The 288,358-nt window shown below is 42.4% G+C and overlaps 8 protein-coding genes and 1 pseudogene across 20 annotated transcripts; 5 read left to right on the forward strand and 4 right to left on the reverse strand.

Annotated features, from left to right (window-relative positions):
* The first annotated feature begins 4,249 nt into the window (after nt 1–4,249).
* Nucleotides 4,250–8,432, forward strand: LOC148106463 (uncharacterized; annotated as a pseudogene).
* Nucleotides 8,433–14,138: 5,706 nt separating this feature from the next.
* On the reverse strand, nt 14,139–19,001 carry LOC118454807 (cobalamin binding intrinsic factor-like). Its single transcript, XM_035911349.2, has 4 exons — nt 18,924–19,001; nt 18,693–18,834; nt 14,353–14,489; nt 14,139–14,249 (listed from the first exon to the last, which is right to left on the reverse strand). The coding sequence occupies exons 1-4, from the start codon at nt 18,991–18,993 to the stop codon at nt 14,188–14,190; spliced, it is 411 nt and encodes a 136-aa protein (XP_035767242.2). The 5' UTR covers nt 18,994–19,001; the 3' UTR covers nt 14,139–14,187.
* A 24,999-nt stretch (nt 19,002–44,000) lies between these two features.
* LOC102796378 (ATP-binding cassette sub-family G member 4-like) lies at nt 44,001–60,339 on the forward strand. Of its 3 annotated transcripts, XM_087844990.1 has the most exons (15): nt 44,001–44,256; nt 49,439–49,556; nt 49,687–49,819; nt 49,940–49,990; nt 50,237–50,382; nt 52,143–52,266; nt 52,509–52,623; nt 52,744–52,890; nt 55,003–55,006; nt 55,391–55,481; nt 55,589–55,757; nt 55,852–55,952; nt 57,739–57,897; nt 57,976–58,094; nt 60,114–60,339. In XM_087844990.1, exons 1-15 carry the CDS (start codon nt 44,001–44,003, stop codon nt 60,337–60,339), a joined length of 1,959 nt encoding a protein of 652 aa, XP_087701116.1. The 3 variants fall into 3 exon arrangements, with proteins under 3 accessions (XP_087701116.1, XP_087701100.1, XP_087701106.1); XM_087844974.1 differs by lacking the exon at nt 55,003–55,006 and having other exon boundaries at nt 52,744–52,900; XM_087844980.1 differs by lacking the exon at nt 55,003–55,006 and having other exon boundaries at nt 52,744–52,865; nt 55,383–55,481.
* Nucleotides 60,340–62,149: 1,810 nt separating this feature from the next.
* Nucleotides 62,150–66,814, forward strand: lyrm9 (LYR motif containing 9). 4 transcript variants are annotated; one of them, XM_087841375.1, is made up of 4 exons: nt 62,150–62,337; nt 63,896–64,039; nt 66,463–66,555; nt 66,633–66,814. In XM_087841375.1, the coding sequence occupies exons 1-4, from the start codon at nt 62,326–62,328 to the stop codon at nt 66,648–66,650; spliced, it is 267 nt and encodes an 88-aa protein (XP_087697501.1). In that variant the 5' UTR covers nt 62,150–62,325; the 3' UTR covers nt 66,651–66,814. The 4 variants fall into 4 exon arrangements, with proteins under 4 accessions (XP_087697501.1, XP_087697509.1, XP_087697494.1 ...); XM_087841383.1 differs by having other exon boundaries at nt 62,150–62,267; XM_087841368.1 differs by having other exon boundaries at nt 62,161–62,189.
* A 1,620-nt stretch (nt 66,815–68,434) lies between these two features.
* On the reverse strand, nt 68,435–71,732 carry ift20 (intraflagellar transport 20 homolog (Chlamydomonas)). 2 transcript variants are annotated; one of them, XM_006799313.3, is made up of 5 exons: nt 71,438–71,732; nt 70,046–70,183; nt 69,877–69,962; nt 69,619–69,722; nt 68,435–69,159 (listed from the first exon to the last, which is right to left on the reverse strand). In XM_006799313.3, the coding sequence occupies exons 2-5, from the start codon at nt 70,170–70,172 to the stop codon at nt 69,078–69,080; spliced, it is 399 nt and encodes a 132-aa protein (XP_006799376.2). In that variant the 5' UTR covers nt 70,173–70,183; nt 71,438–71,732; the 3' UTR covers nt 68,435–69,077. The 2 variants fall into 2 exon arrangements, with proteins under 2 accessions (XP_006799376.2, XP_035767267.2); XM_035911374.2 differs by lacking the exon at nt 71,438–71,732 and adding an exon at nt 71,226–71,413.
* Nucleotides 71,733–72,995: 1,263 nt separating this feature from the next.
* On the forward strand, nt 72,996–80,110 carry tnfaip1 (tumor necrosis factor, alpha-induced protein 1 (endothelial)). Of its 2 annotated transcripts, none has more exons than XM_087841348.1 (7): nt 72,996–73,133; nt 74,014–74,363; nt 75,165–75,334; nt 77,318–77,401; nt 77,672–77,724; nt 77,867–78,062; nt 79,608–80,110. In XM_087841348.1, the coding sequence occupies exons 2-7, from the start codon at nt 74,123–74,125 to the stop codon at nt 79,836–79,838; spliced, it is 975 nt and encodes a 324-aa protein (XP_087697474.1). In that variant the 5' UTR covers nt 72,996–73,133; nt 74,014–74,122; the 3' UTR covers nt 79,839–80,110. The 2 variants fall into 2 exon arrangements, with proteins under 2 accessions (XP_087697474.1, XP_087697477.1); XM_087841351.1 differs by lacking the exon at nt 72,996–73,133 and adding an exon at nt 73,159–73,220.
* A 6,046-nt stretch (nt 80,111–86,156) lies between these two features.
* sgsm2 (small G protein signaling modulator 2) lies at nt 86,157–196,141 on the forward strand. 5 transcript variants are annotated; one of them, XR_015719095.1, is made up of 25 exons: nt 86,159–86,476; nt 99,025–99,100; nt 156,117–156,285; nt 171,266–171,433; nt 173,441–173,508; nt 175,439–175,587; nt 175,722–175,856; nt 178,699–178,823; nt 179,590–179,657; nt 179,882–180,045; nt 180,954–181,086; nt 181,293–181,427; nt 184,222–184,390; nt 184,883–184,947; nt 185,695–185,840; nt 188,015–188,143; nt 188,218–188,400; nt 191,285–191,665; nt 191,756–191,880; nt 193,840–193,922; nt 194,015–194,124; nt 194,201–194,297; nt 194,400–194,567; nt 194,823–195,145; nt 195,284–196,141. XR_015719095.1 is itself a non-coding variant. In XM_087841401.1 (24 exons), exons 1-24 carry the CDS (start codon nt 86,417–86,419, stop codon nt 194,909–194,911), a joined length of 3,192 nt encoding a protein of 1,063 aa, XP_087697527.1. In that variant the 5' UTR covers nt 86,157–86,416; the 3' UTR covers nt 194,912–196,141. The 5 variants fall into 5 exon arrangements, 3 of the variants coding, with proteins under 3 accessions (XP_087697527.1, XP_087697526.1, XP_087697528.1); XR_015719097.1 differs by having other exon boundaries at nt 194,823–195,109; nt 195,326–196,141; XM_087841401.1 differs by having other exon boundaries at nt 86,157–86,476; nt 178,702–178,823; nt 194,823–196,141.
* Nucleotides 196,142–205,833: 9,692 nt separating this feature from the next.
* Nucleotides 205,834–251,689, reverse strand: tpst1 (tyrosylprotein sulfotransferase 1). 2 transcript variants are annotated; one of them, XM_006799332.2, is made up of 6 exons: nt 251,480–251,689; nt 236,167–237,198; nt 226,769–226,967; nt 207,149–207,199; nt 206,574–206,640; nt 205,834–206,297 (listed from the first exon to the last, which is right to left on the reverse strand). In XM_006799332.2, the coding sequence occupies exons 2-5, from the start codon at nt 237,021–237,023 to the stop codon at nt 206,605–206,607; spliced, it is 1,143 nt and encodes a 380-aa protein (XP_006799395.2). In that variant the 5' UTR covers nt 237,024–237,198; nt 251,480–251,689; the 3' UTR covers nt 205,834–206,297; nt 206,574–206,604. The 2 variants fall into 2 exon arrangements, with proteins under 2 accessions (XP_006799395.2, XP_087697522.1); XM_087841396.1 differs by lacking the exon at nt 207,149–207,199.
* Nucleotides 251,690–283,802: 32,113 nt separating this feature from the next.
* Nucleotides 283,803–286,687, reverse strand: LOC102789031 (zona pellucida sperm-binding protein 3-like). Its single transcript, XM_087844998.1, has 8 exons — nt 286,208–286,687; nt 285,997–286,115; nt 284,803–284,906; nt 284,555–284,729; nt 284,270–284,372; nt 284,110–284,192; nt 283,939–284,036; nt 283,803–283,852 (listed from the first exon to the last, which is right to left on the reverse strand). Exons 1-8 carry the CDS (start codon nt 286,685–286,687, stop codon nt 283,803–283,805), a joined length of 1,212 nt encoding a protein of 403 aa, XP_087701124.1.
* Between the last annotated feature and the right edge of the window lie 1,671 nt (nt 286,688–288,358).

A 288,358-nucleotide genomic window follows, 5' to 3' on the forward strand; every position in this document is an offset into this window, starting at 1 on the left:
ACTCAACCCAACACAAAGCTTTTTGTGGCCAAGACCAAAGTATGTGCAGCCAAATGAAGCCGAACTTATTGAACTACCTTGGATTTGAGTTTTACAGTAACATATAAACACTGTGTACCTCAGCATGGCTGCAGCTCACTGGGCTGAGGTTGAGTGAGGCCACAGAGGCAGATCATCTTTTTTGGCTGCAAACTGGAAATACGAGAATATTTCATTACATTCTGCATTCGACTGTACAGGCCTGCTTTAAGTTTATCCCGCGACGCTAGAATGGAAACACATTTGTTATCAACAGCTACGCTTGGGAGGAGAGCAACCTGAGAACACCTAGTGTCTGATGTACTTAAAGCCACTTTTCTGGCTGAACTGGCGCAAAAATCTATGGACTCATTCTGTAAATGAAGAGTTTGTTTTATGGCTCACTCTTGTGGAGAAATGGCAGACGTGCAGTTGTGAAACATTCCCAGAATGGTTCATCATCATCTGTGCCTCACTCCAACTCTACACAGCAGTTTAGCATCGCTCTGGTTTTGAGACCCACAGCCTGACAGATGAATTAAAACGCTCTTAAGCACTGTGTGACACGGGTAACCATGAATATCAAACTATTAATGAAAGATGGTGTATTAGCTGTTGGATGTTGTCAGAAAAGAGACGGGTCGGATGAAGTAGCAGAGAGTGGTGATGGAAGCAGACTTCAGTGGACATGGAAGTGAAGGGAACAGAGGTGATAAGGTGGTGTTGGACAGGTGGGATGGAACAGAGACAGCAGGAGAGGGGAGGAGGGTGGACACGGGTGGACTACAGCTTATGCAGAAGATGCAATTTGAAAGAGACAGGAGAATCCAAGGTGGTGTCAGGAGAATGCAACAAGGCAGCATCAGATGGTGGTCTGTAGGATGAAGGAAAGGTCGGTCAGGGAGAAAAAGACAGGAGTACTGAGAAGTGTACAGGTTAGAGAGTCGCAGAGGAAAAGGCTTATAGCGAGTTACCGGTGAGACTGGACACGAAGCAACAAGAAAAGGACCAGAGACATCGAGCAAATTAAGGTAATGAAGGACAAAAATGAAAACGTAGGGACAAATAAAGGGAGTGTGTTGAGAAAACAGCTGGAGCACATGAAGCTCATGAATGTAGAAAATGAGACAGAGACAAAGAAAGTCAGGAAGTGTAGAGGATTAGTGAGGAGGAAGTGGCGGCAGCTATGAATGAACTTTCAAGATCATCTTAGCTTATGAAAATGTTACGTCCCAGCAGTACTAGCTAGCTAGCGTTTTTAGCTAGCGGGAGAAACATTTCATCACTCATCTATGTGACTGCAGATGACTTAAGAAGTCACTTACATGAGTAACAAAAGTTTTTTCACATGGGAAAAGGGCCACAGGAACTTAACTTTTGGGAATATCCTTCCCTGAAAATAATTTATTCAAAATATTCAACATTCTTTAGATTTTTTCTTTCAGTTAGAGTTTCTCTTGCTTTACTTCCAGCCTAGGCGAGCTTTCTGTCAATCATCAGGCAAGATTACTGAGCCACGTGTTGTTTTTGGAAGTTTAAGACCAAAGCTGAGCTCAAACTGTGAATTCACTTTAGACTGGAATTTATAAGATGAAAAAAAGATACCATTGAGCTGGATGAGGATGAGGATGTCTGCTGAACGTGTAATTAAACAAGCTTAAACCTTAAAATGACTAGTGATTTGTTGATCTCTACATGTACAACACAATGCAAAATGAAAAGAAAAACATTCATTTAGGTGAATAACTTAACTCTTCTTAAATATAACTAATGAGACAAGTCAAAGTACAGATGTGTATATGACATGATTTGAATACTGGGTTAAAGGAGGAAGAGGTTAGGAGGAGGTAGAGTAGAGGAAACTCTGAGGCGGTCTCTCGTGTGGGAATTCCAGTATGCGGGTTTTCCCGTGTGGGAGCCTGATGCTAAAAAGCTGACTCAAAAAGTGCTGTCAAAGGTGCAACATCCTCCACTGCACTGATCACTTGCTCCTTTATATTGCACCTTACAGCAGATATAACTGTATATATACCTCTGTATACATGCTTGTGTGTCCTCACAGAAGTACAAGTTGTTCTCAACAAACAAACAAACCTACACACACAAAAATCAATTGAAAATGTAAACATCATCCAAAATATCAGCAGGGATTTAATTACCTAACTTTATGAAAATGATTTCCACATTATTTACTGTAAACATCACAGCATTCAGGGCCTTTATAGAAAACAATACAGAATAATAAACCTAATCAATTTCAGCTTTGGTTTTTGTTACATTTATTTTCTTAATAACTACATTTTCACATCTGTATCTTTACCACGCATTTGACTACATATAGGTACTGTAGGTGCAGTAAATGGTTAAATGCACACTCACTGCAATATATTGGACATTCAGTGCCCAGTAGTGATGGGATTTCCTGCTCTTTTTAGAGAACCGGCTCTTTCGGCTCCAAACCGGCTCTTCAGGTTTTTTGTTGCTTTAATTTATTTAATATTAACAATAATATAAAACAATAATAATAATAATAATGGATCGCATTTATATAGCGCTTTTCGAGAACCTCAAAGCGCTTTACAATTCCATTATTCATTCACACTCACACACTGGTGGAGGTTAGCTACAGCACTACAGCATTATGCACAAAAGGAATTACTAATGTAAAAAAAAGTGGTTTTATTTATATATGTTTATATATAAATATATACAGTGGCCCCGAGAGACAAAACACGTACAAACTCCAAAACACATTCCTAGCGTTAGCTGAACTTCCAAAACAGAGCTACCTAGATCACAAGCATTGTGCATTATGCATTATTGTGCCTTATGCACAAGCATAATATATTCATATATATTCAAATAATTTTTTTTTAAAAAATGTTCATTTACCTGTTACTACCACACACCAAATCCGGCCGTTGGTACTTGCTGGCTTGTGTAGCCTCTAGGTCAGCGGTCCCCAACCCCCGGGCCTTGGACCTGCATTTTCAAAAATACCCGGGTACGTGTGGACGTAGCCTAAGTCAGCGGTCCCCAACCCCCGGGCCGGTACCGGTCCGTGAGTCGTTTGGTACCGGGCCGCGAGAGTTGAGGCTCAGGTGTGAAATGTATGGTTTTCAGCGTTATTTTGTTATCGTTTTTATCGTTTACTCGGTTTTCCTGGGTCTTTTCACATGTGTTATGAATAAATCTCCTTTTTTTCGGTACCGGTACTAGTTTTATTTTGTTGTATTTATCCGCAACACCTTAAAGGCCGGTCCACGAGAATATTGTCGGGCATAAACCGGTCCATGGAGCAAAAAAGGTTGGGGACCGCTGCTCTAGGTAACAAAAGCTCAACACTGCCCTCTAGCATCCTGGAGCACTTCTGTTGTGTTTTGTACGTGTTTTGGAGTTTTTATGTGTTTTGTCTGTAGGGGCCACCGTAAATATACTTTTATTTATTCACTCCACATGAAATGTAATAAATAAATCCATAAATAAATACAAATACAAAAAAATACAAAAACCAACTATTCACATTTCAACTTTAAACTATTTAAATTTTGAAACAACACAAAAACAACACAAAACACTGCAAACCACAACACAATTGAATATAAATTAAAATATGAAAACAAAAAGAACATGCATATTTATGGCGATATTTTTGTGCCACTATTCTGAGCGCACGTAAAAAAAAAATTGCAGGTGCAACTGTTGCATTTTGAGGAGAAATTTATTTTGAGCAAACAAAAGCTGAATTTGAGTGAACAAAATTCATTGCTGCGTGCAAAAAACGTATTTCCGTGTTTGCGCTTATCTATACACACACAACAGCAGCCTCTCTCGCTCAGTTTTTTCATTTGCGCTTGCTCGCAAAGTGTTGCTTGCGCTCACAACATTCTCTGCTTCGTGCGCTCAACTCTCTGCACACCGTTATAAGTGTGCCACAAAACCAACCAATCACAGACTTGGTTTCAAAAATTCTGATTGGCTCTTACGGTCTCCAATCAGCTCGCTAGCTACTGCATTCCGGAAACACTGTCCGAAATGTAACTAAATCCAGCTAAACACCATTTTTCGGATAATATCTTTAATTATTTTATTTTAAATATATTATTTTTTAAGACTATTGTTGGTGTAATGTAGTTGCATCATACAACCATGCCAACTGACTCATTTTTCCAAATTATATTTGAGTAGCTCTTTTATGTCGTCGAATACTGAACAGCAGCACGAAAACAGCATGTCCCGGCCACATGTAAGTAATATAAAATCATTTTGTACATTATTATTCGCTTGATAACTGACGTTAGCTAATTTGCAAACTATGCAAACTTGATGTACCTCATGTAGTTCGTTTTATGGGTTGTTTATTTTGTCTGAGATACATCATTTCATGTATTTTTCTAACTACTTGTCCATTTGCTGCTTTTAACAGGACATACTGAGACAGCAAATGATGCATAGACTCCTCTCTAAACTGAAAGCTGCTTTAAACCAACAACCACTAAATCTGGATTATTTTGAGTTCTTGACTCATCATGAGCTTGTTCTGTTTGAATCTTTCTCTCAGCAAATAGGCGGTCTGTCAGAGATTACAGAGGCTCTACAAAACGTTCATCATCTGGTTCAGTGTGAAATTAACATCAGCTCTGTGGCCATTATTGAACTGGAAACAGAAGTTGGTCTGGGACCTGGCCACCCCGAAATCGTACTAGAGAGAGAAAAACTCAAGAACTTGTTGGACACTCAGCTGCATTGCTAAACGTCTTGGTGTTTCAAGAAGAACAATCTACAGGAAGATGCAAGAATTTGACTTGTCTGTGAGAGGAACATACAGCACAATGAATGACCGAGAGCTGGACAACATCATGTCGGCTATCAAAAATCCGATGCCAAATGCTGGCTATCGAATGGTTCAAGGACATTTGGTTTCTATGGGTCTCCGTGTTCAGTGGTGGAGAATGATGGCCTCCATGCACCGAGTTGATGCTGTAGGGATCTTCACACGGATCACAGCTACTCGGTGCGAGGCCCTCTCTCCCTGGTCCACATAGACACAAATCACAAGCTAATAAGGTAAAATACCCACTTATATAGCTCTAACACAACATGCACGTTATACTTTACATCTGCTTTAATCAAACTTATCTGATAGAATACAGTGTATTTATAATACACTGTATTTACAGTGTATACAGTGTATTTATAATATTTTAAAAAGCACTTGATAGAGTAATATTAAGTAAAAGGATTACAGATGTGTAACAAAACCAGTAATGAGCAATTATTTACACTTTGTATATCGATATTTTCCATGACAACAAGCCTATCAACACAAAATACGGTAAGTGCTCCAGAAAAAATCATGACAAGAGAACTAAAATATTTAGTCTCATTGAACTTATAAACATATAAAAATGTTGGTATTATTTTCAGCACACCTGACAAGTGTCCAGTTTAAATCAGTGGCAAGTGTGCGTATGAAAAATGTATTTTCAAAGTCTTACATGTTCTGCAAATCAAGCCTTAGATTGTTTTCCCTCTGAAACAGGTACAATGTTGTGATCTTTGGTGGAGTGGATGGCTACTCAAGGAAGGTAAAATTTCAACTGTTATGTAGAATATTTGGTAGTTTTGAAATGAGAGCTTTATTAGGTTATAGGTTACATAGTGGACGATTTGCATTTTTTTAAAATTTATAATCAGTTCTTTACAAAAAAAGGTTCAACTAAAAGGCCATTTTCATTTTTTGATAAGTACTACCAATATTGATGTACAGACTACTCAAGCTTTGAATTATGGTTACGAACATAGAACCGTACAATATTCCTTGAACACTTATTATGAAACTACATTATTAACTGAAAAACTAACATGATCTGAAACCAGAGCTTTAATTTTCCATTTGTTTTTACTGCAGGTCCTGTACTTGGATGCAGCAACTAACAACAGGGCAACAACTGCATTCTCATTTTTCCTGAGATCAGCCCAGCTTCACGGCTTTTCATCAAGATTTTATGCCCTGATTAAATTTATATGCTAGCAACAAGTTTCATTAAAGAAAACTTTAAAAATTCCTTTAAAATGTATTTTTATCATAGGGTTAGGGCAGATCAAAACCTGGACATTGCACATTTCATGTTTGCCACAAGAGGAACAGGGAGAGCGAGTTTCATATCTGGAAAGAGCGTCCACAATCAGAGGTTAGTCTTTTGATGTTTTTTATATTATCATTGACTGCATGGGTAGATTGTTGTAGCAGTTCTGATATTGATTTGAAGCATGAAATACCTGAAATCCAAATTCAAATGTATTTACAGAGTAGAACGACTTTGGCATGATGTCTGGATTAGTGATGCGTGAATCATGAACGAATCGTTCAATACTCGAGAATCACTTTACTGACTCATGAATCATGATTCACAAGCCCAACTGACTCACTGACTCATCCCTGTTGCTGTTAGCAGCAATATATCTAGCTTATAATTAAAATTGTGGAGAAAAACACAATATCCAGTATCGTAACAAAAAAATTTCTGCTATGAACTGGAAGAAAAAACCCTGAGTAGAAGCTCACATCAAGACAATAGCTCCTCGGTTCATAGTAGCATTGCTCTGCTAACATGCTAACAGCACATTTCAGCTACTCACTCCCTCCCTTCCTGTGCTGAATCACTCACTCACTCACCCCCTCCCTCCTGGCTCACAGCTTCTTCTTCTTCTTGGTTGGCAACCAACGTTAAGGTGCATTACCGCCCCCTGGCTCACAGCTCAGTGGACAGTCAGATGAGAAAATATATATTTGACACATTTAAGGAAAATACTAATAAAATAAAAAATAAAAATATATTAAAATAAAATGAAATAAAATAAAATAAATGTTTATTAAGCAATTTTGATAGGAAATTGCTTAATTTTAGAAATGTTTTTGCTCTTTTTTGCTCTATAAAATAGTTGTTGTTTTTTAGAATCACTCATCTTAGCAGTAGGATTTACATGAAAGGAGAAACAAATTAAGTTTGAGTGAAAATGTACATTTTTTGCACTCTCTGGTCAACTGACTCAGTGAATCAAATGACTCAAAAAACCAGATTCACTTTAGTGAGTGACTCATTAAAACTCGATTCAGTAAAAAGAATCAAATTTACCATCACTAGTCTGGATTGCAGTCATTAGCAAGTACCATGATGTTCTTCACTCACTCGAGGAGTATGGCCTGCTTGACATTTCAGATGTCATTCATCTCTTTGGTGTCCACTACATCTTTGTCCCTCGACTCCGAGCAGATCTTGTCACCTTTGTTGGAGGATGGAATAATCATCCCCTCAGGACAGAAGGTGGTCTCACTCCTGAACATCTCTGCTGTATCTACAAGAGCTGGAGGAGGGCGAGAGACTTGAGGTACCAGATCATAATCAGATTTTTTTTTTAAATTTATTTAAATGTTGAATTTCAAAATTTTAGTTAGCAGTTATCTCTGCTCTTCTGAAATTAACAAATTAAACACTTGTAGCACATCTGGGAGATGCTTCTGGTGATTTTATACATTCTTGCTTATCAGTTACCACTAATCTAAATTACAGTAAGAAGAACATGAAAACAAAGGCATTCTTTTTAAATTGTTGTATTTAATGGAAAAAACGCTTACACAAAATAACATTCCTCCCAAAAATATCTATTCTGGAATAATGACCATTATATATGTTTGTGGATGTGAAGGAGCTTCAGGATCCTGCATTGACTGGGAGTGCTGGACTGCAAGAAGAATCTAACAGCACAGTTGTGGTTCCTGAAGTTGCTGGATGAGGAAACCCTGGAGCGACTTCAGAGAACAATTGATCCCATTCTGAGTCACACGGCCGTGACCTGTACATACAATTCCTGCTACAGGTGTCAAACCAACAGTGACACTTAACATAGACGTGAAAGTCAACACTCTTTTAGGTTCTCAAATACTGGATTTCTTTGCTAAAGCATTCAGATTACAAGTAGACAAACAAAGCACTTGCTTATTATCTATCAACGTAGGACCCTACACAAAGTTTTGAAGTCTTGTCATTTTCATGAAACAGCTACAAACATCTTAACAGCTGATGTTTAGAAACATTTTTACTCATTTAGTTTCCAAACTACAAGACAACAATGTGTTAAACTCTGTGGAATCCACCACCACATCTAACTGCTGCACTCATTATGGTTTTAAACACTGTGTAAGTCACAGTACAAGTGCATGCACTCACAACTGGGTAACAAATGGAGTGATCTCCCAGCCGCTCCTTACATTTGTGGTCAAACTTGCATGTTATTTTGAAATGTCTCTTTTCATCAGGAAGGATGGGAACATGGGACTGGCCGCTCATCCACTGGAGCACATGGTGGACAGCAAGAGACTCAGATTTTTCACCACCTGTGTTTCCATGTGATGTTTGAAAATGTTTCTGAAGTCTTTTCTAAATAAAAAGCGATCTGGATTACAATGTTTTAAATTAACAACTAAGAATACTTCCTAGTGCCCTGCATGTTAAAGCAAAAATATTTAACAGATGCATACGGTATATATACAATACTGTAGGTATATACTAATACTATATAGTGCCCGATACTTCAATCTCCTGCAAGAAATTTCATCAAAATTGTCTCACCTCATCATCAGATCATCAGGAGAGAATTTTCCTTTGCACGTATTGATGTGTACTGCAAGCATCTGCAGAGGCATAACTTCATTACACTGGTAACATATCTTCTTTGGCATCTTTGAAAAGTGGTCGAGTCCCACAAAAATTCGGAAGCAGATTTGCGTCGCCAAAACGCCAAAACGTGTGAAACGCGCGTCAGTTTGACTCGCGAAAAAAAAACACGCGCATGAGTTTTTTTATTGCATTTTGTGCGTACGCGCGTTTCGTGTCTACCGCTCGAGTTGGAAAAATCTGAACTCCAGCGTCAAATCGCGCCGCGACAACCAATCAGGAGTCTGGTGACGTGGCTGTAACCTAGGTCAAAGGGGCAGATCCAGCCAAAGCGCTTCATTCTTCAATGGAGGGAAGGCTAATCAACGCCATACAAACAACCCGGACCTGTACGACATCAGCTGCTTTCTGTACCAAGACAGGAATATAAAGCAGCGGTCCCCAACCCCCGGGCCTCGGACCGGTAGCGGTCCGTGAGTTGTTTGTGTGAAATTTATAGTTTTCAGGATTTTTATCGGTTTTCAGCGTTATTTTGTTATCGTTTTTATCGTTTACTCAGTTTTCCTGGGTCTTTTCACGTGTGTTATGAATAAATCTTTTTTTCAGTACCGGTACTAGTTTTATTTTGTTGTATTTATCCGCGACACCTTAAAGGCCGGTCCATGAAAATATTGTCGGGCATAAACCGGTCCGTGGCGCAAAAAAGGTTGGAGACCACTGATATAAAGGACCGAGCTTAGAGGAAGATATGTGAAGAGATCGGGCAACCCGGTAAGTTCATTCATTTCTCTTTTGAACGTTTTCACTGACCCGGGGAAGCCGCACAAAAGCTAGCAAGCCACCGTTATTTTCCTACTGATGTACAAATACCGTTCTGCTTTTATGCATGTTGTCATAGGAATATATTTTGTTTATTAATAAACACAATGGTCCCGCTGTTCATCCGTCACTGCTTCGCTTTTTCGCTGATTTTTTGATTGCACAGTACAGCATTGCATTCTGTAGCCTGATTGACAAATCTCCTCCATGTCGTGTCTCCTGTGCTTGCCAAATGTATCATGTTTGGTTTTGATAACCATCACGTCCAATAGAAAAAACAGCACAAAAACGCCCATAACTATGACCCTCATTCGGAAATAGACACCTGCACCGCGAGGGAAAAAGGCGCACGAAAGTGGCAGGCAGATGAAGACAAAACGCGGCATAATAATACTTTTACGTTTTGCAATCTACAAAGGTTTGCACTTTGAGAATCAACTTGTGAGAACTGTGACTAATGTTCATGTGTGTGGGGAAAAAAGTGTATAAAGTGCATGGTGAGGGCTAGTTATTCTGAGAACCCCTGCTCCAATAAATGAGGGACCACTGTATATACTTCTCTATGACTATTGTTCTCAACCTGTTAACATTTAATATTGTCTTGATAGAGCCAACTGATTCTGCAGCAGAGCATCCCCTGTTGCTTCTCCTGGCTCCCCCGTCCCTGAGCTCCTGCTGCTGCACCCACAGGTATGTACAGTAGTGATGGGTCGGTCGCGAACGAAATGGCTCTTAGAGCCGGCTCTTTGACGTGAACGACGCGAGCCGGCTCTTTATTGCGAGCCGTGGGGTTTTTTTTTCTTTCTCTCACCCTCTCTCTCTCTTGCACTTTTTTCCCGCTTCACTCAGCACGTGAGCCTTGTGCTTTACGCTGGGCAGAGGGGGGAGGGGCGGTAGTTACACTCAGTAGCACAGGAACAGAGCGGGAGGGAGAGAGAGAGAAAGAGCCAGGGACAACAACGTCACATTAGAAAGGTATAGTAATCATCCACAACTATTTTCAGTTGCAGATGATAAAGGATTCAGAAAGTTTATTCATGCAGGTCCATATGACAGAGAATGTGCATCTTCTTTTTGTTTTCATATTTTAATTTATATTTAATTGTGTTGTGGTTTGCAGTGTTTTGTGTTGTTTCACTTTAAATTTGTTTAAAAGGAAAAAGCTGAAAATTTAAATAGTTAAAAGTTGAAATGTGAATAGTTGATTTTTGTATTATATGATTTATTTATTACATTTTATGTGGAGTGAATAAATAAAAGTATATTTACGGTGACCCCTACAGACAAAGCACGTACAAACTTCAAATCACGTACGAACCCTGAAGCACGTAAAAACTCAAAACACGTATAAAACACAACAGAAGTGCTCCAGGATGCTAGGGGGCAGTGTTGAGCTTTTGTTACCTCGTGGCTACACAAGCCAGGAAGTACCAACGACCAGATTTGGTGTGTGGTAGTAACAGGTAAATGAACTTTTTTTTTTTAATTATTTGAATATATATGAGTGCTTGTGCATAAATACACAAACAATACACACATGCTTTCATGCTTTCAATTGTGTAATTTAAGTGATCTAGTAGCTCTGCTTTGGAAGTTCAGTTAATGCTAGAAATGTGTTTTGGAGTTTGTACATGCTTTGTCTCTAGGGGCCACCACATATATTTATATATAAACATATATAAATAAAACCACTTTTTTTTACATTAGTAATTCCTTTTGTGCATAATTTTATATTATTGTTAATAATAAATTAATTAAACCAACAAAACAACCTGAAGAGCCAGTTCGGAGCCGAAAGAGCCGGTTCTGTAAAAAGAGCCGGAAATCCCATCACTAGTTGAGTACCTTCACTGGACGTGACCGCGAACACGCCCCCCTACACTTCTTACGTAGCCAGGCTGCTCCATATTATCTGCTGATGGTTTTACTGACAACTCACTAAATTAAGGTAAATACAACCACATCACTATTATTAAAAAGACACACAGTTTATCATCTTATAGTTCTACAATATCTGAAATCACTCTGTTGTTAATTAGTTTCCTAGATTAGCCATTAGCATACACACTGTGTGTTAGAGGCTTGTTTTGCTAGCTAGTTAGCAGTGCCATACACCTGTTACTCTAATAGTCTGTATTTTTGAGCGATACAGCACTCCTTAGTTGTTTTTTTATCCTTTTTAGACAGATATGACATCAGCTGCACACTCCACAGAGGCCCAGAGTTACTGTTAATATCAGAAATGTAATGTTGTCCTTTAGGATTTTAAAATAAGACTAAGGATGATATAAAACTGAAGCTTTAAACAGTTTTAGATCCATTACACTTACAGAGCACTCTACAGCCTGCTAACATGGAAACTTTAAATTAAAAACACAGCAGAAGGTTTCATAGAAGTGTAATTTGTTCTTTTCATTTAACAATAGAGTCCATATTATATCAACAGCTACGTCCACCCTGGGGGGAAACTAGTGAGGGAGACCATCAGGACCAAGCTGGGTTTCCTGGATCCAGAGATTTGGGGAAACCTCCTCCCTTTCTTTCATCACAGCTGTCCTGTGCCAGATGTTCTGTTGACCCAGGGCATCATTTCAGAAACATCCGGAAGACTGAAGGTCATTAAAAATCATTCAGACTGGGTTTTTTTTTACCTGAATGTTTGAAACAAACTTATTTTTAAAAAAGCCAGTGCTGAAAAAGTCATCAGTGGTTAAATTAAAAATCAATTTCAACTTAAGCTGCCAAACAGCCGTAGTTGGTGTCAGTACATAAATACTGAGCTTTGCTTATTTAGTTCACAGACACACTGTGTAACAAACAGCACTTTCCTATCACGTCTGTGTGTTTGCTTGTGCTTAAATTATGTCAGATGCTAATTTCAAGTCTGAACATGTTCATTTAGTCTATTATCATCTCATTAAAAAAACAAAACAAAGGTAATCTTTCAGGCTAGTGTTTGACAAGTGGCTGCTCTAAGAGCCTGCAGCGTCTCCAAATTTCTCAAGTACATTGACTCTTCACTTATTACATCCTGTTTCAAAACACTAATGGCAGCAGTAAAACTTCAGCTTGAGGCATCACAAGAATTTACAAAGCAACACATAATGCACAAGTGGGAACTTGGAGAAGTAAATACTAGTATGAAATATGCATCCAGTCTCTTCTGGTTATCCTTACCAGGGTTGCGGGAGGACTAGCATGAAATGGTTTTATAAGACATGAAAGAATAAAGAAGTCTTGTCTCAGTTTCAGTTTTCGTATGGGTTTAAGTTTAAGATGGGACTTGTCTGGATTATAGAGGACTGGACTGAGGTTCCAGTAATGATAAATGATCATTTAATTGATTTCATCACGTAAATATTATTTGTCACATCTGGAAACCACATTGAATTTAAGAAAACGTTGCTGTTTTTGTTGTGTGTATGAATGTGAAATAGTTATTGCTAAATGACACTGAAGTGTCACTTTTTGTTAAGTTCAAATGTAACAAAGTTAAAAAATTGTTATACGTGGACGTATGGGAGAAGACTGTAATTATATAGCGGTTCTTTAGTTTTAAAATAAAATGCAAAAGCCCTGGCATCGTCTCAGTGACGACACTGGGTCATAATTAGCAGACATCATGGACTCGATCATGGACACATCAGTTAAGAAAGCAATTCACCCAAAGGTTGCCGGTTCGATCCCCAGGCTCTCTGTCCTGGTCGCTGTGTCCTTGGGCAAGACACTTTACCCTACCGCCTACTGCTAATGGCCAGAGATGGTGCAATATGGCAGCCTCGCTTCTGTCAGTCTGCCCCAGAGCAGCTGTGGCTACAACTGTAGCTGCCTCCACCAGTGTGTGAATGTGAGAGTGAAGGAATAGTGGAATTGTAAAGCGCTTTGGGTGCCTTCAAAAGCGCTATATAAATCCAATCCATTATAAATCAGCATCTTTTGTTTATTTTCTCTGCCAGGATCTGTTCTTGAGAACATATAAATGGTAAATGGCCTGTATTTGTATAGCGCTTTTACTAGTCCCGCCTAGGGACCCAAAAGCGCTTTACACGTCCAGTCATCCACCCATTCACTCTCACATTCACACACTGGTGGAGGCAGCTACAGTTGTAGCCACAGCTGCCCTGGGGCAGACTGACAGAAGCGAGGCTGCCATATCGCGCCATCGGCCCTTCTGGCCAACACCAGTAGGCGGTAGATGAAGTGTCTTGCCCAAGGATACAACGACCGAGACTGTCCGAGCCGGGGCTCGAACCGGCAACCTTCCGATTACAAGGCGAACTCCCAACTCTTGAGCCACGATCGCCCCATATATTGCATTTTTTTCAGGTTGCTGCCTTCAGCACATCTGTGTAACTGTATAACACATCTGTGTAACTGTATAACACATCTGTATAACTGTATAACACATCTGTATAACTGTATAACACATCTGTATAACTGTGTTGCATACATATAATTGTTGTAAGTGATGATGATAAATTCAAAGATGTCAGTAATGCTGTATGCCTCTTGCAGACTAACAACACCAACACTTGTAATGATGCTTTATTCAAATTTATTGTCACTCAGCAACAAACAGCTGCATGTTACTGATCTATGAAATCAGTTCCTCTGCAGTCACTTCCAGGATTAGCCTTTGAAGTCATTCTGTTGCATTCAGACTGATGAATATTTACCACACTGTGAAGTTCAGGATGATTTGCTGATGTGGGCTGGGAATGATACAGCCGATACCTGCAAACAGTTCAGTATTAGAAATAGTCAATAGATGTATCAATAAAGTATGATAAGTTGAATACAACAAGAAATATTATGGAACATTTTACAGTGAGCTTACCAACTTCGGTTGGTTTGAATTCACTGTTTGTGACATTGGCCAGCAGCTGCCAGTAGGTACGAGCTTCATTATTCCCAGCAACACCATTCACACTCTCCAGATAAGGCCCATAGTTATCATTGTCACTGTAGGTGAATCTGTGAGAAAGAAAAGACCTTGTAAATGATCAACAACAGCAGTCAGGCTCAGTATTTGAGCTCACTTCCTCAGCAAATTTCCTGTTAAGTGGCAGCTGTGTTTGCATTTCTTCTTTCTTGTTCAGACTAACATGGTTCGGGTGAGGGAACGATCTTGGTTTGGTGTTATGTATGTGTAACTTATACATGACGATGAAAGTCGTCATGTATAAGAGTATAAACACTTAAAGTTAGAAACGGCCAAAGACAAAACACTGACCATCAGTTTGGAAAACAAACAGCAGCCTTCCTGTCCCAAACATCACCAAGACCTCCTCTCAGTGCTGAGTTATGGCTCTGCAACTACATCAGCTCAGATAATTAGTATGGCTGCTACGGGTCACTCTAACTTCAAAGAAAGTGTATATCAGATTGGTTAATTTGGGTAGACAATCCGGTCGTTAAGTCTGACGTCACTAGCCGTGCCTGGGCCTAAAATCCGCTGCAGGTCCATATATCAAACGATCACTATGGCATTACTGAGAGTTGAAAAACTGTCTAAAGTCTTTCATCTTTAATAAAATGATCAGCGTTCTGCTCTACCAGGTGTAACAATTGAGTTTAACATCCAGGAATCCATGAAAACGGAATTTATGACATTTAACGGAGTTAGAAGTTAGCAGGAAGTTAGCTCGCTAGCTTCTATCTAAATACAATATAGCATGTCCTGACTGCGGGGTTTTGTAAACAAATTAAAACGTACAGCTCTGTTATCACTTCCAACATAAATGAAGACAGAAAACTAAACAGCAGTGACGTTTGTAGGGTTACTGAAGTTTGGCTAGCTGGTATATAATGATGTGCTACGTGACCGCTAGCGACACAGCTATGTTAGCATAACATAAACAAGCTAACTTTTTTTCCACTCGATAAAAGTTAACGTGAGTGTTCTCGGTGGTCAGGAACAGAGATGGGCAGTAACGCGTTACAAGTAACGCGTTACTGTAATCCGATTACTTTTTTCAAGTAACGAGTAAAGTAAGGGATTACTATTGCAAAAACGGTAATTAGATTACCGTTACTTTCATGTAGGAACGCTGCGTTACTGCGTTACTAAAACCGTGATTTTCTTGCGAGAATGTCTCATGACAGTGACATAAGCGAGTGCGACATGTGTGACAACAGCTGTGTGCAGATCAACAATGGATCATATATCGAGTGCAGAGAGAGTATGAGCGTGCAGCGTTTAAAGCGTGGAAGTACTGACCTTACTTTGAGTTTGATTCCATAAAAAGTGACAAAAACATTAGTGTCCGTTGTGCGTGGGAAGAAAACTTCTTTTTACAGCGAAAAAAAACCCCCTAAACTTCCAAGCAAGCACCGAGTGCGCTACGACGTAATGGGAAACTCACAGAGAAACTGCCGTATCCTTCCACTGACCGCTGCGGCACACCTGCACCAGGATAACCCTCCGCCTACCCTACTCCTGCTTTACAGGTGAAAATAGAGCAAAAGGACCGCTAGTCTTTGACTTTATTTATTTTCTGCTGTGTTTTACTTGCATCTGAAAGAGTGAGTGTAAACACAATATATATATATATATTATGTGCTGGAATGTGCAGAAAATAGGTTTAAATGTTAAACTAATTTCTTCCAGTCAGAGAATGGTGCATATAATTAAAATTTTGCTTCATGCATAAAGTTAAAAGATTAAAACTAACAAAACAAGTTTTAAAAAGAGACTTTTCCATTTGATTACATTTTGTATGATGATTATGTAGAAAAAGTAGAATTGGGCTGAAAGATCTATCGCTTTATCACCTATTCAGGTTGTAAATCATGTTTTTAAAAAGTAACTAAGTAACTAAGTAACTAAGTAATTAATTACTTTTGAAAATAAGTAATCAGTAAAGTAACGGGATTACTTTTTTGGGGAAGTAATCAGTAATTAATTACTGATTACTTTTTTCAAGTAACTTGACCAACACTGGTCAGGAACAAATGTAATCGCATGGCAGGATGCTGTAAAAGGACCAAACTTCATCCAGGAGAACAACTGAGATAATCCATCCACAATACGAGGTTAGTCATTCATATACTGCTGCATGGGCTGGGCTGTAGCTACATGCTAAGGTTTTAAAAACTGAGCTTAAATAAATGATTATAATAAAAGCCGAGGGAGGTCAACAGTGATCACTGACTGTTTTAGGAGCTTTTTGAGATTAAATAGAAGAAAATAGAAAACATTAAACATGTTAACAACACAAAAGCCATATTAAACGCAGACTACTTTAGGAAGTAGGATTCGTCACGTCATCACTTAACGACCGGATTGATGTCCAGATAATGTCAAATACTTACAGCACAGACTATACAGAAGATCCTTATGTCACCAAAGTGGTGTTTTTTAAAGCTACATGTTTGGCAATTGGCTATCATAGATTTTAAAAATACAATTAATTTCAAGTCCAGATTAAAAACCTATTTTTATTCCCTGACTTTTACTGTGTGGGTAACTGACATTTTTATTTATTTTATTGCTATGTTTGCTTTTTGCTATTTTATTACTATATTTATATTTGTTTCGTCGAGCACTTTGGTCTATCAGGTGTGTTTTTAAAGTACTATATAAATAAACGATGATGATGATGAAATTATTCGGTGAGCAGATTGGAGTAGAGAAGAGTAAGGCATGGATCTGAAGCTGAAGGCCTTTTCGGGGCATGTAACAGACACACAGGTCCAATGTGTCCATTTCACACTTTTTCTCTCCAGAGTCTGAAATAGATGCAAAAGCTGAAATACCAGCAGGAGGAGATCATGTATCTAAAGCCATGAAGTGCTGGTGAAGAAGGTATGTGGTCCTTTCCAGGGTGATGTTAGAAACAATTATGCTACATGGATCATATGTATTTACATGTGTGTTTAAACACTCACCCCTGATTATTTTGGTGTTGGCTTGAAATAAACTTTCACCCTCTTCTGGTACTGAAGCTTACTGCAATGTACTGGAGCTACGTGCATGTCTGTGGAGAGGCAAAGCGTGAAATGGACACAGTGGACTGGCGTGTCTGTTACACTCTTTCCTGTGATACTGGGTTGGACTGTCAATTAAATGGCAGCAACATCTGTGTATTCCTTAGTTGCTGTCTCCCCTGTCTGCGATATCCCCGTGTCCAGTCAGTGTCTGTGTCTGTCCCACGTCTCTGTTCCCTCTGTTGTAGTGCCTGCGTGTGAGTCTGTGTCTGTAAGTTCAGTCTGTGTTATGTTTCCTGTTTTATTTTGAAGGTCCATGTCTTATGTTAATGTATCTGGTTTTGCTTCCCCTGCTTCGTTAGGCTTGATTTGCCCCAGCTGTGTTTCCCTCCTGTTACTCATTCCCTGATTGCTCCCTCTATGTATTTAAGCCCTGTGTTTTCTTCTGTCCTTGTCGCGATCTACCCTCATTCATGCTGCCCGCCCGCCCGCCCGCCCGCCCGCCCGCCCGCCCGCCCGCCCGCCCGCCTGCCCGCCTGCCCGCCTGCCCGCCTGCCCGCCTGCCCGCCTGCCCGCCTGCCCGCCTGCCCGCCTGCCTGCCTGCCTGCCTGCCTGCCTGCCTGCCTGCCTGCCTGCCTGCCTACCTTCCTTCCTACCTTCCTTCCTACCTTCCTTCTCGGGTTTTGTTACGTTTTGCCATCCAGCAATAAAGCTCAGTTTTGAAGTACACTTTTGCCTGTCGAGGAGTCTGCACTTTGGGTTCTCTTCCTGCCTGCACACAGCGTTACTTGACAATAACAGATACCATTTCATATATATATTTTTTTTAAAACAATGTACTGTATACTAGTATGTTACTGCCGTCTGTGACGATGTGTTCTGTGGAATCTGTAACTAAACTCAGTAATGATGTGACAGCTGATAACAACATACTGACACGAGGAGAGGAGTTGCAAAGCTGCCACAGACAGTCCTTCAATGCAAAACAAAAAGCTGCAAATTTCATTCAAAATATGGTGAGCGTCATGTTGGGATTAAGGCATGGTTCCATGATGTTCTGTGCATATCTTAGTATATTAGATGTATGCACCAGATTTCATAGATGTATGTAAGCCATAGTTGCTCAGTGGAGATTACACGTCCTTTAAAACATCCTAGCAGTTATAAGATTATTAAAATTCTTGTGTCAACATAAATTTCTGCATGTAAATTAAAAGACTGAGTTTCCAACTGATGCTGTTATCTCACTTGAAGTCTGCATCGGAGTCACTGAGTCTCTTCATCGCACCCAGCAGGATCCCCCCACTAATCACTTCAGTCTTGTAGGTTTGTAGAGGTTTGTTTTGTAAGGTGTTCTTCACCATTATAGCAATGGGAATCATTGGCAGTGCTAAATGAGCCACAGACAAAAGGTTAAAAATATTAAATGATAATGACAGTCATTCTAATAAAAATTACACTTATTGTTATGAAACTTACCTTCAGTCAAAGTCCAAGGAAGCAGTGAGAGCAACAGGGCTGCAGAGAGGAGAGAGGGCATCATTGTCATCGTGGCTGTTAGGACTTCACTGATGATGATGATGCTCACTCACATGTTTTATTTCAGTGATCAGTGTTTACATACGGACTTTATTGATCTTGGTTTGAAAAAGCAAACAAAGTTATCCATTGAACCAACTCTAATGTCACCTTGAGTCCTTGTTATGAAATCGTGTTTGAACTGATAACTTTGTAACTGTACAATGAACAATGACGTACCAACATGCTGCATCATGTGCCAACATCAACTCTCCCATGACCTTTCTGGATTGGGATTTTTGTTTTTTAACATTGCTTAAACTTTGTGCACATCAGCAAGAAATAAAAAAAAACAATAACAAAAGTGTAAAAATGACAGTTTTACAGTTTTTATTAAATTATTATTTCTGTACACTTAATATCTTGGATATTTTTGTTTTTGTTTCACAATGCCTATCTACATAAATGAATGCTGCTCGACACTTCAGTCAACATCAGGAATCTCATTTGTTCTAAGAAACATGAGAAACAGACAACCTGACAAAAGGAAACAAAGGACTTAAACACACAGAAGGATAATGATGGAAGTGTAAACACACAGTGAACACAGCTGACACTAATGAACATGACGCCCATACCCATGCCATTATACTGCTTCTGCTATGTTAGACAAATGATATGGTATATTTTGGATCATGAGCTTCCTGTCATTCTGGAAAAGGAAAGTTGATCCTGGTTTCATTGTCCAACTTTTGTTTTCAGATTCTCTCCAGATTCTTTTAGATCTTTATCTGCAAACTCAAATCTGGTTTTCCTGATCTTGTTGTATTTACATTCATGATCGTAGGCTCTGGCAATGATAGTCCTAAGGCCTCAAGTGTTTTTATTAAAAAAGGAAGAGATTTAGAATGATCCACTTCAGTATTATTTCATGGTCTTTCAGGTCTTTTGGTGTTGCTGAGCTGCCCAATGCATTCTTCCTTTTTAAGCATGAACCAGATTATTGATTTGTCTACTCCTAAAGTTCTCTCAGGTTTATTTTGGGTTTTGAAATTATTAATAAAGTTCTCTTAATATCTTTATGTCCACAAACACAAAAAAGGTTTAATTATTGCTTTCAGTATGATCTCTACATGTCCTAGTTGGTACCTATAACAATGATAACACTCCTATGAAAATACTGCATCCTTCTGGATGATTCTATATACATAACATTAAATATTAAATGACAAATTTAATATTTTATTCTACACAGTCCTTATCCATGTACATGAATGCTGCCTGACACTTCAGAACTGCAATCATTAACCATGTGCTTGCAAAGGAATTTCAATAAGGCTATTGTACCTTTGCCTATTATAATTATTTAAGCAGGCAAGTTATTAAGAGCACACGGTTATTTACCGTGGTGGCCTGCCAAACAGCCAAGCCTCTTGAGAAAATATAGCAAAGGCTAAAAAGAAAGATATAAAAGGTTCAAAGATCAGCAGCACACATCCGTAAACATCTCAACACACCCTGATTTACATAAAGTCCCACCAAACAAACCATGTGAAAACACACTTCACGAATAACATCCAATCTAACACAAATACTGTATCAGACAGGCAGATAACACATAATCGAGCAACTCAAGAAGGAACAAAACCAACAGACAATGCAAAAAGTGTGTGGTGCAATAGTGAACAGCAGGCAGACAAATATTAGGGATAGCAGCGGGCTTGCAAAGAACTGCATCGGTCATTAAGGATGTACATTAACAGGTTTTAGCTCAGTTGTCTGATTTATTAATTTGCCCAGTTTTAATCTTGTTTTTTTCAGGTTTCACCAATCTTTAGTTGCAGCAGCATGAAATGATGACAATAAAAGGGCATTTATAGCAAACTATATGGCATTATAGAACATCAAACTGTACATGAAGTAAACTAAATCATCAATATTAAAAAAAAAGACGTTATTGTTTTTCCATCCATGAATGTAATGATAGATCTATGATAGATCTAACTCTTCAAGATGTTTTGTCTTGTTTTGTTTTTATTTTTTTAACAAGGACGAAAGTTTCGAATTATCCACTTCAGTTGTCTTCTATTGTCTTTCAGGTCATTCTGCTTGAATGGAAAAATGAAGGGAAAATGTCTCCACTAACCATTAATTTGTTTGTTGATCGATTGACTGAATACATCCGAGCTTGTAAAATTGTGGGTTTATGTATAAAAATGTCTATAATTCCTGAATAAATGTAATGCTTCAGATGGTTTGTTAAACCATCTGAACTAAACCTAAAGGTCTTCACTTTGATCACATCTTGTTTGTTTGATTTAAAATCCACCGTGATGGTGTACAGAGGCAAATTCCAAACATTGTGTCATCGTCCGAATACATTTGTACCAGACTGTATGTATTAGTTCAGCTACCACAGTCCACATTACAACACGTGCTTATCACCTTCCTAAACCTCATTCAAAGAGGTTCAAAGAAGTTCCAAGAGTACTTTCATATTCACCATCTGTACCTAATGATACCTGTGCAATGAGATTTGTGGTGCACAGTCTAGTGTTTACAGTGTCATCTGTAATATGTGCGGCTGCAGCAGGTATGTCCTGCAGTGTTGGGGAGTAACAGAATACATGTACCAGCATTATGCATTTAAAATACAAAATATGAGTAACTGTATTCTGTTACAGTTACCATTTAAAAAGGTGGTATTCCGAATACAGTTACTTTGTTGAAATAAGTGGATTACATGGCGGTCTTTTCCTGTTTCATATGTTAGGCTGCCCCCTCTCTATTTTTGTTAATTCCACGCAGTTCTGATAAACCATCCTACTTTGGCAAAACGTCCTACTGTAAGTAGTTTATGCACATTTCTGCTGTCACAGAGTAATTCCAGCACTGCCACTTAACTTTGCCCATCAGAGTATGCTTGTAGCTCATATTCATAAAGCCTGGATGGTTTGCCACTTCATTTTACCCATTAAAGTATGCTTGTAGGTAACATTCACAAAGGTATGGTTTGGCACTTAATTTCGCAGAAACAACGGGTAGGATGGATTCCCAGAACACCCGGTGGAAACCCAAACAAAACACGCAATAAGAAGCTCTAATGCCTGTGTCTTAATCTCGCGGCCCATTTCACCACTACTTACGGCCCGCGAGTGAAGAAATATTTTTAAAAATTATTATGCAAAAAGTGATTTAATATGAAGGCAAAAGGCAGAGTGTTACAGGCATCGCCCTAAAGAATGTAGCCTCATGGGCAGTGTAGTCCGTGCTGCAGGGAGAATGGACTGCCATACACGTTATGTGTCTGTGAGCAAGGGAGGGAGAAAAAGGAAAAGTACGAGCTGTCATCGAGCAAAAACGGGAGCTGGAAGCATGTAAATATAATAATAACCACTGCAGCCAAGAAGAGAGCCTGACGAGCCCAGCTGTAAGTAAGCTATTAAGACTCGACTGTACACCGTGTTCGTGTTTTCCTCCAAAAACAATAAGTTCTGTTGGAGCAGCCTTTCAACACCTCTCTCTGTCTCTCGCTAGCAAAGTTGACCCAGACAACAAAGTAAAGCTAGTTTTCTATGGCGTTATTTTTGTGCCACTATTCTGAGCGCACGTAAAAAAAAAAATGCAGGTGCAAGTGTTGCATTTTGAGGAGAAATTTCTTTTGAGCGAAGAAAAGCTGAATTTGAGTGAACAAAATTCATTGCTGCATGCAAAAAATGTATTTCAGTGTTTGCTATTATCCACACACACACAACAGCAGCCCCTGTCGCTCAGTTTTTGCATTTGCGCTCGCTCCCAATGTGTTGCTTGCCCTCTCAACATTTCTGCCCGTGCGCGTTCAACTCTTTCTGTACACCGTTATATTTGTGCCACAAGACCAGCCAATCACAGACTTGGATGCAAAAAAATCTGATTGGCTGGTCTCCAATCAGCTCGAAATGACGAAATGCAATATCCCAGAATGAAAAATTGAGTGAGAGGGGCTGCTATTGTGTGTGTGTGGATAATAGCAAACACTGAAATACATTTTTTGCACGCAGCAATGAGTTTTGTTCACTCAAATTGAGCTTTTCTTCGCTCATAAGAAATTTCTCCTCAAAATGCAACACTTGCACCTGCAAAATTTTTTTACGTGCACTCGAATTTTTTTACACGCATCAGAATAGTGGCACAAAAATAACGCCATACTTTGCAGCTACGAGCCCGACACAAACCCGACGTATTAGCCAGAGGTCCCATTACTACGGTTCAGAGCCGCCGAATAGTTTCTATACGACATCGCTGCAAAAAGTGCAGCCTTACCTAATGTCCACCTACTGTTACTCATTTATCATTTATACATCATTTATATTAAGATTTAAAAATCTAGTTGGTGTTGGTATGGCGAGTAACCTTCAGTAATAGTAATAAATCACACAGCAATAGTACATTCATGTAGTTGTAAAGTATTCAGAATACGTTACTTCTGTAATGTGTAATGGAAGCCTGGTGACGCTTCCAGCCTCATGAAGGATTTCTTTTCTAGGTTGAAGCTCCCTAAGATTACACAGGCCCAAAAAATATTACTTAATGCTCCTATTACAAGAGAAGAAGCCCTGTTTGCCTTGAACGCCATGCCATCAGGTAAAGCTCCAGGTAGGGATGGATTTAGCTGCGAGTTTTACAGTTTCAGACAGTCCTTCTGGATCCACTCTTAGTGATGCTCAATCACTCTTTCCTAAATGGCATCCTGTCCCAGTCCCTCAGGGAGGCCAATATTTCTGTTATTCTTAAAAAAGGTAAACCCCCTGATAAATTGAATTTGGATTGGGTGAAATCGTTGTAAATTGGGTGAAAGTTCTCTATAACTCCCCAGTCGCTGCGGTTATAGCTAACGGGATGCGCTCCAGCAGTTTTCCTCTCTGCTGTGGAAATAGGCAGGGCGATCCTCTTAGTCCTCTACTCTTTGATATAGCCATAGAACCGCTGGCCCAGGCTGGAAGACAGGATGTTTTAATTTCTGGTATTCGTGTTAAAGAGAAGATACATCAACTCTTTTTATATGCAGATGATGTGTTGGTGCTCCTATCCCGACCTGAAACTTCCCTCCCCCGTCTTGTTGAAGTAATTTCATCTTTCGGTGCATTTTCAGGCTATAAGATGAGAGATGAGATGAGCCTTTATTTGTCAGTTGCAGGTCTTTTGCCCACAACCGAGATGACAGACCTTGCCGACCGTACATACAATACACAAACATCACATTGGGGAAACAGGTCAGGCTGTGGTGTAACACAAAAGGATAATACAGGAATGCACAGATATCAACACACCATAGCACAATAAACACAGACAGCAACATGGGAAAGGGTTCCAGTGTGTACATCTGATCTGGGACCGCTGCAATCTTCGACTGCGCCTCCAGCTGACCCGATGTTCACATCAGAGGGGAGGTAAGCGTTGGAGGTGGCGTTGGATCCGGGGTAGGGAGGGTGATGCGTCAGTGAGTGCTTATCAGTATATGTATGTGTGTGCGTGTCCATAGTTCAGCTGAGACAGTGTCCTTCGCCCTGCCAGGCTAAGTAAACAGTCTTCCAGCCAACCCAGGTGGCCTTGCATGGAATGGGAAGGAACAGTCTAAACACAGTCGTTATCAGGGTGTTGTTGTTCGGCTCCAGCCTTGAGCCCACAGCTGGCGCCAAAGGGGTAGCCAGATTATGATGGTAATTTTTCTTTTGCAACAACTCATGAGAATTTCAAGCTGTTCTTTTACACTCCGACACTGGTCTCTCAATCTCCCGTTGGAGAACCGCGAGCTTCCCCATGATGGTATCAAACTCGCGTTCCGTGGTCTTGTCATTCTTTTGCTCAGAGAGACAATTCTGAGAACTCACGACTGCAGTGAGCTGTTCCACGATGTAATCCAACTTCCGCTCAAAGACGTTATTCTGAACAGGCCTCTCCTAGATGTAACCCAATATACGCTCAGAGGTGTTATTCTGAGTATTCACGGCAGCTGCATCTCCAAGGTCTTAACCATGCTACTCAATGAGCCCGTTCTGAGAAGTCGCGCCTCGTCCCATCGTTTCAATCCCAGCGGGCAGTCTTGGGGGGTTTGAACAGCTAAACTTTGTCCCTCTTTTCGATTCTTTAAAGCTGATCTGGAGCACTGGGACCCCCCTCCCCATTTCATGCCTTGGCAGAGTGGCCCTGATCAAAATGAATATTGTGCCCAGACTGCTATATCCTCTGCAAATGATCCCCATCTTGTTATCTAACAAGGTTATTAAGGTTTTGGAGGGTTACTTTTATATGGAACAAAAGAAGGCCCAGACTTAAAATGGCCTTACTCCAGATGTCCAGATGGAGGTGTTGATTTACCCAATCTGCGACTTTACCAACTTGCTATTCATCTTGCAGTGATCACAGACTGGCTCAGATGTGACTCTACCTCGATCTGGATTGTTATTGAGTCCTGTCAGTCCAAATGTCCCCTGTTTAATTTGTTATTTGTTAAAGAGATTAGTGGATTGAAAAAATTCTCCAACAATCCTATTACTCTATGCTCTGTCAAGACCAGGGGGTCTATCCATGCTTTGGAGGGCCGGGCCCATTTGACATCCTCCCTGGCAGGAAAGAGACCTAGGCTGCTCCATAAATGATCCAGTGTCATGGGACCGAGTGGTCTGTACTGAACTGAACTCAGGCGCAGAAACCCAGAGCAGAGACAGCAGATGGTTTAACAATATTTTATTAGGCTTAAGCGCTAGAAACGTAGCAAGGACAAAAAAACAAACAAAAAAAAAAACCAATAAGACGTAGAGTCTGACGTGGCGTGGCCTGGGAAACGTGGCTAGGGCGAGGGAACCTGAGATCTGGGTTCTTCAGATGGAGTGTGATGGCAGGAGGGCAGGCAGATGAGGCACAGTAACTGCAGCACAAGAAAGTCATGTTAACAAGATAAATCACAGAGAGAACTTGAAGCATAAGGGCCTGTTACCAACATGGGTTGATGACGAACTGGCGGTGAATGCACATCGTGTGGCTTAAATCCCTCTGGCTTGGTTTCCTGCCATTGGCTCCATGTGTGCAGGAGCTGGAGGAGGCACCGTATAGGCCGGATGACCATCGATGAGCCGGGCGGGGGGGGGGGGGGGGGGGGGGGGGGTCGGAAGGCGGGCACAGCACACTGGACAGTACTGGTCTGACTTGGGAAACATGTAGGAAGGCACAGTCAAATCTTCCTCAGGGAATAGGGGAGGCTGATAGCCTAGGGACACCTCAAATGGAGAGGGACCAGTGGATGCAGAAACATGTTAATTGTGCACATACTCCACCCATGGGAGATGTGCTGACTAGGTAGCCAGGTTATGGGAAACCACACAGCGGAGCATGGATTCTAATTCCTGGTTGAGTCTCTCAGTCTGTCCATTGGTTTGAGGGTGGTAACCGGAACTCAGGTTAGCTTGTGCACCTAGGGCAGAGCAGAAAGATTTCCAAACCTGGGATGTAAATTGAGGTCCCCTATCAGAAGTGACTTCGGCAGGAATTCCATGGAGTTTGAAGACGTGGTCAATCATGAGTATTGCAGTTTCCATGGCAGTGGGTAGTTTTTCCAGGGCAATGAAGTGAGCTGCTTTAGAAAACCTGTCAATCACAGAGAGTATTACTGTTTTACTTGCTGACCTAGGCAGTCCAGGGACAAAGTCCAGGGAAACGTGGGATCAAGGACGAGAAGGTTCAGCTAGAGGTTGTAGAAGACCGGAGGGTCGCTGATTTCGGGTCTTGTTCCTGGTGCACACGTCACAGGCAGAGACGTATTCCCGCACATCTCGCTCCAGAGTTGCCCACCAGAAGTGTGGACGTAGTAGTGCAATGGTGCGGCCGATTCCAGGAAGGCAGGAAAACCTGGAGGTATGTGCCCATTTAATTACAGCCGAGCGGGCTGCTGCGGGAAGGAAGCGGTGGCCTGGAGGACCAGTACCAGGGTCTGGTTCGTTCTGTAATGCTCACTGGATGGTTTCCTCTATGTCCCAGGATAAGGACGCCACGCGGCAGGAGGTAGGAAGCACAGGAGCTGGTTCGGTGGGTTCAGTGTCTGGGTCGTAAAGACGAGACAGGGCATCGGCCTTTGTGTTCTTGGAACCTGGACGGAAAGAGATAACAAATTTGAAGCGATCAAAGAACAGAGACCAACGGGCCTGGCGGGCGTTTAGACACTTAGCAGTTTTGAGATAAGTAAGGTTTTTATGATCTGTGAAGATGGTGAATGGGTGTTCATCTCCTTCCAATAGGTGACGCCACTCTTCCAGGGCTAACTTAATAGCCAGCAACTCTGTCTCCTACATCATAGTTGCGTTCAGCTGATGAGAGTTGACACGAAAAAAAGGCGCATGGGTGTAACTTGGCCTTGGGTCCTGAATGCTGTGAGAGGACAGCTCCAACGCCAACGTCGGACGCATCTACCTCCAGAACGAATGGCTTGGAGTGGTCTGGGTGACACAACACTGGAGCTGAAGTAAATAGTTGTTTGAGTCTACTAAATGCTGCCGCAGCTTCAGGTGTCTAGCTGAACTGTCTTTTGGTGGATATGAGTGCAGTGAGAGGAGTGGCTACCTGACTGTAGTTGCGAATAAACCTCCGGTAAAATTGGCGAAGCCGACGAAACGTTGTAGGTGCTTGAGAAAATGAGTATGTCATCAAGATAAACAAAGACAAACCGGTTCAGGAAATCACGGACGACATCGTTGACCAGGTTCTGAAAGACAGCGGGGGCATTGGTAACCCAAACGGCATGACCAAATACTCAAAATGACCTAGGGGCGTATTGAAAGCCGTTTTCCATTCGTCCCCCTCCCTAATCCGGACCAGGTGGTAGGCGTTGCGGAGATCCAGTTTTGTGAATATGGTGGCTCCATGGAGGGGTTCAAAGGCTGAGCTGATAAGGGGTAATGGATATTTGTTTTTAATGGTGATTTCATTTAACCCTCTGTAGTCAATGCATGGACGGAGTGATTTATCCTTCTTTTCTGCAAAAAAAAGAAGCCGGCGCCCACTGGAGAAGAGGATGGGCGGATGATACCTGCAGCTAGTGACTCGTGGATATACTTTTCCATGGATTCTCTTTCGGGTCTGGAGATGTTGAATAGCCAGCTAGAGGGAAGTGGAGCACCAGGTAGAAGGTCGATAGCGCAGTCATAAGGTCTGTGAGGTGGCAATGACGATGCTTTGTGTTTACTGAAAACTTCCTGGAGGTCATGATATTCAGGTGGGACGAGGGTGAGGTCGACCGGATCTGTGTCTGAGGTGTTAGTGTCAGGGGAACCTGGCGGTAGGGCGGACGTGAGGCAGTGGGCTAGACAAAAAAGGCTCCAACTAGTGATTTTACTCCCAGACCAGTCTATGTGAGGGTTGGGTTTTTTTAGCCAGGAGTAGCCTAAAATGAGTGGTGAATCAGGAGAAGAGAAGGTGAACAAAGTAATGGCTTCACGGTGGTTTCCAGAGGTGACAAGGGTTACGGGGCCGGCCTGATGGGTTATCTGAGAGAATATTTGACTGTTTAATGCAGTAACAGGGATGGGAGGATCGAGTGTTTTGAGTGGCAACTGAAGGAGTCTAACGAAAGCTAAATCAATCATTGCTCTGCTCCGGAATCATCGAGAGCGTGAGGAACCTGATCTAGACATAGGGTGACTGGTAATATTAACCGGGGTTTGAAACTGAAAGAGGACCCGCCCACCTGTATCCCCGAAATTACCGGCGGGCGGAGCCTTTTGGCCGAATCAGGCCAGGCTAACCTATGCTCCACTGAGCCGTAGTAAAAACATGCACCCGACCGAAGCCGTCGCTCTCCTCTGGTGTGAGACGAGAGCGGCCAATTTGCATAGGCTCCGGAGCGGCGTCCGTTTCTATCGAAACTAGGGCGGATGTACTGGACGTGATGGCAGAGGAAGTGAAAACGTACGATTGATTCTGATATGATTCTTTTCTGCTTCCCTTTCCCTCAGGCGACCATCTATCCTAAGGGAAAGGGAGACCAGGTCTTCAAAAGACTTGTGCTCATCGCAGGAAGCGAGCTGGTCTTTGAGCTCATCATTTAAGGCGCAACGAAACACTCCCCGAAGGGGATGATCAGACCAATTGGCCTCAGCGGCTGCGGTACAGAAGTCAATAATGAACTCTGCGACGCTCCGGCTCCCCTGCTGTAACCCTAGCAACCTTTCATCAGAACTGGCCTCAGATTCTGGATGAGTAAAGGTCTTTTTAAACTCACCCAGAAGATCATCATACGAGCAGGTTGGGAGCAGATGAGGCAACAGGTAATCCTCAACCCATAACAGTGCCTTGCCCTGAAGCGTAGCCACCAGATATGCTACCCGAGCTGAATCACTAGCAAAAGAAAGGGGTGAATGCGTGAATGTGAGAGAACATTTTAAGGCCATTTAAGGCTCAGGTTCTGGGAATGCAGCATCACGGAAAATGGAGCCTGAAGGAGTGGCCTAAGCTGGGGAAGATTGGGGAGGTTCTTCCACAGGGCAGGGGACGTCGAGGATGGGTACGGAGTAGTGGAAAGAGCTGACTGAATCTCCTGCAGGGAAGCGAAGATCTTAGCCCGAGTCTCGCCTATGGCTTAGCACCAGGTGTCGAGGGCCTGCAACGCTTTCTCATGAGCCCCTAAAATGGCTCCCTGCTTGGAGACTGCTGCATGTACTGGGTCTGCTGAGTCCATTTTCTGGCCAGTTCGTACTCTCATGGGACCGAGTGGTCTGTACTGAACTGAACTCAGGCGCCGAAACCCAGAGCAGAGACAGCAGATGGTTTAACAATATTTTATTTGGCTTAAGCGGTAGAAACGTAGCAAGGACAAAAAAACAATAAGACGTTAGTCTGACGTGGCGTGGCCTGGGAAACGTGGCTAGGGTGAGGGAACGGGGCCTGAGATGCAGAGATTTTTAAAATCATTGCTTGGTATCCTGAGTCCGGAGGTAGAGCGTGAGCCAAGATGAATCCAGTAACTGCAGCACAAGAAAGTCATGTTAACAAGATAAATCACAGAGAGAACTTGAAGCATAAGGGCCTGTTACCAACATGGGTTGATGACGAACTGGCGGTGAATGCACATCAACGTGTGGCTTAAATCCCTCTGGCTTGATTTCCTGCCATTGTCTCCAGGTGTGCAGGAGCTGGAGGAGGTGGCCCTGCCCAGGGGCGGATCCCAGGTAGGTTCAGTAGCCTTACGGAAATTCCAGCCACCCACCGCAGACCATGACATCCAGACTGGCAGGAGATTTGGACCTGTGCCTCTAAGATATCTGTCTGTAATCGGGCTAAATGGATTCAGTTAAAAATTGTTCATCGGGTATACATCACACCCTCTTTAAAAAGTAAAATAGATGTAAACTCCTCCCCTTATGCTCGAAGTTTAATGCTGAAGACGGTGACTTTATGCATTGTTTTAGGTCATGTGTGAAAATTCAACAGTTCTGGTCTGATGTTGCAAAGGTGCTTTCAGTTATTTTCAACACTGTTGTTCCTGTGGTCCCTCTGTGTCTTACACTGGGAGTAATGGACAATCTGGTTATCAACGGCAAGCACAATAGACTGTTCCAGCTGTTATTCTTTGCGGCCAGGAAGAATGTCCTGCTCCTCTGAAGCAGGCCAGCAATCCCAACTAAGAAATCCTGCCATAACATTGTATGGACTGTATTCCCAATGAATATATAACTTGTATGCTCAACTCCACCTTGGACTCTCTCCACAGAACCTGGGACCCATATCTGAAATATGTTGGACCTGTACCGTCATCTTCTTTGGCTTTCCCAAACTGAATTAATTTACTTGGTGAGCTCTCCTTCATCTGCAGACTCTGTCATCATCTCTGCTCGCTCTGTAGACCCTGTGTTTCTTACACTACCCGATTAGATCCTCATTTGAATACATACATTTTCACTGCTATGCAGATGACACCCAGCTCTATCTGTCCATGAAGCCAGATAACACACACCAATTAGTTAAACTGCAGGAATGTCTTAAAGACATAAAGACCTGGATGGCCGCTAACTTTCTGCTTCTTAACTCAGATAAAACTGAGGTCATTGTACTCGGCGCTGAAAAGCTTAGAAATATGGTATCTAACCAGATTCTTACTCTGGATGGCATTACCTTGGCCTCCAGTAACACTGTGAGGAACCTTGGAGTCATTTTTGACCAGGACATGTCCTTCAACGCACATATTAAACAAATATGTAAGACTGCGTTCTTCCATTTGCGCAACATCTCTAAAATTAGAAATATCCTGTCTCAGAGTGACGCTGAAAAACTAGTTCATGCATTTATTACTTCCAGGCTGGACTACTGCAATTCATTATTATCAGGATGTCCAAAAAACTCACTGAAAAGCCTTCAGTTAATCCAAAATGCTGCAGCAAGAGTACTGACAGGGACTAGAAAGAGAGAGCATATTTCTCCTGTTTTGGCTTCCCTTCATTGGCTTCCTGTTAAATCCAGAATTGAATTCAAAATCCTGCTCCTCACATACAAGGTCTTAAATAATCAGGCCCCATCTTATCTTAATGACCTTGTAGTACCATATTACCCTATTAGAGCACTTCGCTCCCACTCTGCAAGCCTACTTGTTGTTCCTAGAGTATTTAAAAGTAGAATGGGAGGGAGAGCCTTCAGTTTTCAGGTCCCTCTTCTGTGGAACCAGCTTCCAGTTTGGATTCGGGAGACAGACACTATCTCTACTTTTAAGATTAGGCTTAAAACTTTCCTTTTTGCTAAAGCATATAGTTAGGGCTGGACCAGGTGACCCTGAATCCTCCCTTAGTTATGCTGCAATAGATGTAGGCTGCCGGGGATTCCCATGATGCATTGAGTTTTTCCTTTCCAGTCACCTTTCTCACTCTCTATGTATTAACAGACCTCTCTGCATTGAAACATATCTGTTATTAATCTGTCTCTCTTCCACAGCATGTCTTTTATCCTGTCTTCCTTCTCTCACCCCAACCGGTCGCAGCAGATGGCCCCGCCCCTCCCTGAGCCTGGTTCTGCTGGAGGTTTCTTCCTGTTAAAAGGGAGTTTTTCCTTCCCACTGTCGCCAAAGTGCTTGCTCATAGGGGGTCATATGATTGTTGGGTTTTTCTCTGTATCTATGAAGCACCTTGAGGCGACATTTGTTGTGATTTGGCGCTATATAAATAAAATTGAATTGAATTGAATTGAATTTGAGGTCAGCAGCACTCCATCCACACCGGACGCGGACAGAAATCCGCCTAGTGTGAGCTGATGGTTGGGAAGAGGAGAAATCGGGGTGGCACCATCAACTATGAAATAAGATCCTCCCACCACACCCACCATTGTCATCGCTATCACTGCCACTGGACTAGAATAGAGCATTGTGAAAGCATGAACAGGATCTATGATGGAATACTGTAGCTTATACTCCACAGCATTCATTTACTTATAATTTTACAGATTTAAAACTATAGGTGTGCTGCTATATGTTGATGTATTATTGCATCAGTAAGTGTATCAGTTAAAATAATATCTAGCTACAGCATTAAAGTGACTCATGAATCAATCAATAAAATCATGTTTGTGATTCTATATAATGATCTACTAATACTGGGTTCTCTATGTGCATTTAAAAACTGAATGATACATTACTTAAATAGGGTTGTAAGCTTTTACTAAATAAATATTTTTTATTACTTTTATGACAGTTAATACAAAACACATAAGCCTGGAAACTGTGACCAGTGTTTTCTACAAGGATTTAGAGAAAATATTTAATGTATATGTTGTTTTATGTGGAGAATTTGACAAATTACATACGTGTGGATTTTTACTCTTCCTTCTAAACTTCATTTAGTGTCCAAAGTAACACACAGCAACAATGACTGCTTGCGTAGCTTGCTCTTATCAAAAATGAGCTAATCTCTCAGTATTCGCTTCTTTTTAGGGGAAGCCTTAGTCATTTTCCTGCTGCGTCCTTTGTATGACAGTGTTGAAAACAAATCTTAACTGCAGAGTGTGGAAATGCAACTTCTCACCTGAAATTGACTCAGTAAATAAAGTTTTCATTCACTTTGTAAACACAGGTTTTCAAAATGTCTCTTTGCAAGTCGCCTTTTTTTCTGTTGTGTTTAAATCTCGTCACTGTTGGGAGTGAAGCAACACGTCTGAAGGGCCCCGTCGTCCCTGTTTGACACCAGGTGTGTTCAGGGCAGGTAGAGAGGGATGTGCTGTGAAAAGGTATTTGACACTTTCTTTCTTTCACACTCACATTTCAGATCATCAAGCAAATTTTAATAGGCAAAGATAACCTGAGTAAATACAAAATGCACTTTTTAGATAATGATGCACAGTTTCCATTGCATCCAGTAGTTGTCCTCTGTGGATGGAGTCTTAGTTAGGGAGAGCGTATCTGAGGTTTAAGATTTGGACTTTTGTTGCACCACTTCATGAAGCTTTTTATTAATTAATGGAATAATTTTACTTTCAGTTAGTAATTAACTGTAAGCATATAAAGATAATTAGCTAAGTTCAATGGTTTCGGGTCATTAGCAATAGTCAACAAACTAACGGTGGCTACTACTGTTTAGTGTTCAGCAGGACCTGCAAATACCATAAATCATCTTTAAATCATCTCTTCACCTTCCCAATGACTTCCCTTTGCACATTGTGAAGCAGGGCTTAGTGTAAAATAAGGACAGGCTGTGATTTTGGAAATGTGGGTTACAGAAACATAAGCCGGCACCTGTCTCTCATGATAAAGCTTAGAAATGCAGAAATCCACGTTTCTACGAAGTAAAGGAGAATTGTCCTCCCCTGTCAGATCCAGTGTCCCTCCTCCATCAGTTCACCAGGCCCCACCCCGCCCCTCCCAGTCTGCTCTGCCCTGCTCGGCGTGCAGAGATGCTGTAGATGCGGCAGACTGGAAGGTGTTTGGTAGTGGATGCTGCAGCCGGAGAGATAACAGCATACTGACAGACACCAAGAAGGACAGTCACCCGACAGCAGTCATTGTAAGCTTTTTGTTTGCCCTCTTCTCTCCGTGTCTTACTTTTTATCTCAAATATCTCATCTTTTCCCTCTGGTGGCTGTTCCTGCTTACAGGCTGTCTTAATCTGTGTTGCACTCTTTATATTAAAGCTCACTTAAAATACTTAAAATGTCTTTTTGAACCGGGTTTGTATTGTGTAACATTTAGCTAGAGCATTGTGTTTTGAATGGGCCTAGCCAAAAAAATGACAGTTTTATCCTGCTTTATAAAGCTAACCTGTGTCTAACATAATCAAGAGCTAACATTAGTGAGCAGATTTTGTTCTACAACAAAGCCTGTTACAAAACTTTTAGTATATTTAATGATTTGCATCTACAGACAACAAGCTGACGATACCTGTGTATCAGAGGCATGTCAGCTGATTTCTTTTCATTGAATAACATATTGTGGTTTATTGATTCCTTACCAGCTGCATCAGTTCGTACACTGACTCTGCATTTAGAGTCAAACCTGCTCAGAAACATTTAAAGAAAATCAAAACGTACGAAAACACAGTTTATGTATTTTTATTACTCCTGCTTACAATAATTGCAGTTATGCTAACATGTTGCTCAGCAAGGATGTATCAGGGAAGTAATGCAAACTTTCAAAATAAGATGTATATTTTGTTCATTGATGTGTTGCAGCTAAAATCATAGATGGAAGCTAAACACTGACTTGTCTGCTACTGAAAGTACAGAAAGAAAAACTGGTGGAAGAATATTTGAACTCAATCTTAGTGAAATTGCAGCGCTCCTGCAACCCTGAATTGGATGAGTGTAAGACGGATGGAAAAGCAGCTCAAACATGAACTGTTGGGTAAAAACTGTAGTGAAGACCTGAAAGAAAACAAGTTTCCTTTGAAGTAAATTGATTAGCTGAATTTACTCACATTACAGGAAGAAAGAAGACGATTCATATTCATGTTTTCACTCAAATAATTTCAAGTCCCTACATGTAAAAATTATTATAGCTTATCAGCCTCTCTGTGCTGTAACGCTGACTGCAGGAATGTGCACAAGCTTTCATGATTTTTTTCTCAGCCAAAGCCTTTTCAGTGATTTAGTTCTCATTCTTTCAAAGTCATGGGAGACCAGTAGTATTAACATACTTTCTTGGGTTGGAACTTGGAACCTGCTCTACTATAAGCTTTACAATCTGACCATGTTTAAGTTCAAAGAGAAATCCTGTTTTCCCAGCAGATGTAAGGATCTGTCATGTTTCACAGAGATGCAACACACAGAAAAGCTGTAGTAGTACTCTTTCCTTTCACTTCGACGACTTGTTCATGTGCAATAATGTGAGCTATCCTTACTGTATAGAAAGTGACGTTTTTATCCACTAAATTTTTGATATCTTTAATTGCAAATTTTTAAAAAAGAGATCTCAGATCCTTTAATCAGCCCTGGTGTCTGCTTGTAGGAGACAGGAGCAATAGTACAAGTACTTTGGCATTTCAACCACAGATGGGTGTTACAAAGCTCGTTGGCTCAAGTGTAATGCCATGTATTAAAAGCTTTATTTATTTTTAATGGGTTGATCTGCTTGTGTGAGATGTGGATGGATCAAACAGATCCAGTTTTACTGCGGTCATTTCTCCACAATTGTTTGATTCAATTTGTTGTTGTTTTGATTCTCTTTGTCGTCAATTTCAATTTCTTTATGTTTCGAGTCTGTTTATGTGTTTGCACCACTATTTGTTTGTACTCTCTCTCTGTATGTGTGGTTGTAGTGGTGTTCATGAGTGTTGGAAGTGTTGTGTGCTTAAAAACAACCACACACAATTTTTCATGAGGGGAGTTTTCACATGTAAATGTTAGTCATGGGATTCCACAAGGCTCTGTGCTGGGACCTGCACTTTTTACATTACTTCTTAAACAGAACACACCAAACTTTGTCATGGCTTTGCAGGTGACACCCAGTTGTGTTTATCCATGAAGCCCAATGATAAAAATCAGTTAAACCATCTGTCTGTCTGTTTCCTCTCAAGTAGGGATGGGTACCGGTATCCGGTGCCATGATGACATAAACGGTAGTAACCAGACCGAAAAGCAGCGCACATTTCGGTGCTTTTTTTTTCTGAGCTGTGATACACTTTAGATTCTAGCCAATCATTTTACGTTTCCGAGGATAGTAGGCGGGTCCAGGTACGTACGTTCTTTTAGAGCAGAGCTACAGATTAAAAATGCCCAAGGCGAAGCGGTCAAAGTCTGGCTGTACTTCACAGCAAAAGATGCAAACTCAGCAGCTGCAACAAGTGCTTTAAGCTGATACTGTGATACTGTCAAAGGAGGTAACACCTCAAATCCGATGAAACACCTGGCGATGCATAGCGCTTTTTTTTTTAAAGTGGAGAAATGCACCGTATTTGATAGCTTGCTGCGAGACCTCACACCGAGCACATCTACTGCGGGTGTGGTGCCTGTTATCGACCCGGAGTTAGCAACATCCCCCAAAAACCCGAAGAGGAGAGTCCTGGCCCCTAGCCCTGCCAGTGTAGCAGAAATGATGAGGATGATGATGCAGCAGCAGCCGTTCTTCTCTGCGTGAGTAGCTTAATGTTGTTCGTGTATAATTTACGTTGAGTAGGCTAACCACGTTATTACATTAATGCATGTAAGGTGAACTAGCAAACACCATCATAGCTACATGTGGCTGTCTTCTTGTTTGATGGCAGATACTCCCTTCACCCTGGACAAAAAGGCTAAAATGACCAAAGAAAAAGTGGAAAACAGTTAAACATGAGAGGTTTTTGGACAAAGTTTGTGTTTTTTCCATTGTTTAAGCTGCTTCCAGCCAAGAGTGATACCATATATGCCCCATAGCTGCAGAAAAGGCTAACATTGTTATCTTTTTACAAAAAAACAGCTGAACATGAGAGGTTTTTGGATCAATTTTGTGTTCTCCATTCTTTAAGCACCGGTTTGAGCACCGTTTAAGCACCGGCACCGTTTCAAAAGTACCGGTTTGGCACCGGTATCGGATAAAACCTAAACGATACCCATCCCTACTCTCAAGTATGAAAAGTCCGTCTCTGAACCTGCTGTGGCTGCACGTTTCTCACAGTTAAGAATTTTTACTTCTCGCTGTTGCCAAGTCCTTGGTCATCTGATTGTGTCTTTAATATTATAATACAAATTATTTTTAGGCAGTTTTTGGTGTGATTTGCTTCTCGATACATATTAAAACTTTTTCTCTCCAGTGAGTTTCTCATCGTGTAGGTGTACTGTAGCGGCGCATGAGGTAGTCCTCACCTGCTGAAAGTTCTCATTAGCAGAATAAGGTTCATCAACGCCAACTAGGCAATCCATCATCCCGGGGTCAGAAGGACCAGCACGTGGAGGAAAAACCACTTAGATTTAACCTGCAATCTCAAGGCAACGAAACAACTGATCAGTGATGTGCTTCACACCAGACTACAGTAGAAAAGCTCAAAACAAAGTCACTGACACTTATATGAGTTTTCCTACAAAGAAAAGATACTTTTCACTTATGTATATCATTGATTAGAGACTTTGATTATTATTTTTTCATGCTCCACACATGCTTTTGAATGGTGAGTCACAAAATTGTCACCTTGAAGCTATAACAAAGCCAAAGGCTAACAAAGCATGAATAAAGTGGAAAATCCTGAAAACTGAAGGCTCTGCCTCCCATTCTACTTTTAAATACTCTAGGAACAACAAGTAGGCCGGCAGAGCGGGAGTTATTTCATCTAACTGTAAGCCTTGGAGTCAGAAAAAAGTGTAACAGCAGTACAGTAGATAATCTAAAGCAGCCTGATCCCAGGTCATGGAGTTCTTTCCTTATCCTCTCTTCCCTCCGTGGACCTTCCCTCTCTCCAGAGCGGTACAGTACCATCCAAGCTGACTCGTGACACGTTGGCATACGTAACATGTTTCATTTCTCATTTGTTCCCTTTGACGCCAAGACCTCTGGCTTCTCCCATGTGCGTGGAAGGCACGTAGAGGAGCAGTCGATTCCCATACGTTACCTCGGTTTGGTGCTTGGTAGTGTGCCTGACTCTGCAGATTTTTTCCCAAGGCAGTAACTACAGCCCCTCCTGCAGATCAAGGAAATAAAAGAAAGTTAATTTTAATCCCCAAGCGGATTAAGAACCCCATGAGTGATTAAATGAGGCTTCTGTCTCAAAAAGGACAAATTACTGTACCACCTCAGACTTGGGAACCATTTTTACAGTGGTCTGTGCAGAACAAAGTAGATTAGACGTATCTCAGTTTCAGTGATCATTAGTCACGTCAGCAGCATATTTCTGCTGCTTAAAGCTCTGCATGATAGTAGAAGTGGGTTTTGTGTGACGCTGGTCGTGCCTAAGCTGTCTTTTCCCAGGAAATGTAAAGATGTTTACACTTAATCTAGACTAATGAACTAATAATCACAAGAAAATCTATTCAGGACATTTCCAACTTAGTTATACTGAATTATCAGTTGTCACTGATTAAATCAATAGCTTGCATTTGCGCTCCTCAAGTAATACTTCAGAGCACAACAGCAATACGTCTACGTCTTACTGAAGAAACATACAAGCCATGTCTTGTTTTATACTTGGCTTAATGAATGGGAGGCAGTCAGCGTTGTACTTCAGGTTTTTGAATGGTGAAATCCAAAACGTTCCGGCTAATGTGAGAACTGGTGTGTTTTAGAATAGCGATGCATTACGTACAAAACTGAACAAAGGCAATATCAGTTGGAAATATGAAGCAGTATTCAGTAAAGCAGCCAACCCGTCTTAGGAGTAACCCAGGACAGTTTTTTCTCACTGATTTCAGAACTTACACCAAGCTATTGTTCGGTGTCCTACTTCTTAGAATACAGTTGTAAGATTAGCATCAATCTTCTTCATCTAATTTCTGGTAATACAGCAGATCATTTAACAAGTGGTGCTACTGTTGGGTTATTTGTAACGTGGAATTAAGATCAGGACAGAAGAACAGTGTTAATTACACAGAGATCTCTATCTGTGTTCAAACAGTCAAACGGCAACGCTGCGAGATCGTTTGAAACAAGGCAACTTAAGCAACCCTTGATTCTGTCTTTGTTGTCAGTGCTTCAGACGAGCTGGGACTTATCACCCAAGTGATCTGAACTTTGACAACTGAGAAGAAGGTTATTGCACACAGGAGATCTTTACCTTCTGTCAGAACGCTTTTCTAGTGCGCTAACCCAGTGATCGCCAACCTTTTTTGTCCGACAGTGTTTTCACAGACCGGCCTTTAAGGTGTCTCAGATAAATACAAACCAGTACCGGTAAAAAAAAAGAAGATTTATTCATAACACACGAGAAAAGACCCAGGGAAACCAAGTTAAAGCTAAAAACCGATAAAAATCCTGAAAACCATAGATTTCACACCCAAGCCTCAACTCTCACGGCCCGGTACCAAACGACTGATACCGGTCCGTGGCCCCGGGGTTGGGGACCACTGTGCTAAACCATATGAAGGGGAATTGGATCAACAATCCAATAAAACAAATTTGGTAGTGGAAAAAATGAACGTTACAGTCTTACTGTAATACCTTTCTAGGACAGTGTGGGTATCCCTTGTTGTCCACAGATAACTAATCAAAACTGGGCTTCAAACTACATGACGTAGCTCCAAGTACATGTCAAGTACAAGTTCAGCATACATACATTTTCTTTTTCTGGATATGGCTTCATTAACATCAGGAATCATGTGGTCACTCAGCCCAGGGTTTCCCAATAAGTTACAATATTCCTAATGTGGTGTTCACATGAAAGGGCGGGTTTTTGACCTGAGTCACAGAAAGGTCTACCAGCAGCCGAGGAGCTGATTTTACAAACTATAATATCAGAAAAATATCGAGAGGTTAAAAACACGACACAGGCTGAAGTCAACACAACTGCACCAGATAAATAAAACTAAACTGAATGTAGCCAACAGGTAACAAATAGGAACACGGTTAATTCTAATAATTCTTGGAACTGATTGGTCGATAAATTCATTATGTAGAAAAATCAGTAAGTGCTGATTTTGTGATCTCTCGTCTTCAGCATCACCTCCTTTGGTTACCATGGGGATGAACGCCAGCAAGAAGTACATACCTCATAAGCCCCCATTGTTACCAGTTGTGGGTGGTGTTTTTTTCACCAGTCAGTTGCCATGGTGACACCTACTGTAGCAGGAAGAAACCCTCGTATTAGTTTTGGATACTTTGGGAGTCGCTGTTTATCTGCAGCATAGTTTTAGATACTACAGTGTTTCATGAAATTTCCTCTGTATAGATGACATGAAAATTAAAAAATGTTAACACTTGTGATCCAGAACTTGTTGCTGTTACAGATCCTGGGATTATCTTAACTTTAACACAAAGATTTAATTCATCATGGGCTGAAATGCATCAAAAGGAAATGAAATGATTAATATAAAGCTCACAAACCTGCTCATGAAACTTTGAGGAACAACCAGGATGTAATTTATGTTATAACTGATAGTGGAGAGGAAGTGGAATTACAGGCGTTTTACATGTGCTGCAGACTGGATCAACATCATCAAAATAATCACCTGACATTTCTAATTTGCATGAGTGTCAATGTTGAGAAGACAGATTTATACAAACCAAGTGGATGAGACGGTCTTTGTTACTAACCATCATTTTTTTATTATTTCTGTGTGACTCTCGCGTTTGGGGAAATGGACTTTAAAAAAACATAACTAGTAGATTAGTTAACTTCAACATTAAAATGGAACATTAATTGCATCACATCACATAGATCAAAAGACTGAAAGTACTAATAAAATATAAACCTGAGAGATTAATAGATCATACTAATTGTTAGCTGCTACAAATACAAAATTCATACTGATTGCAAACTATCAGTATCCTCTTGCTGAACCTGAAGCATTAATAATATTATTAATAGCATTTTATAACACCACTCAGGACTACGGCTTTAGTAAGTAAGTAAGTAAAGTTTATTTATTAAGCGCTTTTCATAGACAGGTAGTCACAAAGCGCTGCACACAGAGATTAAAATAAACAGTACGATAAATAGCAAAATGCACAATATACACAATATAGAGTTTAAATGTAAATTAAAATATAAAAATGTAAAAAGCATTGGTCAACAGAAAGCTTGTTTAAACAGTAAAGTTTTCAACTGTTTTTTAAAGGATTCCACAGAGTCAACCAAACGTAGTTGTAGAGGTAAACTGCTCCACAGACTGAAAGGCTCCGCCCCCTTTCGTCTTCAGACGTGTTCTGGGAGCAACCAACAAACTCTGAGTCTGTGAGCGGAGACGGCGAGCAGTAGAGTATTTTGTGAGAAGCTTGGATAAATAATCTGGGGCCATTTAGTGCTTTGTACGTTAAAACAATAATTTTAAAACAAATTCTAAAATCTGTTGTGAGCCAATGTAAAGAACATAAAATAGGAGTGATGTGAGCTCGCTTGCTAGAGCGAGTTACAGAGATGATTTATCCAAGCTGGTAAACAGGGAATTACAATAATCTAAACGCGATGACACAAATGTATGGACAATTTTTTCCAGTTCAGCTGAGGAGACCATATGTCGCAGTTTAGAAATGTTCCTTAAATGAAAGAAACAGGAACGAGACAGAGATTTTACGTGTGAGTCAAGGCCCAAAGAAGAGTCAAATATTACTCCAAGATTTCGAATATTTGGCTTAGCAGAAGAACAGAAAGGGGCAAGAACCGGACTGATTTTAGAATATAGATCAGGAGGAGCTATGATCATGGTCTATGTCTTGTTCATGTTTAAAACAAGGTAATTGTTAGAAAGCCAATCAGAGATTTGAGTTAAAGCCTGGACTAGGGTGGACAGCGTATCCAGCTGATGAGGCTTAAAGGACATATACAACTGAATGTCATCGGCATAGAAATGATAAGACAGGTCACTAAAAGACTGAATAATGCCAGCTAAAGGAAGCATATAAAAAGAAAATAATAATGGACCCAAAACTGAACCCTGTGGAACCCCGCGGGCTTTAATTTCCTTAGAATTTAATTGAATTTCCATGTACTTTACGTAAAATTATAGTATTTACAAAGAAACACTCAGCAGTATATAACCTAGCAAGTAACGTTTATTTATTAGTGCTTTTCAGAGCAAGAAATCAGACACTAATAAATACAGAGATCTCAACAAATAAAGAAATAAAGAAATTACTTAATCAAAGCTTGTGCAAGAATGAACACACACACACGAACCTGTGAAACAACCAAACTCAAAGCAGAGCCGGAACGCACACATTAACTTTTAGGGTGCAAAAGAGAGGGTGGCGAGCTGTTTCAGAGTTTTTGGACACACTCTTAGTTTTCAAACGCATGTTTGAACCGTATCTGCAGACCGAGGGCGGGAGTAGGTTGATAATATAGGTTAGGGCGTCACCTCGTAAGGCCGTGAAAGTAAGAACTAAATGCAAATCCAGAATTGAACACATCAGGATTAACAACAAACTGATGAATATTTTTATTTACACTTTGCTTTCTTTCTTCTTTATGTTCTGACTTCTGTTCTTTCCCCATGTTTTGATGATGAATACATGTGAGGAATGTGAATACATGTATGCTCTCTGATGCATATTCAATTTTTTTAATTCTCTTGTAGATGATATTCCAGCCTCAGTCATAATTATATCTCTATGCCTAAATAAATGTAGCCCATTCATTATAAATAACGAACATTATACAATCTCAGATGTTTGTGATGACACCATCAGAAGATGCTGTGTTGGCGCCGTGTTGTGACTTGTGTTGGTGCAGTGGCATTAGTGGCCGTCACTCCCAGCTGCTCCTTTAACATACAGGTTTACTATGGATTATGACATAAGTCATGATGTAAAGCTAACCAGGTACATTTCTGTGGTATAACATCACTGATTTCTTTTTTTACCTGAACCTATCCAGGTAGGCCTTGTTGCCTAAGCACCAATAACGTTTCATGAATTGGTCAGCCTATTTTCAGCTGGTTGCTGGCCTCATAAGAGCAATAAGGATAATAAATAAAGCTACTTCAAGAGAACCATCAAATCCACTTTTTATCAAATTAAATATTCTCAAATTTAAAGATTTGGTCGACCTCAGAACTGCACAAACAATGTACAAAGCAGCAAATAAATCTTTGCCCCACAACATTCAGAACTTGTTCCAAATAAGACCAAATACTCCTGACCTGAGAGGAATCCTTGTGTTCAGCAAGCCAGTAGTAAGGACAAATGTAAAATATCAGAGCATCACAGTCAGAGGAGTGTGTGGAACACCTGAACAGATGAAATCAAGACATCAATACAAAAATTCACACGATTGTTCAAAAAAAATAAATTGCATGAATATAGGAAATCTTCCTCTCAGTGACTGAGTCGTCTCATTGTGTTTATTAAGGTGTTTGTCACATAGATATAAAACAAGCTCAGAGATTGAGCGGCTGTTATAGACAGGGTGATTAGTTTATGTAAACATGTAGTTTGTTGTTGTTCTGGTTTACGTGCTGAAAATGGTTTTTATTTGTGTATGTTCATGTGTTAGACTTGTACATAGTTAACCATGTATGATCAAATAATGTTGAATCCTGGATATGGATTTGTAAGCAATGAGATGTGAAATAAGGGGGTAGGAACAAGAAAAGTGTAAACTTCATCCTACTCATTTTCGAGCACACGCATTCTGTAGACAAAGATATTTACATGAAAACTTGATGATTTTTAAGTTTTGGGTTGTTTTTTTTGTTTGTTTTTTTCTGTTGTTATTTCAATTATATTTGCATGTTCGAAATAAAATTATATCTATATCGATAATTCACAGTAGTGTGGATGGGAAACTGAAACTGTCTCTGTTCTGAGCAGAGCTGCTCGCTGGCTCAGCTTCTCTGCTGTTCTGTTTCAGCGTTGACAGATAACTTAACTCAAGCACAAAACCTCACCTGTAAAATCAGACAGTTGAACCGTGAATGACCTCCCTTCTCCTTTTTATCTCTCTTTCCTCCCCTCACTCTTCCACCCACAGTCTGTGATCTAATATGGATAATAAAGCACTGGAACTGGACTCTGTTAGCCTCCCTATGGAGGAGGTGGTCACGTGTAATGGTGACAGCCAGCCTGCTGCTCAGCCTCAGCTGCAGCAGGAGGTATCCATGCTGACCCACCTGAAGAAGGTTGAGAACCAGATCACCGAGGCACAGCGATTCACCCACCTACCCCGACGCTCAGCTGTTGACCTGGAGTTCATCAACATCTCCTACACCATTCGGGAGGGACCGTGCTGGAGGAGGAGAGGTAACGGACTTCTGAGCATCCTTTATATACAGTTTTCCACTTTAACCAGTTTCTAACTGAGTAAAGATTCTGTGAAAAGGCAAAATCAAGACACGAGACAGTAGATGTGTGGATGGATGAACCCCAAAATAAACCGCATGTATCTAAAAGTGTTCCCAGAGACAGCGAGCTAGCACAATGCTTAAAAAGTCAGGAGACATCACTGTGGATGGACAAGGTGGTGCTTCTTCAAACTAATAATAATGAAATGAAATAATAAGAGTTATTTAATGGATGTCAAAAACAGAAATAAACTTGGACCAACATCAGTATCGGTGAGTTTTCACCCAAGTCAAGTCTGTGTTTGGGGAGGGCTTCAGTCGGTGAACGCTCGGCTCCTGTTTCTCCATTCAGTCATTCAGCTTTTGTCACCGCGCTGTGTTAAATATTTGCTGCCTTCAGGCTTAAAAGGCGCCTCTGACATAAAGTCTTAGGAAATCTGTGGCCTGTGTCTTCTCTGTTTGCAGCGCATTCATGCTGCACAGTACACGGCAGGGTGCACGTTTCACATTTGATACTGGAGATGTGGAAATAACAGTTTTGCAACGCTGACAGAAATAATTAATAAGTTTCAATCTGCACTCAGTCCTTCAGTTTGGGAAGGTTTCTGAATGTGTTGTGTAAGCGTATCAGTCGTGCTGCAGAGGCATCTATATTATTTAATATATAGAAAACACATAGCTGGATTTGGTTGTGTCATGATGGGCTGCTCAGTTGTTTTGTGCATTGTAGTGATACTCAGGTACACAAATCATTGTCCTTGCCTGTCAGCTGATGCACGAGGTGCAGTGCAGTCACGGGTATGTCTCCTCACGTTTTTGATGACACTGGCTCCAACACAGCATGAGGTCTACACTCCACATGTTATGAATGACAATGATTTCCTGTAGTTTTGCAGATTCATTTAAACTGTTGTTATTTTGTTACCAGCGGTGTAGCCTACAATAACACACATCGTGGGAAAATTATGACATATTCACATTTAAAGTGAAAAGTTTAAAGTTTCTCTGCTTTCTGCAGCTGCATCCTTTTTCACTAATATTTCTCTCGTGTGTTTCTTTGTGACTGAATCAGCAGAAGATGAAGCGGTGACACATTCACTGACAGCTTCCAACCCTGATCTCTACTGATTTTCCTTATTTCCCCGTCACACAGAGGAGGCGAGGCTGATTGTTTCTGACACGCCGCCCTCCCCACGATCCACCCTGTTCACACCACCGATCAATCCACACCATACATCGCTCACAGAGACTAACACACAGATGCTGTGGCTATTACTGCATCTACTTTAGTCAGTACAAATAAAAAGTTATGTGCATTTGATTTTCTTGCATGCACTGCCTTAACTTTTAGATCTGATACTGAGTTTATGATTGAATGCAAGATTCGTGAACCAACCTCCCTCAAGAACATTTCCACCACTTTTTAACACTCGTACAAAAGTTTGTTGGTCATTTGTCCAGGCAGGTCGTATCTTAATGCACATCTTTCTTCCTGTCTTATGTTCTACATTCATCAGCTAAGCGCTGTACAAATACAGCCCATTTACCATCAGCTCCTTGAAGCCCTCCTTGTATTTCTAAGCAGCCTCTCTTCACGTGTTTTTTCCATTTGTATCCTTAATCAAACAAGCTGCACATCTTTTCCAGCCAATGAATACAAGTCCTTCTCTCCTTCTTTGGTGTCCAGCCTTACATATAACTGACAGCAGGCCATCGCCTCCCAGTACACCTTACTCACCCCCACCCAGAGAGAGAGAGAGACATCTTCATCCAAAACAAAACAATTCATTTTCTAATCAGTAAGTCAGAGAGTTCATTTTAAGATTGATTATTTGAACTCAAACAGACACAAAACACATGTGTTGTTTAATTAACTTTACTTCTGGGCAATATAAAGAAAAATGCACTCTTTATGACAAGCTTTACAGAACACAGAGATGAGGAATTTTAAGATTACAGATAACAATAACACTGGGGATGTGCTGCTCAGTCAGGGATCGCAAACTCATAACGTCTGTGAAGGTTCTCAGTCATCCAGGTCATCGTAGTCAAAGGAGCTTGCAAAGAAAAGCATCTGGACTTCTTTAAGTTGCTTGAAGACGTTTCACCTTCATCCGAGAAGCTTCTTCAATTCTAAGGTCAAATGGTGGAGAGTCCCAGATATAAACCTAGTGGGAGTGTCCCCCCACAGAGGGACAAAAGGACCCCCTGATGATCCTCTAATCGCCTGAGCCAAGGTGTGAAACTGGGTGTGGGTCCCAATCAGCCAGAGTTTCGGATGAGCTCTTTGTGAAACCTGGCCCCACCTTATCATGCGAATTCCTGAGGTCAGATGGCCCAGGATGTGAGTGGGCGTTAAGGCGTCTGGGAAGGGAACTCAAAACTGGATTATAGATGGCAAACTCATAACCAGAAATCTGTCTGAATAACAAGACAACATCACAGCTTTACTAAGGGAACACGCACTAAAAATGGTGCCGCGGATACTAGAATAAATTAATAAAATTAGAAAGAAACCAAGGTATTATGAAATTCAATTCAGTTTTACTTATACAGCGCCAAATCACAACAACTGTCACCTTAAGACTTGTAAGGTAGACCCTACAACAATACATTCAGAGCAACAATCATATGACCCCCTATGAGCAGCACTTTGGCGACAGTGGGAAGGAAAAACTCCCTTTTAACAGGAAGAAACCTCCAGCAGAACCAGGCTCAGGGAGGGGCGGGGCCATCTGCTGTGATTGGTTGGGGTGAGAGAAGGAAGACACGATAAAGACATGCTGTGGAAGAGAGACAGAGGTTAATAACAGATATGATTCAATGCAGAGAGGTCTGTTAATACATAGTGAGTGGAAATGACTCAAAAACTAGTACAGAGACTCAGAAAGAGAGAGAAACACATATGAAAGCAAAAACACTCAATAATCACTTCAGCCATAAACTAGAAGACATCGAAGAATGTTTTTAAATTATGAGAGACTTGTATAAGGAACCATAAACAACCACCCTCACCGACAGCATAGTTGGTGACATTGACAATGACATGTGATTCTGTACAGTCTACTGTAATATAACAGCTTACTGTCAAAAGCAAGGGCCAGTTTTTACTGCTTATTTGTACAACAGTCTCAGATTCATTAAAACTTGGACCTAAAATTAAGCGCCTTGAGGCAACTGTTACTTTTTAACCAGCTTTGAATTAAGAGAGCAATGTGTTTGAGGCTGTCAGATTGTGTCGTGGGAAAAGCATTTATCAACCTCTCAGAACATGTGACCCCGGTGAATCCAGAGTTGGGAGTGTGGGAAGTTTACTGGGGATCATCAGTCATCACCAGACATGGGCAATAACGCATTACTTGTAATGTGTTACTGTAATCCAATTACTTTACTCGTTACTTGAAAAAAGTAAGGGATTACTATTGCAAAAACGGTAATTAGATTACCGTTACTTTCCCGTAGGAACGCTGCGTTACTGCGTTACTAAAACCGTGATTTTTTTGCAAGACTGTCTCATGACAGTGACGTAAGCGAGTGCGACGTTCGTGACAACAGCTGTGTGCAGATCAACAATGGATCATATATCGAGTGCAGAGAGAGTACGAGCGTGCAGCGTTTAAAGCGTGGAAGTACTGACCTTACTTTGAGTTTGATTCCATAAAAAGTGACAAAAACATTAGTGTCCGTTGTGCGTGGGAAGAAAACTTCTTTTTACAGCGAAAAAACCCCTAAACTTCCAAACAAGCACCGAGTAGCTACGACGTAATGGGAAACTCACAGAGAAACTCGCGGATTCTTCCACTGACCGCAGCACACCTGCACCAGGGTAAACCTCTGCCTACCCCACGCCTGCTTTACAGGTGAAAATAGAGCAACAGGACCGCTAGTCTTTGACTTTATTTATTTTCTGCTGTGTTTTACTTGCATCTATTTGAAAGACTGAGTGTAAACACACAAAATATTTTATTTTATGTGCTGGAATGTGCAGAAAATAGGTTTAAATGTTAAACTAATTTCTTCCAGTCAGAGAATGTTGCAGATAATTAAATTTTTACTTGATGCATAAAGTTAAAAGATTAAAACTAATAAAAACAAGTTTTAAAAAGAGACTTTTCCATTTGATTACATTTTGTATGATGGATTATGCAGAAAAAGTAGAATTGGGCTGAAAGATCTATCACTTTATCACCTATTCAGGTGGTAAATCGTGTTTTTAAAAAGTAACTAAGTAACTAAGTAATTAATTACTTTTGAAAATAAGTAATCAGTAAAGTAACGGGATTACTTTTTTGGGGAAGTAATCAGTAATTAGTTATTGATTACTTTTTCCAAGTAACTTGACCAACACTGGAAGTTTACTGGGGATCATCAGTCATCACCATCCCAGAGTGCAGAGGACATTCATCCACTTTAACCAACCATATTTGTGCTGTAAGTGTTGATGCATCTGCCTGCTGAATTTACTGGTCAGTTTTACTGTCAGACATGTGTTAATATTATTCCACATGAGCCACTTCTACTAGAGAATAATGTGCGACTGTAGCTCTGAAGACATGATGTTATCATGAGTGGAAGGTTGGATATTGAACCTTGTTGTATTAGCTCAAAACATTTCCCCCTGTGCTTACATTTCTTTTAAAGTTTTAAGCAGTTCCTACATGTGTTAAATGATGAACAGAGCAGCAGAAAAATAGGATATGTTAGCTAACTGAACAGTTTCATTTCTTGTCCCTGCTTGCCCCGGGTGTTTAGGGAAAGCAGGGATCATCTCATGCCCAGTAACACAGTGGGGAACACCCCACCAGCTCATATCTCAGTGGAAACCCTTCTGTGCATGTTTAATTGAGGACTCAATATATATTGAGCAGATGCACAGCCACAGTTGCTGTGCATCTGCAAACCACTTTACAACCCACCTCTGCCCCAGGACCGACTTTCATCTGTGTCATATGTGTTCACGGACTCCTGCTCTGTTCGGTGATGGGGGCAGTGTTGAGGTCTTTTATTCCAAGTGGCTTTTTTTGGAACTAGTAGCTCCTATTTAACATGAGTATTTGTATTATGCTTACATAAAGTTTGTTCTTGTGCAGTAATATAATATCACTGCTCATTCCCATGAATACCCTGTCACTTATCTGCAGGTTTCAAAGCCTTATTAAAGTGCCTGTCAGGACGGTTCTGCAGCAGGGAGCTTATAGGGATCATGGGGCCATCGGGGGCAGGGAAGTCCACCCTGATGAACATTCTAGCAGGGTACAGGTGAGCAGACTCTCTGATACACTTATGATGACATAAATGAGGCCTGTGTGATACAAACATAAGGCGTAGTTAATTAGTAAAGTTTGTCTGGGCAGTGAAATGTTTGGTATCTGTCCTTCGTGCTGCTCAGGGAAACAGGGATGAAGGGTCAGATCCTGGTAAATGGGAAACCCAGGGACCTGAGGACCTTCAGGAAAATGTCCTGCTACATCATGCAGGAAGACATGCTGCTGCCACACCTCACTGCCCGGGAGGCCATGATGGTAAACTTCAACTTAGCCTCGGAGCACATTTTTGCACATTCTGAATTTGGCTTTGTGTTTTGTTTTGTAGCTTTTTTTTAGCTTGATTACGTTAATGCAATCTATTTTCTCTTTGCTCAGGTTTCAGCCAACTTAAAGCTGGATGAAACTATGGATGTGAAGAAGGAACTGGTGAGAGCAGTTTATCATGCTCTGTAAACTGAACCAGCCAGTTTACTCATAATGTCCACAAGCAGGATTTTATTACTCACCATCTATTTTGTTATGTAGCACCACATTCTTATTCCTGCCGAGCATTTTCATGTTTTTTCTCCCTGTTTTGCCCAAACAGGCATTTAGATATAAATATAAAGAAGACATTTTTTATTGGTGCTTTGATAATCAGTGAAACTGTGCCTTTCTCTTTTCTCTGTTCAGGTGAACGAGATTCTGACTGCTTTAGGGCTCCTTGACTGCGCCCACACTCGTACCAGCTCACTGTCAGGTGGTCAGTGTAAACGTCTGGCCATCGCCCTCGAACTGGTTAACAATCCTCCAGTCATGTTCTTTGATGAGCCCACCAGGTGAACGGGGAGGAGATGATGTGTTGCCGATTGTATACCTAAATTATATCTTTTTATTATGTGAGATGTGCTTCCATAAAATCACATGTTGATAGTTGACTGCTGGTTCAAAGCAAGTGGAACACCTGGTTTTAAATCGCACCTCTCCCTCTCGTCATGTTTCTTTATATCAAATGCAGCTGCTGCTTGAGACATTTTCAAATACAGATGAAATGTCAGTACTTTCCTTCATCTTTGTGTGCAGACCTGAGCTTCCGACAGTTTTACACAATAGCTTACTAGATTCAGCACCTCAAAAGGTTGCTGCTAGCATTCCAGCTGTTAGTACAATTTTGGTATGCAGTCTTCCAGCCTCTCAGCTAACATTACACATGTTTGTGTTTCGGATTCTTAGATTTTTCTCATATAAACTTTTATCCAGAGAACCATTCGGTGCATTTCAGCAGCTTCAATAACAACAACAATTACAGAAATGTAAGAAAAACACTGATGTTGTAAACAGCAACAAGAGCATTAGCTTTAGTTGTCAAACTATTAGCAGTTAGCTGATAGCAACATGAACCAACATGGTAGCAGCTAGCCGCTATGGCTAACCATTATAGTAACATTTATGTGGGAGCTGCTTCCCTTTAAGGTTTATAGACTCAACTAAATTTAACAGATTAACAATTAAAATCATACAGTTATTTTACTTTATGTATTAATTATGTTATTTTTTACACAGTTTTACAGCCTCTCAACTAACATTACACATGTTTGTGTTTCGGATTCTTAGATTTTTCTCATATAAACTTTTATCCAGAGAACCATTCGGTGCATTTCAGCAGCTTCAATAACTTAGAATTTCAACAATTACAGAAATGTGAGAAAAACACTGATGTTGTAAACAGCAACAAGAGCATTAGCTTTAGCATTAGCAGTTAGCTGATAGCAACATGAACCAAAACCAACATGGTAGCAGCTAGCCACTATGGCTAGCCATTATAGTAACATTTATGTGGGAGCTTTAAGGTTTATAGACTCATCTAAATTTAACAGATTAACAATTAAAATCATACAGTTATTTTATTTTATGTATTAATTATGTTATTTTTTGCACAGTTTTCCAGCCTCTCAACTAACATTACACATGTTTGTGTTTCGGATTCTTAGATTTTTCTCATATAAACTTTTATCCAGAGAACCATTCCGTGCATTTCAGCAGCTTCTATAACTTAGAATTTTAACAATTACAGAAATGTAAGAAAAACACTGATGTTGTAAACAGCAACAAGAGCATTAGCTTTAGCATTAGCATTAGCAGTTAGCTGATAGCAACATGAACCAACATGATAGCAGCTAGCCGCTATAGCTAACCATTATAGTAACATTTATGTCATCTAAATTTAACAAATTAACAATTAAAATCATACAGTTATTTTACTTTATGTATTAATTATGTTATTTTTTTCACAGTTTTTACATAAAGCCACGTTTTTTGGTTGTAGGACGGAGCTTAAACAGTGTACATACTGTATGGTAGTGTATCATTAGTGTGTCCGTTTCCTTTTAAATCTGCAGACAACTGAGAAAACATGTTTCCAAAATTACCAAGCTGATACAATAACGACTGATTTTTTAATAGAAAGATATCATCCTCAAGCTTTCTCATGTTTAGCTAAACTCTTATGTGACAGAGTGAATCTGCAAGTCATTGTGATTTATCTACTCTTCCGTTTCTTTTAGACCGGTATTCATGGATCTTGTCTCTGTGTTTTAAGTGGCTTAGACAGCGTGTCATGCTACCAGGTGGTGTCCCTAATGCGTTCTCTGGCACAGGGCGGGCGTACCATCATCTGCACTATTCACCAGCCCAGTGCCAAACTGTTTGAGATGTTTGACAAGGTGTGTATCTGCCAATGAAGGAGGAAATAATGGACGCTGTATTTTGAAACCTCAGCGTATTGTTTTGGCTGCCACCATGTTGGTATCTGGAGCCAAGTGTCTGAGAACCAGTGGGTGATATCATCCATAGCTATCTCCATCTTTTAATCTACACCACTGCCATGTAAAGAAAAATAAGTTGCAGTTCTGTAAGCTTCTGTAGAGGCTGCTTTTTGTCAAACCTGAATGTTTTTGCTCCACAGCTTTACATCCTCAGTCAGGGACAGTGCATCTACAAAGGCACCGTCCCTTACCTCATACCCTATCTGAAGACGCTCGGCCTCTACTGTCCTACCTACCACAACCCTGCAGACTTCAGTATGTTCACCTTACAGTACCTGTTATTGCTACTTCATGTTCCCCAACTTTTCTGCATGATAGCAGCATTTCCAGAGAGCTAATTCTGTTCACGTCTTTCTGCTTTTGCTTGTGATTCAGTCATTGAAGTGGCATCAGGAGAGTATGGAGACATGAACCCGGTGCTGTTTGAAGCAGTCCAAGGTGGAATGTGTGCTTTAGAGGAGAAGAATCAATCAGTCTGTGCAACAATCTGCCCCGTTGTAAGTAACAGATGCTATTCCACACGTGGGAGAGTGTGCTGCAGAGAAGTGACAGCAGCATCGAGCAAGGAAGAAACTTGCTAGGACATATTGCCCTGCCAAGACGACCGCTATAGAGTCTCTGTACGCTCTTCTTGTCAATCGTTTTGTTTTATTGATTTATTTTATTACTCACAGTATTATCAGTGAGGGTATTTTGCTGGAGCAGACAGCCAAGAGTGCCTTCAGACTCTTGGGGGGGCTCCTGAAGGCTGAAAGGCAGCAACCACCAGTGGGGAGTGGCATGGAGGTGCTATAACAATCTAGAAGACAGATTCCCGCTGCCCAGATCATAAATAAAATTAGCCTGATGTACAAGTCCCTGATCTCTTCCACCCAGTCCTCCACAGCAGAACCACATGCTCCACTAAAGGTTGCTCCATACAACCAGAGAATAAAAGTGCCGCTTGTTCAGGAAGGAGAGGATTATTTGCAACAGAGTAGTGATGGGATTTCCGGCTCTTTTTAGAGAACCGACTCTTTCGGCTCCGAGCCGGCTCTTCGGGTTGTTTTGTTGCTTTAATTTATTTATTATTAACAATAATATAAAATTATGCACAAAAGGAATTACTAATGTAAAAAAAAAGTGGTTTTATTTATATATGTTTATATATAAATATATGCGGTGGCCCCTAGAGACAAAACACGTACAAACTCCAAAACACATTTCTAGCTTTAACTGAACTTCAAAACAGCTACCCTGATCACTTAAATTACACAACTGAAAGCATATGTGTAGTGTTTGTGTATTTATACACAAGCACTCATATACATTCAAATAATTTAAAATATGTTCATTTACCTGTTACTACCACACACCAAATCCAGTCGTTGGTACTTGCTGGCTTGTGTAGCCACGAGGTAACAAAAGCTCAACACTGCCCCCTAGCATCCTGGAGCACTTCTGTTGTGTTTGTACGTGTTTTGGAGTTTTTACGTGCTTTGTCTGTAGGGGCCACCGTAAATATACTTTTATTTATTCACTCCACATAAAATGTAATAAATAAATCATATAATACAAAAATCAACTATTCACAGTTCAACTTTTAACTATTTAAATTTTCAGCTTTTTCCTTTTAAACAAATTTAAAGTGAAACAACACAAAACACTGCAAACCACAACACAATTAAATATAAATTAAAATATGAAAACAAAAAGAAGATGCACATTCTCTGTCATATGGACCTGCATGAATAAACTTTCTGAATCCTTTATCATCTGCAACTGAAAATAGTTGTGGATGATTACTATACCTTTCTAATGTGATGTTGTTGTCCCTGGCTCTTTCTCTCTCTCTCCCTCCCGCTCTGTTCCTGTGCTACTGAGTGTAACTACCGCCCCTCCCCCCTCTGCTCAGCGTAAAGCACAAGGCTCGCATGCTGAGTGAAGCGGGAAAAGGGCGAGAGAGAGAGAGAAAGAAAAAAAACCCCACGGCTCATGATAAGGAGCCGGCTCTAAGAGCCGTTTCGTTCGTGACTGACACATCACTACAACAGAGTTTAAAGAACCATGTTGACCATTATCTGAGTGGGATGCATTAGGTGCAGTTTGCTCCTGCAGTACCTGTTCCTAGAGCTTCGTGGTCATGACTGAAACGAGGGTGATTCAGTGCAGTAATCACAAGTACTTCTTCTCCAGGATGACCAGAAAACATGCAGCACCAATGCTCAGCAGATCTCTCAGTGTTTGTACTGCTGTTTTAAAATTACATTTAAAATGAAATCAAACTCCTCTGAACCATTGCTGTGCCCTGCCAACCACAAGAATGTGGCCCCGCCCCACTGCATCAAGGCATTCGCCATTTAGTCTTAGATTGATTTACAGTCCTCTCACATTAACAGTTTAGCTTAGCTGTGTCCATTTCTGTTTCTCTGGATGATTGTGTTGCTACCTAAACTCAGAACCAAAGCAGGAAACAATTACCCAAACTGAGACCTGTCATACTAGAAAAATAAGGGCTGGCAGGAAATGGGTAGATCTTAGCTAACTATAAAAACCAAGAACTACCAAAGCCTGCAGAGACCTCAAAAGTCCCAACAGAAGAACACAGTGTTCAGCTGATATGGTCCTATGGCCTGTCTGCCATAGGGCAGGAAGCAGGGTACACTCAGTGAGACAGACAACCATTTACGCCTGTGGACAACCTAGAATCACCAGTTTAACCTAATTCCAGCAACTGTACCTGGAGAGAGTCCACAGAGACACAAGGAGAACATGCAAACTGCCCACAGGAAGGCCAGACAGTGGATTCAGACTCGGGACCTTCTTGTTGTGAGACGACAGTGCTAATCACCAGGCCACTATGCTAGTTGTGTCAATAAAGACAAACTGACAGCAGGAAGTAGAACCAATATGTTCTGGCAATACCAGAAACCCATAAAAATGGTCTGTTGCTCTATTTTTACCCAGTTGATTCAGCTCTGACTGCAGGATGCTTTGTGTTGAGTTGACGATGATCATTTCTTCCATTTTTCCAGGATGCCAGGCACATAGAAAGCCACACTTTTGCCACAAGTACGCTAACACAGTTCTGCATCCTCTTCAAGAGAACCTTCATAACTGTATGTCGAGACCAGGTGGGTGGAAGCATCGCTTCAATAATCACAGCTGTCACAGATCAGATGTGCTCTTACCTGAAACGAGCCTGATCGTGGATGTTTTCTCCGCTGTCGTCCGTTCTCAGGTTTTGACCCACCTCAGAGTGATATCCCACATCTGCATAGGTGTGTTAATAGGTTTGCTCTATCTCAACATTGGCAATGATGCCAGCAGGGTGTTTAACAACACTGGATTTCTCTTCTTCTCTATGCTCTTCCTCATGTTTGGAGCACTCATGCCTACTGTGTTGACCTGTGAGTATGATCCAGAGGTTATGGACTTCCTCCCCTGTTGATACTATTATGATAAATCTCATAAATGTATGTAAACATTTTGGGCTTTTGGCAGTTCCTCTCGAGATGTCTGTATTCCTGAGGGAGCATCTGAACTACTGGTACAGCCTGAAAGCCTACTACCTGGCCAAGACCATGGCTGATATTCCCTTCCAGGTGAGCTGGCAGTGCTGTGATTGGATTGGTGGGTTTACTCACTGAGGGCCTGAGTGCTGACAAACAGCAAAATATATCCACTTAGCTTCACAACACTGCACTCTAGTGTTAGCAGATGGTGCTTGCAGGTTGTAGGAGCAGATTGGTTTGCCATTATTGTTGGGTCTCATCATGTCAAAGAAGTCACCCAAGTGTCTGTTATTGGTTACACTGTAGCGGCAGATTCAAATGTTCTCAGATGTAATGCGTGGGCGTTATCATGGACTGAAATGGAAACAAGGTAAACGTCACAATTCAATTCAATTCAATTTTATTTATATAGCGCCAAATCACAACAAAAGTCGCCTCAAGGCGCTTCATAGATACAGAGAAAAACCCAACAATCATATGACCCCCTATGAGCAAGCACTTTGGCGACAGTGGGAAGGAAAAACTCCCTTTTAACAGGAAGAAACCTCCAGCAGAACCAGGCTCAGGGAGGGGCGGGGCCAACTGCTGTGATTGGTTGGGGTGAGAGAAGGAAGACAGGACAAAGACATGCTGTGGAAGAGAGACAGAGGTTAATAACAGATATGATTCAATGCAGAGAGGTCTATTAACCCTTTAAAACCGGTCAGAGCAGCACGCTCTGTTTTGCGTAACTATTTTTAAATCCCGGTAGCTCTGCAACCACGTGAGCTAGCGCAATCATTTTTTTTGCATATGAAACCTGAGGAGTTGTACTTACATCTTATGCCATCAGCTTGATCTAGGTCACAGTTTCCTTCCACATATAGATTTGCAAAAACTGCATAAAAAGCGCTTGCAGCAACAAAAACATAATATTCCAGAAACACGCTTTGCCGATCCGATCAGCTGTTCATAACACTTCCTACATTGGATTAGACGTCAGCGCGAACTATCGCATGTCCGCCATGACCTGCCCGAAACCAGAAGTGACGTCATTTTCGCGGAAATGTAGTTTTTTACCGTCCCGGCCTCAATGAGCCTATACTGGTGTTTTTAAAAGTTATGTTTGACTTTATGACTTTCTGTGTCGTTTCTGGGATGCTTAGGACTCATATTGCACTGCTGGAAATAGTTTATTTTGATGCATATGCTGCTTTTTTGCAAATTTGCATTATAATATTTATTTTCGTTTTTCCTGCAGTGTATAAAAATTGGTGTATTTCAAAAATAAAACTATGAAGGCACTCAAAATAAATTTCCTGTGGTGGGAAACTATTTTGTGCAACTTTTTTGTATTTACAGTTTTGAGGGATAAGCCTCTTAAATTTCTCTAACTAGAAATATATGTTAAAAAAACAAAAACGATTTTCAATTTATTTGTAGTTTATTGCACTTTTTTGCAATTTATGTAGTTACTATGCACTTAATGCATATATATTATTAAAATCTAGGCTGTAATGGTTGTATTGATGTATAGCAACTTGAAATGCTCCCAAAAATGGCTCCACAGCATGTAAAAATATAATATAAGCTCTGGCGGACTTGGTTCTATGGTAGGTCTTAAAGGGTTAACACATAGTGAGTGAGACAGTGATTTGGAAAGCTACTTTTGATCCTGCTGACCATCATTGTCATTGAGTACAACCTTAATTTGTATGAAATCCATCAACATTTATATCTATTAAATAAACCATTGTGCAGCACTCCAGTCATCGTGATTGGCTGGCACGGGAGCTGAGGGCTCTGTGTTTGGATGCGACTGTAGCTGCAGCACACTGTGACAGGGTGTCCTTGCTGTTCCTCTACTAAACATCAGTTAATGAACGTGTTATTTTAGGTGATCTGCCCCATCATGTACTGCAGCATAGTGTACTGGATGACAGAGCAGCCTCCTGAGGCAAGTCGCTACCTGCTCTTCATAGCCCTGTCCACCTGCACTGCCCTGGTAGCCCAGTCGCTTGGGCTGTTGGTTGGCGCTGCCTCCACCTCACTGCAGGTAGTGCACGTTTGCATTGTTTAATACACATTTTCTTGGCTGATATGTAACACGATGTATATCCTCTACACCTCCCAGGTAGCCACATTTGTAGGGCCTGTTACAGCTGTGCCTGTGCTGCTGTTCTCTGGATTCTTTGTCAACTTTGACACCATCCCCAAGTATCTGCAGTGGAGCTCCTATGTGTCCTACGTCAGGTGGGTGGCGCTGGGAGGAACATCACAGCTGCAGGTTCAGTCGGGTCCACGGGGTTTTGAGGAAGGACACATTGCTTTCCTGTCTGTACACCATCACAGCACATTTTACATCAAGCATTTAAGAAAAGATTGAAGTGCAGACTTTCAGCTTGAGTCATAAAATTACAAAACTATGTTTTCTTGCCCCAAAGATTATGAAGTTAACAGTGTTTGAGTTTGCTGCCAAAACCTGGAAGACTTGGTATCTTAAGTGTTTTGCTTAATTTGGTCACTTTCAGACGTTCATGTTAACTTAAGACGAGGATGTCAATCTCATGGATAAAAAACACACTCATAAAAATATAAACAATCTGCAACACAAAGCTGCTGCAGAATCGAGTGAAGCACCGGCTGCTGCCCTGCAGCACAAAATGCTTGAGCCTGCTGTAATAAGTGGAGATTAGTGGACAAATAACTAACGGTGAAACACTGTTAACACATTTACACCTGGTTCTGTGCAGAGTCATGGTGACTCTGTGTTTGTGCTTTTTGATTATTAATGTGCTTCGTTTCAGTTTCTGGTTATGTTTCAGTGATTTCTAGCTCTCAGGTTTTGTTCCTGTGCCTCCCGTGTTTAGTGTGTCGTGTCTCTAGTGTAGGTTTGGTTCTGTTTCCCATGTTTCTGCCTCTGTTCCTTATGTTCTGTCAGTCTGCATCTCTGGTTTCCTGTTTTATTGTGATAGTTCCGTCCCGTGTGAGTCTATTCTGTTTTGCTTCCTCTGTCTCGTCGTGTCTGATTAGGTTCAGCTGTGTCTTTCTTCTGTCGTGTATTTCCCTCATTACCCTCTGTGTATGGCTGTATCCCAATTCAGGGTCTGCAGCCTTAAAGGCCGCATTTTAAGGCCGATTACGTCACAGCGACGCGACGAAGGCTGTCACAATTCGAAGGCTGCTCGAAATGCGGCCCTCAAATGCATCCTTCATTTCCCTGAATTTTAAGGACGTGGCGGTGTAGACTTCATGGCCCAACATATCCCAGAATGCATAGCATGGTGGTGGGTGTGGATAATTTTGCCGAAAAAAAAACGGCGGATGAGGGGCGCCCGAAGAGTAACTTAGTAAACTAAGTACTGAATATGATGTCACTTATTTATGTGCAAATGTTTAATAACGAAGAACATTAAAACATTCCTGTTGGCCACATGTCGACAAAGTCATGTGACATTAGTGACGTTTGTACTAACTTGGTTTTAAAGCCTTTACTTTAAAATATACGCCGTTCAATAGCTGAGCTTAATCAGAGAATGATCAAAGCTCATGTAGAAACAAACAAATGAACAAAAGATTTTCTCCTTCATTTCTGTCAAACAAAGCTGTATGAAACGTTTCCAGCTGTTAGTATCATGGTTGCTAGGCAACCTGGGCAGCGCGATGGAGGCTAGACCGTCCCATTTCACAAGCCTCGCACTTCCGGCCTTAGCGGTCTTTGAGTACGCGGCCCTTGAGGATCGTTGAGGCTGCGGGATACAGCCAATGTTTATGTGTGTTCTGCTTTCTTACCCATCGGTTCGTCTGCTTATCATCCACTGCTAACCTCCCATGTCTCAGGTATTCATTATTTCCTGGTATTCCTGGTTTTTGTGTATTTTGTTTTCCCGGTTTAGGTTTTTGTGATTAGTTTCTCATTTATCTGTTTTTTTTTGTATTTGGTTCATGTTCTGTTTTTCGGCCTCAATAAAAGGCACGCCATTTGTTAAAATCCAGTTCCGTTTCCACGTTTCGTGCATTTGGGTCCACTACTTTCCACTCCACAGGGTCTACCTGCGCTGACACTGACACTTAGATGTATCTGACTGATCCTTTCAAGCATTTTTTATCCAAAAGTTATTCATAGGATGCTAACTATTTGTAAGATGCACTCAAATCCTCGATGGCTGGGCCTGATTACCAAAGTCATCAGCATGTTTTACAGAAACAGTAAGCAACATTTGAGCTGTTGTGACTGGGCTGCTTACAGATAAGACTTTGTCTCTCTCGTAGGTATGGCTTTGAAGGGGTCCTCCTGTCTATCTATGGGATGAACCGCACAGAGCTGGAGTGTCCAGGGCCGGTGTGTAAGTTCCAACAGCCTGAAGAGGTTCTGCAGCTGCTCAATGTGGAGGATGCAAAGCTCTATGTCGATTTTATTGTCCTGGGAAGTTTCTTCATCATCCTACGTCTGGCTACTTACCTTGTCCTCCGCTACAAGGTCAAGTCAGAGCGATAGATTCTCTTCAGCTCATCTCCAAAACACACGACCCCCCCTCGACTCTGGACTCTTTCCTGTGCAGAGAGAACCTGTCACGTCATGTAGGAGTTTGTTTCATTTCATTTTACATGTTGCTGCTAAGTGGACAGAACAAATTCTGGTTGTGTTCTCCTGCCAGCTGGTGACAGTCCTTTAAACCACTATACAGCTGTTTTACCTCATCAAGAACTAATGTGTGCACAAAGACTGAGCCACATTCAGCTACACGTGCTGTACGTTTTATAACTTAGAGAAGTTTTTAGAGCCAAGCAGACGGGACGCAGGAGCAGAACTGACATCTTGCTTTAGTCCACACTGTGCTGCTGCTCTGGCAGAGTATATCTCTGGTCCAGGATACTCACCCCTTACGAAATTCAAATGCAAAAAGAGTGTTTACTTTTGTAAGCCAAAAAAAATTAAGTTGCACTAAAGATGTTTGATAATGTGCCTGAAAGAGTGAAAAAGCAACAATCACGGCGTCTTTGTATCACTGAAAGAGCGAGTGGATTTGGGCCGTAGCCCTAAAACAGGGGCAGGCAACTCCAGGCCTCGAGGGCCGGTGTCCTGCAGGTTTTAAATGTGTCCTTGATCCAACACAGCTGATTCAAATGGCTAAATTACCTCCTCAACATGTCTTGAAGTTCTCTAGAGGTCTGGTAACGAACTAATCATGTGATCCAGGTGTGTTGACCCAGGGTGAGATCTAAAACCTGCAGGACACCGGCCCTCGAGGCCTGGAGTTGCCTACCCCTGCCCTAAAAACATTAACTTCTCAAAGCTGTGGTTTTTATCATATTGATAGTTGTAAATTGAGCTTTGCTATGATCGCCTGAAGAAATTTTATATTTTTTGTACTTTCACATAATCATGAATCTAAATAAATCTGTTAGTGATGATCACGAGGACAAGCCTTAATCATATTCCACTATGTTTTATTATCTTTAGTATTCGATGCATATGCAGTTCAGTTAGAGCCAAGCAGACGGGACGCAGGAGCAGAACTGACATCTTGCTTTAGTCCACACTGTGCTGCTGCTCTGGCAGACTATATCTCTGGTCCAGGATACTCACCCCTTACGAAATCCATTATTGTATTTAAGCTACATAGGTGAGTTACTGTACTGTCATTACTGTTTTTGTGTCCGCTCTACGTCCAGCAATGCCACTGATCTTGGTGCTATCTCACATTTCATTTTAATTACACGTTTTTTTAAAAAGCAGATGTTGGGACTGCACATTACAGCATACTGAGCGACCAAAGACTAATGAATCTGCACGTGTCTTCATATTTTTTACATTGTGTTCTGTTTTTGTTATGACCACTTGTATGTTTATTAATCCATTCCATGTTGAAACGCATAACAGCCAACAGTTCTGTACAGCTATGTAAACTTCCAATAAACACTGATATGACAGATGCTTTGTTTAATTAATAACAAAACATGAAATATCCAATCAAAATTCCAAGAATTAAGATTCTGCAAAAAAAAAAAGTGCCAAAAAGTGGCTAAAGACAATCCACAGAAAGATCTGGATGATCTACTCTAAGCTACGGTCATGTACCAGAACATTAGACAATCCTCAGGTCCTTATCAGGTCTTAAATGAGATAAACACAACTTTATGAACAATGACCAAAGGTTATGTATTACACGTTACTTTGACTCCTTAAGTCCAGATGTGTGTACCTATGTTTGTAGTTCATAGATCCAACAACAGGAGTCGATGCTCTTTCAATGTAACATATTTACCAACCATAGAAGAAGACGGGGCATCAAGTACATCCGGGTAATATTATAGTCCCTTATGAATGCAGGTCATAGGAGTTTGGTAAGAACACTCTGAGGAGAGTGTGTGATGTTTCGTTCACCCTGACAGCTACAGTTCACGCTACAGTTCACAGCTACAGTAAGCACACCCACGCGTGCTTTATAGTAACAGTGTAGCCTCCGACCTGTGGAAAAGAATGCTTCTGTCAGTGAGTAGCTAGCCTCAGCTAGCCTCAGTTAGCAACACTGTTTACACCCAGAGTAGCCGAGCGTAAATCTGGAAGGTCGGGATGAAAGCAATTTCTAAACACCGAGAGCGAAACCTAAATATTTTACTGTCACGTGGAGCTTTTTAATTTTTAATATTGCTACATTGGAATAAGTTTCCAAGTTAGCTGGCTAACTGAGAGCAGTCCTGCTTGATTAACTGGACACTGAATGATGGACACAGTGTCCATCTTTACGGTGTCCACGTCTCTGCTGTATCTGGGGTATTGTTGTATCTCCATTTGTCAGGATTATTATTTTTAATGTACTTTGAACTACTTTAGCCCAGCTCTCTTTTCCCCAGGCCGCCAAACCTACACAAAACCTCACAAGCTAGCCAGTGTCCTTTCTGATCCAGGCCGGTGTTGTGCCAAAACATGATTGCTCGTATTTAAAAAGTTTTATAAATAACTTGTTGGTCTGTAATATGTGAAACAAATGTCAAATGTATCCCTCATGAATGATATCAAGTCATCTTGAGGCACAAACAACATTCATGTCACAAGGTAGAAGCTGCAGTCGGTTTTTGGCAGTGACTTTTATATATCCTTCATTTTTCCAGTTAAAAAAACCATCTTGTTGACATTAAAAATGTCTTTTTTTCAGAGTAATCTGTTCACTGAAGTCTATTAACCAACATACATAAAGATATTACACATAAAAAACACACAGAAACATTTGAAATCAGTTTTTGGCACAACGCTGGTGTTGGCATTACTAATACTTGTTCTGTACAGATGCTTCGTCTGTCTGTTACTGCTGTTGGGGAATCATCTCTATAAAAGCTTCACAACATTATATTAATACGCCTGTGCTTTCCCCTGCTGACACACACTTAGCCCAGATGTTCTCACATCTGCAGTCCACACATAGAGTCCGTTTTTATTTTTATAAAAAGTAAAAAATATCTTTTGTTATTAGGAGCAAGTATCATGGTTGTTACAAATTGATAGAACTTATGCCCCTTTTTTTCTCTAAGCTTACAAAACAGACAAATAAACAACATCAAAAGAAAGAAAGAGAAAAAAAAACACCCACTATGGGCCCCAGTCCCCCGACTGCCAGAAAAAAAGAAAGTTTATATTTTCCCAAGGTATGTAAGTAAAGGATGCCAGATTAATTCAAAGTCTTTTACATTATCATTCATGGTGTAGCTTATTTTTTCAAGATGAAGAGTATTTGTAAGTTCTGTAAGCCACGTCTTTAATACAGGAGTCTCTTTGCCTTTCCAAAGCTGCAGGATCAGTTTCTTTGCAACAATCAATGCATATGACATAAACCTTTTTTGAGAGTGTTGTAAATTTTGTGTTTCTTTGGAGATCCCAAAGATAATTACTATCGGATTTGGCTCAATCTTACTCTTAAAAATATTAGACAAGTAGGTAAAGATGTCACACCAAAAACCCTGAAGCCTTGGACAAAGTGCAAAACAATGTAACAGATTTCCATAATGTATCATACATTTTTCACAGAGGGGGCCATTTTTATTTTTACCAACAGCTGTTTAACCAGGAAGGGATGCCACCTTTAGCTGGAGCCGAGTTGGTCCACACTCCATTGCAGCTGTATCGATACCTGCTCAGGTGCTGCAGGCAGTTACCGTCCACAGCAATGCAACAACACTATCGACATGCCATAAGACAGGTGAGGTCATCTCATGCATCCAAGTGAAACTGTGACGGTAACTTTAATACCTTTTGGACTCTTGTGTGACGAGACTAACTGAGCTACGTCACATCCGACACAGAGAAACGGTTTTAAACAGCTCATTGAGAATCAAGATCTGTGCTCATGAAGTATCCATATAATCCTGCACACAGTGAGGAAAACGATGAAAACTGTCTCAATGCAGAGTTAGTGAGCCGTCTTTATTAAGCACCAGTTCACAGCAACAGTTATTTTAGGGACCTGGCATTAATAAAGAGAGAACAGTCACATGATCACAGGGTGACAGTGGGGAGGAAGAACTTCACTTTAACAGGAAGAGACCCACCCAGCCTGGTGTGTTTTTGGGATAATTCAGTAATCTTTGTATTACTGTAGAGCAGGCGTCCCCAATCCCAGTCCACGAGGGCCGGTGTCCTGCAGGTTTTAGATCTCACCCTGGGTCAACAACATACCAACATACCTGAATCACATGATTAGTTCATTACCAGGCTTCTGGAGAACTTCAGGACATGTTGAGGAGAACATTTATCCATTTAAATCAGCTGTGATGGATCAAGGACACATCTAAGGCTACGTTCACACTGCAGGCGAAAGCGCATCATATCCAATCATGCTATGACAGTGTGAACGGCACAAATCCGATATTTTCAAATCTGATCTGGGTCACTTTCATATGTGGTCCTGAATCTGATACATATCTGATGTTTCAGAAAGCTGCTGTTTGATGGTCATATCGCATTAAATCCATCTTTTACGTCACTGACACAAGACAGATGCCAATTATCAGCGCCGGAGAAGACATCGCGAACGCTTCCTGGCCATCCGGTGAAACTGTTGGGAACAACGTTGGAGAAACGTGAACATTTTATTTGTTCTGTATAATCTGCAGATTCTGACAGAAATCTGCAACTATCCTTTGAAGCAGCGCTCCTCTAAAACAGCAATAAGGATCATTATTAGGTTATTTACATTATTATGTAAATAACAAAATAACTTAAAGCAAATATTGGGAAACGTGAAGTCTGAAGTCTTTATATTAAGACCATCAGTCAAACAATACTGTTGCTCTGGGTCTAAACAGAGCGCGTTGTGTGTGACGTCTTGTTTTGTGCATGCGGCCGCTTTGAGCGTTCACACTAGAGCGCGTTTGCTGTCGCATTTTATTTGTAGTGTGAACGAGCAGACAAAAAAATCAGATTTGATCAAAAAATCGGAATTGAGCATCAAGACCTGCAGAGTGAACGTAGCCTAAAACCTGCAGGGACACCGGCCCTCGAGGCCTGGGATTGGGGACCTCTGCTGTAGAGTCTTGATCTTACAATATAAAGTGCCTTGAGGAGAGGAGCGCTTTATAAATAAAACTGCATTTATGGCCGTGTGATGAAATATATCAAATGACAAAGCCGATTGTTTCATATTATACTCTACAGTTTATTTTGTATTGTGCGAAATACACCGATAACCGCGATACCTTTTCACTGCCGCTTTAGATGACAGTAGTCACCACGGCAACACAGAAGGACCATACAAAACAAATCGAGGGGCTCGTTGCTAGACGAGGGGTTACCTGTGTAACCATGGGGCAGAAAACTGTGCTGACCCGGCCCCCCCCACAGACACCCACACCACAGACGTCTGACACCACCTAAGCAAGAATGAGAAGCACAAAGATAAATATACAGATATGGTTTTGTTCACTGATCAAAACACACAACACGTGACTGTGTGGGGTTTATTTATAATCATGTTTATTTAACTTTTTATTATTTCAATGAAGTAAAAAACCAGCAGGACTTTCAATGTGTTGGTTTAATAAACTATTCACTGGATTCACAGAAAATACCAATATTGTGATGATATGGTTATGGGGATGAGAAATGACTTGTGTCAGGAGATTTGGGTGATGCTGAATACAATTCATCTTTTGTTGACTGTACTGAAAACACCAGTCAGAGTCCACACTGAACCCTTTACACACGTGTGTTGTGTATTTTCAGTCAACAGACTTAAAGACAAATGTGACCATTTTTAAACAGATAATAATATAAAATGGAGAAAAGCAACAAAGTATCTTAAAAATAACTCGTGCACATTTCTACAAACGGTTGTTGCAGTGACGTGAACGCTGCCTTCATCACTAACCTTATTTTCGGTTTCTGTTGTGATGTGATTGGCTGGCAGCAGCAGTAGAACAGCTGAATCCTGTGAAGGCAACCTCCCGACCTTTGACCTTTGTGCTGGACTATTGATTTGTATTATCAGATAGTGCTGACATGTTTATGGTCACCATAACAACCAATAACTGTGACTCATGCACCATTAATGTATCATCATCATCATTACTGCTGAAAGTAGTTTCTGCCAAGACCATGAAGTCTTTGTTTGCTGTTTGTTTCCAGGGTTACAACAGCCACTCAGACGAAGACGACCGTGAGAGGATACAGATGATCATCCAGAGAGCGATTGCAGATGCTGACTGGATTCTGGATAAAGTAAGGATAAAGGAAAGAAGACCTCCGAGGTCTTACACACACTAAAGCGTAATGTTCATGTCGTTTGTCGTTCACAGTATACCAAGAAGAAGTGACAGCGTGTCCACGGCGGTGCCTTTTGCAGGGCTGTCCTGGAGTCACACTGGTGAAGGTGCCGTCCCGTCTGCGAGTGCTCAGGGTGTTTTTTTGAAAGATGACCAATGACTCGCTGTAAATACTGTTCTCAAACTGTGCCATTAAATGTGCAATCATGAACTTAGTTGGTTTGTTCCTTGGAGCAAAAGTCGAACAGGAGATGGAAACTATTCAGCGAACTACGAAGAGTTCATGGTTTCATGCTTTATATACATATCAGTATCCTCTACAGCCTGTGTCTGAACGATGAACACACAGTAGTTGGTCCAGTGTTGTCTGAGCATGGCGCCAGCAGCGACTGCCACCTTAATGCACGTTTAAAACTTTAAATATGTTTACAGCCTACGAAAAAAGGTGCTAACGTTCGTACCAGAACTGTGAGAAATGCTACAGTGCTTGTTTTTGTTTGTTTTTCCTTTACTGCCGTAGGTTCCTCAGGCTGCGTATGTAATGATGTAGAAGCAGAACTGAAGGGGACGACATACGACCTACAAGCGTTCTAGATTATCTTCCACGCTGAAGAAGAAGAAGGAGAACATGGGAGATGGCAGCACGTACAGCTGCTACCGTATCGCTGCCCGTACGTGTTAATAGTAAAAGTCTGGTATGGAAGTTCTTTACATTCTTGTCCTGAAACACACTTTACTGCTTTGTTTGAGACAGCTAGCATCACATCAGCTGTTCCTTACTCGAGCTGGGCAGTCAAAACACTGGGAATCTCTGATCCACGTAATCTTTCCTGTGTTGGTTATTTCAGTTTTTTAAATTCTGTGTTGTCACGTGACTCTGTGGCTTCTGCAGCATCATGGAGAAAAACAAACAAATCAACACATCGAGCTGTGTGCACAAATCTCACATCTGTTTGGACACGTTTGACTTTAGTAAAGACGACTTCAAACAAAAGGGAGAAAAACATTTCATCATCCAACAACAACACTACAAATCTGTTGCAACGCCTGGAGGACAATCGTGTCACCAATTAAAAATATCCCACCTTTAACAGTTCGCATGTTTACAGTACGACCTGACTGCGTGGGGTTATGGTGTGGTGTGTGTCGAGATTTGAAGTGAAAAATGAATCTAGTTTGGAAAAAGGCTGGAACGTGACAAAACGTGGGACAAGTGAAGAGCTGTTAATACGGACCTGTTGCACCGTGTGTGTTTATAAAATAATTATTCAGTAGTTGCAATAAAGATAAAATGTTTAGTTCAGTGCTACGGTCAGTGTGCTGCACACAGTGGTGACGGACACGTTTGAAGAAGCAGACCGTGTAATATAATGTATCACTATTGATGGTGTCAACAACAAAATCAAAGTTAATCACCTGAAAGAAAATCATTCAAACTTTAGCTGTCAGGCTGCCCTGTCACACTTCCTGGGTCAGATCCTAAAGGCCTGTTTCAGCAGATTTGCAGGTCAATGTCTAGTCGGTGGTTGGACGAATAGAAAAGCTGCTCTCATGTTGCATCAGTGGAGGGCGTCCGATCCAGGACTGCAGGGGAAGAGAAGATATTTCTCTTTTCTTTTAGTAAATGAGGATCAAGTGTTGCTATTTAAGTACTGAAAGAAGAAAACGAACTGACTCGAGATCAGATTTCAGCCAGTTTGTCACAACCAGGAAGGAGTTTAGGTGACTCCATCCTGGACCTACAGTATATAAAAGCACACGTGAACTCTGCAGTTTTAGGCTTGTGACATGCTTTGAATGTTCTTCCCTATGTGAGGTAAAACGGTGCCAGAATATTTGCATATCACGTCATCTTTATTAACACAATACTTAATTGCACATTGTTAAACTTTGCTCACACATCTCTTCTACAGCTTGGAGGCAAAGGTGATACTTTTGTGCAACACACAGTATTCAAGTATAACCATTTTTCTCAAACGAATGCTGGATAACAAGGATACACATACAAGAAAACAATGAGAATGTTTCTTCTGTACTGGCTTCACCAACCAATGGAATAAAACAAAAACATCCTGATTTCATTTCTCTTGAACTGAAACGTATTTGCAGCTACGTGCACATGCAGTATTAATCTCCATCGATACAAAAAGTAATAAAACTAGATATACAGACTAAAGTATAAATAGTATAAATAGGTTCTCTTTGTATAAATAGCTCCGTCGTCTTCAGTGTTGGTGTGACATGTCGAGACACTTGATGCCAGCAGAGATGAGCACGTGAAGCTGCACTGTAAATGCACAGCTGCTGTCCACAGTGGGAAACAGCAGGCGGTCAGTTCACACACAGCACGTCAGAGGAGGAGGCGTCCGTGACGTCAGAGTTTTGGGACTGCTTCGGAAAAGGAGCTGCAGCGGAGTAGGTCTCTGAAAATGGGATAGGCACTGAGGAAAGTCGCAGGTCGTTTGGTCTCGGGAGTTCTTACTTCTGGAGAATAAACTGGTCGATGAACTCGTTCTGCTCTGACTCCACTTTGGACAAAGCTTCGTACTCTATACGATATCTGTGACAGGGACACAACAGAAAACAGCAGACAGGCATAAGAAAGGGATACCTGACCATCCTTTACTTACGCCTAGCACACACACATCTGCTAGCATGTGTACGGAAATGTTTCTACCCTGCACAGAAAATATATATGTTCTCCACACAAGGCATTTATTTAGGCACACACAAGTACTATTATAATTTTTTTAGGAGTGTTACAATTAAACAAACATTGGAATACAATATAAATGCAATAATGTATAACTGTGACAATAACAACAACATGGAGCGTGCTGGTCGGATGAAAGCTGGAAAGTGTATGCTAAATGTGTTTTTTTCCTATTGTGTTTCACATCCTGTAAACAAACTAAGGTTTTGGAGAATTGTCACATCCCTGATTATACACATGGGACACCACAGCCTACTGTCCTGCACAGATGAGTGTTTTTACCCACTCTTTTTGTTCCTATATTACCTTTCAAGCTGCATCTTCTTCTCTGCTATGAGAGCCTGGAGCTGCTGCTGCTGGGCCTCTCTTTGCTTTGCTACAGACGTCAGCAGGTTTCTGGCTCCGATGGCCTGAAGGAGAATAACACAGAACAGTATGACCACTTTTACCTGGTAAAAGTCTTATTCTCATGATCACATATCATACAGACACACTCAGATGTTATAAAGCTTTAGTACACGAGCACTACAACTTCTTTTGCAAGTCTTCAAATATCGAGCTCACCTTCATCTTTTCTGTCTCTGCTTCTTTTGCCAGTTCATCCACGAGCTCAATCAGACCTCCCACTATCTTCTGAAACTGGCCAATTTCTGTAAAGAAGAACACGTGTCTGTACATGCAGGACCTGCTAATGTTAGGAGAGCAGGTTACACTAAATGTGGTCTGTGCTTACTGTCCACAAACTCTTTGCACTCTTCTTTGAGCTCTGAAGTCTGCTGGCTGACATCAGGCTCCAACACTCGCAGCTTGTTGAGTTCATCAAAATAAAAGCCTGCCTCAGCTAACGGGTCTGTAGCCATGGCCACGGGGCCTGCCACAAAGGAGACAGAAAGAGTGATAGAGGAAGACGAAGAAGTTAAACACGTATAAAACATATAGCTTTGATATCAGCATCCAGAACAAGTCCTTTAACTGCTACTGTAGTTAGCAGGCTTTCCAGCCCCATATAAACTCTTACAGTACAGATGACTTCATCTGGCCCTCATTTACTAACACTGTGTTTGCATCGGGTTTCTTCAGCTTCCTCCCACAGAGACATGCAGTTAGTGGGGTTAGGTTAACTGAATCAGAATTGCCCATAGATGTGACTGTGAGTGCAAAGGACTGTCTGTCTCTCTGTATTAGCCCTGTGACAGATCAGTGACAACAACAATATAATAATATTATTATATATTATATACATACGTTATAAAATAATTAGAATAATACTAAAATAATATTGTCTTTTTGTTCATTATTTGCAGTTTTCCAAAACATCAAAAGTCACAAAATAGATCAAACTACAGGTAAAGAAACCAACAAACTAAACTGGAAGGTCTCATGAGGTCACTGTGACGTCTATAGTGCCACAGCACTATGTGTTGAGCCCCGTGTTGTGGTTGTTTCTGCTGCTGCTGATTGAAGGTTTCTGGGAGTTTAGTGTCATCATGTTTTTTCTACTGGCTAACAATTAAAGATATCGCTGCAGGGAAGCCCTCAGTTAGCCATGGTCACATGACGTCAGTGTTTCCAACCAGACGTCGGAGCCTTGTTTTTGACCGTATGTCTGGACGTCCAGTCACGTTTAGCCACTAACGGTAACATATGGTCCGTTCATGCAAAATGAACTTTTCGTTGAACTGTGGTCTTCAGTGACAGGCAGGTTCGAAACGAACATTTTACAAGCAGCTTTGTTCACGTCAAATTATCATTAAATAAACACGTACACATAACTACAGGCTTCCCCAGTGCAAGTCATCAGAATCACATTAACATCGGATACAATGGAAACTAACCTGAACTTATTTGAATGTACAAAAACGTTATAAACAGTCTGAGTAAGTAAAACAAAAGAAAGCTGTAGTATTACTCACTATTTCTTGCCAGTCGAAATCACTAACTGTGACCCAGGCTAACACTGTTAGCTAGCTTGCTAAAATTAGTTAGCTAATTCAAATAGCTAGTTAGCTAAGCTGCTCACTAACGCTAGTTGGACGCAACACATTAGCCCCGTTAAAGCTAATAGGACAACACGGTTTCATTAACCCCTAACATGATTTAAAAACGCTTGTACGTGTGATTTTACCTCTTCTAACCGCAGTCACAGATGGTTCTCTGTTGTTTGACTATGTGGCAGAGTAACAACCAACCAAAGCTCCTCCTCATCTTCTCGCTGCCAGGGAAACCAAACGCTCCTCCCTGTGTTTGTGTGCGTGTGTGTGCGTTTGTTTCCGTAACCTGGCTCATCCAGAGCCCTATAATATGAAGGCACTTCTGTATTTTTATAAAAGGTGCTTCCTACAGTCACAACAAAGAGTTAAAACTGAAAAACCAAGGTAAGACCTGTGGGAGGCGTGATAGCTGAATGAAATGGAACGGGACTGGCGTGTACACGAACATTCCAATCCAATGAAGGCAGTTTGTCTTGCAATACCTATTACTGACGGACGAGGGCAGCATTGTGCTTTGGCCAGCGTAAACTCTAGTGATGGGATTTCCGGCTCGTTTTAGAGAACCGGTTCTTTCGGCTCGTCCCAATAAAAAGAGCCGGCTCTTTCGGCTCCCAACCGGCCTTTCATGTTGTTTTGTTGCTTTAATTAATTTATTATTAACAACAATATAAAATTATGCAAAAACACGTGGTTTTATTTATATATGTTTATATATAAATATATACAGTGGCCCCTAGAGACAAAGCACGTACAAACTCGTGTTATTGAACTTCCAAAACAGAGCTACCTAGATCACTTAAATTACACAGTTAAATGCATATGTGTATTGTTTGTGTATTTATACAGAAGCACTCATATATATTCAAATAATTTAAAATATGTTAATTTACCTGTTACTACCACACACTAAATCCGGTCGTTTGTACTTCCTGCCTTGTGTAGCCACTAGGTAACAAAAGCTCAACACTGCGCCCTAGCATCCTGGAGCACTTCTGTTCTTTTTTATACGTGTTTTGGAGTTTGTACGTGCTTCGGGGTTTGTACGTGCTATGGAGTTTTTATGTGTTTTGGAGTTTGTACATGCTTCAGAGTTCGTACATGTTTTGGAGTCCGTACATGCTTTGTCTCCGGGGGTCACCGTAAATATACTTTTATTTATTTACTCCACATAAAATGTAATAAATAAAACATATAATACAAAAAAATCCATTTACATTTCAACTTTTAACTATTTAAATTTTCAGCTTTTTCCTTTTAAACAAAATTAAAGTGAAACAACACAAAACACTACAAACCACAAACAATTAAATATAAATATGAAAAAAATATGAAAACAAAAAGAAGATGCACATTCTCTGTCATATGGACCTGCATGAATAAACTTTCTGAATCCTTTATCATCTGCAACTGAAAATAGTTGTGGATGATTACTATACCTTTCTAATGTGATGTTGTTGTCCCTGGCTCTTTCTCTCTCTCTCCCTCCCGCTCTGTTCCAGTGTAACTACCACCCCTCCCCCCTCTGCCCAGCGCAAAGCACAAGGCTGTGTGTGGAGTGAAGCAGAAAAGGGGTGAGAGAGAGAGAGGGTGAGAGAAAGAAAAAACAAACCCCACAGCTCGCAATAAGGAGCCGGCTCGCGTCGTTCACGTCAAAGAACCAGCTCTAAGAGCCATTTCGTTCGCGACCGACACATCACTAGTAAACTCGGTAGAAGAAGAAGGCGTGGGCTTGAGTTGGTTGAACTTCTTTTTTAACAGTTAAGCAGCGGCGATAAAGTTGACTGCTTGTGTACATTTATCTAACAGCTGAAATACAGCGCAGGGAGGTCGGTGAGTAAATGTTTGTAGACGTATTTAGTGTCGTTTACTCTCAGGATGCAGCGAAGGGCGACAACGTTATGCTTTCCACTGAAATTTGTCAGTTTCATGTGACTTGTTGAGTGTGACACACTTACTTCGCAACGTAAAGTTTCTCTGCGTCATATTTAAGCTTTGCTATCTTTGAATAGATTCAAAACGTGCTCACATAAACACACTTTCAAGATCTAGGATTTCCAGGTTTTCGTGTTCGAAGTCTTGACATCCTGCTCAAACATTAGCTAACCTTAGCGAAACACACATGCGCAGTAACTAGCTGTGAAACATTGACGCAAAGCTAATAATCCAGTAGCGTTACTATTTCAAGAATCCGGTGAATTATCGGTAATAACGTAACGGTGTGAAACGAGTACATAGTAACGTTTCGACCGAACAAAGCACGCCGAGTGACCTGACGCCCCACTGACACGTGAATGCATCTGGTTAGTTTGCTGAAAGTCTTTCTGCTGCTAAACGGTCTCTTTCTTTGACATGCGCACTCAACAAAAGCTGTACGAGATTATTGTTATTGGCCTTTTACCCGTTAGTAGTGATTTTAAAGTTGAAAAATAAATATTTTTACTACCATTCCCGAGAAAAACATAAAACACTTTTCAGTGACTAATTATATGCGCCCCCTCCCCACCCTTTCAGTTTCCGGTGCAGCCTCATTCCTCTGAGGCAGAGATAGCAGTAGGGAAGGTGGTTTCCACTCTGGGCTGGGAAGATTCCCTCCATCTCTGCGTGTTTTATATGATTAATGCAACAGTTTTGATCAACGCTGACCTCCGTGTGGCTCCACAGAGAAGTTTGGGGTGTAATTCAGGACTCTTGTTTGTTTTGTTGTTTTCAGGAATGACCTGGAGCACCAGGAGGTTGTGGCGGCCTCAACAATAGTGGTCAACACGGCGGGGGACCTGCGGACCTCCATCTGCAGGGTGGTCATCTATCTCCAAAGGGACATGTCTGGGGACAGCTGCCTACCCCAGGACCTCAGCAAGTCCGAAACCACCTCCCCAGACCTTCCTCTGGCTTGTCCCAAGACCAAGACCTGTAGTCGTTACGGAGCAGTGGGCAACAAGTATGTTCGGCTCAATGTTGGAGGGATGCTGTTTTATACGACGCTGCAGGTGCTGACCAAGCAAAACTCCATGCTGAAGGCTATGTTCAGTGGAAAGAAGGAAGTGTTCACAGATAAAGACGGTGAGCATTTCTGAGCTTCCCAAAGTAGAACCTCACATACACTGCATGCATATATTCACTGTGTTTAAAGTAGGAAAGATTACAAAAGTTCCACTAAATGTTTAAGTCGAGATTCTGGCTCACGAATCAAAGCTTGACTTTAAATTTCAGTCACTTTGAATTAAATTTTAGCTGCCAGTATTTATTCATTTATTTCTATCTGTACTGATTAAACAACAGGTGCTTTTGGATAGTGGGGAGGCGTGCTCTAAACTCGCTCTGTCGTTTCTGGAAAATGCTAGTTGACGTCAACTATGCAACAATTAGTTTTTCAGCAGACGTCTTTCTTATAGAGACGTCTTTCTCATCTGCAGAGTTGCAGAGTTGACATCTGCACCCAGACAAGCACAGAAGAGGAAATGCTTAATTGTCTTCTAAAGCTTCATATATGCTTTTTCTTACATGAACAGGAACATGTTTACCATGAACTCGTGCAGAAAAGTTTCACAGTGATCTGTTTACCAACAAGGTTTTAGCAGCAAGCCGCAGAATTTGCACAGACCAGTTAAAATATAAAGTTTTATGACCTTTATAATTTGCTAGAGACAGGTCATGAATGTGTCCAAGAGTGTCTGAAATAAAAACTATGGGCTTGATAATAAAAGGCGGTCCAACTGTGGATAAGACATTTTGACAGCAGTAAGCGAGACTTGCACACAGCTTCCTCTCAGAGATGTTGGGTTTGCTGCCGTGTCGGCGACACGCTGTTTCCTTTGCGGTGCCACAGCAGGTCCATGTTCTCAGCACTGTCTCTTTGCTCAGGTTGGATCCTGATCGACCGCAGCGGGAAGCACTTCGGCAGCATCCTGTGTTACCTTCGAGATGGCAGAGTTGCCTTACCCAAAGGTCGACAGGCCGTCCAGGAGCTGCTGGTCGAGGCAAAGCATTTCCTGGTCCAGGGCCTAGTGGAGCTCTGCCAAAACTCCCTGCAGGTCAGTTCCATCCATACGCATCCCTCCAATGTTAGCCAAACTACATCGGCTCCCTGTTAAATATCACATAGATTTTAAAACTCAGAATAATTTAGCGCCCAGCTAGCTTTCTGAACGACTCCACTTATACAATCCCAACAGAGCACTTAGATCGTCCAATCACAGGCTCCTAGCACAACCTAGGTCTCGAATGAAGTCGAGAGGTGACCGGGCCTTTGCAACCGTGGCACCCAGACTCTGGAATAACCTCCCTGTTCATGTTCGTACTGCCGAGTCGATCCAGTCTTTTAAATCACGTCTTAAAACTGATCTTTTTAACTAGTTGCTGTTCTAGCTTGTTGTGTGTTTGTTTGTTGTCCTGTTTTATTGTTTGTTTTAACTGTCTCATGCTTTTACTGACTGTGAAGCACTATGGTCATCACTGTTGTTTTAATGTGTGCTCTATAAATAAATTTTGATTTGATTTGATACTAGAGGTGGGAATCACCATACATCCCACGATACGATATTATTGCAATTTTTTAAAATATTTTGCGATATTCAGATTCTGTACATAAAGTTAAACTTTATCAATATTCATTTTCTCTAATATCAAAGTCTCACACTCAGTCTTTCTCTCATTTCAGTTTGATTGTTGACAAACTGAACGGTTTGTATTACAGTCTAGTCCAACTTAACTGAATCAACCATCTGGTACAATTATAGCTATTCTGAACTATGCAGTTTATGAAAACTATGCAGCCCCTTCAGCAACTGAAGAATTTGAAAGTAAATTAAAACAAAATATAATTTTACATTAAATAAAAAAGTTTTAAATTTAATTAAAATAAAACATGTCTTAAATTAAAATAAGTAAACTGTCATGTTTATTAAACACATTTGGACAGTGAAGGAATGTCAGGATTCTTGCTCAGAAAAAGGATCAACATGCTCTGAAGTCAGAGCATGTTGATCCTTTTTGTAACAAAATATCGATTTCTGCTGTCCCTATATCCATACATTATTAGCAAACAAAATATCACCATGCTACACAGTATCGATTTATTCCCACCCCTATTAGATACGGACTCGTACGGTCCACACAGTGTTTGGGCACTTTGTTGCTCTTCAGACCCAAAAATGAAACACTGGAAACTACTTTCAAGTGCCAAACTGTGATCTAAGTACACAAATGGGAGTAGCTCTAGACACTCATATTATCATCGTCATTAATAATCATAAGATTACTGATTCTTGTTGGTTGTGCAGCCTTTAGTCTGATCTTCAGCTCTGGGATCAAGTGATGAACACAGCAGGGCTCCAGTTCTCCACGATGTGACCTCTGTGGTTACTCTTGCTCACACAGCACATTAGCATTAGCAGTGAGATTATCTAGTTCACCTGGCAGACGTGCAGGCCCAAAGACGAGCTCTGTCTCGCCTGTGACGTTTTTTGTGAGCTGAGGCCCTTCCCTGTGTGTTTGAATTTAGTGAAGGCTTTTGGTATCATGTGCTGGAAACATTACTCTGTTCTTGCTGTGCAGGAGCCGTGAAAGTGCTGAGAAGAAAACATGTGGAGATAAAATATCAAATATTCATCTCGCTGTTGACTTTAAAACAATAGAAATATCGGAGGAGTAGAGCGAGCAGTGTCTGATCATGTGACTCCCCAAATTCTAGTTTGTGTTACTCATGTGGTCACTGAGGAGTTACATTTAAATTCAGCTGGCCTTCAGTGTGCTGGTTTTCACATTTACTTAGCAAGTGTAAGGTTGCTGGTCCAATTCCAGCCAGGAACACACAGTCTTGTTTGGGGCTGTGACGGGAACGCCCACTGTAAGAACTCCGCCCACTGTAACCGCCCACAGTTTGTCTCAGGTTCTGTGTGAAGCTACAAACGTGTCTGTGGATCAGCCTCTGTCTGGTTGGTTGTTGTTAAACTTCCAGGAAATCAAGACTGTTCTGATCTCAGATGTAAACTGTAAATTATAATTATTGTTAACAGGGTAATAAAGAGCAGCCCATGTGTGTTATACCTGTAGTCACCTCAATGAAGGAAGAAGAGAAGCTCATCCAGTCTTCTACCAAGGTACATGCAGAGCATCACTGTTGTCTTTGCAGCATCAAGTAAGGCTGAAACGATGTGTTTGTGATTGTAGCTTCAGTGTCAGTGCAGCCTCGGTCATTTTCATTGTTACAGCAGAAACATGTCAGTAAAACTTCATTGTAGCTGATCTCTGACACAGCTGATAACTCATCATTTAGAGGCTGCACTTTTATTTATATATGTTTGAAATGCCTGCTTGAATATTAACGCAGTGGAATTCAGATGTTTGATCTTTGTGCTTGCTCCTGGTAGCCTGTCGTGAAGCTGGTATACAACAGAAGCAACAACAAGTACTCCTACACCAGGTAACAAAGCTTCTTATTGCCTCTCGTAATGCAAGAACAATTGTTTTCCTGTCAAAGTGCTCTGTGAGGGGAGACTGTTGATTTGAAGCTGATAAACTGTAATGAGCTTCAGCTCTGCATCACTCTGCCTTTATCTCAACAGCAACTCTGACGACCACCTGTTGAAGAACATCGAGCTGTTCGACCGGCTGTCTCTCAGCTTCAACGGCCGCATCCTCTTCATCAAAGACGTCATCGGGGACGAGATCTGCTGCTGGTCCTTCTATGGCCAGGGTCGCAAGCTGGCGGAGGTTTGCTGCACCTCCATCGTCTACGCCACTGAGAAGAAGCAGACCAAGGTGAGGCTGAGCGGAACAGCTGCTGGGAATCTCCCGTGTTGCTCTTTGTGTTTTGTGGGTTTTCTTCGGGGTACCGAGTTCCTCCTAGAGATGGACCGATCCAATATTATGTATCGGTATCGGTCCGATACTGACGTAAATTACTGGATCGGATATCGGAGAGAAATAAAAAATGTAATCCGATCCATTAAATATCATAAAGCACCTCACAAAACTTGCTACACGGCGTAACTCGGCTCAAAACCGTAGCGCGTTGGAGCAGTGTGGTCACGTGATAGAGCGGCTGTGTGTATTTGTAGCCTCGCTACCAACCCGGCATTTCATCTCCGACAAAGTTTTCCCAGAGAGAAGTAAAGCAAGTGTGTAAGTTCATCTCTGAATGTTTGTAAAGCATTCCCACGTTAAGCTTAACAACAGATATATGGAGCGACTGCCTCTCTCTCTCTCTCTCTCTCTCCTGCTGCTACTTCAATCGTGAAACTGATCAATGATCAGCTGATCGTCTCTCTTGTTTGTTTTTGTCTCACTTCTCACCAGAAAGAGGAAACCAGCGGCTGAACAACAGCAGCACGTTTAAGCTTGATAAGCTGTTGTTAGAATTTATTTAATATTATTTCTACACCAGGATCTTTTTCTACGCAGCTGACGTAACTGTGCAGGGGCGGATCTAGCAAAGTTTAGCCAGGGGGGCCGATAGGGCATGAACAGGGAAAAGGGGGCACAAAGACATACTTTTCTTTCTTATTCTCATTTAAAATGTCGAGCTTTTAATAAATAATTATCTGAATCTTACACCCAAAGTTTTAATCTGATGTAAAATGTATATAAGTTCATTACTGTATATAGTAACTGTTAAGTCTAATATACCCTAGTAAGCTATAGTACTTTTTCCTTTGGGAACCATCTGTGCAGTCTGCAGTTCTGTTGAAGAAAGATGTTGAATCTATTTAATTATTCTTGAAAAATAATTTATTTCTGTGCATTTTTTTCCACACTGCATCAAATTAAAGTTGATTACATTGATTAAGCATCATGAGGTGGGGGGTGGTTCCCTATTTATTTATTTTTTGCTGGGAGTTTGCAACCCTATTAGTTAGGTTGCTTAATATTTCTGCTAAGTACTCTTTAAAATAGCAGAATAGGGAGGATGGAGCAGATTTACGTTTATTAGATTGATCAGTGTTGCTGAACTATGAAATATTTTGGGTGCAGTGTATTTTTTGCATACAGGTATAACAGAATAGCTTTAGTGTTGTTGTTTATTTAAACTTGAGTATGAACTTATACAAAATGCAGCAAGATATTAAAAAACGTTTTCTTGATTAAAACACACTATATCGGATTCATATCGGTATCGGTAAAAACTGAGCACACGCTAATGGATGAGGCTAAACCCTGGACACACACTGCTGACCTGCAGCGGTTAGCACAGGTTGTTTGGTGCGAGTGGCAGCAAAGGTGGATTGACCTGCTGTGACGCTCCAGGTGATGTGACTCAGCTGGGTGGTGGGATTTCAACGTTTCCTTTCGATCGCTCCTTCTCAGGTGGAATTCCCTGAAGCGCGAATCTACGAGGAGACTCTGAACACGTTGCTTTACGAGACGATGCCGCTGCCCGACAACTCCCTGCTCGAGGCCACGCGTCGGAAATACAACAACTGTGGCTCTCACAGCGAGGAGGAGGAGGGGCCTGGAGGTCCAGAGCTGCGCGAGCGTGTCCGTAGAATCCACGTCAAGAGGTACAGCACATACGACGACAGGCAGCTGGGACACTGACCACCGCACAGACTGCAGCTTTTTTTGATGATGAACTTAAAGTCCGATTGATGCTCATGTTTTTCTTTTATTACTTCCTGTCGTCTCAGAGGTGCAACTGATGCCTCAGTGAATCTGCACTGTAGATGTTCTGCTCATTCTTACTTTACACATCATCAGGATTCAGAGCAAACATCGAATACCTGCAGCTTTTTCTAATCAAATGTACATTTTGAAGTGCAACAAAGAGAACCACTACTATGCATTGTTTATTAAACCATCATAGCAGCAAAGCACGTTTCACATTTATAAACTGTATGTTTCACAGACACATTTCCAGGTCGTTGTTTGCCGCTGATGAATCTGTTGGAGGTTTACTGGAAATGCTTTGCCTCGAAGATGTTTTAATGGAGTTTTTCATAATGCCTCTAAGATAAAAGTTACTGTTCTGTATTTGTTTGTCTTTGTTTGTGGGAGGCAGGTGTTATTAAATCTCAGTGGTTTGAGCTCAGCTGTCAGAGGATTCAAACGCAGAGACCAGCTGATGCTGAGCTATTCTAACGCCTCAGATTTCAGTCTTCAGACGACTTTGACCATTTTCAGAGGACTGTTGGAGTCTTTGTTTGTCTTTCAAGCATTTAAAAACAGGAACCAAGCAACAAGGTGATTCTCGATTACTGAGAGTAGGGCTGCCACGATTAGTCGACTAGTCACGATTACGTCGACTATCAAAATCGTCAACGACTGATTTAATAGTCGACGCGTCGTTTGAAGCTTTGTAAGATCACAAAAGACGCAGGAATAAGTAGTAGGATTTAAGAGTGTAATAACGGACTGAAACAGAAGATGGCAGCACTGCATGTACAAGGATGCCAGCTGCCGTTAAACCCCGAAGAAGAAGAAGCTGTGTCCCAGAATTCATAGCGCGGCCCTGCTCAGTTTCCAACAATGGCGGCAGCTAGTTAGTTTTAATATTACTCTTATTATTCTTTCTGGGTCACAAAATAAACGTTTAACATATTTTCAGGCGAGAATGTAGCTGTGTAAACCTCAAATATCTGCTCAGTTTATCAAGACACCACATATTTTCAAAAGCGCTCCGACGTTTTCGGAGACGTCTGTTAGCCACTAGCTCGATAGCTAGCCGGGGGCTAGGCTAACTAGAGCCGTGAGAACACCGGACTCCCGCAAATCGTTTTCAAACCCACCGCCCTCTTTCTCTACTCAGGTTAAACATGATATATAAGTCACTTAGATAACTTAAAATGTTATTGTTTGGCTTTTTTTTAGTATTTTATTTGTTCCTGAGTAAATCAGTTTGGCTGAGATTAAAGTTATAGTTTTTACACAGCTGAATAAACTTCAAGCAGACAGCTGATTATCAGAAGTGTGAGATGCTCGAGAATTTACTCCGGTGTCCTGTTATATTTTAGATAGCAAGGAGTTTATTAAACTTCACCAAAACAATCTGCAAATGTCATTAAAATTTAATAAACTATCATCTTGTCTTTATTTTTAGTTAGCACATACCTTACACACTTAAAGCTGTAAGCTAATGATAGTTACATAAGAGCAGATGCTGCTGGTGCAATAAGCTGTAGGTTTTACGTCCAATGGATGATGATCTGATTAGTCGACTAATCACAAAAATAATCGGTGACTAGTCGACTATCAAAATAATCGTTTGTGGAAGCCCTAACTGAGAGTTGATTTTGTCATCGGGATAAAGGAAAAGGGAAGCAGGGAGATGCTCTAAAGCACAGGTGTCAAACTCCAGTCCTCGAGGGCCGACGTCCTGAAACTTTTCCTCGTGTCTCTGCTGCAACACACCTGATTAACATTAGCAAGACTCTATAGAACCTGACTACATGCTGAGGTGGCAGCTCAGTCACTTGATTCATGTTACAGCAGCTCATGAGTGAATGAACACGGTGCAATAAAAGTACTTAGGGTGGGGTGAGAGGTTTGCTAACCCAGCATGCAGTCAGTTCTACAGTCTTGCTAATGACCGACTTGTGTTAGTCAGGTGTCAGGATGCCGGCCCTCAAGGACTGAAGCATGAAGAAGGTTGAAACTCGCAAAACTTGGAGCTGGAGTTGTGATGATGTTCAGAGTGGCTCACAGACAGCATTTACCTACATGTGTGTAAATGGGCAGCACTTAAACAGCTACTTAGACTTAGCAGTTTCTTCCACAACCAATCCTTCTATTGCTGTAGCTGCAGAGATGAAGGTTGAGCTCTGCAGCAGCACCACATCCCACCAAGAGTTTCCAAACCGTAGCAGGAGCATGGATGTTTTGGGAGGGAAAAAATGTGTTTTAAAGATTTTTACAGGTTTAATATTGATTCATTTGTAATGGCGTACAATACAAAGTGTTTGTGTAAGGGGAAATTGTGCAAACAAGTATTCTAAGTCAACCATGGTGACTCTGAGCTGCTGGCATTGAAACACCTGAAGCAGCGGACACAGTAGATGGAGGAACGGCTGCTGCAGCGTGACTGCGGCTCTTTATTATTCAGCCAAAGCACCGATGCATGAATGCTCAAAGAGCAAATGTGTTGGTAGCTTTGCAGGATCACAGTACTCACTGCAACACTTACCTTGTGTCCCCTGCCTTGGAGCTTGTTCCCACTTTCAGCGACACAGACGGATCCACTCATCATCCTGTGGGTTCAAGTCAGGTGTCATTATTAGATTATAGTGGGCATAATGCTCACTAATGCTGAACCCTTGGCCTGTCCCAACCAAATATACAGTTTCTTTGTGTGGATGTAAAATTTCAGTTAGTCTTAAATGGACGACGGAACAAAGCTGTTCACTGGAAATGTGTTATACGCTCTTTGGCCACAAGAGGGCGAGTGTGCACACGTTAAGACTGATCAAACCTGACTGTGCTACAGGAAACTGAGATACTGTCTAGTTCCTATCAACGTTTAACAGGTTGTCAGTTGCCCTCGATCACATGTGATGAAGGTACTGGAGACACTGATAGAGGTCCACAGCCATGACATCACCAGGTCGCGGCCCACCTCAGACCACAGGTGAAAACATGTCTTGAAACGTACCCGTACAAGGTGACTGTGATCTCTGTTTCTGTTCACCATCAACTAAGACTTTCAGCACGACTTCGGGTCATGTCACCCACACAAATACTCACAAATACAACTGGATGGATGTGTTAGTGACAGGAGCACCCGCCGAGGATTTTGCGGAAACATCGGCTGTTGTGATGGAGGAGTACCTGGGCGTCCGACCAACATAGAGGCTGTATGCAACAAGATGAGTAGGTTCCTAAACAAAATGCTTCAGTGAGAGCACACATACAAGGTCTTAAATAATCAGGCCCCATCTTATCTTAATGACCTTGTAGTACCATATCACCCTATTAGAGCACTTCGCTCCCGCTCTGCAGGCCTACTTGTTGTTCCTAGAGTATTTAAAAGTAGAATGGGAGGCAGAGCCTTCAGTTTTCAGGCCCCTCTTCTGTGGAACCAGCTTCCAGTTTGGATCCAGGAGACAGACACTATCTCTACTTTCAAGATTTTCATAAAAACTGCCTTTTAACTTTCCTGTTAAAAGGCAGTTTTTCCTTCCCACTGTCGCCAAACTGCTTGCTCATGGGGGTTCATATGATTGTTTGGTTTTCGCTGTATTATTGTTGAGTCTTTATCTTACAGTCTAAAACACCTTGAGGCAAATGTTGTTGTGATTTGGTGCTATGTAAATAAAACTGAACTGAACCAAACCATGTGCACACAGACACCAAGAATCACTGCAAACATGGGACGTGCAGGGCCAGAGTCAATGATTTTGACAGGACACTGATAGAGGTCCACAACCATTACATCACCAGGTCTGAGGTCACCATGGAGCTCAGGTAGGACGGGGCATTTGGCAGCTGATATAAAATTATACTCAGTTCTCTTATAAGGAAGCGCTGATTATGATGACAACAGTCAAACAGGCATTGATGAAAGTTGTTCCACTTCACACTGGCAGGGATCTGGATCCACGCATGACAGCTGCTCCAGGATGGAAAGGTCTAATTTTACCTGTTGCACAATTTCAGGATGATTCAATTCAATTCAATTTTATTTATATAGCGCCAAATCACAACAAAAGTCGCCTCAAGGCGCTTCATAGATACAGAGAAAAACCCAACAATCATATGACCCCCTATGAGCAGCACTTTGGCGACAGTGGGAAGGAAAAACTCCCTTTTAACAGGAAGAAACCTCCGGCAGAACAAGGCTCAGGGAGGGGCGGGGCCATCTGCTGTGATTGGTTGGGGTGAGAGATTCTTGACCTCAACAAACTAGCCCACTCCAAGGAAAGGCTCTGCATTGGTACATTCCCTTAAAATGTTTCAGTCTCATCTGTATTCATCGACGTGCTGAACTGTGATTGTTCAGGAAATTGTTGAGAAATTTTACATCTTTTGGGGGGGGTGATAAGCACTAAAACATTTTTTCTCCTACTCAGAGAAAATCTCCAAGACAAATTCGTCATTTTCATTCTAAAGCTTGTATCTCATGAGAGAGGGCTGCTGGGGGGGACACAAAGGGGGGGGGGGGGCTGTTTTGAGGAAAAAAAGTCACAATTCTGAAAAAAAAAAAACAAAACTCAATCAACCCCCCATTTATTAGTTCCCAGTGGCCCTAATCCTCATCTGTACCGTGTTACTGTACGTGGAGGCTGATCCAGGTCCCGGCCTGAGCCACATTTATTCGTTGTGGGTCAAATCAATGGAAGTTGTGGTTTCTGGGAGTTTTGAAATGATGAAACTGTGCAGCCATGATCCACATCCATGGTTTCTCGTTCGTGCCTGTACTCATCATGCTAGCAGGAGCAGACAGGAAGCTGGATGTGACAAACGGTTGACCCTGACATGAAGGCCCATCCTGCCACCTGTTACATGCCACGGACAAAAGAGCGAGCCAAGGTCGTTACTAATGGCGGCTTATTTGTGAAGGCGCACACTCCCACGCGTGTAGTTCAGTCAGAGCTCAGAGCAGAAACCAGCGGCGCCAGAATATGGCTACGTTCACACTGCAGGCGAAAGCGCATCAAATCCGATTTTTTGACCCTATGCGACTCATATCCGATCATGGTGTGACAGTGTGAACGGCACAAATCCGATATTTTCAAATCCGATCTGGGTCACTTTCATATGTGGTGCTGAATCCGATACATATCTGATGTTTCAGAAAGCTGCTGTTTGATGGTCATGTCGTATTAAATCCGTCTTTTACGTCACCGACACAAGACAGACGCCAATTATCAGCGCCGGAGAAGACATCGCGAACGCTTCCTGGCCATCCGGTGAAACTGTTGGGAAGACAACGTTGGAGAAACGTGAACATTTTATTTGTACTGTATAATCTGCAGATTCTGACAGAAATCTGCAACTATCCTTTGAAGCACCGCTCCTCTAAAACAGCAATAAGGATCATTATTAGGTTATTTACATTATTATGTCAATAACAAAATAACTTAAAGCAAAAATTGGGAAACGTAAAGTCTGAAGTCTTTATATTAAGGTCATCAGTCAAACAATACTGTTGCTCTGGGTCTAAACAGAGCGCGTTGTGTGTGACGTCTTCATTTGCGCCGCTTTGAGCGTTCACACTAGAGCGCGTTTGCTGTCACATTTTATTTGTAGTGTGAACGAGCAGACAAAAAAATCGGATTTGATCAAAAAATCGGAATTGAGCATCAAGACCTGCAGACTGAACGCAGCCCATGAGTCAACACGACATGGAAAAGATTTAAAGGCACTTCTGAACCAATCACCGAGTCCGTTGCAGAGACGCAGTCCGTGCTGTAAAAAGCACCAACTGATCTTCTCTCATCCTCTAACGTCACTTACATGCAGCATGCATTTGCTGTCAAGTTGACTTCACTGTCACGTTCATGTGAAACTGCATAAGTCGTGCTGCAGGTGCACACTCAGTCCACACGGAGGCGCAAACACAAAGTTTCATGACGGGGTCTCCACAAGAGATTACTGTGCGTCACGTTACCGTGACGTCATTCATTTTGCATCAGGCCAACCTGGCATCAGAGGCGACCGCACTGTCCACATGTGCTGTAATCAGATGCTGCGCCCTCCTATAAGCGTGTGGATAAAGACAAGGAATACTGCACCTAACGATCTCATTCCACGTTCACGCCACCGGAGTCCCGGTGCAAAGCTGTGAGGAGGCGTTTGCGCCACACAAACATAAAGTGGAGCTGCAAACATCGACTGAGCCAGAGCAGCATTTTCACACGTTTTCACAGAATAAGCTATAAATAACTCGAGGCTCTACAGGTTGGTGTGTTGGATGCTGAGTGGCTGCAGGCGGCAGGTTGGGGAGGGGCTGGATGCTGTGCGCTCCAGTGATTGTTTTCCTCCTTTCTTGCGCTTCCATTGATCAGTAACGCGAGGAAGGCGGATCCTCTGACGTCGCCGTCAAGCTGCTCGGCTGCGTCAGAGTCCTGCTGAACCAAGGAAGAAGGAACCGAGAAATAAAAGGAGAGCGCTTCGGAAAGGCCGAGCAGAGCGCACGGAGCGTGACGGGGACATACAGACGCGTCGTGAGGAACACCGCGGACATGGAGGGCTGCACGGAGGAAGAGTACAAGGAGAAATTACTCTGGAACGTCAAACGAGAGGTAGGCGCGCACACGTGACGGCCTGCCGAGCTGCACATCAGTACTCTATTACTTTATTGGACTCAAAAATGCCCACAGAGAGGGGGGTGTTTGGGGTGGAAGGGGAGCGTGTTCGTGCTGTGTGGGGCTCAGTTGTCAGCGTCACAAGTTCAAGTTGGCAAACAGTTAAATAAACGCAGCATCAGTGCTCATGCAGCTGCACTGTGTCAGTAATAAAACACCTGCTTTCTTTGCTTCGTGTTTATTACTGTTACATTACAAATATGTTAGCATGTCTGTTTTTGTCCACAGTAATCCACTTTCTAGTGCACATGAAGGCATTTTAAAATGTGGCTGTTTGTAAAAGCCCGATCATGTTTAAATGATATCAAGCATTTAATGATCTGACAGCTAACATCATCAAACATTTGGCAAAAGTGGGGAGGAGGAACCCCTTATTTACAAACTATTTGTATCGACATGATGATGTCCGTAATTTGCATCCAATCATAAGCCGGCCCTCCAGGAGGAGTGCATTAGAAACCTCATGTTTTAAGTGATAAGCCGCGGCATCTACCAGCAGCACCAACATCCACGGTGCACACTGTGCTACAGGCTTTTTCTCTTCCTGATGATGAATGTCTCACATCTCCCCAGTGAGGAATAAATCATTACCCCTTTAACCTTTCTACCCACTCTCGTAATCCTCATGCTGAAAGCTACAACTGGAGATATTTCCCTGCAGATGACATGTCAGTAAAAACCAAAAGCAGCCTCTTAGGAGGCTGGATGTGGCGAGGTGTGGCTCACTGCTTGTACCTCAGTCTGAGCTTGAAGCTCCTGCCATTATAGTGGAGAAGAAAGGTCAGGCTAAAAATAACAGGCCAAAAATCTGATAGAGCGAAGAGGTGGGGGGATTACCTAATCAGTGTTCTCTGTGCTGTGAGTTCAAGTATCCCGTTCATCAAACAGAACCTCATTAGTTCTCCGTCACTGCTTCGCTTCAGGCAGCGAATGACTTGATATCGTTTAGTTGTCGCGTTTGCTTCAGTATTCAGATACATCGACTGAAGATTGTGGTTTAGTGGATTCATATCACTGCTGCATCTAAAAGAAGACGAAAGCAGGAAATGGAAACACTTTGACTTTAAGGGGATAAAAGCTGCAGCTGAGTTGGACGTTTGGAGCCATCGTGTGACTTGCAAACCTCACCACACTTTTCATCTTTTACAACTGACTAAAGATGCTAAATGCTGACGGCCTGCTGACAGCATGCACATTACTTTTGAATCAACAGAACAAGCAGTGAGACCTAAACATGATCATTACTCCTGTAGTTGTTTCTCTTTCATTCTGTGTTGACCACTGAACAGCGTGTTAGCTTTTCTCTTCATGTCCAGTCAGGATGCAGAATTCTGGGCCTGTATTTCAAACAAGTAACATTAAACATGAACATACAGGTTTATCATTAGTATAGATTGATTGACAGGATTTTTAAGGCCAATATTAATATTTAGTGATTTTAAAACATGTGATATGTTGGTTCATTTTCTTCAGACCCACAATAATAAACATATTTTCCTAACAGTTGTAATGTGTTGTATATATGAGTGCAGTTTAAAAATATCCTTTTTTTTATTTTTAGAAGTCATTGAATACTTCTTCACTCTCTGCCTTTGTGTTGCCAGCAAAGGGAGGTTGCAGAGCGCCCTCTGGTGGACAAACTGTGAAACATCAGTATTAATTACGTGGTTGAAGGGTGTTTCTCCTGCCTGTCACACATACTGGCAGTCGGAGGTGCAAGACTCACTTTGAATATCTAGGCTAAACACTTGTGTTCTCCTCCAGCTCTTCCATAGTCACCTACAGGTTTGAGTCTTAAATAATTGAGTCATAGCATCGCCTCCGGCTCAAAATAGCTCCAGTTCTCAGGATGACTGCAGGTGGTGGGGTCTGCGTCTACTAAACACAGACCACGTAGGAAAAGAAAAAGACTGTTGCAGTCTTGGGTGACTGAGCCACTGAAAGGTGTTGATACGCCGAGCTGCATCTTCAAATACACCTCCGGTCACCGTCTTGTGCTGCAGTAGCATCAATTGTTAATGCATGCTGGCTGTTAACATTTAAACAACGCCTCGGCGCCTCGGTGGAGTGTCTTTGTGTTTGAATTTTGAAATAATTGAAGTTGTATTAAAATCCTCTCTACATGTGATGAGGTGGTCCTTTGTTCAACATGTAATATTGAACCATCTGCTTCTCCTCGTACAGCGCAGTGCTTCTCAAACACAGGGGTTATTGTCACCCATTCCTGTTTTCTGTCAATTAAATGCAGATCTTTTAACTTCAGACGAGGATTAATGTGCCCTCACGTGAAGGAGATGCTGTTGCTTAAGAAAGGATCAGTTATGTTTTTTGCCATCTGCTCTAACTCTTCATGTTCTGTATATATTTGGTATACACGATTATTTATCCATGGCACGCCCGTCACCGTCTCAGGATGTTTTATAGCATGGTAAATCCAGCTGTGCTGAGAGAGCCTGGTTTGAACGGGCTGACTGGCTCCTGCGTTAAAGCTCTCTGTCTCTTTAAGCGGCACTCTGCTCGCTCACTATTGCTTGGCAACTGAAAGCCTGTGCAGCTCCCTAAGAAGTTAAATTGCATCAGTTGGCGATTAATATCTCAGCAGTGAGGCGGCCCTGTCAGGTGGTCTCTTATACCGAGCCAAAAAGTGCCTTTCTGTAGTCACCTGTTTCCTTAAGCATCCTTCTCCTTTTCTAAAATCTGTAGTAGTTTTCTGGTGGTTGCAGATCAGCTTAGTCGTCCTGTAGATCCATAATTTTCTCTGTCTCCACAACATAGAAGATTTTTGGAGGAAATTAATTTCCCCCTAAACACAGAGCTATTCTAGCAGTTTCGTAACTAGTCAGATAACAAATCAAAGTATATGAACGAGGCTCTGTGTGCTTAAAATGTAGCATCCTGGGTTTTTCTGTTTTACTGCTGCAGTAAAAGATACTTCACTCAAACCTGAGCTGAATCGAGTGTATGCATGTGCATGTAGCTGTACTGAACTGTTACCCTCATGTAACTGTAGCCATGTATGCTGATATGATGGATTAAATCCTGCAGTGTTTACACGTGTCAGTGTAACAGCTCTCCACATGTTGGCCTCACGTTTGCTCTGTGATAGAAATAAAGGCTCTCTTTAGAAGAAGCAGAGAGCTGGGTGAAATGCATGTGCACACACACACACACACACACACACACACACACACACACACACACACACTCCACTCATGAACAGTTGTATAGTTGTAAAAGCTCTTCATGAGTAGTTCCCCAGCTGCTCACAGAAATGGACAATCATCTTCAAGATCAGGAAACAGTCACATGACCAACATCAATACTGTGACCGTAGTGTTGCCTTCATTTCCTTTATGTGCTACACTGGGTAGCCTTGGATGCTGCTGTGTAACAGCATTAAATAGTTTCTTCTCTGAAGAAATATTCTAGCATTACAAATAGGGCTGCCACGATTAGTCGACTAGTCACGATTACGTCGACTATCAAAATCGTCGACGACTGATTTAATAGTCGACGCCTCGTTTGAAGCTTTGTAAGATCCCAAAAGACGCAGGAATAAGTAGTAGGATTTAAGAGTGTAATAACGGTCTGAAACAGCAGATGGCAGCACTGCATGTACAAGGATGCCAGCTGCCGTTAAACCCCGAAGAAGAAGAAGCTGTGTCCCAGAATTCATAGCGCAGCCCAGCTCAGTTTCCAACAATGGCGGCAGCTAGTTAGTTTTAATGTTACTCTTATTATTCTTTCTGGGTCACAAAATAAACGTTTAACATATTTTCAGGCGAGAATGTAGCTGTGTAAACCTCAAATATCTGCTCAGTTTATCAAGACACCACATATTTTCAAAAGCGCTCCGACGTTTTTGGAGACGTCTGTTAGCCACTAGCTCGATAGCTAGCCGGGGGCTAGGCTCACTAGAGCCGTGAGAACACCGGACTCCCGGCTAATCGTTTTCAAACCCACCGCCGTCTTTCACTACTCAGGTTAAACATGATATATAAGTCACTTAGATAACTTAAAATGTTATTGTTTGGCTTTTTTTAGTATTTTATTTGTTCCTGAGTAAATCGGTTTGGCTGAGATTAAAGTTATAGTTTTTACACAGCTGAATAAACGTCAAGCAGACAGCTGATTATCAGAAGTGTGAGATGCTCGAGAATTTACTCCGGTGTCCTGTTATATTTTAGATAGCAAGGAGTTTATTAAACTTCACCGAAACAATCTGCAAATGTCATTAAAATTTAATAAACTATCATCTTGTCTTTATTTTTAGTTAGCACATACCTTAAACACTTAAAGCTGTAAGCTAATGATAGTTATATAAGAGCAGATGCTGCTGGTGCAATAAGCTGTACATTTTACGTCCAATGGATGATGATCTGATTAGTCGACTAATCGCAAAAATAATCGGTGACTAGTTGACTATCAGAATAATCGTTTGTGGCAGCCCTATACAGCATATGTCTCTTTAAGGAGAGCGTTATCTCAGGGTCGTAGTATCTGTGAAAAGCAGCATCAGGTCAACAACTGCATTATGAGTGAGGACAAATGAAGTCCACCAACTCATCCTTCAGCCTCCCTCTTCCACCACCAGTGTTACGAGGGCATTGCTCATGACCTCAGTAATGACGGTGTCTCTGCTGTGGCCTGACAGCAGCTCTTCAGTGAAGGCGTGCAGTACAACAAACCAGAGCGCAATTTTCTTAGATAATAGTTAAAACCATATATGTGTGAGGATAATGTGGGTAGAGGGCCCACATCAGAGACCAGAGTTATTTAGCAGCAGATTTGTTGAAGAAACAACACGGGCATCAGAAAAATCCGAAGGTTGTCGTAATTTTACCTAACTAATGATCCAAAGAAGTGTTTAGTAGTTAGAGCAGGGGTGGGGATCTCACCCTGGGTCAGCACACATGAATCAAACAATTAGTTTGTTATCAGCAGTGTTGGGTAAGTTACTTTAAAATAGTAACTTAGTTACATTACTAGTTACTTCTATCAAAAGTAACTCAGTTACTTCAAGTTACTCGTTACTTTCAAAGTAACTAGTTACTAGGGAAAGTAACTTTGGTTTTACTCAGAATTCTCTTGTTAATGTGTTGCTTCCATAACTTTGCCAGTCTTCTAGCTTGCTTACTTGCCACAGTCCACTGTGCCACCTACCAACAGAAAGGAAAAGATAATGTGCATATTTCCACGAGAGAAATCCCACGCCTGGACCGTCATTCACTGCTGCCATGATTCTAGCCTACGTCACAGCGTCATGTGCGCCTTTTACATCCAACACAAAAACTGCAGTCGTGGTGCTTTGATTGTACTCAGAACTCGGAAATTCTGCCTTCTGAATAGGAAGATGTAGGTAACACCAGACTGCAGATGAGCTGCATACAGGGCTGGACTGGGACAAAAAATCGGCTCGGGCATTTTGACTAGAGACCGGCCGCCATTATAGGAAAAATCATAAAGCCTTTGAATGAAAACAAACGCTGTTGTGACAGTGATGTTCACTGTTCTGATGGTATATATGCATCAATCTATCAATCGTTTATTGTAAGATTCAGATAATTATTTTTTAAAAGTGAGACATTTTAAATGAGAATAAGAAAGAAAAGTATTTCTTTGTGCCCCCCTCTCCCTGTTAATGCCCTACCTGGCCCCCCTGGCAAAACTTTGCTAGACCCGCCCCTGCACAGTTACCAGCTGTCAGCTACCTAAAAAAGGATCCTGGTGTTATTTGTCTCTCAGCAACAGTTCATAACTTCAACTCATCCATGTCACCTAAAAGGTAAACCTGTTTCTCCATCACAGCTCTGATGATTCAGTAAGGACATCTCCTGGTTTCATCTTCATGTTTCCCTCTCACCAGATAACCAAACCCACATCATGACCAGCAGCTTTTTTGCAGCTGTGGCTCCAGCAAACATCAGCTGATACTAGAAATTAATATTAAATAAATTCTAACAACAGCTGATCAAGCTTAAACGTGCTGCTGTTGTTTAACGCGACATCGGCTGGTTTCCTGTTTCTGGCGCAAAGTGGGCGATAAACAAACGAGAGAGCCGATCAGCTGATCATTGATCAGTTTTCATGATTGAAGTAGAAACAGGAGAGGGAGGGGAAGAATGAAAGAAGAAGAGGCAGCTGTGCAGCAAAGACACAGAATAACTCCAGCTTTGTGCCTTTTTCATTGTAGCTGAATTACGGGACAAACTGTTCCTTTTCACCTCAATAAGAAACGCGTAATATTTTCTCTGAATACCAAACGGGACGGTTGGCAACTCTAATAACTTATGAACAAAACAAAGTTCAACATCATTAACATCATAGCACCCACCCAGCTGTATAGAAACTCCGTCATGCTAGCTAGCACGCAGTACGGAAAAAGTCAGCACAACAAAAATAAACTCCACCTAAACTTGGTTTATATCTGACCCAGATAGACTGCAGGTCATAACTTCTTACCTAAAGTTCAGTTCACACTTGGACCGGCGGCCGCCTCGGGTCTCTTTTCCTTCTGCGTCCCCTTTCCCTCCTCCACCTGCTGCCTCCACCACTTGCTAATGTTACTGAATCTGTGGAAGCTCCGCGATGCCACCACACGAAGTAACGAGTAACGACCCTATCTAAATCCCAGTAACGACTAACGCGTTCCTGAGTTTGGCATAATAACTAGTTACCGTGCTCGGTACCACAATAGTAACGTAGTTACTGTAACGCGTTACTTAATAACGCGTTAGTCCCAACACTGGTTATCAGGCCTCTGGAGAACTTTTTAAATGACCCGTGTTGGATCAAGGACACATTTAAACCTGCAGGACACCGGGCCCTGGAGCCCCCCGCCCCTGAGTTAGAGGCTTCTTCAACAACATGGACGCTCAGTTTTGAACCAAAAGTCTTAAAAACAAACAAACACATGAACATTATTATTACAGTTTTTATAAGCCATCAAATTGAAAATCCACCCAGGATTAGATAAAGTCAGTGTGGCTGGTTTTCCAACTGTGAAACTAATCTAAAAACACGTGAGGCAAAAATCATAATCACACTTATTTTGGACATGTGTAATTTCTGCATCATCTCAAAGCAAGGTGCTTCCTCTAAATTCCCACCTGACACGGAGACGAGCGGCGAGAGCTGACAAAAGAGCGAGCAGTTAACACCATCCTAATGTTTGCAGTGCGCTGTTTTAAAAGTCACACATGGTGCACCTTTATCAAACACACCTAATAGAGACCGGCTGTACCGGCTGTCGTTGCCTCCTCCACCTGTTGGGGCAGCAAAGACCCCGCCTGGGTCGTAGGTGTGTTTCACAGGAGGACAAACTTGTAATTAATAAAAACGAACAATGGCGACTGAGCCGCTCGGGCTTCAGCATCCATTCAAACTAATTATTTGTGTTAAAGTCGTGAGTAATCCCCGTCACAGCGCTGCCCGTGTTCCACTCTCAGACACAGGTCTAATCAGCAGGAAGTGGAAACACCTGTGCCGCCGTTAATGAGCCCGACTCGTATCTAACAGCGCGCAGCCGTGCCGCTGTTGTTCACCTTTCAGAGGAGAGCGCCGTGCTTCACGCTAATTACACAATGATGAGCTGAAAATGTGACAAATGAATGAAATTCTCGGCTGTCACCTTACGGTCATGTAAAAATAGTGAAGCACGTTTAAAGGTGGCAGAAAAATGCTTTGATATTATTATTTATCACAAACCAAAGAGGCTGGTGCTCCGATGAACTGACCCACCTCAGGAAGTGAACAAGCCCTTAATCATAACCTCAGCACCACCCTGGGTGGACGATAAACAGCAAGCTGTCTGCTGCACAGTCACTTACTGTATTTTCCACTGTGTGGAGCACGTTTGCATCAGGAGCATGGTTCTTGGTGAGCACAAACAAACTGTTGGTGTTCGCTTGTTTGTCCAGTCACGAACACGAGATAAAGGGAAAATTAAACGTCTCCTTATGTAAGAGAGGGGGGCTAATGAGCTCCTTTCTCCTCCCAGAAAGCATTAGTTTAGGATTCGTAGAAGTGTGTCAGAATCACCCAGCTCTGCTCAGCCATGAACGACACAAAACCCCAAACACAGTTAAGTGCGCGCTTATTAATGCAGCAACGTCATCTTTAAGCTAAAGTCCATAAATGCAGGTATCTCTGAGGTCATGAAACGAGCTTCTAATGTACTCCAGTCACGTGAGTTTGACCTGCAGTGTTTATACGCCTGCTCGTTAACAGCTGGGCCGCTCTGAGCAGTTATTAACATCTGTGTGTTTTTAAGAAACATTTATTATGAATTTGGATTTTTAATCATGTTTATTGCAAATGTGATGTTGGAATTCAAACTCCTAGAGCTCACTGTAAGTCTGTGTAATCACTGACAACTAGAACTAATTAAACTTGTTAGCTTCATCGTCCCACCAGGTGAAGGTATCGATCCGCTCTGTGGAGCTGTTGGTGTGGGTGGAGCTGCTCTCTGCGTGAATATATGGATCTACTTGCCCATCTATAAAAGTGGATGAGAAGGAGAAAGTTCCCCTGACCTGACTCATGGGTCTGCTCCTGTCTCTGTGAACATGTTAATTCAAGCTTCTGAGTCGTGGATCTTTGAGCATCCTGACTGGAAATGTACCTGCAAATACAGGAGCAGGTAACAGTGAAGCCTTTATAACTGAGCGGGATTTGTTGGTAGACTGAAAATAGCATTTTGTTTTTGTTAAAGGTAATCGCAGAAATATAATATTTAGAATATGTGTTAACAGATGACTCAGTGTTTGCCACTCTGACCTTCAAATGCCACGACATTTCCTTGTTTTTCCTTGTGGCATCTATGACTGACTGTTACGCTGAGACAGGAATGGTAAAGAGCCAGTTTGACTGGATCTGTGGGCTACTGGCATGTGTCCATGTGGTAACATCACAGGCTCCGTCATTAGGAAGTTTTATTTTTATTGCTTCTTTCCTTTCCTTTAAGGGAATGACCCCAGAGCCCAGCAGTGCTACTATAATACTATAAGACTAGTAGTAGTAACTGCTGTTTGCTTCGCCTTCCAGCAGTTAATAAAAATGTATTTTTACTACACTGAAGTTTTATTTAACAAGTACAAATTTAAACCTGATGCAGGGTTTTCAGTGCAGCCTCATATAAGCTCTTTGTGACCAGTTTAACCTGTCGACTGTTCAGCAAATTTCAATGTTATTTATACAGCACCAAATCACAATCACACAACAACAGTCGCCTCAAGGTACAGTAGACTCTACAATAATACATATAGAGAAAAGCCCAGCAATCATATGACCCCCTATGAGCAGCACTTTGGCGACAGCGGGAAGGAAAAACTCCCTTTTAACAGGAAGAAACCTCCAGCAGAACCAGGCTCAGGGAGGGGCGGGGCCATCTGCTGTGATTGGTTGGGGTGAGAGAAGGAAGACAGGATAAAGACATGCTGTGGAAGAGAGACAGAGATTAATAACAGATATGATTCAATGCAGAGAGGTCTGTTAACACATAGTGAGTGAGGTAGAAACACCCAGTGCATCATGGGAATCCCCCAGCAGCCTACAACTAAGGGAGGATTCAGGGTCACCTGATCCAGCCCTAACTATACGCTTTAAGAAAAAGGAAAGTTTGGAGCTGTTTTAAACTGAAGTTTCTTCTTTTCAGGAACAACAAGTCTACAGCAGCTGTATGTTTGTTTGGCTCTCCAAATCGAGCGATTTAGCCCACCCCTCACTAAAATCTTAACCTCCCACTCCTCCACAATACAGGGAAAAGGTTTTGAGCGAAAGAACGATATTGTAGTAAGAGCTTCATTATAACACAACCACACAAGCAATTAAATCCATTCTGTTTATCAATTAGACCCGAACCAGGCGGAGGTGCCAGACACGTCCTGGATTAATTACCGACTGCAATTAATTTTTTGGAGAGAGCAAACTTGGACAAGCGAGCGGCAGATTGAGTCAGTGTTGCTGAACTCGCTCAGGCTCTCCTCCCCAGAGACACAACAGATAGCAGCAGAAACACTCATTTGAATGTTTCCAGGATGCCAAGATATTAATTGGGAGTCAGCAGTGCGGATGTTTGGGTGAGATTGTCAGAGCTGTTATTCCTACGTGTCACAATTTGAAGGGGAGACTGCGTCACTCTTATTTATATATATTTTCAAAAAAAATTCCCCTCTCGCCCCTGTGGGTGGTCTATCCTTCAAACTCAGGTCCTCTACCAGAGGCCTGGAAGCTTGACGGTCCTGCTCAGTATCTCAGCTGTTCCTGGACTCTTCTGGACAAAGATCTCCGATGTTGTTCTCTCGATAGATAGATAGATAGGTCGTGTCCAAATTCATGGGCTGCATCCTCCTGAGGACCCGGCCTTCGCGGTCTACGTGGGCCGGGTCCTCAGAAGGTCGGGTAGGCTGGAAGTAAACGGCTGTGAAATGGGACGGTCTAGCCTTCTGATTAGCGTCACCGCTGTCTCGGTGGAGTTTAATAAACTCAGCCGTCTGCTCCTTGCTGTCTAAAATATAACAGGACACTGGAGTAAACTCTCGACCGTCTCACACTTCTGTTTAATCAGTTTTCTGTTTGACGTTTATTCAGCTGTGTGAAAACCACCCGGGGGATTAATAAAGTTTTATTTAATCTAATCTAATAACTTTAATCTCAGCCAAACTGATTTACTCACAAACAAACAAAACACTGAAAAAAGCCAAACAATAACATTTTAGGTTGTCTAAGTGACTTATATATTACGTTTAACCCGAGCAGCGAAACTCCGCGGTGATCTGAAAATTATGTGCCGGGAGTTGTGCCGTTCTCGGCGGCTTCAGTAACCCTCGAGCTCCTGGCGAGCTATCGAGCTGGTGGGTAGCAGACGTCTCCGAAAACGTCGAAGCACTTTTGCAAATATGCGATATCTTGATAAACGAGCAGATATTTGATGTTCACACAGCTACTTTCTCGCCTGAAAATATGTTAAAAGTTTATTTTGTGACCCAGAAAGATTAATAAGAGTAATTTTAAAACTTAGCAGCTGCCGCCATTGTTGGAAACTGGAGTTTGGCTGGGTCGCGCTATGAATTCTGGGATATGGTAGGCCACGAAGGACACACCCGACCCATCCTTCAAATTCGGGGAAAAGGAGGACGCATTTGTCGGCTGCATTCGGAGGAGTCTACGAATTTGGACAGCCTTCGGCGCGTCGCTGTGACGTAATCGGTCTACAAATGCGTCCTCAGGAGGAAGCAGCCATGAATTTGGACACGACCATAGATAGATAGATATCTGGTAATGGGGTAATTGACATTCCATAGAAAAACATTGGTTTCCATACCAATAACCAATCAGCTGACAGCCATGAACAGCTGCTGAGGCGTCTTTACATTCTTTGGTGATATGAAGCCAGTGATCTTTATTTTAACAGAGTAAAAGAAAAGTAGAACTACACCGTCCAGCACGTGTCAGTGTTGGTGCTGCATTGATGTATGAGAGTATCAGTCCAGTCTGACTGGTCTATTACCTGTTCAAGGTTTTTTCCCTTTCAGCACATTTAAGTGTTTGCTTCTTTCTTTGTGATCATTTACAGAACTACAGTATAGTGAATCAGCTTTTTAGCACCAGTGTTATTAAATCTAATATACCACCGAAATATCTGAAGCTAAATATTCTAATTTCATATTTAAAACAGGTGGGAAAGAAATAAAGTGCAAAACTCTTCACCGTGATGCTTTTACAGTGGATCAAATCTCACGGTCTGTGTGAACGTGTCGTGTGGGAGTCATGTGTGACGCCCACCAGCTTTTGCAGTTCAAAGAACCGTGTTATATAAATTTGTGTCTATATAAGTTACCTACCTTTGCATCGTTTCAGAAAATCACGGTTAAAGCTTATCACTTTAATAATTGTTGGTCTTGTTTTATCATCATCATCATCATCATCATACCCTCTGTGGACTACAGTTTTGGGCCACAGCTCAATGAAATCTGGTATTTCAGTCCCATTGCCACAAGTGTGTAAACTCAAGCACTATTGGTCCATATAGTTTACACAAAGGTTCAGTTTTAGTTACAAATGTGATTTATTTCTCAGTAATTTAGAAAACAAACACTCACCTGCCCACACACCTGCTCACAGTCGGCACAGTTCTTTAGTCTCAGTCCAACAGCTGGAGCTCAGTGATCTGGTTGGATGAGTGAAGCCTGTTTAAAGCACACACCATCAATCTGACCAATCATCATCAGCCGGGTGCACCGGGCAATCGTTGTTTTTAAAAAAATAAAATCTTTTCTTATTATTTGTACAAAGTGCTTTCCACATGTCATCATAAAAGAGTGGCGATGAGAAAGTTCAGTTCCTGTGACAGTAGCTTTTATGTAAAACTGATGCAGCTTGACTGTGAGACTGGATGCGGCTTCCATCTCTATTCAGCGAGGCAACGATGCAGCTGAGGTTAAAGACGATGACTCTTAGCGTCACTCCGGCTCTTCTGTGTGCAGGTGAAGCAGATTATGGAGGAAGCAGTGACTAAGAAGTTTGTCCACGAAGACAGCAGCCACATCATCGCTCTCTGCAGTGAGTACTCTTCCTCTTCTCTCGATTTCCACCACATGTACAGTTGAGTGTCTTCACAGGATGTGACATCGACTTATAGTGATTATCTGGATTTGCTGGGGCGATGACACATTTTCACGTCAATGTAATTTTCATTCCCTTCTGTAAAATGTTCTCACTAAACATCATTTAGCATCACCCTTCCCATCACACACACACACACACACACACACACTTAGACTTGTTGAACTCCTTACCAGGTGACTTAATGCTGCTTCTCCATCAAGGACTTCCTTTGACGTCACTGTGCTGCTGTCTCAGTGGAGCGTTAGTAATCACAATGGAGATAATGGAAACCTAATTTCATAGAGAGGCTGTACAAAACCTTTCTAAGCCTGTGTGTGTGTGTGTGTGTGTGTGTGTGTGTGTGTGTGTGTGTGTGTGTGTGTGTGTGGCCGGACACAGGGGGGTTGCCCCTCCTGACCGGCTCGTTGAGCTCGCAGTACTGTATGAGTCACAGCTTCCATGCTGGTTACAAAGCTGCCTCCGCCTATAGCTGCACATCAGCCAAGTCACCGATCTCACAGCCAAAGCTTCTCTTTCTTGGGGTAAAGATATATAACTGCACCATAACTCGAATAAATACATGTTTTAAAATTTTATCTGAATATGACAAATGCTGCCAAAGAGGTTTTGGCCTCTGACTATTTAATTAAATGTCCAAATATAACAGTAAACGTAGAGACTTCTGATAAGTCGTTGCTTTGTTCTCTGACCCAAAACATCCGTCACTCCTGATGAGGAACTACCTCCAGAAGACCAAAGTGAGTCTTACTGTCTGGCCTGCACAAACCCCGACCTGTGAACTGAAGGAGGTCTGTGCCAGAGAGGAGCTTGTGAGACAAGGATCAGAAATCATTTGCTGTGGTTCAGAGCATTTGTGAAATATGTATTTAAGAAAAGGGCAGCACGGTGGTTAGCACTGTTGCTGCACAGCAAGAAGGTCCTGCGTTCAATTCCACCATCAGGTCTTTCTGTGTGGAGTTTGCATGTTCTCTCCGTGTTTGCGTGGGTTCCCTCCGGGTACTCCGGCTTCCTCCCACCGTCCAAAGACATGCAGCTTGTGGGGATAGGTTAATTGGATAATCCAAATTGTCACTAGGTGTGAATGTGCGAGTGAATGTGAGCGCGAATGGTTGTCTGTGGTTGTATCCCAATTCAGGGTCTGCAGCCTCAACGATCCTCAAGGGCCGCGTACTCAAAGACCGCTAAGGCCGGAAGTGCGAGGCTTGTGAAATGGGACGGTCTAGCCTCCGTTGCGCTGCCCAGGTTGCCTAGCAACCATGATACTAACAGCTGGAAACGTGTCATACAGCTTTGTTTGACAGAAATGAGGGAGAAAATCTTTTGTTCATTTGTTTGTTTCTACATGAGCTTTGATCATTCTCTGATTAAGCTCAGCTATTGAACGGCGTATATTTTAAAGTAAAGGCTTTAAAACCAAGTTAGTACAAACGTCACTAATGTCACATGACTTTGCCGACATGTGGCCAACAGGAATGTTTTAATGTTCTTCGTTATTAAACATTTGCACATAAATAAGTGACATAATATTCAGTACTTACTTAAAGTTTACTCTTCGGGCGCCCCTCATCCGTCGTTTTTTTCCGGCAAAATTATCCACACCCACCGCCGCGCTATGCATTCTGGGATATGTTGGGCCACGAAGTCTACACCGCCACGTCCTTAAAATTCAGGGAAATGAAGGACGCATTTGAGGGCCGCATTTCGAGCAGCCTTCGAATTGGGACAGCCTTCGTCGCGTCGCGGTGACGTAATCGGCCTTAAAATGCGGCCTTTAAGGCTGCAGACCCTGAATTGGGATACAGCCTGTCTCTGTGTGTTAGCCCTGCGACAGACTGGCGACCTGTCCAGGGTGTACCCCGCCTCTCGCCCTATGACAGCTGGGATAGGCTCCAGCGCCGCGACCCTGAAAAAGTGGAAGCGAATGGATGGATGAAAAAAATCCATGTTCATAGTGGGACTAATAATTCTGCAGATACAAGCAGTGGAAATGAGCTTCATCTCAAGGGTAGGTGGGGTAGTTTAGGGGGGTCGCGGTGCTACTCCTTCACATCAGGAGAGTCATTTAGGGAAGTTCAGGCGACGTGTTTCTGGTCTGTCCCATCGGAAATCCTTGTTTCCACGGTTCTCTGTCTCCCTGAATATGAACAGCAGATAAACTCTAAGAGCAGGAGTCGGTATATGGACGTCACTCTTTCTTTTAAACATATCAGAAATCGTCCACTGAGTGTTACCTGCTGGCTTGCTGGCTGCCGTTCATTCATCCAGTTATTCCTCATCTGACAGAGCTTTCCCCCGGATGCTCCCTGAACGTGTTTCCATCTCTTCATGTCTTCTCAGCCTCAGTAACTGTAACCTGCACTGTCTCATCTCCTTCTCTCCCCCTCTGCTCTCACCTCCTGTCCATTTGTCCCCCTCCTCACGCATCTATATATGTAAGAAAAATGATATTTCATAAATATGCTACTTTAACCTTTATTATTATAAATGCTTTATAGAGACTGAAATGAAAAGAAAAGGCTTTTTTTAATTAAAAGTTGAATTTTCTCAAGTGAAACTAAGTAGTCGGCGTCTCGATGGATGGCCACGGTTCAGCCTGGCAGGACCGTAGATGACGCCTGAGGACTGAAAGCTGCCTGCTGGTAAAATTGCCCAGGTGTCTGGATCGTGTCAGCTGCTTGTCCGCTTCGTTGACCGAACCAAAGAACCACCTCTTTGACTTAAGATTTAGTAATAAGATCATCCTTTCCACACCCGCACAAGCAGTGACACCAGTGATAACACGAGTGGCACTGCTGTCAGGTGCACAGTGGGGGGACGCTGTAGTATAAGAGAAGTGACTCAGACAGCACATGCTGGTTGTTCAGCCTTAAGTAACCTTGGCACTATTGATTCCTCCTCCTTTATTCTTATTAGTTTGCATTAAGCCCCACGTCCACAGGATTACACTGACTGACGAGGACCAGAAGTCTTCATGATAACACTGTGAATCCGTCCTTTTGGATTCACAGGAGGATTATTCAATCCAGTTAATCCAGTCGGGTTATTCTGTAGAGTTTCAGTTAGAATTCCTCAGTATTATGGATGATGCAGTGTTGTTCCTCAGCCACGGGCAGCTCATTTTCAGGAGATCATCCCTGACTCCTTTAATGTTAAAGTGTAAAGTCTTCTCATGTATCAGAACTGATTCAACCTTTAGTGCGACAATAAAGTCGTTTTTGACATTGAGACAGTTTTCAGTCACGTGCAGGGAAAGCTTTAAAGTAGAGAGTGTGGCTGTGTTAACCCTTTAAAGCCGGTCAGAGCGGGCACGCTCTGTTTTGCATAACTACTTTTAAATCCTGGTAGCTCTGCAACCACGTAAGCTAGCCAATAATTTTTTTTGCATATGAAACCGGAGGAGTTGTACTTACATCTTATGCCATCAGTTTGTCCTCGGTCACAGTTTCCTTCCACATATAGCTTTGCAAAAACTGGGCCTCAATGAGCCTATACTGGTGTTTTTAAAAGTTATGTTTGACTTTATGACTTTCTGTGTGGTTTCTGGGATGCTTAGGACTCATATTGCACTGCTGGAAATAGTTTATTTTGATGCATATGCTGCTTTTTTGCAAATTTGCATTCTAATATTTATTTTCGTTTTTCCTGCAGTGTATAAAAATTGGTGTATTTCAAAAATAAAACTATGAAGACACTCAAAATAAATTTCCTGTGGTGGGAAACTATTTTGTACAACTTTTACAGTTTTGAGGGATAAGCCTCTTAAATTTCTCTAACTAGAAATATATGTTAAAAAAACAAAAATGATTTTCAATTCTTTTGTAGTTTATTGCACTTTTTTGCAATTTATGTAATTATTATGCACTTAATGCAGACATATTATTAAAATCTGGGCTGTAATGGTTGTATTGATGTATAGCAACTTGAAATGCTCCCAAAAATGGCTCCACAGCATGTAAAAATATAATATAAGCTCTGGTGGACTTGGTTCTATGGTAGGTCTTAAAGGGTTAAAGAAGGGAAGCAGCCTGAAGTATGAGAATGTGTCATTAAAATGTTCTGTTTACAACCTGCGATCAGAGTTTTGCAGCTCAGACTTTAAAAATCCAAAATTGTACCTGATTAAAATCTAGCTGATCTCCTACCAGCAGCGCTGCACTCGTCAGTGCTCCATGAAACCTGCTCTAATCACTTGTCATTTGAAAATTTCCAATGACCCTTCATACGTCAGCGACACATCCACCTTACTTTCATGTTGGCAAAGAGAAGGAAGTTTAAGAAAATCTGCTGAGTGAAACATTGTCACTGCAGTGTTCTCAATAATCCTTGACATGAACGCCGAGTCTGGCCGAGCGCTCAGATTTGCACGTCCAGAGGTGCGAAAGGACCCGACCTTAAAGGCGAGGGAGGACTTACAGCTAGTGTCATGTTTAAAATGAAGGAAGGTCAATTTTTGAAACGTTGTGTGTTGTGTTGATAGATTTTTAAACTTTCTAGTTTTTTCCAGCCACTAAATGATCCTCATTTCCTGTGCCAAAGTAAACCAGGCAGTAACTACATGATGCTGCTGCATCTGTACGTGCTTCTTCCTTTCCAAGGTCGAGCTGCTTCAGCACAGAGCGTGCTGCTGGGAAGGAAGAACTGCTGAAACCAGATCATTTCTCTGAGACGTGCTGACATTTAAAGATAATAGCAGCCTGTTCTCTAATGTTGGTGCACACACACTGGATCATGCAAGTTTCTCATCCACCGTCTTCACTTGATCCAACATTTGTCTTCAGAACAGCCAGAACCATGTTTGACCTCATCCAAGCTGTGGGAGTGCATGTCCTTCTAATTGCTGATGTGAGAAGAGGGCGCTGTGGAAATTAAACTGTCAGCCTTTAATTATAACTCTTTAAGACAGCAGCCAGAGGTGAGGTCTCTCACCTGTCACTGCTGGGCTGGAATGACGTGGTTGAAACAGGCGCTAAAGTCTCGGCAGCGCTGCGCTGCTAACTCGCTAACAAAGCTAAGTGAACTTGACTAATCGAGCAGATGAGATTAAAAGTAAAGGAACTTTTATACAGTAACATAGATGGTTTTATTTAAAACATTGTGGCCTGTTACATAATAACTCGTATGTAGTTTTAGTGAATCGATACATCTGAAGTAGGACAGTAGGAAAAAACGTTTTTTAGCTTCCTTTTTAAAAACCTTACCTGTATTCTGCGCTGCTTTTCTCAATGACTGGTATATTTGTGATTTTGACATCCCATCAGTTAGGGCTGGGCGATATAAACGATTTACGATAGAAACGATATAAATTTGGCCAACGATAGAGATTTTGACTATATCGCTCTATCGTGATAGCACATGTTGATGATGTCATCAAGCTGCATCTGTTTTGGTCGAAAGCATCGCAGCAGCTACAACCATTATCAACTGCAAATTATGGCGGGCGACAGTCATAGCAAAGAGATGAAGCACTTTTGAAATATGTGGAAAGCCAAAAACTGCGCTTCCTCCACTTCCGTAACATTGATTCATTAATGTTGAATTCTCTGCAGCTGCTCTGTTCCCGTGTTGTTGCAGTATATTAATAACTAACCTCGTATTGTGGGTGAATGATCTCAGTTGTTCTCCTGACTGAAGTTTGGCCCGTGTATAGCATCCTGCTATGCGATTGCATTTGTCCCTGACCACCAGAATCCCTGACGTTAACTTTTATCGAGTGGAAAAAAGTTAGCGTTCATCCTCCAGCTTCACTGTGCTAATGTTATGCTAACATAGCTGTGTCGCTAGCAGTCACGTAGCACAACATTATATACCAGGTAGTCCAACTTCAGTAACCCTGCAAACGTCACTGCTGTTTAGTTTTCTGTCTTCATTTATGTTGGAAGTGATAGCAGAGCTGTACGTTTGAATTAGTTTCAGAAATCTCTCAGTCAGAACATGCTATGAAATGTTTAGGTGGAAACTAGCGAGCTAACTTCCTGTTAACTTCTAACTCCGTTAAATTTAATAACTTCTGTTTTCATGGATGCCTGGATGTTAAAATTAATTGTTACACCTGATAAAGCAGCAACGCTGATGATTTAATTAAAGATGAAAGAATTTAGACCGTTTTTAACGCTTAGTTTTCTTTTGAGTTTGGGACCTGAAGTAGACGGAGTTTAGGACCCAGATTACTCCGTGAAGCTCCTCACTACGGCAGCCGTAATGCTCTGACGATCCATCAAGCAGTGCAGCTTACCAAAGTTGTGCTAAAACATTTTTTAACAGATTTCTGCAGCCAAAATCGGTTCGAGGTCAGTAAGCACAGCCAGAATTCATACATAAGGCACACTCTCGATTTTTGAGAAAATGAAAGGATTTTAAGTGTGCCTTATAGTGTGGAAAATACGTTATACAGAAGAAAAGAATATATCGTGATATATATCGTTACCGCACATGCTTCAAATTATATCACGATATGAATTTTAGGCCATATCGCCCAGCCCTACCATCAGTAACAATTGATATCAAGCTGTTATTCTTTAAAAGCCTGTTTTATGCTAACTGCACTGCAGTGGTTTCTATGAACATAGCGGAAAGTTTTACTTTTGTTCGAGTCTATTTTTCCCGTTTATTCCCGTCACCGTCAATGAATGGTGGCAATAAAAGGGAAGCACAGCAGTAACTATGCTACTCTAATTAATTTCTTAGAGCCAAATGCACGATGTGATCAGTCAGTGTCTCTAAAATCTGCTCAAGTGATTTTAGACAGAGCCTGAAGCATCTCATAACGTTATCTGGAGCTGCTGACGGTTGAAACGGTTGCTTATTAGATATATGGGCTTGGACAGTGCAAGTGTGTGGTTTCCCTTATATTTAATAAAGCAGATCTTTAAAGAAGAGTAATTATTTTTGTTAGACCGGATTGTTTTCAAGCCAGCCTTGGAAGAGACAGAACAGTGGTGGAAATGTAATGTGATGTAATCATATTTACATATTTGGGGGTTTTGCACTCATTAAAATAAATGGAACTGGCTTTAATTTGACACCAGTGGCCACATTGTTAGTTAGAGCTCAAAAACTGATTCTAAGTGATATCTTTAGGCTCTTTGTTAGTGTCGGGCTGTTTCTTTAGTTGAATTTACCAATAAAAACCAAAGATGTGTCGGGCCTAAACAAAAAACAAACTCTCTGCAGCAGATGAACAGTATGTGAAAGTGATATCTGACACAGTTGGTCTCACAGGAAGGGTGTCCATCAGCAAGTCGTTCTAAAGAATGAGAAACAGGGAAAAGGCTGAGGTATTCCAAATTATATAAGAACTGTGATTCAGTGGGTTTGTTCTTTATCCTGTCTGCCTTCTCTCACAGCAGATGGCCCCGCCCCTCGCTGAGCCTGGTTCTGCTGGAGGTTTCTTCCTGTTAAAAGGGAGTTTTTCCTTCCCACTGTCACCAAAGTGCTTGCTCATAGGGGGTCATATGATTGTTGGGTTTCTCTCTGTATGTATTGTTGTAGGGTCGACCTTACAATATAAAGTGCCTTGAGGTGACTGACAGAACTTTTCCTGAAGATTTTTGAAAGAAATTGCAAGAAAGCTCAGCTCGGCAGTTCAGATCATGTTGAAGAATAAAGGTGGTTAATGTTCAATCTTGTTGGGATCGTACAAACTCTGCTTTTGCTTTTCCATCTGTTCCTGGACATGTTTCAATAAATTAATGATTCAATTAATGAAAAACTAAAGAAATGAGAGCTGGCTAAATCACGATTTTGCTGCTTATATCTCACACAAAAATAATTAGAAAATTGTCTTAGACTCACAGACTGCACTGAAACCTGTTTTCTATGCGCCGCTACTGTAGTGTACGCGTCAGCTTCCTCTCTGATGTTTGCATGAAGTTTTTGGCTGTTACTGATTGTACAAATCTGCTGTGTGCCCACACGACCCCATCAAGGAAATTACTATTTGACCCTGTTGCACCTTTAATGTGCGCTCGGCCCACAGATGCACAAACATGCACATGGACTGCAAAAAAATGAAGGCTGACTTGGAGCTACATGTAAGTATGTCAGTCCCAAGTATCAGCAGCAAGCAGGGAGCAACTTTCATTCGGCGTGTCAGTGTTCAGATCTGCACATGCACACCTATACCTTACTGTTACAGAGATGCATTTGAGGACATTTCACTTTCTTCATGCAGCTAAAACATTCCAGTGTATAAGCAGATAATATAATCCGGTGCAGATGCTCCCTCTTCACTGTAATGTCTTAAACTGCTGCAAATGTTACATGTTAGAGTCTGTAGAGTCGAGCAGCCTGGTCAGACCCTGTCATGTTCATCTCATCACTCCTGGGCTGAAAGCCCGCAGGCTAAATAAGGGACGTCAGCGCAATGCAGGCTGATTGTCAACCTCTACAGCTCAGGGGTTCTTAGGAAAGGTGAAAGGTGAAAGGTCAGGTGCTAATGATAAGTAATGATTTCTGCAAATGAATGAGTCACGAGGCTCTGTTAACATCTACTGATGAAGGCCACTGTTTTTATTATTAAAAGCCAACAGGAAGCACTTTGTTATTTTGGTGGAGAGGGACTATCAACCAAACAAAGAATACGTATTTCATAATTATTTAATTTTTATGGTGTTTGATGCATCCTTTGGACAGAGAAAAGAAGACAAGCAGACTCGGTGGTGGAATGAAGACGTACAGGAAAGTGAAGGGAAGGAAGAGGTTAGCATTGAACAGTGTGATAGTCGGGGAGATAAAGTAGAGAAGAGCTACTGGGAGGCTGCGTGGACAGCAAAGAGAGGTGGCAAAGACGTACAGTGAACTGAATATGAGGCAGAAGAAAGAAGACGTTCATCAACAAGGCTGATGTGAAGAGTTGCAGTAACTACAGAGGGATAAAGATGATGTGCCATGAAGATCTGGGAAAGAGTAGTTCAAGCGAGGTTAAGAGGAAAGGTGACGATCAGCAAGCAGCACCATGGTGTCGTTCTGAGAAGGAGCACTACAGATGTGATGCTTACTGTGAGAGTGTTGATGAAGAAGTATAGAGAAGGTCGGACACAGCAAGACGATGCTGAGGGAAGATACAGGGGTGGGCGTGAAAGTACATCGGGCATCTGTTCTGGTTGAGTTATGCACCAGATAAAAGACGCGAGACAGAATACATGCAATTGAACGAGCGGGGGGCAGATGAGCCGGTGAAGATGCAAGTAGGTGAGGCAGTGAAGGTGGACGAGTTTAAAAACCTGGGTCAGCCGCTAAAGGCAGAGGACGGTGCACGCGAGAGGTGACGAGTATAGGCAGGATGATTGTGGGACCTGCTCTGATGACAAAAAGACAGGAAGACCAGGATGGACAAGAGTGGAAATGAGTGCATCAGAGGGGTTAGACCGAGGAGGGATATCGAGTATGAAGCTGCCACGCCGGAGAAAAAGAGAAAGACCATAGAGAAGATTCATAGATGATACCATCCCTAAAGCAGCAGCTGACATCTTGTGTGACTGACCTTTCCGATACAAATACAAAATACTTGAAGAGTTGATGCACAAGTCACAAAGTACCCATTGTGTTTAAGTGGCCTGTCGGGACTCTTGTTGGGTCCTCCTCCATCCCCTCTACAGCCCAGAGCTCATTAGAGAGAAGCAAACTTGATGCAAAGACATTTCTCTTTAGTGCACTTCCTCTTCCTTTCCTCGCATTGATATTAATGAGCCGTTCAGCTTGGCTGACCAAAGAATTTCAGTGGGAGCTGGTGGCACCCCTGGTATCTGCTGCAGTTATACATAGACATAGTTATACAACAGTCAACTCCAACCACACAGTGAGACTAGCCAACAAACATCCTGTGCGTTTCTATGTGTAGGAGTCCAGAACGTCTCCACAACCTTCAGACCGATAATGTAACTCTGCCTCATTAGCCTCCTGGATGGGGGAGTCGAGCTGTGCAAAGTGTGATTTCTGTTCTGTGGAAAGCATTACTTGTTATGGTGTCATACGTATTAGCGTGTGTGTGTGTGTGTGTGTGTGTGTGTGTGTGTGTGTGTGTGCGTGTGTGTGTGTGCGTGCGCATTCAACACACAGAATCTGAAAAGTAAATCGTGCCCAGGACTCGGCTAAGAAATCGTCTTGACATTATACCAGAACATTTTGTTTTTAATATTAAAATGTAACTGCTTTCACGCTGTCTTTAAAATATAAATACACATGCTAATAAATCAAACCTGGGGGGGTGGGGGGGACAACACTCGACGGACTATTGAAAGCAGCTCCACTGGACCTTAAAACACCGGCAACCTGTTGCCTCAATTTTGCCAGTTGATGAACTGAAAAGTAAAACATTTTCAAATATTTGATATTTTGGTTTAGGTTTTATATTTTCTTCTTTATGTTTCCAATTCAGTTTTATTTATATGTCGCCAAATCATAACGGCGATCGTGGCTCAAGAGTTGGGAGTTTGTCTTGTAACCAGAAGGTTGCCAGTTCGATCCCTGGGCTCTCTGTCCTGGTCGTTGTGTCCTTGGGCAAGACACTTCACCTACCGCCTACTGGTGTTGGCCAGAGGGGCCGATGGTGCGATATGGCAGCCTCGCTTCTGTCAGTCTGCCCCAGAGCAGCTGTGGCTACACCTGTAGCTGCCTCCACCAGTGTGTGGATGTGAGAGTGAATGAATAGTGGAATTGTAAAGCGCTTTGAGGGCCCCGAAAAGCGCTATATAAATGCAATCTATTATTATTATTATTATAACAAGTTAAAAGCAAGGTAAAGACCCCACAGTGTAATAGTTATGGCTGTAATTCCAGTACATACTACATCTTCCATAATTAAATATTGGTGTGATAGTTTCATCTTTCTCACACACTGAGACCTTTTTGTGTTTGCTGATATTTATTGAGCTGTTTGAAACGTTTTCTAATTATCTGCCACTTAAAACACGTTACTCTTCTGTTCACTCAGCAGTAGCTATCAGTCTTTAGTGCTGGATATGAGGACTGGGACTGGATTTATTTATGTATGCACTATGACTGCACTGCAAGGATCCAGTATCTCCGTGCCCTCACTGGGATACCATCTGTTATGCATTAGAACCTGTCTGTCAGATTTAAGGTGCTAGAACACCATTCAGGATTGCACCGTTCCACTAATCCACTGATGAAAACCAAAGAGCAACAGAAGAATGCATAACTGAAATCAGCAGTGGGAATAGAGACTCATCATACGAGATTATTTGGGGCCCACAGAGTAAAGCATGTACCATCCTGTCCACACATGCCGTTTAACATGTAAACATGTAAATGCAAAAAACAAAGTCAAACGCTGTCAACATGTTAAAGCAACAGGTGGCGATGTAATCCTAACCATGTAGAAATGTTGGCCAATCAGAACTGTGGAAGCCTGAGTGGGAAAGAGTAAAGAAAGACCACCGACCTGATCTCGTCCAAAACCAATGTTGGCGTCAGGATTTGGGTTGTGAGAGTGTCTGTGTTGAAGCCACGTCTGAAGTTCACTCTGACCTCTGTCTTTCTAAATGGAGGGACAGTAACTGTATTTTGTCTCTGTCCACCATTGGAGAAATTCATCTACAATAATGTGGTGCACAGCGTGACGTCAAGACAGACGCACACCTTTGACGTCGCATGACTAAATCTCTGTTTTCTGTCCACACGTAAACACTAGGGCTGCCACAAACGATTATTTTGATAGTCGACTAGTCACCGATTATTTTTGCGATTAGTCGACTAATCAGATCATCATCCATTGGACGTAAAACGTACAGCTTATTGCACCAGCAGCATCTGCTCTTATATAACTATCATTAGCTTACAGCTTTAAGTGTTTAAGGTATGTGCTAACTAAAAATAAAGACAAGATGATAGTTTATTAAATTTTAATGAAATTTGCAGATTGTTTCGGTGAAGTTTAATAAACTCCTTGCTATCTAAAATATAACAGGACACCGGAGTAAATTCTCCAGCATCTCACACTTCTGATAATCAGCTGTCTGCTTGATGTTTATTCAGCTGTGTAAAAACTATAACTTTAATCTCAGCCAAACCGATTTACTCAGGAACAAATAAAATACTAAAAAAAGCCAAACAATAACATTTTAAGTTATCTAAGTGACTTATATATCATGTTTAACCTGAGTAGTGAAAGACAGCGGTGGGTTTGAAAAACGATTAGCCGGGAGTCCGGTGTTCTCACGGCTCTAGTGAGCCTAGCCCCCGGCTAGCTATCGAGCTAGTGGGTAACAGACGTCTCCGAAAACGTCGGAGCGCTTTTGAAAATATGTGGTGTCTTGATAAACTGAGCAGATATTTGAGGTTTACACAGCTACATTCTCGCCTGAAAATATGTTAAACGTTTATTTTGTGACCCAGAAAGAATAATAAGAGTAATATTAAAACTAACTAGCTGCCGCCATTGTTGGAAACTGAGCTGGGCTGCGCTATGAATTCTGGGACACAGCTTCTTCTTCTTCTTCGGGGTTTAACGGCAGCTGGCATCCTTGTACATGCAGTGCTGCCATCTTCTGTTTCAGTCCGTTATTACACTCTTAAATCCTACTACTTATTCCTGCCTCTTTTGGGATCTTACAAAGCTTCAAACGACGCGTTGACTATTAAATCAGTCGTTGACGATTTTGATAGTCGACGTAATCGTGGCAGCCCTAGTAAACACAAAGATGGAGTTTTCGAAAATGTGCACCCTGGCAGGAGTTTTTAAAAATCTCTTTTTTCAGTGATTCGAAACGCCGTTTACGTGTGGACAAAAGGCCCAAACGCATAGAAGAAGCTGCGTTTTCAAAAATGCCCGTGTACGTGTGGACGCAGCCGTAAACTGATTTTTCTTGATTGCCAAGACTTGAGAAAAACAATTGTCCAAATCCAGAAAGAACATAGTCTGATAACCTGGGTTTATGGTTATTATGATGATGCCTTAGGCCTGACAGCGTTAATGATGGAAATGATGTTTCCCAGTTATCACAGTTGTCTTTGTTTGCCATGCTCCTCATAGATGATGTTATCTTCCATTAAAAGCTGACCTGTACAGATTGTCAGTGGGTCTGTGTCGAGCACAGTTGCAGGCCTGTTTTGAATATCAGTCTTTCATCGTATAAACCTGATTCTAACAGCCTTACAGACAAATGTGTACAGATGTGCTTCTACATGTATCCTCTGCACCAATTAAATAACCAACGTTTAACATATGTGCAAAAACCTGACAAAACTTCACAAACTTATGATGATAAAGACATGTCAAGAAATGTCCCGTGTTGTTTTTTACCAGCATTGAAAGTCTAAGAGCAGCTCGGTAGTCTGACCGACTACAGTCAAAACTGAAGACCAGTTCAGCCTGTTCAGCTATACTCATGACCAGGTAGCTGAATTTACCAATTTGTTTGGTTTTAATGGAGAGCAACAGAATGAAAATCCATAAAAACCAAATAACTTGATGTGTATGTCATTGAGGAAATAAGTATTTGATTCCAAAGCAAAGCCTAACCTAGTATTGGGTGGATAAACCGTTGTTGGCAAGCACAGTGGTAAGGTGTTTCTTGTAGTTGGTCACCAGGAGGGATTTTGGCCCATTGCTCTTTACAGAAACTCTCTAAAGTCTTCAGGTTGCTGCTTGGATGTTCACTGGCAAACGTAAGACAAGTCTGCACATCTGTGTTGATCTTGCAGACACTGTAAGATTTCAATCTATTACAGCGCAGTGTTACTAATGGTCTTGATGCATTCTCAATCATCCAGGAAAATCCAATCCAAATCTCCAAAAGTTTATTGTGTTCATCTGGACGTAGCGTTTTCTGGGAGAAACGTTTCGTCACTCATCCAGGTGACTTCTTCAGTCTCAGCTGACTGCAGGTTTCAATCTTATAAACAGTACATTTGCATAATGACTGAAACGTTTCTCCCAGAAAACGCTACGTCCAGATGAATAGAATCAACTTTTGGAGAGTGTTACTAATGGCATTTTTGGTGACTGTGCTCACAGCTGACAGATCAGTAACAAGCTCCTCCTTCCGTTCATTTTGGGATGATCCAGCACCTTTCTCGTGATCATCCTCACGCCCAGACGAAGGGCAACGGATGGTCGTTTTATATTTCTTCCATTTCTAAATAATCACACCAACAGTTATCACCCTTTCACCAAGCTTCTTGCAGCCCGTTTCACTCTTGTGCAGATCTACAATCTTGTCCCCGATGTCCTCTGACAGCCCTTTGATTTTGCAGTGGTGGAGTCACTGAGGCTGAAGACCCATGTGCTTTATGCACTGAGATCAGGAGTATTTGTGACTGATTAACTGATTATAATCACCAATCTGTGGGAACCTGAATCCTGGCTATGTTATAGAGCAGCGGTCCCCAACCTTGTTTGTGCCACGGACCGGTTTATGCCCGACAATATTTTCATGGACCGGCCTTTGAGGTGTCGCGGATAAATACAACAAAATAAAACTAGTACCAGTACCGAAAAAAAGAAGATTTATTCATAACACACGTGAAAAGACCCAGGAAAACCGAGTCAACGATAAAAGCGATAACAAAATAACGCTGAAAACCGATAAAAACCCTGAAAACTATACATTTCACACCTGAGCCTCAACTCTCGCGGCCCGGTACCAAACGACTCAGGGACCGGTACCGGTCCGAGGCCCGGGGATTGGGGACCGCTGAAATAGGGGATCAAGTACTTATTAGATAATATTAGAAATCAATGATTACTTTTAAACAAACTATTTTTTCTGTAAATGCGGATAAAGTTATCCGCATTAGTTAAAGTACGTAACTACAAACTACAGCAGCCATCATGGCCTTTGGGTGGAGCTGTGCACTTTGTTATGGCTGACATGCAGGGAGGTGAAAAACGAGGGGGTGACGGGGGTGTTAGAAAGAGTACACGATTTGATGAACTGGAAATGTTTCAAGGAGTGGTGCAAAAGAACTGGGGGATGTTGAGGGAGAGGGCAGAGACGACTAATGGGCTCATTAGGAAAGTCGCGGTCATGTAATGACCTGTCACCCAGTGGACATGTGGGGTTCCACGCACTGTAGAGGGATGAACAGACAGGAATAGAAAGAGCAATTAGGAAAGAGACAGTTGAAGCATTAGGAAAGCATTAGGTTTTCAGATGGATTTTAATTGGACATGGACTGTGATCAAAATGTCTCTCTGCGTGACATCTCTCCAGTTTCCCCCACAGGACGTGACATAAAGAATGTTTTTGCATATTCGCAGTGAGAATTGGAGAATTGTGGATTTGCATGTCTGACACTTATTGGAAAGTAGATACTTCTGTTTCAGAAAATGTGCCTGCAGAAAATGTTCTTTTTAACATCAAAGAAAATTATTTTAAAAAACTACCAAACACTTGATCTAAGCAGGTTCTTGGGTGGATTACTTAATAGGTCTTGATGCACGCTCATCATCCAGGTAAGTAAATCCCAAAAGGTTGATTCTCTTCATCTGGACGTTTTCAGTGCCCATTGTTCATTCAGTGGGTTAGTTTCAGTGGAAATGTCCTGTTTATAAGGTCGGAAACCTGCAGTCAGCTGAGACTCTGGATGAGAGACAAAACGTTTCTCACTGAAAACGTCCAAATGAACCGAATCAACCTTTTGGGAAAATGGCCATGACTGTACATGTGAGAGTCTACAGTTATGGCCATGACTTAGTCCTGGACCTCCAAGGTCCTGGTAGTTAATCTGCTTTAAGTCGAGCCTTTGCTGGACAGGTGTTTAAGAGAATGGATGGAGGGCTGGAATAAAAACAGAGCTTAGCTGGTGACTTGAACACTTTTCCTGTCCAGAACTATTATGGACCGTTACGCCGACTTATACTGTTTCCCTCATATTTTATAGACAAGGCAATTAATCAGTTTATAATCACAATACCTGATATTAATTGAAAATAACTGTTGGCTATTTTCACTCTGTTCCACCACAGATGCCTCTCTAATTGACTTAATTGACTGTATCGCTGGTGACTTCATTACTCCACTCCATCTTCCAGGAATCTTAATTTGCTATAACCCAATGTTGCTTTCCACGATCAGTTTGTGGAAGAGGGGATGAAAGATCACGATGCTAATGCAGATCGTGACAGAGAGTGTAACGACACAGCAGCTGACGCGCGTCCAAAGAGAGCAACATCGTACGTATGCGAGGACCGTAAGTGGTGACCGATGAAAAAGCAGAGGGCCAGAAGGCAATAAGGGCTTTGGAGACTGCACATCAGAGCCAGAGCAGAGTCGTGACTGGAGACGCACCACTCTGCGTAATCCTTCTGGCTTCACTCACATCACAGTGTGCAGGCTGCAGCTGCAACATGAAAGCGTATGTGTGCACATGCACAAACTGCCAGGGCCGGGCTGATTAACCAGGCTCAGCACAGTTGTTCAGACAGCCCAGGAGTTTTCATTGTAAATGTGATCATCTATACTAACTGACCATAAATAGTCAATCACGATCTGATGGGCTGCAGGAAAACACTTCTGTAAGGAGATAAATGCCATTATTAGCACATGTATACGAGTAAAAATGTGAAGAGAAATACTGAAGCCAGTGCCAGAGAAGAGAAAATAGCCAACATTAGTCTCACAGTGTTACTTCACTCAGTATCTCTCACCCACCGCCTGCTGACCTGAAAGGAAGCTGTAAAACTTTATTTTTTTTAACTTCTCTCCTTCCCACAAAGCCCACAGAGAACAGAGCCGGGTTTGGAAGTGCATCCGAACATTCATGGAGACTTGTCAAAGTGTAAATGTTGCTGTTCTCTCTTTACAGCCTGTTGCTTCTATTTTTTCTTCTATAAATGTGCCAGTGCTAACCAGCTGGCTAATTATTAATGCAGGCTGAATGTTTTGAAAACCATTAAAATGATCAAATATTATCATTTTATCATTTTAAAATATTATATTTGGTTTTACAAGCAATCTCCTGGGCAGAAAAATGAGGTTCAACCAAATCGCAACAGCAGTCAGTGTAGGGCAACGACCCTACAATAATCAGACACCCCCTCCCCACCACCCCACCACCACCACCACCACCCTTTAAGCAAGCATTTGAAACCAAGTGAATGCATAAAAAAGCTGCATTTCCTATACTGGCTCCAAAGTGAGTCAGTCCCATAAATTCTCCTGTTAAAATATCCGACTTCACAGCATTTGAAATCATGTTTACAGCCTCTGTATGTGCAGTGTCCTCTGAGGTTTTCCCCTCATCCATCTGGATATAGATGAGACTTAAATTTAGGGAATGGTTGCTATGTTTAAAGACCTGTTGACACTGGCAGCTGTTGCTGGTCAGCGTCTGCTGGAGTCACTCAGCTGAAGCTCTGCTGTTTGCACTGTTGGTGCATTTTGAGCACTTTAAAAGAGTGTTTTAATCTGGTAGGTAAGCCTATGTCAAATCATATATCATACATCATGCTGCCCACTGTAATATTGATATAAATTTTCCTGTGAAAACAATGTCCCCTTGCAGGTTTAATAATATAGTGAAGCTGTAGGTTTATGCTCCATAGCACAACAACGAGACGAGCTGAGGCATGTCTGAGAGCAAGAGCAGCAGTTATCCTCCAATGACAGTTTAGAGCCTGAGAGGGGAGCTAAAGTTTGCAAAACTGTTACAACTGAAGGTGGAAACGACAAACATGTTTCAGTCCTAATGACCGGAGAGCAAACAGTGGATAGAAATTTACTGATGCTGTTACAAGCAAATGATGGCTTCAAGCACCTGGTTAGAAAGCTCGAAACAAGGTCCAACATCTGTTAGGTTTAATTTTATTATGTAACAATACTGTGCACATCATCATGACCCACCCCGACTGTTAGTGTTAATTCACAGTGTTAGTTTGCGTTGCTACCATATATAACTGCTAACCAAGCTGTTAACTTAGTTTTCCACCGTCATGGCAGAGATATCTGTATATATATATTAGGGGTGCAACGATACTCGTATCGATATTGAACCATTCGATACAGTGCTTTCGGTTCGGTACGCATATGTATCGAACAATACAAAATTTTTGATTTATTTTATCAACTTTTCTTCTGACGATGCTGTCTGTGTTGAGCGCTCAGTGGATCTGCGTTCGACTACTCCGCACTGCCTAGGCTGCACTGTCGAGTGCAGATCCTCTGGCAGCGCAAGCTAGCAAGACAGAAGCTAAGCTCCTTGCAACATGGCAAATTGAACCTCCCCCACCCTCATTCAGATCTGGCGTTTGGAACTATTTTGGGTTTCATGTGACGTATGACCCTGAAGGTAAGCGTGTCATGGACTAAAGTAAAACAGTATGTTGGATGTGCCACGCAATGCTCAATTACATTGGTGGGAACTAGTGTGTTAGCGCAGCTACGGGGCGATCCGCAGTAGCTCGTTAACGGAGATTTGCCGTGTTGTGGCGTTAACGTCAGATTAACGCTGACAGCACTAGTGGGAACACAACGAATATGACTGCACGTTTACTCCGACATCATCCTCGTGCAAAGACAAGTGGAAGCAGACAAAAACAACAAGCACGCATGCTACAAACTTTACCAGAGTCATTTAGACAGCCGTTAGCACATGATTCTCCTTATGGGGACCTGATATGTTTAATATGCTGCTGAGAATATAGCCCAGAAGAAGCGTATAGTATAGCTTTTATTTTGGAAAGAGACATTTCTCTGTAATAAACTCTCTTTTCCAAAGATGAGGGATTTCTCCATCAGATTTATTTTTTTATTACTTTGTTGTTTCAGCAACATTAAATTTAAGTATCGAACCGAACCGTGAATTTTGTGTATCGTTGCACCCCTACTATATATATATATATATATCTATATATATATATATATATATATATATATATATATATATATATATATATCTATACCAGTGTCCTAAATAATTATGTTCGACATGCTGATTGACGGGTGTTCAGGCAGCCGATCAATGTTTATCCAAGTCATTAAGAACCAGAGTTGCTGCACCACATTATTCTGTTAGTGAGATCCTTTGTCTCCTTCCTTTGTATTCTTTCACAGTAAGTGGAGGACTAATAAGAGACACGATTCAGAAATATCAAAGTGACAACAGAGAGAAACAAACGTGTTTGTTGATATATGCTCCTCTTTGTTCGATTGCGATTTGGAGCCCTTTAACACATCCCACTGCAGTCTAACCTCCCACTGCTCCACAGCTCACATTTACACATCACACATTTCTTAGAAAACAAGAAACTGATTTATTTTCAGTCAGCACCAATGCTAGCTATCACAATACATACACAAAGATAGCGCTCAGCCATCATGGAAACGCTAAGAAGAGACAGCTGGGTTTGGTGTGTTAGGTTTCCTCCCAATGCATTTTACATCCGTTACTCATCTTATTAGAGATTCCAGACAAAAATGTCCAAACTTCCTATAACAGTGACTTGATTTTCCATCACAGTGAAGCTTTACCTGTATTTTCCTTTCCCATGTCATAAATCAAAATGTGATTCTTATTTGACTGGAGAAAAATGTTCTTATTAGCTTTATTCTTATTCTGGCTCGTAAATGGTAAATGGTAGGGCTGCACGATTTTGCATAAAATGAGAATCACGATTTTTTTGCTTAGAATTGAGATCACGATTTTCTTTTCCAGTATAAATATTTATTGCACTTATTAACTGCACATCAACTTCGTAACAGTTGAGACTGAACATAAAAACAATAAATAAACATAAAAACAACAAATGTCTCACGTTTTGTCGTTGCCGCAAAATGTTGTACTGCTTGAAATTGCGTCTCCACCGTTGCTCGACACTGCGTGTATAGAGCAGGTAGAGCAACAATAGAAAAATAGTTGCGGGACGGCACTGCGTAGCGTTTGTCTAGGGTGTTGATCATTTTCCTAAATCCCTCGTTTTGCACAGTGTTGATGGAGCCATATCTTTGGTCAGGTGATAAGTGATAGCCTCCGTAATTTCTTTGTGCCTGCGGGAGTTCGACGGGTATAGGGAAGCGCTGTATAAGGTTCCCGTTATTGATGTTTGGGTGGTTGACCGGGACGGATTTTCTCCTGTCACTTTCTCGTCATCCCTGACGTGCTCTCCGTTGTTTTTTCCTGCTAATTGTAGCAGCCAGCTTCTGTATCACGTGGTATAAGGCTCCACCCTCGTCATTTGTTGAGCAGGAAGAGTGAGCGCTTGTTTTCATGCAGATTACGTCCCGGATCAAAATGCGGCACAATCGTCGTCTTTTCTTTTTTTTTTTTTTTAAATCGTCATTTGGAAATGCGATCGCACATAAGTATGAATCGAGATCGCGATTTAACGATTAATCATGCAGCCCTAGTAGATGGACAGGGATAGCTCAGTAGGTAGAGTGGTTGCCCCGTGATCAGAAGGTCGGGGGTTCAACTCCCCTGATTGGCTACCCTGAGGCACCCCTGAGCAAGGTACAAGAACCACTACACACTGCTCCCCGGGCGCTGCCCACTGCTTCACTGGGTGAATTTTAACTACATTCAACTTGGGTTTACTATCTTGCCCAAGGATACTTGACATGCAGACTGGAGGAGCCAGGGATCGAACCACCAACCTTCCGATCAGTAGGTGACCTGAGCTACAGCCAGGAGGTAGCTTATCTTGTAAAAATAAGTGATATAGTGAAACATGTTGAACTAATCATGTAACTGTAGCAAATGCTTTGTTTCTAATGGAATGCAGACTAAACACTGAAATGTCGTGCCAACGGTTCAAATTGTCAGCCCTGAGCACAGACTGTTTCCCTTTCTCGCTCCCTGATGTTCAATTATTTGGCTCCCTCAGAGGTAATTGAGAATCACAGGAATCGTAACTCACGAGAGACTGTAGCGAGGCGTCAGGTACACCGTTGATTAGGATGGGTGTCCATGGCAACCCTGCCCTCCCTAGATAACTGTTTGTTAAACAGCAGCTTCAGAACTATGAGCAAATTTAGACTCATTCAAAGGGGCATGTGTGATGTCTGAGTCTCTGCTGGTGGGCTGTTTGATGTTTATTCATCTGGCGGCTGGAGCTGTGATGTAACTGGCCCAGTACTGCAAAGCAGCAGCTGTACTGGAGGTTTTTTTTGGGAATAATGGGAATAATGGACTGCCCTGGTATTAGGAGTCAAAGTGCAGTGTGTCTTTTTTGACAGTTTTGCATATTCCCGTTGAAAATGAGCACAGCTGCATTTATCAGTGTACGATTGTTTTGCGTGTTATGAAGCAGAGAATGTAAATCCCATGACTAAACATGATGTTTCTAATTGTTGTCAGTATAAATCAGAGTCATTATTGTCAGTGAACATAACACAGAAGTGAGCAGCTTCCTTTGTTTGCAGATAAAAGTGTCATTTACTCGCAGCGTTAACAACTCGATATTTAGAGCCCTGAACAAATACTGAGGTCCTACTGTGGGAATGGTTGTTTTTTTTTGTAGTTTTACAGTGGCTTGCAAAAGTATTCATCCCCCTTGAACTTTCCCACATTTTGTCACATTACAGCCACAAACATGAATCAATTTTATTGGAATTCCACGTGAAAGACCAACACAAAGTGGTGCACACGTGAGAAGTGGAACAAAAATCATACATGATTCCAAACATTTTTTACAAATAAATAACTGAAAAGTGGGGTGTGCCTAATTATTCAGCCCCCTTTGGTCTGAGTGCAGTCAGTTGCCCATAGACGTTGCCTGATGAGTGCTAATGACTAAATAGAGTGCACCTGTGTGTAATCTAATGTTAGTACAAATACAGCTGCTCTGTGACGCCTCAGAGGTTGTCTAAGAGAAAATTGGGAGCAACAACACCATGAAGTCCAAAGAACACACCAGACAGGTCAGTAATAAAGTTATTGAGAAATTTAAAGCAGGCTTAGGCTACACAAAGATTTCCCAAGCCTTGAACATCCCACGGAGCACTGTTCAAGCCATCATTCAGAAATGGAAGGAGTATGGCACAACTGTAAACCTACCAAGACAAGGCCGTCCACCTAAACTCACAGGCCCAACAAGGAGAGCGCTGATCAGAAATGCAGCCAAGAGGCCCATGGTGACTCTGGACGAGCTGCAGAGATCTACAGCTCAGGTGGGGGAATCTGTCCATAGGACAACTATTAGTCGTGCACTGCACAAAGTTGGCCTTCATGGAAGAGTGGCAAGAAGAAAGCATTGTTAACAGAAAACCATAAGAAGTCCCGTTTGCAGTTTGCCACAAGCCATGTGGGGGACGCAGCAAACATGTGGGGGACGCAGCAAACATGTGGGGGACGCAGCAAACATGTGGGGGACGCAGCAAACATGTGGGGGACGCAGCAAACATGTGGGGGACACAGCAAACATGTGGAAGAAGCTGCTCTGGTAAGATGAGACCAACATGCAAAACGCTGCACATGACTCTGAACACACCATCCCCACTGTCAGATATGGTGGTGGCAGCATCATGCTCTGGGGGTGCTTCTCTTCAGCAGGGACAGGGAAGCTGGTCAGAGTTGATGGGAAGATGGATGGAGCCAAACACAGGACAATCTTGGAAGAAAACCTCTTGGAGTCTACAAAAGACTTGAGACTGGGGCGGAGGTTCAGCTTCCAGCAGGACAACGACCCTGAACATAAAGCCAGGGCAACAATGGTTTAAAACAAAACATATCCATGTGTTAGAACGGCCCAGTCAAAGTCCAGATCTAAATCCAATCAAAAACTGCTGTTCACAAACGCTGCCCATCTAATCTGACTGAGCTGGAGCTGTTTTGCAAAGAAGAATGTGCAGATTTCAGTCTGTAGATGTGCAAAGCTGGTAGAGACAGACCCTAAAAGACTGGCAGCTGCAACTGCAGCAAAAGCTGGTTCTACAAAGTATTGACTCAGGGGGCTGAATAATTACACACACCCCACTTTGCAGTTATTTATTTGTAAAAATGTTTGGAATCGTGTCTGATTTTCGTTCCACTTCTCACGTGTTCACCACTTTGTGTTGGTCTTTCACCTGGAAGTCCAATAAAACTGATTCATGTTTGTGGCTGTAATGTGACAAAATGTGGAAAAGTTCAAGGGGGCCGAATACTTTTGTAAGCCACTGTATGTAGTAGATTTATGTAAAGTCTGTCATGTTACATTCATAATATTATAATGTCATAATAACTTTGTCAATGCAGAAGTACAAGGCAATGAAATGCACTTGGCCTCTAACCAGAAGTGCAGGAGCAGTAGATGCAGAACACAGAGAACATGCACAGCAAATATGTGGAATAAATAACTATAGCTCGACCTGCATGGCTATAAGTTGAGTCAATACACACTCATAGGGAGAGAGAGAGAAACAGCAGAGGAAGAGGCTCAGGTTCGAGGTGAACCTCCCTTCATTCATGTGGTGATCTGTTTCTGGGTGTAACACTGCTGTCACAGAGGAGCTGTACTCATCAATGTCCATCTGTGTGTCATAGGTAGACTGAGAGGCAGGAAGGCAGCCCGTCTGCTGTTTGCAATGGCTGCACCTTTTATTGTAAGCTTAGCATTAGCATCTGTTGAAATGAATGCAGCTGATATTAGCTTAGCATATAAAAAGGTTTGCCCTGAACCATGAGGAACTCCAGGTTAGCAGCGTGATGTCTCTCAGTGATAACAGTTCATGCACCAAGCTTGGCTCACACAGCTCAGCCTCTCTGGCTGTAATGGCATCATTTGTGAGGAGAATGCTGGGTAAAAGCAGCTCATTCAGGTCTAACTGAGCTCATCAACGTCTCGCCGTCTTTATTTAAGGTCTCAATGCTGCCTACAAGTACTTCTGCTCAGCTGGGTGGAGTGTGTAGCCTCCAGTGTTTTGGAGAGCTCAGGCATGAGTCTCATAGTGGTGACAGCGCTGCTGGAGCAGAGTAATCTGATTTCTAAAAGATCCCGTTCAGAGTATGTTTAAAAATATGTGAAAGTGTTCTGTATGAAGAGACTAGCAGGTATCAAATACGTCTGCAGATGCTTGAAAGACACTGAATGTTGCACGCATGCTGTCGTCGGGGTAGGGTCTGAATCATTTCGTTTATTTTGTTTATTAGCGTTTTCCAAAGAAATCTTTTAAGCAGATATCTGAGTGAACACGAGATCCTGTGTGTCTCTGCATGGTGTACAGCAACAAACAACCTGGGTAACTGTGGAAATGTTCAAATAGGGTGTGAGTGTGTGCACGGGTGAGCGTGTGCACGGGTGAGCGTGTGCACGGGTGAGCGTTTGCACGGGTGAGCGTGTGCACGGGTGAGCGTGTGCTGGGAGCACGTCATTCAAATCAAAGTTCTTTGTGTGCTGTCGATGCTGTTTTGTTTTTTTTAATTTGCATTCTTTTTATTATTTATTTATTGTTCATATAAATATGAATACACTGCATATTAAAGGTCATCACAGTCCCGATCAAAAGTTTAAGGACACTTGAAAAACAGCCAAAAATCCTATTTTGCACGATTGGATCCAAGTAGAGCGTCAACATGCAACAAGAAGAAATGGGAGTGAGACGAAACATTTTTTTAAACATGCAAATGATTGATTCTTTTTATTTCAATCAATCAATTCATTGCATTTATTGAAAACAACACTTAAACTGAAACAGGCTGTTTGACAGCTGATCAAAAGTTTAGGACCACGTGCCTTTAAAAGGCCAAATCTGTGCACAAATGTTTAGTCACTGTCATTTTCTGTCAGGTAGTCACACTGTCATGATGCTCTGATGGCAAAGGCCAAGAAAACTTGTCTTCTTGCTGCATGTTGAAGCTCTACTTTGAAGATCCAACAATGCAAAATATGATTTCGGGCCGTTTTGGTGCTCTTGAACTTTTGATCCAGACTGTATATGTCATTACATGTGTCATTTGTGGACTCTGCATATAATAGTCTAAAGGTTACTATTGTGGTCACTGCCTGTGCTTTTTCTTTTATTAAGAGCCAGAAGTGATTTAGACCAGAGGTCTCCAACCTTTTTTGCGCCACGGACCGGTTTATGCCCAACAATATTTTCATGGACCGGCCTTTAAGGTGTCGCGGATAAATACAACAAAATGAAACTAGTAAAAAAGAAGATTTATTCATAACACACGTGAAAAGACCCAGGAAAACCGAGTTAATGATAAAAACGATAACAAAATAACGCTGAAAACCGATAAAAACCCTGAAAACTATACATTTCACACCTGAGCCTCAACTCTCGCGGCCTGGTACCAAACGACTCACGGACCGGTACCGGTCCGAGGCCCGGGGGTTGGGGACCGCTGATTTAGACCAAAGAGCGGTTCGCTAGCTGAGGCGAACTCGCTTGTTTAGAAAGCTGCCGCTGTTTCCTGTATGACAGATATCTGCTGGTATGTAGCGACTCAGTGATGCAAGCTTTTTCACTGAAGATATAAAACTAATATTTTGGCTTTGGATACATTTGCATATGTGCTGCTGTCGGTCACTGACTGGTTAATGAAGCTCTGTGTTTCACTCTGTGGAAATGACTGAGAATTAATCGTTACATGGAAAATAATATCAGGCCCAACTTAAACAACACAGTCCACACTTTGTGAAGTTAAATATAACAAATAAATATGTCTAATAATCTATTGAATTAGTAGAGTAAGAAAACTGGACGAAGATTAATAAAATAAAAATGTATGAAATTATACTTTAATTAGTCAATCAGTTTTTAATTAGTGTCACTTCAGCACATGAAACACTACTCTGATTACTTTCCAGCAGTGCAGCGTCGCTGTGATGTGCATCATCAGTGTAACAGTGTTGCAGACATCAGTTCACATTCAGGTGTTAATGATGATTAGAGTCACTCAGTTACACCTCTGTAGCAGCTCAGCCATGTTAGCTCACAACAGCAATGATTGCAGTGTCACGACGCTGCACCGCCACAACCAACCGTAGCGTTTCCCCACCAGCTCAATCTCACTTTAACCTCTGACTTTACTCATTTACCTGTTAAGGTTTGGCAAAGTCAGCCATCTACCATGTAGGCAAACAGAGCCTACATGGTTAGATGTTGTTGTCATATGATCGAGCCAATTCATTAGAATTAGAGTACAAGTTGATATAAAGCACAAATACACCCAAAACAGATAAAAACATAAAAACAAATTCATTCTGTTTTAAATGTGGGATAAATGACAGAAAAAAGCTTTCTGCCTGTATTCTGATGTTACTGAGTGAAAAAGGTTTCTCGTTTTCTTAGACGTGTTTTAATGTTTAATGTTATCTGTGGAGCAGTGGGACGTGTTGAAAGGCTCCAGATTACAGTTGAACAAAGGAAAGAATACATTAGCAAACATTTATTTTGCTCTGCTGTTGCAATTTGATATTTTATCAAGAAAATGATGTCGTGCAGTGTTGTGATTCTGCTGAAACACAGACAGGTTTTATCTCTTTACTTATATCACAAAGCTTTTGGCCTGCTGGGGAAACTGCTGTTACTGCAGCGGGAGGGGGGTGGGGGGTGTCAAAGTTGTATCAGATTTCACAGAAAAGCAAGATGATTACCGCAGCTGTCGGTGGTTTTAATGTTTGGCTGATTAGTACGTTCAGAAAGTCTTGAATAACCAAAAGGAAATATTAACGTTATCGCCTTTTGAATGTAACTGTAAATTATAAGGTTTGCACCACAGGTGACTCGTTTTTACTGCAGTGCAAATAAAACGGCGTTCATGATGTTAGTGCTTGTCTGCACTTTATTGATCTGCTGCCTTTCCAGCACATTTAATCAGGCTCGTGTATTGTAGTGAAATAATCGTGCTGCAGAAACAATTCGACCACGTTTCACGTGTTAAAGTCTCAGTGTGCACTTTGTTGTTTTCACAGCTGGAAACGGTTTGCGAGACGACCAACTGAATGCAAATTCAGGGGGAAGATGTTGCGATGCTTTTTCTGTCCCATGAGTATTCACAGAACAACACAGTGTTACTCCATCATCCTCGCTGAGCACAGGACAGCACGGGCTGATGAAATATTGATTCATCAATATTGATTCATCAGCCTCCTCCGCTGCTCATCACGTTATATGTAAGGGAAAAGTGTGGTGAAAAAAACATTGTTGAGGTTGATTTCCTGTCACTGATGGGACCTCAGGGGCCCAAACAGCACTTGCTCATTTAAATCCTGCTGGAAATCAATTTAAGGTCTGCAGATCATATAGGAGGACGTCTTTCACAGACTGTTACACACTCGCACACATGCATGGGCATGCACATGTGACTGCACAGCACTGTCAGCTCCTGAGGAGGCACATTAGATCTGAGGTGATAAACCATGAACGTGTAAGGGCAGTCGGACTGGTTTAACATCGTTTGGCCCATTAACTACAAACTGGGATCACACTGCCTTTCTTAACATAAACGTCCCTTTTTAAAGACAGCTGTTGTTGTCCGTTCATTGGACACATATAGTGCAGTGTTATGGTTTTTTGTTGGTGGGAAACAAAGCGGCTGGCCTTTACATTTTAGTGGCTGCTAAAATTATATTTAATTATTTTATTCCCGTTAAACTAACAATCGAAATAACAATGTAAAAACAAACGAATAATTAGATTTCAAATGCTAGCTGTCACGGTTTCCTCAATCATGCTGATTGGTCAAAGAATTACATTTAGACCAATTCACGTTTTTCACACTTAATTAAGAGGAAATTTAGTCCACTGTGTGTCAAAGAGACATATACAGGTAGGTACAGATAGATTTGTTATAGATATTTAGACTCTTTGTCTTTGTATTTGATTCTCCATATTTGGCTGCATTCACCCTCCATCTGGTTGTGACCAGCCTCTCTCAGGTGCTAAGTTATATCGTATTTTTGGACCATAAGGCGTAGGGATGGGTATCGCGTGTTTTGTGAGCAAATGCTTTTGCATATTCGTAGTGTTTCCTCCCTTAAATGAAATATCCACTTTGCAAGTATTGCAAGTTGTCCTGTTGTTATCCGTTCTCGTAAAGTATAACCAAACTTTTGAGCGTTTGAGCCGCCATGTTTCCTGCCAGATAAATGACGCTCCGCAACGTGGTGACGTCATTCGGGGCGATTGGAATCGATAAGGGAATCGTTTGCAAAAATGGCAAACAATTCCAAGGAATTGAAACAGTGGGAACCGGTTCTCAACAAGAACCGGGTTTCGATACCCATCCCTAATAAGGCGCACTGGATTGAAAGGCTCAGTAACCCATATGGAAAAGAAATAGTAAAAACTTACATGATTTGTGGCCACTTTCTCATTACTTTCATATATTGTTTTAGGAAGTATCCAAAACATACAAGTTTCATTATATAATTTTTCAAGGGATCTTATATCTGTTTTCACTCTTGTATGCTTTTCATACAAGTTTCACACAAGACAGACACAAACTTTATAAGATTTATATCTTTTCCATATGGGAAGTGAAACAAAAGTCAAACTTTACTGAACTCATTCTTCTTGCTTCCTCCACTTCTGTACCATTGATTCATTAATGCTGTATTCTATCACAGCTGCTCTATTCCCATGTTGTTGCAGTATATTAATGACTAAGCTCGTATTGTGGATGAATTATCTCAGTTGTTCTCCTGACTGAAGTTTGGTCCGTTTACAGCATCCTGCCATGCGATTGTATTTGTCTCTAACCATCAGGAACCCTCATGTTAACTTTTATCGAGTGGGGAAAAAGTTAGCGTTCACTGTGTTTATGTTATGCTAACATAGCGGTGTCGCTAGCAATCACGTAGCACATCATTATATAGCAGCTAGCCCAACTTCAGTAACCCTACAAACGTCACTGCTGTTTAGTTTTCTGTCTTCATTTATGTTGGAAGTGACAGCAGAGCTGTATGTTTTAATTAGTTTCAGAAATCTCTCAGTCAGAACATGCTATATCATGTTTAGCTGGAAACTAGCGAGCTAACTTCCTGCTAACTTTATCTCCGTTAAATGTAATAAATTCCGTTTTCATGGATGCCTGGATGTTAAACTTAATAGTTACACCTGGTAAAGCAGCAACGCTGATCATTTTATTAAAGATGAAAGAATTTAGACAGTTTTTAACTCTCAGTGATGCTGCGGTGTTCGTTTGACTTTGGGACCTGAAGGGGATGGAGTTTAGGACCAAGATTACTCCGCGAGGCTCCTGACTACAGTAGCCATAATGCTCCGACAATCCATCAAGCGGTGCGACTTCGTAGCTACCAAAGTTGTACTAAAACATGTTTTGACAGATTTTTGAGCGCTGTGTACCACATAAAATCGGTTCGAGGTCAGTAAGCACAACCAGAATTCATACATAAGGCGCACTGACGATTTTTGAGAAAATTAAACACATAAGCAGTGATGGGAATAACGGCGCTACAAGTAACGGCGTTACCAATGGCGTTACTTTTTTCAGTAACGAGTAATCTAACTAATTACTATTCCTATCATTACAACGCCATTACAGTTACTAACAAGAAAATGCGGTGCATTACTATTTTTCAACAAACAGACGGTTGAAGTTGTGCTCAGTTTACCGCATCTTATATCAGCTGCACGGAAGTAGCTGTAAGTAATCTGGGCGCTACAGCTTTAAGCAGCTGCGCGCTCCCGCGGACGGTAATCACTTTCAAGCAGACAAATCACTTTTTGGCACAACACCTGTTGCTAAGGGGGGAAAACAATCGCATGAGTGCTGCTGTTTGGCTGAATAAAGTAGTCGTGGTAAGCCAACCACATGACCACTTAAAGATGACAAAGCAACAAGGTGCCAGTTTTTAAATTGTGTTGATAGGCCACGTAAAACCAGAGTCATGATAAACAATATATACGCATGTTTTTCCTCAATAGTTTCGTCACGTTTACAGCGCAGCGAGCGCTCTCTGCTTATGACCAAAAAATACAAAAACAAACAAAACCAAACAAAAATCAGCCCTTTCCTGTTGGTGGGAAAATGCACCATGTCGACCAATCAAAAAATGATATGGCAACATGACATTTGGTTGTTTAGGAAGAGGTGACGGAGAGAGAGAGAGAGAGAGAGCGAGTTTTGAGATGTGAGAGATTTGTGACGTTTAGCGTGTTTGGTGTAGTTAATGTGTTGTCTTGTGTAGTTAGTGTGTAGTGTTGTGTAGTTAATGTGTTGTCTTGTGTAGTTAGTGTGTAGTGTTGTGTAGTTAATATGTTGTCTTGTGTAGTTAGTGTGTAGTGTTGTGTAGTTAATGTGTTGTCTTGTGTAGTTAGTGTGTAGTGTTGTGTAGTTAATGTGTTGTCTTGTGTAGTTAGTGTGTAGTGTTGTGGATGGTTTTGTGTTGTGTGTCAGAGCAATGAGGCGACTGCTGTCTCCAGGCAGAAACAGGAGTGACACACCTGCTGCTGTCAGACCTGCAGGTATCAGGCTGTGATGTTTCCTTTATAGTGGACAGAAATATTTGGAGTGGCACAAATAATTTGTGGCATCTTATTGAAGAACAGCTGATTGTTCTGTAAACAGTTTGAAATGGTTATTTAAAAAATCAAGGTTAAAGGTAAATGGATGCAAATAACTTTGTTTGCAAAACTTGTCCATATGATTTTCAAATTGACCATTTATATTTGCATTTAAAGTTATGAAATATGATCATTAAACATGTTTGTGGTTGTTACAGTAAAAAATATAACTTTTTCTACTCGGATTTAATGTTTTTTGTCTGATTTTAGATCAATTGTGTTAATACAGTCAAAATGAAAACATGACTGTAAATTCAGACACGTGAGGTTGTGCTGAAAACAATGATACCAAACAAGACAAAGTAAATAGTTTTTAAAGGTAAAATGTGGAGGAAACATCAGAAGTAGTTAAAAATGGCCAATTATGACCTGGACCCCAGAGGGTTAAATGTTTTTTTAAAGTAACGCAATAGTTACTTTTCAAGTAATTCATTACTTTTAGAATCTTGTAACTCAGTTACTAACTCTTTTGAAGAAGTAATTAGTAACTATAATTAATTACTTTTTCAAAGTAGCTTGCCCAACACTGCACATGAGTAATATACAGAGAGCACAGTGGGACTGATGGCTAAACTATTTTGAGACATTTCAAAGTTCCAGAACGACAACATGTTCTGTTGTTTCTGAGAGTTTTGGGTCATGAATGAACAAGTGTAATAACGTTAGTGTGTGTGTGTGTGTGCGTGCGTGTGCGTGCGTGCACTTCTATTAGACTCTGACCAACATCAGATATGGTTTTAATGGTGATGGGATGTTCAGTTCAGCACCTTCTGCACTGGTTTCTCAGTCTCCTCTCTGCCCAGCACCGACTGAGCACAGACAACATTTCAGAGTTTTGACCAGAACATCTCAGAAGAGCCAGCTCCCTTCACGTGTTAGTGTATCTGACTATTCTTCGTTCTTAAACATTCGTCAGCTTTCCTGATTTGTCCCTTGTGATGGAGATCCTGTGTCTCCTACTCCGACTTTATTCAGAGGCATGAATAAAGCTTGTCTGGGCAAACTGGCATCAGGAATCCTGACCGTGTGTTGAGATGCAGTCAGCAACGGGGGAGGCATGAGGTTGTGAGAACCAGCACCCCCTCTCACCTCTGCCTTGCTGCTTTTAATCCCTCTGTGTTTTTCCTCCTCTCTGCTGGCAGCCGGTTGCAACCTCTCTCACTCCCACGCGAACAACACGGACTCTCTACCTTCCACAGTGGGTGGAAACACCACACAAGAAAGGACTAGAACATTGAATGTGAGGCTTTAAAAGTAACATTAGCAAATGAACTCGTTTTGACAGCCGGACTCACAAATTCAGATGATTCATAACTTCAGGAATCCTGACAGCACGTTTTAAGAAAGAGCAGCGCTGGGCGTCACTGACTGACAGATGCTCAGCTGCACATGTGCTCGTGGCAGGCCTGCCATTCACAAACTTCCTGTTACATTATATCTCATATCAGCAGCGTGCACGGCGTCTGAAAGCTCACAGCGTTGCTTATGCAAGATGATACAGTGCAGCTTGCTCCTGACTCGTAAAGCAGCCATTCTGCTGTCAGACCTACCAGTGACACACTCAAACGAAAATGTTATTCACAAAAATAAACTGCAACAGGAAGAGGAAATGTAATGAGCGTTTTCCAGAGGAGCATATTACAGAAAATCGAGCAACATGATAACTAATAATAGATTTCTGCACTTCTTTTGCTTTAATCGCATTTTGCTCATTATACTTGCAGATTTGTATCAGTGTAGTACTTTTGTTTACTTTTGCAGTACTTCACACTTTGCATGTAGTATGCATGTAAGTTAATGATCTGAGGGCTTGTTTTCAGCATCATTTGCAAGCTGATTTGTTTGTTTTCTGGAGAAATAATCCCACCGAGGTAACAATGATACAGTATCTGTGCAAATAACTGCTTCTATCAACAGCCACGTGATGTCAAGCTCCTTCCACAGCCTCCAAAACAGTCTGCTCAGGATGCAGCGTGGTAGCAGCTACAGCTGAGTATCAAGTGCCCTCAGCAGACACCTGATACTCTTTTTGTTAGGCTGCACTCCCCGGTGTGCACACAGACGGAGCAGCCTTCATATTATTTCAGTGCTTAATCAGTTCCAACTCTGTCTGACAATCACCATGATTGGTGCTTCACTCCACACATAATGAGCACATCTGTGCAATGTGACATGAAACTGAGAAGAACTGCTCTGAAAAAATACCAGCCTGCTGCTACGACACCGCAGGAAGTTATTCATGGTGGAAATCGGCGAATTACATCGCATTATAGACGAGGTATATTTTTGGGGTGATATGAGCAGATCATAGGGTGTATATAATCGAGAATGATTAAATTACTGTGGGTATGAATAATTAGAATGGCTGTAGGTCAGGAGGCTGGGCAGGTCATCAGGTCATATGCTGATATATAATGTGCATATATACAAACCAAAAGTAGCCTATAAGTTTCTCTTGTCTTGCAGCCTAAACCTCGTGCATACTGTCCATTGAATCTGAAGTTGGACTGTTGTTTCCTTAATAAAGTTTATTAAAGCTCACTGTGTGACTGCACGAACAAAGAGAGGAGGTGTTGGACAGCACAACAGAGAAAGCGTGGAGAAGGAAGTGTGAATCTCAAGAAGATAATGTTGAAACACACACACATAACACTGTTAGTGTGTGTGTGTCTGTGAGAGATTAAAGGCTTTAAGATGAGTTTTTATGTTGTCAATGAAACCAAAGATTTCCATATAATCAATGTGTGAGCTTGAAAAAAATAACATGTAAAGTTGGCGATCGTGGCTCAAGAGTTGGGAGTTCGTCTTGTAATCGGAAGGTTGCCGGTTCGAGCCCCGGCTTGGACAGTCCTGGTCGTTGTGTCCTTGGGCAAGACACTTCACCCGTTGCCTACTGGTGGTGGTCAGAGGGCCCGGTGGCGCCAGTGTCCGGCAGCCTCGCCACTGTCTGGCTACAATGTAGCTGCCATCACCAGCGTGTGAATGTGTGGATGACTGGTTGTGTAAAGCACTTTGGAGTCCTTTGGGACTATTAAAGCACTATACAAATACAGGCCATTTACCAAGTTAAAGAAAATACTCATGTAAAAACTGAAATACTAATTTAAGTAGTAAAAAGTAATCTAAGTAGTAAAAGTGAAAAGGTACAGGCTCTGACATGTGCTCAGAGTAAGAATGTAAAAAGCAGCTCTTTGAAGGACGTTTCTACCAGCTGTTTTTCTGCAGAGCTAATTCAACCTCGTGCTATATTAACTTAATATTAAAATAATAATAATAATAAAAACTCTTTTTTTTAAAACTTCCACACCCAAACAGAAAAATGAGTTTCGTGTACAGGCTGAGATCAGCTGAGGTTTACAGCTTTCTGTGGGTTTACACAACGACATGTAACCTGTATTTCACCATCTGTCTGATCTCCACTCACTACACTGACAGTATACTGTTTACACTGCCTGCATATTAGACTGAATACAGTTAATATAAAGGCTGAATTCACTGAATGAATCTAAGCATCATCGCCTTAAATTCAAGGTCATCGTGATGTAGCCTAACCATCAGAAACATTGCTTTTGAAATGACCTGCTGCCCTTGAAGTGTCACCTGCTTTATCCTCACGTCTTTTCTGTAGCACGAGGTCAGATGGAGCTTATGGTCATCCGGACCCCCTTTAACCCCAGAGCATAGAGCTAAAAAAACAAGACATAGATTACTCTTCGTGTGGGATACCAGTGATGGAGGCACCAACAGAACTGGTCTTTGCATTATTGTTACCTTCATCGAGGCTTAGCTCGGTTTGATGTTTGAAGAAGTGTTTAAACCTAAAGTAATGAGCCTGATTTGAAAATTTGTGTTAAGATAAGTGTAAAACTGAAACGCTGTCAGAAAAATATTTACTCAAGTGCGGGTACTTTACATTTCTATGCTAAAGGTGGGAAGCAGCGAGCAAGAGACGGGAATTTGAGCTGGAAAGTATCAAAGTAGAAAGACTTTCATACTTGTGGGTATTTGTGCCCTCGGCTTTTCTTCTATTTTGCATCAATTCAATTCAATTCAATTCAATTTTATTTATATAGCGCCAAATCACAACAAAAGTCGCCTCAAGGCGCTTCATAGATACAGAGAAAAACCCAACAATCATATGACCCCCTATGAGCAAGCACTTTGGCGACAGTGGGAAGGAAAAACTCCCTTTTAACAGGAAGAAACCTCCGGCAGAACCAGGCTCAGGGAGGGGCGGCCATCTGCTGCGACCGGTTGGGGTGAGAGAAGGAAGACAGGATAAAAGACATGCTGTGGAAGAGAGACAGAGATTAATAACAGATACGATTCAATACAGAGAGGTCTGTTAACACATACTGAGTGAGAAAGGTGACTGGAAGGGAAAAACTCAATGCATCATGGGAATCCCCCGGCAGCCTACATCTATTGCAGCATAACTAAGGGAGGATTCAGGGTCACCTGGTCCAGCCCTAACTATATGCCTTAGCAAAAAGGAAAGTTTTAAGCCTAATCTTAAAAGTAGAGATAGTGTCTGTCTCCCGAATCCAAACTGGAAGCTGGTTCCACAGAAGAGGGGCCTGAAAACTGAAGGCTCTCCCTCCCATTCTACTTTTAAATACTCTAGGAACAACAAGTAGGCCTGCAGAGCGGGAGCGAAGTGCTCTAATAGGGTGATATGGTACTACAAGGTCATTAAGATAAGATGGGGCCTGATTATTTAAGACCTTGTATGTGAGGAGCAGGATTTTGAATTCAATTCTGGATTTAACAGGAAGCCAATGAAGGGAGGCCAAAACAGGAGAAATATGCTCTCTCTTTCTAGTCCCTGTCAGTACTCTTGCTGCAGCATTTTGGATTAACTGAAGGCTTTTCAGTGAGTTTTTTGGACATCCTGATAATAATGAATTGCAGTAGTCCAGCCTGGAAGTAATAAATGCATGAACTAGTTTTTCAGCGTCACTCTGAGACAGGATATTTCTAATTTTAGAGATGTTGCGCAAATGGAAGAAAGCAGTCTTACATATTTGTTTAATATGTGCGTTGAAGGACATATCCTGGTCAAAAATGACTCCAAGGTTCCTCACAGTGTTACTGGAGGCCAAGGTAATGCCATCCAGAGTAAGAATCTGGTTAGATACCATATTTCTAAGCTTTTCAGCGCCGAGTACAATGACCTCAGTTTTATCTGAGTTAAGAAGCAGAAAGTTAGTGGCCATCCAAGTCTTTATGTCTTTAAGACATTCCTGCAGTTTAACTAATTGGTGTGTGTTATCTGGCTTCATGGACAGATAGAGCTGGGTGTCATCTGCATAGCAGTGAAAATGTATGCTATGTCTTCTAATGATGCTGCCTAGGGGAAGCATGTATAATGTAAACAGAATTGGTCCTAGCACTGAACCCTGTGGAACTCCATAATTAACCTCAGTGTGTGAAGAGGACTCTCCATTTACATGCACAAATTGGAGTCTATTAGATAGATATGATACAAACCACTGCAGTGCAATACCTGTAATACCTACAGCATGTTCTAATCGCTCTAATAGGATATTATGGTCAACAGTATCGAATGCTGCACTAAGGTCAAGAAGGACAAGCACAGAGATGAGTCCACTGTCAGAGGCCATAAGAAGATCATTTGTAACCTTCACTAAAGCTGTTTCTGTGCTGTGATGAACTTTGAAACCTGACTGAAACTCTTCAAATAAACCATTCCTCTGCAGATGATCTGTTAGCTGTTTGACAACTACTCTTTCAAGGATTTTTGATATGAAAGGAAGGTTGGAGATTGGCCTATAATTAGCTAAGACTGCTGGGTCTAGAGATGGCTTTTTGAGTAAAGGTTTAACTGCAGCCACCTTGAAGGCCTGTGGTACATAGCCGATTATTAGAGATAGGTTGATCATATATAAGATCGAAGAATTAATCAATGGCAGGACTTCTTTGAGCAGTTTTGTAGGAATGGGGTCTAAAAGACACGTTGATGGTTTGGAGGAAGTAATTATTGAAGTTAACTCAGAGAGATCAATTGGAGAAAAAGAGTCTAACTTAACATCAATGGTACTAAGAGTAGCTGTAGATAATATTACATCTGTGGGATGATTATTGGTAATTTTTTCTCTAATGATAAAAATTTTATTTGTGAAGAAGTTCATGAAGTCATCACTAGTTAACGTTAAAGGGATGGTTGGCTCAAAAGAGCTCTGACTTTTTGTCAGCCTGGCTACAGTGCTGAAGAGAAACCTGGGGTTGTTCTTATTTTCTTCAATCAGTGATGAGTAGTAAGCTGTTCTGGCTTTGCGGAGGGCTTTCTTATAAAGCAACAAACTATTTCTCCAGGCTAAATGATGATCCTCTAAATTTGTGACACGCCATTTCCTCTCCAGATTACGAGTCATCTGCTTTAGGGTACGTGTTTGAGAATTATACCACGGGGTCAGGTACTTCTGATTAGAGACCTTAGTTTTCACTGGAGCTACAGTATCCAGAGTCGTACGTAGTGAGGAGGTAAAATTATTAACAAGATAGTCGACCTCTGTTGGGGTAGCGTTCAGATAGCTGCTCTGCTCTGTGTTGGTACAGGGCATTGACGATGATAATAGTGGCTGGATTATATTCTTAAACTTAGTTACAGCGCTTTCAGAAAGACATCTACTTTGATAAAGTCCACTCTCCACTGCTGCGTAATCAATTATTGTAAATGTAAATGTTATCAAGAAATGATCAGACAGGAGAGGGTTTTCAGGAAACACTGTTAAATGTTCAGTTTCTATGCCATATGTTAAAACAAGATCTAGAGTGTGATTAAAGTGGTGGGTGGGTTCTTTTACATTTTGAGAGAAACCAATTGAGTCTAACAACAGATTAAATGCCATGTTGAGGCTGTCATTTTTAGCATCAACATGGATGTTAAAATCACCCACAATAATTATTTTATCTGAGCTCAGAACTAAATTAGATATAAAGTCTGAGAAATCAGACAGAAACTCTGTGTAAGGCCCAGGTGGACGATAGATGATAACAAGTAAGACTGGTTTCTGAGTTTCACAGCTGGGGTGGACAATGCTAAGCATCAGGCTTTCAAATGAATTAACAGTCTGTCTGGGTCTTTCACTAATTAATAGACTGGTGTGAAAAATTGCTGCCACACCGCCCCCTCGACCTGTGCTTCGAGATTTCTGGTAGTTAGAATGACTCGGGGGTGTTGATTCATTTAAACTAACATAATCATCCTGCTGCAACCAGGTTTCTGTAAGGCAGAGAAAATCAATTTGTTGATCAATTATTAAGTCATGTACTAACAGAGACTTGGAGGAGAGAGACCTAATATTTAATAATCCACATTTCACTGTTTTACTCTTTGGTTCAGATGTGGATACTGTATTGTTCTTTCTTTGTAAATGTTTAAGTTGTTTGTTGCTGGTTTTTAGTTTGTTTTTTGTCTTTTTGGAAGCAGACACAGTCTCTATGGAGATGGGTTTTTGGGGGGGTAGCAGGAGGAGAGAAGCTGCAGAGAGGCGTGTAAGACTGCAACTCTGCTTCCTGGTCCCAACTCTGGATAGTCATGTTTTGGGGGGTTTAATAAATTTGTCCATATTTCTAGAAATGAGAGCTGCTCCATCCAAAGTGGGATGGATGCCATCTCTCCTAACAAGACCAGGTTTCCTCCAGAAGGTTTGCCAATTATCTATGAAGCCCACATCGTTTCTGGGACACCACTCAGACAGCCAGCAATTTAAGGAGAACATGCGGCTAAACATGTCACTCCTGGTCTGATTGGGGAGGGGACCAGAGAAAACTACAGAGTCCGACATTGTTTTGGCAAAGTTGCACACCGATTCAATATTGATTTTAATGACCTCCGATTGGCGTAACCGGGTGTCATTACTGCCGACGTGAATTATGATTTTATTGAATTTACGTTTACCCTTAGCCAGCAGTTTTAAATTTCCTTCAATGTCGCCTGCTCTGGCCCCTGGAAGACAACTGACTATGGTTGCCGGTGTCTCTAGCTTCACATGTCTGAGAACAGAATCACCAATTACCAGAGTTTGACCCCCAGCGGGTGTGTCACCGAGTGGGGAAAAACGGTTAGACACATGAACGGGTTGGTGGTGTACCTGGGGCTTCTGTTTAGGACTACGCTTCCTCCTCACCGTTACCCAACCGTCTTTCCCCAGCTGCTTGGGGTTTGCCGGGGAACAGCTAGCGGGGCCTACGCTATCTTCGGCTGCACCAGCTACAGGGGCCTGGCTAGCTAAGGGTGAGAGCAGGGTGCAAAGCCGAGTCTCCAGTTCAGTAATCCTGGCCTCCAGAGCTGCAAATATGCTACATTTGTTACAGATATCATTACTGCTAAAGGAGGCCGAGGAGTAACTAAACATCTGACACAATGAGCAAGAAAGTGCAGAAGGGACAGGTGAAGTAGCCATGGTGCTAACGGGTCGGCTACGAGCTAAGCTAGCGAAACAGTACAGAGACAGTGAGTGAATACTTTGGCTATAAATTAGGTAGTGAGTACACAGAAAGTGTGCTTCGGATGAAGCACGTGAAGATTATTATACTGTGAAAAAAAGAATGTATTTAAAAGTTGTTAATTAAACTGCTAAGCAAATAAGCTACTCAGAAACACCACTGTGTTTGAGCAGGAACAGGAAGCGATACTATACCACAGAGTGAGCGAACACCAAGTGACAGCGCCACCGACAGGTATACACAGAGAAACCTGAGATCCTGCTCAACTTCAGGGTTTTGTTTTTTTTTTGCCTGTATTCAACTCACCTAAGTTGCAGTTACATCTGAAGCCCTGCCCTGAACCTTCCTGTCCCTTCTACATCTGCTGCATCATGTAACTTGGGCTGCAGTCTTAATCATAGCAGACGCTGCATCTCTTTATTTGAAAAGCTTTGATCACAGCTTGAAAAAGCCAAGGCTGCAGCTCAGCTAGTGCAGAAAAGGCACGGAGTCAGGTCTGCTATGTCTGTAGCTCTGCACACAGCTATCCCTGCAACGGTTCATTTTAAAACACAGTTAGAAACAGATGCAGGTTGGTCTCCATGCCAACCCGGCTGACCCCGTGACCCTAGCAGGCTCTCCCTTTCCCCGCTTTCTCCCAGCCTCCTCACACCTTACACAGAAGACTAGGAAGCAGTAGCCACGGAGAAGCGAGTCGAATTACACCAAATCTGTTTGAGCCGATTTAGAGACCCCGATCCTCTTCACAGTTTTAGGAGCATCCACAGCTGCAGGAAGCAGATACTGCAGAGACTCACTGCAACTCTGTTTCTTTTGTTGTCTTTCCAGGACACATTCATCTTCATGGCGAATAATACCAGCTCACAGCAGCATCATTTCACTGCTGCTGTCCTGGCTCACAGTGCCTTTTCCTTAATGTTGAGGCTATTAAACCCAATTAAAAATGTTGTGACGCTGTGTGATGTTAATAAAAATGATAATTTGCAGATTTCATAAACCGTTTTTTTTTTTTAAAACACAGAAACCTGAGACATTTAGTATTTCTCAGAGTTTCCCAGAGTTGAAAATGAGCAGAGGTTCACAAAATTGTGAAACAGTTTCAGAATAATGTTCCTCAGTGGAAAATCTCATCATCTGCATCATCCGGTGCATCATGAAGGGAAAAGACGGCATGGAGACCAACCTGCATCTGTTTCTAACTGTGTTTTTAAACGAACCGTTGCAGGGATAGCTGTGTGCAGAGCTACAGACATAGCAGACCTGACTCCGCCCCTTTTCTGCACTAGCTGAGCTGCAGCCTTGGCTTTTTCAAGCTACTCATGAGCAGCTAAAATCCTTTATCAGACAAGAAAGGGACAAGATTCCTCGTTTCACACTAGACACCAACATGCATCACTTTGTTGTGCTCACAAATTCAGATTTTAAATGTGAATCTTATAGTTTCTAAACTTTTTGTATCATTTTTTTTAATAATCAATCTGTTAATAATTACAATAGCTCACACTGAAAATCTCACCATATATACACACACATATATATTAGGGGTGCAACAATACTCGTATTGATATTGAACCGTTCGATACAGTGCTTTCGGTTTGGTACGCATATGTATGAACAATACAAAATGTTTAATTTATTTGATCAACTTTCCTTCTGACGGTGCTGTCTGTGTTGAGCGCTCAGTGGATCTGCGCTCGACAGTGCAGCCTAGGCGGAGTAGTCGAACGCAGATTCACTGAGCACAGGGCAAGCTAGCAAGACAGAAGCTAAGCTCTCCTTGCAACATGGCAAATTGAACCTCCCCCACCCTCATTCAGATCTGGCGTTTGGAACTATTTTGTTCTTCATGTGACGTATGACCCTGAAGGTAAGCGCGTCATGGACTAAAGTAAAACAGTATGTTGGATGTGCCACGCAATGCTCACTTACATTGGTGGGAACTAGTGTGTTAGCGCAGGTAGCTCGTTAACGGAGATTTGCCGTGTTGTGGCGTTAACGTCATTTCAGATTAACGCTGACAGCACTAGTGGGAACACAACGAATATGACTGCACATTTACTCCGACATCATCCTCGTGCAAAGACAAGTGGAAGCAGACAAAAACAACAAGCACGCATGCTACAAACTTTAGCCGAGTCATTTAGACAGCCGTTAGCACATGATTCTCCTTATGGGGACCTGATATGTTTAATATGCTGCTGAGAATATAGCCCAGAAGAAGCTATAGTATAGCTTTTATTTTGGAAAGAGCCATTTCTCTGTAATAAACTCTCTTTTCCAAAGATGAGTGATTTCTCCATCAGATAGATTTATTTTTTTATTACTTTGTTGTTTCAGCAACATTAAATTTAAAAACTGTACGTTTGAGTTAAAATATATATTTATAATTTTAATAAATGACAAATTAAAAAAGCATGAAAATTTTTTTTGTATCGAAAAAATATCGAACCGTGACACCAAAGTATCGAACCGAACCGTGAATTTTGTGTATCGTTGCACCCCTAACAAATATATATATATATATATATATATATATATATATATATATATATATATACACATATACATACACGGGCACTGATAACAGCTTAAGGATTTCCAGAACACGTAAATAGTGCAAAGTGGCAAAAACCTGCTGTGACGCAGCACTGAGCTGTGGTGTAAACCAGCAGCCAGTGTAGGTGTAATTATGGCACCATCTTTCTTTTATTTTGAACTAAATATTTACATGATTTAAATTGCACAACAATATCTGTATAAACTCTTAAGGTAAACAATGACGTTTTCTTTCCTCCACGTCTGATCACGACTTTTCTTTGAGATCATTTGCTGCCACAAACACTGTCCAGAAGAGCGGCAGAAATTGCTGCATAATTGCTGCTTCGTCACCTGTTTGGCAGCAGACGTGATTTCCTTGTGAGAACTGGGCACTACGAGGAGTGAGTGGGAGGAACGAGCAAGTGCTTCCCATCTTCTGTGGTGAAGTCATTCTCGTCGTTGCCATTTATCATCTCTCTGTGCTATTTCTGCCTCTCAGTCTCCTCCATCTGTCTGTGTTGTTTCATCACTGTCCGCCACTATCTTGCTTTTACTTTCTGACTGCACCTGCTTCATCAGCAGCAGCGTGACTCATAAAGGCACACAGGTATAGAGCCTTAGAAGTGGATTAAAATAGCTGGCGTTACGTTTCTATCAGGCGTCAGGCTGGAAATATCATATCTGTATTTGTGCATAAGGTAACAGTGGCATCATTAACTTTACCTATATATGGCACTGGCTGTGTAAAAGAAACAGTCAGTGCTTGATAGTAAGATCATGTAGCACACTACCAGCCAAACGTTTGGACACAACTTCTCATTTAATGATTTTTCTCTACAAACTGAAGACATCAAATATATGAAGATATATGGAGTTATGTGTTAATGGCGTTGGGACCATCAGCTGACAGCCTCGTTTGACAACTGTTAGAATTCATATTATAGCGAGAACCAAACAGCTAAATAAAGAGAAACAACAGCCCATCATTACTAACTGAAGGTCAGTCAGTCAGAAAATTGCTAAAACGTTGAATGTGTCTGAGTGCAGTCGCAAAACACGCGATGAAACTGTCTGACATGAGGACGCCCCAGGAAAGGAAGACCAAGAGTCCCTCTGCTGCTGAGGATACATTCATCCGAGTCAGCAGCCTCAGAAATCGTTAACAGCTCAGATCAGAGCCCAGATAGATGCTGCACAGAGCTCCAGACACATCTCTACATGTTCAGAGCAGACTGTGTGAATCAGGTCTTTACGGTCAAACAGCTGCTGAGAAACCACGACTGAGGAAAAGCAACAAGCAGAGATTTGATTGGACTAAGAAACACGAGGAGTGGACATCAGACCATCTGTGCTTTGGTCTGATGGGTCCACATCTGAGATCTTTGGCTCCACCTGCCGTGTCTTTGTGCAGAAAAGGTGAACGATGGTCTCTACATGCATGGTTCCCACTGTGAAGCATGGAGGAGGTGTGATGGTGTGGGGGGGCTTTGCTGGTTTCACAGTTGGTGATTTATTCCAAACTGAAGGCACACTGAACCAGCATGGCCACCACAGCATCCTGCAGCCACATCCCATCATTTATTCTCCAACAGCACAATGACCCCAAACACACCTCCAGGCTGTGTGAGGCCTCTGTGACCAAGAAGGAGTGATGGAGGCCTCCACAGCCACCTGACCTACACCCAGTGGAGATGGTTTGGGATGAGATGGAGCGCAGAGTGACGGCAAAAATAGGGTTCAAATAGCTAATAGCTTTACTAACATAGTAGCCCTTAATGTGATCACACCATCATTCATTCCTTTCATACTAAACTAGTGCACAGTGTTTTTCCTGCTCTGTCTGCAGCAGCTGTATTGCTTTCATTATGTGTTTAACCTCTTCATATTTTCCACACTACAGTTTTATCTTCCTTCATCAAATCAGCTGCTCTGTTCTGTAACTGTGATTGGTCAGAGGCAGCCAGCAGCACGTCTTTCAGAGGAAACCCTGAGTTAGCATAGCGAGCTGAAGACCAGACTAAGTGAATCCAAAGATGGACGATACTTTTTGTACATGGAACTGGCTTCGTTGTGCAGGGCGCGTGTTCACCGGTTTGCACGTCACGTGGGCTGTTAAATGTACCTGCTCCCGTGCTGTAACCAGTGCTGTGACGCAATCACAGGACACTGGATTGTCATCGGTGAGTGCGAGGTTGTGAGCAGACGATTGCCTCCACCAGCGTCAGTCAGGCAGACTATAACCAATAATATAAACGTATGACTACATGTGGCCACGGTGCCTCCAGCTGTCTGCAGAGTATAACTGCTGCTTTATGCTAAAGCAGTTTAAGTAGAAAGCAAACATAGTGTATGCAGTTGGCCAGTTGGAGGCACCTCATCCATCAGCTGATGTAGGTTAGTATTGAAACCTAAAACACTTGACTATAAGCTGTTTTCATCAACAGAGATGGTTTTATGGCATGAAGGTCTGAGACAATCCAGCACCAGTTATTGCTGAGCTCCAGTAATAACTGGTCTGCCCAGCACACATACTTAAACATGATCTATAATTATGACAGATGCACAGTAGTGACATCTAACCTGTGTGTCATCTGTCAGGCCTGAGGCCACCAGCATTATTAAAGTCATCGATCAGAGTTTACACGTTCATGCAAATATATAATATTATTGTGTACACATCCCACACAGCAAACACCGTCAGATGCTTGCACGCCTCCTGTGAAATGACCAGCAACCTGTTGTAGTTGCAGCTGATTTAAAAAACGCTGGTTTAGAGAGAGTTGGCTTCACATGGTTCACGTTCAGGTTCAGGGCTGAGCAACATGGACCTAAAATCACAACTCAGTATTTTTATAGGACGTCCAAGATGTATTTTACAGTTTAGCTATGAAAGCAGCATCAGCTGTATGGAGGAGTTGAACAGTTACAGTCCTTTGAAGCTTGTCGTATGAGATCCTCACCCACAGTCAGTGTGTGGTGCTACAGTAACACTGTGGAAAACAGTGCTACTGTAGCACAACCAACATGATCCCAGCTGTGTGCAATGAACTGTCGTTGCCTTTAAATGATTGTTTTGAATAAGAGGAGCAATCAGCTGATACGTTCAAACAACATTGGTGCACCAAGATGGCGACAAACAGCTTCAGCTACAGTTCCTGTGTGAATGGGTCACGTGTGAAGTACATTATCCAGTCCAGCCTGAAGCACATTACATTACACACGTACATTAGTTCCCCCACAAACAGTGACACAGTTGCTGCAGGAGGGCAATTTAATTACAAAATGAGCAATCTGCACACAGCAACCACTGCAACGGCAATCTTGCTTTTATATCGTTTTATAACCAGAATACACGTAGCTGCCAACCAGGTGACCCGAGTCCCCCATTCAGTCTAGTTCAATGCAATTAAACAACAACAGTCTCCTCAAGGTGCTTTGTATTGTGAGGTGGAGACCCTGCAATATTAGACAGAAGCCCCAACAATCACATGATGCACTGTGACAGCAGGAATGAAAACGTCCTTTTTAACAGGCAGAAACCAGCAGAACCAGTCTCAGAGAGGGGCAGCTGACAGCCTGGACCAGTCGGGCTGTTAGGAAAGCAGAAAGCAGAGTTTAATTATTACTAATGATTACATACAGTTAGAGCTGGGCGATATAAGATTGTTTCATATCACGATACGTTTTTTTCATTTCAGGCGATAACGATATATATCACGATATATATCGTGATATATATCACGATAACGATATATATCATGATATAAGCCAAATAACTTCATTTGTAAGATTTAAATGTGCCGTTGCTCACAAGTAAAATGTGAAATAATCAGCAGCTTGTTTTGATTTAAATATTTATTTCCCATAATAAGTTCAACAGGGCAGATGTACTTAACATGAGACTTTTTCAGATAAATAAAGGCAAATATTGCAAACTACACAAAAAGTAGCCACTAAAGCATTTAAGTTTCAAAACAGAACAAACAAAACAGACTAAATTGTCAATTCCACTTAGAAACAAAATATTAATTCTAAAAATAAATCTTAGTTTGTTTTACAGAAGAACAGACAAAATTGACTAACTTTAGTCAATATCAAATAAACTGAGAACTAAAAGGAAATTCTCAATCTCTCCTTGTTGTATAGCTGAGCTTTTCAAACAGTTTAACAGTTACTTTAGTTTGACAAAAGCCGAATGATGAATTAGCGCTTCCAGTCAGAGACTGAGCATGCACCGGTTTATTGTATTTCCAGACTTGCTTTCAGCACATTTACAGTGGCTACTCTGTTTTTATCAGACTTGAAATAGCAGAAATACCTTCACACTACAGAACTTCTGTGGCTCTTCTGTTCGACAATCTCTCCGGCGTTGGAACCATCATCTGTTTTCTCTTCGGTAACCTTCGGTCACGCTCTCGGTTGATTTTTCTCTAGTCGGCACACTCATTTCCTCCGTTACCCGGGCGACACGGCGGCTGGCTGCTTCCCAAACAAATACACATGTGTGGCTTGGCACTTGTGCTGTACGTAACAAGTCACGTGACGTGACGCTGCGGCTGTGATTGGTTCGGCTTTGCGCTACTTAATTTGGATTGGCTGTTCTTCTGTTTTTTTAAGAGGACAAGAGCGGTGAGGTCTATCGCAATAGTTTCATTTTTCTATCGAGAAAAAGTTATTTCACAATACATATTGTTGTCGTTCTATCGCCCAGCTCTATACAGTAGTGCTGTATAAGCTCACAGGGAGAGAAATGATGAGCAGCAGCACAGCTAAGATCAGGGTCACCTGAGCTTAATCCAAAAGAAAAGTTTTAAGTCTAATTTTAAAGGTAGAGCGTCTGTCTCTCTAATCCTGGTCCCATAAAAGAACTTTTAAATAAACTATTGAGTAAGTAAGACATTTAAAATGAAATCTTTAAGATTGGATGTGGATTATTTGAGATTTTTATTCTCAACATGGAGTCAATGAAAAAAGAAGCTAAGCCTGTGATATTCTGTAACTAATGTTTGTGTGAGACACACTCGTCAAATGTGTCAGATAGATGTGATTCAGACACTACAGCTCAGGACCTTTAATGCCAACGGTGTGATCTCTGTGTCAGTGCTAACGCTGCTCTGAGGTCTGACAGGACAAGCACAGCGACGGGTTTATCTGTAAATCCTGACTGAAACTCCTCAGATAAAACATCCTTTGTAAATGATCAGTTAACTGTTTGACAACTACTCTTTCACCAGTTTTTCAAAATAAAAGGTTTGATGTATAATTAGCTGAGACAGCTGGATCAAGCCTGTAGTATGTATCCTGTTTAGAAAGATAGATTAATCATTTCAAATGTAAGCGTTAATTATGGGGCAGAGATCTGTACTTACTGGCACGACTGTGATTATTTTTCTCTGAAGGTTAAAACTTTATCTGTGGCGACAGTCTTCAAATCGTTGCTCTCGAAGGTTAAAGGAATATTTGGCTCAACAGAGCTTTCTGTCAGCTTTATTCCCGTTTTCCTGGATCAGTGACAAACAGTACGATGTTCCAGGTTCATGGAGGCCTTTTATAGAGTAACAAGTTCTCCAGGACAAATGAAGATCTGTTAAATTAGTGAAACCATTTCCTGTTTGAGAGTTATAACAGGAAGTCAGATTTCTCTTGAAGAAATCACTTAATGAACCTTAATTTCAGCACAGTCCCACAGTGCTTTAGAAAAATTACCGACTTCATATTAATTGTAGCCTCTGGGTGTTTCCATCATCACAGACGAGTTGCACTGACTCGTGCAAATTGTCACGTTGGATGCTGATGAAAAACTGACCTTTCTTTGGTGATTTCACAAGATTCCAACAGAAAGTCCGTAATTCAGACTGAAGACAGACGCAGGGATACCCTCAGGCAGAACAGCTACACCAACTGGTGCACCAACTCAGGCCTCACATACACAGGAGACTAACTGGGGAAACAAAAGTCAGCTGGAGGAAAACAGGTGATCAGAGTCAAAGTAAAGAGACAAAACTAAACACAAGACAAGAGACTGGGAAAATAAAACAGGAAGTTACTAAACACCAGACACAGAGACACCGAGTTGCATATAAACAATAACCGAGAGCAGAACCAGAAACTAAGACTAAGAAACAAACACAAAGCCAAGATATCAAGAACTACATAAAGACTACACAGTGAGGCGTCTTGATCTTATTGAGCAAAACTCAAATCAGAGGCCTGGGCATGATGGAAAGTGTTGCCCAGAGGTTGAGGGGGCTCAACCTCTGGGCAAAGACTCATTTTACATTTAATTCAATTCAATTTTATTTATATAGCGCCAAATCACAACAAAAGTCGCCTCAAGGCGCTTCATAGATACAGAGAAAAACCCAACAATCATATGACCCCCTATGAGCAAGCACTTTGGTGACAGTGGGAAGGAAAAACTCCCTTTTAACAGGAAGAAACCTCCGGCAGAACCAGGCTCAGGGAGGGGCGGGGCCATCTGCTGTGATTGGTTGGAGTGAGAGAAAGAAGACAGGATAAAAGACATGCTGTGGAAGAGAGACAGAGGTTAATAACAGATATGATTCAACACAGAGAGGTCTGTTAATACATAGTGAGTGAGAAAGGTGACTGGAAAGGAAAAACTCAATGCATCATGGGAATCCCCTGGCAGCCTACATCTATTACAGCATAACTAAGGGAGGATTCAGGGTCACCTGGTCCAGCCCTAACTATATGCTTTAGCAAAAAGGAAAGTTTGAAGCCTAATCTTAAAAGTAGAGATAGTGTCTGTCTCCTGAATCCAAACTGGAAGCTGGTTCCACAGAAGAGGGGCCTGAAAACTGAAGGCTCTGCCTCCCATTCTACTTTTAAATACTCTAGGAACAACAAGTAGGCCTGCAGAGCGAGAGCGAAGTGCTCTAATACAAGGTTTTAGTGCCACCTTATACATTAGTTGTTTTCTTTCGTGTAACTTTGTAACTTTTAATGGATTCGTTTAGATTCAGCTCCTGTTTCTTTGAGGTAAATGTGACACTCGTGCAGCAAATTTGTCTGCAGCGGTGCTTCAAACAGACAATGATGTTAAACGTACAGAGTGAAGGTGAGACAGTGTGAGAGCAGACAGAGGAGATCTGAGTTCATCAGACAGTGACAGACCTGATGGGAGACAAGTGGCACTAATTAACTTTTGCCTTCATTAGATCTTCTAATGAATTCAGTGGAGACAGCTCCAGAGCTGCCTGACACTCCCCTGAAGACACTCAGTATATTGTCTTTGTTAAAGAACACAAATATAAATAAACAGAAAGTAAACTTTGTGTAAATGTACTGCTCACATCTAAAACCAAAGATACTGAGTGATCTAACTGATTGAGATGAAGTGCTTTCATCGTGAGGGACAAAACAACGAGCTCAAATTGATGGGATGTAGTTTGGGTCAAACTGAACTAAAGTGTAACAGTGTGCAGTGCTGCCTGCAGCACGAGCAAAAGAATCAAATGAAAGTAGGCGTACTGTATATGCAGAGGAGAATAAGAGCGAGATCATTACTGTAGCTTAAACTTCACGAGTTAGTGCCGGGAGCAGCAGCGTGTCACGGTGCTCCTCAGGAAGTCACGTCCTTCTTGACCTGCAGATGAGTCGTGGTGTTCGAAGCGCTGCTGCTTCTGCACTCAGTTCACACAGGCTTTCTGTGAACTCATTTTTGTATTTTGCATTCGAACCTTTTCTCTCAATGTTTCATAGTGTTTATATTAATTGTATTTCAGCTCCATGTGCTTGCTAACCGTCCCTTTAGATCTGTTGTGTGTTTCCTGGTTGCTTGGTACCTGGAGATGGTGCTTGACGACTTTGGCTGTTTCTGTTAAACGGACTTAAGATTTAAGGTCACAGCTGTTCCTAATGTTTGGGCAGAGACATCTGATGTTTACACTCTTTCTGGACCTCAAAAACAAGCAAAGATAACAATGTGTGAGATTCAGGTGTTCACTTACAACGTGATGGAAAAACATTTAAACAGACATTAACACAGTTACATGTAAATACATATTAGCTGCACAGCTTCAATGTTTTTGGTAATTAATGACCCTTGAATGTATTTCATACTTTTTTTGATCACTGCTGGCTTTTATTTATTTATTTATTTTAACTTCTTGGCTTTAAACATATTATCTCCTCCTGCTGGTGATGCATGCGTGAACATTTCACACTTTGGAGAGGAATAGCGTGAAATGGACACGGTGGACCAGCACACACACACACACACACACACACACACACACACACACACACACACACACTTGTTTTCATATCTTGGTGAGGACATCTCATTGACATTATGCTCTCCTTAGCCCCTAACCCTAAACATAAATGAATGCCTAACCCTCAGCCTAAACCTAACCAAAACCTAACTGTAACCCTGATGCTAAAATCACATTTTGAGCCTCAAAAATGTCTTCAAACTCACGGGGACGGTCAATTTGTCCCCATAAGTGACTGTTGGTCTCCACAAGTATAGCATCACGCCATCTGTCCTCACAAAGATGTCTAAACATGTACACACACACATCTGTCTGGGAGCTATCAGCTGTAGGTATGGCTAGTTTACTCAGGTTATCTTTGTCTAATATTACATTTTGTTTGATCATCTAAAACATTTAAGTGTGACAAAAAACTGAAATCAGGAAGGGGGCCACATGTCCGTCGGTCTAGTTCAGCAGCCACAGTCATTGCTGAAGGGCCGGCTGTTTACAGAGTGTCGTATCAAAAATTCAGAAAATAAAAGAAAATACTAAAGCCTTGAGAAGATTATCAAGAAAAGTGAATGAAGTTAGAAGAAGTTCACAGCGATGTGAGACTGGTGTCTGTGTATCGTGACTGACAGCTGTTGCTTTCCCAATATGAAAAAACTCCCGAGCCAGGAATGATGTCAAAAGTAGTGGAATAAATAGAAAACGTCTCTTTTTAGATGCATTTTATTTGTAAATTAAGTTCCAGGGGTCTGAAGCAGAGGCACAGAGCTCAAAGTGTTTGAAGACCAGTGAGAAGTTTCCACAGTGTGTGAACAGTTGGTGTGCTTTGTCTTTGGTTGGTATCGATGGTGTTTGGTCAGCTGTGTTTTATTCAGTCCAAAGTCAGTGCAGCCTGTTACCAGGAGATACTTCCATGAAAAGCTTTGTGGAGACACTTCCTCCTTTACCTTTATTTCCTTTTCCAGTGGGACTGGTCACCTACCGACGGTACCAAGACTGTTATTGGTCAGACTGATCGATTAGCCAACTTGGCTGACCCCGTGGATAATCTGTGGAAGAAACACGCTATCCAAAAATATAGACAAACTTAAAGGCAACTTCTATCAGGCTTCAGTAACAACTTGTCATGGCTGCGCTGGCAGACCGTGGGGATGTGGGGAAGGAGGACCCGAACGCTGGACTCTTGCAATGCAAACGCTGTGTTTATTCACAGTGAAGAAAATACAATCCAATAATAAATCCCCGTGTGCTCCCCGACTCCCGTCCAGTGTCTTCTCCCCTTGCCCGTGCCTTTGTGTGTCCGCTCCCTTTATACAACGTGCTCACTGCCTCCTTGTTCCCACAGCCTTCCAGAAAAAAAACACGGAGGAGCCGTTAGCACACTTGTGTCAAAACGGACATCTAGCAGAGAAATTGACGGGTAGCCTCACGCAACGATCCCACGTTGATGGGAGCTCAGCCACTCTCTAAAGGGGAACTCCAGGCCTCGAGGGCCGGTGTCCTGCAGGTTTTAGATCTCACCCTGGGTCAACACACCTGAATCACATGATTCGGTCATTACCAGGCCTCTGGAGAACTTCAGGACATGTTGGCTGTATCCCAATTCAGGGTCTGCAATTCAATTCAATTCAATTCAATTTTATTTATATAGCGCCAAATCACAACAAATGTCGCCTCAAGGCGCTTCATAGATACAGAGAAAAGCCCAACAATCATATGACCCCCTATGAGCAAGCACTTTGGCGACAGTGGGAAGGAAAAACTCCCTTTTAACAGGAAGAAACCTCCGGCAGAACCAGGCTCAGGGAGGGGCGGCCATCTGCTGCGACCGGTTGGGGTGAGAGAAGGAAGACAGGATAAAAGACATGCTGTGGAAGAGAGCCAGAGATTAATAACATATATGATTCAATACAGAGAGGTCTATTAACACATAGTGAGTGAGAAAGGTGACTGGAAAGGAAAAACTCAATGCATCATGGGAATCCCCCGGCAGCCTACATCTATTGCAGCATAACTAAGGGAGGATTCAGGGTCACCTGGTCCAGCCCTAACTATATGCTTTAGCAAAAAGGAAAGTTTTAAGCCTAATCTTGAAAGTAGAGATAGTGTCTGTCTCCTGAATCCAAACTGGAAGCTGGTTCCACAGAAGAGGGGCCTGAAAACTGAAGGCTCTCCCTCCCATTCTACTTTTAAATACTCTAGGAACAGCAAGTAGGCCTGCAGAGCGAGAGCGAAGTGCTCTAATAGGGTAATATGGAACTACAAGGTCATTAAGATAAGATGGGGCCTGATTATTTAAGACCTTGTATGTGAGGAGCAGGATTTTGAATTCAATTCTGGATTTAACAGGAAGCCAATGAAGGGAAGCCAAAACAGGAGAAATATGCTCTCTCTTTCTAGTCCCTGTCAGTACTCTTGCTGCAGCATTTTGGATTAACTGAAGGCTTTTCAGTGAGTTTTTTGGACATCCTGATAATAATGAATTGCAGTAGTCCAGCCTGGAAGTAATAAATGCATGAACTAGTTTTTCAGCATCACTCTGAGACAGGATATTTCTAATTTTAGAGATGTTGCGCAAATGGAAGAACGCAGTCTTACATATTTGTTTAATATGTGCATTGAAGGACATATCCTGGTCAAAAATGACTCCAAGGTTCCTCACAGTGTTACTGGAGGCCAAGGTAATGCCATCCAGAGTAAGAATCTGGTTAGATACCATATTTCTAAGCTTTTCAGCGCCGAGTACAATGACCTCAGTTTTATCTGAGTTGAGAAGCAGAAAGTTAGCGGCCATCCAAGTCTTTATGTCTTTAAGACATTCCTGCAGTTTAACTAATTGGTGTGTGTTATCTGGCTTCATGGACAGATAGAGCTGGGTGTCATCTGCATAGCAGTGAAAATGTATGCTATGTCTTCTAATGATGCTGCCTAGGGGAAGCATGTATAATGTAAACAGAATTGGTCCTAGCACTGAACCCTGTGGAACTCCATAATTAACCTCAGTGTGTGAAGAGGACTCTCCATTTACATGCACAAATTGGAGTCTATTAGATAGATATGATACAAACCACTGCAGTGCAATACCTGTAATACCTACAGCATGTTCTAATCGCTCTAACAGGATATTATGGTCAACAGTATCGAACGCTGCACTAAGGTCAAGAAGGACGAGCACAGAGATGAGTCCACTGTCAGAGGCCATAAGAAGATCATTTGTAACCTTCACTAAAGCTGTTTCTGTGCTGTGATGAACTCTGAAACCTGACTGAAACTCTTCAAATAAACCATTCCTCTGCAGATGATCTGTTAGCTGTTTGACAACTACTCTTTCAAGGATTTTTGATATGAAAGGAAGGTTGGAGATTGGCCTATAATTAGCTAAGACTGCTGGGTCTAGAGATGGCTTTTTGAGTAAAGGTTTAACTGCAGCCACCTTGAAGGCCTGTGGTACATAGCCGATTATTAGAGATAGGTTGATCATATATAAGATCGAAGAATTAATCAATGGCAGGACTTCTTTGAGCAGTTTTGTAGGAATGGGGTCTAAAAGACACGTTGATGGTTTGGAGGAAGTAATTATTGAAGTTAACTCAGAAAGATCGATTGGAGAAAAAGAGTCTAACTTAACATCAATGGAACTAAGAGTAGCTGTAGATAATATTACATCTGTGGGATGATTATTGGTAATTTTTTCTCTAATGATAAAAATTTTATTTGTGAAGAAGTTCATGAAGTCATCACTAGTTAACGTTAAAGGGATGGTTGGCTCAAAAGAGCTCTGACTTTTTGTCAGCCTGGCTACAGTGCTGAAGAGAAACCTGGGGTTGTTCTTATTTTCTTCAATCAGTGACGAATAGTAAGCTGTTCTGGCTTTGCGGAGGGCTTTCTTATAAAGCAACAAACTATTTCTCCAGGCTAAATGATGATCCTCTAAATTTGTGACACGCCATTTCCTCTCCAGATTACGAGTCATCTGCTTTAGGGTACGTGTTTGAGAATTATACCACGGGGTCAGGTACTTCTGATTAGAGACCTTAGTTTTCACCGGAGCTACAGTATCCAGAGTCGTACGTAGTGAGGAGGTGAAATTATTATGCAGCCTCAACGATCCTCAAGGGCGCGTACTCAAAGACCGCTAAGGCCGGAAGTGCGAGGCTTGTGAAATGGGACGGTCTAGCCTCCGTCGCGCTGCCCAGGTTGCCTAGCAACCATGATCCTAACAGCTGGAAACGTTTCATACAGCTTTGTTTGACAGAAATGAAGGAGAAAATCTTTTGTTCATTTGTTTGTTTCTACATGAGCTTTGATCATTCTCTGATTAAGCTCAGCTATTGAACGGCGTATATTTTAAAGTAAAGGCTTTAAAACCAAGTTAGTACAAACGTCACTAATGTCACATGACTTTGCCGACATGTGGCCAACAGGAATGTTTTAATGTTCTTCGTTATTAAACATTTGCACATAAATAAGTGACATAATATTCAGTACTTACTTAAAGTTTACTCTTCGGGCGCCCCTCATCCGCCGTTTTTTTTCGGCAAAATTATCCACACCCACCGCCGCGCTATGCATTCTGGGATATGTTGGGCCACGAAGTCTACACCGCCACGTCCTTAAAATTCAGGGAAATGAAGGACGCATTTGAGGGCCGCATTTCGAGCAGCCTTCAAATTGGGACAGCCTTCGTCGCGTCGCGGTGACGTAATCGGCCTTAAAATGCGGCCTTTAAGGATGCAGACCCTGAATTGGGATACAGCCACAGAGAAGAACATTTAGCAATTTGAATCAGCTGTGTTGGATCAAGGACACATCTAAACCCTGCAGGACACCGGCCCTCGAGGCCTGAGTTCAACACCTGTGCTCTAAAGTAACTCCCTCCAGACGAGGCCAATCAGCTGCAGGTGTGTGGCATCATCCACCTGGCAGGGCCCACCCACCAGGGTTGATGGTGCCTGTAAATTGGCCTACCAGATACACCTGCACCCCCCCCACACACACACACACACACACACACACCAGCAAGCAGGAAAACAAGGGACGGCAGCACAATACATTCAATATACATACAGCATATAATATCAGTCCAAATCTGCTCATGGACCCTGGGTTCCTCAGACCAACACAGTGCTGCAAGCTCATCGCCTCCATGTGACGCCACACTGATCCAGTAATTCATGGACTCAACATGCTAAGTGTGTAAATTAGTGCATTGTTGGTCATTTCTGTATTTTAAAATACTTTTTCATTGATTTTAGGAAATATTCTAATAATGTGGGAGGGTGGATTTCTGAATGACCAACGTGGACAGCCGGATCCTTAAACTGGCGTTGAAAAACCACACACAGCTATGCTTGTCATAAATCTAGAGTTATCAGCAGAGGCATTGAAGGGGCGACTCGAAGGATTAGGCGAATGTTTGAAACCAAAATGAAAACATTTTGCATGGCGAGCATGTTTTCTGCTGCTCTGTGGTCCCAGCAGCACTTATTTCACAGTGTTTTCTTCCACAGCCCTAGAATGATGCTAATTATTGGCGTAATCGCTTGGATTTGATGACTCATCAGAGCCACAGACACCCAGAACATGAATTAGCAGGCCAGTTGTGAGGAGAGGCAGCAGGATGAGCTGGTGCTGGGTGCGGTTCCTCCCGTGGGAGAGCTGCTTGCATCCTCTCCTCAATTCTTGTGTTTCCACAGAAACAACCGTGCATCAATATCCCCTCCCTGCAAACCTTCACTTCTTCTTCTGCTGCTAATCCTGCCGATCCTCTTCTAATAGGATAAAGGACAGTTTTACACGAGAAAGTATTACCAGCAAGACGTCCCCAGAGGCTAATGTATTAATCTGCCAGACTGAAGCTGCTGTGAATGTACAGTACAGACAGCTTTGTGAGTGAAAGTCTCCAAGCCTCTGAGCAACCCTCTAAGGTGCCGAGAGTAGCAATAAAAGCAGACGATTGCACCCATAAAGCAGGTTTTTCCCAGAGAATAACATTGTTGTCGGTCTGTAATATTATCTGGTAGATTCACCTCACAGAGCAAAAGCAAGCAGAGAAACACAAGTGCTCAAACCTGACATGAATGACATATTCCAGTTTGTGGCTTCTGTATATTTACACTGAAGCTCATTTGGATCCAGAGCATCTGCAGACACCTTTATTTGAAATGACGGTGCATTAATAAAACATGCTGCGTATTAAAAACAGTCTCCGAGTAAGTACGAGCTAAATTCTCTGTTTGCTTTGGCTGAAATAATTGTGTCACAATCTTGCTTTCAACATCAGCCCTAAAGCTCATTACGGCTGAGCACTAATGCAGCAATTACAGAGGGAGGGGGGGAGGCGGCTAATGGATGGGTCACAGCTAGGAAGAGACTGTTTACCTCAATTTCTCCCTCATTTTCTGCATATGAGTCAGTGCCCTTCTGTACTTCTGCCTCAGCTCGTAGACTGATGTCCTGCTCGTAATGCATTTGTTCTTCCACATAGTCATCTTGCAGCTGCACGCTGAGGTTACCGCCGGCAACCCTCTAAATATGTCAGGGTGTTTCACTGATAACTTTATCTATAAAAGCCTGCAGGTGGAGATCAGAGGTCAGCTGCAGCAGCAGCCATGTGCACATAAACACTGCTGTGCAGCTCACTTGCAGAGAAATGACACATGTAGTTTTATATATATATATATATATATAATTAGCAGAGTTACCGCTTTCCAGTTCAGAGGAAATATGCCAGATGTGGCATCACACGGAAATGTGAAAATGAGGTTTTGTCTGCCGTTTCTTTCAAAAACAAGTTTGTCTCTGTTCAAATAACTTTGAGTCAGCAGTAATTAGACAATCAGTGTAGTCACAGGCACTGCTAACAGCAAGCCACCTCCCTAATGTCCTCTCTACCCGCTGCCTTGATAGCCTGGTCGCTGTTGCAGTCCTGCTTTTTTTCGTTTTATGAATCAATAAAGATTTATCAAGTACATAAAGTTAAAACACTTTATTTATTGTTGGAAGAGCACAATCTTCCTCTGTGCTGCCTCGTCAGCGCTCAGTGGATAGCGTAGAGATGCAAACACTAGAACAGACTGTAACAGTGTTCAGCTGATGAAAATGGTATCGTCTCAGCCATTTGGCGTGTTTGGTTGTGCTGACCACAAGCTTTTAATGTGATAATTATGTCGGTCTCCATCTTTCTTGCTGATATCCTTCAATTCAAAATTGAGCTGTCATCTCTTCTGCTCCACTTTGTGTATACTTTCCTCTGGTTGTCAGTATTAACTCGGCTGCCTCCTGTCCCTGCAGCTGCCATCGAGGCCTGCCTGGGTCACCTGCTGAAGAGACGAGCTGCCGGGTTTCTCCGCAGCGACAAGATCGCAGCCCTCTTCACCAAGGTCGGCAAAGTCTGCGACACCGCCGGCGAGGTTTGCCGTAAAGTGCAGGAGCAGCTCCAGCAGCAGGCTGATCTTACCAGGTTGGTCACGCAGATGTCGCCGACCCCTCCTGTTGCTTTGCTTTTACTGTCTGCTGTGCTGAATTCACCCAAATCTGTCCCGAGGCAGCCGTGACGCATCGCTTACTAAATGCTTTTCGAACCCCTGTTATGATTCCACATTAAGGTTTCAGTTCATCACTTTATGACAATACCTGACGCCGCCACCATTGGTGCAAACTGAGTGAATCTGTCGTCTTAATTAGAAAGGGAGAGACTCTGTCCCCATTTCAGCCCAATTTATGAAGGAGGATGTGGCGGGGCTTTGCCTGCGGTGCTGTGCAGAGGCGGCGGACGCACCTGCACGGCATCCGCAATCATGCCCCGCCGAATAAAATATTGTACTGGGTCTTGTGGTTGGCGTTGTTGTTGTGGTGATGTTGAGCGGGCAGCGGGAGAGCTGCAGTGGACAGCAACCGTCCAGTATTAATAAAGAATGGTTAAAATGCCACTGGGTCACCACGGCAGATCCAGGTGTAGGCCAGCAGAGGGAGGAGCTGGCGGCTGAGCAGCAGGAGCAGGCGGCGGTGTGGCGCCGCAGGCGGGAAGAGCTGCAGGACCAGACTGAACGCCACCTGCAGAGGATGGAGTATCTGGCCCTGCCCGACACCACCGACACCACCGACACCCCCACCGGCGCTCCCCAATGGCGCTGGAGTGGAGGAGACCCAGTACAATATTTAATTCGGCGGGGCGTGATTGCGGATGCTGTGCCGGTGCGTCCGCCTCCTCTGCACGGCACTGCAGGCCACGCCCCACCACAGAGGATAAGAAGACTGTTAGTGTAGCCCTAATTATTCACCTGAACTTTAAATAATTAAGGGACAATTTCTTTCTCTGTATCTATGAAGCGCCTTGAGGCGACATTTGTTGTGATTTGGCGCTATATAAATTAAATAAATAAATAAATAAATAAATAAATAACAATAAGTGTGGTAGCAGAGATAGTTTTATGACAGGGTGGACAGAATAACAGACACTATATTCAAACGAGGTCTCCCCACAGTTGATGCTGTTGCTCTGAAGATTACAGAAATGTGAGGAAGTTATGATAGCGATAAAGAAATCACACAAAAATCATACAAGTTATTGCAACAGCTGCTCTAAATTAACATTAATGCTTCTGTGATGCCTAATGCACCAGTGTTTGCATGTTCTTTAACTGGAATGATATTTTAATGATAAAATAAAATTATTTTTATTATATAATGTTATCCATCCAAGCAAATTATTATGTTTTGATTAAGATGGCAAATTATAACTACTGACTCGCTTTCCTGTACAGAAAAAAATGAATGAATGAATATGTTTGTTTCATTTCTGACTTCTCAGCGTCCACCAGGCTCAAATTTGGGTACAAAAAACGTCTCTAATCTCAGACACAGTCCATGAAAATGCTCTACGTCAGTATTTCCCAACCTTTTGGAGCCACAGCATGTTTCACATTAGAAAAATCACACAGCACACCAGGCATAGCGGAGTTAGCTCGGATTGTCCCAGTTTACCTTTTTTGCTTTCTTATGATCACTATTCAAGCTCGGCCTTCCTCTCGGTCCAGGACCAAGGTCAGACTGACTTTTTCCTTTTCAAATGACTGTTACATCAATTCTTCTTCATCTTCTCCTGTTTTACTGGCAGTTGGCAACATATTTAAATAGAGCAGGTAGTTGTACTGCCCTCTAGTGGAAGAGAATGTAATTGCTCTGCCCTGATAGCTTAGAGCAGCGGTCCCCAACCTTTTTTGCGCCACGGACCGGTTTATGCCCGACAATATTTTCACGGACCGGCCTTTAAGGTGTCGCGGATAAATACAACAAAATAAAACTAGTACCGGTACCGAAAAAAAGAAGATTTATTCATAACACACGTGAAAAGACCCAGGAAAACCGAGTAAACGATAAAAACGATAACAAAATAACGCTGAAAACCGATAAAAACCCTGAAAACTATACATTTCACACCTGAGCCTCAACTCTCGCGGCCCGGTACCAAACGACTCACGGACCGGTACCGGTCCGAGGCCCGGGGGTTGGGGACCGCTGGCTTAGAGTACTAATCAGGTGAAACCAGATAATCTTCCATGGCAAAGGTCTAGGTGATGTCAGACACCTGGAGACTTGGCGGGAAAAAGCGAATGGTGGCTCAGAGTTAAACAAATACTGGACTCAATCGATAAGCGACTGTCCAGCTTTCAGGTTTCTGCTGTGGGACTTTGTCACTTGTCTAACTGAGAATGTGACCCAGCTGAAGAAAATGAAAAAATAAAAGAGAGTGTCATTGATCTCCAGGCCCGTAGCATGAGAGATTACCTTCAGGTAACTTTTGAGGAGCAAAGGTTACCATTAAAACCTTCATGAAGACCCACCTGAAGCTTCAGGAAGACACTGAACATCACCTTCCACCATGTTCATCGCCGGGAGCCAGGAGACCGCAACCTGTTGTGGCCAAATTCAAAGACTTCATGAGGAGACGGTGCAGCGGTCCAGCACCACCCCCTGGTTGCATTAACGCCACTCCAGATGAGAATGCACTGCCTTTTTCTCTCCTCCTCTTCCCTTATCTGTCTGGCTTATTCATGTCAATTTGTTAATGCAACGTGACATCATAACAGATCAATCACCCTCAGTCACCGCAGCGTAAACGTGACGGTTACAATGTTCTTGTTTTCCTTCGAGTTTCCCTTTCATCCCTGCCTCTTGGCCCTTTGCATGTTCTTCTTCCTTTTCTCTTCCCTCACTCTACAGATCGGTCTTTACACAAAGATTATTTCATTTGCACGCCACGATCACGTAGATACACACTCAGTGTCACCACATCCACTACATCATATAAGTTAAAGTGCACACCTATAATCAGACAACACCAAACACCACTCGGGTCTACGTACTGCCACACTTTCTTACAACCGATCGACGTGTGTTTTTTCTCATTCACTTGAGCGTCAAATGCAGCGTTCAACATTAACTACACACACCCACAAACTATGGGCAGGATGAGTTGCAGCAAGAAAGCCATCGCTAGGACATCAGGATAAGACAAAGAGGCTTGCCTGGGCCATGAAACACCACCATTGGACTACTGAAGACTGGAAGAAGGTATTATGGACTGATGAATCAAAATTTGGATTTTTGTAGGATCTTTGTAGGCCGTCGAGTAGGTGAAAGGATGGTTGCACAGTGCGTGGCATCAACTGTCAAACACGGAAGAAGAAGTGTGATGGTCTGGGGCTGTTTTGCTGGATCCAGGGTCGGTGATTTGTACAGAGTGAGAGGCACCCTGAAGCCAAAAGGACTACCACAGCATTCTGCAGCACCATGCAGTACCCTCTGGTACCCACATAGCAAAATTGGTACGGCCCGGATCTGGACTACACAATGTGCCTACACAAGGCCCACATACCGCAAAGAATGACGGCCCTTTGGTGGCCCAGACCTGGTTTGCCAGAGGTGGCCCACGCATGGGCCAGCACAAGGCCAGTTGCAGATGCACTGGTGGCCCTGTGCTGGCCCAGAACAGTTTCAGCTCTGGCCCCAGATGTCAGCCTAATGTGTGCCTTAATCAAGCCATGTAATAACAACATGTGCCGGAACGTAATAGTGCAAAAGTAACATGACGAAACTCTGTTCAGAGAGTGAATGGACTGATTCTTGAATAACACTTTTCTAGTCTCCCAGATTACTCAAAGTGCTCTATACAACACGCCACACTCACCCAATCACACACTTTCTCTAAACTGAGTGTTTCCTAACCACATTCATACACATTCACACTCTTGACATGCGGGGATCGAACCACTAACCTTCCGATCCGTAGGTGACCTGCTCTACCGCCTGAGCTTCAGCCACCCAGTGGTAAACCGTCACTAGGTTTTGGATAAAGTGTACACTCACAAACCTGTCAAACCTGCATTTGAAACGTTGGCTACCATAGCAGTATAGTATTGCAACATGGCATTTGGGTCTTCTAACTAAAATAGGAAAATAGGAACATAAATAGTGTATCATTGCCAGACCTGGCCCACATCTGGTTGACATACACCCTGCCATGACACCAGTCAGTCAGAAGTGCCAGCTTGATGCCGGATCTGGGCCAGACCTGTTTTCTATGAGCCTGGGCCACAAAAACCAAATCACAGTCGGGCCAGATGTGGCATGCCATCACATAGACAGTGCCATCTATGCCAGGCCTGGCCCATATCTTGATGACATACGTCTTATCATGCCAGAAGTCAGCCAGCAGTGCCAGCTTGATACCAGATCCGGGCCAGACCTGCTTGCAATGTGGGTATGGACCTAGTTGTACGGGCTTGGGGGGGGTCTGGCGGTTGCCTAGGGGTGGGTTTCTTGGGTGGTGTTTTTCTGGCGGCTGCGGCTGCCGCCGCTGGGGTTACAGGCCTGGTCACCGCTCTGTTCCTGGGCAGGTCCAGGGTGGCCTTGGAGACTTGAGATTCTGGGGGCACTACGCCTTCGAATTAGGGTTCTGGTTGGGCCTGGGGGTTTGGGCCGTGGTTGGCGCATCGCTGGGGTTTTGGGTTGGTGCATGCGCTGGGGCCCTGCCCAAGCACGGGGGTCTTCGGTGCATTGGTGGAACTTGGGGCCTCTTTAGCTGACGAGGAGGTTTTTACCATCTTTTTGCAGGTGCTCTTTACTTTGACTTTTGTTTGCTGGGTGACGCTGTGTATGAGCTAGTTTGTGCATATTAGCATATTTAAGTCATAATGGTAGACAGAAGAATTTGCTTGTAGTTGTTTTTAATTGTGAGATTTTTAAAAGATGTGCAGTAGCATTTTAAATTATAACAACATCTGCCCGATTCCATCGATTCTGGGCTTATTGATTGAACTTGTTAAATTAGGTGTTTTCACTTCAAAGGCTACTGTTGCATTATTGTTAGTCCATATTTATGTTTTAAAGTTTCACTATCTTCATAACGTCCACTTGGGCCCAGTTGGGTTCTAGAGCCATAAAATTCGTCATCAAAAGCACAAAGGTCCACGAGGACGTCCAAATGCCTTCCAGTTTTTGTAAAACACACAACGGGAGATATATCACCAGTGTCTGTCACCAGCAGACACAATATCAGCTCAGTTGAGTGTTTGCTAAGGATGAATGGTCTGTGTGCACACCGTGATAAGCCTCAGGTCTGCATTGAGGTGTGTGTGAGGATTACTTGCATCTTTCTGCATGTGTGCCTGCAGATACAGACTATGATAAACTGCTTCATCTACAGGCGCAGAAGTACTAGCTGAGCTGTTTGCTTGGTCATTAATTGTACCACATGGACACAAACACACACACAAACACACACACACACACACACACACACACACACACACACACACACACACACACACACACACACACCTCCATATCTGCATAAACTATGCGCAGGCAGAATGTGAACCACAGCATCATTGCGACATGGCTGCGTTATTTGATGTAAGGCTGAGTTAAATGTGTTTGGGTACACTGGGTGCTCAGCGCTGCGTCTTCATATCAGCGTAGTGTCTCTCATTCATCTGTCACATCTGGTCGGCCTTTTCCCTCCCGAGAGACTGCACACAACATTAAAGCCTATTGTTGTGTGTAAATGTGGTTTGCACAAATCACATCGCCGTGCTAGAATCCATACATCCAGTCAAGCACACTCAGAATGAACACACACACACTCCCAGACGATGCTCTCTGTCATCCTACCTCAGGGCTCCATCTCTCATTTACACTGTTTGCCATGGCAACATGGTTTGGCCCACTGGCGGTGAATGAATCGCTGAGCATGATGGGAAACGAGAGGCCAGAGAAAGAATATGAGCAGAGATCAACAGTGGACTAAAGAGTTATGGAGGTGAAGTGAGTAGTAATTACAGCAGAGCATGAGGGGTTTGACTTCTGTGTGTCACAGTCTACAGTGGACAGCCTGCCTCGATGCTTCCTCTTTATGATTTATTGTTTTATAACCTTCCTTCTGTCACTACTGTGATAAGCTATCAGCTTTGTTATTCATAAACTCTACGGGTGCAACTCACACATGCAGTTATTAGTGCAGCAACAGATGAAAAGAAGTGTCCGAAGCAGACTCTGAGCCAGGCTGTAAACATGCTTTTTAATAATGTTTTTAATGCTCATTACATGGGATTCTGCAGTTTTTGGAACTTCTCCCCTGACTTCATTTTTCAGCTTCAGCAATCACTGCTTGGTTCAAAGACGCTTGGGAACTATTTGATTTCTAAGTCGGCTAATCGAGTGCCTGATGGGTTAGAGTGTAAGCCATGCTATTATAGATCCTCCTAAACACATCACATGCACGTAAAGTTTGTGCTATGACAACTAGACAGCTGTATGGATACACTGAGTGTGAGTGTGTGTGTGTGTGTGTGTGTGTGTGTGTGTGTGTGTGTGTGTGTGTGTGTGTGTGTGTGTGTGTGTGTGTGTGTGTGTGTGTGACTCCTACTTTTTCACAGCATGTTTAGTTTTGGATTAACAATTAAGAGTTTTGATGGTTAAAATCTGGGATGGGTGATTTAGGAATACAGTAATGTTAGTGATTGTACTCAAAAGGAGAGAAAACATAATAAATCAATGTCAGTAAAAATGCCAAGTCTGAAGCAGGTAAACAGGTGAGTGCTACTGTTAACTTGTTCTGTATGTCAGTATTAGGCTAAGCTAAAATATTTTTCTACAGATAAAAAAATGTGGACTGCTTTGTCAGATTGGTGGTATCTCTTCTCTCTTTTACCCTCCCTGACCAAAAGCACCTTACATTTAAGCATTCTTAAGACCTTGAAAATCCTTTAAAACACACACACACACACAGTCTCCAATGCATCATGATGTGCTTTAAGTATCTCAAACTCTACATCTGTCATCACAGCTGCTTGAACCTTAGAAAATGTCATTTGAACACGTCACGTCATCAAGCCCCAAATTTGCATCATGCAAATCCAGAGGCTTCTAAACCAGCCCACGCGTTTGTCCAAATGCAGCCCGTTGTGATCACTGTAATCAAATCAGTTATTTGTTGACATTTTAGAACGTGTAAAGACTAGAGACGAAGGACAGACAGCACTGTGTGGGCAGCCATGTTTTCAGAAAGGATATTTATCAAATCAAACCTCCTGAAACTACAAATAGATCACACTTATGAGAGAAGATGCTTTGAGGCAACACATCCACATTAAATGCATAATAGCCTGATGGCTTATGAATAATGCATGCACAGTGGTAGGGATGGGTATCGTTTAGGTTTTATCCAATACCAGTGCCAAACCGGTACTTTTGAAACGGTGCCGGTGCTTAAACGGTGCTTAAAGAATGGAGAACACAAACTTTGTCCAAAAACCTCTCATGTTTAGCTGTTTCCACTTTTTCTTTGGTCATTTTAGCCTTTTTGTCCAGGGTGAAGGGAGTATCTGCCATCAAACAAGAAGACAGCCGCATGTAGCTATGATGATGTTTGCTAGTTCACCTTACATGCATTAATGTAATAACGTGGTTAGCCTACTCAACGTAAATTACACACGAACAACATTAAGCTACTCACGCAGAGAAGAACGACTGCTGCTGCATCATCATCCTCATCATTTCTGCTACACTGGCAGGGCTAGGGGCCAGGACTCTCCTCTTCGGGTTTTTGGGGGATGTTGCTAACTCCGGGTCGATAACAGGCACCACACCCGCAGTAGATGTGCTCGGTGTGAGGTCTCGCAGCAAGCTATCAAATACGGCGCATTTCTCGGCTTTTAAAAAAAACGCTATGCGTCGCCAGGTGTTTCATCAGATTTGAGGTGTGACCTCCTTTGACAGTATCACAGTATCAGCTTAAAGCACTTGTTGCAGCTGCTGAGTTTGCATCTTTTGCTGTGAAGTACAGCCAGACTTTGACCGCTTCGCCTTGGGCATTTTTAATCTGTAGCTCTGCTCTAAAAGAACGTACGTACCTGGATCCGCCTACTATCCTCGGAAACGTAAAATGATTGGCTAGAATCTAAAGTGTATCACAGCTCAGGAAAAAAAAGCACCAAAATAAATCACAGAAATGTGCGCTGCTTTTCGGTCTGGTTACTACCGTTTATGTCAGAACGATACCGGTACCCATCCCTACACAGTGGGGTAATGTTATACTTGCATTCAGTCAGCAACACCGTTAGTCTTTGGATAGACATGGTTTGTCACACATGGTTTTCATTCTCGAGTTTGGTATTTTGACTTGCGGAGCCTAAATGTACATCTTTAGACAAGAAGGTGGAGTAATAAGTTGCAACTAATTGCTACTGCACATTAATAGTATGTGTAAGATTTCACTGACCAGTGCATAACTATGAGTTAGCCTGATGGTTGCTGTGAGGATGATGATGAGAAAGCAGGTGGATCAACTCAGAACTACACGTGAGGAGCTTGTTAATGATCTGAGAGCATCAAGAACATGTCTGAAGTTTGCCAGTGAACATCTCATCGATCAGAGAAGGCTTGAAGCAAAGTGCTGTGGTTAGATGGAACCAAAACCGAACTCTTTGGAATTAACTTAAGCTCCTGTGTGCATCTGCTACGGAAACAGGATGACTTCACTGCATTATGAGGCCAATGGATGAGGCCATATTCTGTAAAATCCTGGACAAGAACTTCCTTCCCTCTGCCAGAAATCTGAAGCCAGGCCATGAATGGGAATAATACTTAACCAAAATGTGCTGCCAAAGTATGAACATTAAGGTCATCAGTAGGGATGGGTATTGATAAGATTTTCACGATTCTGATTCCATTTTCGATTCTGTTTAACGATTCGATTCTTTATCGATTCTTTTTAAAAAAGGCTTTGACCACAAACTGAGTCACTGCTCGCTGACATTCGTCTATCCTGCCTGAAAGAAGACGCCACCGGTAGACTGCAGCGAGAACTGCCAGCATCTGAGCCAGACTCTGTCTGTCTGTCTCATCATGGTCACCTAAATGCACAGTAATGGCAGGTTTGTAATAAGGCAGATCGCGCTAACATAATATGCACTGTTGTTGATTATTTACCTGCCGCATTAACGGGAGAGGACGTGCAAACGTTACCGCTGCTGCTGGGTTGAGATTCACGAGTCCGGAGCGGAATTAAAAACACGACATTCATTTAAGGTCATCGCGTGTTATTCGTAGTGTTTCCTCCCTTACATGAAATATCTACTTTGCAAGTATTGCAAGTTGTCCTGTTGTCATCCGTTCTCGTAAAGTGTAACCAAACTTTTTAGCGTTTGAGCCGCCGTGTTTCCTGCCAGGTAAATGACGCTCCGCAACGTGGTGACGTCATTCGGGGCGACTGGAATCAATAAGGGAATCGTTTGCAAAAATGGCAAACAGTTCCAAGGGATTGAAACAGTGGGAACCGGTTCTCAACAAGAACCGGGTTTCGATACCCATCCCTAGTCATCACTCCAGATCTCACTCCTATGTGGTCTTTGAGTCTGACATTATTAGCCATGTCTGGGCCCAAACTCTGCTGCAGGTCCCTGAGTCACACGATCACTGCAGCATCACTGAGAGTTGAAAAACTGTCTAAATTCTTTAATCTGTAATAAAATGATCAGTGTTGCTGCTTTACCAGGTGTAACAATTAAGTTTAACATCCAGGCATCCATGAAAACGGAATTTATGATATTTAACAGAGATGAAGTTAGCAGGAAGTTTCCAGCTAAGCATGATATAGCATGTTCTGACTGAGAGATTTCCAAAAAAATTCAAACGTACAGCTCTGCTGTCACTTCCAACATAAATGAAGACAGAAAACTAAACAGCAGTGACGTTTGTAGGGTTACTGAAGTTGGACTAGCTGCTATATAATGATCATGTGCTACGTGATTGCTAGCGCGACAAAGTTATGTTAGCATAACATAAACAGTGAAGATGAACGCTAACTTTTTTCCACTTGATAAAAGTTAACGTGAAGGTTCCTGATGGTTAGAGACAAATACAGTTGCATGGCAGGATGTAGTTACATCGTAAGGGTTTAAAAACTGAGCTTTAAAATGATGAGCGGTAATAAAAACCGAGAGAAGCCGACAGCGATCACTGACTGTTTTTAGGGGCTTGTTGAGATTAAATAGAACAAGATACAAAGCATTAAAAAAAAAACACAACAACCTTCTTAAATGCAGACTACTTTGGGCCCGGAAGCAGAATTCGTCACGTCATCACTTAAAGACCGGATAGAAAATCTGTGGAGGCTGAAACTTCGAGATGAGCAGCAGCCAAGAAACCTCAATGATTTTGAGTTTCTGTAAAGAGGAGTGCATTAAAATCCCTCCTGAGATGTGTGCAACAAACGTCTTAACACTGTGCTTGCTAGCAACATTTTCAAACCAAGCACTAAGTCATGTTTTGCTTGGGCATCAAATACTTATTTCATTTAATGAATTTTTAATTTTATGTGTTTTTTCTAGATTGTTGCTTCTCTCCATTTAAAAGGAAGCTACCATAAGAGTTAGAAATGTAGGACTGCTTTCATTTATTTGCACAATATTCATGTCAGTCTCAGAGTAAAGCTAGCTAATGCGTTTATTACTTCTAGGCTGGACGTATATGATTCATTATAATCTGGCAGCTCTAAAAACTCCTTTAGCTTCACTAGAAGCTGCAGTCGAGCACTGAGGTGCTGGAAACAGAGAGCACTGGGTCCCCATTAAACCCAGAATCAAATTTAAAATCCTTCTCCTCACATACAAAGTCTTGAATATCATAGCAGAGCCTTCGGCTTTCAGGTGCCTCTACTATGAAACCAGGTCCCAGTTTGGACTGGACAGAATCCAAAGTGCACAGGAGAGATGAAGAAGAGAGTGTAGGCAGGGTGGAGTGGCTGGAGATGAGTGTCAGGGAGGATTTGTGACAGAAGGAAAGCAGAAAGAGTGAAAGGGAGGTTTACAAGTGATGGTTTGGAGACAGTAGTACTGTGAGCATTTAAAGCTCTATACAACTTGCCTCATTCACTCATACACACGAGCACTTTCTGCTGTATCTATTATTGTACGATCTACTGTGCAAGATAAAGCGCCTTGAGGCGGCTGTTGTTGTGATTTGGCGCTATATAAATAAAGTTGAATTGAATTGTTTTCTATCTAACATTTATACTCTGATGGATGCATCGGGGAGGAACTTGGAGTTCGTACCTTGCCCAAGGATATTTGGCATACAGACAGGGATCAACTATCTACTGTGCTACAGCCATCCTGCCAGTGACCCGGATGGACAGGATTATAGCACATCACAAAGACAGCTTGAGTTAGGCCAGTGGTTCCCAAACTTTTTTTCCTAGGCCCCCCTTTGTTTCACAAGGAAAATGTTCGCGCCCCCCACCACGCAAACACATCCTCCAACCACACACACCCATATTTTGTTTTCAAACTTTATTTCACACCTCAAACATTTAATAAACAATTAAGCAAATAAAAGTAAACTGCAATAAATTACAGGTAGTAATAAAGCTCTTTTACGCTGCGTCCACACCTACACGGGTATTTTTGAAAACGCAGCTGTTTCGTCCACACATAAACGGTGTTTCGAATCACCGAAAACTCTGATTTTTTTAAAACTCCTTTTTTGCGTTTACGTGTGGACGAGGAATACAGAGTTCATCACGTAACATCAAAGGTATGTGCCTTTTTTCACGTCACACTGTAGCCACGTTATTGTTTACATGAGATGAACTGCAGAATGGCAGATAGAGACAAAATACTGTTAATCTGACTGTCTGCAGGTTTTACACACAGTTACTGTCCCTCCATCTACAAAGGCAGAGGCGTCACGGTGATTATTTTACATGTAGTTGTTTTTTTCCTGTGTAATAATTTTCAACATTGCTATCAATACATTTTTCAAAAAATGCCTCTCTGTGCAAAATAGGTTCAAAATCATAAACAGCTGTTGGATCCTGTTTGTCCGTGATAAAAAGGGGGAACAAATCGTGGCAGGATCAGCCTGATGTTATTTGTATCCAGCTGTAACTTTACTGTATAAAGAGCAAACATCTCCAAGTAGTTAGTCATTAAAACAAGTGTTTGTGAACTAAAAATCAAGAATGTGGGATCCTGTTTGTCTGTGACTTGGAGAGCCCAGCGCTGCTTCTGACAGGGAAAACTAATTCTGTCACAGAGACCTACCTCGGCACATCTCCTGCTTTGCGTTTGTGTGAGAGCCCCGCCCCCACCTGTCCATGATGCTAGCAGTGTCCAAGCGTTTGTTTTTTGTTTGTTTGTTTGTTTTTTTCACACCGCGCCCCCCCACCCCCCCCTGCAATGGCTCTGCACCCCCCAGGGGGCGGGCCCCACACTTTGGGAACCTCTGAGTTAGGCAGTTTGGAGACAAAGTTAGAGAGACAAGGTGGAGATGGTTTGGAGATGTGCAGAGGAAGGACACTGGAAATACTGGACAAAGGATGGCAGGCAGGAGGAAAAGAGGAAGCTGAGAGAAGATTCATGGATGTAGTGAAGCAGACGTCTGGTGTGACGATAGAGTGAGGCTGATGATCCTCTGTGGCCCGAAGAGAGCAGCTGAAAGAAGAACGCTGTTCTCTCGGTCTCACACACCCACATACACAGACACACACACACATGCACGCACGCATGCACACACGCACACATACACACACACACACACACACTGGGGGATTGCTATCATCGTGACTGTGGCAGCCGAGCCACATTCAGCACAGACACACAAATGCTAGCTTGTAGAAGTGTGTGTGTGTGTGTGTGTGTGTGTGTGTGTGAGCGGCTTTGTTTGATTGCTGTTGAAACACCAAAGATCAAACTCAGTCAGAGATGAAAGTGCTCGTCTCTCAGCCTGATGTTAGTCATCTGTATCCAGATTCATGAAATGCTTCTCACAGCTCAGGTACAGAATAAAAGGACACATTTTGCTTGACGTTGAACAGATTTACTAATAAAGCAGCCGGTGTTTAGCTATTATAAATATTAATAAGTTATAATGGGCTATAGTAAGTGACGCCCTATTATGCTGTTAAATGCTGCCTCCTCATGGTCAAAGGGGCAATTTTCAGTCAGCCTTTGCACAGCGTATAAAACAAATTCATTCCGTGTTTGCTTGTGTTACTGTAGATCATTAATGACATTTTCAGATACTTTATGAGGTCTTGAAGCAAAATCTACATGCATCCAATAATGTTTGTCAGGGAAAAAACGATTTTTTTATTGTAATTATCAAATATTAAATCCTTTTAAAGAGGCAGGAAAAAAATAACTGGTCAAATGCAGTGTAGCTGAGCATGAGCTGTTTCATGCTCCACACCTGTTCTTTGTATAATTATTAAATTTTCACTGAGCTGAAAAACAGATACAAGTCTGTGTGTTAGCTGGAAGTGCAAAAGAAAATCGATAGTCATAATATTTGTCAGGTAAATGTAAAAGAATGATCCAACCACACAAACACAGTCAGAAGGTCCAGCTTACACACTCTGGTCATGTTTGTGCATTTAAGATTTACAGGTATTCAATTCAGTTTTATTTACACAGCGCCAAATCACAACAACTGTCGCCTCAAGGTTCTTTATATTGTAAGGTAGACCCTACAATAATACATACAGAGAAAAACCCAACAATCATATGACCCCCTATGAGCAGCACTTTGGCGACAGTGGGAAGGAAAAACTCCCTTTTAACAGGAAGAAACCTCCAGCAGAACCAGGCTCAGGGAGGGGCGGGGCCATCTGCTGTGATTGGTTGGGGAGAGAGCAAATGCTCTCAAAGGTTGGGGAGAGGTATTGAAATAGATACAGTAAGTTAGTCATTGTTATAACGTATCTTCTGCAGAGCCGTTTGAAGGCAGAGAAGAGTAAAAATGGAACTGTTTTGCCCATTTTTCAAATCTCACATAGACTCATTGTAACATTGTAACGTGTCTTTTATCCTTATCCATGATGTTTATTCATTCTATTAACCCTTTAAAACCGTTCAGAGCAGCACGCTCCGTTTTGCATAACTATTTTCAAATCCCGGTAGCTCTGCAACCACGTAAGGTAGCGCAATAATTTTTTTTGCATATGAAACCGGAGGAGTTGTACTTACATCTTATGCCATCAGCTTGTCCTCGGTCACAGTTTCCTTCCAGCTTTGCAAAAACTGCATAAAAAGCACTTGCAGCAACAAAAACATAATATTCCAGAAACACGCTTTGCCGATCCGATCAGCTGTTCATAACACTTCCTACGTTGGAATAGACGTCAGCGCGAACTATCGCATGTCCGCCATGACCTGCCCGAAACCAGAAGTGACGTCATTTTCGCAGAAATGTAGTTTTTTACCATCAGGGCCTCGTGAGCCTATACTGGTGTTTTTAAAAGTTATGTTTGACTTTATGACTTTCTGTGTTGTTTCTGGGATGCTTAGGACTCATATTGCACTGCTGGAAATAGTTTATTTTGATGCATATGCTGCTTTTTTGCAAATTTGCACTATAATATTTATTTTCGTTTTTCCTGCAGTGTATAAAAATTGGTGTATTTCAAAAATAAAACTATGGAGACACTCAAAATAAATTTCCTGTGGTGGGAAACTATTTTGTGCAACTTTTTTGTATTTACAGTTTTGAGGGATAAGCCTCTTAAATTTCTCTAACTAGAAATATATGTTAAAAAAGCAAAAACGATTTTCAATTTTTTTGTAGTTTATTGCACTTTTTTGCAATTTATGTAATTACTGTGCACTTAATGCAGACATATTATTAAAATTTAGGCTGTAATGATTGTATTGATGTATAGCAACTTGAAATGCTCCCAAAAATGGCTCCACAGCATGTAAAAATATAATATAAGCTCTGGTGGACTTGGTTCTATGGTAGGTCTTAAAGGGTTAAAGTTTAGGTTCTTTTGCAGGTTGAAATTTATATAAGTGTAGGTCAGCATCAGCCTTAGAAATCCTGTGTGTCACGAGCGCTCCTGCAGGCTTGTTAATTACAGTAACTGGTGCTTTGTTGTGCAGGAGAACCCAGAGCGTGGGCCACGAACCCCTGAGGAGACAAGGCTCCTCCACCACCAGCCGGCCCCCTCAGCCCCTCTCCGCCCAGGCCATCAAACACATCTGGGTCCGCACGGCTCTCTTCGAGAAAGTTCTGGACAAGATTGTGCAGTACATTGTGGACAACTGCAGGTGAGTTTGTTTTATTGTCTGGTGTTGCACTGCGGTGACTCACAGCAACCTACTCCAGGCTTTGTTGTACCTGAATAAATGATCTATTTATGCGGCCCATTCTTCTCCTGTGTTTGCTTTGTTCTGCGTTCTGTCTGGCTAACAACCACTGTGTGTTTCGACAAGCTGTCCACACACTGCAATTCACCGATCAAAGCTTCAGACATGAAGTGCACTGATGGGGTTCACAAACATGGCAACGGTTATTAGACAACCCTAAACAAGACTTGTGCGGTTTTGCTGTTGTATAGTTCCTGTTAAAAGCTGGGCAAATATTGTAAAGTCGGCGTTGTGTTCAGACAGCTGCAGCGGAGGGTTAATCTGATGTAAGACGCCCACGGTGAATGTCAAAGCCTCAGAAGTCCCTCAGAAGTAAAGAGCATCAAACAGCAACCTTAGTAAACCTTTATTCTGGCCTTTGTTGTGAAGCCTGCAGACCTCAGTGCTCTTCTCACTGTGTTTACAGGTTTCACTGGGCCTAACATCACAGATACTGGGAAACAATATTGTTTCAGACGCGATGAGTGTCGGGGGTTTAGCTGTATAGGACATCCTAGCTGCTGATGCGTGAACTTATTATCCTTCCTCGTCCTTATTGGGAGGGAAGTAGCTTTTTAATTTAACGCTGGTGTTGGATCAGCTCTCAGTATTGACAGATGCCTGAAGCCAGGGTATATTTATTTTATCGGGATGCATCCTTAATGCACAGGCATATCTTCAACCTTTGAGAAATCACAGCACTTGGAAATAATGTGCGCGTGAATCAGCCGTCCAACCTTAACCGTCACGGTGAAGCACCCGGCCAGCGCTAATACACAGAAATGAGCCCATCAGTGATTCTTCTACTCACTCGGTCCTCTGGGTGCTGCTGCGTTCATCATGTGCATAAAGTGTCACTGCAGCTTCTATACACTTACAGCAATCACACGGTTGAGTCAAGTGAAGGGGGTAATGGGTGTGATCTCCTACACTTGGAGTATTTGATCACTTTTAAAGATGAACTGAGCAAACAGTTGGTGCTTTGTTCATTTATGGTAAATGGCCTGTATTTGTATAGCGCTTTTACTAGTCCCGCCTAGGGACCCAAAGCGCTTTACACACCCAGTCACACACTGGTGGAGGCAGCTACAGTTGTAGCCACAGCTGGGGCAGACTGACAGAAGCGAGGCTGCCATATCGCGCCATCGGCCCTTCTGGCCATCACCAGTAGGCGGGAGGTGAAGTGTCTTGCCCAAGGACACAACGACCGAGACGACCTTCCGGTTACAAGGCGAACTCCCAACTCTTGAGCCACGATCGCCTCTTGAGCCACAATTTATGCTGTTTGATATTATCTTGGGTTTGCCAGACTTTCCTCTGACCTGCTCCCTGCCACATCCTGCGATCTGTTACGCCCCCTGTACGTCTACCTGTGCATTAGGAGGTGGCTCTAACCTGATGTTGACATGGTTATCCTTAAATGTAGACTTAATTTTTAATGAAGGTGGTGAGCTCAGATTGCATCTGTGGCAAAATTATTTCTGCTGCATGTTCTCTGCCACGCTCCTCGGGTGAAGTAGAACTCACTGCTGTCTGTGTCATCCTGGAGTCATGGTGAGCTCCCACAGAAACTACTGGGAACTGCTCAGTCGGAGCGCTCTGTGGAAGTTTGGTGTTATTCAAATACAAGGTCACATTGTAGCTATTCAGCATGAGTTACCACGGTGATTTACACTGGAGCCAGCCAGAAACCACATCTTCCTAACCCATGTGATGGATCTGTGATGTAATGCAGCCACTAGATATGAGTGAGGGGTGGTGATGTAATCAGGCAGGTGTGTCATCTGAGTGTCTATCATGCGTTGCTGAATCCTTGCCTGTTCTTGGATAGTTGAGAGATCATACTTTAACCTTTAACCTGCACTCATCACCTCCAAACTGATCATATCTAGTGACGTGTTTCTTTCTTCTTTGTGTTTCTGACGGCAGTAAATACTATGAGAGGGAAGCTCTGATGCATGACTCAGTCTTTGGGCCCATCTTGGCAGCCCTACTAGGTGAGTGTGTTAATGTATTTAATCACCAGAGGCCAGTAAAAAAGCATGTACAGCTGATCATCCAGGTGATTGTTCATATATTCATTTACATTTGCAAACAAATACACAAGACCACATTTTCATAACTGTTTGGAGTTGGACAGCAGGCAGAGACTCGGAATCAGAGACACCGGGCAGTCAGACAGGAACAGGAAGCAAACAGCTTTGCCAGCCTGAGCAAACTAGACAAAGTTAACTGCGAGACAGACTGGTGAAGAGAAAATAAACACTTTATCATCTCTGACTAAAGAGGGAGTTCGGGACACTGATGAGGCAGGTAATGAGTGCTGATGAGGGGCGGAGCATAGTCATGAACACCTGCTGCATATTTGCTCCGTGCTGACAGAAAGAAAGAAACCATTTATAATGTAATGTATATGCATTCATATGGCACTTTTCTAGTCTGAACATTTAAAGTTTTTTAGACTGCTGGAAGCCATATTGTTGGTGTTATTGTACCATTGATATTATTAGATTACTGATATGTAAAAAAGAAAAAAAAAAGTCCCATACACAGGTATAAATACTGTTTGTCCACACAGGCTTTACTTGGGAATGCAGCACAGGTGCATTTGGAAACTTACAGTATTTTCCGTACTATAAGGCACACTTAAAATCCTTTAATTTTCTCAAAAATCGACAGTGTGCCTTATAATCCAGTGCATCTTATGTATGAATTCTGGTTGTGCTTACTGACCTCTAATCGATTTTATGTGGTACACGGTGCTCAAAAATCTGTCAAAAATGTTTTAGTAGGACTTTGGTAGCTACGAAGCCGCACAGCTTGGACCATTATGGCTACGGTAGTCAGGAGCCTCGCAGAGTAATCTGGGTCCTAAACTCCGTCAATTTCAGGTCCCAAAGTCAAACGAACACTGCAGCATCACTGAGAGTTAAAAATGGTCTAAATTCTTTCATCTTTAATAAAACGATCAGCGTTGCTGCTTTACCAGGTGTAACAATTAAGTTTAACATCCAGGCATCCATGAAAACATAATTTATTAAATTTAACGGAGATGAAGTTAGCAGGAAGTTAGCTCACTAGCTTCCAGCTAAGCATGATATAGCATGTTCTGACTGAGAGATTTCTGAAACAATTCAAACATATAGCTCTGCTATCACTTCCAACATAAATGAAGACAGAAAATTAAACAGCAGTGACGTTTGTAGGGTTACTGAAGTTGGGCTAGCTGCTATATAATGATGTGCTACGTGATTGTTAGCGACACAGCTATGTTAGCATAGCATAAATACAGTGAAGCTGGAGGATGAACGCTAACTTTTTTCCACTCGTTAACGTGAGGGTTCCCAATGGTTAGAGACAAATACAGTCACATGGCAGGATGCTGTAAATGGACCAATTTTCAGTCAGGAGAACAACTGAGTTAATCCATCCACAATACGAGGTTAGTCATTAATATACTGCAACAACATGGGAATAGAGCAGCTGCCAGAGAATTTAACATTAATGAATCAATGGTACAGAAGTGGAGGAAGCAAGAAGAATGAGTTGAATAAAGTTTGACTTATCTGACTGTTTTGTTTCGCTTAATGAGCCTTATGGTCCGAAAAATACGGTACATTTGTGCCACACTGTTTTATCTACTAGTTAACCATTGTGATGACCTGGTGAAATGTGCAGGGTCGAGCCCATCTCTCACTACATGCCAGCCCTGATTTACTTTGGACAGGAGGACAGGATTATACAATATTGTTAGCAATGAAGAATCCTCTCTAATAGTGTTATTTGATCAAAATTCAATCAAGAATTCGAAATACGTGCACACAGGAGCATGTCGTAGATACGCTGCAGGTTTTCCATCACATATGCAGAAATGAGCAACATCAAATGTTTGCTTAAAGACCGTGTATGTGTGTGCTGTCTTTTTAGTGGGGCCGTGTGCTCTGGAGTACACAAAGCTGAAGACTTCGGATCATTTCTGGACAGACCCCTCAGCCAATGAGCTGGTTCAGCGCCATCGTATTCACGGGGCCCACCGGGGCCAGGACGTCTTAGCCGGCCACCGGCCTGCTCTGGGGGTCAGTACGGGGCGTCCTCTGGAGGTGTTGTTCTGTGGAGGTGTTGTTCTAAGGATAGATCATCGGCGTGTGTAGGATTGGTTTTCTCGTAGGAGTCGTTCGTTGTATAAACTGGCTGTTCGTTTCTTTTCTAGATCCGCAAAAGGCAGTCGAGCGGCAGCATGTCAGAGGACAGGTTTGCTGCATCGGCGAGGGAGTATGTGGAGTCTCTTCACCAAAACTCCAGAACGCACCTGCTCTATGGCAAAAATAATGTCCTTGTGCAACCGGTACATCTCACTGACACATAGTAACTTTGCTGTTTTTGTCCCATCATCCTCTGGAGTGGTTTCAGTTCCTCCACAGTCTCACAGACATATAGTGACAATACTTGTACTTTGGTAAAGGGTCATATCTCAGTCCTACAGTTTTTCAAACAAGCCGCTGAGAGTGTGTCTTCACTTTGACCAAACTTTAATCCATCAAAAAAACAACTTGATTTTTTATGTTTTCTTTTGATTTATCCAAGCAGAAAGTTTGCATATATTCCTTTCTGTTACTAAGACACGTTTACTTAGGGCGGCGGTCTCAAACTCGCGGCCACGTCATCCAACATTGATGCCCGCAGTGATTGGCCGGCTGTGTGAGCGAGACAGTCTGCTGCGTTATGGACTTTTTCTCTGCAGCACTGATTTTGTGTTGCACAGCTAATTCTGTCACACAGCAGCAACACAAGAAGACACTATGTCAAATATTGCAACATTATCAGCAAAATAATATCTGCTAACACAGCACGACAGCTAGACTTTACGCTCCACGCTCACATGGAGCCTTGAAAACAAGAAAGAACCACATATCAGCAGCTTAATTAGACTAAAGTGCTGATGGAACAGGTGAAAAGAGATAAAGAAATAAATATGGCACAGAATCAAGTTTTAAAGTCAGTGTGTTCTGCTCTAAAATAAAATCAGATGATTCAGCTCATGTTGGCTGAGTGAAGAAAAAAGTAGTGACGGAAGAAATCAAAAAGAAACAGCAGCTCTGGATGATCCACGGGTCTTTCCAGTCGTGTGACAGCGAGCTGTCTGTATCAGATGCATTTCATTACATTAGTATGCACCTGACGGATATCAGCAAGAGGAGGGAAAACGCAAATGTAAGGATGTAACACTTTAATGTCCCACGAGAAATCAATCGTAACAGTTGAGGAACGATAATGAAAAACACTCTTTGATTCTTTGTAAATCACAGTTACAATGTTTCAAGACTTGCTGAGCAGTTTCAGTCCCCCATACTGCTTTTTATTTATTACACAAAGCTGAGTTTCATACATTAAATCGTACAAACACAGACAGTCTTAGAGCAGAACAAAATTAACTATAGCTATAGTGTGTGTGAGATATAATGCGACAGCTTAGAGCTTAGCTTTCTGAAAAAATCTTGGCATAAACTTTGATAAAGGTTGAAACTTTGTGTAGCTGTCAAAGGTTGCAGGGCCGTGTAGGCCCCGAAGCTGCTGCTTTTTTAGAATAGCAGCAGTAATCCTTGGAAGCCTACACACTGTACATGCAGCGCCCACTCAGCTTGTCATGCAGGCAGAGAGGACCCCGGGATAAACAAAAGCAAACCTTTATTTAGGCAAAGTCCAGAAAGTCAGTATCCATAAAAAGAAACGGCAAACTAATCCTTCAACTGACAGCGAGCACGCCGGGAAGCCACAGGACAGAGGGAGGAATAAGTCGTACACACACATGCAATCGAGGGAGGTAAAGCTGAATCCAAGATAAATGGGACAAAAAACGAGAAGACCGGGGATAGAGGGGAGGAAGAAGCTACATTTCAAATGAAAACCATAAAGAAACCAAACAGGAAACTGCTGTTATAAGAAAAACTCAAATCACAAGAATCCCAAAAAAGACTCAAAACTCATGTTGAAACCCCGAGGGTCTATCACCGAGCTGCTAAAAGCACAAGTAGTAAATTAGAACTGTGCTGCACAGTAGTGTGTGTGAGATCTTTGCGTTGCCACGCAGCTCCAGCACGTTTGGCCCTGAGCATGTATAACGAGCACACGTATGCCTCCCAAGATGCCTTTCTCCGAGCCCCGCTAACAGACATGCAGATAAGTACAGCACTCGCTGCACTGGTGTGCAAGAGCAGCACTCTCTCATCGTGAGCTACCGATCGGCAATGACATGAAAACCACAACAAGTGAAGCAGCCTCGTTACAATGTGAGGGATGTGGATGTTACTCTGACATGTGACACCCACATGAACTCAGCCTGGTATCGTTCACATTTCTGATGATTGAAATTCTACTGAACTGCAAACAGGACTGAAAATATGTTAGCAAAGGGAACGCAGCTGAACATTAGTGCAGTTTGTTGGTCTAGGAGATACTTGAAGGCACACGAGTACTTCACAAAGATCACGAGAATAAATTCAGGCTTTAAATATAATTTTTAAACCTGGACTGTGTGACATCATCACACTTCTAACAAATTAGATTCAGAAAAGTGTGATGAGTAGATGACAATAAGAAAATAGAAAGCTAGAGAAAGTCTGTGGGAATAAATGTCAGAGTTGGGCAATAAACTGTTTCCTTAGTTTAATAAATCAGAAACATGAATCAGTGGCTGATGAGCTCATCTTACTAAAACACCAGATTATCAGGGTGTGTTAAATAAATGCTGGGATCATAGAGCACACAGAGCTCAAAGCAGTTTCTAGTGCTGTGTGAAAAAGCTATGTTACAAAAGTTTAATGCAAAAAATATCCTCGTAACTGCAGAATGAAGTTTTTATGTTGTCAACATCAGTGTGTACAGCGCAGACACACTAGGATTTCTCTCTGCATCCCACAAAGCGTCACAGCATCAGCAGTGCTGTGACGCTTTGTGGGGTGCAGAGAGAAATCATAATGTGTGTACAGCGCAGACACATTATGATTTCTCTCTGCACCCCACAAAGCGTCACAGGACTGATCATGTTCAGCAGGGCTGTGACCTCCACAGTAGAATAAGACAAAGTAGTGCTGAGGAAAAGCATCTCTTGTCACATGTTTGAGGAAAAGCGCTTTCTTCATCTTGGTGCTAACAATGTTCCATCTCCTCCTCTCCGTTTTACGTGGCAGAAGAAGGACATGGAGGTTTTACGGGGTTACTTGTCTCTCCATCAAGCGGGAGATAATCTCACGCTGAAGTGGACACCCAATCAGCTCATCAATGGCACACTGGGAGACTGCGACCTGGAGAAAAGGTAGCCCGAGCGTATGAACACATGAGCCAGCGTCTCAGAAATGCATCAGATAAAGTCTGCTTGATACAAAAACAAACGTAGTAAAGAAATGCAGATGTGCGCACACACACATGATTTTTAATACGGTATCAGACCCTGTTGTAACAGACACACCTGGAGCAAACCTACAATATTCAGGTGTCACAGAAAGTATTTCAGGAGGTTGTGCTGGTGTTGTTATTGGCTCACAGGTGAGCGAGAGCCTCGGCTTTGGCTTTGATAAATACCTGCGGTATGCATTTACAAACATTTTGGTCGAGATCAGTTGGTAAATGATGTCTCGTGTTCTTCTTCACACAGCCGAGGGGCCGTCCTGAGCTTATACACAGAGTTCTGCTTCACATGACAGAATTGTTTTAGTAAATCAGCCCTTCTCTGGATAAATGCTGCTCTCTGTGGGAGACCTGTCCAGAGATCAGTTTCAGAGGAAACCTCATGACTGATTCGTGTCTCGCTGATCTAAATTATCTTTCTACTTTCAGGGAGAAATACTAGATAGGTAGATATAGATATATATAGTTGTGCATCATCTATCTATGTATATATCTATGTATTAACAGATTAGCCTAATAATGTCTGCTCTCTTTTTTTGGACTGCATTTGCTATGATTGGGTCATACACTGACTATATGTGTGTTCCTGGGTTGATGCATTGTTTGTGGCTCATCAGCCGATCGTTGTACTCCCATTGGATGTTACTAATCCAACACACGTGCTTCTCTTTTAGTATCTACTGGGATTACGCACTCACTGTTCCTCTGCGCCAGATAGTATGCATCCACTGTCACCAACGCTGTGAGTATCCTGCTGCATTCAGTCCTACACACACACACAGTCTGCCATGTCAAATTTAGATCATGTCATGAAGAATCTGTGTTTCATGATATCACTGATCATCTTACATCTTACATGCACAAACCTTCAGTTTCTTTTTACAGTCTCACAGTTTATGTCTTGTCCACTATTAAAAGACAGTATTTGATCCACTTTGTTCTTTTCTTTGCCTGTTCATATCCCAGCTGACTGTGGGGGCACACTGGTTCTGGTCAGTCAGGATGGGATCCAGCGGCCACCCCTGCACTTCCCCCCTGGTGGTCACCTGCTGGCCTTCCTCTCCTGTCTGGAAACGGGCCTGTTACCACGGGGCCAGTTGGAGCCGCCTCTCTGGTCCCAAAAAGGAAAGGTAATAGCATGATTCAGGTTACAAATGAAGATCGTAAAACACTAAAATAAAATAAAGCACAGTGAAGTGCGGGCACTGTAGAATTAAACCAACACCAGACTGTCAGACTGTAGTTATAGGACCTACAACCTACCGAGTAAATCTAACTTTGAGACAATCTGAACACAAGACCAAAAAGTTTAAACTTTCTGCAGGTGATGAGATGATGCTGTGACCAATAAACTGTTTTTACATCGAGCACTTATATTTTGAGGCTCCTTACACTGCTGATGTCATGTATCAATACATAAAGCCCAATACAGCAGATATGTGTCAAATCGAAACCTCTAAACTGTGAAGGAATTTCAAAATTTTATATTTAACTAAAGTTCGTCACCATGAACATAAAAACTCAGCTGCCCTGCGTCAAAAAGTAGTCCCCCCTCAAACCCAATAACTGGTTCTCCACCCTTAGCAGCAACAACTGCAATCAAGTGTATGACCGAACTTTACTGTTTCACGAAGAAGAGCAGGTTTGGACTTTTATTCCTTAATAAATGAAATCACTACATGTTGTATGTACTTGGGTTGAAACGGTGGGACAAACGTGCAAGAAGCCCAGGATTTAGACTGCTCCCGATTAGATTTTTCTGTCTACTCGTGGCTCTTTTACATCAGTGATATCTATAATATGAGCACAACCCCCCTAACCCCACCTGCAAGTCAGATGACACGTTTGTAAAACCATCCAATCAGAAGAATGGTGCCATAGTCAGTTAAAACAGCTGTTTTAGACAACAGATGAACCAAAGGTCTTAACCAAGGCGGCTCAGTGTTGGAGAATCCCACAAAGCTCATTTAAGAGCGTCCCATTAAACCTGTTTACGTTGTGTCTTTGACCTGCATCACATGCTAAACCTGTCCTACAGGGAAAAGTATTCCCTAAACTGAGGAAGAGGAGTAGTGCCGCCAGGCTTATCGACCAGGAAGCCAACGGCGAGGAGCAGTCGGCCGCCGACTACGTGTTTCGCATCGTCTACCCTGGATATCGATACGAAGCCAGTAAGTAACAGCGCAGGCTCCCACGAGGCAGACGTAGCTGCTCGTAACCAAAATGAATCTTGTTTTGTGGCGAACACTAGTCTGATTAAAGGCTACATGAATGTGTTTGTAAAGCACCCTGGTTTCTTTCCCACAATACTCTTGCAGAGCCGTGCAGGGCACCGCTTTTCTAACTTTGTTCTCTGTTGTCCCACCGGTGCTAACAGTCACTATAAACTACCACCACACCACGGGCAGCCGCGCTCCATCGCTGGATGATGACGAGGAAGAGGAAGATAGGCTCCATGCTATGATCTCAATGATCTGCTCGCGGAACCTCACAGACCCTAATGTCATGAAAGGTTTTTATCACCTTAACACACCTACCCGACCCCGCTGCCCCACCCTCACCAAACCCTGCTGCCCCACCCCGAGACCTCACCTCCGCTTCTCCTGCTCTTTCTTGCCTCCCATTATGTTGTCTCAGGCCCCCTCCACCTCCCAACCCCACCCGTTCTAGCTTCGTCTGCCTGTGTATGTTCTCCCCGACTCCGAGCCCAACAGTGTCGCATGGGCTAGGGATGGTTGTGTTAGCAACTAAGCAAAACCAACGAGCAGCGCTTAGAGCATTAACATGTTTATGTGAGATGACGGTAGGATCGTCAGCAGTAAACTGCACCATAGACGTGGACGAGGGAGTTTCTTAATGAAAATCGCCACAAATGGAAGAATCTTTTGGTTGTTTGTCCTGTGTTGATAACGAGTTCTGGTTGGTGGAAGCTGCAGACTTAAATATGATTTAAGCTAAAGGTCTTCTGCTGCCTCCATCGAGGTTCTGGTTGAGTGCACTAATCAATATTTCATATGCATCATGTAAAGTGAAAGGTGTCCTTATCATTTCCAGCCTACAGAAAATTAGCCCCACATTAGAACCATGAACTCTTCAGGCTTTTGCTGTTGTTTGCTCTTGTAAGAAACACTAAATTCTTCATTCATTGACTTTGTGTCCAGCTGCACCACATGAGTTAGTAGCTTCTGGGAGTTTTTAGGGCACCGGGTCAGAAAAAGAAGAAAAGTACCTTCCAAAAATGTGCATCTGTTTGCAGTTAGCCTGTTAGCCTGTTGGTTATTTGGTCAAGAGTTTGTGTAGCTGACTGACTGTAGTGACTGCCTCATGACACATCCATTATCCACTACACAACCCAATAAAAGCTAACGTCCCTCAGAGTGACAGCTCGAACTCAGCTGCTGAGCCGTCAGCAAGGTTATGAAGCACTGCTAAGTTGTAGGTATTCATCAAAATGTGAAGCAGCTAATGTTCGTAATGTAACTATGTTACAAGTGCTCTGACACGCTTCTTTGTAACCTCCGCGGAACTTTTTGTTAAAAGGTTTAAAAATGCTACATTGTTTCAGTGATTTTTGTTGTGGTCAAACCATTTTCCCCAGTAAACGTACAGACGTGGCTGCCTGTTGGTAATATGGTAACACACAAAGGATTTTTCAGTTAAACAGACTTTTTTAACTTTGTGTAAGCAAAATGAGAATAAAAAAATGGTTGCATTGCTATGACAACACGGTTTCCGGGGAGCACCGCGGGGGCTCCGCACAGCAGCTCAGGGCTTTTTTAGGATACTTGGTAGAGTCGCATCTCAGCTTATCTCAGGTTATCTGTTCAAACCACAGCATTCACTCCTAAATAATATTAGTGAAAGTAGTTTCTGCTCTAACAGGAAGTTGGACGTTAAGAACGCGCTGCGGTCACGCGTCTGGTTAATACTGCACTCCCCCCGCCGCCGTCTGTTCCTGATTTCACTCTTTCTGTTTTCTCTCCATCTTTCCAGCGCTCAGTAACACAGATAAATCCACTTCTTACACAAACCTGTGAAAGACAGGAAACACGCTGATGAGCAGACTTGTTTTATAGTCACTGCAGATGTCTTTCAGCAGGTTTCAACACGTTCCCAGGTGTCCTCGCCTAGCCCTACGGGCTGCTTTGCATTCTGGGATGCTCCTTAGAGTTCAAAAAGGGTTTATCTGTTGAAGCATGCCCGTGACTGTCTTTATTTTTGCACTCTGTTTCTTTTGGCTCTTTCTTTTGTCACTTGCGACATGCTTGGCAGTGTTTGCATGTCTGCGCCTGTTGTTAGAGAACGACTGTGTTTCTGCATATCTGTGACGGACTTCCTCACAGTCTCCTCTGTTTGTTTTTGATTTCTCTCTCCTCTCCAGTTTCTTCTTCTCTGTCCGTGCAGTCATTCGCTGCAATGCTGTTCACTGTAATTCTTCACTAACCCCACCACCCCACCCTCCCCTCGCCCCGTCCTCCACCCCTCTCATTATGGTCCTGTGGGGTTCCGCAGTAGTTGAGACGTGGAGTCCTGGTGTGAGCGGGGTTGCGTTACTGAGCCCAAAACCAGTTGTCGATCACGTCTAGTCCCAAAGTAAATGAGGAGGGGCCGATGTCGGTCTTGCTCCGGCACAATTTCTCTTTGCTTTTTTGCTTTTTTCGGTTCTGAAACTGACTTTTTTATGGGGGGGGGGGGGGTTATCGAACGACCAAAGCACAGCTTCATATTCATGACAGGTCATCAGCTCCAACCTGAAGAATTAAGGTGAAGAGCATTTGTTAATGTTTTCTGATTTCTTCCCTCCCCTGTGTGTGCCCTGTTCCTGGTGTCCATTTGTTTTGGTTGTTTCGAGAGGATTTCTTTTGACGTCTCTTGTCTTGTTCTGGTTTTATGCATCCTGCACGGCCTGAGCGCGAGCCTCGTCCTCTCTACTGTCAGTTCCTCCTGTCTTCTGCTCTCCCGTTCATCCGGAGCGTCGTCCCGAGCTCCGCTGTCTCTCTTGCCTCCTCTCTGAATGAACTGAACCGGCATCCTCTCAGCCTGTTTGTCCCACGGCACTGTTCCCGCTTCCCAAAACCATCCCCTTCCACTTTTGGTTTCCTTTGTTTCTCGAGCTCTCATATTTAACACGAGTCTAAAACTCTCCATCTCCTCATTTCTTAATATTGTGATGATGTATTTATGGTTGAGCTGAGGGACTGATGTCATAATATGTAAGGCTTAGCCTTTCACAGTAGGAGAGGAGGAGAAAAGTGTCTCCGAGCACTGAAACCTCTCTGTCTTCTCGTTTTCCTTCTCTGGCTTAGACCACGGGGACATGATGGACACGCAGGGCTTCGGAGGCAGCCCGTCGTCGTGGCAACAGGCTGAAGTCGCCACTCACGAGTCCCTGTGCCAGTCCTGCTCCACCGCTGGCAGCAACTTCGACTACGCGTCTGGCTGTACCTGCATACACGACCCGTCAGATATTCACACGTATGCATTAAAGCAGAAGCTGCACACGATTCGTTTCAGCGACCTGCAGCGTTGCATTAGCTTACAGGAGCTGCGGTCGTCGGGACTCATGGTATAGATCTGAGAAAATAACAGTAATCACATCTCGTAAATGTAAGAAAACACTGAATTTAACCAAAGTTAAATATTGTTGTGTTTAAGAGCCACGTGAAACCAGTACACATCAAGAGTAAAAGAGATGTTTTATTTATTTAGTGTTGATGTGATGTCATACTGAAGATAGACACAGTGTACATGAGGTAGGACGAACGGGCCGAGAGCAGCTTCACTGTGGAAACAGTCACACAGAGAAGTATCAGCGATCTGAGACGACCGTGGCTTCTTAGCTGTAATACAGGGAGAGATTGTACTGACGGTTATCTGTGCACTGAGAAACCATAGGCACAGATCGATGACACGGATCCATCTTCTGGAAACGTGACGATAACAAATAATTTCTTTTGCTTTCTCCAGTATTCCTCTGAAGATGCTCTGCCAGAACATGAAGCGGCAGATAGTCTCCAGAGCCTTCTATGGATGTAAGCACGCTTATTCACGCGCTTTGTTTCGAGTGTCATCTGTGGAGCCTCGTATCTGTTCCACCTGGACGGAGATGTTCAGTGTTGGTTTGATTTCAATGAAACAGTTTTATATATTCAATATGTTTGTGATGTAATGAAGAATTCATAAATACTAGATTAGGTTTTGAGTCACACATAATAAGTTGATTTATTGAGAACCTGCCGACCTGTGCGACCCTTCGAGTTACCTGAACTAATTCTTGCTTTTTGTCCTTGTGCACCATCTGCATCTCATATGTGATAAATCTGATGTGGTTACATATTCTTTTAGATATTTTTCTATATATTCTTCGAGGGTTTCGTTTGTTTCAGATCATCAATGTTACATTAAACAATTCAGTCACAGTTTTAAATGATTCATTAAGCTTTCAAACACATTGCAAACACATGATTGTGCGGCACAATCAGTTCGTGGGTGTAACTCAGTTCACTTCTATTTATATAACACCAAATGAAAAACAGTCTCCTCGGCGCGATCGATTGGACAGTTTGGATAACTTTTCCCTTAATGAATGAAACGATCATTTCCAAACTGCATTGTGTATTTTCTCTGGTTATTACTGTCTAATCTTAAAACTTAGCTTGATGATATAAAACATGCACGTGTGGCAAATATGAAAAAACGATGAAATCTGTGTTTCAAAGACTGATTGGAGCTACACGTAGTCTTATCCTGACCTACTGTTGTGCACATGTGCCCTTCAGGGCTGGCGTACTGTCGACACCTGTCCACGGTGCGGACTCACCTGTCAGCTCTGGTCAACCACAACATCGTCCCCCCGGACAGACCCTGCGAGGCATCCGGGGGCCTCAGCAAAGAGGTGTGGAGCAAGTACCAGAAAGACTGCAAGGTGGGTGCAGCCGTTAATCCTGCAGGCCCTGCAACATAACGAGACTGCCGTCCCTCCTCAGTCTGACACCCCCCCACCTCTCACACACAATGGCAAATTTAAAACCCAGACACCACACAAATTGCCAAGTCATCATCTTGTCAGGGATATTGATCAGCACTCAAAGACACAGTAAGTTACGGCTGTTTTGTGCTGTGCAGAGACTCTGCGAGTCGTCTTTATCTGATCCACACTGTGAGAAAAAGGCTCTGCAGAGAATCATGAGGAGCAAACATATGATGATGGAGAATTAGCACAGCACATATCTGCTGTCCACAGCTGGGTTACTGCGTGGGAGGAGCTGCACTCATGCTTAACTAGGAGTTTATTTATCATGTGCATATAGTTCCTGACTCCAGCCCCTTGATTGGTTTAAAAAGTGCCGTCAGGAAGAAGAAGGTCCTAGGTTTGAATCCACCACGTGGGCGGGGCTTTCTGAGTTTGCATGTTCTGCTCGTGTCTGCGGCGTCCTCCCACAGTCCAAACACGTGCAGTTAGTGGGGTTAACTGGTGATTCTGGAGCGCTGTGGGTGTGAACGGAAGGAAATCGTGTCTCATCAGGCGCAGTGGGCTGTACTTCCTCATCAAGTCGGATACATAAAGCATGAAGAAGCTTTTAAAAACCTTTGTTGCTCTTATTTGCAGATTACTAACTAATGAAACTTCTTGCCTACAATATACATTTTGTTGAATCTGAGCGTTGGGCTCTGTGCAAACCCAGAACCACTAATTCCTCTGGTGATTTGCACACAGACTCGGTTTAATGCAACTGATGGGCTTTAGCATCCTTCCCAAGGATACTTAGACATGCAGACGGGTGTAGTTTGGGATTCAACCGCTGACCCGGTCGACCTCCTGAGCGATGGAAATTATTCCATGATCCCACCGTGATCTCAGTAACACATCCAGAGTTTAAGCACGGTTTGCTTTATTTACCTCCCAGTGAACTTCAGAGGTGCAAATAACAAGTAATAGATAAGAAGCTAAAAAGCTATGAAGACAACAGGAAAGGAAACAAACAGCTGGAACAATATGATGAACAGTCAGCGCCGACTCTTTTCTGAATGCACCCCGTTACACATGACAGCTGTACGCAGTGAACATAAGTGTGTTTGTGTACATCGACACGCCCGCATTGTCCTGCTGCATAACAGCTACTAGAGCATCAAACGCAGCTTCATCCTCAGCTGAAAATAGAGCCCAAACAAATGCACCGAATGTCATTAAACTGTTAACAGCTGGAAATTGATTCAATTTTTTAAATAAATGAATGAAATATTAAGCTGTTCTGAATAGAATAGAATAATCCTTTAACTGTCCCACAAGGGGAAATTTGGTACATTTGAAACATGGTCGAGAAGCTATGAAGTCTGAGACGAGGACAAAAGGCTGACTGTAACGATCCCAGCGACATCCTTTAATCAGTGCAGCTGAAAGTCGTTCACTGTGTGGACAGACGTGAGGCTCTTCTGAGCAAAAGTCTTTCACTTATTGTATTTAAGTTCAAATCCGATGTTAGCTCAGCTTAAGCCAGCTGTATGCGTCTCCTGAGCCAGGAGGAGGAGAAAGCTCTGACACTGAGCAGTCAGAGCGGTCTGACGTTTGCAGACCCCGGTGTGTGACTGTGTCCATGCTCGGTGTGAGCATCCACCTTGAAAACGCAGCAGCGTGTTCCTGCACGGTGCTATAAACCAGCATTATTACCTGTTGTGTTTGTAAAGTCAGTTATTAACACAAAGTATAGCAAAGCTGAACTTTGTGAGCCTCGGTTTCATATATCATCCACCTGCTGATGGAGCATATTAATTGAAAGTGGAGGATGGTGCACTGCTCCTGCTGTCTCCACTCTCTCCTTCGCTCTAATGAAAAGTTAATGAGTTTCAGTGAAACGAAGTCTCCGTGTGATACCATCGCAGCTATTAAAGCCGCCGCCGTAATCATTCATCAGCTCCAACGAAGTCATCGTTACTCATTTACACTCTATTCATATCTGTGTCGTTTATCTTCTGCTCTAATCCACGTCTGCTCCCGTACGGAGCTCCATCGCTCTTCACTCCATTATTGATGCACTTCCTGTGTGTGTGTGTGTGTGTGTGTGTGTGTGTGTGTGTGTGTGTGTGTGTGTGTGTGTGCAGAACTACAAGGAGCTGGAGATGCTCCGGCTGGTTTATTACGGTGGAGTGCAGCATGAAATCAGAAAGGAGGTGTGGCCTTTCCTTCTGGGACACTACAAGTTTGGCATGAGCAAAAAGGAGATGACTAAGGTACAGTGCACGCGCACACACACACACACACATTCTTTGAATTTGCCCTGAACTTAGTAAAACTCTGTGTGAAGATCGATGCAAAGATCAGCGAGCGGTACCAGCAGGTGATGCGGGAGTGGAAGGCCTGCGAGGTGATCGTCAAGCAGCGGGAGAAGGAGATGCAGTCGGCCATCTTTGCCAAGCTCTCCTCGGGCAGCAGCATCGACAGCCACGTCCTGCGGCTCGTCCACAGAGACTCCACGCTCAGCAATGAGGTGAAGGGCTCAGAGCAATATAGCATCCACTCAGCGAGACACTTTATTAAGTTGGGGGATGAGAGTTTATTAAACGTTATTATGAATCTGAATATCTGCTGTATGAGGGGAGCTTCACACAAGCAATATCCAAAGTCTTTGTTGGGTTGTCTGGGTGAGCTTTATATTATCCTCAGAGCTTCATTTGGTATCAGCAGCTGCAGACGCTGCAGCGTGAGCTCTGTTATTATCTGTTTTCATTTCAGCCTGTGTTGTTGTGCATTAAGCTTTGAGACGTCAAACTAAAACCTCCACAGACGGAGCAATAAAACAAGTTAGTGGCTGAATTATAGACAGTGCACGTCTCAGTGTGCCGTTATGGGTGCATGTCTGATGCAGGGGCGTTAACACCTTTCTTATATCACCACTCTGAAGACCGATGAGCGTTGTCAACAGGTTTACTGATATTCAAAAGGGTAAAACTAAAAACAAGACATAAAATACAGTCGTGACATACATATGTGCAGCATAATATACATTTATATACTACAATGCTACTACATAGCATATGTCTAATTATGTAAACTTTTTAAACTACTACTGATGCTATCCCAGACGACCTCCAAAATCGCGGGTAGCTAGCTTAACAAAAGGACTAGCTTTACAGCCAAATACTGCATTAGCGGGCAACATATTGTACAAAAAACAAAGTTGCAATTTATACTTTAAGTACATACCGGCGATACAACCATAAACCGAAGATGTGAACAGTATTTTTTCCAACAGGACACCATAAACTGTGTGCCGATATGTTTCCCTTCTTTTTGCCTTTCTTGCGCTGACTTCCTGTTCAATAAAGTTGTTTCAAAATAAAGCCGTTTCTAAAGCGCATTACTTGGAGCAACCACAGAGGGCGCTGTAAACACATAACAAATAACAACTGACTGAGTGATACAACATTTTACAACATTTTACAACTTTTAGTGATAACAGAACACTCAGTGTTTCTGCATAAGATGAAATCAGTAAAAAATCCGGATATATTGACTCGTTTTTAAAGAGATTAAACACAAACAGACTGAAGTATGATTAATGTTCACCTGGACAGTGAGTGGTTTCTGTAAAGCAGCGTGAAGTAAACAAACAAGCAAAATAAGTTTCACTCTACAAAAGTAGGCGGCAACAGTGTTTGACAGATGATCTGATAACAATGCTGCAGAACGCAGCAGCCGCACAAAGACGGCTGAAAGATCAGTCTGTGAGTCGATGAATCACATGCATAGTTAGGTTGCATGCTCAGTCGTCCAGTCAGGAAATCCCAAAAGGCTGAATCTGCGTTGTTAGTGGGAGAAACCAGCCGACTGAAGGAACAGTGAGGTGATCATAGGTAGCGTTCACAGAGAGTTGGGGAAGGGCTGCACTCACCTGACCTCACAGCCCATCGTTCCCTCAGTGGTGCTAGTTTCATTGTGCAAATGTGCTGCTTATGAGCGATGAAACGTTTCTCCCACTGAGAACGTCCAGGTGAACAGAATCAATTCAATTTTATTTATATAGCGCCAAATCACAACAAAAGTCGCCTCAAGGCGCTTCATAGATACAGAGAAAAACCCAACAATCATATGACCCCCTATGAGCAGCACTTTGGCGACAGTGGGAAGGAAAAACTCCCTTTTAACAGGAAGAAACCTCCAGCAGAACCAGGCTCAAGGAGGGGCGGGGCCATCTGCTGTGATTGGTTGGGGTGAGAGAAGGAAGACAGGATAAAGACATGGGCCCTTTCTCAATTCTCAAGTACGCGAGTACGGACTCGCGATTTGTACAATTGGTACACCAGCGTACTTGATGATGTCACAGGTCCGGAGTTTTTACTGCCGTCCTTAATTTAACTGTGAGTGATATATTATTAAGCTTAACTTTAATCACAGCCAAACCGGTTTACTCAGGAACAAATAAAACACTGAAATAAACCAAACATTTACATTTAGAAGTGATCTAAGTGACTTATATATCATGTTTAACCTCAGTAGTGAAATCTCTATTAATAAAAATAGTGTACATGTACATACGTGTACATACCTTAATAAAAACAAGCAGGTGAGATGTTAGAACGCTTTTATTTTTATTTTAGTGGGCACTCAATACAATAGACAACTACTGGGGTTTGGGGTTTGTTTAACGTGAGTAGCGAAAAGACAGCGGGGGGGTTGAAAACGATGTGCCGAGAGTCCGCTGTTCAAGCCGGCTGTAATAATCCTCAACCTCGCTGTCTGCTATGGAGCTGGCGGGTCACAGACGTCTCCGAAAACGTCGGAGCTCGTTTGGAAATATATGACATCTTGATAAATCGAGCAGATATTTGAAGTTTACACAGCTACATTCTCGCTTGAAAAGAACTTAAAAGTTTATTTTGTGACCCAGAAAGAGTAATATTTAAAAGTTTTTAGACCCGCTCGTCCGCCATTGCCGCGTTTGAGTTTTGGACGAAATGCATTCTGGGATATTTAGCTGTACCAAGTCCACACAAGTCACCACCGATGCATGCTCGATAAAACGGGCGGAGCGAGAACACATCCGGGACTTTTTCGCGTTCTCGGCTTGATGCGTACTTCGAATTGGAACAGTACTTGGTCTCCGACTGATGACGTATCACGAGTACACGAGAACGCAAGTATGCACAAGTACGCATATTGAGAAAGGCCCATGCTGTGGAAGAGAGACAGAGGTTAATAACAGATATGATTCAATGCAGAGAGGTCTGTTAACCTTTCGGGATTTACTTAATCACACATTATATTACATAAAGCACCTCGAGGCTTCTGTTGTTGTCATTTGGCACAATATAAACAAACTGGAGTGAATTTAATCGTGGGAATCTCTTCTGATTCCTCCGCCCCCTTTCCAGGTGTTCATGTCTGTAGATGAGCAGGATGCAGGAAGCCAGGAGACCCCCAGCGGAGAGGACAGCACCCCCACAATGACCAACCTGGTGCCCCCCGTGGCCCTCCCACAAGAAGAGCGTCCTCTGGTAGAATTCGATTCCCCCGACTCAGGGCTCCCCTCCTCTAGAAACTACTCTGTGACCTCTGCTCACTCCCAGATCCTGTCTAGTATCGATGACGGTCAGAGCACAGAGGAGGAGGGCGGGGGCGCGGAGGACGGCAGGACTCCCAGTGAGGGGTGCCGGGACTCTCTGACGGAGGACAGGCTGTGCAGTCAGCTGGACAAACTGGTGACCAGCGGAGCAGCTGCTGAGGGGACGTCACCATCGCTCTCTTCCTATACAGTACGTACAGTGTGTGGTGAGTGACACCAACCTGCAGCCTGGACACACTGTGCAGTAACACTGAGCAGAAAAGCATTTTTCATGTTCCAGATCGAGCTGTTGGACACGGTCGCCCTCAACCTGCACAGAATAGACAAAGACGTCCAGCGCTGTGATCGCAACTACTATTATTTCACCACGAGCAACCTGGAGAAACTCCGCAACATCATGTGCAGGTAGAGAAAGACCTGAAGACGCAAGAAGATCCTTCTGTTGTTTTATGACGATGATTCAAATGAAACTGCAATGTGAAGCTTTCCAGCAGAAAGACAAACCTGTTTTACTCGACGTGTCACGTGATGAGTCAGGTAGTCGCATAAACCCAGGACAGGTCGGTTTCTTTTGCTGTAAACAAAATCAAATCGTTTCAGTCAGCCTTTACTAACAGCTGCTACTGTTGAATATCAAAGAAATGCATCTGTATCGCTCCGTGGTTTAACTGGTGTGGCATCGCAGGCGCTGGTCTCTGTTAGTAAGAAGGCTGTAAACCTGATCCAGGGTCAGGTGCAGTGAACGGATCTGTTCTTGCTTCCTGGTGAAGCGATGCTCGGCCTGTCCGCAGCTTCCAGTGACAGACAGCTGAGTACTAACTCATGTTTGATACCCAAGTCTACTTTATGGACCTCAGTGCTAAATGGCATCATGCTGGCTGCTAGGGCTGCCAGGGCTATGTAAGACAGGCCTTTAAGGTGGAATTAATTAAGCCGTTATTTAAAAAGCCGTCAATTATAGACCTCACAAATTCTTGTGAGTAAAACAGCTGATCATCTGCAGAGGAGCTGCTTATTGTGGGTAGGAAGATAGTAAAGCAGTGGGATCTACAGATCTACAGATCTGCAGATCTGCAGATCTGAGACGTACTCTGAGGGTTTGGCTACTCTCTTCACTTTTAAATTCATTGCTGAATACTGTATGTACAGGAGTATTAAATGATTACTTGTGTAGTGATGAGCAGTGTTGGTCAAGTTATTTGAAAAAAGTAATCAGTAACTAATTACCGATTACTTCCCAAAAAAAGTAATCCCGTTACTTTACTGATTACTTATTTTCAAAAGTAATTAGTTACTTAGTTACTTTTTAAAAACAGGATTTACAACCTGAATAGGTGATAAAGTGATAGATCTTTCAGCCCAATTCTACTTTTTCTGCATAATCATCATACAAAATGTAATCAAATGGAAAAGTCTCTTTTTAAAACTTGTTTTATTAGTTTTAATCTTTTAACTTTATGCATCAAGCAAAAATTTAATTATATGCAACATTCACTGACTGGAAGAAATTTGTTTGACATTTAAACCTATTTTCTGCACATTCCAGCACATAAAATAAAATATTTTTGTGTGTTTACACTCAGTCTTTCAAATAGATGCAAGTAAAACACAGCAGAAAATAAATAAAGTCAAAGACTAGCGGTCCTGTTGCTCTATTTTCACCTGTAAAGCAGGAGTGGGGTAGGCGGAGGGTTACCCTGGTGCAGGTGTGCAGCGGTCAGTGGAAGAATCCGCGAGTTTCTCTGTGAGTTTCCCATTACGTCGTAGCTACTCGGTGCTTGTTTGGAAGTTTAGGGGTTTTTTCGCTGTAAAAAGAAGTTTTCTTCCCACGCACAACGGACACTAATGTTTTTGTCACTTTTTATGGAATCAAACTCAAAGTAAGGTCAGTACTTCCACGCTTTAAACGCTGCACGCTCATACTCTCTCTGCACTCGATATATGATCCATTGTTGATCTGCACACAGCTGTTGTCACGAACGTCGCACTCGCTTACGTCACTGTCATGAGACATTCTCGCAAAAAAATCACGGTTTTAGTAACGCAGTAACGCAGCGTTCCTACGGGAAAGTAACGGTAATCTAATTACCGTTTTTGCAATAGTAATCCCTTACTTTACTCGTTACTTGAAAAAAGTAATCAGATTACAGTAACGCGTTACTGCCCATCTCTGGTGATGAGTAGGTGCAGAAGGTGGAGGCGAGTATTTTACCGAGTGAGAAGAAGCAGGTTTTATCTCGAGCCGTGTTTGTGTTATTTCCAGTTTCTAGCGTTTTATTTGTGGAGAACGAATCACCAACATTTACAACAACTACCGATGTGTGCTCTCTCTTTAGTCCGTCTCTCTTTCTCTCTTCCTGGCAGCTATGTGTGGGAGCATTTAGAGATGGGCTACGTTCAGGGCATGTGTGACCTCCTCGCTCCGCTCATGGTCATCCTGGATGATGGTGAGCTGCAGCAGAACGCTTGTTTTCATTTCTGCGACAGTGTTTATTCCAGAACAAATATTCAATAAATGATCATTAACTGTGTGTGTCAGAGTGCCTGGCGTACAGCTGTTTCACTCAGCTGATGAAGAGGATGAGTCAGAACTTCCCTAACGGTGGAGCCATGGACTCGCACTTTGCCAACATGAGGTCACTGATCCAGGTGATGATGTTCGTAGAGTGAGTATCAGAGAGCGAGAGACGCTCCAGCTAACAGCTGGTGTTCTGTGTGATGGCAGATCCTGGACTCGGAGCTGTTCGAGCTGATGCAGCAGAACGGAGATTACACTCACTTCTACTTCTGTTACCGGTGGTTCCTGTTGGACTTCAAGAGAGGTGAACGCGACGTCCTCCTCTCTGTTTTCCGCGCGCAGACAAAGCGTGCGTGTTGAGAAGCGCTCTTTAGAAATGCCGATGACGGAAATGTGCTGTGTGCAGAGCTGCTGTACGACGACGTGTTCGCGGTGTGGGAGGTGATCTGGGTGGCTCCCAGGATTTCCTCGCAGCACTTCGTCCTCTTCCTGGCCTTGGCGCTGGTCACAGTTTACCGTGAGATCATCGTGGACAACAACATGGACTTCACCGACATCATTAAATTCTTTAATGGTAGGATGCACATTCATACCTGTTACTATCCTGCCACGCCCATCGCTGGAGATCAGAGAAGTGCTCTAAGTCTGAACAGTGAGTAGAAAGCTTCAGTGTCAGCGTGGCGGTTAGCGCTGCCATGTTCTCCCTGTACCTGTGTGGGCTTCCTCACAAACACATGCATAGTTCAAACTAATTTCAGGGCTCATCAGTTAGCTGCTGTGCTGTATTTCCACATTGGTAGCTCTCTCTAACAGCCTGTCTGATCCACAGAAATGGCCGAGCGGCACGATGTCCAGCACATCCTGAAGGTAGCACGTGAGCTGGTGCACAAAGTCCAGTCTCTGATGGACAACAAGTAACTGTGATGAAGAGAAGAGGAGGGAGGATGCAGAGGGAGAGTGTCTGACCCTGCTGGAAACTAGAGCACTTCCTGCCTCCACTTCCCCAGGCCACACCGGGGGGTCGAGGCGTCCCTTTGATGAAGGCCCCGGGAACGGGGCGGCTGCTGGAGCTCGGCCCCGATCTGTTTACATTGCCCTTCACGTGGAATGCCCATGGTACCTGTTCGGACATGTGGATTTGTCTGCATGCTTGTGAGTTTGATCACACTGTGAACGCATTCTTGAGTTTCCCCAGTCCTGCAGAGTTTGCGTGCATGAAACACACACACACACACACACACTATCACAACTCGTTTTCTAAAGTCGCACTCTTTTCCTCGACTCTGACAGAACATGTTGGACGCCTCTCAGTGTTTGTGTTTGTCCATGCAGTGCCATCTGTGGCCACTAGAGTGCAGGATGTACACACAGCAGAAGACTTCGCCACGAAGACGTTTTCATCAGTGACCAAATGGACTGTGCCAACGACCTTTTCATGAGTGTTTTCTACAAGCATGTGTGTTTTTACCCCCTCTTTTCTTTTTGTCCACAAAGTCATTACGACACAAATGTTGCCTTTTTCAGTAACAGCCCAAGGTACTTACTTGCACTTTGTTGTGAGCGGGTCCTTCGCGGTCCCTGTGAAGGCCACGCCACGGTCTGTGGGGGCCGGAGGAGCCTGCGAGAGGCCAGACCGTTTAGAAACTCAGGATGAATTGCAGCCAGCTTTTCTGAACATGTGGGTCAGTGTTTGAAGCATGTTTACTCCCAGAGCACAACAGGAAACGCAAGCACACGAGCCTTCCTCCTTATCCTCGCCATTTCAAAAGGGCCACAGCTACGTTTGAGAGCTGCACCTCAACTTATCTCAATCAGTTTAAATAGTTTTTAGCTCTTTTTGTGGCTGCTCATCAAGTTCAGAGAGCCAAAGGTTTCCGGCACAACGTCAGCGACATCCAAGGTGAGCAGGAGAAAGCTGGTGAAGAATCCAGCGACACTGAAACACTAGGAAACGACTTTACGTGTCGGGGTCATTACAAAATACCAAACATGCTATTTCTGGCTTCGCTGAGCCTACAAAGACTGACTGAGTTTTCAAAGGCAGACTAATGCCGGGCTCACACTGTGCGATTTTTGGCCCATTTTGAGCCGATTTTTCAGTCGTGCGACCGTTTTGGCGATCGGCCCGATTTTGGCCTTCATCGTGCATCGTGTAGTATACGTGGGGTAACGAGGAGCGATTAACACCTCACGACCAGCTCCCGATCATCAATCGCTCGTGAGGGTGTCACCGCAGCTTCTCACACTGCGCACGTGCAAACACAAATGTCAGCGAAAAAGACGGCGCAGCACGGCAGTGCAGCGTGTGATCTGGACACAAGCGATGGAGGCACAACTTGTAGAACTTTGGAAAGCTCATCCGAGCCTTTTCGATGTGGCCTCACCAAATGATCACGACCACAACAACCGTGAAAATAGTTGGATGGACTTTGCTGCTCAATCACAGCTGATCATGTTTTTCATTAGCAATTTAGCAAAGTTGATGGTGGTGTGTGTCTGTGTGAGTGAAAGACAGAGAGGGAGAGCGAGCGACAGAATTTCTGTTATAACCTTCATGTTATGGACGCACAGTGTGAGCACTCAGGTCGCATCAGAGCATCGGGTCGCATAGTGTGAGACCTGCATCGTGACCTACGAACTTCTAACCCCTGCGAGTCAATCGTGCAGTTTGAGCAGGAGCTGAATTGCGCGACTGACAAAATCGCACAGTGTGAGCCCGGCATAAGAAGACAAACTGATCTAATTAGGATTCGTTGAATTAAAATTTAAAAACTGATTTATGTAGCAGTGTTTGGATATTTTTATGAAAAGAATGAAAATCACAGGAAACCTCAAACAGCTGGCTGTAGTTTAGCAGACGTCACAATTATAGAATCGAGTTAGTGTTGTAGTGTTTGTTCATAACTAAAAACAGTATGTAACAGTTAGTCAGAAACACGTACCTTTCTTGGTTCCCCGTCCGCGAGACTTAAAAGGAAGTTCTTGTCTGATTGTTGGGGATCTCTCGCTAATCTGACAAGTAGTTGAGCTAATTTTGTGATAGACTTCCTAGAGTATAATTATTTCAGATAATCTTTGATTAACATTTAAATTTGCAGGATCCTTAACTATCACACAACAGATCTGAACTATAGTGTGGAAGCTCCAATAACCAGCTACAAGTAAATCCATTTAACTTCATAGAAAATGTCCGTTTCAGATCTGTGTTGAAATGTTGTTGGGTGAAGCTGCAGGAAATAGAAGCACACATTATTAGGCATTCCCTGGGAAAAAACAAACCAGATCGAGTATACGGGATAGAACGCGAGACACGAGGATGCAGGATGCGGTCAGTGCTTGTTTGACTTTTCGCAGCAAAGAATATTCTCGGGAAACATAGACCATCCTTTCAGTAATTTCCTTTGAAACATGCACACTGACCTGAAGGCACCACGGAGACTGTTCGACTTCCTTTTGCATTCAGGAGCACTGTCCAGAGAAGTGGTTGCAATTGTCCCTGTGAAGCCGAAGTCCAGCCTCTGAGACTCGGACTGGGTTTGTCTTTACAGTCCCGGGTTTAGAGAAAAAACAGAAATCTGAGAAGAAGCTGCTTTTAATGCCATCACTCGTGTTCAGTGGATCAGTATTACCGTGTGTTGGTGTTGGCTTCAGAGTAACAGCACATTCACGTATCTGAAGGGAGTCGGATGCTTTTTTGACACCCTCCCTGCTCTCCCGTCTTCTCAGTGTGACCCTTTATCGCTCCTTAAACCGTCCAACGCGACCGCGTACGCTCGGTCGTCCGACACGGACCCGCACCTGTGATTCAAGTGCCAAGAGTCTTCCCCGATCCTAACGTGTACTGTAGTCATCCTGCTCTCCGATTGCTAGTTTGATCCCAGGAACAGGCCGTGGCATTGGATGGACCTCGCTACGGCCCCTCCTCCCCGCCGCCGCGGAGGCTGGGAGGGGGAATCGGGTCCGTGCTTTTTCTTCCGATCAGGACGTTGTGTACCAAAGCCTTGAAACAGCCCCGTCTGTGGCGTGACGACAACGTGCAATTTCATACTGCATCTTGAAGACTGACTGTTTACTATTTGTGTAAAATATTTTTGGAAATGTTGTTCTTGAATTCTTTCACTACTGTGCAATTTCTGTCGTTTGAGAAACCCATCAAAGTCTATACTGCTGTACATATGAACCAAAAGCCCAATATTTCTATGAAGACAGACACAACATATATACAAATACACATATAACTTATTTTGAGATCTATTTTTGTGTTGGTTTTAGCAGCACTAGCCAGAGGTACTGTGCAGAAATGCAGAATGTGTGCAGACCATGTTACAGATTGACTGTTAAGTGTTCTCTTAATGTTGTGCACTGACTTCGAGATTTCAAATTTCTATTTATGTAGGGAGCCAACGATTGCATTGCTGAATATGTATTGGTAAGGGTGTATCATTTGCCTTGAATGTAATGTATTATTAAATAAGAAGTTGTTCATGAGCCGCCTGCTCTCCTTCCTTTATGCTTTTCTTGCTAACGTGTGGACACTTTTAATAACGTCTACACTGCCTTAAGGTTAAAAACACCTTTTGCTCTGCAAAAAATACACCTTGACCGCCTCACCACAAGGGGGCAGCATTTTATTCTCGTTTCCCATCCTTGAAAAGAAATAAAGTGGGCTGCCATCCAGCAGTTAAGTTTGCTAGTAGCTTTAATAGTTCAGAAAGTCAAACACAATAAATGTATTTTGTCAGGAACACATAACATTAGTAAGATTACACGATGAAGCTGATATTTTTAACTGGATGGCAAACAAAGGCTCCGTTACTCACTAGCTGTCAGGAGATTGCAGTCAACCAGTTTTCTCAACCCTCCAAACTCGAGCGCATAATCCGAGCTACGGTGGCCACTAGTGATGCGCGAATCATGAACGAATCGTTCAATACTCGAGAATCACTTTACTGACTCATGAATCCTGATTCACAAGCCCAACTGACTCACTGACTCATCCCTGTTGCTGTTAGCAGCAATGTATCTAGCTTATATCTAGCTCTGAACTGGAAGAAAAAACCCTGAGTAGAAGCTCACATCAAGACAATAGCTCCTTGGTTCACAGTAGCATCGCTCTGCTAACATGCTAACAGCACATTTCAGCTACTCACCCCCTCCCTCCTGGCTCACAGCTTCTTCTTCTTCTTCTTCTCTGTTGGCAACCAATGTTAAGGCGCATTACCGCCCCCTGGCTCACAGCTCAGTGGACATTTAGATGAGAAAATATATATTTAACACATTTAAGGAAAATACTAATAAAATAAAAATAAACAAAATAAATGTTTATTAAGCAATTTTGATAGGAAATTGCTTAATTTTAGAAATGTTTTTGCTCTTTTTTGCTCTATAAAATAGTTTTGTTTTTTTTTTAGAATCATTCATCTTAGCAGTGGGATTTACATGAAAAGAGAAACAAATTAAGTTTAAGTGAAAATGTAAATTTTTTGCACTCTCTGGTCAACTGACTCAGTGAATCAAATGACTCAAAAAACCCGATTCACTTTGGTGAGTGACTCATTAAAACTCGATTCAGTAAAAAGAATCAAATTTACCATCACTAGTGGACAAAACTGCAGGACAAAACAATTCTGGCTGCTGTTCATCTGTAACGGACGCAGGTCGTCAGTCTACTGTTGAGCTCAACTACCAAGATTATTATGGCTGTATCCCAATTCAGGGTCTGCAGCCTTAAAGGCCGCATTTTAAGGCAGATTGACGCGACGAAGGCTGTCCCAATGCGAAGGCTGCTCGAAATGGGGCCCTCAAATGTGTCCTTCATTTCCCTGAATTTTAAGGACGTGGCGGTGTAGACTTCGTGACCCAACATATCCCAGAGTTCATAGCGCGGCGGTGGGTGTGGATAATTTTGCCGAAAAAAACGGTGGAAGCGGAGTTTAAGAGTAAACTTTTAAAAGTAAGTGCTGAATATTATTATCGGAATTTAATCAGATTCATCAGAGAGAAAACATGATTTTAAGAATCAGAATCAGGGTTTTATTACCAAATGTTGAGCAGGTTTACAACATTAGGGAATTGCTGCGGTACTTAGTGCAAACATACTGTCAGACAACGCTTAAATAGACATAAAAATTAAAATTAAAAGTGCTAAGTAGATATATACATGAGCCAATGTCTGCAGCCAATCACCTTCTCAGCTGCAGTGGCGGTCCTAGCCCTTCTGGCGCCTCCCCCCTCCCCCACCACACACACACACACACACACATTAAGGATTAACCATTGACATAAAACTGTTGTTGGAACCATACTGAATTTCACCAGAGAAACACACATATGAAGAGAGAGAGAGTATGCATAGTATGCAAACAGCTACCAAACAGCCATCATAATCCGTCATACAATGAGAACAGGACAAATCAACAATGACTAATTAATATTAAAATCTGTAACATAATGTATTGTTTGGAGTTTAGTCTGTTACTGTTGCTATTTTTACCATTTCTTCTTGGAGCAACTGTAACTCACATAATTTCCTTAGAGATTAATGAAGTATTCTGATTGGTTCAGGATGACCTGCCATTATCCAATCACACGTCTGCTTACCTGCATCTTTTGCTCGTTTCTCCTCCTCTTCTTTTCTCTTTTTTCTAAACTGAGCACCTGATGGCTTTGAACTTTTCTCGTCCATCTTACATTGGTTTGAATTTTGCACTCCAGTATGAACACAAATCCCCCAACTCGAGGATCACCAGAACATGATCTAACAGACCTACACCTTAGTTCACAGATTCACTTTGTCGAGGGTTTATTTCTGGGATTTCACACAACCCAGGATTCAAATCATGAATCCATGATGGGCTTGGATTTATAACATTATGAATGAAATGTGCTCTATTTGGAAGCAGCTGGCCCCCCTCCCCTGTCGATGGGTTGTGTGTGAGACTTTAAATCATCAAACTGTAAATTATAAATGTTAAATTGTTATTGATCCCTTTACCCCGAGTCCTAAAGTGTATATTTATTTTCTTACTCTTCTTATATTTATTGTTTGTTTACTTGCGCTGCTGTAACTGGAGCCTCGTCGTCTCGTCTCTCTATATGCTGGACTGTAGCGGAGATGACAATAAAGTTTACTTTGACTTCAGCAGCGAGCAGGTGCACCGAGGGCTCACTTTTCGTGTATAGAATTTAAAAAAAAAAAAAAACATCGGTGCAAATTATAAGTCTGTATCATGATGTCTGCTGTTTTCATGTTTGTTGTTTGGTTTTCATTTTGTTTTATTTTGCGAGTTGGTTATTAGACGCTGCTCCAGCAGTGTTGGGAAGGTTACTTTTAAAATGTATTCCATTACAGATTACAGATTACATGCCCCAAAATGTATTCTGTAACGTATTCCGTTACGTTACTCAATGAGAGTAACGTATTCTGAATACTTTGGATTACTTAATATATTATCATGCTGTTTACAACTACATGAATGTACTATTGCTGTGATTTATTACTGTTACTGAAGGTCTGCGGCTCCGAACCGTAGTAAAGGGACCTCTGACTAATACGGTGGGTTCTGTGTCGGCTCGTAGCCAAAAACTAGCTTTACTTTGTTGTCTGGGTCAACTTTGCTAGCAGAGACAGAGAGAGGCGTTGAAAGGCTGCTCCAACGAACTTATTGTTTTTGGAGGAAAACACGAACACGGTGTACAGTCGAGTCTTAATAGCTTACTTACAACTGGGCTCGTCAGGCTCTCTTCTTGGCTGCAGTGGTTATTATTATATTTACATGCTTCCAGCTCCCGTTTTTGCTCGATGACAGCTCGTACTTTTCCTTTTTCTCCCTCCCTCGCTCACAGACACATAACGGGTATGGCAGTCCATTCTCCCTGCAGCACGGACTACACTGCCCATGATGCTACATTCTTTAGAGCTATACCTGTAGCATTCTGCCTGTTAGCTTAGCACAACAACTGCGCTCTCTCACCCAGGAAACACGCAGAGAGAGCATAACCCTGTAACCATGGCAACCGTAACGCTGCCTGGAACAACAGAACGTAGCTGTCAAACAAAACCCAAACAGTCCTGACCCGCCACAATATGAAACAGGGAAGTACCGCCGTGTAATCCATTTATTTCAACAAAGTAACTGTATTCTAAATACCACCTTTTTAAACGGTAACTGTAACGGAATACAGTTACTCATATTTTGTATTTTAAATACGTAACGGCGGTACATGTATTCCGTTACTCCCCAACACTGCGCTCCAGCCAGCCAGAGAATCCCCCGCCGCCCCACCCTCTCCTCTCTGCGCCGCAAGCAGCAGGCGCACCTCGCAAACGGAGGGCGCCCTTACTCCCAACAAATGGGCGATAGAAAACCGATCGGTGCCTGTGACATTCCCAATATGCGCTGGCTGACGTCGGGGCAGCATGAGTACGAGCAATTTTTATTTATTATGGTAGAGGACTTGAAGCACATGACATGCCTGGGGCCAGCTCGTTTGCACAGTGTCTGAGTGGCAGGAGACACACCGTCTGGGCCAGGAGCTTTCCGAGCATTCAGACTCTTAAACTGCTTCCTCACATCTGCTTCATGAATACGAAGGTGTTATGAAGGAAGGAAGGCTCAGGGTTTAAGTAATCAGCATCATGGGCTCATCCGATTAGAATAAGAATAAGCAGTCATCTAATCATTCACAGGGTTCTCCTTTTATTCTCAAATCAATAAAGCAAAAAGGGAAGGAAGGAAAGACACACATGGACTGCCAATGCTGAAAGAAAACAGAGATTTAAGTTACTCATTATCTTAAATAATACATAAAATAAAAAACCCAAACAGAATCTCACCTCTGCTGCTGCCCCGTGTGGGAGTGAAGAAAGAGTGAGCCAAAAGCAGTCCTTATATAATGTGTGACAGGTGAGCGCAATTAAGGACAAGCACCACACCCAATCAAAGGTGAGAGAACTAAACAAGGTGCATCTGGTGAAGTGAGTGGGTGTGCTGGGATGTGCTAAAAGGTGGGTCTTTACAACAGAAGGGTTGTAGTGGGAGAAGGTGGTGTGAAATCCTTCTTGGTGTGGGGTGAGGAGGGGGGTGTTGGAGGTGTGAAGGCTGCCTGATGGCTCGTCAAAACGGCAGTAAAAGTCGTTAAGGGTGTTGGCCAAGAGCAAGTCATCAGTGGAGTGGGCGGTTTTAGGCTTGTAGTTGGTGATGTTCCTAAAACGTTTCCACACAGAGGCCGAGTCATTCTCTGAGATCTGCTGCTGCATCTTCTCAGAGTGCTGATGTTTAGCAATGTCCACTTTAGTGAACCTGTACTTGGCCTCTCTGTAGCAGTCCCTGTCTCCGCCTCTGAACGCCTTTCTCTTTTCCAGCCACAGCTTTGAGTTTAGGAGTAAACCAGAGTTTGTCATTGAACGAGTTTGCTCATAACCACCTGTTGTTTAGCGTCAAATCTGCTGGCAATAACTGTGATAACATCAGGAAAAATGAGGATGTTTATACACACGTGTTAGAGAGGACGGTGAGAAAGAAATGAAACATGCGGTTTGACTCTTTCAAAGTAAAATTACTTTACAAGGTTCACTACGTATGTGGCCAATCTCTGGCCACATACATAAAACATGTTTGGGTGGACGCGACCCATTTTGGCAACAGCAGCTTCCACAACATTTTTTCTATCAAAACCCCCAATATTTCTGTACCTTCAACAGCTTTTAGTTAGGAGAAAGGGTTAGCTGTCGGTGAGCCAACACTTTGAGTCAAATACTTTAAAAGTACTCTTTGATACACTTGTACTTTTTTAAACAAGCAATGATATTTTAATTTGAAAGCTTTACTCATTTCAGATACAACATCTGCTCCAGCTCAAATGAGGTGGTAATAAAGGCGCGGTGTGCAATAGTAACAAGTATTACTCGTATTTGTTACCCAGTAAGGCCATGAACGTGATGTGCTGCACTGCACATCCAGAACTTACCGTTTAGTTTTTCTTAAATTAAAGATGGTCAAATGCTTTGATTGCATCTCTTTTTCTTGCATTTCTACATAATAATGTATACTTTATTAACCCCCACAGGAAATTCCTCTCTGCATTTAACCCATTCCCTCAGTGAAGCAGCAGGCAGCCACCAATCCAGCACCAGGGGGTAGTGTGTTGGGACAGTACCTTGCTCAGGGGTACTGTTCAGTGGATTTGAACCCCCGACCATCCGATCATGGGGCGCCACTCTACCTACTGAGCTATCCCTGCCCTTTATTTATTTTTTAAATAATGGTGCACCACTGCAACTATGACGAGACCCAAACATGCCTTAAAGCCTCTAACAAAAAAACTAGTTTCCTCCACTCTCATTTTACTTAGATCAAAATATTAGGAGGAAGTTAATATTTTTCAGTACAACTGTAAAAGTACTACTTTTGTTGTCATTAAACTGATTTAATTACAGCAGCACATGGTGCACAGGTGGGCCTAACAGAGGAGTCAAATCTCCTCAGATTATTTCACAAAACCAGGTCATAAAACTAGGGCTGCCACAAACGATTATTTTGATAGTCGACTAGTCACCGATTATTTTTGCGATTAGTCGACTAATCAGATCATCATCCATTGGACGTAAAACGTACAGCTTATTGCACCAGCAGCATCTGCTCTTATATAACTATCATTAGCTTACAGCTTTAAGTGTTTAAGGTATGTGCTAACTAACAATAAAGACAAGATGATAGTTTATTAAATTTTAATGAAATTTGCAGATTGTTTCAGTGAAGTTTAATAAACTCCTTGCTATCTAAAATATAACAGGACACCGGAGTAAATTCTCGAGCATCTCACACTTCTGATAATCAGCTGTCTGCTTGACGTTTATTCAGCTGTGTAAAAACTATAACTTTAATCTCAGCCAAACTGATTTACTCAGGAACAAATAAAATACTGAAAAAAGCCAAACAATAACATTTTTAAGTTATCTAAGTGACTTATATATCATGTTTAACCTGAGTAGCGAAAGACGGCGGTGGGTTTGAAAACGATTAGCCGGGAGTCCGGCGTTCTCACGGCTCTAGTTAGCCTAGCCCCCGGCTAGCTATCGAGCTAGTGGGTAACAGACGTCTCCGAAAACGTCGGAGCGCTTTTGAAAATATGTGGTGTCTTGATAAACTGAGCAGATATTTGAGGTTTACACAGCTACATTCTCGCCTGAAAATATGTTAAACATTTATTTTGTGACCCAGAAAGAATAATAAGAGTAATATTAAAACTAACTAGCTGCCACCATTGTTGGAAACTGAGCTGGGCTGCGCTATGAATTCTGGGACGCAGCTTCTTCTTCTTCGGGGTTTAACGGCAGCTGGCATCCTTGTACATGCAGTGCTGCCATCTTCTGTTTCAGTCCGTTATTACACTCTTAAATCCTACTACTTATTCCTGCGTCTTTCAGGATCTTACAAAGCTTCAAACGACGCGTCGACTATTAAATCAGTCATTGACGATTTTGATAGTCGACGTAATCGTGACTAGTCGACTAATCGTGGCAGCCCTCCATAAAACAATAATATGGTTATGCCTATTTTAGTTATATGAGTGCTTGTTTGAAGAAAAATAAAAGGGAAGAGGATCAAAGCTTAGAGCTGAAGTAGCCTAGCGAGCAGAAGGCCAGCTGATCGATCTGCGTTACCCGATGGATCCATGCAGGTGTGGGTGGATGAGGCTCCGAGTGTCCAGAGTATAAAAGCAGCATGAAAGCACCAGACTGATGTTCATAGCAGCACTCAGCTTGTTTGGTTGTTTCATTAAACTGTGGGTGTGTGTATTCGGATCATTATACACAAGAAACAGACCAGTTTGTTTTTAAAAAAGCATCTTTTATCACGGTTGATACGTCAAACTGATCAGTACCCATGACATTGCACAATACAACGGCATGAAAAACAATAAAAAAAAGGAAATCATCATCAAAATAGGTATTGCATCTTCCAAAAGCTAATTTTCCATTCATAAATACTTTTCCTCTAAAAGGCCAGAAATGATTTCTACAAGCTGATGAGCATGACGCGACGTGAGAATGACGATCAGCAGACATTCAGTGGCGCTGACATCCATGTTTCTGTACAGTACGATGCTGAAGGCCGAGACTTCTGATGACAAGCAGTGGTCGCAGCCCACCTGTGTGTGTGTGTGTGTGTATTTATATATTGGGGGGGGCGTGTCCCAGCTGTGGTCATGTGACACTTGAGATGTGCCGAAGCTGAACGGGGCTGTGACATGACTGAGACGATATCGGCGATGCGCTGTTCCTTTGCAGCGAGTGGTGAGACTGTAAGCAAACCAAAAACAAGACTTTCAGTTGTTTATATTCTTATTGATAATTATTGGATTGCTGCAACACGACTTAAAGCAGATTTCTGCAGTATATCTTATAACGTGGTTACAGCAAACATTGGCCTCTGTGTTAATATCTGTAATCATAAATAGATATAGGAGCTCTTGCTTTATTTCACCGGTGTCTGTGTAAGCAGCAGTCCTGATGGACTCATTTTTAAACACGCAGCTAAACAGGAAGTGTATTTGTGAAATAAACTTGTGTCTGTACCTGTGTTTTGGTGCCCACGCTGCCTCTGCTCCTAACTGGGATTGGGTCTCTCTGCAGCCTTCTGGATCTGTACGGATGAACAGAAAGCGGGTTAGGTTTCCCCGTCAGCTCCTCTGTGATAAAGCGCTCGAGGGGGAAATGCAGAAGTTTGCATCGACACCCCCGAGAAGATGCTGACAGAAAGCCAAATCGCAGCGATTGACAGACAGACTGATTGCGTTTGGAAAAAAAGACAACTGAAAGCTTCTGTAACAGAAAACAGATGAATGCAACTGCCAGGAGGGGGCAGAGGTGCTCTTCAGCCAACATGAGGCTCTGAAACCAAGAGACGACACAGCAAAGAAAGACTACCGAAAAACAAGGAGGAAAAAAGGGGGGGGAGAAAAAAAAAGGAGGGGATTCATGAAGCAGAAACCGAAAATCAGGCTGTTAGATGGCTATAAACTCAAGAGGAGATGACTAACTGTGAGCAAATGGAAACCTGTCACGTGACTGTGCGCTGAGCTGCGTATGGTTCGACTCGTATGAGAACAAAATGAGGAAAAGCTCAACAACAGGCAGGATGGTTACTGTACCTGTGGCTGCTCTTTTAGGAAATCTGGGAGCTGAAATTCACCTTTATAGACCTGGAAAAACAAAGGGCCACATTTAGAGCTTCACAGTCAGCGCTGCACGGTTCAGCATCCGGGTTTCCATGGTGACATGTTAAAAATGTAAAATAGCATTATCCCCGCCTGAGTTCAAACTCAGCCGACAGAAAGAGATGGGGGAGGGAGACTGGAGGAGTTTCTGAAAACCAGCCACAGCAGGAGGCTGCCATGAAAGCATCAAACTGGAGGGAGGGGGGTGGCTGCAGGGCACACCTCTGCTGTGCATGTGGGATCCTCAGAATAGACACTGGGTGTTCCAGTAGTCCCATAAAAACACACAAATCACATTTCTCACAAACGAGTGCTTTAAGCTTCTCCCTCAAAGCTGGAGATAACAAAGGAAGGATGCTAGAGCTGCCGAGAGGAAACAGGAGGAAGCAAAGAGACAAAACGATACAAAGATTCACTAAAATGCTTCAATCCAGTTCGGCTTTCATCGTAGAGCTACATATGGTACAATCCTGGTATTGCTATAATATTTTGTCCCTCCTCTATGTTTTACATCTCCAGTGCCCAACAACAATAAGGCCGTGTCCAAATTCATGGGCTGCTTCCTCCTGAGGCCGCATTTGTAGACCGATTACGTCACAGCGACGCGCCGAAGGCTGTCCAAATTCGTAGACTCCTCCGAATGCAGCCGACAAATGCGTCCTCCTTTTCCCCGAATTTGAAGGATGGGTCGGGTGTGTCCTTCTTGGCCCACCATATCCCAGAATTCATAGCGGCCCAGCCAAACTCCAGTTTCCAACAATGGCGGCCGCTACTAAGTTTTAAAATTACTCTTACTAATCTTTCTGGGTCACAAAATAAACGTTTAACATATTTTCAGGCGAGAAAGTAGCTGTGTAAACATCAAATATCTGCTCGGTTTATCAAGATATCACATATTTGCAAAAGTGCTTCGACATTTTCGGAGCATCTGCTACCCACCAGCTTGATAGCTCGCCGGGAGCTCGAGGGTTACTGAAGCCGCCGAGAACGGCACAACTCCCGGCACATCATTTTCAGATCACCACAGAGTTTCGCTACTCAGGTTAAACGTAATATATAAGTCACTTAGACAACCTAAAATGTTATTGTTGGGCTTTTTTCAGTGTTTTATTTGTTCGTGAGTAAATCGGTTTGGCTGAGATTAAAGTTATTAGATTAGAGTAGATTAAATATAACTTTATTAATCCCCCGGGTGGGTTCCTCCTTGGTTTTCACACAGCTGACTAAACGTCAAACAGAAAACTGATTAAACAGAAGTGTGAGACGATCGAGAGTTTACTCCAGTGTCCTGTTATATTTTAGACAGCAAGGAGCAGACGGCCGAGTTTAAACTCCACCGAGACAGCGGTGATGCTAATCAGAAGGCTAGACCGTCCAATTTCACAGCCATTTACTTCCGGCCTACCCGACCTCCTGAGGACCCGGCCCACGTAGACCACGAAGGCCGGGTCCTCAGGAGGATGCAGCCCATGAATTTGGACACGACCTTAGACTCATCGGTTGACAACGTCCGACCTCGACTGGAGATATTTAACTCCAGCTCTAGTAAAGTCAGCTTTCCATGAGTTAACCACGGTGTTAACGTGGTAGCATGGATCCATCCTGCCCTGCATCAACGGAGTGCAGCTGGCGGTGCAGCGGTGAGGCGGATATGTTTTTGGCACACCAGTTGTTGGTGACCACGCCCATCATGTATCGATCTTCTGATATCTAACAAAGCTCGAATGGCATCCAGAGTCCCCGGATCTGTTTCTAATAGAGCAGATTTAGTCTGCGACACACACACAGACATTTACATAACATACAGCAGGAGTTCAAGCATCGCCTCCATCTGTCTCACTAACATGCCATCTTAAAGTGGTACCTATCCATTCGTATAGATGTTGGTGGAATAGTTACAGTAAGTAATCTCAGCCAACAGTTTGCTGCAGTATTTGACTGTTTTTGCACTTCTATCCTCACGGCAACATCAAAAGGCAGCAAAGCCAAATCTGAGGCTTTATGTAGGAAAATGTGAGTTTCCCCAATGCCAATAAAAAAAGTGATTCAGTATCAATGAAAAGTATTTGATTGAGTCTGTCGAGTTTATAAGTCCTGTGCTCAACATTGTGGAATTCACTGATTCAAACGTTCCCCCAAAACACAAACTCCCTCCTTAATCCCCCTGCGTGCCTTCATGCTTGCTTGCGTGTTAGTCTGAAATTGAGGCAGGGCCAGAGGGGGAGTGTAATCCGACATTACTTCCCAAGGCAGAGACAGAGAGGCGAGTGCATGTTTCTGATTTCCTCCCGGGTGCCATTTTGCAGCTCTCTCGGCGCTCAGAGGCTCCAGGCCAGACTGCTCCGAGCCTTCTGCTCAGACGGAGACGGAGAGCACGTGCAGGGGAAGTGGAGCATGTTCTACATCAGGACACACTCAGAATGCACACGCAGTAAATCCAAAGGATGTATAATTAAGATGTGTACAGATATATCGTCTAGATCGATCTGTCCTTGGGTGAGGAGATGGAACAAAGACCAGGCGACGTGCCTGCACGATGGGGTCGATGTAGGAAGAAGCCAGCTTGTTTTTGTGCGGCAGACTATGATTTGCAGGTCCATTACCTCACAAGGATGTGTTCAAATGCTCATGGACGGAGGAATATTCAGACTGGGAAAGATTTACCTTCTGTTCTATTCAGACAGATAAAACAATGTCTGCTAATACAGGCCACGCTCCAGCTTCCATCACGGTCACAAAGAGTTTCCCCTCAAATCTTCCCTGATAACATATCTGTTACCAAGTCTGTGTCCTCACTGCATATAATCCAAAGGGAGCTAAACTATCCGGTCGTTAAGTGATGACGTGACGAATCCTACTTCCTAAAGTAGTCTGCGTTTAGTATGGCTTTTGTGTTGTTAACATGTTAAATGTTTTGTATTTTCTTCTATTTAATCTCAAAAAGCTCCTAAAACAGTCAGTGATCACTGTTGACCTCCCTCGGCTTTTATTACCGCTAATCATTTATTTAAGCTCAGTTTTTAAACCCTTAGGATGTAACTACAGCCCAGCCCATGCAGCAGTATATGAATGACTAACCTCGTATTGTGGATGGATTATCTCAGTTGTTCTCCTGGATGAAGTTTGGTCCTTTTACAGCATCCTGCCATGCGTTAGCAAGTTAGCTTGTTTATATTATGCTAACATAGCTGTGTCGCTAGCGGTCACGTAGCACATCATTAAATACCAGCTAGCCAAACTTCAGTAACCCTACAAACGTCACTGCTGTTTAGTTTTCTGTCTTCATTTATGTTGGAAGTGATAACAGAGCTGTACGTTTGAATTTGTTTCCAAAACCCTGCAGTCAGGACATGCTATATTGTATTTAGATAGAAGTTAGCAGGAATTTCGCTCGCTAGCTTAGCTTAGCTAGCTTAGCTTAGCCAGCTTAGCTTAGCTAGCGAGCTAACTTCCTGCTAACTTCTAACTCCGTTAAATGTCATAAATTCCGTTTTCATGGATGCCTGGATGTTAAACTCAATTGTTACACCTGGTAGAGCAGAACGCTGATCATTTTATTAAAGATGAAAGACTTTAGACAGTTTTTCAACTCTCAGTAATGCCATAGTGATCGTTTGATATATGGACCTGCAGCGGAGTTTAGGCCCAGACACGGCTAGTGACGTCAGACTTAACGACCGGATAGTGTCATTGTGCTGTCAATGCTGCTGCTGGCCTGCTAAACCACTGATGCAGGTTTCCATGGTGTCTAGAAGAGGAGCCATCCTCACTTTAAGAAATACCAGAACGTCAGTGAGAAATCCAGAAGCACTCACTGTGAACAAATCCATTCTTTCCTTCGATTCAAGACTACAGAGATAATTGGACTACATATAAGATGGAGCTTTTTGGCCTAAGCTGCACCTTCATGTTCTCAGCTAACACTCTCATAATGACTTTATTCTCTCAAATGTGGTTTATTTTGTGAACATTTACACATTTGTGATGCAGCAGCATGAGAAAAGCCAGCTGTGCATTTATAATTACAGCCAAATAGCTTTCTGTTGATTCATCGATGAATTCGCTCACTTTTTGTAGCACTTTGAGATGTTTTGTTAATGTTCATTTATTACATAAACTCAATATGCTTATCATAAAACATAACATAAAAACCCATGTAGACTCATTCAAGTACTTTTTTTTAAAATTACCATGTACAGCGCACACGCACACACACACAGTTATTCGGTGTAAGCCTGATGGACAGTTGACCTCGGGTCAGTGGGCAGTTTGTTCCAGAGGTCCACTGTAACTAGTCGTGTTTCTATCCACTTACTGTAACTCACTTTTGCATAATTTTAAAAGATCTGCATTGCATCAGTTTTGCATGAAAACAAAAAATCAATCGAGCATTTCTGGTTGCTGCAGCGAGCCCCAAACAAAAGGTGTGTACGGTTGAACGAAAACCCTAGAAACCCTTGGCAGCTCACCTCAGAGTCGGGCTGAGCCAAGTCAGGGAGGGACTAACACGGTCGGGTCAGCCAAGCCGCCTGCTGGTACAAGCAGCAGGCCGGTCCGGTGTGGTAGTGCCAAACTAGAGCCTGCAGCGGCTCCGCCTCAGCATTGACTGCAGCGCCCTGTGACTAAGCTTCTGTCTCGGGGGGTAAACGTGCCAACGGCCCAGCGCCTTTGAAAAGTTGCCACTGCGGAGCAGCAGGGCCGAATGCTTCAGCTGCACACTTCCACTCTCGCTGGGACATCGTTACCTTTACAGAGTGCTTCTAGCTGATCGCACACTGAAGCTGATCGCACACTGAAGCTGCTCTGCAGACTCTGAGCTAACGTTTGTGCGTGAAGAGCAACTGGACGTGCTTCAGAAACCAGTTATCTCCCATTATCTCCCATTCAAGTTTCACCAAACAAACCAGAGAGAGAGAGAGAGAGAGAGAGAGAGAGAGAGAGAGAGAGACAGAGACAGAGACAGAGACAGAGACAGAGAGACAGACAGAGAGAGAGACAGACAGACAGAGAGAGAGAGAGAGAGACAGACAGACAGACAGACAGACAGACAGAGAGAGAGAGAAAGAGAGAGAGAGAGAGAGCGACAGAGAGAGACAGAGAGAGAGACAGACAGACAGAGAGAGACAGAGACACACAGAGACACAGAGAGACACAGAGAGACACACAGAGACAGAGAGACACACAGAGAGACACACACAGAGAGACACAGAGAGAGAGACAGAGAGAGAGACACAGAGAGAGACAGAGAGAGACACACAGAGAGAGACACACAGAGACACACAGAGAGAGACAGAGAGAGAGACACACAGAGACACACAGAGAGAGACAGAGAGAGAGACACACACAGAGAGAGACACACAGAGAGACAGAGAGAGACACAGACAGAGAGACAGACAGAGAGAGACACACAGACACACACAGAGAGAGACACACACAGAGAGAGACACACAGAGACACACAGAGAGAGACAGAGAGAGACACACACAGAGAGAGACACACAGAGACAGAGAGACACACAGAGAGACACACACAGAGAGACACAGAGAGAGAGACAGAGAGAGAGACACAGAGAGAGACAGAGAGAGACACACAGAGAGAGACACACAGAGACACACAGAGAGAGACAGAGAGAGAGACACACAGAGACACACAGAGAGAGACAGAGAGAGAGACACACACAGAGAGAGACACACAGAGAGACAGAGAGAGACACAGACAGAGAGACAGACAGAGAGAGACACACAGACACACACAGAGAGAGACACACACAGAGAGAGACACACAGAGACACACAGAGAGAGACAGAGAGAGACACACACAGAGAGAGACACACAGAGAGACAGAAAGAGAGAGACACACAGAGAGAGACACACAGAGAGACAGAAAGAGAGAGACACACAGAGAGAGACACACAGAGAGACAGAAAGAGAGAGACACACAGAGAGAGACAGACAGAGAGAGACACACACAGAGAGAGACACACAGAGAGACAGAAAGAGAGAGACACACAGAGACACACAGAGAGAGACACAGAGAGAGACAGACAGAGAGAGACACACAGAGAGACACAGAGAGAGACAGACAGAGACACACAGAGAGAGAGACACACACAGAGAGAGACAGAGAGAGACACACAGAGAGACACACACAGAGAGAGACACACAGAGAGAGACACAGAGAGACAGACAGAGAGAGACACACAGAGAGACACACAGAGAGACACACAGAGAGACACACAGAGACACAGAGAGACACACACAGAGAGAGACACACAGAGAGAGACACACAGAGAGAGACACACAGAGAGAGACACACAGAGAGACACACAGAGAGAGACACACAGAGACACAGAGAGACAGACAGAGAGAGACACAGAGAGAGAGACACAGAGAGACAGACAGAAACAGAGAGAGAGACAGAGAGAGACAGACAGAGAGAGACACAGAGAGACACACAGAGAGAGACACAGAGAGACACACAGAGAGACAGAGAGAAACAGAGAGAGAGAGAGAGACAGAGAGAGAAAGACAGAGAGAGAGACACACAGAGAGACAGAGAGAGAGACAGAGAGACACACACAGAGAGACACAGAGACAGAGAGACACACAGAGACACACAGACAGAGAGACACACAGAGAGACACAGAGAGAGAGACACACAGAGAGACAGAGAGAGAGACACACAGAGAGACAGAGAGAGAGACAGAGAGAGAGACACACAGAGACACAGACAGAGACACAGACAGAGAGACAGACAGAGAGAGACACAGAGAGAGAGACACACAGACACACAGAGAGAGACACACACAGAGAGAGACACACAGAGACACAGAGAGAGACACACAGAGAGAGACAGAGAGAGACACAAACAGAGAGACACACACAGAGAGACACACAGAGAGACACAGAGAGAGACAGACAGAGACACACAGAGAGAGAGACACACACAGAGAGAGACACACACAGAGAGACACACAGAGACACAGAGAGACAGACAGAGAGACACACAGAGACACAGAGAGACAGACAGAGAGAGACAGACAGAGAGAGACACACAGAGAGAGACAGACAGAGAGAGACACACAGAGAGAGACACAGAGAGACAGAGAGAAACAGAGAGAGAGAGAGAGAGACAGAGAGAAACAGAGAGAGAGACAGAGAGAGACAGACAGAGAGAGGCAGAGAGAAACAGAGACAGAGACAGAGAGAAACAGAGAGAGACAGAGAGAGACCGACAGAGAGAGACACAGAGAGAGACACAGAGAGAGAGAGAGAGAGAGAGAGAGAGAGAGAGAGAGAGAGAGAGAGACAGAGAGAAACAGAGAGAGAGACACAGAGAGACACACAGAGAGAGACACAGAGAGACACACAGAGAGAGACACAGAGAGACAGACAGAGAGAGACACAGAGAGACAGACAGAGAGAGACACACACAGAGAGAGACACACAGAGACAGACAGAGAGAGAGAGAGAGAGAGAGAGAGAGAGAGAGAGAGAGAGAGAGAGAGAGACAGAGAGAAACAGAGAGAGAGACAGACAGAGAGACAGAGAGAGAGAGCACATAACAGCAAATGTTTTCATTGGTGGACAGTGGACCCCTCAACAAAAGTTTATATCGGAATAGAGATAACTGAAAACTTTCCCAACATCCAGGATGAAGCTGTGATCAAATGTGACAAATGTTAAGCTGGTTGCATTCTTATCAGAAGAAAACTACAACTAAGCACAAAAAGGCACTACAGTGACAGCTGATCTCTCATGGATTCAGGTGGAGCAGGCTACAACAACCCTGATATCTGTTAGGACAAGCACGCCTATGCTAATGTGCTACCAAACAAGCTGAAGCTGATAAATAATAAAGAAACTCAGTGTAAGGACTACACGCATCATCTGACACAGCTTTGCTGCTTTGATTACAGCTGTGCAGCTAAATTATAGCTTTCCTTTTGTTGTACATAACAAGCAAGCACAGCAAAATATAACCTCCACTAATATAATGGGAAAATATAGAAGCTCAAGTCTTGAGCTGAGCTGAAACAGTAAGAAGCAGCGATCGAGAAGTTCTTCATTCAAGTCCTAATGAGGCCACAGTTTCATGGATACGACTTTCTGCTGAGGTCTGAGAGCCAAAGAGCACTGACCATAGCCCAGAATCAATTTGATTAGCCTGCCCATCATTATGAAGGACGAGGTCCAGCCACAGAAGAAAAGCCCGACACAGCAGACGAGGAAGTCTACAAGCATTATTATCTCGTCTCGCTACCAAATCATCTCATTATTTTTACAGTGGCAAAACTGAGAATATATTGATCCCAATATCCATTTCTCACCAGGGATCAGAGCAACTGCAAAGCCACTTAAAAGCTATTGATTGTGGCTTCAAGAGCCAGGCCTGATGAGCGTCATTTACAGCGAGCTTAAATAGCCTGAAGCACAGACAAAGCTGAGGTCCAAGTCAACGGGTCAGATTTTAAAACATGACCCAGGAGGACGCTGGGGTTCAGCTTTTTAGCCAGCTCAGGAAGCACAGACAGTGGCTGAAGTTCTGACACTACGCTGTGCAAAGTAGCTTTGCATTATGGCTTTATACCATGTGTCCAGCAGGGACGAAGCTAAAGAACCGACAATATGGTAAATGGTAAATGGACTGGTTCTTATATAGCGCTTTTCTACTCTTCTGAGCACTCAAAGCGCTTTACACAACTTGTGCATTCACCCATTCACACCCATTCGCACAAGCACATTTCTCTAGGTGCTTTCTAGATAACATTCACACACATTCATACTCCGATGGACGCATCGGAGAGCAATTTGGGGTTAGTATCTTGCCCAAGGATATTTGGCATGCAGACTAGGAGAAGCCAGGAATCGAACCACCAACCTTCCGATCAGTAGATGATGACCTGCTCTACCACCTGAGCTACAGCCACCCTAAATCACCCTATATCAGAGCAGTCTGCATCATCAGCTGTTACGTGTCGTTTTCAATGCTGCCCCAACTGACAGTACAAGCTAAAACAGCAAACTCAAACACTGCGGCATCACTAAGAGTTACAAACTGTCTAAAATCTTTCATCTTTAATAAAATGATGAGTGTGACTGCTTCACCAGGTGCAACAACCAGGTTTAACAAAAACAGGACTAGTATAACGGCGTTAGCGCACTAGCTTCCATCTAAAGACGATACACCGTGTTCTGGCTGAGGGAAACTAAAACACAGCTCTGCTATCACCTCAGAAAAGAAGAAATGAAGTACTGGGCCTACTGGGGGTTGGGCTAGAGCACATCCAGGCTACACTACAGAGATGTTATCTTTTGAGGGGGGAGGGAGGCCCCGCTCTCTGCTGAGGCTACTGCCCCTGTGACCTGGGCCCAGATAAGCAGAAGAAAACAGATGGATGAAAAGATGGACGGATGACTTTAGTTTGGTTCTCAATACATATAAAGTGATGGAAACTGCACGAGAAGTTCCTGATATTTCCAAGGTTGAATAAAAACAAAGGCTTGGGGGAGATAAACATCAACCACAGAGTCACTCCTGCTTATACCTATAATCCACAGGGCTCCTCACTCACAGTAAGAGCAACAAAGCACGAGTGAGATAAGGCTGATCCTAACAGGTCAGGCTTCCTTAATCCTTTGCATCGTCCTCCGAGTCTACACAATGCAAACATTCAGCTCAGCCACTCCTTCCAAACCATTTCTCTGCTGTGCAGTTCGATCCGAGCTGCACACTCTGGTGAAATGGGGCTGAGGAGAAGAAACTGAGGGTAAATATTTGGATGGGGTTGGGTGAAGATTGAAGACAGAGCATTTCCACATGTCGCTTCATCATCCAGTGAGGTAGCTGAGGGCTGGTTGCCAGATGTCTTATGCAATGCAACAAAAAATTTGGGTGGGGGGCGATTACTAATAGTCTAAGGGGGTGGATGTCTTCAGGACATGGTGAACTTTTTGTTTTGTATCACTTTTAAAAGAGAAAGGCTATAACAATAATGATAAAAGCCAGAAGAACAAATAACTGAATGGATGAAAACAAACAGGGTTGCGCTGATGCAGAGGAGGAAAAACAACCTCACTTTTCTCATCCACCAACATTAATGGGTGAAGCAACAACATAAATCCTGGAAAGGAAAATCCTGAGATGGAACGAAGATTTTTCAGATAATAGTCAAATTGGCAAGTTTTTCCAGATCACTTGCTTTCACAATTACTTGCTTATGGCCATTTTTGCAAACGATTCCCCTATTCCCTCCTCGAATGACTTCACCACGTTGTGTAGCGTCATTTAGCTGGCAGGAAACATGGCGCCTAAGTGGCATGAAAGGGAGGAAACACTACGAATATGCAAAAGGTAACTAATCAACTAACAGTGCATATTATGTTAGTGCGATCTGCCTTATTACAAAACCTGCCATTACTGTGCATTTAGGTGACCATGATGAGACAGAGTCTGGCTCAGATGCTGGCAGTTCTCGCTGCAGTCTACCGGCAGCGTCTCCTTTCAGGCCAGGATAGACGAATGTCACCGAGCAGAGACTCAGTTTGTGGTCAAAGGCTTGCAGCCGTTTGCCACAGCAGATGCAGAGTTTAGATAAGTGAATGTGTTTAATTGTAGGCAGGGACATTACTGGATATTCTTGTGTAATTGCTACAGAAGAATATTTATTTTATTATTTTACATTTACAATTTTCTTTCTTTCTGTGACACCCCATTGAAGAGCCGTAGGCTGTGGATCTCTTAAGATCTCACTGTTGGGTTTGTAAGGCCATGTTACTCCTAATTTCTATCTTGTTCAAAGAGAAGATATAAAACAAAGTTCTAAGCTAATCGACCTTAGTGTTCTCCTTTTTAAAAAGAATCGATAAAGAATCGAAAATGGAATCAGAATCGTGAAAATCTTATCAATACCCATCCCTACTTATGGCCTTTAAAGGTTCCCCTGTCATAACATCTGTATGATGGGTAAACTTTTTTAAAGAACTTGTTCATCTTGATGCTGGTAAGACGTAAAGTTAAGAGTACAACTGTTTTCAGTGCGTGCTGATAATGAGCTGCAGCTGGTGTCTGCTGGGCTTCACCTCCAGCAAACCGGACCTCATGAGTGGGAGAGTGCATGTGTGGACTATTGACGATGCCTAAACTCAAGGATTCGAAATAAAGAGTGCTAAACCAAAGTCCATCATCATTGTGGCTATATCTATATGCACACGTCAACAAGAGCTCTGCAGTTCCAGCATGCTCTTTGTGGCATGCTCATCTGCTGCAGGTTTGGGTTAGTATGGTAATGCATGGAGGCCATGGTCTCCAGCTGCATTAGGTTGGGATCAGACTCCCTGCAGGACACATCCATCTGCAGAAGCTACTGATTGCTATCAATCTAGCAGCTGAGAGGAAAAATGAGAACAGAAGTTGAAAATGCTCTGCCAAATGATGGAGCTAGCAACTTCAATGTTTTCAGAAATATGTCTGTGAAGGTTCTCAGTCATCCAGGTCATCGTAGTCAAAGGAGCTTGCAAAGAAAAGCGTCTGGACTTCTTTAAGTTACTTGAAGACGTTTCACCTTCATCCGAGAAGCTTCTTCAGTTCTAAGGTCAAATGGTGGAGAGTCCCAGATATAAACCTGGTGGGAGTGTCCCCCCACAGAGGGACAAAAGGACACAACACAACACAGAAGAGCCACCTCCACTGGACAAGATTCAGCTGTCCATCTGCATCTTAAGGTCAAAGGTCACTCTTTCGAGGATGCCAATGTTCACATTTTGGACAGAGAGGACAGATGGTTTGAAAGAGGAGTGAAAGAAGCATCTATGTCCACTGTGAGCGACCATCTTTGAACAGAGGCGGCGGTTTACGACACCAACTCTCTGCCATCTATAATCCAGTTTTGAGTTCCCTCCCCAGACGCCTTAACGCCCACTCACACCCTGGGCCATCTGACCTCAGGAATTCGCATGATAAGGTGGGGCCAGGTTTCACAATGAGCTCACCTGAAACTCTGGCTGATTGGGACCCACACCCAGTTCCACACCTTGGCTCAGGCGATTAGAGGATCATCAGGGGGTCCTTTTGTCCCTCTGTGGGGGGAAACTCCCACCAGGTTTATATCTGGGACTCTCCACCATTTGACCTTAGAACTGAAGAAGCTTCTCAGATGAAGGTGAAACGTCTTCAAGGAAGTTAAAGAAGTCCAGACGCTTTTCTTTGCAAGCTCCTTTGACTTTTCAGAAATATGTTACCAAGTATACTTTGGGAACAGCTGGCATACCTGGCCTTCCCAAATAGGATTCTTATAAGAAACCCTACAATATCATATATTTATAATGCAGGGGTGGGCAACTCCAGGCCTCGAAGGCCGGTGTCCTGCAGGTTTTAGATGTGTCCTTGATCCAACACAGCTGATTCAAATTGCTAAATGTTCTCCTCAACATGTCTTGAAGTTCTCCAGAGGCCTGGTAATGACCGAATCATGTGATTCAGGTGTGTTGACCCAGGGTGAGATCTAAAACCTACAGGACACCGGCCCTCGAGGCCTGGAGTTCCCCACCCCTGATGTATTGTAAAATCTGTAGGCAAACAGACTGCAGAGCACTGTGACAGTCTGTTCGTTTGTCTAGAGCTGGTCCTGCTTTGTATACAAGAACTGTGGGCCAAGAGGGAGGGAACACAGAGGACAAATAAACAACATAACCTCTGCAGCTGGCTCGGGATCGCACTGATCATGTGCAGATTTACACAACATACATCTGACAACGAGGCACGCAAGTTTACTGTGAGCACTGTGAGGAACCGCCACACTGACATGATTATTTACTGCATCCAAATTATGCAAACAGGACCACCGTGCACGACACAGTGACAACATGGAGGAAACAGCATGGAGAGCTGAGCATGCAGGCCTTGACAGCAAACTGGTAACACGCAGGAGTGCAGTGCAACACAGCAGGAAACGTTGCGATTTTAGGAGCTGTTCACTAACACAATGGAGCGTCACAAAAAACACTGCAGCTGCATGCAAACATGGAAGCATCAGCATCGACGAGCCACATCTGTGATGTGTGCTGCAGTTAATATTCATCGATATGCTGAATATGACGATCCAGTTATATACTCTGTTGCACCAAGTTGGTGACTGGATAGAATATTTCCACTTTAAACTTCATGAAGCGAGCTTTGCAAATCTTTCTCTAAAGTTTCCATCTCTCTGTGGTCAGACAGATTATTCCCAAGAAACACGCCAAAGCCCTCTCTCCGCTCACATCTTATACTCCAAAATGTTTCCATTCAGGTCATTACGCTCCTGACGAGTAAAAATAGCATCAAGATGAATTCATTCTTCACCTTCTCTCCTTCAAGTCCTGTTCTAACAAATGGAAAAGCAATCCAAACATTAAACACAAACCCGACACGCAACTTTTTCAAAGCCACCACTTTGAGTGCATCTCAGTTATCAGCCTACCTGCTAAGGTCTCACTGAAAGGTCAGATTCTCACTCTCTGGTGCTTTGACGTGACCAGGGAAACACTTTGGAAACGGTACTGATGCTGGCTCGAACTTAGCCACAGGTTATCTTGAGAGATGATCTCCCAATTTATGACACATTAAACCTAAAACTTAAGAGGCTTCCCAAGTCCTCACACACACACTTGTATACCACATGTATAAAGTTTATACTCATATGAGATGCACAGCAGCTTAACTTTATGGTAAACTCCATATTTTAAATGGCAGGCGTAAGACTTTGGGAAATACCTTGATGTTTGTTTGAAGAGATGAACAAGCATGTGGCACAGATGCCGACAGCCTCCACAGATGGACAGACAAAAACACCCAGAGAAGAAAAAGCTCTGTGCTTTCAGCTTGGAAGCAACAAGTCAGACAAAAATGTTTGGACAGCAGTCTGATAGGGTGAGAGGTCAAGCCTGGAAAAACACACTAATCGTCCATGTGAGGCATTCTTCATCGTTCCAGCACTAAACTACTAATCCAACTGTGAACAAGAGTTCAAGGAGCACGGCTTGTCTACCTTGTCTTCTTACCAGTGATTACAATACTCTACTAACACCAGTCTACCAGCAGCAGACAGCTTGGACCATCAATCAATCACAGAATGGAATTCCACACTAATGGAAACTACAGCCTCCCTAAACTCTGAGTACCAGACGCCACAGGCACCAAGTGCAAGTCTTCCCAGTGGTCCTAATGCCTTACAAGAATTCAGATTAGTTCCATGACGACTTGATGCTAGCATCTCTTATTAGAAAAAAGAAAATCTGACACACTGAGAAAACAGGTATCCAAGTAACAGGGAGACCTTGAAATAAAAATTAATTCCTGTCGCCAGACATGCAGTTTAAAACTCAAAGAGTGGGGCTGCAGAGGCACGTCAGCTGATAGCACTGCCTGAGAAAAGGGGTTCAATAAAACATATCCTGCTCCACAAATAACTATTGAGGGTTACACGTCTGGCAAGGACACGACTATGACAGCAAGTGCTTAAGCAGCAGCACGTTTATCTGATGTCAGCCATGAACTGTTCGTTTGGTGGTGTTCCTGTCCCTGCTCTTACCCACAGGTCAGGCTGTTTACAGGCAGTGAAAGCAGACGTGTACAGACATAAAAAAGTGTCTCTGGACACAAGCTTAAAGTGGTACTGGAACAGTGCACAGCAGCAGTAGTTCATGCAGTAAAGTAGGAGCAGCTTTAATGGTAATAAAAATAGTTACATTATCAACATAAAGTACTCCAAAGTGCAATGTCTGTTTCTACTGCAATCCCACATTCAAGAGTTAATCACACAAACAGACTGCCTGCAAAGGGAAGAGCATTAGAGACATGTGAAAGCAGAATATTCAAAATGGATATGGATCAAAAACATCGCCCGACTTTGAATCCCAAGCAAGTGTCAAGCTTAACCATACAACTATATCCTATACCCTTTATACTTCAACTACACATCTTGTTGTGTATATATGTATATCTATATCTGTCTATCTCTATATCTATCCATCCATCTTCATCCGCTTTATCCGAGGCCGGGTCGCAGGGGCAGCAGCCTAAGCAAAGAGGCCCAGACCTCCCTCTCTCCCCTATCTATCTATTTATCTCTATATCTCTATCTCTATATCTATCTATATCTATATCTCTATATATCTATCTCTATATATCTATATCTCTATAGATATATAGAGATAGATATATAGAGATAGATATATAGAGATAGATATGTGCTACAGTGCAGTTTTTGGATTTTACTTTCATTTGTAAATTATTCATTTGAAACTGACCAAAGAAATTAGTTTTGCATGCTGCAAAATGTCCTCGGTAAAGGCAGATTGTCATTTATTGTCTAGACCAGGGGCGGGGAAGTCCAGGCTTTAAGGGCCGGTGTCCTGCAGGGTTTAGATCTCACCCTGGGTCAGCATACCTGAATCCAATGATTCGTTTATCACCAGGCCTCTGGAGAACCTTAACACATTTAAATCAGCTGTGTTGGATCAAGGACACATCTAAAACCTGCAGGACACCGGCCCTCGAGGCCTGGACTTCCCCCACCCCAGCTGTAGACCATACACTCAAGCTAAGGTAACTCTGATGACATCATTATGTCTTTATTGCAGTTAATTTTTAAAACTTGACTAAGATCACAGAATCAGTGAAAATATAAAATATTTGCTATTCCATAATCTCTTGTGAGCACAGTACAGAGTGTTGTAGTAACATACACTTCATCTTGTATCTTCGTATTGTCTTTGGACAAGATACTGGGTTTGTGTCCACATCGTTAATACTGAGGCTCATTGTGTTTGATCACACTTTCTAGACACTGTTCCTACCATGAAAATCATTTAGTGGACAGCAAAGGCAGAGTTTTAGAGTTTAAAGAGGGAAAAAGACAAACTCAAAATAAGTCAGGTGAAGCATGTGTCGGGGAATATAATCATTTTTAGGGAATTTAGTTTCTAAACATCAGAACAATGACACAGACGTGACTGGATGCTAAATATGATTCTACAGGGTGGGCCATTTATATGGATACAGCGTAATAACATGGGGATGGTTGGTGATATTAAAGTCCTGTTTGTGGCACATTAGTATATGTGAGGGGGCAAACTCCTCAAGATGGGTGGTGACCACAGTGGCCATTTAGAAGTCGGCCATCTTGGATATAACTTTTGTTTTTTCAATAGGAAGAGGGCCATGTGACACATCAAACTTATTGGAAATGTCACAAGAAAAACAATGGTGTGCTTGGTTTCAACGTAACTTTATTCTTTCATGAGTTATTTACAAGTTTCTCTTTGTTCACAGCCATTGACATGTCGAAGAGGTTAACACGTGAGGAGCGGATCGAAATTGTGTTGATATCTGGTGAACGCAGTAACCGGGTCATTGCAGCAGATTTCAATGCAAGACCCTACGAGACCACCCATCTCCCATGCTACAGTTAGCAAACTGCTTGCTAAGTTTCGTGAAACTGGTTCAGTGTTGGATTTGCCAAAATGTGGACGCAAGAAAACTGTCACTAATGAAGAAACATCAGTGGCTGTCCTAGCTTCATTCAGCAAGAGCCCACAGCGTAGCACTCGCCGCATGTCACTGGAGAGTGGCATTAGTCGAACATCCCTTCGGCGGATATTAGCTACTCACAAATGGCACCCTTACAAACTGCAGCTACTGCAGCATCTCAACGAGGATGACCCAGATCGGCGCACAGAATTTGCAGAATGGGCAAAACAAAAATTGGAACAGGAAACTCAGTTCACGCAGAAGATTTCGTTCAGTGATGAGGCAAACTTTTATGTGAATGGTGAAGTTAACAAACAAAACCACCGCTATTGGTCTGACACTAACCCACATTGGATGGATCCCTCCAAGACTGTTGGAACAACAAAAGTGATGGTTTGGTGTGGTATATGGGGTACAACGATAGTGGCTCCATTCTTCATCAGTGGAAACCTCAAGGCCACTGGATATTTGAAATTGCTACATGATGATGTGTTTCCCTCTTTGTGCACTGAAGCTGGCACGTTCCCTGAGTTTTTCCTGCAAGATGGTGCACCACCACATTATGGGTGCCAGTTCCGAGCATTCCTAGATGAACAGTTTCCTGGAAAGTGGATTGGTCGTCGTGGGCCAGTTGAATGGCCCCCAAGGTCTCCCGATCTGACCCCCTTAGACTTTTATCTTTGGGGTCATCTGAAGGCAATTATCTATGGTGGGAAGATACGAGATGTGCAGCACCTGAAACTACGGATACTGGATGCCTGTGCTGGCATTTCTCCTGCGGTGTTGCTATCAGTGTGTGAAGAGTGAGAGAAGAGGGTTGCATTGACAATCCAACACAATGGGCAGCACATTGAACACATTGTGGTCAGAAACTTGTAAATAACTCATGAAAGAATAAAGTTACATTGAAACCAAGCACACTAGGGATGCACCGATACCACTTTTTTGAAAACGAGTACTTGCATTTCAGTACTCGCCGATACCGAGTACTTAATAAAAACATGATTTAAATTTACAGGTAACAGCTTTAGTCCTATAATTTAACAAAAAACAAACAAGGGACTAGTTTGGAATTAAGAACATTTATTTAAAATGAAAAGCATGTTGTATGCAACATATTACAGAATAAATAATTATAAAAAACAAAATTTAATTTTAAATTTGTTCGTCTGTTTCTCTGTTTAGAAGTCTCACTAGCACAGTCACAGCTGGGATGACATCAGAGGCTAGTGCGTCGTAGCTGCTCACTTTTTTAGTTAGTTCCTCAAAGGGGGCGAGGATGGCAACAGTCGTCTCCATAAGAGCCCATTGGTGAGCGGTGAGATAGTCAGGGAGTTCGTGCTCGGACACCCCCAGCACTCGCTTTTGCTCAATGAGGGACTGGAGCATGTAATACGTGCTGTTCCAGCGCGTCTGTACGTCCTGCTGCAGTCTCTTTATTGGCTGGTTGAGCTGTCCCTGAATGTCCTCGAGGCGGGAGTAGGCTAAGGCGGAGTGTTTAAAATGCCCAACTATTTTCCGTCCCACTGCTATAGCATCAGCTATGCTCCTCTGTGCTAATAAGCCCTCGTGAACAGCCAGTAGGAGCGTGTGCGCGACATATGTTAGACTTGGGAGCCCTGCGTCATTCATGGCTTTAATCATGTTTTTGGCATTGTCACAAAGCACAACATGTACTGATGTGTTAGGTATACCCCAAGTCTGGAGCATTTCCTCAAACACATGCGCTACAGCCTGGCTGGTGTGCGAGCCGCGGCGTGAAACTCATCTATCCACTGGGAGGTTAGGCTAATCAGCGACACGGGGCTAACACTGCTTGTCCAAATATCCGTGGTGAAACTAAACGCAGAGGAGGCTTGCAGTAGGCTGTGGATATGCTTTTTCACGGACAGCTCCGTGTCAGTCATGTAGTGGCGGCTTGGGACATCATATCTGGGCTCCAGAACATGGAGGAGACGCAGGAATCCAACGTTTTCTACCTCCGAGAGTGGCTGGTCACTCAATGCAATGTACTCGATAATTGCCTGTGTTATTTTCACAGCACGTAGATTGTCTCTGGACATTTTCTCTTGTCTTGCAAGAGTTTGCTGCAGCGTGGGTTGTGTTGGTTTAGAAGCGTGGGTAAATAAGCGTGGGTAAACTCTTTGTACTCGTTGTCGTGTTGGGATTTTAGGTGCTTGATTAAATTGCTTGTGTTAAATGCGCTACCTTTTGAGCCTCCTCTGGACAATTTCGCTGAGCACAATTTGCAGTCCGCCTTTGTTTTGTCGTCTTCGTTCACTTTGAAATAGTTCCACACGGCTGACATGTCTCGCCTCCCCTTCTCCCCCGCTCTGAGCTGCAGCCGGGGCCTTGGGGCGGGCACTCGGCGCCTGTGATTAACCCCTTACAAAAAATGTGGTATCGAGGCCGATACCCGATACCGGTGCATCCCTAAAGCACACCATTGTTTTTCTTGTGACATTTACCAATAAGTTTGATGTGTCACATGACCCTCTTCCTATTGAAAAAACAAAAGATGTATCCAAGATGGCCGACTTCTAAATGGCCACCATGGTCACCACCCATCTTGAGGAGTTTGCCCCCTCACATATACTAATGTGCCACAAACAGGACTTTAATATCACCAACCATTCCCATGTTATTACGCTGTATCCATATAAATGGCCCACCCTGTATAACCAGAAGCTAGTTGGACCTTTTTAGCTCAGCTTACCTTAGCATAAAGATTTGATAGCACTACTGTTGCTCAAAGGCAATAGTTATTCATCCAGTCACTGAAGCTCAACAGTAAACACATCATTTCTCATCCAAGAGAGCTTTGCTGCTGTAACTTGGTCTTCTTATCCAGTGTGTGAATGTGAGAGTGAATGAATAGTGGAGTTGTAAAGCGCTTTGGGTGCCTAGAAAAGCGCTATATAAATGCAATCCATTATTATTATTATCCACTAAAAGTACTCTTTTTCTCTACAAAACTTAGAAATAAAATTTTAAGATGCTAATGGAAGTCCAACTGAATATAAATCAGGTCAGCTTAGTACTCACCCTTCTAGTGTTGTCCAGCACTTTGGGGTCAGGTTGGCCATAGTTTGGGGGATTGGCATGCGGGTCATAGCCTAGCCTGGACAGCATAGGGGCGATGACGGCCATGTCCCTCACCACATCAGCTGGGATCTTTCCCACCCACTTGGACAAGGCCTCCACATTAACTGGCTTGATGACCTGGTCTGTGGACCTCTCCACCCTAACAAGACACAAAGAAGTGGTATGTCAAGTACGCACGTTATTGGAACCTCGTTTTGCAACAAAGTGACTGCTAGCATACATTTAACCACGCTGACCACAGGTCACAGCATTATTTACACTGGTTGTCATCGTGGCTCGTCCTGTTTCACAACAGACCAGTCCATTACTCGCTTCTGTTCAGTGGAAGCATCTAATTGGCTGTAACCGGATTATAAAATGCTGTTAAAGCTGAACTCCTGGCCTCCGTCATCAGCAGGTCCCCGTTAAACACAATGAATGAATAACTTTTTACACCATTACTTCATCGCCCAGCTGACATCCATCTCATTTCATTTGATCTACATCACTGACGTGCCTGTTTTCAGCAGTGGAAACGACACATGGATCAACCCTAATGGCTTAATGTCTGCTCTACACCAACATCTCCGTTTCACTTTGTTTAGAAAACTTCTGTAGCAGACAGAAAACCTTAAGAGTAAAAAAGCAGCAATAAACACATAATATAAGTTATTTCTATGGAATCACAAAAAAAGGCTGTGACCTTTTTTAGCGTCTCAATACTTTGACTTTATGCTGAATTATATTTAAGTGCTTCTTAGCGGCAAAGCTCTTCTAGGTAACATGAACCCATACAGGCAGATTTTTTGGATTTTAGGTTTTGTTGATGCTGAACATTAAACTGCTGTTTAGGTTGAAGATGAATTGCTCCACTCAGCCTTTTCTTCCATCCACCATTATCTTGGTAAATTATTCATCGTCTGAAATTAAATATTCAACCGGTGAGGGGATTGGACTTGATGGACTGCAGCTTTTATTTTCTGCAAGGAGCAAAGTGTACTAGCACTGACGAGCAGTGAGATGAACACTGAGCTCTATGGAGATGTAGATAACTGCTCTCTTAAATCACAAACACAACAAATCAAAGGGCGATACATGAATAAAATTAGTATAGAGTACTGTACCATTAGCCAGAGACCTGAATCTGTTTGACAGGCATCAGCTGAAAACACATTTAGATATTAGAGTTGCTCAAATTAATAAATCTCAGTGCTTTCAGATTGTACACACAGTGGAAAAAAGCAGTATTCTGACTTTTTTCCTTCTGTATAAGGACAGATAGGATATTTCAAAGTAGTTACTGAAAGAAAGCTTTCATTAAAATACACAGGTTGCATGTATAACATACAGTTAGCTTTTATTTCTTTAATGGATGAAGAATGGGACCACACATTAACAGATGACACGTACAGTCCCGATCAGAGGTTTATACAAACTCAGGAGCATGAAAGTGGTAATATGAGCCGCTTTTAATCATTTCTATGAAATGTTCTTTTTCCAGGGTGGAAGAACTGGGTGAACGAGTTCGAATTTATTTTGGTTTACAGTACACATACAGACCGTCTAAGATAGCCTGAATCTATCTGTCACAACTCTTTGGGGCAAAGGGAGGAAGCTGCTGTCAGTCCAATCAACCCTACAAATACATCAATATACACACACAGACACGACTTAAATACTTTACTTGGTGCTGAGTTCAACAATGCCTTAAATTCACATTTTGACTTTTAAAATGTCACTACTTTGGGTCGTCTTTCAGATCTTGGCAAACTGTCACCCTTAGATAAGAGGCAATTGATCAGGATGAACAACCCACGAACCCTCAAGACTCAAGCCTGCCATGAACTGAAAATTACTGGAAACGCTACTGTCACTTGCCAGCCACAGCTTTGCATTGCCATGGTGTGGATGTTACCCAAGAAAGAAGGCCCTGCTCCAAAGGTCAACTAACATTTTCAGCTGGACAGGCCAAATACATCGTCTTATCTGGCTATAAAACCTTTCTATATAAGGTTGATCTATCTGGGCACAGTTATAAGAGATCATTGGGGGAGTCAAGGTGAGGATTTCAAATCTAAGGACATAGTACCAACTGTCAAGCATGGTGATGGAGCCATTTTGCTAACCGTGGTACTGGTGCATTACACAAAAGGATGGAGTAATGAAGGAGAGGGGCGAGCTCCAAATTCTATAACAGCTAGATGGTTGAAACTTCTTGGACATTTAAGGAGTTAAAGAAAGAAGTTAGTCCGTGGAGTCGCGGATAAAGCAAAGAGAGAGGTACATCTGCATCTAAAGGACTCTCCTTGGATGATCCCAATGTTCACATTTTGGACAGAGATGGTTGAGAGGTGAAACATCTTCAAGAAACTTAAAGAAATCTATACTCTTTTCTTTCCAAGCTCCTTAGTTTATGAGGAGCTTATGAAGGCAGCAAATGAGAAAGGAGGACTGAGAGAGAGGTTTATGACTCATGAAGTGCAGAAGATCGGTAAGGAGGAAGTGAGGGTAGCTACAAAGAAGATGAAGCACACTGGGTCTAGATGAGGTATTGAGATTTTTAGGAGAGACCAGACTGATTAAAATGATTGTGGAGTGTGAGTGGATGCCTGAGGGATGAAGAAGTGTACTGGTGCCAGATGTCAAGAACAAGGCTGATGGTCAGATCTGCTGAGGTATAAAGCTAAAGGGAATAACTATAACTGATTGCGTAACAGATTAGTTGATCAACTAAACTCATACCGTTTAGGTTTTTGTCTCTATGAATTTGCTTACTATTTCTCCCCGTTGCCTGTAGAATCTTGGAATTCAGCAGATGTAACTAATTTTAAAAAGAACCCAAAAAAAAGAAGGATTTTACACAACTAAACTTGTTCATTATGTTTACATTGTAAAGATATCATCTTTGTAGAGCTTCAGTAGAACTTTTCAGCCAACCGACCTAAAGAAAACAAAATGCATTTTTAAAAAGGCCTAAAACTGTGAAACCAGTGAAAGCAGCCTCCTTATTGATTAGTTGAACATGTTTTGTAACAGGGTCAGCAATCCATTTATTCTAAAAGGAACACACCGAACTCCCTCAGCTAGATTACACTCAGATGACCAAATATAATACAGAATTTCAGCCTTGACCACACTTCATCGCTTTTTCATGCAACAAAAATTTAAAAATGGCTTCTCTTATGAGATTATTGTAACTGGTTTGATGCCCAGTCAAGCACAGCGATGCCTAAAGAGCAGGCAGAATGAGAACGCTCACACCACAATGTCTATTTACCATCCAGGGTCCAGCCCCTCAATCCTTATGTTTCCTGTCAGACTCTATACTTCAATACAGCAATTCACTTTCCTCTAATCCATTTACTTTGCAATTGAATCTTTACACTGTGCAGACATAGCCTCCTGCATGATTAATAGATTGAGCTGGTTTTGTCATCTCAGGAGGACGGTGGAGATGGTTTCTACGGTACGGGCTAGGATCCAAACATCCACTCTGCAACAAATGGGTAGGGAATCACTTTAGGTAACTCCATCAAGACCCAAGGGGCGGCTAAGTGTTGATGTGGAACATAAACTGATAAAGAGGGAAGGCTGCTGAGCTTCACCATCAGGTTAGATGGAGCTAACCTTGTTGACAAGAGAGCCAAAGGTCTCTATAGTACACATACCAATACAAGCGCCAAGTACATACAGGAGTACATCTGAAGTCATGCTGAAGTTCTGCAAATCTCAGACTTACATAGACCAGCCATGCATTAATACTCAAGCATTATGAAAACACATGGTGCAGTTTGCCATATAAATCCCATAAACTGAAGGAAAGTATATGGTAAAAGAAAACAGCATGGTCGTATGGTCACTTCACTATATGACTATAAAGTGTATATATGTGTATAAACCCCCCCCAAATCCCTCTGAGAAAGAAGTCCATTGGCTTTTACTTCTAAAGGTTAAGGTGGTGTTAGCTAGCCCGACTTTTCTGCGTTTCCCTGCTGTAAGGACGACCATGATGCACTCTGACTTTAGTTCTTGCTCTAAGCTGAAAGCTAAACATTGTAATGAAGATATTTTTTAATCCACATAACATAACCCCAGTGAAAACTATTACTAGCAACAGACAATGTAATTTAATGCAGCGAGGTTTTTTCATGTCCGGTATTTTATGCAGTTAATAACTAAGCTTTCACTTAGATGCTTGTTTTATTTTGGAAAATGTTCCTTATCACAATTTACAATTAATTAGCGCTTTTTATGCAACTTGAGAATTTACTTTCCCCCAAAAGGAGCACATGAGTAGGACACTGGCACAATAAATGAGGCAGACAGTTCAGTTTTAAATATCCCGTTTGTATAACTGAAGATTGACAACAATTCAATCATTTGCACTCTTACTAATGAACAAATGATGCATGCGCATTTCTCTTCTCAGCTTTAAATGAGATGTGACAAAACACTTTTCTGGCCGTCACATGACCACTCCCCTTCATCCTGTTATGCTCTTAATGGCCTTCAGCTTGTCAATTATTCAGTGCTGGGCCCTCTTTACCCAAGGTGGTGTTCTGTATCACCAAAAGCCAATAAGAGAATCGGATAGAGACATCTCGATCACAAATCGGTTGGAGAGTTGGGGAGGATGGATTAGACAGTTCAGTGCTCTGGGATAAGTAATGGAGCAGGTCTCTTAGCTAGGCAGGGCCTCCACTAAATCAACGCTAGGTAATTGATGTTAATGCTAAGGCAAGGTCCCAGTCTGGGGCCTGGCTGCCCACTGACTGAGATTTTTGTGTAGATAGAGACCAAATGCTGTAGGGTGGTGGAGGATGGGATTGTTGGTGGTTGGAGTGGGAAAGAGCCTTTAGCTGCCAGGTGTCATGGGGCTTGACTTTAATGCACTCTGGGCAAAGTACTTGATAGGAGGGCCAAAATGTTTGTGATGGTAAAAGGCAGTTGTGCTGCCCCGAAGGCTACTTGTGGCTGGCCGCATCTTCCATCAAATTGTATCAGAATCCATTTATGGGAGCGGTACGACTGTGGATCTAAGCCTCTTACAGCAGACGTGTACACTGTGTACTAAACAAAAACTACTCATGGATGCACGTTAGGGTTGGGCAGTTTACATCACAGTGGAATCACAGTGGAGTGTTTTGTTGTTTCATTGGGTTTTTTTCTCCTGTTTGTTGTATTTTTTGGGGGTGGGGGTCATGGTTACCTCGTTAAACACGACCCGAGGTTGTTTTTGGCTAGTCCTGTGTGGTTGTTGATTTTAACACATGGCAGGATTGACATTACATGGTCTCAAGCGGGATTTATAGTCCCCACAAACGTGTCCTTTTGTGTACACTTCGTCACACAGAGGGGGGCTTTTCACCCACACAAGACACGCTGTCGCAGGAAGTGGATGATGTATGCTACTGCCCAATGTTAAATGGTTGACAAGTGGTCAGAAACAGAGCAGGGAGCGATAAGAGTTTACGAGGAACGGGAGAACCGCAAAAAAACCTTCAAAGATCAGAAAATAAAGCATGAGAGCAAAGACAGTTTGTTTCACTTCAACTCTTTGTATGCGAGAACTTTGCTCTCCTCTGCAGCTGGCAGATTTTATACACTGCCTCCATCTGACAACAGAGCTCACCGCAGGCAGACTGGCAGGCCCTGAACATGCTAGCTCTGCCCATCATAAAACCAGCTTCAATCTTTCAATTGAATTTTATTTATACAGCGCCCACAGAAAAACCCAACAATCAACAAAACCCTATCACCCCCTATAATCAAGCACTTTGGCGACAGTGGGAAGGAAAAACTCCCTTTTAACAGGAAGAAACCTCCAGCAGAACCAGGCTCAGGGAGGGGCGGGGCCATCTGCTGTGATTGGTTGGGGTGAGAGAAGGAAGACAGGATAAAGACATGCTGTGGAAGAGAGACAGAGGTTAATAACAGGTATGATTCAGTGCAGAGAGGTCTGTTAACACATAGTGAGTGAAGAAGAAACACCCAGAGCATCATGGGAATCCCCCAGCAGCCTATTGCAGCATAACTAAGGGAGGATTCAGGGTCACCTGGTCCAGCCCTAACTATATGCTTTAGCAAAAAGGAAAGTTTGAAGCCTAATCTTAAAGTAGAGATAGTGTCTGTCTCCTGAATCCAAACTGGAAGCTGGTTCCACAGAAGAGGGGCCTGAAAAACATGATTTTCTGCAACGTGATCATTACTCACTGGACAGACGCAGCTGAAATCTCGTGTTTAGATGATAAAAACAAATTTAGCAGGTAACAGACACCAACAGAAATCATTTAAATCAATCATATTGTAAAGTGATGTAAACTCTGTAGATTCCTGCTACATCTTGGACTTTGTCCCCGATTCTGTTTGTTCCAAAGAAAAGGACAAAGCAGCGTCTCCACATTATCACCAGGGCTCTAATTCCTGTCCCCATTCATTAATATTTGATGCTGAATCAATTTGTGAGGGGCTGATGTGCGCTCTAAATGGCTGCAGATCAGCAAACCCCAAAGAGGTCTTACCACACTCTAACCTGGTGCAGACATTTGATCTGTTCTGACCTCTTTTTTCTTTCTATTCAGGTTTTGTAGCTTCCTGTACCTGTGTAATAAACAGGCTTAAGCACTCGGTGCTTGTTTAACTCAGATGTAACCACTGAGGAGAATTTTTCCACCGTCTGGACACAACTGAAAGTCTTTAAGAGACACAGGTACTTTGGCCTTTCTGAGGACCTCTGCCTTTGTCATTTAGCCATCAGAGTTGTACCAGTAGGGCTGAAGGACACTCGGGAGTCTCTGTTGCATCCAAGCCTGCGTCACAGCACGCATGAAAGCACCCGACATTACAGTTTCACTGCTTGGTTTAAAGCACGAATCCATCCTGGTTTATTCTGTTTATAACCTGATATAATGTAAGATGAAACCTAAATCCAGACGTTTAACTGTATCAATCTTTTTAAAAAGTTACAAATTAGTCTTCAGGCCTTTAATACATCTATTAGTGTCTTTTCAGTTTGAGATAGACGGGATAACTTTAACAAGACACTTGCAAGTTTTTGCAAAAATGCTGCAAATGCAGCTGCAGGAGAAACGTGGATATATTTAAACACCACATTAATATAAAGGAACATACAAACCTAGTTACGTGGATCTCCCTTCATCTTAATGACAGGGCAGTGACACTAAAAAAAATTATAGTAGGCATTTTTGTTCTTCCAGCTTTGCTTCCTGGCTTCATTTGAACTTTACAAACATAGCGTTTTTACAGCCTCACTGACCAAAGCACTTAAAAGCACACATTAGAGCTTCACGCCCACTCACTGGCCCCAGGTCAGTCTCCTGCTCATGTAGTGTGGACTCCTTGGTAAAGTAAATGGTGCAGGTGTAGGTGTTTCTATAGAGCTCTAACCTCATTGAGTAATAATCAATTCACCCATTCAGATGCACATACATACAACGCTTTATTTTATGTCACACACACACATGATAACCTGCCAATCAGTGGGTGACCTGATCAACCCACTAAGCCACAGCAGCCCTTCAGACAAACACTTGGTTTAAACACGTGTGTCAGTGCATCTCAGATCTGGATAAAGGATCCCAGTGCTCCAAAGGCACCGGTTGAGGGCAGAGGAACAAACTGCCCTCCAACAAAAAGAACTTTCAGTGTGAAATAACTGTATAAACGGAAAATATAAGATGTAATGTATTATGTGGAAATGAGCTGCAGGCCTGATCCTATCCAATTCAAAACTGACCTTTACTGACCTCTCGTCTACATGTTCACCGTTCCTTAAAACTAATATTGTTTATTGTAAATGTAAAACCTAAAAGAAAGAAGACCAGTTAGCAATTTCAGTTTGGCAGGAAAGAACTCGGCCCTCGCATCTTACGACAGAGGAAGTTGGATGTCTTCACAGAAGATTACAGTAAAGATGGGCATTTACTGCTCAATAGATGCAAAGCATTTTAAACAGAACCTTGGAAGTGTTCTCATAGAGCGATAATAACAAAATGTGGCCTAAATATCTCCTGGAGAACAGGGAGTGTTTTCTGCCATGTGGCAGGAAGACCGTGGTAGCAAAGGGGGTTGGGGGTAATATGAAGCAGACAGAGAAAAGTTTCCTCAAAAACTTCCAGAGGCCAACCTCCCATAGCAGAGTATTCAAAACAACTCTGACACCAGGCAGGGCCATTAGGCAAACGTGCTCACAGTGCAGCAATGCAGACATCGTCTCACATGTTTCAAGTCACTAATGATGAGTCTCACTGTGTGCAGCTGCAGGATGTTTCATTTGTAGTGAAATATAACAGTGGAACAGCGAGGATACGTTTCAAGGCCCTGTTTTTAACACCATCAGGAACTCAGATTATACAGAACATGACATTTCACTTCACACATTGCTCACCAGCAAGTCTTTAACCTTAAGGTTAATAGTCAATGCATACATTCTCTCCTTCAAGGCTAAGTAGTTGAAAGCCAAGTCGACATGGGCGTTCCCAAGCGCATTTCTATTGCAGTGGGAATGTGATATACGACAAGCCTGGCTCACCAAGTGGAGCTTGTGGGCCAGACACGATTTACAGCTTCTTGCATCATCAAACATTTAGCTTCAGAGCTTCAGCAATGCAGCTGTAGAAAGAAGGTTGTGTAGAAACTGTAGCTACATACATGGATAAAAGGGGGAAACGGCTTTGATAAACTACATTCCGACGGGGTTAAATGTCCAAAACGTCAACGATCCTCAGAGCAGCGAGCTGGAAATGAATCGTAACATAACACAGATGGATGATGATTCAGCGTGCGCTGTGCTAGTAACAGCTACAGAGCACTGGAAGCAGCTCAGCTACCCCAAAATGCGTCTTCAGCATAAGACAAGAGGCCACAGACACCCATTTTACACATTAGTGCACTCGGTCCTAACACAACAGACACACAAGTGAAGAAAGGAGGCGTTTGAGTTTGAGCAAACTGCACGAAGAAGCTCGTATAGAGCTGTGCTGTAATGACAGAGCTTACCCTGCATGTTAACAAAACGGTCGCCTGCAGACACAAACAAAAGGGATCAAAGACACGCTGACATCAGCCAATGATGCGTCACTCCCACATTTTACTTTAGTTACTGTAACTGTAGCCAAAGTTGAGCTACAACTGATCACATTTGCCATGAAACATTCACTGCTTTCTCCCAAAAGTCTATAGTTTAAGAATTTTCACAAAACAACAAAAGGAAAACAACGTTAGATTGACATTATCCAGACCAGACGTTTCCTTTCAAAGTAAAAGCACAGAACACAGGGCTGGGAATCTTTTGGAGTTCGGGAAAGGAAAATTGTAGGAATGCCATCAGCATTACTTACTTGGAGAGGGACACTCCTCCAGCTTTCCCTATGAGCTCCTCGTGGTGGAGAACGGCATCATTCCAGGGAATATCAAGGAACTTCAGCAGTGTCCTCATCCATTTTTCAGGATGCAGCACCAATTGTTCATAGTGCACAGGCAGGCATTTGTCTTCAGCGTCCAGGCACTGAGTGTACATCGTCTCTATGGCCCGGTTCCACTTGGTCAGGCAGTCCCTGTAGCTCCCCAAGTCAAACCCAGCAATGGTCACCTTTCGCGAGATCATGGAATGGACCGACGCCCGACCGTCTCTGATCATGAGCACAAACTTGGCACGGGGAAATATTTTGGCCAGGTAGGAAAGAGATTTCAGTGCAAATGGGTCCTTGTTGCACAGAAAGTTGGCGGGCTCGCCGTGCTTGACGATTATTTCCAGCAGGAAGGCCTGCATGGCGGCGTCCAGCACCTCGTCAGTCACGCCGGCCTCGTCCAGGCGCATCTTCTCCCGACCCGAGCGGCTCCACATCTGTTTCATGGCCAGGATGCGTGGGATGACGCGGGTTTCCTCGCCGCAGCGGACCTCGGGGTGGGCGTCCAGCATAGCTCGCATTAGTGTGGTCCCGCTACGGGGTACGCCACCGATGAAAATGAGCGGCATGTCTTTGTTGTAAATGAACGGCATGCTGAGGTTCTGGCCCGTCCGTAAGGTGGTCCGCATGCTGCCTCCCAGCCCAGACAAAGGCAGGATTCCTCCTGGCTGGCTGTACTCCTCGATGCGATGGTGGCACTCCATTGCATGGCGGCCTAAGTAGAAAACTGTGACCGAGCTGATGACCAGACAGGCCACCAGCAAGTTCTGTTTCAGCTTGCCAATCATGCTGGGGCCACAGAAGGGAGAGGACAAGATAACCACAGGGGCGATTTTTGGGTATGGGGGTAAAGGAAGTAGAGGGCCAGTAAGGTTCCCACCCTTTATGTTTGTTTACTGGGAACCGGGCATGGATCGAGCTCCCTGGTGCACAGCAGGTGTCTGGTCTCCAGCTCCATGAGGCCTGCATGGTGGAGAGAAGAGAGAAGAGACACATTGAGATGTGATCGCACCACAGGAAACACTGAAACACCAGAACTGAAAAGAATCAGATTCGCCTCGTTCTCGAGTTATCGTATTTACAAATTTGGGGTCGATGTCCTGCCGACCAGCAGGGTGAAGAAAACTAAATGAGCTCTGCCTGTTTTTGCAACACTCTAGTGAACCTTAAAGTGTTGCAAGTCTATGTTGGTAGAAAGAAATAACGAGTTGCTAATAACAGACTAAGAATACACAACAACAAATGTGTCCAAGCTGCATCCCAGCTTTGCATTTCTGGTGACACATATTTCATCTGCGACATTTATCTGTCAACCTCGAATTCTGATATGGGCAGCCACTCATGCTAATTCTGCAGAAAGGACAATGCGTGCATGCATTCAGTGAATACACACATCCTGCTCATACATACTGCAGTGGGCAGGCTGGCAGTTTTTATTTGACGAGTGAAAGCTGCAGGCTGAGTACAGCATATTTGCTGGAGCGTTTTCTCTGCGCTGGCAGAACAGCCGCAGTCGGCCGTACTGGAAGAGGAAGATGTTTCAGGCAATCCACAGCAGGCAGGGGCAAAGTGAAACCTCACTTTCAAACCACATATTCAGTTTTGTTAACAATACAGGTAGACTGTCTAAATAAAATGATCTTCTGTCTTTAAAGCCATTTGCATCCAAGGTATCTGGACTTTTGGCCTCAGGAACCTTTTGTCTGGAAACATCAACGTCAAACCTGTACAGGAGCTTTGAGCACCTCAGCTACACTCTGCTGCTGACACAAGGAGAGACACGACTGAGTAGTCATTCCTGTTATGGTTCTTTGAAGTCTACTTGAGGTTCATTGCTCGGTGCACATGTGCAGTTGGTGCACTGCAGAGCAGCAATGATTCATCAATTAACTGACGTTTTGTTTAATCCATGTAACCGTGAGTGTTACAGCAGAAACAGATTGAGGAGCATGCATGTGAATAAAAACTACGGCAAACATAAACTCACGCGGCCCACAGTTTTCTCCACAAAGACACTGATAACACAACAGCAGCAGTGAAGATGATGCTATGATAGTTTAGCATTGAATGTGAAACGTCCAAAACAGCCACACTTACGCTGTAATCACCATCAAAACCTTTACTCCTGGGAAAAAGCTCATGCAGGTCCTTCATGAAACATCATGTGCAAACTCATGTGAACGTTCTGCCATTTGTTTTACACAGCAGTAAATCCATAGCACAGCTGTTCCAATGAAAGCATACATACACAGCTGAACTGCTAACTTAGTCTGATCAGGAGGCTTGCTGAAGGCTGACAGCAGCTATTTCACTTTATATGCCACCTGCGATAAGCAGGGGGTGAATCTAAATGGGGGCACGGAGTCTTAATTCAAGGCTTTAGTAGATTATTTTGCAGATTTAGACGAATATAAAATATATTAAACTGCAGTAACAAATAACATGTATATAAAAAGCTCGTTCTTTTTTTGTGGGCCAATAAAAGCACACGTGCCAGTAAGCCACTGACCAGAGGCTGTTAGGCTGGGCACTGAATTATTATTAACACTAATTATTAATATCTACACAATCAAAACATATGAAACGAAATGTTGCAACAAAGCACAGGCCAAACCTCAGATCTGCGCTCGGAGAATACTGACTGATCTCTCGCTTCATTGCCGTCATCACATGCTCAGGCACACAGACACACACTCACCCATAAACTACCACTATCTTTTAGGGGTGCAGCGATACACAAAATTCACGGTTCGGTTCGATACTTTGGTGTCACGGTTTGATATTTTTTCAATACAAAAAAATGTTCATGCCTTTTTAATTTGTCATTTATTAAAATTATAAATATATATTTTAACTCAAACGTACAGTTTTTAAATTTAATGTTGCTGAAACAACAAAGTAATAAAAAATAAATCTATCTGATGGAGAAATCACTCATCTTTGGAAAAGAGAGTTTATTACAGAGAAATGTCTCTTTCCAAAATAAAAGCTATACTATAGCTTCTTCTGGGCTATATTCTCAGCAGCATATTAAACATATCAGGTCCCCATAAGGAGAATCATGTGCTAACAGCTGTCTAAATGACTCGGGTAAAGTTTGTAGCATGCGTGCTTGTTGTTTTTGTCTGCTTCCACTTGTCTTTGCACGAGGATGATGTCGGAGTAAATGTGCAGTCATATTCGTTGTGTTCCCACTAGTGCTGTCAGCGTTAATCTGAAATGATGTTAACGCCACAACACGGCAAATCTCCGTTAACGAGCTACCGCGGATCGCCCCGTGCGTGGGGCTGGACGGCGTCAACACGTTAACAAGCTAACTGCGCTAACGCACTAGTTCCCACCAATTGAGCATTGCGTGACACATCCTACATACTGTTTTACTTTAGTCCATGACGCGCTTACCTTCAGGGTCATACGTCACATGAAGACCAAGATATTTCCAAACGCGGTTCAACTTCGGGTAGCGTTGAGGCAGTTGCCATGTTGCAACGAGCTTAGCTTCTGTCTTGCTAGCTTGCGCTGCGCTCAGTGGATCTGCACTCAACAGTGCAGCCTAGGCAGAGTAGTCGAACGCAGATCCACTGAGCGCTCAACACAGACAGCATCGTCAGAAGAAAAGTTTTTGTATTGTTCGATACATATGCGTACCGAGCCGAAAGCACTGTATCGAACGGTTCAATATCGATACGAGTATCGTTGCACCCCTACTATCTTTGTGTGCCTCTGCGCACATACAGATGAACATACACCAAACCTACCTCATCCAGGAGATACAATACTGAATGCCTTTGTCTCCTAGTGCAATAAAACCTTAACTGAAGCAAAAACTCTGCAGCAGAGATTTTTATATATAATGTATTCATATTACGTTCACCGAAACATCCTGTGGCTGCTCCAGTTTTGTCTAACGCCAAAGAAGATTCAGGTTGCCATTAAATTTTTGATCAATGCTCTTTAGCACCTAGCCTCATACCTGTATTAACTATTTAGTCTGTTTACATAGATTCCACCTCATATGAGCACGATGGTTAGCTGCCTATGACAGCATCAGACCACAGCAGTGGAACAGCGGGGACTGCGACACCAGTATGGGACAGGCTGAACCCAATGCAGCCATCTCCACATTTGCATCATCATCAGTGCCATTTGGATGCATCATCGTCTGGAACAGCAGACACAACACCATCATCATCTTTCTCTAATTGATTAGTGGTTTCGTTCCTCCCAAAACCAACTGCAGACTGGGATGTGATGACGTTGTGGATGACAGTATTAAAACGTCTCTCATTTCCCCGTTTATTTTTGTGCCGTTGCAAAATACGCCGTTTACCGCAATATTTTTTAATTGCTTTACATGACGGTTTCCAATAGTCACCATGGCAACACAGAAGAACCAGCCAAAGGAAATTGAGGAGCGTTTTTCTAAACGTGGGGTTAGCTGAGAAGCATGGACGCGGTTTGGTTATGAAATTAATGCTGAAGCTATCGATTAATCTATCAATTATTCCATCGATTAATCGGATAAGAAATACTTTTGTCTTATTAATGAGCAATGATAAATATTCAGAATAGAAAAAAAAATACGCCCCCTTCAAAATTACCTGTAAAATAAATATGAAATCTAAACTGAGGCATTAAAAAAAAAGCATGTTTACTCTGTCTTCTTGGAAAGCTTTGAGTCATTGTGCGTGTTTGTGCGTGTTTGTCTGTGTGTTTAAGTGTGCAGGTGAATGAGGGAGTTTCTGCCTGTAAGCCTATAAAGGAGCATGTGAGCATAGCAGCATACTGAAGTTTTCCCTGTGCTTTGATGCAAAGTTTGTGCTGCTGAAAACATCATGATGGAGCAGACGTTCATTAATATCAACAATAACTCACCGCCTAACCTAAAATCCCTCTCGTCAGTTTCATTTTTAGATTTTTAACGCAATTTAATTAACAATGTTTGATATTATTTCCCTTTCAGTCTGAAAAATATTATGAAAACTTCAAAATAAATATGGTCTAGTGCATGCCATGCCCCCCTTTAGACTCGCCCCTGGTAAGTTAACAGTTAATCTGCATATTTTAACACAACTTCTGGAGACTTCCTGCAGATTTTTATCTATGTAAAGCAAACAGTGGTGGATGGAGCAGGTACAAAGTTCGCTTTCCTTCATGTCAAAGTTTGTTGGTGCTTTGATGAAGGACCGCGGTTGCGGTTTCCCAGTAAAGCTTTAAATGTTGATTACAGAAACAGCGCTGCTGATTTGGACACTAGAAACATGTTTTCTTTCACTTTACCCGAGGTCACGGTCCTGGTAACGGCTCTGCCGGGCTTAATGTCGTCAAACCTTTTATTCACGCGCTGCTCTTAAACACGTTTGTCTTGCAGATCTGTTTTAAGTTGCAAATGAGTTTAAGAACGTGAAGTAAAAGAAAGCTTAAAATAAACCACAGAGTCAAACGTTAGAACAGAGTTTTCCCCACAGCACGCGTACAGACTCAGAGACAATTTTGTGCAATGGTCAAAACCCCAACTCCAGGTATACGATGCCCACCCAGCCAGTCTCACTTATGTTACGAGCGTCGGGCCAAAGTCAGACTACGCTGCAACAGCAGATATGCGAACGACCCGAGCAAACGCATCCCTGTATGAGCTTAACGGTGCCGTTCACCCGAGACACTGCAGTCAAACTATTTTCCGGTCCACTGCTCTCCAGGGCTGAAGTCAGTTTCATAGTGGCATAACTGTCCGATAAAAATCCTCATTCAAACAAGGAGAGGTTGTAGCTTTTCTTTGATTTCCCTCTACGTTCACATGTGAAATCTTTACTTGGGGAGAAGATTGAACCCAGACTAAAGCTGACTGCTTGTGGTCAACATTTCCTCAGAGCATTACGCCAGCTCAATGCAACGAACATTGCTTCATTTTCAAACTGCCAACTCTCTGTGGCGAGCAAACTGGAGGTTTACACAGAAAGAAAAAGGACATTGATAAACAATGTTTTTTAAATATCAGAGCAATCCCAGTAGCTTGCACACACCCAAAAAGCTAAATAAATACAAAATTAAAAATTATATATCAATGAGCTTGTAAAGGACCATTTCACCATCATGTGCAAGTCATCCGGAATCTATTTAATAATTGTTACAAAATTACTTAAATTTATGTGTAAAAGTAACAATGTGGCGTCACTGCAGGCCAGCTGCGTTTAGTGAGTCAGTGCCCACTGTAGTGCCATTCTGAACCAGGCAGGGTACATTCATTTACAAGGGTTCAAACTTTTCTCTTCGGGAGAACAAAAAAAAAATCTACTATCAAGTTCGGGTGCGAGTCAAACCGAGCAGGTGGACGTGGAAAAGGGTGATAAATAAGCTCAGCTGTGAAAACAACATACATTAGGTTCATATATTCTAAAGCAGGTGACTCTGCCGACAGGTACTCATAACTACCACACAATCTCACATCTGTGTGCTCAGTGATTCAGTGTTAAAGGTCAGGGGGAAGTCACAAAGCATCGTAGGCGGCCAACACCTTTGAAGACTGCTGCAACTGCACTTAAAGGTAAATTTCTCCTACTGATCGTCACTGGCATTTAAACATTACCAATCTGTGTAGGTTGTACTGAGATTTCTCCTTACCAAAAACTCTAAATCATCGCATTAATTCATTTGAGGTTACATAAATTTAAATTGACACTTTAAATTGACAGAGCGGCACAGAGAGAGAAGCAGCTGAAAGTTGGTTTAAACAACTGATAACAATCAGACCAGAAAAGTTTCACAAGAGCTGAAAGGAAGTAAGGGTGAGAAATGGAGAAGCGTTAAAGACGTGGAAGGTGAGAAAAAACAATAAATGAGTCACCTTACTGTCAAAATCCTCACGGTAATAAAACGGCGACACTGAGCGAGTTCTGAATTATTTAATGAACCAAAACTGTACACCTAACTTCTACTATGTGATGATTTATGGTCATTGTCATTATCCAGAAACAACAACATATTATTTTCTGCATAGTTTAAGCACTAAAACTGACGTTAGGGTGAGCTCAAAAATATTAGTCGTTTCACTGAGACGATGATGAGATGAAGATGCAGATAATTACCGTATTTTTCGGACCATAAGGCCATTAAGCGACAAAGTCAGATAAGTCAAACTTTACTCAACTCATTCTTCTTGCTTCCTCCACTTCTGTACCATTGATTCATTAATGCTGAATTCTCTGCAGCTGCTCTATTCCCATGTTGTTGCAGTATATTAATGACTAACCTCGTATTGTGGATGGATTATCTCAGTTGTTCTCCTGACTGACATTTGGTCCGTTTACAGCATCCTGCCATAGGATTGCATTTGTCTCTAACCATCAGGAACCCTCATGTTAACTTTTATCGAGTGGGAAAAAGTTAGTGTTCATCCTCCAGCTTCACTGTGTTTATGCTAACATAGCTGTGTCGCTAGCAATATCGTAGCACATCATTATATAGCAGCTAGCCCAACTTCAGTAACCCTACAAACGTCACTGCTGTTTAGTTTTCTGTCTTCATTTATGTTGGAAGTGACAGCAGAGCTGTACGTTTGAATTCTTTCAGAAATCTCTCAGTCAGAACATGCTATATCATCTTTAGGTAACTAGCGAGCTAACTTCCTGCTAACTTCTAACTCCGTTAAATTTAATAAATTCTGTTTTCATGGATGCCTGGATGTTAAACTTAATTGTTACACCTGGTAAAGCAGCAACGCTGATCATTTTATTAGAGATGAAAGAATTTAGACAGTTTTTAACTCTCAGTGATGCTGCAGTGTTCGTTTGACTTTGGGACCTGAAGCAGACGGAGTTTAGGACCCAGATTACTCCGCAAGGCTCCTGACTACGGTAGCCGTAATGCTCCGACAATCCATCAAGCGGTGCGGCTTCGTAGCTACCAAAGTCGCACAAGAACATTTTTTGACAGGTTTTGAGCGCCGTGTACCACATAAAATCGGTTCGAGGTCAGTAAGCACAACCAGAATTCATACAAAAGGTGCACTGACGATTTTTGAGAAAATTAAAGGATTTTAAGTGTGCCTTATAGTGCAGAAAATATGCTAATTTGTGATTTTGTAACCCTAGAAGCTAGGAACAACACATACTTTTCCCTGCATGTCCCAGTGTTTTGGAACAATACTGTTACCTGGTGTTTATGTGCATCTCCACATGACATAAAGACACCGCACAGATTCATAAACCGCTCCGATAAGCCAACAAAAAAAACAAACAAACAAAAAAAGTGCTTCATGAATACCACTCTGTTTAGCTTAAAGACACACTATCACACATCTTGTACATCTGCAGTCTCCCAAAGACCAAGCGAGAACTTTGTGGTGGTTTAGAGACGCTGCCAGCAGAAAGTATTATTTGGGTTTGAAGCCATTACTCTGATTCTGAAGATGAAATCTAAGGATAGGTGTCCTTTGAAATGTAATGCCGTTTACACAACTAGCTCCAATTCAAAAAAGATAGTTTACATGAAACAGAAAGCACCTGTCTTTGTGGAACGGTCAAAACTCCCAAATGTATATGTTATCTAGAAACAGGTGGCTGCAATAACCAAACCTGATAAGACACTTTAGTACTGATAAAAACCTAATAAGGAACATAATTCTGATAAAGCCTCTGCTCTTTTACAGCAATTCAAAGCACTATCAAATAATTAAATTCTTTTAAAAGTAGCAGATTCTGTCATTTTGTGTATTTCTGTGTAGTGGGACTGCCTAACCTGTCATTACTGGGGAAGGAAAATAAACAACGAAGATTTACAGTAGCATTGCTGATAACAAACTGCAGCTGATATTCAGAGCAGAGTCCTGTTACACCTCACACCAGGCTCAGATGTGTTTGCACTAAATTAATTGAGGCTCTTCTCTCCTGTTGCTGATATTTAATCCTGCTGGCAGGATATTTTCCCATTGATTTGTTAGGGCGAGCAGCTGAGGCTAAGGCTTCTCTCAGTGGAGCAACAGTGAAACCAAACCACATGAAACACTTAATAATGATGGCATCTGCACCTCGTGAAGTCCTGATGGGAGAGGTCTGTGATAGCGGTGAGAAAAAGTAAGTTAGAGGCGAAAGATCCTTTCATATGTCTGTCAAGTCAAACGATAAGACAAGCAGCCTTGTGAAAGTTTGTTTTTCTCCCATTAAATGTTCCCTCTCTCTCACTCTCCCTGGCAGAGAAACGGGAAAATGAACTGATGTTAACAATCTGTCAAACACTCTCAAAGCTACACACATTCAATGTGCTGCCTCTGCTGCCTTCTATGGGAGCACAGCACAAATAGAAGCTAGCTGGGCTGCACCACATCTACTAATACAAGCTTGCAAGCATGTATGGAGCGGCTGCAGTTCAGGATGCAGAGCGGGTCGTATGCTAATCAGGAGGTCGGTGGTTCGATCCCTAGTTGCTCCAGTCTACGTGCCAAATATCCTTGAGGTTCTGTAGCTCTGCATGCTAACAGACAACACTGTCCTTGTTTACAGAGTCCAACAAGGACACGGTGTCACTTAACTTACCCGTGTTTACACTGTTAAAGAGAAACAACAGTCGTGAGTTTGGTCATCAGGCTCTTACTGATAATGATTCATCCTTTCATTTCTGATCCGTGATCTGGTGCATTCCCAAACTTCCACACAACCGCATGCTCAATCACCAGGACCACGGCTTTCAACCTGCCCACAACCTCTGTAATAAATCAGATGTTCTGTACAAACCCAATGAATCTCTAGCTTAACCACATGACAGGGACCAGTGATGGGTTTCTGTTCACCCCGAGACAGGAAAGTCCTGGTGGAGTTTGCCAAAAACCAAATAAGACCGTGCTAACCCCTGCAGCCATTTCACTACAAAGAAACTAGCAATGAGGGTAAACAGTCTTCCTCTCCTCTTATATTTACAACCCTTGAGCTCCACTAAGCTCTAAGGAAGGGAGAGCAGTAGGTCTTTTGTTCTCAGCCAATAGATCGGCGTGTACCAAAACCACGCCCCGTGTCTACTTCTGACAAGCGTCAAAAAGGCAAACCGTGGAAATAAGACCCAAGCAGCTCAGAGCAGAGTATCACAAAATCATCAGCTTTTTAAAACCATTAACAGAAACTTTGACAGAGGACTCCAAACCAATGCTGTGTGAGGGTCACAGAAAGGCTTTGTGGGGCCTTGATTATCAAACAAGTTGAATGGCTGATCCAGCTTGTTAACTGACATATAGCACTTTTTAAATACAGTCGTCCCTCGTTTATCGCGGGAGTTACATTCTAAAAACAAACCAGTTACTTTTTTACAACTATTATAGATGTTTTAAGAAACCCCTCACTACACACTTTATACTCTTTTCTCAGACATGCATGAACATTTTCACACTTTTCTCTCTTGTTTAAACTCTCAAGTTCAAACCTTCGTAGAAAAATAAGTCCAGTATCATAGAATGAAGCCAAAGATCAAACCCTGTTTTCAGCTCCAGAACATGGGAATAGAGCAGCTGCCAGAGAATTCAACATTAATGAATCAATGATACGGAAGTAGAGGAAGCAAGAAGAATAAATGAGTAAAGTTTGACTTATTTGAATGTTTTGTTTTGCTTAATGCGCCTTATAATCTGGAAAATACGGTAACTTCTACCTTCCTTTAGCATGACCAGAAGCTTTTTGTGTGATGGTTAGCATCTTCCTCTGCGTTTTGGGAGCTACTGCAGGAGCCTTTGACGGTGCAAAACGTTTCGTCGACATTGTTGTTTGTTGGGGAGAAAACTTACAAACATACAGTACAGCACTTCAGAGTCACACTGCTAGGATCGGAGATTTGTGTAAATTTGACAAGCTGAACACACTCTGTACTGGACAGGAGACACGGCAGGAGATTGGCTGTAGACCATTGCCAATCAATCAGGACGCAGAACACAATGCGCTGTGAAAAAAAAATAGCATGCACAAAACAGCGACGCCGGGAAAGGTGAACCGCGTTATAGCGAGGGACCACTGCACGACTCCTACTGTGCTGTGTTCATCCTTTCTCACACACCACTGATTTCACTGCAGCAGCATTTCTTTCCTTTCCATTTCCTCTGCTCGATTTATACCCATCCAGTTACACTGAATAATTATGGGAAGCTGAATATAAACAAAATTAACTGTGAATTGATTGGTTGGTTCTGTTTGCTGCTACAGGCCGTCCAGCTGAAAGTAACTGACATGTCTGTGCATCTCCCATCACCTGCTGTTTGTGCATATCAAGCCTGAAACAACTCAGCTGTTCCGTCTGTGCTTTACCACGAATACAACATTGAGCCTTGTGTAATGTGACTGACACTGTTGGATTGCCTGTCATTTGTTGTTTAATTGCAGACCAACAGAGATGGTAAATCCCAATGAAGCTGACTTAAACGTGCATGTTTTTGGCTTAGATGTATGAAGATGCATTTTATGTCACCACAGTACGTCAGCAAAACCATCCAGTTTCCTCTATTCTAATTCTGCGTCCTACATGCAATTCACACAGGAAGCATTCACACTTCACACCGCAATAATCTCACTTTAGTGAAGAAAGTAACGGCTCTGTCACTGCTTTCAATGCTCTCTGCAAAAGTAATGCAGTCCTCAGGTAACTGAGCTTCACCTCCGTGGAGAAACAACTCCACTCTCTAACAACATGCAGCAGTACGAAGAATGACAAGAAAGACCAGCTGAGGGGTAAATCTGCCACTGACCTGACCTTGTGAGAATAGAATAGAACAGAATAGCCCTTTACTGTCATTGTACGGTACACGTACAATGAAATTATGGCGTCGGCAGCCACCAGTATGAATACAATTTAGAGCGCAGTAGCACACAGACGTGCTGCCAGGGCCATCGGTAGAAGGATGGTTCAGGACCATGGTATATTCTGGATGGTGTTAGCCTTAATAATTCTTCACTGCTGATTATTTCCAGAATCTCAGATTCTTTTATTGTCATGATGCCAAAAAGCAAAACGAAATTGCATGTTGTCCCATTCAGTGCAAAACTCGACGAAAAAAAACAAGAGTTTCTACTAAATAAATACAGTTAAAACTTTAAATAGATATGTACAAATATCTGTGTGTGCGCTTGAGTCATTAAGCTGGTCAAGCTGAACTGTTTGAAAGTGTCTTTATACTTGGCAGACTTTTACACCAGATGTCCTTCCTGACAAAGAGAAATTTTATCTCCAGTCAGAAAAGCAACCTATTTTAAAATCTATTTAAAATAAACTATAATGGATTTAAAAGTGATTTTTTTAGATGCAGACTGCAGACGCTGTGTTCAGTGCTAGGAACAATTCTGTTTACATTATACATGCCTTCCTCAGCCAGTATCATTCGATGATACTCAACTCTATCTGTCCATGAAGCCAGATAACACACACCAATTAGTTACACTGCAGGAATGTCCTAAAGACAAGCCCTGGATGGCCTCTGATTTCCTGCTTGTAAAATTTCTGTATAGTTGTAGAGTCTTTACCCTACAATATAAAGTGCCTCGTGGCAACTGTTGTGACTTGGCACTGTGTAAATAAAACTGAATTTAATTTAGATAAAACTGAGGTTATTGTACTTGGCACAAAAAATCTTGAACATGGTGTCTAGCCAGATACATACTCACCTCCAGTAGCACCGAAGAATCTGAGTTGTTTTTGACCATAAGAAACAAATGTGGGTCTGCTTTTTTACGTTTGTGCACTCTCTAAAATTAGAAACATCCTTTGTCAGAGTGATGCTGAAAAACTTGTTACATCTAGTCTGAACTAGTGTAATAGATTATTATCAGGTTCGTAAAAAGCATTCAGTTGATCTGAAATGCTGCAGCGAGAGTACTGACAGGGACTGAAGAGAGCATGTTTCTCGTCATTGGCACCCTGTTAAATCTGCACTCTAATTTAAGATCCTTCCTCAGATATAGTCTTAAATAATCAGGCCCCATCTTTAAGACCTCATAGTACCATATCATCCCAATACAGCAGTTTACTCTCAGACTGCAGGCTTATGCTTCAGCAGGAAATCTACGTTGTAACTGGAAATCCCTTTAACCCTACACCATCATCTTCCATGTAACCTGCCATACACCTCCAGAGAAATCAGGTCAAACCTGACTGCCGTGGAAGGTTACAGGTGTGGTATTAAGAGTGGTTTCCAGTGATGATTTCCAGCTAAATAATAATTCAGGCATCACTAACAGAATCTTTCAGGCTTTATTTTAAAACTAATGCCCAGGATTTTTAGCTTGGAGTCACACAAAACATCTAATTTTCTATTCATTATTAGATGAACACATTTGTCATTTGTATGCAAATTAAAATCAGACATCCCAAACTCTGGGAAGCCTGTGCACGCTCGCACTACATTTGAACTATAAAACCCACAGTGAAAAGACCCATTGTTTTTCATGTCACCAAGGAAACCTGAGCGGTGCGTGGGTGCTCACCAAACTTGCTGCTTCAGAGCTGGAGACTTCTCTCCAATAGATACGTTATCTGTTTTCCACCAATGTTTTTTCATTGACACTTATTTTAAAACACAAATGACTCAAGGTTAAGAAAAGCTAGGGAGAGTTCACAACTTTTAAAGCTGCTGACGGCTACAAAGGTGCTAGCCTGTCCATGACAAACTGTGCTGCATCACTCGTTTCACAGTGAAGAGGAACGGTGCGGGACATCTAGTGACAGGTCTCACTACTGGTGTTACCATTACAACACCTTGGATAAATATGGGCCCTCGACAGGATTGAGTTTTTGAGAGTGAGCACTACGGACCGTAAGGAATTACGGTGCTCTGCAGTTGAAATCCTGACGAAGCCCAGCAGCAACGCAGCTGCTTGACTGAATGTAATAATTGTGATGCAGAGGTGGGTGTCCTTTTCAGACACGGAAATGAGAGAATAATTGAGCTGGAGTCCGACTGATCCAGCTCTGCAGCTGTGGAGGCCAAGCACTGATAAAATACTCTTCAACTGGACTTTAGTCTTTAGCTGCTCTTCCCAGACCACCTGCACACAGCAGATGTGTTCCTGGCTAGCAGCACAATGAAATACTATGCCCCCCTCCCTGTTTTTTTCCCTTTCAGCCTTCCAGGGCTGCTACAAAGCATTATTATTAACATTTACCCACGCAAGCCTTCAGGCTACAAGTGTATCTATGAACTTCAGGTCCAGGGGATATTTCACTGAAGCGCTGGCCTGGTATTTCCTATATTATTGCTAGGCTTACATTTGCAGTAAGCAGTGCAGATGAATATGAACTTCTCGATACTAATATGGGACAGAGCAGTGGAAAACACCAACACTACTGTCTCAAAATAAGGAAAAGTAAAGTGCGATGATCCAGTCTGTGCACTTAATGGAGATCACGTGTCTCTGGTCCACAGCAGGATAAAGTAAATAACTGTTTTCTTAACAACAACAACAACATGTTAGCCATTAAAACCACATCTTAATACACTTTTCCGGCTAATTAGCCTGACCCTATTAGCTCGGGGTGGAACATCTTTTTCCAACATTGGCTGCACTCTCAGGTCGAAACACTTACACACGTAACCTCATTAATTATCCATTAATGTTACACATAGCCTCAAAAACCAAGCTCTATTAAAACCCTGCAATTAAATGACTCTTCACCTGGCAAAGTCACTGTATGGTTCCTTTAATGTTTGGCTCTTCTGGGTAATTCGTGGAGCTTATCTGAACCACTGATGTGTATCAACCGTGAACTTTAACGAGCATAAAAGGGAAATGTTGTATAGCACCGAGTACGTGCTTAGAGCAGTGCTGAGTGCTGACCCAGCCTGGCGGGTCTTAAAATGCATGTAATGTCTTCGACATGTGTAACCTGACTGCAATGATCACGAAGGCTCGTTTTTAATACAGTTCGGCGTGACTTTCCCTCGAGGGCGGCACGCGGCGGAGTTATCTGTCAGCACGTAAGCTTGGCTACACCTATTTATTTGACAACGGCTTAATCTGCCCGTACTCGTATCAGTCGCGGTCATTTTTCCAGCCCTGATAGCTAACAAGCCGTACACCAGCAATTATGTAACCTCAGTTTAAGAAGGCGAACGTTAACGTTTGAGACGGCGACAAAACGTTCGCGCCTATTCAAACCCACACCACCAAAATAGATAAACCAATACAAATATGACTTTAACTGTCGCAGCTCGCGAGCTAATGGGAAGGAGAGAAGAGGCAGAGGGACGTTACAACACCGTAACACCACCAAAAACACCTACCTAATGCTGCGGACACGGCACAAGAGGCTCGGGTTAGTCGGTCACAAAACCTCCACCGAATCCGGTGTCGGTGTCCAGGCAGTTTTCCCGTCTCCTGGAGCCGGTTTACGAGTATTTTCTGTGGGTATACATGATATGTGGAGCGCGGTTCTTAGACTGATGGTAGACAGGAGGTAAGAAATGCCAGCCAGCCTGCTACAAAGTGAGGAGCTCGGCTGGTATTGAAAAAACAGTTGTGATTAGTCTAGAATTTTAACAGGGTTATGTTTCAGAGCTGCTGATTGGCTCTTGCGAAATAGGGCGGAACTACAGTAGATTTAAAAGCACAGTACAGCCAAACGGACTTTCACTGCAGCCTCAACGAGTCAGTGATAAAGTCTGTAGATATGAATATGAAGACATTTTAACCATTTTTTGCAAACGTTACACGATTTTTACGAATCTAAAGTGTGGAGAAAATTCAAAGTTTTAGACAAAGCTTAGGTTGCTTGTCGTAATGACTATGTACTGTCGATAAATATAGAAAAATAGGTGTTTTGCATATCTGCGGTTAGCCTTGCGTGCCCTATAAATACCAAAACCGTAAAATGCATGTGAAACTGATGAGGCTGCTGTTCTGCCACTTTTGATTACCCTGTTCAAAAACATCCCAACTTTAAAGCACAGCTTGATGCTCAATGTTGCTGTGTCTGAATGAGCACAGGGTAAAGTAAACTGCTGAACTGCAGCTGAACCTGTTGGGAAGAAAACTACTTGTCCTGCAATACCTGTGCAGCTTTTTCTATAAACATCTTGAATGCATGAGTGTATGATATAAGCCTACCTGTTAACCTATTTAAGATGGAAATTTACTAGTGAACTGCAAAAGGAAATAGGAAAAATAGGAAATGTAGCAAAGACCTTAGAGGTAAAAATAAATAAATAGATGGAAATAATAATCACCCATCGCAATATGAAAGACATTTGTTATTATAGCTTTCAACCAAATTAGAGGTACTTTGGAGAGATTTGACCTCATGGTTTCCAAAGTGTCTCAAACACATTTGATAAGCAAATACCAATGATATGGAGAGTATGGCTGTGTGGTATATAATAACATATCATACAGTCACAATACTCTCCACATCATAGTTTACATTGAGACATGTGTTTTATGGTTATCTCTAAATGAAGCTGCCAGTTGTTTGAAGTGCCTCACAAGAAAAATGGAAGCGTCAAAAATGGTAGTTTTGTGACGTGTCGGTGCAGAGGATGATGGCTACTTTAAATAAATGCCTTTTCTGTACTAGTTTATAGTTTGTATGTTTACTTAATGCAAGTGAGGTGGCACTGTTCGTATCACTGTTTCGTTTTTCGTGATCTAGACGGCTAAAACAGAAAATGCTGCTTTGGATACATCCTTTACTGCCTTGCATAAAGCTTCTGTCGACTGCTTATTCACAAGGTGCATGGATGTGCATTTGATTTTTTTATATCAGATGTCCTTCCTGATATGACATGTACACGTTCTACGTGCAAAAACGCATCTGTGTGCGTTTATGCAAAGTTGTGGTAATCTGTGCTTCACTATCACATCATTGCCTGACATTACCTTCTGATTTGTTGTATCTGCACGGCATATTTCGATTAGATGTTTAAAAACGACAGAGTTTGTAGCATAACTAATTTACTAATTATTCTAAAAAATAACGATTTTGTTATTACTTTGCATTTCAGTGTTTATTGTAATGATCATTCAAAGTAATTCTGTTTAAAATGAGGACACCTGGCACCACTAACTTTAATTTTAACATCCAAATACGTTGTAAAGCCAAAATGTGTTTATTATAGGAATACACATTCTTGTCTTTCATATGGGTGAAGGAGGCGCTGTATGCAGAAGACAAAAACCTCTAAGTGAACAAGGTCACAGAAAGACCGAAACTCTGAGACTAAAAGCACGTCAAGCCTGAGAGGGCAGATTAATCCTCTCACTGAGGAGATTGCTTCTGTGCTTCAGAAATATTTCTCATGGCAGCGGACGCTTTGAAGGCAATGACGGAGAAAAGATGTCCAATGATCAATGATGCCATTATTATGGATCTCTGGTTTCAGTCACAGTGAGCAGTCAGCAGAGATCAGCACTCAGCATCTCCGGCAGGGTTCAAAAGTGCATGTTAGCTGATATGAGTGGGCACAGAAAAGACTAAGAGCAAACATTACTGCAGGGTTTGACAGACTGAATTTTATAGTTGCAAAAACATTTTTAACCCTTTTGTGTTAAAATCATTAGACACTCTCCTTCAATGACAAGGTTAATTAAAATATTAAATGTGAAAATAATTTAATAATTGCAATATTTGTTGTCCCGTGTAGCTGCAGTCAAGCAGCAGCCTTCATCATATCAGACAACTGTCTATCTGATACGCCTTAAATATTTAATTATATATTGATCCACCCTAACCAAATATACGGAGCATCGGTGGACAGCTGACACCTTTCGGCCTCTGAAGAAGACGGTCAGTTTCACACAGACTTAATTGGAACATAGCAAGTGGTTTGATATGATATGGTTTGGCCAACACACACATTTCCCACGAGACTCATTTACAGCAGCAGGGTAACAATGCACAGAGTGGAAAAACTATTCGCTGCAGCATGCGAGGCTCGCTTCACCACTGATGAAATTCATCACATTCGAGGTGGTGTAACACATTTACACACATATGTAGTGGTAGCTCAGGGGGGAAATAGTTGCCTGCTGGCACAATGCATTCCCTGGAGACATTTACTCAGGGGCCTGAGTGTGTGAGACCGGATGGGAGTCACGATAAAAAGAGAGGAAATGTGTAGAGTCCAACAATGCCAGCCTCCTATGGAAGGAGGTACAAAGGCCGAGGTGCTGAGGTAAGAAGCCACTTATAGAAAAATGAGCAACATTGGCTATATTGTCAGCTAAACAAAAGTACAATATGGAGAAAATAAGATCTCTGGTCTACCTTAAAAACTGAATGTTGTCAGTGAATAATAAAAGCCACTTTTAAAAAAGTATCAATCTAATTTCATTCTGAATATCTTTAATGAGAAGTTTACGATACAAGTAATAACCCACACACGACCAAATCCTCTGGCCACTTGTTCTGATCCAGGTCTGTTTAAATCCTCCACTCTGTCACTGAGGATCTCAGTGTCCTCTCCAGGTCGAGGGTATCAGTCGCTGTTCTTATCTCTAATGACTGACGCATCTTTTTACTTCCAGCAAAGAAGAATACCTTCTTGGGGAGGTGACGTTGTTTATTCTGCAAATGCTGTGAGTTTTCTGAGACGCCCAAAGGCTCTGGTTATATTTGAACTTTAAAAATGTCCTGACGTTTGGAGCTAGTGGCATAACAGCAAATGTTTCAACTCTATTAAAGAGTTACTAACATTAACCAAACAAGTATCAACCCAATTCAACCCTTTTATTCCAGGTCAGTCACTATTTCCATTCCTATCCCTGTTCTATCATGTTTAGCTTTCTAATTCCCTGTTTTGTTTAATAAAGAGACTATTACACGTCTTTCTGCACTGCAGTCTCTCAAAAACAGGGCTAACCTGTTCTTAAGACAAACAGAGATAGAAATAAGTCTGTACAAAGTGTCTGACCTGCAGATGTCTGAAGAAATCTGTCCTTGGCAACCTGTGCTTTTACTGAAGCTGCTGAAATTATGCAAATCCACCCTGGATGCATACATCAGCAACACTGCAGAGCCCAACGCATCCATCCATCACTGAGGGTTTAAAGATAGATTGGCCTTAGATTTAAAAAGTAGCATTGATAACCTGATAGTAGTATAATTTAAAACTATTAAAAATTATAATAAAAAAAAATAATTTAAATGGGAAACATATATTTTACCTATATAAATATTTGCTGCTTAATATTAACACATTCACCCTTCACTTGTATTATGTTTGCAAAGTTGTTCTTTTTATTTCTATGAGACTTATAATTAAAGAATTATGGGGTCTTTTTAAATAAATGCATTAATAACATAAAACATGTGAGTGAGATATATAAATGGGTGAATTTTGAAAAAGATACAGCTGTTGAGCGAGACGATCATTTTCACTACTTTCACATTTAAACACACAATAAAGATTCTTCTTCTGGTCTGAACTTGGGGCTCAGTCTCGTCCTACATAGCTGCACATTTGCTTCATACTTCTATTTCTTTGCAATCTCAATTCCCAAATATGTAATTTTATCCATATTTCATTTAAATGGCTCACTAAGCCAAACAAGCATCAGCTCACTTTTACACCACGTAACTCCAAAAAGCTCGTCTCCAATAGGACGAGATGTCTGTGGGTTTGCTATAAATATCAAAATATCATCCACACAATATTTTATTTGTAGTATGTAGAACTATTTCTGCAAAGAGTTGTATGTATGACTATTATATATTTACTTTTCCATCCATCAGTTTCTCTTTCCCCTTTACATTTTATCTAAAAACCCCACAGATGTTGGCCTGATTCAGCAAGCCTAGAGGATGTGAGGACATAATTTTTCCTACATTCACTGCAGTAAAATGACAACAAAAAAGTGAACAATCATAGCATATAATATTTTAAAAAGCGTTTACTTTTTAGTAAGTGGAGAGTGTTTTTGGACCTTTTCCCCTCGGACCCCCGGACCCTTCTCCCTAACACGTTGTATATATTATCACCTGGTGTACTCACTGTAAATAAACGCACTGCCAACTTTTGCAAAGGTTTCCTGGTCTGCGCCTGAGTCTGTAAAAATGTCAGAACCGTGTCAGTAATGAAACGGCTTTTTGATTTCTAGGCCTGCAGCTTTTTTGGATGCAGTCTTTGAGCCACGCTGTGGTCATATCTCAGACATTCCTCTGCACTGGACACACAGAGATGAACCAGATATAGTTCTTATAATATTTGCTCAGTTAAATCAGTTTCACAAAATGTTTGACCGTCAGGTTCCAGCATTGTAATAAAAATACATTGTTCTGACAAAAGTATTTCCTCCTCTGCCTACACGCACATGAACTTGGGTTACATCTCATTCTTAATCCGCAGAGTTTAATAGGATGTTGGCCCATCCTTTGCTTTCACTGGAAGTAACAGGTTGTGCTCAACTTCTGAACAACACCCCCACACCATAATCCCCCCTCCACCAAACTTTACACTTGGCACAGTGCAGCCAGACAAGTACTGTTCTCCTGGTCCCAACATAGACACATCCATCGGATTGGTGTGGGGAGGAAGCGTGACTCTTCCCTCCAGGGAACACGTTTGCTCTAGAATCCAGTGGCGGTGTGCTTTACACCACTGCACTCTGAGATGTAAGGCTTGGAAGCAGCTGTTCAGCCTTGGAAACGCATTTCATGAAGGTCTCTGCGCCTGTTCTTGAGCTAATTTGAAGGCCACATGAAGTTTGGAGGTCTGACTCTTTGCACACTACACAGCTCAGCATCCACTGACGATGCTCTGTCAGTTTATGCGCCTACCAGTTTATAACTCTACTAAGAATTGACTGTGGAATATTTAGCAGTGAAGAAACTGCATGACTGGACTTGTTGCACACTTGGCAACTATGCTGGAAGTCACTGAATTCCCGAGGGTGAACTATTCCTTCAGAAATGTTTGCAGCAGTAGTCTGCATGTCTGCATGTTGATTTTATACACCTACGGCCATGGAAATGCTTGGAACACCTGAATTCAATGACTTAGATGAGTTTTGTTGTTTGTATGTTGTTGGCTGACTGATTCTGATGGACAGTTTCAGGAAAGTTTTCCACAGGATTGCAGTATACCCTCGCTATTCCATAGGAATAATGGGTGGGTCGTTTCTACAGCAGAAAGTAGAAACCAGGTGCTGCTAATCAAACTCCACCAGTCATCAGCAAGCGTGACCACCTCTATAAATGGGTGAATAAACTCCATTTACTATTTACATCTCCAGCCTTAAGATTGCCTCTAAAAAGTTCCTAAAAGAGCAGTTGTAAAAGTTATGAGAAGCTGTCCTTCAAGACCCACCGCCCTGTAAGTAGAAGGTCGGTAGTTACTCCAGCCTCTGCCTTTAGGCTGTAGCATATAGTGGGCCCGCCCTGCACAGAGGCAAAATATCCCTTTTGTGAGGGGGACACTAGATTGTTTTATCCCTTCATTTTCATTGATCATTGTCCAAAGAAATGATCTTTTGGAGTTTTATTGGTTGTCATCTTTTGCTAATAGCTGAGACGGTTGGTCAGACCAAGAATCTGTGTGTTAAAATGGTTTATTTGGAGAGTTTTGATTCAGAACTCATTGCTGTACAGCAACATTGTTAGTGGTGGTTACAAACAATATAAATAGTAAATGGACTGGTTCTTATATAGCGCTTTTCTACTCATCTGAGCACTCAAAGCGCTTTATACAACTTGTGCATTCACCCATTCACACCCATTCATACTCCGATGGATGCATCGGAGAGCAATTTGGGTTTAGTATTTTGCCCAAGGATATTTGGCATGTAGACTAGGGGAAGCCAGGAATCGAACCACCAACCTTCTGATCAGTAGATGACCTGCTCTACTGAGCTACAGCCACCCCATATACTAATAGTAATAATAATAATCTAATTCTGCCAGAGGTTTCTTTAAATTAAAAGGGAGATTTTCCTTGTCACTGTTGCCAAGTACTTGCTAAAAGAGGGTCGTCTGACTGTCGGGGTTTTCTGTGTACTACTGTAGCATCATTACATTTACATTACGGTGTAAAGCAGCGGCCCCCATCCCCCGGGCTACAGACCAGTCTGTGAGTCGTTTGGTACTGGGCCGCGAGAGTTGAGGCTCGGGTGTGAAATTGATGGTTTTCACGTTTTGTTTTGTTTTTTTCGTTAACTCGGTTTCCCGCGGTCTTTTCCTGTGTTGTAGTTGTGTGTCTTATTTTGAAAGAAATATTTAACAAGGGTTACCATAGCCAATACCATATCTCATGATTATGTATACTGTTGTTCCACAGTTTACATTACGTTTTAATATTATTGCATCTGGGAAATCCATCTAATTCTTTATGCCCATCTATCCAGTTAACTTAAATGGTAAATGGACTAGAACTTATATAGCGCTTTTCTACTCTGAGCACTCAAAGCACCCAATCACACAAGCATGCTTGTAATGACGTAATGAGCTCACCTGTTTGCAATCAGTTCTTCTCCTGCTAGTACTTAAGGCAAGGCAACTTCATTTATATAGCACAATTCAACAGCAAGGTGATTCAAAGTGCTTTACAGAAACATTAAAAAACAAAAACAAATAAAAAGATTTAAAATGGAAAAAAAAGAAACAAACAGTAGATAAAATCAGTAGTTAAAATGTAAGTTTTGAAATTCAAGCTTAACAGTGTGGATTTGGTGCTTTATTCAAATGCAGCTGAGAACAGGTGAGTCTTCAACCTGGATTTAAATAAACTGAGTGTTTCAGCTGATCTGAGGCTTTCTGGGAGTTTGTTCCAGATATAAGGAGCATAAAAGCTGAATGCAGCTTCTCCGTGTCTGGTTCTGACTCTGGGAACTGATAAAAGACCGGATCCAGATGACCTGAAGGATCTGGAAGGTTCATACTGGGTCAGGAGGTCACTGATGTATTTTGGTCCTAAACCATTCAGAGCTTTATAGACCAGCATCAGAACTTTAAAGTCTATCCTCTGACGGACAGGCAGCCAGTGTAAAGACCTCAGAGCTGGACTGATGTGGTCCACTTTTTTGGTCTTAGTGAGGACTCGAGCAGCAGAGCTCTGAATGAGCTGTAGTTGTCTGACTGATTTTTTTAGGCAGACCTGTAAAGACGCTGTTACAGTAATCAAGCCTGCTAAAGATGAATGCATGGACTAGTTTTTCCAGGTCCTGTTGAGACATCAGATCTTTTATCCTTGAAATATTCTTGAGGTGATAGTAAGCTGACTTAAGCTGTCTTAATGTGTTTTTCTAAGTTTAGGTCTGCATCCATCACTACACCCACATTTCTCTCCTGGTTTGTGGTTTTTAGGTGTATAGATTGAAGTTCTCTGGTGACCTGTAATTGTTTTTCTTTGGCACCAAAGACTATTACCTCAGTTTGTTTTTGTTTAGCTGGAGAAAATTGTGGCACAACCAGTCATTAATTTTCTCAATGCATTTACCAAGAGCCTGTACAGGGCCTCGGTCTCCTGGTGACATTGTGATATATATTTGTGTGTCATCTGCATAGCTGTGATAGTTTATTTTGTTGTTCTTTATCATCTGTGCCAGTGGGAGCATGTAGATGTTAAACAGAAGGGGTCCCAAGATGGAACCTTGGGGAACTCCACCTGTGATACTTGTCTGCTCAGATGTGAAGTTACCTACTGATACAAAGTATTTCCTGTTTTCTAAGTATGTTTTGAACCAGTTTAGTACAGTTCCTGAAAGACCTGCCCAGTTCTCCAGTCGTTTGAGTAATATGTTGTGGTCGACTGTATCAAATGCTGCACTGAGATCCAGTAAAACTAAGACTGACATTTTTCCACTGTCTGTATTCAGACATATGTCATTGCACATTTTGGTCAGAGCGGTTTCAGTGCTGTGGTTCTGTCTAAAACCTGACTGGAAGGCATCATAGCAGTTATTCTGTTTAAGTAGTAGGTGGTGAATCATCTTCAGTCTTTGCTGGATTGCTGAACTAACCACAGTTAGTGGTTAGGACAGCTAGTTCGCTGCACTTACCCCTCTCTTGAATATCCTTCTATAATGTTTGCTGCACTCTTCTACTGCGCCCCAGAAAGCTTTCTTACATGGATCAAATAGAATAAGAAGCTATGCGTAGACTGAAACAGCATGCACGTCTTTCCTTCTGAGCCCCAACGGCTTTCCTGTCTAAAACAAGCGGTTCCCTCGGGGTGCTTCCAATTAGCAATGGTACATGTGTGCTGATTACTCGATAGCTTCTTAACCTCTGCCAGCAAAGCAAGCCAAAGATGAGAGAAGTTCTTGGCCTAGACGCCCATTCTAACAAAGTGAAGTGGCAGACATACAAAACAAAGTCAAGCAGTGCATGTCACTGACCTATTTGCCTTTTGAAGATGCGAGGGGTTTTCTCATCCAGCAGGAAGACTAAAAGCTTGAGTTTAGTCTGAGACGAGGTAAGTTTAGGATTTTCCTTGAAATATTTCAAAATGCCAAACTGCTAGCTGGACAACGCTCCCTTCAAAGCACAGGAACAGTCTGGCTCGTACCATCCTGCCTGTCATAACTTTTAGCCACAAAGTTGAAACCGCTTTAATAAATCCAAAAGCTTTCTAACATTTTCCACCACTGCAGCTGTTTGTATATCTAACCTGAAATCTTCATTTTCTTTAAATTCAGCCTTATTTTTCTTTATCCTTTATGACCTGCATAAATCTGCACTGTTGAATCACGATCTTCGCTCCTTCCAAAGGATGAAGGTAACAATCCACAGCTGCCACACGCAGACGTGTCAGACAGGGTGAACAAAGGTAAAACAAGAAAGATGACCAGATATTGCCTGAGTATGACACATAAAAGAGCAATCCTCCTGACACTGACAGTGCAGAGTTCTCCCCGACGAGAGCAACATCCAAATCTTGCATCTGTAGGCCTAGTTAGGTGTTGCCTTTTACTTCGAATCCTTAAAAAAAGTTAATACCATCTCTTTTAGAGCAAAGACTGTGATTTCTAATTGCCATAATTGAACCAAATCAGTGTTTCTGTTGTACTCGCTCTTGTCTTTGTTAATCTTAGCAGGTTAAGTGTGAGTCTGGCCAGGTTCTATCCCACAGCTGATTGTCAGGGGTCTGTGTGTTGTTGATGGGCAGATGGTGAGGGATGGAGAGTTGGTGTTTCCCCTTAAGCTAGCAATATTAACCTTATATTAAAAAACAAACATGTTGCTACTCAGTTATTGTAAGAATTAGTTTCACTTGGTTAAACGTGAATGTTAGACATTTAAATCACATCCTTTCACGCAAAGTTTGTTTACAACAGCTGTACTTTACTCCTTAATTTATGGCCATGAGCCAAATTACAAAGTCACAGCAGGCACCAAACCCCACAATAACCCTGGGACAAAAGGCCTTTTACACACAGCAGCAATGATGGAGAGTGGACGGGCAAGTGTTCAAGAGGAGTTCTATCCCTTGCAGTTTATAGGGTTTGAAAATGTGACATCATTTCCGGGGTAAAACAGCAAAGGATTGTAGGTACAAGTGGCTAGCACGCCCGGGCTATTACAAGACAACAGTCACAGAGATAAACAGAGACACAAAGAATGGCAAGAAGCTGTTGTATTATTAACTGCCATAACCAGTCGCATGACAGCCACAGGAAGCCGACGGGTAAAGAGATTGTTTTTTATCGGATTCCTTCGTGGGAAAAAAATTGTTCAAGTCATGTTTCCGAAGTCATGTGATGGAGTTACACCGTCCCGGGCCGCAGACAGCTGACCTGAGCGCATACACGCACCACCACCATTAGTTTCTACACTTGTCGCGCTGGGTTACCGTGGCTGTGTGTCTTTTAGTCGACCGGGCAGATGACAGAAAGGGGTGAGATATTTTGAGCGGCACAGAGGATAGCCAACACATTTTTTTACTTACCTTTAATAAAGCCAGTCATGTAGACCAGTGGTCTCCAACCTTTTTTGCGCCACGGACCGGTTTATGCCCGACAATATTTTCACGGACCGGCCTTTAAGGTGTTGCGGATAAATACAACAAAATAAAACTAGTACTGGTACCGAAAAAAAGAAGATTTATTCATAACACACGTGAAAAGACCCAGGAAAACCGAGTAAACAATAAAAACGATAACAAAATAACGCTGAAAACCGATAAAAACCCTGAAAACCATACATTTCACACCTGTTCTTTAGTCTGTTGGTTTTGCACCTGATGGATCTGAGCCTTTTTCCAGAGGGCAGGATGTTGAAGAGGTGGTGGTTAGGATGGAGGTGGTCCTTTATAATTGCCCTGGCTCTGGAGAGACATCTTGAGCTGGCAATTAAGTCCAGGGAGGGGAGTGGACAGCCGATCACCTTCTCTGCAGTTCTGATGACCCTCTGTAGTCTCTTCTTGTCAGCTGTTGTGCAACCAGCGTACCACACAGGGATGGCGTGCACCAGCACACTCTCGATAGTGGCACGGTAGAAGGACACTAGGAGTTCAGTCTGCAGCCTGTTCCATCTCAGAACCCTCAAGAAATGGAGGCGCTGCTGGGCTTTCTTCACTAGGGCTGATGTGTTTGTGGACCAGGATAGGTCCTCGGATATGTGGGTGCCGAGGAACTTAAAGGAGGACACCCTCTCCACATAGTCACCTTTTATGGATAGGGGAGGGGGATCAGTTCTTGTTTTGCGGAAGTCCATGACCACTTCCTTGGTTTTCTTGGTGTTTAGGGTGAGGTTATTGTAGTTACACCATTCTGACAGTCGCTGGACCTCATCCCTGTAGGCGGTATCATCATCGTTGGTGATGAGCCCCCCATCAGAGTGGTGTCTTCTGCAAATTTGATGATGATGTTGCAGTGGTGCGTAGAGGTGCAGTCAGTAGATGGTGTATAATAGTGGACTCAGCACACATCCCTGTGGTGAGCCAGTTCTGAGTGACAGGGTGGATGATCACTGTTTGCCAACCTTGACTGATTGTGAACGGTCTGTGAGGAAGTTTTTGATCCATGCACATGTGGAGGGGGGGAAGTCCAAGTTTACCAGCTTGTCTATAAGAATGTCTGGGATGATAGTATTGAAGGCCGAGCTGAAATCAACGAAGAGCATCCTTACTGATGTCCCAGGATTCTCCAGGTGATGCAGAGCGGAGTGGAGAGCAGTGGAAATTGCATCCTCTGTGGACCTATTTGCCTTGTAGGCAAACTGGTGGGGGTCAAAGCTGGGTGGGAGGCAGTTCAATTCAATTCAATTTTATTTATATAGCGCCAAATCACAACAAAAGTCGCCTCAAGGCGCTTCATAGATACAGAGAAAAACCCAACAATCATATGACCCCCTATGAGCAAGCACTTTGGCGACAGTGGGAAGGAAAAACTCCCTTTTAACAGGAAGAAACCTCCGGCAGAACCAGGCTCAGGGAGGGGCGGGGCCATCTGCTGTGATTGGTTGGGGTGAGAGAAGGAAGACAGGATAAAGACATGCTGTGGAAGAGAGACAGAGGTTAATAACAGATATGATTCAATGCAGAGAGGTCTGTTAATACATAGTGAGTGAGAAAGGTGACTGGAAAGGAAAAACTCAATGCATCATGGGAATCCCCCGGCAGCCTACGTCTATTGCAGCATAACTAAGGGAGGATTCAGGGTCAGCTGGTCCAGCCCTAACTATATGCTTTAGCAAAAAGGAAAGTTTTAAGCCTAATCTTAAAAGTAGAGATAGTGTCTGTCTCCTGAATCCAAACTGGAAGCTGGTTCCACAGAAGAGGGGCCTGAAAACTGAAGGCTCTGCCTCCCATTCTACTTTTAAATACTCTAGGAACAACAAGTAGGCCTGCAGAGTGGGAGCGAAGTGCTCTAATAGGGTGATATGGTACTACAAGGTCATTAAGATAAGATGGGGCCTGATTATTTAAGACCTTGTATGTGAGGAGCAGGATTTTGAATTCAATTCTGGATTTAACAGGAAGCCAATGAAGGGAAGCCAAAACAGGAGAAATATGCTCTCTCTTTCTAGTCCCTGTCAGGACTCTTGCTGCAGCATTTTGGATTAACTGAAGGCTTTTCAGGGAGTTTTTTGGACATCCTGATAATAATGAATTGCAGTAGTCCAGCCTGGAAGTAATAAATGCATGAACTAGTTTTTCAGCGTCACTCTGAGACAGGATAGTTCTAATTTTAGAGATGTTGCGCAAATGGAAGAACGCAGTCTTACATATTTGTTTAATATGTGCGTTGAAGGACATATCCTGGTCAAAAATGACTCCAAGGTTCCTCACAGTGTTACTGGAGGCCAAGGTAATGCCATCCAGACTAAGAATCTGGTTAGATACCATATTTCTAAGCTTTTCAGCGCCGAGTACAATGACCTCAGTTTTATCTGAGTTAAGAAGCAGAAAGTTAGTGGCCATCCAAGTCTTTATGTCTTTAAGACATTCCTGCAGTTTAACTCATTGGTGTGTGTTATCTGGCTTCATGGACAGATAGAGCTGGGTGTCATCTGCATAGCAGTGTAAATGTATGCTATGTCTTCTAATGATGCTGCCTAGGGGAAGCATGTATAATGTAAACAGAATTGGTCCTAGCACTGAACCCTGTGGAACTCCATAATTAACCTCAGTGTGTGAAGAGGACTCTCCATTTACATGCACAAACTGGAGTCTATTAGATAGATATGATACAAACCACTGCAGTGCAGTACCTGTAATACCTACAGCATGTTCTAATCGCTCTAATAGGATATTATGGTCAACAGTATCGAATGCTGCACTAAGGTCAAGAAGGACAAGCACAGAGATGAGTCCACTGTCAGAGGCCATAAGAAGATCATTTGTAACCTTCACTAAAGCTGTTTCTGTGCTGTGATGAACTCTGAAACCTGACTGAAACTCTTCAAATAAACCATTCCTCTGCAGATGATCTGTTAGCTGTTTGACAACTACTCTTTCAAGGATTTTTGATATGAAAGGAAGGTTGGAGATTGGCCTATAATTAGCTAAGACTGCTGGGTCTAGAGATGCTTTTTGAGTAAAGGTTTAACTGCAGCCACCTTGAAGGCCTGTGGTACATAGCCGATTATTAGAGATAGGTTGATCATATATAAGATCGAAGAATTAATCAATGGCAGGACTTCTTTGAGCAGTTTTGTAGGAATGGGGTCTAAAAGTTTAATAAAGCCGGTTGCGTAGACTCTCCGTGATCGCCGATTATATGAGTGATTATGCAAGCCGATGGTATGGTGTTCCGGGGTTTGAATAGTGCGCTTGGAAAGGTCACGTGAACTGCATTATTTTTGATTGGGGGTTTTTTGTTGGACCTGCATTTATGGCCTGGAAGTGTGTGTGTGTGTGTGTGTGTGTGTGTGTGTGTGTGTGTGTGTGTGTGTGTGTGTGTGTGTGTGTGTGTGTTCCTGTCTAGCTATCTTTGTCTAGCTATACTTGTGGAGAACCAACAGTCATTTGTGAGGACACACAACCTGATCCTCACAAATCTGAAGGCATTTAAAGGTATTTTTTAAAGTCAAAATGTGGTTTTAGTGTCAGGGTTACAATTAGGTTGTTGTTAGGTTTAGGCATTCATTTCTAATGGTTAGGTTTAGGGTAAGGGGCTAGGGAAAGCATTATGTCAATGAAGGTCCTCACTAAGGTAGCTGAACAGGGTTGTGTGTGTGTGTATAGATATATACATATATATATATATGTATAGAAGTGGCCATGAAAAAAAAACACAAAACTATATATATATATATATATGTATATATATATATATATGTATATATATATATATGTATGTATATGCCTCTGCGGGTGGGCCCCACACTTTAGGAAGCTCTGGTTTGGCCAAAAATAGCTACCCTCTTGTGTCTTTGTGATTAGGTCAGTTTGAGTTGTTACCACTTGTTTAAGGTTTTGGAAGTTACTTTTTGATTAGTTGTCTTTAGTTGATTGTTGTCTTGAGTTGTCTACTGATTATATTTTTGAATCCTGTCTTTGTATGTTTTTGTTTTTGTTTTGTTTTTGAGGGTTAAAATAAAGAGAACCCATTTTAAACATATTTTTTCCTGTGTCTTTTATGCCTTTGCTACGTGCTCCCTCACAATGCTGTTTACTAATGTAATCAACACTTTTCACATTTGGAAACGTCGGTTCAATTGGACACACTTTACAATGTTACCTTCAAACACAACATCAACAACACTGGACGTGAAACCTGTTTTCATTCTGTTCTGTTGTCAATAGACAAGTTAGGAAAATACAACATTTTTAGATAATTCCAGAAAATGATAGTAAAATACACTATTATTATTATTATTATTATTATAGTTATTTTTAGGGGGTGCTTGAGCACGCGGGAAAGGGTCTAAAGTCACCTGATTACTGCCAAGAGGACCTGACTGACTACGTGCTGTTAGAAATGGCTGTACATGATTAATAAAATACTATATCAATTAATGGAAAACATTCAGTTACAGCAGCAACTTACGCATTATAGTCTATTAACCCTTTATTTACAGGTCTCACAGCCTCTTTATATAACAACTTTTCACTCACTGAAGTCACTGTCATATTAGAGTCCACAACCAGAGTAGCTGAGATGCTAACCAGCGCTTCGTCATAATGAACTACTGAAACAAAAGAAGGGTTCCTGCATTGGTTATTGGGCAGATTTGAGAGGAGCTTCTAGCCTATCCTCACCCTAACAGCCTATCGCTGCAGAACACTGCCTAATGCTTCCAGTCATTATCCTCTCAGCCTATGATACTCACCGGCAATGACTGAGATAAGAGGGCAATTTCCTCAAATGTGTCTTTCACACATTAACCCCTCGTCACACAGATGCTCCTCTGACTCCAGCGTGGGCATCAGCTCTCAGCACTTACAAAGAGCTTTTAAACTTCAGCATAGCAAGCATTAGAAATTTCCCCTCCCCTTCACAAATGTCCGTCTTTGTGTCACTATAGCTGGGTTACAACAGTTCTGTGGTTCAATGTGAAACCACACAGTTTCCAAGTTCCAACAGGCCAAAACGGCAATGCTACGAGGAGCAATTGTCTCCTTGCAATAAGACAGATAAGATTTTGAGTGCTGGGGTGGTGGATGGGTTTGTACTGCAGACTCGAGTGTTTTTATTAGTAGTGGACATGTGTACTTTAATCATCTGCCTTTTCCAGAGGCAGACTAATAATGTTCTCACTCCCAAAGCCTAACATTTTACGCTACGTGACAAATCGTAGGTATATTGCGCTTCCGGGCACCCAACACGTCCCTAGATTACGAGATCAGAAAAATGAGGAAACATGAGAACCGTTTGGAATGAATCTACACATGTACGTTCGTTTTACTTAAATCGCTTTGGAAAACAGTATCTAACGTGAAAGTGCTGGTTGAGGTGAGGGTCAGGGCTGGAATACATGGCTGGGACGTGTACTGGATTTCATCCATAACCCGGCGCGTAGCCGGGTTATGGATGAAATCAATCACAGCAGATGGCCCCGCCCCTCCCTGAGCCTGGTTCTGCTGGAGGTTTCTTCCTGTTAAAAGGGAGTTTTTCCTTCCCACTGTCGCCAAAGTGCTGCTCATAGGGGGTCATATGATTGTTGGGTTTTTCTCTGTATCTATGAAGCGCCTTGAGGCGACTTTTGTTGTGATTTGGCGCTATATAAATAAAATAAAATTGAATTGAATTGATAATGTCCCAATCCTATCTTCCTTTTAGGGTGGCTTTAAATGGATCTAAGACACTGTGTCCCCCTTAAATGGTTCAGATGTGATGGTTACAGAAATGTTTTCGTAGTGAGCGCCTCAAAATTCTTCTGCAAATTCATATTCAAATCTGACTCTGCTGCATATATTTACAAGTATAACATACTAAAAGCTTTTATTTTATTTTTTAAAATATTGCTATTAAATGCATTACACGTGAGTGGAAAACCAATAAAACCTGTAATCGCATGTAAAGTGAACAAGGAGAAGATGTAGCTTTATAAATAAGGTTAAAAAACAAATGAGAAACTCTTCAATGGCGTGTACCACATCAATATATCACTTCTTTTTCTTTTGATACATTTAATGTGCTTTTAAGTCACTACTGCTACATTTCACACAAAGCATTGCAGTCGTCAAGTATTTGTTGTTGTGGGCTGAGAAATGGTTCAGTCCAAAGGAACTATTGGTTGTAGAGCGAACCATCCAGGAAACAAGAAACTAATGTGATTGGAGGTTTTTAACTCATTCTTTGAATAAATGAGAATCGGCTGCCCATCCAGTTCCAGCAAATAATAATATAATGATGTGGAAATAAAAGGAGCCATATTTCCTCCTCCTGTCGTCGCAGACATAAATACGATGAATTTGTGATCTCAATAAAAGGAAATTGATTCTTGTCGTGTAGGCAGCTGTAACATAGACTGAACTATCAAGGCTGAACATGTGCAACGCTCAGGCAACACAGGACCTGACCAGTGGCTGAGTAACAATATTCAGTCCAAATATAAAATCATTTTAACCGAGTTAAAGCTGTTTTGAACAACTTTATATTAACAGTTCGTCAAGTTTAATAAATCGAATCTTTCTCAGCCAGTTTTTATTGAAAGCATCTCTCAGCTGATTGTTTTGTTGCTGTGGTTCTTTGTTCTTTGCTTTCATATTAATGTCCAAAGTCAACAGCAGACCATCATCAGAGCCAGCATGCACACAGGTCCCTCATTGATTAGTTGTCATGTTAGACTAATGTGAGGACCTATTTACTTTCCTGCCACTTACCAGATGTTCAGTTACTCTTGTGTTAAATCTTTAAAATGTTGTTGTGATGTCTAATAGTTTCTGGTAGTAATGAAGCACATCGGTGAATCATGCCACTGCTGCAGGCCATTAAAACATTTTTCCCATGTCGTGAACCTTCCAATGAATAATCGCCATAATGGCCCGTGACAGCACCAGCATTTATGTCTAGCATACAGCTCCAGACACAAACTCCTTTTTACATTATGCAAAATGATTGGCAGCAACTTCCCTAAGATCCTTCTGCTGCAAATAAGCAAGCAGCAAGCTGGACTTAATGCATTTGTAGTTTAATTGGCGTTGACACTTTATTGTATTTCCTTCCCACTTTCCTAATCCCCCTGGGAGCTCTGGCCCTGCCTGGTGCCTCATTGGCGAAACTTGAGCCCAATCAAGACGATATACTTTCCAATAAGAACCTCCTGATTGTGCCATGTCAGAGATTCTGCATCCAAGTCCGCTTTCTGAGTGGTGGAGATGGCTTTAGAAAGTCAAATATGTCGTCCAGACGTGCTCATTAAGTTTGAGGGGGCCACTGCTAATCGTGTATTGGGTTGACGCTGCAGTAACTGATAGCCGGGCTGATGAAAGTCAGAGATGTGGAGAGGTGATTTTACTGCTGCTGAGACGTTTTCTGTGCCTTTCAGATTATGTTTCTCGTCTTAATGATGATCCTGAGTGTGGATATCTGCAGACGGATCATCGAAACTTGTATCTCTGTTCTGCCAATGTTGCAAAAACTGAACAGCTGGTATTATTTTACAGTAGCATCGAAACTTTGAATATTTGGGCTTTTATTTTCTTAACAACAGGAGGTGTAACACATTTCAGCACTGAATGCACAGTGCTAACCTGAGAGCATAAATGAATAAAAGTGCTGCTTTGATTTTGGTTATTTTTGCATTTATGATGTTCAGGATGTTGCAGCTTTCATCAGACAAGTGTCCAGTGACACATACAGTGCTGTAAAAAGTATTCGCCCCCTTACTTCTTATTTTTGTGCATATTTGTCATCAAACAAAGCAAATACAAATTGCAGCTTGCAAGTTGTAGCACAAATTAAGAGCCATAGATGGATCAGCAGACACGGGTTTCACATGTGGCACTCTCGATGGATTGAGTTGTTAATAAAATTGTGATGACGTGAAACGTCGCACAAATGTACGTCTTTTTTTTCATATTGAAGAAAAAGCCGGTCAATCTCAGCTGATCCCAGCTGACCTCGTACAATATACTTAAGCAACCAACAGAATCTGATCGTTCGGTCATTTATGTTTAATCTGCATTCAACAAAGACAAACTGAACAACGTACTGTGAGCTGACAGTGACGCTGTTTTTGGGAGTATCGGGCCGGGACAATATCTAAAGTTGTCCTCTGTCACATGCAGTAGACAGAGGGAAATACCTCGAGTCAGCTCTTTGGAAATCGTTGGTAAATATTGGGTTTAGATTAGGTGCTGCCCAAATAACATCCCAGGTACAAGACACATGCTGTGAATCCAGTGTGCTCTTCGCTGTGGCGTGTACCAAACAGAAGGTCGGTGGTTCCCGTGGTCCGCATTGTGCTCGGCCAACATACTGAACCCGTCCATGGCATCGCATTATTGTTAGAAAGTGCTTGATGCATTGAATAAAGTGCTGCGTGAATGTGGCTTTTAGTAAAACCACTTTGAGTACTTTGAGAGTAAAAAAGTAAATCCCGATCCATTTACTTTGTGCTCAGAAACTGATTAGACCTTGTTTCCATCAGACTGTGTGTGCACTGCTACACAACTGCTAAAAGGTATCGATTCAGAGAGTGACAATAACCATTCTGTGCAGTCGTAAAAAAAACAAACTGAACGTGTTCAAACATCTGTTGCATGATGAGCATCGGACAAACAGCCCGAGCTGACATGAAGGCAGCACCAGAGGAGGATTTTAAGAAGTGTTTGAAAAACATAGAAGGCAAAATCCAGATAATAACAATAAAAGCCTAAAAAACTATCATCAAAAATGTCTCAATATTCTGGAATACAACTCTCCTCAGAGTTCTCAAATCACATTTTGTAAGTTACATTATTCTTCGTGCCCCCCATCTGGGTTTGTTTCCTAACAGTGCTCTAGAGCAGCGGCCCCAACCTTTTTCATTTCAGTTGCTTATTTGGATCAGGTTCCTCCAGACGCGGAGTGTGGGCATGGGCCTCTGCAGAGGACTGTGTGGTTAAAATTAATATTTAATCCGACAACAATTTAATCACTGATCACTAATAATGATCTGATGCCATTAGTTTAATTTTGCATACACAAAAATCCAAATTATGTAAGCATTTAAAGACTTTTTCATTTCAAGCTACATAAACTGATGCGAGTGTTACTGCTGCATAGGGCTGCTCAACGATCTGGGCTTTCAACGATCATTAAAAATGACTGAGCCGATTATTAGCCCCTCCCTCGTGCTTTACTCTCGCGCTGCTCCGTGTGGCAAATCGAGCGCACCTCTCTGCATTTCGAACACGTGTCACAACAATTAAGAGCAGCGGTCTCCAACCTTTTTTGCACCACGGACCGGTTTATGCCCGACAATATTTTCATGGACCGGCCTTTAAGGTGTCGCGGATAAATACAACAAAATAAAACTAGTACCGGTACCTAAAAAAAGAAGATTTATTCATAACACACGTGAAAAGACCCAGGAAAACCGAGTAAACGATAAAAACGATAACAAAATAACGCTGAAAACTGATAAAAACTCTGAAAACTATACATTTCACACCTGAGCCTCAACTCTCGCGGCCCGGTACCAAACGACTCACGGACCGGTACCGGTCCGAGGCCCGGGGGTTGGGGACCGCTGCTGTAGACATCCAGCCTCAGTCTCTATAAACATGTTCATCAGTATCTCATAAGGCAATACGTTTTTTTACCAAACTAACAAATACAAAAACTAAGGTGATATTTTTAGTTTAGTTTTCCAAGATCGCAAAATAATTTGTTCGTTTTATTTTTTATTTTAGTTAACTGAATATTTTTATCCCCACATCAGGTTTTATTTGTAGTTTAGCTTTAGTGAACTGTAACTATCAATTATTGTTGATTCATTTTAAGGATATCCAAACTTTTACTCACCCTCTACAGCTGTAACTCCTCACAACAACTAGTTGCTGACTCATTTGCGTTTCTACTTCCTCTCTCAAAAATACTTTTGGGGAAACTGAAGTAAGAAGTAAAATACTCCAAGCAGCTGCTGAAGAGTGAGTCAGCTTGGTGATGAATCCCAGGTCCCTGCTCTGCAGTGAAGGATACAGGGCTGGGATGTTATGCAACACTAGTGTGCAAACACAGGATTGTAATCACAAACCTAACCTGCTGAACATCCTGTACCTCTCACTACACTGACATAGATCTATCAAACTAGACCTGATTACACATCTGTGTTTTAGAGCACCAGGAGCAGTTAAGATATCTGCATTTATCCACAGGAAGTGCACGAATATAAAGAGCGTGGAACGGGAAAAGCTGAGGGACATGGGGTGTAACATTTTTGCTTTCCACTCATCTGAACTTTGATTGAACTCCTGTGGAGAAAGTGAGTTATTCCAAACACGCAGGAGCTTAAATGTCACAACTGTTAGTCTGACAGGAAACAAGTGAGACGGGAGCACAGAGACAGAGAGCTGCTGGGACATGACAATGGCATGATTCAGAGCAGCAAGAGCACAGAAATCAAACCTGTGTCGACTCTAACGTGTCTGGACCCTGTAAACAAACAAATGAATCAAATGTGTAATTGTGCTGTGGCAGCATGAACGGCTCGAGGTACAAAAGCATCTCTTGTGCTGTCGCGCAGAGTCAGACAAGCTGGAAACATTCAAGTGTAGTTATATAGCACCAAATCATGACAGCAGGCTGATCAAGGTGCTTTAATACTGTAAGGCAGCAAGCCAACAATAATACAAAGAAAACAGAGGAAAGCCCAAAAATCATGCGTCCCTCTGTGAGCGAGCACTTTGGGGCCAGCGGGAAGATCATGACCCAGCGTTGTGTGTTTGTGGACTTTTTTCATTGTTGTGATTTATGTTTCCTAGTCTCTCTTGGTATAATTTCTTTTCTTTGTGCTTATTTTTTGTTATTATTTACCTCTTGTGTAATTCAGTTTACGTGTCGCGTTCCCCTCTTGTCCCTCAGACCTTTCTTACTAAGACGGTCCGTTATAGCCTCGATCTCTGTTTGTCTTCAGCTTCCCCTTTGTCTCTCCAGCCCATCGTGTCTCTCTGTCTCTCTCAGCTCTGTCCTGTCTGTCCTGTGTGAATTCTCTTCCAGCGAGTGTTTCCTGTCTTATTTTGATAGTCCTTAGCTGTGTCTCAATTCAGGGGCTGCATCCTTCGGAGGACACGACCAGCATACAAGGCTGTGAAACGGGACGGTCTAGCCTTCAGATCTGCGTCAGCGCTGTCTCGATGGAGTTGAATAAACTCGTCCGTCTGCTCCTTGCTGTCTAAAATATAACAGGACACTGGAGTAAACTCCTGACCGTCTCACACTTCTGTTTAATCTGTTTTCTGTTTGACGTTTATTCAGCTGTGTGAAAACCAAGGAGGAACCCACCCGAGGGAAGTTTTATTTAATTTAATCTAATAACTTTAATCTCAGCCAAACCGATTTACTCCGGAACAAATAAAACACTGAAAAAAGCCAAACAATAACATTTTTAGGTTATCTGAATGGCTTACGTATCATGTTTAACCTGAGTAGCGAGAGACCGCGGGGGTCTGAAGACGATGTGCCGGGAGTCCGTTGCTCTCGGCGGCTCTAGTGACCCTCGAGCTCCCGGCTAGCTATCGAGCTGTGTCCCCCTGCCGTCTCCACTCTCCTAATCACTTTTCTGTGTATTTATAGTGTCCGTTTCCCTTTGTCCATTGCTGGACTGTCAGGATGTGCAGGACACAGTCGTTTGTCCTTTCATGTCTGTAATTGCTCTCAGTGAACCTCTGTTTTCGGGAACACCTATAATGTTTCTTGACTGGCAGAAAGGTGTCGAGGCCCTGAGAGAGGACCACCAGCTCATGGTGCTTCCTCCACTGTAGTGTGCAGCGCTTTCTGTAGTCCGGGGAGTTCAGCACTGATTCTGTGGATCGTCCAGGTGTCCGTCTGTAAACTGTCGTTTGAAGAACATCATTTTCCTTTATGGATTTCTTGTTCAGCATTTTTCTTTCTGAAAACACATTAATAATACAGGTGTTTGCAAGTTGTGGAGATTTCGGTTCTTTTCCACTGCAGATCTGAGCACGATCTGCAGGACACACACTTCTTAGGTGCTGTGCCAGCAGTGTTGGGAAGGTTACTTTTAAAGTGTATTCCATTACAGATTACAGATTACATGCCCCAAAATGTATTCTGTAACGTATTCCTTTACTTTACTCAATGAGAGTAACGTATTCTGAATACTTTGGATTACTTAATATATTATCATGCTGTTTACAGCTACATGAATGTACTATTGCTGTGATTTATTACTGTTACTGAAGGTCCGCGGCTCCGAACCGTAGTAAAGGGACCTCTGACTAATACGGTGGGTTCTGTGTCGGCTCGTAGCTGAAAACTAGCTTTACTTTGTTGTCTGGGTCAACTTTGCTAGCAGAGACAGAGAGAGGCGTTGAAAGGCTGCTCCAACAAAACTTATTGTTTCAGAGGAAAACACGAACACGGTGTACAGTCGAGTCTTAATAGCTTACTTACAGCTGGGCTCGTCAGGCTCTCTTCTTGGCTGCAGTGGTTATTATTATATTTACATGCTTCCAGCTCCCGTTTCTGCTCGATGACAGCTCGTACTTTTCCTTTTTCTCCCTCCCTCGCTCACAGACACATAACGGGTATGGCAGTCCATTCTCCCTGCAGCACGGACTACACTGCCCATGATGCTACATTCTTTAGAGCTATACCTGTAGCATTCTGCCTATTAGCTTAGCACAACAACAACAAAAAGGCCTCTCTCACCCAGGAAACACGCAGAGAGAGCGTCACCCTGTAACCATGGCAACCGTAACGCTGCCACCTGGAACAACAGAACGTAGCTGTCAAACAAAACCCAAACAGTCCTGACCCGCCACAATATGAAACAGGGAAGTACCGCCGTGTAATCCATTTATTTCAACAAAGTAACTGTATTCTAAATACCACCTTTTTAAACGGTAACTGTAACGGAATACAGTTACTCATATTTTGTATTTTAAATACGTAACGGCGGTACATGTATTCCGTTACTCCCCAACACTGTGTGCCAGTTGGCATCAGTAGCTTGGCCAGGTGGAAGCTACACTACGTTCTTCAGTACTTTTTATTAGAATCTGTTTTTCCACGTGTTGCTGTAATGTGAAGCATTAAATATGCCACATTTTGAGGTTTATTTTTATTTTTCACACTTAACAAATGGAGGACAGCCACTGGTAATCCAACTGCTGTGACAAGAGCATGCAGGACTGAATCAAGTGCAGATGAATCTATAAAGAGTAAAATGAGCTACTGAGCTGTTTTCAGTTTTTTCCCTTTGTTGTGTCAGACTTATTTTAAATGTGAACAGGGGAGAATATGGTGCAAAAAATGTGTTGCCTTAAAAGGTGTCAGTGATGATAATCGATGAAAGGACTCCAAAGCTGATTAGCTTGTACACACTGGCAGAAACATAAAATAAGATTTTTGTAAATACAGATACCGAAACACTTTAAATTTGGTGGTGTAATAATTTTAGGTGCTGTGGATGTTTTTAAAGCATTCACTCGTCCCAGTTTTCATCCCAACACTCACTGTTCTGATTCATCTCTGAGACGTTCTGCGGATGTCTTGATTTGAGCTGCAGTTTTATTTTTAAACGAGTCCCACACAGCCCAACCCACACACCAAACAACCACCGAGTCTCCAGCACAGCATCGTAGCAGAATTATGGACATGTAGCTCCCTTCGGTTGTTGTGCTGGTTGGCATGACAACGAGGCAGCTGTAAACACTGTCTCCTTGTCGTTGCCTACAGTAGTTGATCCTGTCAGGTCACAGAGCGAGAACATCACTGATGCTTGATGGGAGGAAACTTCAAACACTGTACTTCCACACTGACTAGTCCCTTTTTTCACTGCTTGTAGAGTATAAGCAGTGATATCTCATAAAGAGGATACACGGAGGGATCAATCAACAGCTGAGCTACGAAACATGAGCCAGTGTATGTGGCTGTGCACAGTTTACTGAAGGATCAGTGCACTCCTCATCATTACAGTCTACTGTTATCATAGAATACAGGTAAGTGTCTAACTGTGACAGAGCAATGCTGTTGCTGAATGTAGACGGTAAAATCGACACTACCAGTCAAAAGTTTGGACACACCTTCTCATTTAATGGTTTTTCTTTATTTTTACTACAGGGTTTATTTATATGGATACACCGTAATAACATGGGAATGGTTGGGGATATTAAAGTCCTGTTTGTGGCACATTAATATATGTGAGGGGGCAAACTCGTCAAGATGGGTGCTGACCATGGTGGCCATTTAGAAGTCGGCCATCTTGGATACAACTTTTGTTTTTTCAATAGGAAGAGGGCCATGTGACACATCAAACTTATTGGTAATGTCACAAGAAAAACAATGGTGTGCTTGGTTTCAACGTAACTTCATTCTTTCATGAGTTATTTACAAGTTTCTGACCACTTATAAAATGTGTTCAATGTGCTGCCCATTGTGTTGGATTGTCAATGCAACCCTCTTCTCCCACTCTTCACACACTGATAGCAACACCGCAGGAGAAATGCCAGCACAGGCATCCAGCATTCGTAGTTTCAGGTGCTGCACATCTCGTATCTTCACACCATAGACAATTGCCTTCAGATGACCCCAAAGATAAAAGTCTAAGGGGATCAGATCGGAAGACCTTGGGGGCCATTCAACTGGCCCACGACGACCAATCCACTTTCCAGGAAACTGTTCATCTAGGAATGCTCGGACCTGGCACCCATAATGTGGTGGTGCACCATCTTGCTGGAAAAACTCAGGGAACGTGCCAGCTTCAGTGCATAAAGAGGGAAACACATCATCATGTAGCAATTTCAAATAGCCAGTGGCCTTGAGGTTTCCATTGATGAAGAATGGACCCACTATCGTTGTGCCCCATATACCACACCAAACCATCACTTTTGTTGTTCCAACAGTCTTGGAGGGATCCATCCAATGTGGGTTAGTGTCAGACCAATAGCGGTGGTTTTGTTTGTTAACTTCACCGTTCACATAAAAGTTCATCACTGAACAAAATCTTCTGCGTGAACTGAGGGTCCTGTTCCAAGTTTTGTTTTGCCCATTCTGCAAATTCTGTGCCGATCTGGGTCATCCTCATTGAGATGCTGCAGTAGCTGGAGTTTGTAAGGGTGCCATTTGTGAGTAGCTAATATCCGCCGAAGGGATGTTCGACTAATGCCACTCTCCAGTGACATGCGGCGAGTGCTACGCTGTGGGCTCCTGCTGAATGTCAGACTACCCACAAAAAAGACTTAGAATTAGATTTAGAAGTATTAAATCAAATCATAGATGGTGTTGAGCCTTTATTGTGTTGCAATATGTGATATTGCAACACCCCAACCTCTCTCACCCCAACCAATCGCAGCAGATGGCCCCGCCCCTCCCTGAGCCTGGTTCTGCTGGAGGTTTCTTCCTGTTAAAAGGGAGTTTTTCCTTCCCACTGTCACCAAAGTGCTGCTCATAGGGGGTCATATGATTGTTGGGTTTTTCTCTGTATCTATGAAGCGCCTTGAGGCGACTTTTGTTGTGATTTGGCGCTATATAAATAAAATTGAATTGTATTGAATTGAATTGAATTGAATGAAGCTAGAACAGCCACTGATGTTTCTTCATTAGTGACAGTTTTCTTGCGTCCACATTTTGGCAAATCCAACACTGAACCAGTTTCACGAAACTTAGCAAGCAGTTTGCTAACTGTAGCATGGGAGATGGGTGGTCTCGTAGGGTGTCTTGCATTGAAATCGGCTGCAATGACCCGGTTACTGCGTTCACCAGATATCAACACAATTTCGATCCGCTCCTCACGTGTTAACCTCTTCGACATGTCAATGGCTGTGAACAAAGAGAAACTTGTAAATAACTCATGAAAGAATAAAGTTACGTTGAAACCAAGCACACCATTGTTGTTCTTGTGACATTACCAATAAGTTTGATGTGTCACATGGCCCTCTTCCTATTGAAAAAACAAAAGCTGTATCCAAGATGGCCGACTTCTAAATGGCCACCATGGTCACCGCCCATCTTGAGGAGTTTGCCCCCTCACATATACTAATGTGCCACAAACAGGACTTTAATATCACCAATCATTCCCATGTTATTACAGTGTATCCATAGAAATGGCCCACCCTGTACTTTCTAAACTGTAGATAAAAAATGAAGTTGTAGCCGCCTTTGACCTTTGGCCTTCTCTCAATAAGCTTCATGATGTAGTCACCTGAGATGGTTTTCACTTCACAGGTGTGCCTTGTCTGGGCTCATTTGTGGAGTTTCTTTCTTCTTAATGGGGTTGGGACCATCAGTTGTGTTGTGCAGCAGTCAGGTTGTTGCACAGCTGACAGCCCTATTTGACACGGCAAGAACCAATCAGCTCAGTAAAGAGAAACCACAGTCCATCATTACTTTAAGAACGGAAGCTCCTCCCATCTGGAATTGAGTGCTTGTTGTCTTATTTAGAGGAGTATGGGGTATTGGGCTTGTTGCTTTGTGCTCTCCAGCTCCAGTACAGCCATTGCCAGTGCTTGATGGTAATGCCAGAAAAAGACCAACTTACTGTCTGCTACAGCTGACCTTTGTCTACAGTTCTGTTTTTATGGACAGAATCTGAAGGGGTGAAAGGTCTGGTTATGTAGTTACAAGATCTTGTTTTTACTTTTTGACAATAAAAGGTTTTTGTTGACTTCACTGAGCAACGACCTCCACCTGACACCACAGCAGTTTGTGGTTGAGAGACGTGGGCCGGAGAAGAACTGGCACCTCAAAGTCCGAGGCCATGGTCCTCAGTTCAGAAAGGGTGAACTGTGGTACCTTAATGGGTTACAGTGGTGCCCCTCCTCTCAGCTACAAATCAAAGCTCGCCAAACTTGGACAGCTGGCTGGTCTGAAAGTCTCACTTTCTGCTGCCACATTTGGACGGCAGGGTCACAATTTGATGTTAACATGAAAGCATGGATACACAGTGCCTTGTATGAATGATTCAGGCAGCTGGTGGTGTAATGGTGGATACTCCCTTGGCACACGTTGTGCGCCTCAGTATCAAGTGAGCAAATACCACAGCCTGTCTGAGCATCGTTGCTGACCACGTCCGTCCCTTTATGACCTCAGAGCACCCATCCTCTGAGGATGTTTCCAGCAGGACAATGCATCATGTAACAAAGTTCAAATGATTGAAAAATAAGTTCACTGTATGCAAATGGTCTCCATATGGTCATCAAATGTCAAAGTCAGGAGATTTACATCACTGATGTGCTGATACACAATCTCTGAGCACTGTCTCCTTGAATTAAGGCAGTTCTGAAGGCAAATAAAGCTTCAACCAAATACTAGCAAGGTATAACAAAAAAGTACGAGTCTCTTACATACAGTACGCAGCACAGAGTACAATTCAACCACTTAAGAAACTTCGTAACTTAATTAAAACAGCCATAAGGTTGCATCCACCTAAAAAAGTGAACATTCAAACTGTCATTAAGACGGGAAAAAAAGTTTGGTTTCATCAGTCTTGTAAGGTAAGCGGTAGTTGGAAACAGTGACAGGACTCTCTTAAAACACCATTTGATCTGTAGCTCTTCTAGAGCTGTCAGTCATGTCACACAGTCTTTATCCACAATGTCTCACATTTCCACTATTTCACTTCATTCTCAAGCCTGATTTATAATCCTGGGTTGAATCCCTGTACGGCCTACACCAGAGTAGGTGATGCATGTGCGTGTGCCTTTAAAATTTGAATCAATTTAGCCTATGCATGGACGATGAGCACTTTGAAACCCACAGAATATATAGCATTGTCTCAACTACATGCAATTACAGCCTTTAATTTCACAGAGGCATTATCCTTATAATATCTTTATACGGCACATTACTACTACGCAGACACAGGCTATGATTTTGGCATTGATTTAATGCAATACAATAAAGGAAGCTTAGTGTGTTACCTGCTGATCAATAAAGACTCTAGCTGTATTCTTCCCACAGTTAACAATGAACGATAGCATAGTAATGCTAATTTGTCATACTCCAAATGATTAATTCCACAGAAACTGGAGCTAAATCATTTTTTCAAATCATTTCTGGCCATATCATATGCAATGTAAATAAGTAAGAACAGAAAACATGTATGTAGCGGACGTACCTGCCAGGTAAACGATGCTGTCTGACATCAGAGCAGCTGTTAGAATCATGGAAATTCCCTACGGCAGGAAATCACAAATGTTACACTGTTGCCCCACAACCCAAAATCACAGATCACAACACCGAGAACAGATGACTAACAGAGGCACCATCAGGCCTCGGAGCGTGTAAGATGGTAAACGATGGTGAACTTTCACACCAATCAATGTTCCCAGCTGAAAGAAGAAGAAAACACGGCACATTTGAAAAGGAACAAAAACCCAATGATCCGACTCGGAGTTTGTAAATTCATACAAACTGTGTAAAGGTGATTTCCATCTTATCTTTAATTAAAATGTACACAGACAAGCTTTGGTTGGATTTGTGGGATGCCCCAGAGCTTTGCACTGCAGTGGTTTGTATCATATCTATCTAATAGACTCCAATTTGTGCATGTAAATGGAGAGTCCTCTTCACACACTGAGGTTAATTATGGAGTTCCACAGGGTTCAGTGCTAGGACCAATTCTGTTTACATTATACATGCTTCCCCTAGGCAGCATCATTAGAAGACATAGCATACATTTTCACTGCTATGCAGATGACACCCAGCTCTATCTGTCCATGAAGCCAGATAACACACACCAATTAGTTAAACTGCAGGAATGTCTTAAAGACATAAAGACCTGGATGGCCACTAACTTTCTGCTTCTTAACTCAGATAAAACTGAGGTCATTGTACTCGGCGCTGAAAAGCTTAGAAATATGGTATCTAACCAGATTCTTACTCTGGATGGCATTACCTTGGCCTCCAGTAACACTGTGAGAAACCTTGGAGTCATTTTTGACCAGGACATGTCCTTCAACGCTCATATTAAACAAATATGTAAGACTGCGTTCTTCCATCTGCGCAACATCTCTAAAATTAGAAATATCCTGTCTCAGAGTGATGCTGAAAAACTAGTTCATGCATTTATTACTTCCAGGCTGGACTACTGCAATTCATTATTATCAGGATGTCCAAAAAACTCACTGAAAAGCCTTCAGCTAATCCAAAATGCTGCAGCAAGAGTACTGACAGGGACTAGAAAGAGAGAGCATATTTCTCCTGTTTTGGCTTCCTGTTAAATCCAGAATTCAAAATCCTGCTCCTCACATACAAGGTCTTAAATAATCATGCCCCATCTTATCTTAATGACCTTGTAGTACCATATCACCCTATTAGAGCACTTCGCTCCCGCTCTGCAGGCCTACTTGTTGTTCCTAGAGTATTTAAAAGTAGAATGGGAGGCAGAGCCTTCAGTTTTCAGGCCCCTCTTCTGTGGAACCAGCTTCCAGTTTGGATTCAGGAGACAGACACTATCTCTACTTTCAAGATTAGGCTTAAAACTTTCCTTTTTTCTAAAGCATATAGTTAGGGCTGGACCAGGTGACCCTGAATCCTCCCTTAGTTATGCTGCAATAGACGTAGGCTGCCGGGGTATTCCCATGATGCATTGAGTTTTTCCTTTCCAGTCACCTTTCTCACTCACTATGTGTTAACAGACCTCTCTGCATTGAATCATATCTGTTATTAATCTCTGTCTCTCTTCCACAGCATGTCTTTTATCCTGTCTTCCTTCTCTCACCCCAACCGGTCGCAGCAGATGGCCCCGCCCCTCCCTGAGCCTGGTTCTGCCGGAGGTTTCTTCTTGTTAAAAGGGAGTTTTTCCTTCCCACTGTCGCCAAAGTGCTTGCTCATAGGGGGTCATATGATTGTTGGGCTTTTCTCTGTATCTATGAAGCGCCTTGAGGCGACTTTTGTTGTGATTTGGCGCTATATAAATAAAATTGAATTGAATTGAATTGATACGGTGAAAGGTCATTCTAGGTATGAACTCAAGACTTTTAAAATGCCTTTGAGCACCACTCAGCTACGTTCTCTTTGTGTTCCTGCTCTTCTCAAACTGACTCCAGACCAAATTCAGACCCATACTCAGAAAACAGGAGGTGTACAAAAAGCATGACTACACTGTACAAATAACACCAGCTGCAGTTTGTTTGATTTAGACCCTGATGATCTCGTCACCTTCCAATAAATCAATTGCTCTTTACCTCTGGATGTGTAGTTTCGTGTGACCAAAGGCTGCACATTTACATCAGACATTACATCAGTGTTTGTTAGTGATAACAGCAACTTGCCCAGTGCATTGATCCATAAATGCTACCTCAGTGTACTTCCTGTTTCACTGGGATACAGATAAGCTCAAAGACTTTATTTTAAACTGTCAAAACTGTTTTTCTGTAATAGAACTACAAAACCAAAAAAGTCCAAATGGCATTTTTAGCACAGACAGTAAAATGAGTATTGGACACATCACCAGTTTTCTAAAGGTGATAATTCTAACCAGATGTTGGTAACAACCCATCCAATCCATACGTGCACGGCACAGAAAGGAACTGGCTGAAACAGCAGAGAGGCAAAACACTAGAGCAGCTGTGTGAGACTGTAAGACCAGACTGACCAACCTGTGTACTGACTGCAGGAAAGCCTGTGACTGTGCCTCGCATGGATCTGGAATGCTTGGAACTGTACACGACAGGACCTTAAGAGCCTTTGTCAGGAATTCAACGGTTCTGCATGCGCCTGAACCTCCCTAACAAGATCAATAACAAAACCGGCTACTGATACCAAATACAGTAAGGTGCAGTCACCAGCCAGCTCCATGGATGACATCAAGTCATTTGCCAGAAGTGAACGAGACATCAAGCCACTGATCCACATCACTAGGATCTACAGCAATGACAGGGGCCACAGTACGCAACCTGTGCAACTCTGTTCACTTCAGGGTTACCAGTTATTTGGATTTTTAAAAGCCAGCTAAGATGCATCGATTTACTCAAACACTTCAGTAACATTTGTGTATTTTATGCTTTGATTCTTGTACAGCTCTGCCTTTATTATTGCTGTTTTGTAAAAGCACATTTTAAGTCTTCAAAATTTGTCTTGTGTTTTAATCATTTCCTGTAATGCACTTTGTGACCGTCGTCTAAAAAGCACCATGAATCCATTCGTTCAGTGTCCTCACTACACATTTATCAGTCTTTTAAATGTGCTGCATGAATTTATTTGATGTTTGAAAGTTGAATAAGTGCCACTAATTTCTCATCCTTATTCATCGGTAATTGTTTCTTTGCAACAAGCATGAAATATGATATCACTTCCTCTTTTGCACATGTTGTTTGACCAGCATGTGCACGAGCTCCAGAAACGAGCGGCTGGATCAACAGTGACTCTTGTTAGCTGCACTGCTGACTTCAGGGTTAGTCACTGTTTAAAGTGACATCTGAGATCATTGCTCGTTTTTTGGAACAGTTTCCAGAAATGTCTTCAGTGTCTCTGCGAAACCATTTTAAAGAAACATCTGCTGGTTATGTGCACATGCCAGCTTCAGTGTCCGTTTAGAGACGTCACAGCTTCAAATGAAGTTTCTTTTTAAAACAAGTTTATTCTCTTTTGTTACAAATGTGTAAAAAACAACATCTTTCACTCTACAACAATGGGGCCCACAGTCACTTCAGCTTCCCATCGCTCCACTTTAAAAAAAGCACACATAAACAGTCATTTTGCAGTCAGGCGTGAGAAATGAAGCATTGTGCACGTTCCTGCTGACATGCATTACCTGTGGCGTTGTCACTCAGGGCTCGGATCTTTCTCATTCCACAAGTGGACTCACAACAGGCGCAGAACTCGTTCTTTCCCTCTACAGCCATCCACATACTGTGGGGAGAGTCAGTGTCATGAAAGTCCTCTTGAAAGAATCAATGAAAGATCTTCAAAAACGTTCTCATACCCCTCATAAAATGAGCACGCCTTGTTCTCGATGGTAACTGGGGCAGAGGCCGAGATGGCCTTCAGTAGGCAAGAGATATAAATCTGTTTAAATGAAATTAGGCCTCTTTATTTTAAAGTACACAACAGGGAGCATATATCATCAGCACACACTTACATACCATCCCCTGTAGACCCAAGCTGTGGACCGCTACCTGTAAGCGGAGTTTATCAGGCTGAGATCGAGGCATGAACCTGGAAATGGTGTGCTGACCCCCCAGACACCTGTAGGCAAGGAAACACTCACACAGAAGCAGCCAGACTCACTCTGTGGGGACATGCTGGTGTGACACTCGAATGACACTCGCACCACATTTAAGGTGGATCAGATCAGGTCAAGCTAAGTGTAGAAAAGAGACGTACTGATAAAGTGTCCTGTATCAAACTGTTGCCCGTCCAGAACCTACCCGTCATTTATTAAAGCTTCTCTTCGTCCTGAAGCGAAGTCTGACTTTGTGGTAGCGACACAGCGGTCCACCAGCACCCTGAGGGGGGTTTGAGTTCGTACCAAGACTGCTGCTTCCATGTGAATGACATCTACCAAAGCATATCTGGTGGACGTTCTCTCAGACTTCCAGTCATCTGAAGCAAAATTAACCATTAGAGGTTTGCAAAGTCACAGTCGTGTTAATACAATGGCACTGCTGGGACCCACCAGTCATAAGTTTCAGAGAAAAATGCTGCTGTGTCTGTGCTTGCCTGGTAGCCTCACTGGACATCCAGGCAGGATGCTCGGGATCGCTGCTGGCACCGTGTTGCCTGAAATGTCAAAGTTAAGAGCGGTTTTTAGCATCACACCAATCATACTTTAAAAGTACACTAATAATAGAAGACTGTTGCTTTGTCATCCTTGAATCTGCTGACAAAGTTATACGTCACCAACAAACAAAAAGCCTACACACCTGAAACGTGACTGTATAAAAGCTACAGGATTTCTATGATGCGTGACTAAAGCATGGAAAGGTTCGATAAAAACATGTTCGACTAATTGCTGTCAGCTTTCCACACTTGCGAGACGTATGGCAGAACCTGTTAGACAATAGCTGTCAACAGCTCCCATCACAGGTGACCCACCTTTGCTGTAAAACCGACGGGGTCACAGCAATACAGTCAGGTTAAAACAGGTTTAAAAATTATTAGATCAGGTCAGTGAGCTTAAACATGCTATGTTGGTTAATATATCAGCAAGAGAATCAGCCTGGAAAAAGGAGGAAATATGAAGTGCTGAAACTGCAGTACCAAGACTGGCTACTGTAGGTTGAACCCCGAACTCAGAGCCCCACACTCACACATTAAAATGTCCAATTTTACAGCTCAAAGTGTGCCTGGGACAAAAGTTTCCACCTTAATAACATTCGTTCAGGGTGATTTTATTTTGAAAATCCATCTGAATTTTTCACTCATTTTCACTTGTTAAAAGATGGGACATAATTCACATCCATTTTATTTATATAGTACCAAATCACAACAGTCGCCTCAGGGCGCTTCACACTGTAAAGATCCTACAGTAATACAGGGAAAACACCAACACTCAGACGGCCCCCTCTAAACACGCACTTGGTGACAGTGGGGAAGAAAAACTCCCTTTTTCCCCTTTCCTGGTTTCAGGTTGATGGGAGGAAGACAGGACAAGGACTGAAAGAACTAATGACAGGCCTCAACTCTAAAAACTTATTGTGACCACAGAAGACTTAATAAAAAGGCTTCAACTCCAGATTTTACATGGCGATATGTTAGGACGGAGTTAGAATCAGTGTTAATTTAAAGGCTGTTTTATTGCAATACTTTTCCTTTAATAAGGACCACAGTAAACTAAAGTGATGTTCACAGTCTGTCCCGCATTAGTCACCTCTGGTAGTGGCATTCAAGTCTAATGACAGCACTCTGGCTCCTCGTGATGCCACTTCTGCCAAACACTTCGGGGTTGTAGACCAGCGCAAAGGCATAAATGAAGGCATTTTCTGTCAACTGATGAAAAAATACAAAGTGCATTAAAAAAATTAATTTCACTTGTGTGAAAAGGTGATGTAGATGAATTAACAGACTAAAAAGGTTCATACCACAAGCTCGCTACCACAGCTGTGCAGCTCAGATTCAAAAACCAGCACGTGAGACGAGTCGTCGGCCTCGGTGGCTGAACAACCACCGAGGCTGATTTCTTCTGGCTTTATCAGCTTGCCGAGACCCAGCAAGTCCCGACTCACTTCAACAAAGATCTTACTTTCACCACACCTCACAGCAACGCGGTAGGTTGCCTCTGGCTGCTTCAGCTCAAACTTGAAAGGTTTGTTCACCCGATCCACTGGATCTTCTGGGAATCTCCAGGAGAGGGGTTCAAGTGCTTGCTGGTTGAGCGTTGCAGCTTGCTGAGCAGACTGACTGGAGTGCACTCTGTCAGGTTCTCCTGGAGCATCGGCTTCAGCAGGCCTCTGTGCCTTGATCCCCAAGTGCGTTGGCACATTCAGACTGTGGAATCGAGCGTCACTAAGCCGGACCCATGCAAGCACGAAGCTAAACGCAACAAGCTGCCTGCACCCCATGGTTGCAAACAGACACAGGTCTGTGCAGCCTTCTTAAGGATGAGCACTGAAGCACACTGACTCCTCCCTCTCCCTAATCACCTAAATCTCCTTCCACATGTGTGGATCTCACCCTGGAGAAAACCAAAGGAATTATATTTGTCTTATATTTATGTATTATATCCAATAATTAAGTATATTTATTATATTTATGTTTAGATAGATATTATAGATACTTCTACTTTAAAAAATAACAAATATTCTTGTGCAAACTGATTCAACTTTTTTGCCCAAGTAAGTGCAAATGTGCAGGCTCTGAAATTCACAGTAAGAAGATAAAAAGCTCTTTGAAGGACGTTTGTACCAGCTGATTTTGTGCAAAGCTAACTGAACCTTGTACTATATTAATATAATAAAATCTTATGAGTACATGGGAATGCAAACTTTATTTCAGAGTAAATTCTGGTGTTAATACTAATCAACGTGCTCAGCTTGATCAGTTATAGAGAACATGAGCAGAGAAAAGAGAGTTTAAGAAAAACAAACGGCTCTATTTCCTGTTGCCTACGTTGTAGTGGGCGGCTTTGCGTCCACACCTAAACAGGAAGTGGGATTCAGCAGGTGGAGGAACCCTAAAACTCAAAATGCACTGCTCTTTGTGAATTTACACGACTTTACAATTCAACAAGATGTAAGCAGATGTTTTACAGGCTGACTAAACTTATGACAGGTGAGCTAGATCGTGTCCACCTGAGGATTTAAGTTACCGTTATATTTTTGTACTTTTTAGATTTGGAGTAATCGTGGACAGGGATGGTTTCCCTGTTGGCGGTTCCAGGCTCCAGTCACTGATGTGTTTGTCTTTCAAGTCACCTTGAACTCTGCATGCTTTAGAAAATATGTAAGTATCAGTACTGGACTTCTTTCTTATGAAGGTTTGAACTTTGAGAGTTTAAACAAGAGAGAAAAGTGTGAAAATGTTTGTGCCTGTGTGAGAAAGAGTATAAAGTGTGTAGTGGAGGTTTGACAGCCTTAAAACATCTAAAATAATTGTAAAAAATAAAGTTGGTTACTTTGTGGATTTCACCTGTTGTGGGTTATGTTAGGAACTCCCGCGATAAGCGAGGGACCGCTGTGGTCGGTCACCTGCAGTTAGCAGGTGTGGGTTACCTTAATTAGGTGCATCAAGGTATCCTGTTACTCTTGCTGGATGGAGTGGCTGACAGATTTGCTTCAGTGTGTCTGATGAACCTTCTGTAAGCGTCACAACAGATGCAAAGCTGCATTTTTGTGGACATTCAGTTGTAGAAAGAGGAACATGGGAGGGAGTTCACGTTCAGAGGGGAACCAGAGAAACAAAGACTGACACAGAATTCACTTAGTTCCAGTCTATTGTGAGTCAAGTGGTGAAAATTTTCTCACTGCGTTTGAAAGCATAGCAACTGAGTTAACTGGCCTCATGTGGAGGCTAAAGTGTTACACGGTCCAGTTTATAAAAAGTTAAAATTTAAAATCCCAAAAGCCTAAAAACAGCATCTTTGTGTGATAATCTGTGGCAGCAGATCACATGGAGCTGAGCCTGAGGGCCCAAATGCAGGTTACGGCGGTCGGGATGAAGCGAGCTGTTTATTAAGGCTGATTTCAATTCAATTCAATTCAATTTTATTTATATAGCGCCAAATCACAACAAAT

The sequence above is a fragment of the Neolamprologus brichardi genome, chromosome 1 (assembly GCF_056152115.1).
Source record: "Neolamprologus brichardi isolate AB-2024 chromosome 1, ASM5615211v1, whole genome shotgun sequence".
NCBI lineage: Eukaryota > Metazoa > Chordata > Actinopteri > Cichliformes > Cichlidae > Neolamprologus > Neolamprologus brichardi.

Excerpts from the sequence above, each read along its gene's own strand:
- LOC118454807 (XM_035911349.2), bottom strand. The coding sequence starts at position 18,993 with ATGACAATGATGCCCTCTCTCCTCTCTGCAGCCCTGTTGCTCTCACTG. Across the intron at positions 18,835-18,923 it reads TCCTTGGACTTTGACTGAAG|CACTGCCAATGATTCCCATT; the intron begins GTAAGTTTCATA and ends TGGCTCATTTAG. Across the intron at positions 14,490-18,692 it reads GACTCCGATGCAGACTTCAA|ATTCACCTACAGTGACAATG; the intron begins GTGAGATAACAG and ends TCTTTCTCACAG.
- LOC102796378 (XM_087844974.1), top strand. The coding sequence starts at position 44,001 with ATGGATAATAAAGCACTGGAACTGGACTCTGTTAGCCTCCCTATGGAG. Across the intron at positions 44,257-49,438 it reads ACCGTGCTGGAGGAGGAGAG|GTTTCAAAGCCTTATTAAAG; the intron begins GTAACGGACTTC and ends ACTTATCTGCAG. Across the intron at positions 55,758-55,851 it reads CATGCCTACTGTGTTGACCT|TTCCTCTCGAGATGTCTGTA; the intron begins GTGAGTATGATC and ends GGCTTTTGGCAG.
- lyrm9 (XM_087841362.1), top strand. The coding sequence starts at position 63,435 with ATGGGCCCCAGTCCCCCGACTGCCAGAAAAAAAGAAAGTTTATATTTT. Across the intron at positions 63,489-63,895 it reads AAAGTTTATATTTTCCCAAG|CTGTTTAACCAGGAAGGGAT; the intron begins GTATGTAAGTAA and ends TTTTACCAACAG. Across the intron at positions 64,040-66,462 it reads ATCGACATGCCATAAGACAG|GGTTACAACAGCCACTCAGA; the intron begins GTGAGGTCATCT and ends GTTTGTTTCCAG.
- ift20 (XM_006799313.3), bottom strand. The coding sequence starts at position 70,172 with ATGGCTACAGACCCGTTAGCTGAGGCAGGCTTTTATTTTGATGAACTC. Across the intron at positions 69,723-69,876 it reads CAGAGACAGAAAAGATGAAG|GCCATCGGAGCCAGAAACCT; the intron begins GTGAGCTCGATA and ends ATTCTCCTTCAG. Across the intron at positions 69,160-69,618 it reads AAGAAGATGCAGCTTGAAAG|ATATCGTATAGAGTACGAAG; the intron begins GTAATATAGGAA and ends TCCCTGTCACAG.
- tnfaip1 (XM_087841348.1), top strand. The coding sequence starts at position 74,123 with ATGTCTGGGGACAGCTGCCTACCCCAGGACCTCAGCAAGTCCGAAACC. Across the intron at positions 74,364-75,164 it reads AGTGTTCACAGATAAAGACG|GTTGGATCCTGATCGACCGC; the intron begins GTGAGCATTTCT and ends CTCTTTGCTCAG. Across the intron at positions 75,335-77,317 it reads TCTGCCAAAACTCCCTGCAG|GGTAATAAAGAGCAGCCCAT; the intron begins GTCAGTTCCATC and ends TATTGTTAACAG.
- sgsm2 (XM_087841400.1), top strand. The coding sequence starts at position 86,417 with ATGGAGGGCTGCACGGAGGAAGAGTACAAGGAGAAATTACTCTGGAAC. Across the intron at positions 175,588-175,721 it reads GCCACCGGCCTGCTCTGGGG|ATCCGCAAAAGGCAGTCGAG; the intron begins GTCAGTACGGGG and ends TTTCTTTTCTAG. Across the intron at positions 179,658-179,881 it reads CATCCACTGTCACCAACGCT|CTGACTGTGGGGGCACACTG; the intron begins GTGAGTATCCTG and ends TTCATATCCCAG.
- tpst1 (XM_006799332.2), bottom strand. The coding sequence starts at position 237,023 with ATGATTGGCAAGCTGAAACAGAACTTGCTGGTGGCCTGTCTGGTCATC. Across the intron at positions 207,200-226,768 it reads TGCTGGACAACACTAGAAGG|GTCTATAAAGGTGAATTTCA; the intron begins GTGAGTACTAAG and ends TTGTTTTTCCAG. Across the intron at positions 206,641-207,148 it reads TCCTAAAAGAGCAGCCACAG|ATCCAGAAGGCTGCAGAGAG; the intron begins GTACAGTAACCA and ends TCATCCGTACAG.
- LOC102789031 (XM_087844998.1), bottom strand. The coding sequence starts at position 286,687 with ATGGGGTGCAGGCAGCTTGTTGCGTTTAGCTTCGTGCTTGCATGGGTC. Across the intron at positions 286,116-286,207 it reads GCTGTGGTAGCGAGCTTGTG|TTGACAGAAAATGCCTTCAT; the intron begins GTATGAACCTTT and ends TTTTTTCATCAG. Across the intron at positions 284,730-284,802 it reads TTCTCTGAAACTTATGACTG|ATGACTGGAAGTCTGAGAGA; the intron begins GTGGGTCCCAGC and ends ATTTTGCTTCAG.